At 37.2% G+C, this 288,358-nt stretch overlaps 2 protein-coding genes across 2 annotated transcripts; one reads left to right on the top strand and one right to left on the bottom strand.

The window, feature by feature from the left end:
- Positions 1-85,870: 85,870 nt before the first annotated feature.
- On the top strand, positions 85,871-88,371 carry Sp8 (Sp8 transcription factor). Its single transcript, XM_076863300.1, has 2 exons — positions 85,871-85,891; positions 86,869-88,371. Exons 1-2 carry the CDS (start codon positions 85,871-85,873, stop codon positions 88,369-88,371), a joined length of 1,524 nt encoding a protein of 507 aa, XP_076719415.1.
- Positions 88,372-112,296: 23,925 nt separating this feature from the next.
- On the bottom strand, positions 112,297-265,750 carry Abcb5 (ATP binding cassette subfamily B member 5). Its single transcript, XM_077109974.1, has 29 exons — positions 265,540-265,750; positions 264,374-264,427; positions 262,924-263,005; positions 220,847-220,904; positions 219,214-219,364; positions 216,040-216,094; positions 201,945-202,136; positions 201,684-201,855; positions 199,534-199,658; positions 199,276-199,453; positions 197,926-198,039; positions 197,509-197,619; positions 195,992-196,117; positions 194,354-194,557; positions 191,692-191,862; positions 168,575-168,736; positions 164,807-164,947; positions 160,010-160,153; positions 158,824-158,928; positions 158,609-158,686; positions 154,924-155,007; positions 141,289-141,492; positions 138,667-138,767; positions 137,589-137,729; positions 125,542-125,698; positions 122,013-122,210; positions 120,043-120,249; positions 113,901-114,047; positions 112,297-112,494 (listed from the first exon to the last, which is right to left on the bottom strand). Exons 1-29 carry the CDS (start codon positions 265,748-265,750, stop codon positions 112,297-112,299), a joined length of 4,071 nt encoding a protein of 1,356 aa, XP_076966089.1.
- Between the last annotated feature and the right edge of the window lie 22,608 nt (positions 265,751-288,358).

Here is a 288,358-nt window from a genome sequence, read left to right as displayed (position 1 = left end):
CTGTGGTCATTGACTAGATCAATGAAACTCATTCTTTCAAGAGCATCCAATTATCAGTTTACTGTAGACAGAGAATTCTAATAAATCAGCATACTTTACATAGATTTAGACAAAGCCAACATGCAAGTTGATAACATGGCACGAAAAAAATCTAGGATGAATTCCCAGTAGGCCCCGATACAAAAATAAATAAATAAATAAGTCTCATGATAAAGTATTGCATTTAAGTTTGATTCATAGATGTAAACATTTCAGTCATACCTTTCTGATAGGAGTTTATGGCCAGCAGTACTAATAGAGTTTGATTAAGCACTTAAGGGAAGAGATCGATATCCCTCTGTCATATTTACACAATAAAAATGTGGTGTGTTCAGTGAGTGCAAACCAACGTGAATTGAGGTACTATATTATCCAGAAAGTTAACAGTCATATTTTTCACAAGTACTTTGGTCATTTTGAAAATGGGCCTTCTTAATAGAATTCAACAGCTTAGATGCAATGAACTGAAAAATGAGTAAAGTAAGAGAATTATCAGAAACAAAATAAATCAACTCAGTGAATATTGATTTTAGAATTTTTTCCCCCCAGGAAATATACCACAATTAGAGGCAAAGAAGATTTGGTTGACAGCTAAGCAAAATACTAATGATAACAAATGAGTTAGGGTATTTAGGCCACTGGTGGTAAAAGAGGAATTCAAACGTTGAACACAATTGGCTGTGGAACGTCATGGGCCTTCTTGCTAGACGCTCAAACAGTTACAATTCATTCCAAGAAATATTTCATTAAAACTAAAATCTAATTTTTATCCAATCAACCTTCTAGATATGGACAACCAGTCCTGATCATTTGCATCCCAAAGTGGATAGAAACACAGTGTACTGATGATAAATTTAATTCCTGATGCGCCATGGCAAACATTTCCAAAAGACAAACCAGCTTCTAAAATGGACATGGAAAAGCTGATGGCAATCATCATCATTTTCCTAGGATAAAAGGCATTGGTGGGCTCCTGGGAGCTGAAAGACTTGGGTTTGAGAACTTGGACTAGGAGATAAAATCCTGATTTTTCAAAAAGTACTCCAGTAAGGCTGGCTCATGACTAGAATGAGTTTTAAATTTAGGAGTTGGAGCATTAGAATAGGAGTCGAAAGTTCCCAATTATAACTTGGCTTTGCCCTATTTAAACAGGATATCTGCTACTAGGAAGGGGATGAAAAGAGACAGCATTCGAAAAGCTGCGCAATAGAGTAGAAAGATTGTAGACTCTACTGAAGCCCAAGAAATCTGGGTGTGACTCCAGCATGTCCCTGATGTCTTGGTCTGTTTTGTGTTACGATGGTAGAATAACACAGACGGGGTGATTTACAAAGAGATCTGTTGCTGTTCTGGAGGTAGGGAAGCCTGAAGTCAAGGAAGGACATCTGGTGAGGGCCTTATTGCTAAGTTGTAACAGGGTGGAAGGTATCAATCACATGGTAAGACACTCAGGTGTGTCTTCCTCTTCTTACCACGCCCCACTAATCCCATCATGGAGACCCTACCCTCATGATCTCATCTAATCCTAATTATATCCCAAAGTTTCCATTCCAAATACCATCTACATATGAATTCAAGGATTAAATTTCCAACACATAAAACTTGAGGGACAAATTCAAACCTTAATACCTACCAAGTCTCAATTTTGTCCTCTAGAAAGTAGGATTCCTAACTCAACTTTTCTGTAGTATTCTAGGAATTTAATGAGAGTACATGGAAAATATCTATAACAGGTCTCAAAAATGGATATTATTGATCTGGGAGGCTGAGGCAGGAGGATCACAAGCTTGAGGCAAGCCTCAGCAACCCTGTCTCAAAATAGAAAATAAAAAATGGCTGAGGATGTGGCTCAGTTGTTAAATACCATTGGATTGGATCCTCAGTACCAAAAAAAAAAAAGGATTTTATTTAGGATGGCCCACATGTTCGCTCATACCTAGTCTCAGAGGTACAGAGGGAAAGTCCTTTTACTAATACAGTGTGGACAGCCTTGTAAGTACTGCTCTCAGTTTAAGATGACATGTTGTTGGAGGTTCCCCAATGTCATAGTCATAATAGTCATATTATTCTTTCTATGTCTATAAATAGTCTTATAGCAGAAGTTTGTTGGGGATCAAATATAGTCCAATTTGTTTTGAAATATGGTGGCTTCACAGATTTACATCAATGATTCTCATCCATACACGTTGTTGAGGTTTTACAAATATCAATGCTCTGTGTCACTCTAGACTGATTAGGTTAGAATTTAGAGGGATAAATTCTAGTTTTCGGTATATTTTTAAGTTCTTCAAATACATTTAATATATCATCAAGATTGCAGAACCACTGATTTATATAGTTACTCTGGGGAATTTTTTTAGTCATTTTGGGTTAGCATGACTTAGACACTCACAAGGCAGGGCACAATGGATGCTCCCAACTCTGGATTCTGAGAGTCAGAAAGTAGAAATCATCATTGGGCAAGCAACCACCACTGTCTGCCCATTTACCAGAGATTTCCAATGTTCTCTGGTATCCAAACCTAATATTCAAGACTATCCCTAATGCTGCTCTCTTTTGCTTTGGGCAATTAATCCCATGACATAAATTTAGACATAGAAATCTGTGAAGATAAATTAAGGAGGAAAAGTGCATTAGTTTAATATTTCCAAAATTTTATTCCCTGTATAACATTTTACTACCAGTGATAGACATTATGGCCAAAATTATGGCAACTAAAGTGTGTGTGTGTACAAATATAGGCACAATTTTGTCACATTCTCCCTTTTTCTGTTCCCCTATCTCCTCTGACACACCATCAGGGCAATGTGGTATTCATAGGTGAAATAGTGCAGCAGTACAGTAAAATGCATTAAGAATGAGAGTTAAAATTACAGGGCATCAGACTCTAGTAGTTATTCTGTCAAGCATTAGGGAAGAATGCAAATTATTAAAAACCCTGAGCAATCAATTAAAATTGATCCTGGTTTGCTCTTCATTGATTATCTGGCTGAAACTTGGACAAGAGGGAGTGTCTCTGGGAGACAATAGCTATAAAGCAGAATCGCTCCCACCCATATTTCTGGGTGCTGTGGTATATTGAACTCCTTCTGTAAGTGGCAGGTATTTTAAGCTAGAGATCATTTAAATGTGAAAGAAAATTTTATCTGAAAAAAATGCAAAGAAAAAGAGACATTTTACTGAAAGCCAATATGCAACAATAGCCTACTCCATTAGTAATCTATCACTATTATTCATATTTTAAGAGAAAACTGTAGATGGTGATTATTAGCTGAGAAAAGTATAAATTGATAGGATCTGACATTGGACTAAGTTAGTGTACAACTGACCTTTGGGTTGGTATTCTGTAAAAAGCTGTTGCTACTGTTGGTTTGGCCTCTTATCCTGGGGGTTTCTTCCCTTTGGCTTAGTTATTGCATCTCTATCAGCCAAATTCCTCAAGGACCCCCTTTAGTTACAGTTCTTTAGCTTCCCAACTTTCTGTACTTCCACTTGAACTCTCCCTGCATTAGTCTCCCTAGAGTATCTATGGTCATCTCTCCCTGAAGGCACCAACCTTCAGCTCTCTTGACAAATGTTGCTTTATATCTATTTGCCAGAACATCTTTCCATTCAAATGGAGGTTGAATGTGGTTACAGTAAAGATTGTTTCCAATCCAGGTAGCCGGTGATTCTCCATGTGTGATTTCTGGACCAAGCATCATCATCAGAGAACTTGAGAGAAATGTCAGTCATAGACCTACTGAATCAGAAACTCTGGGGCCCAGTGAATTATCTCAACAGACAGTTCTGATGTATGCTTAAACTTGAAAACACCGCAGCATTACAAACTTTGCTCTGAGATCTTTCAGCAGCCATCTCTTTCTACTTGAGAATGAGTGTAGATAGCCCTGTAAGTACTGCTTTTGGTCTTAGAAGAGATTTTATTGGCAGATCCCCAGGGTCATAGCCAGATGATAGGTTGTCCATGATTGCCACTCTGTAAACCTTTAGCTTAGGCCAAAGATCAATGGCAAGTTAATACTACATTCCTCTACCTTGCGCTTCAAAGGACATTTTGAACTCCTGGATGTAGATCTGTCTTTGTCTATTGCATATCATTTATCAGAGGATGAACGACAGAGGTTTGATGAGTGGGCATGAGTAGAGAGCTGACATCACACGACTGTGGAGCAGATAAGAGGTTATGAGAGAGCTGAGGCTTTTGGATAATTGTCTCTAGAACTTTTCTTGAGGAGGGCAATATAGAGAGCTGAAAGAACTTGCCAGAAGATGAGAGAATAGCCCCCAAACAAGGCTTCCAGATATCTTGGTACTTTTTCGAGTACAAACTATGTGAACTAAAACAGCAAAGACTGAGCCAAAGAACAAGTAAAACTGTGCTCTTCTCATTGACAAATAAAGCACAACTTTGGTGGCATGCTGGTAACAGGAATCTAATCAGTTACATCTTTAGGCGATGTCCTTTGAACCCTTGGGGCCACCCTAAACTTCCTAGCACAAAAAGCAGAGGGTTTAAAGACTAGAAGGAATCTTAGTAAATATAATACAATTCCCTCATATTTTACACTATGAAACAGTAGACTCAGGATGTTACTATTATGGAGTCACACAGGTAGATGACCCACAAGCTGAGACAAGTGCTCGATCTTCTGCCCATTGTCTATGCATTACTCGATGCTGAGTCCTCTGGGACCTGGCAGGACTGGAATCTGCTCATGCTGAGGGATACTCTTATTAATTGCTGTCAATTGTTCTTGACAGGCAGCCTCTGTGTTGTGACTGAAATTACAGCAAGTTTTTTCTCCCGCATTTCCTGATTGACTTGACCATCCTTAGGAGAGTGAGGGTAACAGACAAAAAAAACAGAGTCAGTTGGTCCTTCCTAATTTCTGTGCTAAGAATAAAGCTTGAGGAAATTATCCCAATGTGAACAATGATTTATACTTTTAAACATTGTAAAGAGCATAATTGACAGACAACAGAAGAATGATCATACAAATTTTGCAGTTCCTGTATGATGGAACACTATGAAAGTATTAACATTATGAAACATTTTTAATGATGTGGTTTTGAAATGCTCAAACATAATGACAAGTGAAGAAAAAGCCAGATATAAAAAAACTATATGCGGCACAATTTCAACCATATCTTGAATTATATGAATTCTTATTTTATACTTAGGAAAATCCCAGAAAGAAATGCATCAAAATATTAATAGTGGGGCTGAGGATGTGGCTCAAGTGGTAGCGCGCTCACCTGGCATGCGTGCAGCCCGGGTTCGAACCTCGGCACCACATACAAACAAAGATGTTGTGTCCGCCGAGAACTAAAAAATAAATATTAAAAATTCAAAAAAATATATATTAATAGTGTTTATCCCAGTGGTATAGAAAGAGAAAGATTTTATTTTTTTTCACTTTATGTCTAATCTATATTTTATAATATGAGCATTTATTACATTTAAATCAAAAATAGAAATCTTAAGAGGGAGAAAATGTGAATGATTATTCTTACAATGGTGTTTTCTTAAATTCTCTAACAGGGAAATAAGGCAAATGGATTTTCAACTTAAATGTCTATATATCCACCACATACACATCTTCTTTTGAAAACACAAATTTAAATTACTCTCAAAAATGTCTTTTAGGAGCTGGTTGCAGTGGTGCATGCTATAATCCCAGCTTCTAGGGAGCCTGAGACAGGAGGATAGAAAATTCAAGGCCAGCCTCAGCAACTTAGCAAGGCCCAAAATAAAAAATAAAAAGATCTGGAAGGTAGCTCAATAGGAGAGTGCTTTCCCAGCATGTGTGAGTGAGTTCTGGGTTCAATCCCCAGTACAGCAAATAAACAAATAAATAAAAAGTTTATTAGAAGTTACTAGGACATCAAAATTATTTGTTCAAAATTAGTAGGCAAAAAGTCAGACTTTTTAGTGGGATTTCAGTAGAAACTGATTTGGAGTAAGTAGTTGTTAAGTAAAAGTTCTTCATTCTGGGAAGAAATCTGGCTAATTAATACAGAAGGAACGGAATTAAAGTAAAATATCACCATTTTGCAATCCCCAGTGAAATAACTGATCTCACCAACTATCCAATGGCTACACATCCTTAGGTAACAGGTTGGTGGGGAATTGATAATAGAGAATTCAGGATGACAACACTGGAACTGGCGAGTCTTAACCCACTAAAAACCTGCAATATGTGCTTCCTACTATGCTACGTAGGAAGTACACATACTTAAAAAGTGTGCTTGCAAAACATCGAAATCCATAGGCAATCAAGGCCCTTCTTACATGCAATACAGTGAAATAGTCCATCAAGAGCATGTTAGATGACAGGAGAATATAATCAGCTTAATCTAAAATCTGGAATATTCTTTGGGAGAAATGGCCCCTAGTTTTTTCTACAAATAAATAACATAATAAGGAGGGAAAAGTTATTGTGCATCAAAAGATACAGTAAAGTCACATCAGTCGGCTGGGAATGTGGCATTCGTGCGGCCGAGGTTCGATCCTCAGCACCACATACAAACAAAGATGTTGTGTCCGCCGAAAACTAAAAAATAAATATTAAAAAAAATTCTCTCTCTCTCTCTCTCTCTTTCTCTTAAAAAAAAAAAAAGTAACATCAGTCAAATGAAATGCATAGACTTTATCTGAATCCTGATAAAAGACCCAGAAAACTGACAAACCATTCCAAAAAGACATTTTTGACACAATTTGACCATTAATATTAGAAAAGAATTTTTGAAATTATATTGGATATGATATAATTTGTTGTTTTTTTTGGTGGTAGTGGTGGTGGATGTTGTTGTTTTGGCCCCAAGGATTGAACACTGAGCCACAGTCACAGCCCTTTTTTATATTTTATTTAGAGACAGGCTCTCACTAAATTGCTTAGGGCCTTGCTGGTGCTGAGGCTGGCTTTGAACTCACAATCCTTCTGCTGCAGCCTCCTGAGCCACTGGGATTACAGGTGTACACCCCCACACCCAGCAATTGTGCATTTGTTGTTGTTGTTTTGTGGTGTTGAGGATTGAAAGAAAGGCTCACACATGCCAGGCACATGCTTTACCATCAGGTTATATCTCCAGCCCTTTTTATTCTTTATTTTAAGTCAGGGTCTTGCTAAATTGCCCAGTCTAACCTCAAATTTATGATTGGCCTGCCTCAGTCTCCTGAATAGCTTGGAATACAGAGGTGTGCCAGTGTGCCTGGCTGTGGATTTTTTTTTTTTTTAAGTTATTTACATTCATATGCACAAGGCCCTGGGTTCAATCCCCAGCACCACAAAAAAAAAAAAAAAGTTCCTTCCAATAAAGAAACCAAGCTATGAGGGTTTAAATTTACTTGTCTAGAACAATTTCATCCTAAGATTTCTCCATGAACTAGCAAAGTATATGTGTGCATTAAAAGATTGGAATGTGCTGGAGAACAGTTGCATACAGAAGTGAATACAACCCAGATCCCAGGGTCAGCAGGTTGGCAAAATTACACCAGTGGAAAATTGGACTAGATATCTCAGAAGCTCTCTATCGGGGTCTGCACTGAGATGATCTTTATAAAAATTTTGATCAATTCACAAATATAGAGACCTGGAGTCAGCAGAGGACCTGCATCCCGCAGGATTGTTGGCATGCCTTTAGAATTTTTAGAAACTATCCACAATAGGCACCAGGAAGAAGCAGGTGGAGAGTAACTCCCACTTTGGGAGTTGAAGCAGGGCTTATCAACCTGGTTTCACACTAGAATCCGCAGGGGAGCCTTTGAAAAGGAACTTGTGCCTGGGTGCCACTCCCCAGAAGTTACCTTTCATGGTCACCTTTTAAAAATCAATCCAAGTGATTCAAATGAGAAGACAGAATTAACGAATGATACTGACCAAAGACATTGGGGATAAAAATCTCAGGAGTCCCCTTCAAGATACCACAGTTGAGAATCTAGCTTTGAGGCCAGGCCAGCTGAGCTTGAGTCTCAATTTCAGTATTAACACTTATATGATCTTGGTCAAAGCCTCATCCTCATCTGTAAAATGGGGATAAATACATACATACATAAAATTCAACTTTATGTAATTTGGGGGAAGATTAATTTAGTTAAGAATGTAAAACATTTAGAAGAATTCCTGGCATAAAGTTAGGGCAATTAATATATCTCACAGTGTCTTCTAAAAAGCAAACCGCCTAACCTCTGACCGATTTAGCTATATAAGTGATGCTTATTAAATTCTCTGGTGCAAGTAGAGGAGATGACACCCCAACTTCCTAGGATGCTTTAACTAATATCCTTCACTTCGCAGGATGGGTAATTGTCCTTCCATTATGAACTCTCCAGTCTGCCATATGCATTTGTCACAAGATCCTGAGATTTTTCTTTCCATGTCTACCATGACTTAGAGTGTCCCTCAGAGGCCCAAGAGTTGGAGGCTTGGTCCCCATGTTGCACTATTGTGAGGTGGGGGAAACTTTAAGAAGTGAAGCCTAATGGCAAGTCTTTGGGTCACTGGGGCATGTCCTGAAAGGGTATTTTGATGGGCTAAGAAACTGAACAGATACTTCACAGAAGAAGAAATACAATTGATCAACAAATATATGCAAAAGTGTTCAACATCTCTAGCAATTAGAGAAGTACAAATCAAAACTACTCTAAGATTTCATCTCACTCCAGTCAGAATGGCAATCATCAAGAACACAAGTAACAATAAATGTTGGCAAGAATGGGGAGAAAAGGGTAGACTCCTACATTCCTGGTGGGACTGCAAATTGGTGCAACCACTATGGAAAGCAGTATGGAGATTCCTTATAAAACTTGGAATGGAACCAGCATTTGACCCAGTTATTCCACTCCTAGGTTTATGTCAAAGGACAGTGATACAGCTGCATCAATGTTTGTAGCAGTTCAATGTTCAATAACTAAACTACAGAACCAATCTAGGTGCCCTTCATCAGATGAATAGATAAATAAAATGTGATACATATGCACAATGGAATATTACTCAGCATTAAAGATGAATGAAATTATAGCATTTGCTGGTAAATTAATGGAGCTGGAGAATTTCATGCTAATGAAATAAGCCAATCCCAAAGAACCAAAAACCAAATATTTTGTCTGATTTGTGGATGCTAATTCACAATAAGGAGGTAGGTGGCTAGGGAAAGATAGGGGTACTTTGGATTAGACAGAGGGGACTGAAGGGAAGGAAGGGGGAATAGAAGTAGGAAGGATAATAATGAATCAGACATTATGACCCTATGTGCAAATATGATTATACCATTTGTGTAATTCTACATCATGTACAAACAGAAGAATGAGAAGTTATACTCCACTTATGCATGATGTGTCAAATGCATTCTATGTCACATGTAACTAATCAGAACAAAAAATAAAGTATTTTGAGACCTGGTCCCTTCCTGTTCTTCCTTTCTTTTCCTTCCTGGCCAAGAGCTGAGTGGTTTTGCTCTAACACACATTTCCACCATGATGTGCTGCTTCACCATGAGCCCAAATGCAATGGGACTAACCAACCACAGTCTAAAACCTCCAAAACTGTGAACAAAAATAAACCCTTTCTTTTTATAAGCAGATTATCTCAGATATTTCCTTACAGTGATGGAAAACCCACTACGGCAATGTCTAAGTCCCTACTACATTAACTTCTTCAGGGATCTCTACAAGAAGCAAAATGTTGATAAAATCCAGAAGTGACAATGTTATGGGGAAGGAGCACTTTTAAAATCAACCTCCATGACCTGCCCCTGTGAGAATGAGGGTGTGGGGGATAAATTCTAGAACATTTCACTTTAATAGCAGAGAAAGAAAATAAAGGGGGAGGAGAGAATGATTTAGAAAAGAGACTAGTACAAACTAGCTTAAGATGTCTTTGGGGAGGGGTATGAGGTGTTCACAGAGAGGGCAAGGTAGATGGCAGGATGAAAGAAAGAAAGGGAGGGAGGGAGGGCGGAGGTAGAAAGGGAGGGGGAAAGTAAAGCAAATCAAAGCAAAGAAAAGAGAAAGAAAGAAAGCCCACCTGGGGCTGGGGATGTGGCTCAAGCGGTAGCACGCTCGCCTGGCCTGTGTGCAGCCCCGGTTCGAAACTCAGCACCATATACAAACAAGGATGTTGTGTCCGCCAAAAACTTAAAAATAAATATTAAAATTCTCTCTCTCTTTAAAAAAAAATCCCACCTACTGTTCTTCATGTCAGAGAATCCATTTTTCCTAATTTCTGAGCCAGAAATTTACTTAGAACCTGAATCTTGGATATGGTGGAGAATTAAGAAAGTCTTAATCAAAATCCTTATCAGTCAGTTAATACCCATCTTTGATTATCACTATGGTGAATACTGTCACAGCAATATATTGAGAGGAGAGGGCAATCCATAAGCAGAGACTATGGAGACACTTGGTACCATCAAATATAATTCATGGAACATGCTTTTAACTAACTGCCATATTTCCCAGGTTTTCATCTGACTATCACAACAGATCTTAGGCCTAAAGTACGGGCATGTCTGCCATGTGATTTGTTCCCTAAGTTTTGCTCTCTGCTCCATTGGGATATTTCATTTTATTTAGGCAGCTTCATACACTTGCCCTTTTTCTTTTCAATTATACTCTCGTCTTCATCTCATGCATAAAAATAAAGTAGGAATTATTAGTTCATTGTGCATACATTTTAAATGAAGTAAACCTAATTTTGAGTGAAAATGGGAGGTGGTAAGCACCAATACAAGTTACTGCCTAATACATAATTTTACCATTGGTCATTTCTGTGATTTGTTTTCTATAACATTCTGTAGCATGCTAGAAAAAAATCAATTATCAACATTAATACCAGTTTCTTGTAGGGAAGGCTGAACACACTGAGAGGAAGCACACAGCACCTTGACAGTTCCCGGTGCATCATTAGCAGTAAGCAGCGACTCTGTAGAAGAATAACTAGGAAGAAGAAAATCAGATTAAATAATTAGTGTCAATTAGCCCCAGCAAAATCATTCTATAAACAATTGGTCTCCAGCGACCTGCTTAATTATGTGAGACTTCCATGATCCTCACCAAGCCTGCTTTGATTCATGTTGACTCTTGAGTTCCCCAGAGGTATAATTAATTATTGTCTTGTAAATAACCCCTTGGCAATTAATAGCTGAAGAACACAATATAGTACCCTTAAAAAAGAAAAAAAAAAAAGCATTCAAGGAGAGGACCTTGACTACCTTGACTATATAAATGACCTTTGTAGTATGGTATTTTTCAGGGGAGACCCATCACATAGTTTGAATAAATGGCTGGGAGTTGTGACTAAAATCTGACACATGAAACACATCTTCCCTATTTTACATACCAGGAAAGAGAACAATTTTTTTGGTGTTGCTTTTGAAAATACTTGGTATTCACTACATTCCATTCTAATTTTGACTGGGGCCTAATTAAAATAAATTTTCAAACACCCAATTTAAATGATCCAACAGTTTACTTTGAGAGTATTGTAGATAGTACAATCACAACACTTTAAAAAAAAAAAGACAGATATTAAAATAGCATTCAATTTTTCAGGTGTGCTTTAAAAGCTAGCACTGCTCTTACTGGCTCTTAAGTGGCATCTCAAACTCCTACAGAGAATGGTAGATGGCAGCAAGTTTATCGTTCCCTAGAAAACAGCTCAATATTTTGTACATCAGTGATGTACAAAATTTCTCTTATATGTGCATTTAAATCCTATGAAATATTTTTTTGGAATAATTATTTTGGGGGACTTCAAAGCATTTCAGGATCATATGGGTGTTCATAATTTTTAAACAAATTCGTAAAGTTTTTGATTTTTTTAAATTTATATCAATGATTAAATCCAGGGGTGCTTTACCAGTGAGCTACATCCCCAGACTTTTTTTTTTTTTTTTTTTTTTTAAGACAGGGTCTAGCTAAGTTGCTGAAGATCTCCTTAAGTTGCCAATACTGGCCTCAAACTTGCCATCCTCCTATCTCAGCCTTCCAAATCACTGTGATTACAGGCATGCACCACCATGCCCAGCAAAGTTTTCTATTTAATATGACTTTAGACATATAAATCCAAACATTAGAAAATTTTGAGCTATGGTCATCTGTATACAATTGTCATATTGTGACATTTTAGGAGGTTTTAGGGCTCTGTCCAGATTCCTGTTTGACATGTGCTCTCAGAATTCTGAAAGAAGCACCATGTGGAACCTACTCATTAGATTCCTGCAGCCAAATTTCACTTTGAGATTGTGTGCAACATAGTCATATTTCCCTCTTCGTGTCCTCCCTTGCAAAGACACAGATATTATGGCTAAGTTCTTGGCCTCTAGTTCATTGCATCTCATAAATCTCCTGTGACTGAGAGAGAGCCTACTTTAAGTGATAGTGATAAAGCATGATTGTATTGAATTCCATGTATTTGATAATAAATAAATAAATAAGGTGGGATGATAAACCACATCTCTTCAGTCTTTCACATGGAAATATATTATTTCCTTAATAAGTCGTCAGACTCCATTCAATTGTAATAATATTAGCAAGCTTAATTTTGTAAGGCAAACTAATGAAAAACCCCTAAGTAAAACTAGAAGCTTAAACCATAGCTCTTATAGTTCTAGATAAAGGCTTGATTATGTATAGAAAAAATAAGACCATGGAAAACTAAGTCTCTGAAACATGTAAACACAAAGTATGATGTCATTTTTCATGTCTGGCATATTCCTCTAAAGGACATGGAAATTTTTGCAATGACAATTATTTTTAAATGGCATTCTAATACATAATAAAATTACTACTAATCTACCTCAAGTCAGAGTTTTGCAGTTAATATTTTTCCCAAACTTGATCAACCTTAAAAATGGATCCTATTCAAGCAGAGTAATAAAAACATTGAAGAAAGGGTGATGAGAAGGTATTCTTGAAAATATAAATTGTTATATTTTAACCATAATATGTAAACTAAAAATAATATGAAAGATCTACATTTATTAAGTTAATTATTTCAATAGTTTTTTTCTGTTTCACTTCAGACTTTAAGACATATATATATATTTAGGGGAAATTCAAAAGAGGAAGAATTTCCAAACAAATTTTACTATCCATAGTGTAAGGAGAATGCACTAAGATTTAAAATAAATAAATTCAAGATTTATTTTTGGACCCCAAATTTTAATTTGTATGAAAAGTTTCCCTCCCCCCAAAAAGGTGAACATTCATAATGGAAAATGCACAGCAAGAGAAGTAAAAGGGATCTTCTGTATAGAACGCAGGAGCATCAGATACACAACTTTGAAACTCGGGCCTGTGCACAGTCAAAGCAGACAGCAGGCACAATGACATGTTAAATTACCCACATGATGTATAGCTTAATGAACCCCCTTGTGTTGATCACGCTTGGCATTAATCAAGAGCCATGAACAGATTCCCTTATTTTCTCAATGCTGCTCTGATAAACTGCAATTTCATTTAACCTTGGACAGCAACTTTAATAGCTTCCACGGGACAACTGTCGATACCTTCCTGGGTATACAGTGATTAAACCACAACCCAAGATGCATGTCATGAATTTTCTTCATTTGAAATTAGAATTTTTATTCTTAACGACTATTTGCATAAAATATGCTGAAGACACTGAGATGTGTAAAAATTTGCATTTAGCCAAAGTGTAAATTTGCCATGTGATATTATGAAATATTAATTGATATCATATTTCTGAACATTTTATTGCTGTGTTTGTTTTACTTTTTCAAATAGTCTTTCTACCCTGGACAGAAACAAGAGAAGGAAGAAATTTAGGATTGACACTCACTTTGAAGCAAATCCCCTCAACCATCCTAGTGTGCCCAAGACACATCCTCCATGTACTTGAGGAGAAACAGGCAGATCTTCCCACCATGACTATTTGGGAAGTGAATGATTCCTTCTCTTCATTAAAACTGCACACACAATGACCACATAATGGGAATAAATCTGACGATAGATTGCTAAATAAAAGATGTCTCATTTCAGTTTCCGACCTTTATCTCAAATTTATTGGTTTGCTAAACTTAATTGATGGCTAGTCAATTTCCTAAATTTTAAAGATAACAGTAGACGAAGAACATAATTAAGTCACTGTCTTTATATAAACATGATGATCCATTACGCTAACATTCTTCTACTCGGCCAATTCTCTTTCTAGTAGACTGTGGGATTTTCAGGTGTAGGGTTTTATTTTGAGAGTTCATAACATCCCTGACTTCTATAGTGGTAAGGCAGGAAGAGAGATCTCCCATAAGCTGATTAGACAAGGGCCTTTGGAGAAGGACCGGAGGGTAGGGGGACACCATGGCAACCTCAGAGGAGACAGTGGGACTGAACAACATCCTGTGACCCACTGCTCCCTGCCAACATTAACCACAATAACTGTTTCTGAGGCAGAATATTTGTCCCTGTTCCTCACAGCTCCTACCACAAACAGCCCTTCCTTACTCACCCTTGCCCTTACCCCCTAGCAATGGCAGATGACAAGCAGACCCTTCCCTGAAAAGGTCCCTCTTTCTAAAAGAAATAAATAACCCAATCAATAAATGGACGAAGAAACTGAACAGACGCTTCACAGAAGAAGAAATACAACTGATCAACAAATATATGCAAAAGTGTCCAACATCTCTAGCAATTAGAGAAATGCAAATCAAAACTACTCTAAGATTTCATCTCACTCCAGTCAGAATGGCAATCATCAAGAATACAGGCAACAATAAATGTTGGCGAGGATGTGGGGAAAAGATAGACTCCTACATTCCTGGTGGGACTGCAAATTGGTGCAACCACTATGGAAAGCAGTATGGAGATTCCTCAGAAAACTGGGAGTGGAACGACCATTTGACCCAGCTATCCCACTCCTTGATTTATACCCAAAGGACTTAAAATCAACATACTATAGTGATGCAGCCACACCAATGTTTATAGCAGCTCAATTCACAACAGTTAGACTATGGAACTAAGTGTCCCTCAATAGATGAATGCATAAAGAAAATGTGGTGTATATATACTCAATGGAATATTACTCAGCTTTAAAGAAGACTGAAATTGCCAGTAAATGGTTGAAGTTGGAGAATATCATGCTAAGCAAAATAAGCCAATCCCACAAAACCAAAGGCCAAATATTTCTCTCTAATATGTGGATGCTAACTTACAATAAAGCTGGGCAGGGGGCACTAGGGAAGAATAGTATTAACTTATATTAGGTAGAGGGAAATGATGGAAAGGGAGGCGAGGGGATATGGGGATAGGAAAGATAGTAGAATGAAACAGACATTATTACTGTATGAATATATGTGACTGCATGACCAATATGATTCTGCAACATGTACACTCAGAAAAATGAGAAACTATATCTCATCTATGTATGATATATCAAAGTGCATAAATGCATTCTACTGTCATGTATAACTAAAACAAATAAAAATTTAAGAAAGAAAAACCACCAGGTGAGACCTATCCTCTTAATCATGTAAATAAAGCTTATTTTGAAATTATGCACTTCCAATTGGCTTATTTAACTCAGAGCTTAGAGAGCTCAACTGGTCCACATTGGCATTCCTTAACCCACCAATCACCTGTGCTGGAACATCAGCTATGCCTTTAAAACCCCCAGACAACAGATCTCATTGGCACTCCTCTCTTCAGGTCCCTCCCTTTCAGAGCTCTGCTTTCTTTCTTTTTATTACTCTAATAAATCCTGTTACTTTGCTCTCATCCTTGTGTCCATGGATTTCATTCCTTGAGTTCATGAGACAAAGAGCCCAACTGCCTGGATCCAAATTAAAAAAAAAAAAAAAAAAAAAAAAAAAACAAGGGTAAGATTCAACATAGGGTAAACAGTGCCAGAATCTGATTCCCTCTGAAAGGAAAGAGAATATTAATGACCCAAAAGGCACATAATGTGAACAGGATGTGGGGGAAGAGGAGAGGGAAAAAAGATATAGATCTGACCACAAAATATACACAATGCTCTATTTTATCAGAAAATATTCATGTTAATGTGTTGTGGCCAGTGTTCACAATTTGGAAATTGGTATTGATGTCTATAAGTTGTGTTTTAGTGTTTACATCAAGAAGGTATCCTAAACAAGATACAACCTTATCAACCACTTTGTTTATGCCTAATAACTTTTTCCTTTTTTAATGTTTGTTTAAGAATTTGAAGCCAGGTACGGTGGCCCACGCCTGTAATCCCAGTGGCTCAGGAGGCTGAGCAGGAGGATCGTGAGTTCAAAGCCAGCTTCAGTAAAAGTGAGGTGCTAAGCAACTCAGTGAGACCCTGTCTCTAAATAAAATACAAAATAGGGCTGGGGATGTGGCTCTGTGGTTGAGTGCCCCTGATTTCAATCCTTGGTACCCCCGCAAAAAAAAAAAAGAATTTGATTATTTGGAGTTGGAGAAGAAAAGGCACTGAATTGGAAATTAGAACACTTGATTTTGGAATCAGCTCATCTCTGACCACCTGTGTGGTCCCAGGCAAATTATTTAATCTCTTTTCATAGATGAAGAGTCAGTTAAGGGCCTGGGAACAGTAGTGCACTCCTGTATTCCTGGCAACTCCAGAGGCTGAGGCAGGAGAATTGCAAGTTTCAGGCCACCCTCAGCAATTCAGCAAGACCCTGTCTCAAAATAAAAAATAAAGTTGATTAGGGATGTACCTCTGTGGAACCTCCTCTGGATTCAATTCCCAGTATCAAGAAAAAAAAAAAAAAAAAATAGAGTCAGTTAATCTCCTTGGGACTGCCTATCTATAAAATGAGACTTATTCTGTTTAAGATTTTTCTGGGACTCATATTCTAGAATCTCTGACTAACTTCTGTAAATTTCTTGAATTGGGGTTGGAGTTGCATTTCTTTATTGTGAAGGAGATAAATGTCCTGTAATAGAATCTCAACTTCCCGTTTGGGACATGGGTAATTTCCACTTGATTTCACCCATATGCTCAGACCCTAGACCATTTCTGCCTCTGTTCAACACTGTGACTGGGTTGGTTGGCAATATTTTAGAAGACTGAAATAAAAAAACTGAATTTGTCAATTGACTCTAAAGCTCAGCTGCTATCCTGAAGAGAGATGACTTCTCATCTTTATGCAAAAGGAAGAAGGTCTAGAGCCGCATCGATGACCTGTTTATAGTGCTGTCACTTAATTGTCATTCTCTGCCTCGAATCCCTGTTCATCTAAATAGAAAATGTAGCAGTGATGGAAGTTTTTTTAGGGAGGCAAAGTCATTCTGCTGAGGCACATATGCCATTTAGTCCAAGAAGAAATCCCTTAAGAGCAGAAATTCCTGTGATCCATGTTGTGAAACAGGGCCTTTGCAAACCTGGAAGAGGAAGAGTTGTTTACTTTGGAGCCAACCAGGACCACACATGAGCCAAATTGTGCTTTTCAGAGCCCACGAAATAGTCTGGTTCATGACTTGGCCTGATCAAGGACTCCAACACTCCTGACGTTCATCCATATCCTCGAATGTGCCAAGTTTTCCTGCCTCGGGTCATTGCACATTCTATTCTCTCAGCCTGAATTGCTTTTTTCCTCTTTCCTGAGCTAATTAAATCCTCAATTTTCAGATCTCACTTCAATATCACATCTCCAAAGAGAACAAGTCTCCTGATAGTTGCTGCCCATACCCCACACAGGAACCACCAAATATAAGTTATGTTACAAAACAAACAAGATGTATTTGAAAGACACAAACCACTGAAGTGTCTTCCTGAAGCCCAGATAATGATTTAAACAGGATAGTAAAGACTAGTATCCATAAAATAAGGGAATTCACTTACAAAAAGCATGATAACAAACCAACTCAACAAATATGTAGTTTGTTGTCAATGATAGCAGAATGTAAATTAGTCCAGTTTTTTATTAATATATTATTACAAGTAAAAAATTAATATCTTTTTCAGTACTGGAATATACTTTCCTCCCAATATTTTTTAAAATCCTCCAATATGAGTTTTCAAAATGACACATCAATTTTAGTCACTTAGCTTAAGGCTCTCTGCTTGACTCCAATATTTAAAACCATAAGTTAAAGACCATTTCACTTGAATCATAATTTTTTTTTTTTTTTTTTTTTGGTACCAAGGATTGAACTCAGGGGCACTCAACCACTGAGCCACATCTCCAGCCCTATTTTATGTTTTCTTTAGAGATAGGATCTTGCTGAGTTGCTTAATGCCTCACCATTGCTGAGGTTGTCTTTGAATTCGCAGTCATCCTGTCTCAGCCTCGCATGTTGCTGGGATTACAGGCATAGGCCACTAGCTGGGCCGTAATTTTGTTTTTGATTTGAGACCTACCAAGCAGCAAGTTATAATACATAATGTTCTAATATCTGGATGTTATACCAATACCGAGTAGTTAAAATATTTATTGTGCCAAGATAGAAAATGAAGAGATTTTCAACTACAAAAACTTAAATTCCTTGAATATACTAATAAAAGCACAAAACCTTTTTTCTACAAAGATGAAACCTCACGAATCTCCACTATTAAAAAGTGAAAGAATAAGAATAAAAATTGAGGGGCCAGGGTTGTGGCTCAGTGGTAGAGCACTTACCTAGCATGTGTGAGATGTTAGGCTCGATCCCCGGCACCACATAAAAATAAAAACAAAATAAGAATAAAGGTATTGTGCCCATCTTCAACTAAAATAATTTTTTAAAAAAAGAATAAAAATTGAATATATATACATAGATATGTAATTTAACAATATTGCCCTATTATTTTAAAAGGGGGGGGGAGGGCTAGCCAATAATTTTATTTTTATTTAAGTCCAAAAACAATAGCAAAATATTTAAATAATTTAAGCTGAAGTTTAAATTCTATTGCTGAGTGGTCCATAAGAGAGCAACAATAAATTGTCTACTGAGTACAATAAGAATTAATCTTTACTGAGCATTTCCAATGTGCTAGGCAAACCACAGGAACATTACAGCTAATATTTGGGTTTATTTCCATAAAAATATTTGTGTCATAGGTATTATATGACATGGATATATATTGTCTTTTTGTTTGCAAGTTAAGCAGAGTAAGTACCAAGATCATACTCTTAAGATGTTTTAGATTTAAGCCTTCCACTGGGTCTGTTTCCAAAATCAGGGGTCAATCATAAGCAATATTACCCACCACTTTTATTTCCCCATTGGGAAGGAGCACTAGAGGAGAAAAAAAAAATCAAATAGAATTTAGATGCCACCTAAATTGTTGCATTTAAGGAGTACAAGTCATGTCAATTTGCCATATAATTAAAATCAACAAGGCAAATTCTAGAAGGTAAAATAGTGGATCCCAAGAATGAAAACTTAGAATTTTTGTTCTCACTTATCCCTATTAGTCTATGAATTAACTTTGAAGAGCTTGGTTCTCAAGATTTACCTGTTTACCATTTCCCCCAGTAAAAAAAAATGGCGAATACCTCCCTATTGCTTTACAGGAAAGGTCTGAAAATTGATATTGTCAGAAAAGGCTTTCATTTCTCTGAAGAAAAGATGCTATAAAACACTGCATATTTTTATCTGAAGCAACTAAAGTGAGTAGTAACAAAAGCTTAATTTTAAAGGATTAGGATTGTTACTACTTACAGAATGCTAAATTAAGAACTGAAAATTAGAGGATATAATTCATAATCCATCAGCAAGAACTGTTCAATGGTGGGTGTGCTTAAAAATCAAGCATACTCATAAGAATGCTTAAAAAAAAAAGTCAAAAGGCTATCTGCTAGTACAATAAAGTATCTGTAAGATAAAGAATTTTTCCTATTTTTTTTTTCTTTTTTTAGTACTGGAGATTGAATCTAGCGCCTCACTCACACTAGAGAAGTTCTCTACTGCTGAGCTACATCCCCAGTCCAAATTTTTCCTAATTTGATATTTACCCATGACCTTTATTTATGTGATTAGATTTCTTAACTTTTATTTTTTTCCTTTCTTGCTATTGACTCCATTGAGATTTTAGTATTATCTTAACTTTGTTAACATTAAGGCAAATCATTTTTACAAAATAATTCTCATATTTTTACATTCTTATAATGATCAGAATCAATCTATTCTTCCATACTTTGTTTTAAAAATAATAAAAATTGTTTTAACTTATTTATCCTTCTCTGGTTTTAAATCTTCTCCTTTAACATGTCTATTAAGGATAGGGATGTATTTCAGTGGTGAAATGCTTGCCAAGCATGTGAAAGACCCAGGGTTTGATCCCCAGCACTGGGGGAAAAAAAAATCTATTCAATTTTGAGCTCTAAAACAAAAATATAAAACAAATCTTTTATTCCTTCTATTATAATTTTATTAAAATTTTCAAAAGCAGCAAAGATGAAAAGAAAGTATATTTCCCTATTTCTTTATACAAGAACTTTGTTTAAAAATAAATAAGTACATAATGAAAGAAAAGTACATAAAATCTACTGTCCATCAAATTGAAGGGCTTACTCACCTTCTAAGGTGTAATAATTTGGCCTGGTCACTAGGGATCCACTTAGTGTCCTGGAAGAAGTAATTAAATAAATGGACCCTTGGGCCCAAAGAAGCTAATAGAGCTGCCTTTTCAATAATAAAACACAGCATTTCATACTGACAACATAGCAGTTAATTTCTAATCTGGAAAATAGGAGCTGCCAGCATTGGCTGTGTTGTTCCTTTCAAATATGCTGTTGATGACTCAGAATTACAGTTCTTTAGTCAACTTACCTATATTCAATTTTAAACTCTTCACTGAGTTTAGATGAAACGGAAAATGGAAAGATGGAAGAGATCTGTTTTTCTAAGCCTCCAATTCCTTTCCCTCGACATCCACACAATTTTTTTCTGCTCATACTTCTCTACATATTTGATCTACTCCGCTTCAAAGAGTAGCAGCCATCCCTGATTCTGGTCCAGGCTGGTGTAACTTTGCCAAATAATTTAAGCTTTGGAGCTTCAGGAGGACTAGATGAGTATTTTTTAAATGTAAAATAATGAGTCATATTCAATCCAGAGGACCGTTTCTGGACCCATGTTCCATGCCTTTTTATGTGGTTGGCTTCTTCTCGTTCCTAGAGAGAAACCACCAACATACAACATCGCACACACAAATACACACCCCCTTCAGCTCCACAGAGAAAACAGATACACAGACACACGACACAGGCACACACACTCTCCAAGACCAATCACTCTGGGCATTTTTCCTTCATGGTACTTGTCAGAATACACAATTTTTTTTTTCTTTTTTGGTTCCAGGGATTGAATTCAAAGCCACTAGACCACTGAGCCACATCCCCAGCCCTATTTTGTATTTTATGTAGAGATGGGGTTTCACTGAGTTTCTGAGCATATGGCTTTTTCTGAGGCTTGCTTTGAATTTGCGATTCTCCTGCCTCAGCCTCCCGAGCTGTTGGGATTACAGGTGTGCACCTCAGCACCTGGCAAATATGTAATCATTTTGTTGGCCTGTTCACTTATTTATTTTCTGTCTCTGCTACAAATAAATAAAAAAATAAATAAACAAGTAAGCAAGCTTCTTGGAAACTGAGAATCTACTTCTCTTATCCACAGATTTTTTACTGGAGTCTGGCACAGTACAAGGCTCAGAATGTCTTCAAATATTTATGGAATGCATGAAACTATACTGAATATGGAAACAATTTAAATATCTCAGTCTGTGAGGATTTCCATGTTAGCAGCATGGGTATGTGTGTATAAATGAAATATAATGAACATTTCTTAAGCACTTCCTACATGTAGGTCTCATTTAATAAATGTTCTAGATGAATAAATGAGTGATTGATTCCTAGAATTTCAATGCATCACCATAATCAGATAAATCCAACAGAATCCAAAGACTAAGCTCTAGTCAAATAATGCAGCCTTAATTTAGGTTTACATTTCTTAATGTGATATTGTCAGTTATTCTGTTTCCTTTTACATACATTGCTGAACAAACATGAACAAAAATTTACAAAATATATAATTCAGTATTTTATATTGCTTTAGTGTAAATGGGCAATTCCCTTTGGTTATATATTTTCAAAGCTAAAAACTCCCCAACAAGAGTGGGGGTAATAAAATTCCACTGGATTACACAAAGGGGGATGAAGGGAAGGGAGAGGGAATGGAAATAGGAAAGATAATAGAATTAATTGGACATAACTTTCATATGTTCATATATGGATACACAATCAGTGTAACTCCACATCTGTGCGAGCAGAAGAATAGGAAGTTGTACTCCATGTATGTATAATATGTCAAAATCCATCTGTCATGTATATCCAAGAAGAACAAATTTTAAAAATCCCTAATCATAACACCTTCAAATTCTCAACAAAATGTTTTAAATGAGAAATTTACTCTTGAGGAGCAAACCAAAAATATCAGGAAACCACAAAAAAAAATCTAAAAAATTATATAGCAACCATTATTATTATAAATCATCCATGTTGGATAGCTTTATGTGCTGAGTTGTTCTCAGGTACAGGCAAACATAAAGGGAAATAATGAAGTAATGAATAAAACAGAGGGCACTAGTTAATTCACTGACTTTTCAACCCATCACTAAATTGATCATAACTGAACACACAGACTCACTGGTTGCTTTACATGGTCTTTAAAAAATCATTAAAAATATTTTCATTGCCTTCTATATCACCACCATATTGTACAGGAAAAAGAAGACACCTGGTTCTCATACGTTTCATATCATTCTTCACAGAAACAAATCTCTCTCTATCCTATTTTTGTTTCCAATGAGAACGCAGCTGTCTTTCATTAGAGATGTTTAACTTCCTGCCTCTCTATATATGGAGTTTTACATGCTTAACAGAAGATTCTAATACAGTTTTAGCTCCTGCTTGAGATAAATCAAACTCAAAGTGACAAATAAGCAAGTGTCTGCAAGAAGTGGGGGGTTGTCTGATTTAAAACTCCGAGAGGCTTAGAAAGCCTTCAATCTCAGATTGCACAAAATACACATTTTATTCAGCAAGACATGATAGATACTTTATTGCAGGGTTGTTCCTTTTTAAATTCACTAGATGCAACTGAGAATCATCTTAAGCTATAGTATATTAATAAAATTAGCCAGAAATGGGGAAAGAAAAACTAGTAATATTAGTACTATAATTTATCATTTGCTTTAGAAATTTTACAAAAACATTTACTAATCTTAAATTCTTTAGATGGAACCCTTGTTTTCCTTTTTCTCTTCTATTGTACTCGGTACCAAGCTCTTTTCTTCTTGCACAGTCCAAACATTTTCCTGATTATTACAGTGCATGATTGTGTATAAATGCAAAGCAGTTTAACATTATGCAGGAGGAATGGTTGATGCACACATTTCACTTCATAGACTTAACTTATTACCATCCTGCTGCTTGATGAAAAAGTCAGATTATTTGTTGCAAGAGCTTTGTTCTTCAGTGAGTGAATTCTTTCTTTGAATTCTTTTCTTTGAATTCTTTCTTCAGTGAGTGAATTCTCCAGATTAATCACCTGTAATAATATTTTGCCTTTTTGGTTATCTGTAGATGTATCAAATCTCCCTGATAAACTATTATACACTTTTTAAAATAATTCACTGGTTACAATTTCTGCCTGACCAAAATTTCTAAAATTCAACATTTGGCAGCTAATAGTTATAAACTATTTAGGCAATAATTATCAATAAGTGCAATAACTGCTTGGCTAAAATCGGTTGGGAACAGGATCTCATCTATTACATAGAATTAACAAAGGAAATGCTACCTTCTAAGCAAAGACAATAGCAGACACCTCCTCAAGAAAGTAGTAAAGCCGGGTGCAGTGGTGTATGCCTGTAATCCCAGTTGCTCAGGAGGCTGAGGCAGGAGGATCACAAGTTCAAAGCCAGACTCAGCAATGGTGTGGTGCTAAGCAACTCAGTGTGACCCTGCTACAAATAAAATACAAAATAGGGCTGGGGATGAGGCTCAGTGGTCAAGTGCCCCTGAGTCCAATCCCCAGTACGCCCCCCAATACACACACACACAAAAAAAAAAAACAGGGTCAACTGGCATCGTGTGCCACTTGACATGATACACTGAAAAGGATTTACCTCACCACGAAGATAGCACTCCTGACAAAAACGAACAACCTAAATCTAATCATGAGGAAAAAATCAAACACAAATTTAAGGGCTGTTATATGAAACAAATGGTCTGTTCTTTTCAAAACATCATGGAAAACAGAAAGATTGAAGAACTTTCCAGATTAAAGACTTTAGAGACAGAACATTAAAAACAATATGTAATTCTGGATTGATGCCTGGGCAGTTTTCTTGTTTTTCTCTAAAGGACATTATTGGAATAACTGGAAAATTTTGAATATGAACCATACATTAGGTAACTTGCATTGTATTAATGTTAAAATTCCACATTTCATGATTAAGCTGTTATACATGAAACTGTCAGAGTATATACACTATAGATATTTAGAAATTGTGATGGTTAACCTTGGTTGTCAGCTTGACTGGATTGAGAGATGCCTAGAAAATGGGTAAAGTAAGCGTCTCTGGATGTCTTTGACAGTGCTTCCAGAGATGATTGGCATGTGCGTGTGCCAACCAAGGAGGGAAGACACACGCTGAATGTGGGCAGCACCATCCCAAAGGCTGGGATCCTGCATGGAACAAAAAAGCAGAAGAGGAGGTAAGCAAGCGCAGGCGCACACACACACAAACGCAGTTCTTATTGAGCAACTGTGCTTTTGCTGTGGCCACGGCCTGTGAACATCAGACTCCAGGTTCTTCAGGCTAAGAACAGGGATTCACATCCATGACCTTCTAGGAAGCTTCCAGGACTTCAGACTCAGGCTGGTCCTTTTTCATTTTTTCTGTTTTTTTTTTTTTTTTTTTTAAATATTTTTTAGTCATTGATGGACCTTTATTTAATTTATTTATTTGTATGTGGTGCTGAGAATTGAACCCAGGGCCTCACATGTGCCAGGCAAGCACTCTACCTCTGAGCCACCACTCCAGCCCTGGCTGGTCCTTTTCCTCTGAGGCCTCCAGCTTCTTGGACTGAGCAGCTAGTGTTTTCCCTGGCTTGCCAGTCTGCAGATGGCTAGTGTGGGACCATTCAGCCTCTGATTGTGTAAGCCAATCTAATAAATCCCCTCTTATAATTATATATGAATTTTATTGGTTCTATTCCTCTAGAGAACTCTACCTAAATGTACAGGTGAAGGTATATAAATATACAGGGATAGGTATGTTGGTAGATAGGTGGATAATGTGGACAGCTGCATAGAGATATAAAGCAACTGTGAGAAAGTATTGACAACTGGAAAACCTAGTTGAAATGAATACAGATGCTCATTGTTTTATAACATGTTCTATTACTGTTTTATAAGTTTCAAATTTTTCAAGATAAAAAATAATAATTTCTGCAAATCATGTCATTGAAATGAAGATTCCTGAAGAAGTCAAGGTTGAAAAATCAAGCATTCTGTAACTTAGTGGATTTGTTACCTTTTCTTCAACATTGAACTATATTGTCAGTACTAAATATTTTCAAGTGTGCTTGCTTTTTTGCAAAGATTCAAGAATTTCCAATTTGGCCTAGAATATATGTCTATAAGTTTAAATTATGGTACATTTTAACTGCCAACATTTTTCATCTACTTTTGCCATGGTTACAGAGTATATCTGAAAGTGACAACTTGAATTCCGAGACATTTTTCAAATGTGTTTTTCTCATTTATAGCTCAGCTTCAACTTATTAAAAAAATTTTTCCTCTCATGGAAGAAATTACTTCTTTCAAAACAAGGAATTTTCAATATAAAAATAATATTTGATTTATCATTTTATGTCTTCCCAAAACTTCTTTCACCCCCACTTATCCATTTCTCATCCTCAACTCTCATTGTGTATCTCGGAGAATTTTAACATTATTATTTCCTGTACATTTAGGGAGAAGTCATTAACACATTCCTGGGTATGTTTCATTTTTCATCCTCACTCTTGACTTGGTTTCCAAAGAAAACCACCTTCACTAATCCTGGTTCTTCACTCTTCTCTGCAAAGCTATTGTCATTTCTTGACTAACTTTCCTATGAATCCTTATAAACTGCCTTAATTATGAGAAGCAAATATTTTTTTCTAGGAAAAGAATCTCACTCATTTTCTTCTTTTGCATTTTGCATTAATAAAGGATGGGTGAGAAATATGCAAAGGGAATCAGAATATTATATTATGGTAACAGGGTATTTTACCTAGTAGGGAAGGAGGTGAACTTCAGTGTGAGCCATCATCATTATAAAGATGAAAACTTCCCCAAACAGCCATGTGTGCACTGGTATAAACTGGACAAATGACCTGTAGATCCCAAAATACTTTTCTGCTAAACTCCAACCTCTAACCAGTAATGCTTGATAAGCGATCCCCCTAATCCATAGACATATTACAGTATAAAAAGTTTCACAGGCTGGGGTTATAGCTCAGTAGTAGAGCACTCACCTAGCACGCGTGAAGCACTGGGTTTGATCCTCAGCACACTTAAGAAAAATAAGTAAACAAAATAAAGTTATTGTGACCACCTATAACTAAAAAAAAAATTAAATTTCACATTATACTAGGCAGATACTATGTTTCCTAGATCTAGGAAAAAAATCTTAATTCTTTTAATTTTTAATTAATAATAACTTTTTAAATTTTTCCAATTTTTTTTTTTTTTTTGTACCAGGTATTGAACCCAGGGGCATTTAACCACTGAGCTGCATCTCCAAGCCTTTTTTTGTATTTTATTTAGAGACAGGGTCTTGCTCAGTTGCCAAGGCTGGCTTTGAATTTGCAATCCTCCTGCCTTAGACTCCTGAACTTCTGGAATTACAGGTGTGCATCACCACACCCGGTAACTTTTTAATTTTTTTTTTTTCATTTTTACACCGTAGCTCTCTTTTTAATTTTTTTGAGGAACCCAACTTTTTTAATTTTTAATGGAGATAAATTACACAGTTCATGAGAAGCTACTAGTGTCCATTACATTAACAACACCCTACACATGTTAAATATTATTTTATTATTCATTTTTGCTATTTTTCACTCTGTCTGCCTGACCTCAGAAATATTTTTCTTTCCATTCCCTTGCTTTTTTAATAGCTCAGTCTTCAAAAGCACATGCAGAAATCTATGTCATCCTGATAATCCAATAAATTCCATCTACCAAATTTCAAGTCACAATTTGGATGTCCCATGTTTATATCAGCCAGTTGTATAACCAATCACTCTAAATTTGCAATTTGAGCAAACTTGGTGCTTTTTTTTTTTTTTTTTTTTTAAGCAAGCTGGCAGCCCTTTTGTTGGTCCAACTCTGGAAACTTGGCAGGCTTTCTATGTGTCGGATTATAGTCTGCTCTATTTAATGTAAACCCAGTAGATTGTTGTATTAATGGTTCCAACTTTGTTCACACCTCTCCAAACCCATGACCTCCCTTCACTGGATAATTCCCCTCCCACACTGGATTTAGCCATATGACTTGTTACTTGCTTATAACACTAGAAAATGCTACAGAAAGAGACTTCATAAGTATTTGTATGTTGGGGCTTGCCCTCTCTGGTTGTTTGGAACCCTGGCCATCTCCACTGTGGGAGTCACCCCTGGCTAGTCAGCTTGACAACTGTGCCAGGTTCCTTGTTGCCCCTTTTAACAGCCAGCCAAATCCTGACACACAGCCTTTCCACCAAGTGTTAAAGGCCACAGATTCATGAACCATCCCAACCAAGGCTAGTGGAAGTTCCACTCTGCAGAGCCCAGCCCCAATTTTCCAACCCACATACACAAATGATAGTTTTAAACTGAGTTGGAGGATGCCTTATATTTCAACAATAGAAAACTAATAAGAGAAGTTGCTACCCAGAAATGGACTGATTCTGTAGTTAAAACCAAAAATGTGGCATTTTGACTTTGGAATCAGGTGACTGGTGGACACTAGGAAAAAAAACATGAAGGAAAAAAAAATGATGAGCAAATTGTTTGCAGAGGCGGCAAAAGTAGTAAGTGACCTGAGTTAGGCCGTTGTAGAACAATGAGGGTCAGAAGACACTGGAAAAAAATACATTGTTCCTGGGCTGGGGTTGTGGCTCAGATGTAGAGCGCCTGCCTAGCATGCGTGAGGTGCTGCGTTTGATCCTCAGCACCACATAAAAAATAAATAAAATGAAGGTATTGTGTCAATCTACACTAAAACAATATTTAAAACACACACACACATATTATTCCTATGGCCAAACTCCCTAGTCAGTAAAAAATTGTAACATTAAGAAATGGCATCAGGGTCAAGATCAAATCATAGTGTCACTGCAAACTCCTTTAAGAACTCTAAAAGTTTTAAGGTAATACATAATAGTCGTTCCCAGAAAAAAATGACGTTTAAAAAAATGTAAGCTTGTTTTTTTCTAGGAGGCTGACGCATCAAAGCAAAATAGACCTTATCAATAAGAACTGTGGCTGTGGTCAGGGACAGTGGTACAAGCCAGTAATCCCAGGAACTCAGGAGGATGAGGCAGGAGATGGTAAGTTTGAGGCCAGATTTAGCAAGACCCGGTCTCAAAATTAAAAAGTAAAAAGGACTGGGATGTAGCTCAGTGATAAAGTGCCCCTGGGTTCAATCCCCAGTCCCCCCACCCCAAAACAAAAATGTGGATGTGGCTTCTAGCATCTAGATCAGCTTCATAAGAAGCTCTTGAAATGTTGAAATCAATAGTATGGAAATAAAGCATCACCATCTTGGACTGAAATGTTCACATCACAAAGAGGTCTGTGGGCCTCTAACTTTCTACAGGAATGGAGGCTGAAGAAGACATTTAGTGGCATTCACAGGCCATTTCTCGGAGGGCAGAATTGAGAACTAAGACAAACTAGGGTACCAAACCCAGAGAATAGTAGAAAACAAGGGACTGCAAAAACACTCCCAGGTGGCAGAATCTCACCCCAATAATGGAAAATTTCCTCACCTTAAAATCTAAGCTTCTGGAAACATCTTCCTGGCTGGATTTCAGAATTTCTATAAACAAGTGAATGCTATGTCTCTCCCATTCTTCCCCATTTAAATGGTAGTGTCTGTTGTAATTCTCATGTTCTTGTTTAATCACACTGCATGTTACAACTTGTCTTCTTAACACAACTGGATCAAGAGGCCCTACATCCAAAAGTCATTTCCAGATATAAGTTTGAACAAGAGATACTGAACCTTGAGCATGATACTGTGGCTGGATGATATTTAGGAGGGTTGGAAGGGAGGAAGTATATTTTGCAGGTAGAAAGGATATAAATCATTAGGGCCAGAGGTCTTCTGTGGTAAGATGTGGCAATAATAGAACCCTAATGGTTCACACCTACTTGTGTCAATGTCCTTAGTCATTTCCCGTCCTCTGAAGTTGGCCATGTGACTTGTTTCCACTTAAGAAACAAACTGCAACAAAATAATAGTGGAACCTAGAAAACTGCTCCTACATTGAGGTTTGCCTCTTTGGCTACTTCGAATGACCATAAGGACAAGCACCGGCTAGCCTGCTGGATGATAACAGACGCCTGGCCCAGTCACCTCTGTTGCCCCAGCCAATAACCAACCAACCCCCAGAAGTGCAAAAAATTGAGTGCCCAACAACTGATCACAGATGAACCTTGTCAACCAGCTAAGCCCACTCAGACTACCCCCCAACAAACAGCAACCCTAATAAGTAAATGGTTGCTTTAAACCACTACATTTGTAGTCTGCCATAGCAAAAATAATATGCTAGTTCATGATCAGCAAAGGATAGCCCCAAAACCAAATCCAGCCCACCCTCTTGTTTTTGCAAAGCTTACAAGTTAAGAACTTTTATTTATTTATTTATTTTTTGGCTTTTAAAATAATTGGGAAAATTTAAAAGGAATATACTACTTTGTGACATGTGAAAGTTATATGAAATTAAAATCTGGGTCCATACATAAGTTTTATTTGAACACACTGCACTTGTATGTTTGCATGGAAATCTATGACTGCTTCTGTGTATCAGTGGCCAAGTTGAATAGCTGTGGCAGAAAGTACACTGCCAAAGCCTGAAGTATTTACTATCTGACTTTTACAGAAATAGTTTGACAGTCTCTGTTCTAGCTATGGATCACAGTTGTTTACATGTGGTCAAAAATGACACAGCCCAAGTTTGGCATGAACGAGGAAAGAGGGTGTGCCACGTCTTGGCAACCCGTGCACAAGCTTCAGGCCACTATCCACACCCACCTGAGAAGGCCCACACATACTTAAGCTCAGTAAAATCCTGTGGGAAGACAAGGGCGCACTACCAATGACCAAGGGCTCTCTAGCAGTGAGTGAGAATGGGTAGAGAAGCAAACAAGGCACAAGAGACCCAAGAGTCCACACAAGGAAGGCATTTGGCATTTGGGTGGAATCATCAGTCACTCTCCCCCCTCCCCCTTCCAACCTGCAGCTGTAGCAACACAAGTATTGGCAGAACTCTGGATTTAGAAAGGCAACAGTTATCTACTGCAGTGAGGAAATCTAAGCTTACATCAAAACAAGCAAGCTACTAAGATTTCTAATCTAACTGTAAATACTCCACAAGCATAGACATGGTGAAGGAGAAGACAGCATGCTAGAGATGAATGACTAATACAACTTTTATGGGCTCCGTTTCATTATTTCCATGGTAGTGTCCTTGCTTACTCATGGTTCCACGTGTTCTTTTTACTGACTCTTCCTTTTGATGACCCCACAAAAACAAAACGTGATTGAAACTTTAAAATTGAGTTTGACCGGCAATGAGGAAAAAAGGAACCAGGATGTTTGCCACCGGGTGCTCTATGTCCCATTATGCCTGGTCTATTCTCTGACAATCCACTGTTTTAGGTATGAAAATAAAAGCCCAGCAAGAAAGGACAGTTAATCAATGGATGTGTAACCGATGTGATTCTGCAATCTGTATACGGGGTAAAAATGGGAGTTCATAACCCACTTGAATCAAAGTGTGAAATATGATATATCAAGAACTATGTAATGTTTTGAACAACCAACAATAAAAATTAAAAAAAAAAAAAAGAAAGGACAGTTAGACATAAAATGAGAAAAAGAAAAATCCAAGGAGGAGAGAACAAACACCAGCAAGCCAAAACCCTATTGTGACCCCTTTACTTGTGATCAGAAATCGTACAGAGCAATTTCAGCTCCTAGAGGATGGCAGAAATTCATTCTCCATATTCCCAATTTCAGGAACCACCAAGAGATCTATGAGGACAAAGAGAAGCACTAAAGATTAGAACCAAAGTTGCCAGAGACTTTGAAGTGCATTGGCCACATAGGTACCTGTAATGTTTTTTTTTTTCTTTCTTTCTCTCTGTTTTTTTTTTTTTTTTTTTTTTTTTTGGAGTGGGGGGGTGTACTGGAGATTGAATCCAGGGTGCTTAACCACAGAGCCACATTCCACATTCTCAGCCTTTTTTATTTTTTATTTTGAGACAGGGTCTCACTATGCTGCTTAGAGCCTTGCTAAATTGCTGAGGTTGACTTTGAACTCAAGGTCCTTCTGCCTCAGCCTCCCAAGTCACTGGGATTATCTGCAATGTTTTTTAATCTTTAGAAAGAGCAGTAAGATTCTGAGTGAAGTAGCTACATTTGCCTTATTTTAAATTAAAGTTATTTACCGTATTCAGTGGTGCACGCCTATAGCTTCCCAGCTATGGGGGAGGCTGAGGTAGGAGGATCACAAGTTCAAGGCCAGCCTGAGAAATTTAGGAGTATCCCATGTCAAAATAAAATAAAAAGGACTGGAGATGTGGCTCAGTGGTAGATCATTTGCCTAGCATGTGTGAGGCCCTGGGTTCCATCCCCAGCCCCTCCATATGTATGTATACATACACACACACACACACACACACACACACACACACACACATCTATATCTATACATAGATATAGATACAGATATATAATCTGTTTTTATTATCATAATGCACAGAATATTATAAATGATATCCATGATAAAGTATTAGTATTCCTTCCTATCCTATCAGAGCAGACCAACCAACCAATCACATTCGGCCTATTAGCACAGCACTGCTTATTTTACACAAAACTTTAAAAAGGTTTCCACTCATGAGGTGGACATCATTACCCTAGATACATGTAAGACTGTACATAGGGTATGATACCACATTGCGTATAGCCAGAGAAATGAAAAATCGTGCTATAATCATGTCCAATTAATCAAAATGCATTACCTAATTAAATAAATAAATAAAAAGGTTTTCACTCTTTTCATTTCTAATGATATCTTAAAGTCACCTCATATTTACAACCAGAATCTTAAAGCATTGAACAACAATTAAATTTTACGGAGTTTTTTTTGTGAGAAAGCCAAGAGAGGAGTTATATAATAGAGGACACAGCACATCTTTGAAATCATTTCCCTCCTACCCCAATCTCTTTCCTTTGAAATCCCTCATATTCTACCTCCCCCACTTCCTTGTCACCAGAATCTTCTCTTTTCTCCTAAAACTCTGATTTCCTTGTTTTGGGGGGGTTTTTTTGTCCCTGTTGTCTTTGAAGAAATGCCTCCAATGTGTACCTTTACCAGTGAGACCCCTCCACAAACCAAAGTAATAAAAATGTTCCTGGGATTACCTGGCCTCTTTAAAGAATGTAAAAAAAGGACAGAGGTATCGGGAGAGAAGGCAGTAAGGTGTAAATAATAATGATTTAACACATCCCAGTCGATAACATGATAATACTGTGGGCAACTGCATCTTAAAAGAGGTATAGTGTGAACTATAGCACCTATTTAAATTTATTACAGAAAATCACAAAAGTACTAAAGTGTCAATGGGAACTATCTTCTAAGGGTATTTCTTTTTATTTACATTACATCTTATAATATGTTACAAAGATAACATATTTCACTGGAGTTAGGTTAGCTTTTGTGGTTTCTGATTTTATGGCATTTCTAATATCAAAGGAAAATTCCTGATAGAAGAAAGAAGGTTAGCATTCAGAGACTACAGAGCCACCTGCAGTGCTTTCCACTGTATGGAAAGTATTCTATAGCATTCTTCATGATACAAGTTGCTAATAGGATGGGCATGGGGGTGCATGCCTGTAATCCCAGCAGCTCAGGAGGCAGAGGCAGGAGGATCAAGAGTTCAAAGCCAGCCTCAGCTAAAGCAAGGCACTAAGCAACTCAGTGAGATCCTGTCTCTAAATAAAATACAAAATAGGGCTGGGAATGTGGCTCAATGATCGAGTACCCCTGAGTTCAATCCCTGGTGCCCACACACAAAAAAATGAGTTGCTCATAGTGAAATTCTCCAATAGCCAACTGGAATAAAAGGCCTAAAGCATAATAAAGGATTGAGCACAATTCAGCAAGATTTCATCCCACTTCCTGAAGCACACTTTAACCTACAAGTGTGTACCATTGTTAAAAATGAATTTATCACACACTGTATGGGTGAAAAGTGCACAGGCTGAATGCTCCCTCTGCTTTCTAGAGGGCAACAAGGAGACACTGAAGTGGATTTCCTTCCTGAAGGCTACAATGACCAGGAAACACCACAAAACTCTGCTGGATGAAGCTTAGCTTCTCCTTGGTAATGCTTCCCACAGTTTCAGACTGGAGGGGACGGGGAGATTTTTCAGTTGTTCATTATTTTGTTAAATGTTTTCAAGATATAAACATCAATTCTAGATCAGAGAAGATGACTTATTCAGAAATGTAAAAATGGGGAAATTTATAGAATAAGATAATGAAGCACAAAGTATTCTTAAATGTTTTTAGGCAATGGTATTTTATTAAAAGTACATTCAATGAGGTGTGGTGGCAAATGCCTAAAATCCCAGCAACTCAGGAGGGCTGAAGCAGAAGCATTACAAGTTCAAAGCCAGCCTAGACACCTTAGCAAGAATTGTCTTAAAATAAAAAATGTTTTAAAAGGGCTTGGAATATAGGTCAGTGGTCAAGCACCCCTGTATTCAATCCTTAGTAGTGCAAAAAAAAAAAAAAAAAAAAAACTGTCTGTGTGTGTGTGCCGCAGTCTCTGGCTGGGCACAAATCACGAGTCACCACACAGCTTGTAGATTCAAACAGCAAGTCTTTATTCCCGAACTCACACCGGCCGTCTACAAACACGTTCTGGGGGAATCCACATTCTCTGCCCAAATCCACACTCCACTGGGCTTCTGTCTCCCAAATATACTGTCTGACCCTAAGAACTCAAGAGGAACTCAGGCAGCAGGATACGCTCTATTCTAAACGGGGAACACCCTAATCTCATATTATGCTAAACCAGGAACACCCTAAACACGGACCTGGTCCTTGAGCAAGGTCACCTTACATGCAATGTCCTGCAAAATGTCCTATTTCCATGAGTCCTTCCACTAAAGAAACATGGGGGTACGCTGGCAAGGAAATTGTCATACCTACTTGGCTGATGGCTCCCAGCATGTGTGTTTATGTGTGTGTGCATAATATTGACTAAATTATTAATATAATATGTTTCAGTAGCCTCATAAATTTTGGTTTAACACTTTGTGACAGGATTTGAAGGTCTGCTTCTAATTTTTTGACATCTTAAAATTATATGATTTCTCATAAACATGTCATTCTCAAATGGAAAAAAAATACCTTTTGGCTGAACTTACTAAATTATGGAGCAAATTTTTGTTTGTTTGCTGTTTGTTTGCAGGGCTGAGGATTGAACCTCGGTATCACATATTCTAGGCAAACACTGAGTTCCATTCGCAGCCCACAAAGCTCATTTTTTAAATCTCACTCAAACCTATGATGAAATTGGTGAAATACAGCCAATAGATTTCCATTTTTTCTCTAACATCTAACAGTTGTTAAAAACTAATCACAAATGTGTTCAAACACATGGAAACTCTCAATTTGGAAGATTTAAAATCAGATTTTTAGATTATGTTGGCAGATTTTGTGTGTGTGTGTGCCAAAGTAAGTGATTTCCTTACTTTTCTACAAAGTCATATAACAATGGAAATACTTTCTATTATTTGGTTTAAAATGCGCCCTTAAAAAGCAGGGTGGGGGGTAACTTCTCTTTTTGTGAAGCTTGCTGCTATTCTGTGAGTATAGAGTGAGTGAGTATGTGTGTTCTACTAAGAAGTATTCCACTCACATCACTTAGAAAAGGTCAGCAAACTTGGAATCTTGTATTATAGAAAAGAAATATGCATTATTTGTTTTTAATGTGACGGCTCCTCAAAGTGTTTTGTCCCTAAATAATCCATTGTATTTAGGGACAAAGAGATTGTAAGGCACAAGAGATTTTCATTTCTTAACAAACATTGGGAATATTCTATTATTTAATAATCCATAGATTCCCTGGATGGTCACATGTAAGCTGTGTTGTTCTCTTAAGAGAAGTTCAACCCCTTCTATTAAGAAGGTCCCTTCTATTTGAAGGATAACATGTCCTATGAATCACATGAGCACCTTATATACAGAATATTAATAAAAGTCAAGTTTAATTTCATTATAATTTTTGGACCAAGAAAATGTTAGTTCTAATATGTTCTTCAGACTTGACAATCAATTTCTTGAGCACTCCCTAGGTGTGAATCAAAGTAATGGCCTTAGGCAGTCATTCTGACAACACACTTGGCATGTGAATTACTCCCAGGACCTTAAACCCATGCTCATCCCAACATCCCAACATCCTGGAGAGATTCTGGAGAGATCAGAATCTCTCCAGGAGGTGGGAAAGTACCAGCAGGGTAACAATAGGTTCTTCAGTTGTTTCTCACAACAATGTGAAAAAAAAAACATTCCAAAAAGAAGTGGCTTCAAATGATTTTTGTCTTGAAATTCTGTGGATTTGCTGGACCAGAGAGGGCCCTCCAAATCTATCAGGGTTTAGCTCAGCTTCCAAATTTAGGAGTCATTTGGCTTCAAGGATGTTGTGCAGTTTCCTTAGGGATTTTGAGGCCCACGGTTTGCAGGATTATGTCATTTTCCTAAACCCTGAATTTCAATCCTGTAGTTATGTAGAGGAATGTTAAGAACTGAGCGTGGCCAAGGACCATCCAGCATCTGCTCTCACTCAGTTCAGTTACCCTGTACTTGTCACAACTGAATTTCATAAAAAGAATTACATGCTTGTAGATCAAAGGTCAGAAACTGAAGACCCACAAACAATGACAGATGTATTTACTTCCGCCTAAACATTTTTTAAAAAATCAAAAATTAGTTGCCAACACTTACAAATACAAACTCCTTAAGAAAAAAAAAAGAACTAGGGAAACATAATTCTGAACTTGCATTCCCATGTGACATCACAGTCCTGAAATTGAATATGGACCTCTCTCTGTGGACAGAATGTGTGCCCTACAATTTGCCGTGGTCCCCTCTCTTCTCTATTGCTTTATTTCTGAATGTTTATCTCATTTACATTATCAATATGGCTTTGGAAGTAATAGATTTTTTTTCACCCCGAAAGTATTATTTGAAAAGTTAACTGGAAGCCAGACATGGTGGTGCATGCCTGTAATCTCAGTTATTCAGAAGGCTGAAGTAGAAGGATCACAAGTTCAAAGACAATCTGGGAAACTTATTGAGACCCTGCCAAAATAAAAAATTAAAAGGGCTCAGTGGCAGGGCACCCCTGCATTCAATCCCAAGTACTGCAAAAAAAGAAAAAAATGATTGGAAGATTCATTTATAAACATCACAGCTCTACTCTAAGTCTAGAGCTCTCTGATATGCAACCTGAAACATTTTGATATTTTGATACCAGTGCATGCACCAACACTACAAATTCAAAACATTTTTATTTGTCCTTGTTGTTTTAAAAAACTATCATATTAGGCTGGGGATGTGGCTCAAGTGATAAAGCACTCGCCTGGAATGCGCAGGGCACTGGGTTCGATCCTCAGCACCACATAAAAATAAAATACAGATGTTGTGTCCACAGAAAACTGAAAAACAAATATTAAAAAATTCTCTCTTTCTCTCTCTCTCTCTCTAAAAAAACCTATCATATTAAAAATAATAATAACATTTGCAAAAAATCAAGCTAATAAACTTTTTCATATTAGCCTTGTGTTTGGGACTTTTTCTCCCCATGGTTGAAAAGAAAAAAAAAAGAGAAAAGAGAATTCCCTGAAATTACTCAAAGGGCAAAAAAAGCAGAAAGAGCAAAATATGTAGTTTTGCTTTTTCCTATGACCTAACTATTCTATTAAGAGACCATTGTCATCATCATGAAATCTAAAACAAAACATAAGAGTTTGTGTACTTCTTAATATAAAAGGCATTAGGGCTGGGGATGTGGCTCAAGGTTCGATGTGGCCCTGGTTCGATCCTCTGCACCACATACAAATAAAGATGTTGTGTCTGCCGAAAACTAAAAAATAAATATTAAAAATTCTCTCTATCTTTCTATCTCTCTTGCTCTCTCTTTAAAATATATATATATATATATATATATATATATATATATATATGGCATTAATATAGTTTCTGTGCTTACCAGAACTGTTACTCATACACAGTTATTATATATTTTTAAATATAGTAATAGCCAGAAGAGCGCTCAAATTGGGGTAATCAGAAGATGCCTAGGTTTAAATTCAAGCTCTACCAGTTGCTTTCAGGAAGACTTGGGAAGGATAATTTACCTCCACATTAATCTACTTCTTTATTAGTAAAATGATATGGTTTGGGGCTCAAAATTTAACAATTGACTAATTTTTTTTTTTTTTTTTCAGTGCTGGGGATTAAACCCAGAGCCTTGCATGTTCTAGGCAAGCACTCTACCCCTGTGCTACAACTTGGGCCTAATGCTTATGTTGTAAGATTTTATAATTTATTATTCTAAAGAAATCTCCCTATATGATTTCTGTATGAATCTCCCAAATGGAGTTAGCTACTAACCCTTCAGGAATTGAATGTAGCTATTTATCTACTTTGACTTCCTCAAAGAAGAGCTCTTCCTGTAAGTTAGTGGTCTTATTAGAAAAGGGCACAGAATTTAAAAATAGGGCATTGGGGAGCAAAACATTGGCATTAGCATAAATTAACATTAAGGTCTAGTGTGAGATTTGAGGAGTGTGGTCTGGGTGGAGTTCCAGGGCATCTCATCTTTAGCATTAGTGGCTTTGTACTGATGAAGGAGGCATTTGGCTATATGTGATTTTTACACATCTGTCAACTAAATCAGAGCTCCAAATGAAAAATCTGGCACACAGAAACATTATGGGGATTTGTGAGTCCCCCTGGAGAATTTTGGGTCCATAAACCAATGAATAGATTACTATGACACATAAATAGAGTATGTTCATCTGTGACAGATATAATTTTGCTCTGGTACTCTTTGTGTCATGTTGCAGAAAACTACACTCACTGTCTTCAGGCCAGCTTTTAAAAATGTTAAGAGTAAATTATTAAGTACGGGAAAAAAAATCTACAGAATATAGAACAGAACCATGTTCGAGAAGTCCTAAATGCAATCTCTATCAGTATCATTCACTGTGATCTTCCAGTTTGTCCACCAACTCTAGCCCTAATGTAAGTACTTTACAATAGTCAAGATCTCATTCATCCTTCCAGCAAACATGACCTAGAATTTATTAGTAAGGAAAGTGAGACACTGATTGTAACTTACCTAAGGTGATACAGAGAGATGACCTAGGTGCCGCTAAATCCAAACCCAAGTCTTCTTTCCACTATGCCATAAAATCTTCTTAATCCATGAAATGACAACATGGTAACTCTTTAATAAGTTTTGAATTTCATTTACGCATTCAGGAAACACTTATTTATAACTTGGATGGGTCAAATAAAATGTGGGCATAAAAAAAGAAAAATTTATTCACGTGTCTCTAGAAGATTAAGAAAAGATGGAAAAAAAGATGTCACATCCTTTAGAAAGCACTATAGTATCGAGCGCTACAGAATCCTTCCTTTGTCTGATAGTACAGGCAAAGCATGCACCCCAGGCTTTGGGAATACCTTTTAAGGAAATTTTTTAAGCTCTTTATAAACAGGAATTTTTTTATATAATGGCAGTAAAATTATGGAAAATACTGTTAGCATTTTGGGAAATATCATATATCTAATTTAAGGTTTAATGAAATCAGACTAATGTCCCCCCTTTTCTTGGAAATGAGATATTTGTGTTGCCCACCTTCTACTTTGTTGTCCAAACCCTGTGATTTGACTTAAAAACAAAGTTGTACATCTGTACTGGAAGAACATCCATCTGCAATGGAAGAGAGCAGTTCATCACCTTAGTGGGAACAAATTACCAGCTACAGCCCTCTCAAATTCCACCTGCCTACCTAGTGTATCTACAATTCTTGTTTTCTCTTCATATTGTGTTTGTAGCTACTGCAATTTGGGGTCATCAGAGGAAAATATCAGAGCAAGCAACCACAATAGCTGTGAACTGAGAGAAGATCAGAGCTGAATAGAGTCATATTCCTGGGATCTAGAGACTTCACTATGCCCAGCAGTACTAACTGAACAGTGATATCTCTGATATCTCAGCAAGTGTGTCCAGGGATCCTTGAAGATGGGTAACTTCCTTCCAAGTCTGAGCATTTTGAAAAAGTACATTGCTGACATCTTAAGGTATTTTTACATTTACAGAATAATACACTTATTTTTTTTAGATTTTATTCTGATAACCAGAAATATTTCTACAAAGAGATAGAATTTTTAAATTTTGTCTTAAACTTATGTTTTTAAGTTAAACAACTGAAAATGAAATCCTCCCATTGTAATATTAGGATCTGGGGCTGGGGATGTGGCTCAAGCGGTAGCGCGCTCGCCTTGCATGTGTGCGGCCCGGGTTCGATCCTCAGCACCACATACAAACAAAGATGCTGTGTCTGCAAAAAAAACTAAAAAATAAATATTAGGATCTGGATTTTAATCTTCTTGCCAATTTAACAATTAATGACACTATTTAGCAATAACATATAACTAAAAGCAAAGTGCTATGGCACTACCCTTATCTTCCTCCTTTCCCCAAGTTAGGGACTAAAACAACACATTTCCCAAATTAATAGTCTCAATTTAAGGCCAATTTTACTTTTTTTTTTTTTTTTTTTTTTGCTACTAGGAAATGAATCCAGGACACTTAACCATTCAGCTACATACCCAGCCCTTAATTATTTTTATTTTTTGTATTTTATTTAGAGACAGGATCTCACTGAGTTACTTAGAGCCTCACTAAATGACTAAGGCTGGTTTTGGGGAAAAAAAGAATTTTAAAATCAGGCTGATGATATAGCTCATCACTTGCCTAGCACAAGGCCCTGGTGCAATCCCTAACAGCTAAAAAAAAAAAAAAAAAAAAAAAAAAAAATTACAGAATCATAAAAAGTTACAAAAAGCCTACAAAACAGCACCTTACATAACTAATATAATATCAAAACTAGGAAGTTAACATTGGTACAATGTACACTGTTATCAGATTTTGCCTGTTTTGCCAGGCTCTTGTTCATGTGTGTCTGTATGTGACCCTATACAATTGTATCACAGGAAGGGGTGTAAGTACCACGAGAATCTGTTTCATTACCACAAGGATCCCTCATGGTAACATGTTATAGTTGTATCCCTCCTTCTCCCTCCAACCACTGTTCTTATCCCCTGGAAACCACTAATCTGTTCTCCATCTTTAAAGTTTATCATTTGGAGAATATTATATAAATAGATTAATCCAATATGTAATCTTTTGTTTGTAAACTTTTTACACTCGGTACAATTTGCCTTGAAATCCCTCCAACTTGTTACATCTTTATCAATAACTGATTCCTTTTTGTTGCTGAGTAGTATTCCATGACGGAAAGCACAGTTTGTTTCATCATTAATTCACACATGAAGAACATCTGGGTTGTTTCCAAGACTTGCTATTACAACTAAAGCTGCTTTGAATATTCTCCTGCCAAACTATTCTCAGAGGATTGCACCATTTTAGAATCCTACCAGCAAAGTATGAGTGGTCCAGTTTCTCTGCACCCTTGCCAGTATTTGGTGTTATCCCTATCTTCTTTTCTTTTTAGCCATTATACTTCTAACTGGATTATGTACTTTGTTTACTGTTGAGTTTTTGAGAGTTCTTTATCAGATACGTTTTTTTGTAAATGGTTTACAAATGTTGGCTTTCGGTCTGTAGTTTGTCTTTTCATCTTAACAGGATCCTTCATTGATGAAAAATTCTTAATATTGAGGAAGCACCATTTGTTCTTTTTTTATGTTTGAGGGATTGTGCTTTTGGTATCATAACTAAGAATTTCTATGCAGTCCTAGGTTCTGGAGCGTGTCTCCTGGTTTCTTCTAAATGTTTGTGCTTTGTTCCATACCTCATGTGTTAATGCTTACACCCTAATTCATGTCCCATATATTTAGTGTCTTATCAGAAAAAGAATGATACACTTGAACAGATCATTGGGAAAGCTTAATAAAGGGATCATTCACAAAGGTGTGTGAAGAGGGAAAGACCAACCATGGGTAGAGCACCCCAGGGCTTAGAAACAATGGGGCCACTTCTAGGGCTGAAGGAGCAAGAGCTAGAGCAGGTTCACAGCACCTACTGCAAAGTCCCTATGGCAGGAACAGTTGGCCTCCTACCAACCTCCCAGGAAGGGAGCTGGAGAACACATAAATTCACTCTCTGATCCCTCACCTGTTGTCACCAGAGACCAAAGGAGCTTGTTCACACAGTTCATAAAGGACTTGGTATCAAGAAGTTGGGTTTTAGGGAAGGTATTAGAAATACTACATTTAAATTGTTTAATGAACAAACATAAATAAAAAGTAAACAAGAAGAGAACCAGAAATGTGAACTCAGAAATTCCACTGTCAATTTGTTAGACATTTCTGATTAGATCATGTGCATGGATTTGCTGCATTATAAATAAACGATGTAAGGAAATGCTTACACAAATAGCAAAGAAAGAACTTCAAGCCTTGCTGAAACTACTCACTAGCTACTATGTTTTTCTTCCCTCAAAAGGCAAGCAATCCTCCTCAGGGAGGTAATAGCATTGCCTTCCCCACACTTTCTGAACTGTCAAGTAGTAATTAACTTGGATAGGGGAGCAGAGAAGCTAAGAAGGAAAGAGAGCCAATGGATGGCAGATGGTTGTCATTTAGGCATTTTGTCCATGTGGAACAGGATCCTTGCCAAGGGCAGGTTCTTCCTTTTCAGTGCTGGAGAGACGACAGACAAGGGAAAAAAAAAAAAAAAGCAGCAGCACAGTCCTGAAAACCATGACTAATAAAGGAGAGCAAAACTGTGACCTAGCATCACTGCAGGGTCTCAAGGTCATTCAAGGATACAGGATTCCAGGTCTCAGATCTCTGAGCAGTCTATACAACTCTCTTGATTAGAGAGGGGCCTGCAAAACCTAAGGCTCGGCTGGTGACCCTTTCTGGAGTGTGAATTTAAGGTTGTTAACACCTCTGATTAACTTCAGATAGGTCTGAAAAATAGCTGGCCTGAGCTTGTAGGAGCCTGAGAAAAGTAAAGATGGGGGCTGGGGTTGTGGCTCAAGCGGTGGCGCGATAACCTGGCATGCGCGGGGCGCTGGGTTCGATCCTCAGCACCACATAAAAATAAAATAAAGATGTTGTGTCCACCAAAAACTAAAAAATAAACATTAAAAAATTCTCTCTCTCTCTCTCTCTCTCTCTCTCTCTTTAAAAAAAAAAAAAAAGTAAAGATGGGTGTCAGCCCAGAGTACAATTGGAATGAGAATCTTCTAATTCGTTCATTAAACCAATATTTATCAGGTTCCTGCTAAGTGCCAGATACTGTACAGTGTGCTATGGGCATAGTCATAAGTAAGGTCCAGCACTCATGGAGTGCATCCTAGTAGGGAATATCATTAAAGAAAAAGGGAGAAAAATGATAGATAGTAGAGATAATTTGAAATAGTGATAAATTCTATGAAGAAAACAAAACAGAATTATTTGATAATAATGAGGTGAGTCAGGTCTGTAATCCCAGCAGCTTGGGAGCCTGAGGCAGGAGGATCACGAATTCAAAACCAGCCTCAGCAACAGCAAGGCACTAAGCAACTCAGTGAGACCCTGTCTCTAAGTAAAATACAAAATAGGGCTGGGGATGTGGCTCAGTGGTCGAATGCCCCTGAGTTCAATCCCCAGTACCTAAATAAATAAGTAATGGGTGAGGTATGAGGAGAATGTTACTCTAGGTCCCGAAGATCTCCCTGAGAAGGTGACCGTACAGTTGAGACTTATTGATAGATGGAACAAGTCATGCACAGGAGAATCTGGGAGAAATGTAAACAATTGGTGCAAGGACTGGGGGCATCATTGCTCCTGGCCTATTTAAGGAACAGAAAGAAGATGACAAGGATGAAAGAAATCCTACAAGACAAAATGGTAAAGGCAGTAGGCTGGCAACAGATTTCATTATCGGAACGGCTTAAAGTGTTCCTAGTTCAATCTCCAATCTCAACTGCAGCACTCAGCTTTGGGAGCCAATTGACTGCAACCCAATGATAATAATGGCCTGTTATTTCTATCAGGTATTCAAGCAAGCTGATAAATTTGTAGTCAAGCATCTACCTGAATCTACACCATCATGCCTTTGATCGAATCAGTTTTAAAGGACAGAGTGGTACATTAATGATGAACCAATCCATTTTCTTAGGTTACTATTCAGCAAGATATGCTAGCCTTTGTGTGGATCATGGTCCTTTTGTAACCTGAAGGAGTCTATCCCATTCAATGACTTTGGGGGCTCTGCCTTAAGGTATATCTCAGCCTAACCTTCTGTAGTCAGAGCCAGATAAAGAAAGCATGCTGAATACTGTTCTTAAGAAATTTTATCTCCTAACCACATGGTGTCACATGCTTGACATCCCAGTGCGAAAGAGAGGCAGAGAGACAAGAATTGCAAATTGGAGGCCAGCCTTGGCAACTTAGTGAGACCCTGTTTCAACAATAAAATAAAAAGGGGAGCTGGGATGGTGGCTCAGCGGTAGAATGCTTGCCTCCCATGTATGAGGTACTGGGTTTGATCCTCAGCACCACATAAAAATAAATAAACAAAATAAAGGTATTGTGTCCATCCACATCTAAAAATGGGGGGATGGGGCAGATGGATGTGTAACTCAGACACCGATATTGCAAAAAAGAAATTTCACCTTGTGGGGTTCAGAGGTAGAGCACTTGCTGAGCATGTCCAAGGCCCTGCATTTGATCCCTAGCACCACATAATAATAATAACAACAACTTTAAGTCTTGTTTTTTTTTTTCCCGGGAACTCCACTTTCTGAAGGGTATGAGGTTCACCTGCTGTGGAAGGCAGATTTGCTGCCACGTTATTTATCCTCCCACAAAGCATTCATTTCAGGGTGACACAGGAAGTAGAGCTACCTGATTCTCCTCCTTCAGAAGTAGTGTTCTTTGAGAAGACTCCTTTGGGATTGGAAAGAAGCAGAATATAAAGGAGGAAATGTCTTCCTTGGCCACTTTCACTAGTTAATGCAGTCTCAGGACTTTCACAACCACAGGGCAGTTTCTCAAGCATATACTCTTCTTAGTTGCTCATGTCATGTAGACAAAACACCAATAGATGTGAGGGTTTCAAATAACAACCCCCCCACCTGTGAATTTCTTTAGTTTGCAGGCTTCTGGTGAAATTCCACCCAAACCCAAAATGCTGCCTCAGTCCCTCAAAAACGATTTTGGAGAACATTAAAATACCATAAGTCTTTGTAAACTGGCTTCCATAAAGTATTTAGTATAAAATAGTATAAAAGAATACCTAAGTCAAATTTTTCCGTTGTTACTACAAAAAAGAAAAGAAAAGAAAAAAGAAAGAAAGAAAAGAAAAAGAAGTTTTGAACAACCAATAAAAAAATAAATAAATAAAAAAGAAAAAAAAAAGAAAAGAAAAAGAAGTTCTCCCCTCTACAATCTGCAATTATACAGATCTTGAATTTTGAATATTTTTCCCAAATCTGTTATTGAAAGTATAGGCTCTGGAAATAGGCTCATGAGGAAAAAGAAAAAAAGAAATGTGATTACTAGTGACCTACATTATCTAATATGACCAAACATATTTCAAGACTCATATCTCTATGCAAATGACCTGTATTCTCTGACCTTCCTCCAGAAAGTTTAAGACTTTTGTGGAAAAGCTCTTCTTAGAATGCCCTAAATCGAATAAGCACAGTTGAATAGTAATTTGCTACGTTCCACTTGAGTCAGGTTGGCCTGCAGTTGGTTTTCGGATGTCAACAGCTTGTGTGGCAAAAACTCATACATACCTCTTCCAATTGCTCCTTCCTACCTCATAAGAAAAGTCAAAAGACACTCTTTCAGAAACCTCCTTCTCAGGAGAAGCCGGCCAGGTCCCTTCTTTCCCCGCAGGCAGGACCGTCACCTCCAACCAAGAAAGGTGGAAACGGATATGAGAAGGAAAAAGAAATTCGCTGCTCCAGGCCTACATATGGAAGGGGAAATTTTCTCTTTTCTTAGCAATTCAGAGATCCTGACTGGCATCACCTCCCAGGACTCCAAATGCTTCCTTTCTTGTTATAATCCTCTTAAGTTCTTTTTTCCCACCACTTCCCCCCCCCCCATTCCGTCAGTGTTTCTCACTCATCCCCCCCCACCTCCCCGCTTGGCACCCCTCCTCCACATTGCAAACCTCACCCAGGGACCGGGAAAGAGGCCTAGGGGCTTTCAAGTTTATGGCCCATTATAGGTGAATGCTGGGAGGTGTTGGGCAGGACTGCGGAACTAATCAGTTATCTTAACACTCTGGACAGTAGGGCCAGCATTTGTGGATGGCTAAATGTCACTGCTTATTTTAATTGTGAGCGGAAAAGAAAATCAGTTTTATGAATCACTGATCAGTACTCTGATTAAAAAAAAAAAAAATCCACAAAATCACCCACCAGAAAAGACCAATTAAAGAAAGAAAGAAAGAAAGAAAGAAAGAAAGAAAGAAAGAAAGAAAGGCAAAAGAAAATTCTTTGCTCAACGAACAAAACTAAGAGGTGAATCAATGCGATTGCAGGAATTGTAAACGAAACAAAAAGACGTGCTTTATGTTCAAATGAGGCTTCTATGAAACCTACTCTAAGATTCCATATTCAGGGTTAATCGCACAACCATAGAATGTGCATTAAGCTACTGTGAAAGGTAAAATACAAAGCACAGGGCAGAAAAATTTTAATCAGGAACAAAGATTACCATAATCCCCAAATGGGCTTACTTTTGAAAGAAGAGACATTTGTAGAGCACAAATAGTGTAAAAACAATGGGAGTGGTGTACAAAATTAACTGGAGAAAGATCTAGATTGGGAGGTGCTTTTTAAAAGTAATGCATTTTTTCCATGACAGGTAAACCCAACTTTTTCTATACATCTGAACAGCAGGGCCTATTTTTTCTAAGGTTAGAACTTGAGCTCATTGAGGATAAGGGTTTCTCATGCTTCCTGGCTTCTAGTGCATAAGGATTACCCAATTTGAATAAATTAAATTATCCACTTTCCTTAGTATTATCATATTTTCTCGATCATTCTTATAGTATTATTATGGTGAAACACCTTTTCCATTCATCATTTTCCTTTAGATTGAGAGAAAATTTCACACAAATACTACAAAAATGAAAATCATAGGCAATTATAAGATAGGACTATTGTTTGATGATGATCACATGGATTCAGTGATGACAGAATATACTTCAAGAAAAAAAAATGTTATTTTTTTCCTTCTGTTTGTAAGAGGAAGCACATTATTTACAGGTATGGTCTCATCTCCTAGACTTCTCACACATCACAGGACAAGTAAATTCCTTTTTTTTTTTTTTTTTAGTTATAGATGGACACAATATCTTTATTTTATTTATTTATTTTTTTATGTGATGCTGAGGATCAAACCCAGTGCCTCACCCATTCGAGGCAAGTGCTCAACCACTGAGCCCCAGCCCCAGCCCCCAAGCAAATTACTTTTGTCCTGGTTATCTATACAATGGAATTAAGAATTATTGTGGCCAAATTGGGAGTTACTGTCTCCAAAGAATATTACAAACATTTATAAGAAGCTTAGATAACAAAGATACATTTTAGTGATTTTACCTGCACTGAATGAATTGTAAGAAATACATGGGATTTGTGAGAATTACTATATTAATATTGGAGGAAATTTTATGAGTTCCAGACAAGAAGCTAGAAATGCATAACTACAGAGATTAATTATCATAATGAAAACAGAGTTTTACTACATTATTTATTTCTGTGATCAAATCTGTTATATTTCTCACCATGTTAGCTTGGAGCTCTCTAGGACAGAGTGGGAAAGTGAACTGGAAGATAAAGAACAAAGTATCTTTAAATGGAGCCCAACTCCTGGTTGAGCCAATACACATAACACCCTATGAAGAATAGAACAGTAACACTTATGTGATAATAATACTGTAATAATAACAATCTTGCATTTATAGAAAGCTTTTCACTTTCCCAAGTGCTTTTACATTTATTATAGCTTCTTTGATATCCTCAAATAGTAAGTATTCATCTTTGGCCCCTGAGGAAAAAAAAGTATTCTTCATTCAAAAGACTCCTGGCTATCTGGCTTTGTGTGAGAAAACTCAGCCCAAATAGGTGAGTACTTTACTCCCAAGCATGAGTTTTGCTTTCCACATTGCATGATAAAATAGCAATCCCACAGAATATGAAAGCAGGTTGTAAATTGCTGTGAAGCAGTGCAGGAAAAAAGCTTATTGAAATAACAAATTGTTTATCTTGAAAATATAATTCTGCAAATCAACAAAATAATGCATTTGATGGAAATAGCTAGCAGTCTACCAATATGTATTTCCCTTATTTTCCTGGGCACATGGCTCCCGAGCTAGATCACATTTCCCATCACCCTTGGGGAAAGGTATAGCTATAGAATGTGAGGAAAAGGGATAAATTCCACTACTTGGCCTGACTCATAGGACACTGGGCCTGTTTCATCATGTCCTCTTGTTTTCTTTCCAGTTGAAGGAAACTAGGTAGAGGACAATTCCACTTAGACCTTGCTGATGATGATAGTGCCCAAGGGGATGCTTGTGCAAGATGATAGAAAGTACCTGAGTCCTTGAATAAGGCCAGGGAGCCAAGCTGTCCCAGACTATATTCTCCAGTGGTACAAGTGAGAAAACGAACATCCATGTTCTTTGAACCATTATAATCAGCACCCGTTTGTTATATTAGTTTACCTTGAACCAGAATATTTTCCTTGAAGCTGGAAGATTTTCTCAAAATACAGACTGTCATGTATTTATGAGGACAAAGGTAAGGAATTATTAATATAGCTTATCACTGCTTTGTGGGGCAAAGTCCACATGTCCATGGTGCTATCCAGCCATGATTAATGTGAAACAAGTAAGTTAAACATCTATAAAAGCATGTGTTTTAGTAATGGTATCAAGTGAATTTTGATCATCTTGAGCAATACAAAGTTTATTAAATGAAAACAAGAAATAAAGGTAATAATTTGTCGATAGTATTTTATATATTAAGGAGATTTGGACTTTATCTGAAAATGGTAAAAATTTTGGGGTGCTGGGGATCAAATCCAGGCCTCATGTATGCTAAGCACATACTCTACCTCTGAACTATACCCCAGCCCATGAAAAATTAACATTTGACAAGTGTTTCCAGAGTTAAACATTCAATCTTAGGAGTTTTATGATGACCTCTTCATTTATCCAGAGAGTAGCTTGGAAAGATGTAAAGCACATTTTATATTTCACATCTGATATTCATGCACTTAGTAAGCAGTAATTTTCAATCTCCTTCATTTATTGTTGGCTTTTCAACAAATGACAACTTTGATTTTGTGACCTGACAAGTTTGTAAGGCTACTTATTTACTAGGATTTTCTTCTATTTGTGAAAGCTTTATTTACTTGTAAAATCTGCTTGTAAATCCCACGAAGAGGGAGTGTACTACAAATTTTTTAAGCAGAGGATGATTTATGTAAAAATATAATTATTTGAAATTTTTAAAGAAAAGGATGATTCTAAAATAAGTCTACAAATAGTCTTATAGATACACTTGTCTCTCAGTAGAGATGAGTTTTAAGATCACCCCCCACAATTCCATATCAAAATCCACAGTTGCTCCAGCCCCCTTTATAAAGCAGCATTGTATTTTTATATAATCGTCACAAATCCTCATGTCCTTTTAAAGCCATCCTTAAATTACCAATACAATGTAAGTGCTTTATAAATAGTTGATAGAGTGCATTGTTTAGGAAATACTGAAAAGGAAAAAAAGTCTGTACAAGTGAAATTCAGACACAATTTTTTTTTTTCCCTAAAAAAGTTTCCATTTGCAGTTGCTTGAATCCTTGGCTGTGGAAACTGCAGACAAAGAACTATCTGTAATAATAACAACATTAACCAAGCATTTATTATGTGCCATACACGACTTCAAATATTGTACATGCATTGACCCATTTATTCTTCCCCAAAACCTTGGCTTTGCAAGTGGCCAGCCCAGATAATCTGACCCTCTTTTTTACACCCTACTCTGACTCATAGAAAATGAAATTTTAAAAAGAATAATTAGTACCATTAGAAAAATGATAAATTAGGGCTGAGATTGTGGCTCAGTGGTTGAACATTCACCTAGCATGTGTGAGATGCTGGGTTTGATCCTCAGCACCACATAAAAGTAAATAAAAAATAAAGATTAAAAAAAAGGAAAAATGATAAATCATACCCTATCTAGGTATGATATATCAAAGTACATAAATACATTCTACTGTCATGTAAAACTAATTAAAACAAATTTTTAAAAATTTAAAAAGAATAATTAGTAACATACATTTTAGAATGTTTTCACATTTCACAATTTCATGAAGTAGAAAATATATCTGTTTCATGAGCTAGGAAACATTCGTAGAATTTGATCATTTGCCCAATGTTACATAACAAGAGAGTGGCGGACTAAGAGTGTAGGGCCTCCCTAGCACATAGCACAGTGCTTGACACATAGTTGAGAATGAATAAACATTTATTGAGTAAATGTATAAAGGAAATAGTTGAAGTTTGAATAGAATTTTCACTTAACTTGGCAGGTTTGGGACCAGGGGCTCAGGGGAGTAACCCTCAAAACTTGCAGAAGTACCTTATCTTACGTGTGCAGAAAGCTATTTGATCACTGAACACCTAGAAAACAGGCTTAGGCACATACCCAAAAGAAATGAAAATATGCATCCTCACTATAAGATATATGAAAATACTCATTGCAGCAGTATTACTCACAATAACAAAAAGGTGAAAATAATTTGCTATGGTTTGGATATAAGGTGTTCCCCCCAAGATCCTGTGTTAATGCAGGAATTTTTGGAGGTGGAAGGACTGGGAAGTGAAAGCTTCATCCTAGTCAATACTTATTCTAGTTTGAATGGACTGACTAGAGGGTAACTGTAGGAAGGTAGGGTGTGGCTGGAGGAGGTGGGTCACTGAGTGTGTGCCCTGGAAGAGTTTATCTGCTTTGTGAGCCCTTCCCCCCCCCTCTGCTTCCTGGCTGCTCTGAGGTGAGCAGCTTTCCTCCCCTGAGCCCTTTAGCCATGATGTTCTCATCACCTTGGGCCCAGAGCAATGAAGTCGATGATCTATAGACTGATAACTCTGAAGCCCTGAGCTCCAGTAAACTTTTCCTCCTTTAGGTTGTACTTGGGAGGTGTATTAGTCGTCTTTCTCACTGCTGTGACTAAAACAACCCAACCAGAACAATTTTAGTACAAGTGAACCCTTTTCCCCGCATCCTCGCCCGCGCTTGTTGTTGTTTGACTTCCTAATGGCTGCCAATCTTACTGGAGTGAGATGGTATCTTAGGGTGGTTTTGATTTGCATTTCTCTGACTGCTAGAGATGGTGAGCATTTTTTCATGTACTTGTTGATTGATTGTATGTCCTCCTCTGAGAAATGTCTGTTCAGGTCCTTGGCCCATTTGTTGATTGGGTTATTCGTTATCTCATTGTCTAATTTTTTGAGTTCTTTGTATATTCTGGATATTAGGGCTCTGTCTGAAGTGTGAGGAGTAAAGATTTGTTCCCAGGATGTAGGCTCCCTATTTACCTCTCTTATTGTTTCTTTTGCTGAGAAAAAACTTTTTAGTTTGAGTAAGTCCCATTTGTTGATTCTAGTTATTAACTCTTGTGCTATGGGTGTCCTATTGAGGAATTTGGAGCCCAACCCCACAGTATGTAGATCGTAGTCAACTTTTTCTTCTATCAGACGCCGTGTCTCTGATTTGATATCAAGTTCCTTGATCCACTTTGAGTTAACTTTTGTGCATGGCGAGAGAAAGGGATTCAATTTCATTTTGTTGCATATGGATTTCCAGTTTTCTCAGCACCATTTGTTGAAGATGCTATCCTTCCTCCATTGCATGTTTTTAGACCCTTTATCAAATATAAGATAGTTGTGGTTTTGTGGATTGGTTTCTGTGTCCTCTATTCTGTACCATTGGTCCACCCGCCTGTTTTGGTACCAGTACCATGCTGTTTTTGTTACTATTGCTCTGTAGTATAGTTTGAAGTCTGGTATTGCTATACCGCCTGATTCACATTTCCTGCTTAGCATTGTTTTTGCTATTCTGGGTCTTTTATTTTTCCATATGAATTTCTGGTGGGACTGCAAATTGGTGCGGCCAATTTGGAAAGCAGTATGGAGATTTCTTGGAAAGCTGGGAATGGAACCACCATTTGACCCAGCTATTCCCCTTCTCGGTCTATTCCCTAAAGACCTAAAAAGAGTATACTACAGGGACACTGCTACATCCATGTTCATAGCAGCACAATTCACAACAGCAAGACTGTGGAACCAACCTAGATGCCCTTCAATAGACGAATGGATAAAAAAAAATGTGGCATTTATACACAATGGAGTATTACTCTGCATTAAAAAATGACAAAATCATAGAATTTGCAGGGAAATGGATGGCATTAGAGCAGATTATGCTAAGTGAAGCTAGCCAATCCCTTAAAAACAAATGCCAAATGTCTTCTTTGATATAAGGAGAGTAACTAAGAACAGAGTAGGGACAAAGAGCATGAGAAGAAGATTAACATTAAACAGGGATGAGAGGTGGGAGGGAAAGGGAGAGAGAAGGGAAATTGCATGGAAATGGAAGGAGACCCTCAGGGTATACAAAATTACATACAAGAGGAAGTGAGGGGAAAGGGAAAAAAAATATAAGGGGGAGAAATTAATTATAGTAGAGGAGGTAGAGAGAGAAGAGGGGAGGGGAGTGGGGGAGGGGGGATAGTAGAGGATAGGAAAGGCAGCAGAATACAACAGACACTAGTATGGCAATATGTAATTCAATGGATGTGTAACTGATGTGATTCTGCAATCTGTATACGGGGTAAAAATGGGAGTTCATATCCCACTTGAATCAAAGTGTGAAATATGATATATCAAGAACTATGTAATGTTTTGAACAACCAACAATAAAAATTTTAAAAAAAGACATTTCTGGAAAAAAAAGAAAAAATGTGCACTATATGTGTAATATGAATTGTAATGCATCTGCTGTCATGTATAACAAATTAGAATAAATAAGTAAATAAATGTTTTTTAAAAAAATAAATAAATAAAGTAAATGGCAAAATAAAAAAAAAATTAAAAAATAAACTACAGAACAATTTTAGGGGAGGAAAAGTTTATTTGGAGGCTAATGGTTTCAGAGGTTTCAGTCCATGGACAGCAGGTTCCATTCCTGGGGGCTCAAGGTAAGGGAGAACATCATGATAAAGGAGTATAGTGGAGGGAAACAGCTCACATGATGATCAGAAAGAGAGGGAGACTCCACTTGCCAGATACAAAATATGTTCCCCCAAAACATACCCCCAATGTCCCACCTCCTCCAGCCACACCCTACCAGCCTTCAGTTACTACTCAGTTAATCCCTATAAGGCTATTAATTTACTAACTGGGTTAAAGCTCTCATACCCCAATCATTTCTTCTCTAAACCTTCTTGCATTGTCTCACCCTTGAGCTTTAGGGGGCACCTCACATCCAAACCTTAACATTAGGTATTTTGGTAACAGTGATGAAAAGCTGACTAATACAGGAATTGGTATCAAGTTGGGGATCATTGTTGTGACTAAACTGGCCACATGGTTTAGAAGGCTTTGGAACTGGTTGTAGGAAGAGTTTGAAGCCGTTTGGAGATGCAGGTTAGAGAAGCCTTAGAGTGTTGTGGGCAGAGCTTCATGGGAAATTCTGGTGGGAACTCAGAAGAGCAGAATGCCAAGAGTAATGTAGACAAAGACTGTGTTCATGAGGTTTCAAAGGGGAACAAGGACTCCATTGGGAACTGAATTAGAAGCCATTTATGTTACATTCTGGCAAAGAATTTTTCTGCATTTTATGCATGTCCTGAGTCTTTGTGTGAGGCTGAATTTAAAGGTGATGGAATAATTATTCTGGTGGAGGAAATTTTAAGGCAGCACACCTTCAGTCAATAGCATATTTTTTGTTTGTTTGTTTTGCAGCTATTATCCAGTTTTACTATGAGAATTTGGAGCATAAAGAAAAGCTAAAAGATTTTTAAAACTTGCAATTTGGCCAGAAGAGTTCATGTAAAATTGAGGCTGTGGAAGTTATAGCTGTTAAAGAGATTATAGCCACTGCAAAGATGCTTAGTACTTTGCACAGAGAAGATGAGAGAATGGCTTGAGGGCATCTCAGGAATTTGTAATATCAAACCCATTGCAGGCTCAACAGTGTGGAAGAAAAATTTTTTGAGAAACTATTGTGGTGGGTACCTGGATCACTGAGCGGAGCCTAGTAAGCTATTCCACAATGCCCAGCAGTGCAGTAATTCAGGAACTTCTGCAGCCGTGGTTTCAGGGATTCCTGATATTGCTCAAACTAGCAGCAGATCTTAGCATCATTCATGTGGTGCTGATTCTGCAGGGATAAAGTATGCTGGAGTTAAGGGGTCTTAGTGGCTTTCACCAAGATTTTTAAAAAAAGGTCCAGGAGTCTGGGCAAATTGTAGCAAGGTCAGAATCCCTGTAGGCTGCCATAAAGAGGGCAATGAATAAAGCTATAAAGGTAAAGTCAAAACTGAAATGGAGACCCCAAGAATTACAGATGCTAGTAACATGGAATGTCTGCTGAGAAAACATGCTGGCTTCAGAGAGAAACAGCTAAAAGAGAGACAATGGGCTCTGCAGCCAGCAAAGCCAAAGGGGCAGGATGCTCAAACCCTTTGAAGGAAACTTCTCACCACCATGTATCCTAGATGCCATACACAGAGTTTTATAGGACCTGTTTTCCTAGTTTGGTTTCAGTTCTTTTTGGTCCAATACCTTCTTCCTATGTCCTATTTCTTCCTTTTGAAATGAGAATGTTTCCTGTGCCACTGTATATTGAATGTATGCAACTTGCTTTTGATTTTTACCCCAAGGGGCTCACAGTCAAGAACTTGCCTTGAGGCTCAGAAGAGACTTAGGACTTGGACTTTTTTTCTTCCTCTTCGTCTTTGTAGTACTGTGGATTGAACCCAGGGCCTCATACATGCTAGGAAAACACTCTAATATTGAGCTGTTTTGAGACAGGGTCTTTCAAGTTGCTGAGGGTCTTGCTAAACTGACGAAACTGGCCTCAAAGTTGTGATGCTCCTGCCTCAGCCTCCTGAATTGCTAGGATTACAGGTGTGAGCTACCAATCCAGTTAATATGCAGGGTCTTAAAGAATGTATAGGATGCTACTAATCAAGAGACTAGATGACTAGAGCTTAGGCCAGTACCTGGGATTATTAGCATGCTCCACTACAAGGCAACAGAAGTTATTAATGGTCTAATGACCACAATCCTCCACCCCCATGGATATCTGCTCTGTCCAAATTCTACCTCTTTCAGGCTTATAGCCTACCAAAGCCTTGCCCTTTCTGTGAAACCATCTAACTTACAAGGGCACTCAGTAAGTGCCCTTATGCTCTGCTGCATGTGTTTTGTTGTTGTTTTGGTTTGATTTGATTTAGATTTTTAATTTATTTGTTTGTTTATTACTTATTATTTAGCTACACTTGGGATAGAATGGAAGTTCATTTAATCACTGAGCTACATCCCCAGCCCATTGTATCTTTTATTTTGAGACAGAGTCTCAGCAAATTGTTCAGGCTGACCTCAAATTGCTGAGGCTGGCCTTAAATTTGTGAGCCTCCTGCCTTGGCCTCCTGAGTTGCTGGAATTGCAGGTATGTATCATCACCCCAGCTGCCTCATGTGTTTTCATGTACCCACAATTTATTTTCATCTTTTTTTTTTTTTCATTGCTGAAAATCAAACCCAGGGTCTTACACATGCTAAGTGAGCACTCTACCACTGCACTCACCCTGGCCTACAATTCAAGAGTCTTATGTATGTAGCTCCATATTAAGGGAATCAGATTTTGAAAGTCTTATCCAGTGATGACGCTTTTCTACTCAGCTCAAGGGCTAGAAGGGTTGCATTAAAGCTCTCACCAGACAGATGTTCAGTGTGAGGCCAACTCTCCTAGAAGAAATGCTGCAAACTTGTAAGGGCAAAGCTAAGGCAGTTCCACATTCTTGCTGAAGCCATAACACCAGACCTCAGCATGCTGCTCTGGTGGCGATGGTGTCTGTAGAGCTGACCTGTGCAGCTGCCATGCTCTCCACAGACCTCCCTACACATCCTCCTGGAGATGAAAACTGGGTAATGGGCCATCTAGGACCTCCAGCTTTGGATCTTTGGTCAACTTCCACAAATTCTACTTGTACTCCCTCATTTTCAATAAAAGCCTCATTTTCACTTACGCAAAACGTTTTTCCTGTTCACTTTGTTTGGCAAATTTGAGGATGCCTAGTTTAGACTCTGCCTCTGAACTTTTTCTCAGCTATGCTGTTAGAACAGAGTAAACCCCTAACCAGTAATCACCTCATACATCTTAGATTCTTATAATGTAACTAAATGTTATGTAAAAATAATATAAAGTGTTAATATTGAGGACAATCTTAGTAGTTTCTTTCATTCAATTTATTATTTCTCTCATGCTCTGTAAAAATGAACTTCATTCAGTCATGTAAAATAATTCTTTTTCCAGTTATACCCCAGTGAGGTTATTTATCATCCCTCCAGAAATCAAATATAGGAGTAAAGATTTATAGAATATCTTTTTTAAAAAATAAGTTATGTATTACATGCATTAGCTGAGGTATTGTAAACTTCATGAAAATTAGCTGTACCAATACTTCCTCTGACTCATATTATGCTTTTAGTTCTTCAACAGTTTTATAGATTCATGTTTCAACTATGAGAAGATTGCCAGGCAAGGTGGCACACTCCTGGAATACCAGCAGCTGGGGAGGCTCAGGCAAGAGGATCACAAGTTAAATGCCAGCCTCATGAACTTAGTGAGGTCCTAAATAGCTTTCCAAGACCCTGTCTTGAAATTAAAAAAAAAAAACAAAACATAGGGATGTGGCTCAGTGGTTAAGCATCCCTGGGTTTAATCCCTGGTACCACCTTCCCCACCAAAAACAAAAACAAGAACAATGGAGGGATAAAGGAACAAAGATAAAAAAAATATAAAAATGTATCTAAGCCAAGCACGGTGGCACACACCTGTAATCTGGAGGCTCAGGAGGCTGAGACAGGAGAGTCACCAGAGTTCAAAGCCAGCCTCAGCAATGGCAAGGTACTAAGCAACTCAGTGAGACCCTGTCTCTAAATAAAATATAAAATAGGGCTGGAGATGTGGCTCAGTGGCTGAGTGCCCCAAAAAATTAAAAATAAAAAAATAATAAAAATGTATTTAAAATGAGGAAAAATCTTATGTTAAGATTTTCTAAACTGATAGTAAGATTGATATTCAAGTGATATTTTTTCAAAGAATAAATAATAAATTAGTAAATTCATTATTTTAAATTTAAAAGCGAACAATTGCAGAATAAATTGTTCTCAGCTTTTTAAATGTTTTGATTTTTTTTTCCCAATCATTTCAAGTTCAACGTTCAGAGCATAGTACAAAGAATCTAAGTCAACATCAACAGCCATTTAACTGACCGCTTCTCGGACTTCCTGCTGCTTTGAGGGCATACAAGGGTGAAAGTGGATTGTGAGGAACTTGTACATTCCATTTCAAGTGACAATATTGTGGTTAATGCAGAACCACAATGTTCAATGACTTCTTTAGGTCATTTTATAAATTCAACTTACTGGTCTCTCAACAAAAGACAGATGATATAGTGGAAATAGATCGACACTGTGTCTGTGTCACTGCATGAGACAAGAACTTCCTCGATTCTGTTCCAGAGGTCTTATGAATTATTTCACTGGGATTATAAAATCATTGCCAGGAATCTGCCAGTAAATCAAAACAGAGGAAAGATTATACACTGGGTTCAGGCTGAATTTTTTGAAAAATCACTTTTTGATTCTAAGATATGCTCAGTCAATTTAATCTAGTGTCTATGTCTCAGAATTTGATTGTTGTGGTTTTTGCCACTTCATTATAAATGAGAAAGGTATTCAGTCAGGCTGAATGAGGATATTTATATGCAAATAGAAGATGTTTTGCGTTGCCAATACCACTATTCCTAGGACTGAAGTCTATATGATTTTCCTAGTGCCACACTAGTTACATAAATAAATAAATAAATAAATAGTTTTGAAAAGAACTAGTTTTTTTAAAAAAAAATATGTTTTGGTTGCTCATGGACAAAATACCTTTATTTATTTTTCTTTTTGTAGTGCCGAGGACCTAACCCAGTGCCTCACCCATGCTAGGTGAATGCTCTACCACTGAGCCACAACCCCAGCCCCAAAGAACTAGGTATTTTGACTATTAATGGTCTCTCTCTCTTATGTCCAATATTTAGTTTTCAGAAAAGGAACAATAAATGATTAGAAGCACTCAGAACACTTAATAGGTCCCATATATTTTGTTTTGGGTATTTGTTATGGTTCCTGTTATCTAATCCTCAGAACAGCTATACAACATTGATACTATTATATTGCCCTCTTTCAGATAAAGAAATGCCACCAGATGAGTAAGTCACTTGTACAACATGACCATGAAGCACCCTTAGCCAATACATACTGCCATCAAGTTTCCACTTCAGGAATGAGTCAGTTCTTAGAGTCACCTATACCCTCCCTCACCCCCCATGACTTTCTAGTATCAGGAATTCATGAAGACAGTGGACAGACCAGAGCAGGACAAACAAGCTAATGAAGGGTTATGATGGGATCCTTAAGGAGGTCGGATTTTCTTCCTGTATGCAGAATTACTGAAATGCGAAGGTGGGGAGGGGAGAGGTAGTGTGAGGTTGCACAAATTATTCATGACATTGATATTTCTCAGAACCCATCCAGTCTGCTGCACTGGGCTTAAATGCATTTCAACTTAACAGTATTTCAACTCACAATGAGTTTCTCAGACTAGAACCCCATAGTTTATGGAGCCCTGCATTGTCCATGTGATAGAGGAACCTAAAGACAGTAAGAGGTCCCAGGAGGACTGCAGCTAGGGAGGCTGAGAACATGTCATTGCCCTTTTCTGTGAGGAAAGTTTTTTAAAAGAGCAGTGAGGCAATCTTCCTGGGATGATCTCTTGGAGAGAGGAAAGAAAGTTTTAGATGAGAGGATATTTGTTCCTGGACAGTCTTAGATGTTTGGCCTAAACCAGGCCTGAGTCTAGGCACATCCTAGTGTGTTTAGAAAGCTTTCTCAACACCTGCAATCATGTCCTCAATCACATTGTGCTATCAGTGCATAAGAACAGATGGATCCCCACTGGCATTGAGAGCAAGACCATATCTGTCTGTGAATGCCCAATACCATGCAGTGTGCCGATCACATGAGCAGTCTGTCAAATAAACCAATGCAAACCAATGGAAAAAAGTCAGACTGACCCTGTAGTTATCAAATCAATCAAACCCTAAAGCTGTTTAGTATTCAAAAACACCATCTACTTGAGATATGATGTTATCTCTGAGTGAAAGTTCAAAGTTTTAAAGCATTATCTTATTATCTATTCAGCTACACTTAAGATAGGGCTAAAATGAAGTTAAAATAAACTAAGACAATTAATGTTCATTACTAGAACAGAATGAAATGCCTTTTAAAGACATAAACTATGTGCATTTTCTCATCTGCCAAATACATTAGAATAATTTACCATCTTCACCAAAGGTTGAATCAAGCTTTATATGTATATGTACACACACACACACACACACACACACACACACACACTTAGCCTTGACAAGTAGAAGTGCTATATAGTTAAAAGTAAATTTATGCCCACAGAAGATCAGAAACTAGTTACCTGTTCTTGCATAATATATAATTAAGATACTTATAAAAATTAGTTCAGTTGTATAGCATGATAATGACCCATAATTCATTTGTTTATAAAAATAGATGTAGCTAGAGATAATGATCTAATAGGCATGTTAAAAACCATTAACTACACAGTGGTAGAAGACAATTTATATTAATGGAGCTGTAAATGAATAACTTATTTTTTAGGAATTAAAAAAGTAAGGATAAATTAGTACAACTATATTTTACTATTGGTAATAGTGTACCAAATACTTTACTAATATATTTTCTTTTCTTTCATCCCCACAACTACTCTATTGTATCATTGGAGAGAAGAAACCAATGCTTAGGGAAGCTAAACTATTGGCCCACCATCACATAACCACAAGTAGTGGAGCTTATTAAAATCCAGGAATGTGAATTGCATTGCACTTTGCTACTAAGAAATCAAAGAGGTAGAATTAAAACACAACATGCAAATTTTTTCCTTTGTTGTTATAATTTTTTATTGGTGAGTTTTGTTTGATAGGATCTCTGACCCAATAGGACTAAGCTTCTGAGTTCCAGCATTCTCAAGAGAAACCATCTGAAATAAACATTTTGATCTGGAAAGCTTTAAAATGTTTACACAGGCTGGTCATGTTGTTCAGTGGTAGAGTACTTGCTTAGCATGCACATCCTGGTTCAAACCTGAGCAAATTCTAGCCCCCCTAAAAAAATTACAGCATACATGTTAACCATGTTGGAAGTAAAACTATTCTGAAGGAGTTTCTTCAAACCACATAATTATTTATTTAAAATTCTCTTTTTTTTAAATTATTTTGTGTGTATGTATTTTAGTTGTACATGAACACAATACTTTTATTTTTATGTGGTGCTGAGGATCAAACCCAGTGCCTCATGAATGCTAGGCAAGCATTCTACCATTAAGCTACAACCCCAGCCCTATTTTTTAAAGAATTTCTTAAAGAACCAGCACAAGCCTACAGTCCCAGCTACTTATGAGGCTGAGGCAGGAGGATTGCTTAAGCTTAGGTGTTCAAGGCCAGCCTTGGCAACATAACAAGACCCTGTCTCAAAAAAAAAAAAAAAAAAGGATTTTTTTTTTTTTTTTTTTTTTTTTTTTAACCTTTACTTTTTAGGGAAGGGATCTACTTGAACCCAGAGTGCTCTACCACTGAATTACATCATCAGTCCTTATTTTTTATTTTGAGACAGGGTCTCCCTAAGTTGTAAAGGTTTACCATGAAATTGCAATCCTCCTGTCTCAACATCCTCAGTTGCTGGAATTATAGGCAGAACGTTTTAAAAATAAATTTAGGTTTTGTTTTGGTTTTGGCTAGGCAAGCACTCTACCAATTAAATTTTTAAACTACATAAAACGTGCATAAAAATCAATTACTGTTAGTAAGTTATCCATCAGACCATTACTTCTTTCAATATTCCCACCAAATTCTATAGCCCAAAGAGCCACTTTCAGTTCATTTTTTTCCCCAGTAATTAAGTACATTTTTTCAACACACACACACACAAACATGCAGTTGTAAAATTTTTTTATATATAACCTATTGATTTTCTATCATGGAATTGATGATGATTGCACTTTCTTAAACCACCTCACCTGCTAAGAGCCATAGCCAAGTAGTAATGATGCATGGCATTTTGGGTTGAAAGGTGACTCCAGCAAGCCATTGAGATGATATGATTATGTTAAGATCTGCATTCAAATGGATATTAGACCCCTGCTGTCCACCTAGGCCTGCTATGGGACTCCTGGAGAGTTCCCATTGGTTGGGGAAGTGCGGTAGGAGGGAATTCCGGAGGAGGGATTTCCTGTGTGTGTGGGTCGGCATATTTTTCCCAGGAGCATACAGGGCGTTGGCGGGAGTTTCAAAATAAAGTTTATTCCTGTTTGAGTGGCTCGTGATTTTGTGCCCAGCCAGACTGCGGCACTCACCTTCAAAAAAAACCACATTTGTCTCCCTATCCATCCCACTTAGTTATATCAAAATTTTCACCAGGCATGGTGATGCATACAATCCCAGCGGCTCTGGATGCTGAGGTAGAAGGATCCTGAGTTCAAAGCCAGCCTCAGCAACTCAGCGAGGCCCTCAGCAACTCAGTGAGACCCTGTCTCTAAATAAAATATAAAAAAGGGCTGGGAATGTGGCTCAGTGGTTAAGCACCCTGTGTTCACTCCCCAGTACCCCCCCAAAAAAAGAATCTATTTAAATCAATAATATTTACTGTATTATGACTTAATTTATATTGTTTACTACTGATTGAATTGGTATATTTTGAATTATGTTCCCTCTCTCATTTCACCCTGTAGTTACCCATTTTCTTATGTGGGTTTAGTTTTCTATGTACTTACAGCTATTTTCCCCCAAATACTATATAACACGATGCTCATCAATTTCTCTAAAAGTGTATTCACATCACATACTCTATTACTTCTGCATTTTGCTTGTTGAAGTTTACCATCCCAAAGCCTCCTGTTTCACTTTGGTCACTTTCTGTGGAGCTACTGTCTATTTTTCATTCTTTTCTTCCAATTCTCTTTGGTTGGATTCTGTTTCCTGTTTCCCATGACTACGTATTTCTTGGTCTACTTTCTGGCTCCATTTTGCCCTCTCATATTCTTTCATTATTACTTGATAGGTTTTTGGAGAGGAGACAGGAAAGCACATGTGTTCAATCTGCTGTATTTAACTAGAAGTCCCTGCATTACATGTTCTTCTGAGTCTGTTTACATTGAGATAGCCTTTGATAATGGGATTAGACTCCTTGCCTTTACTGATTTTTTATAAAAGGGTAGCAACCACAGCTACAATTTAAAAGTATCACCAACAGTTGGTATCTAACTAAATGGATTATGTATATAATTTGACCATATGGCTGCTTGCTCTACAGTTACAAACCTTTCCCTTGGCCTGCAGTTGGCTAAGGTTGAAGACAAAGCAATTTCATGTTATTTTTCAGAGTCTACATAAAGGATTTGAATATGTTGGGTAAAAGCAAATACCAGTCAACTTTATTCTTTCCAATACACATTTTTCCTTCAATATATAAAGCTATTGTTGCCATCTGTGGCTGTTTCCTCCAATCCAAGAAGTAGAGCAGAAACCATGGAATAGTTTTACATTTTATTTTTGGTCAAAACAATATGTAATGACCCAGCTTTTAAATAAAAATATAAAGAAGTAAAAAATTAAAACTGGGTATGGTGGTCCATGCTTGTAAACCCAGTGGCTTAGGAGGCTGAGACAGGAGGATCATAAATTCAAAGCCCGCCTCAGCAAAAGAAAGGCACTAAGCAACTCAGTGAGACCCTGTCTCTAAATAAAATACAAAATAGGACTGGGGATGTGGCTCAGTGGTTGAGTGCTCCCAAATTCAATCTGCAGTACAAAAAAAAAAAAAAAAATACAGAAAACTGGGTATGGTGGTACATGCCTGTAGTACCAGTTACATGGGAGTGCATGAGGTGGGAGAGTCACTCGAGCCCAGGAGTTTGAGACTAACTTGGGCAACATAGCAAGACCCCATCTAAAAGAACAACAAAAACACAGCAAAATTTAAAAAGGTAAGTTTAAAAAAAAAAAAAAAAAAGCTAGTCACATCAAGTTGAGACAAAGGGTAGGAATTTTCAATGTAAAGAAAAGCTTTTACTTTCTACAGGTGAAAGTTTGAGAAAGAATTAATGCCCCATGATAAACAATGGAGATAAATTCAAGTTGCCTTTTTCCCCTAATGATAACTATAGATAGGTAGATAGTGTGGGAAAATGGTAAGAAGAAAAGGTACTAAAATAACTATTTTTAAAAAGTATCAAATTATTATAGGTAAGTAATTATTTAAAAAAAATAATGTAAATGGTCTTTAGGAGTTGACTAGATATGCCAGATGTGGTAGTGCATGCTTGTAATCCCAGCAACTCAGGAGGCTGAGGTAAGAGGATCACAAGTTCAAAGCCAGCCTCAGCAACTTAGTGAAATCCCAAGAAACTTGGGACCTATGCAACTTAGAGAAACCCTATCTCAAAATAAAAAATAAAAAGGGCTGGAAATGTGATTCATTGGTTAAGCACCCTGGGTTCAATCCCCAATACCAAAACAAATAAGCAAAAAACAACAACAAAAAAACAAAACAAACAAACAAACAAACAAAAACAGTTGACTAGATTGTTTTAGATTACATAGCTAAATAACACAAATGGAGATATTTCAGGACATTAAGGTGTGTGTGTGTGTGTGTGTGTGTGTGTGTGTGTGTGTGTTAATGGGGATAAATCCAGGAGTTTTCTACCCCTAAGCTATATCCCCTGCCATTTTCCATTTTTTAAATTTTTGAAATAGAGACTAAGTTGTGAGTGCTGGCCTTAAACTTGCAATTCTCCTGCCTTAGCATCCAAAGTTGCGGGGATTACAGCTGTGTGCCACCTTGATCAGCTAGGATATTAAGATAATTATATAAGAAAAGATAGTCTACACTAAAGGGTATATTAAATCCAGCTTTATTTCAGTCCCATTTTTAATTTTTATGGAAATAAATTTAATGCAATTTTTAAAATACATTATCCTTTATATTACATATGAAAAAATTAACTACATAATGATATCTATTTGACAGTGTGATATTTAACATTAATTAGCAAGGTTAGTTTACCACTTAATTTTAAAACAACCAATGCATAAATCTAGATATTTCTGTAGTCATAGAAAAAGAAAAAAAAAAAAAAAGGAAAGGAAGGGTAAAAACAAATCTACTGAGAAGAATTCAATGTATGGAAGCATGGGAGGAAACACCTTCTGGCTATATGATATGTAATGTAATAATATTATTTTCTTCCTTCTTTTTCATGATCCAGAATAAGATAAATTACTCTTTCTTCTTTAAAAATTTGCAGGGGTACAGCACCAACAGAAGAGACTTCACACTTGTCTTGTCACCAAGTACTGTGTGTTCAGTAATAATTGTAACCATAATTGTTACAATTGTTGAGCCAAATGACCATAATCACAGTTGTCTGAGGAACCAGATTATGACTGTGTTTATTGTCTTTCTCCTCAAGGTGTCTCTTGTCCATTCCCCCTTGTTTGAAATGACTGCAACCACAATGTTTATGGAGTTGTCGTCCCTTCATTTTGTTGACTAGTGTTGCCGCAGTCTCTGGCTGGGCACAAATCACGAGCCACCACACAGCTTGTAGATTCAAACAGCAATTCTTTATTCCCGAACTCACACCGGCCGTCTACAAACACGTTCTGGGGGAATCCACGTTCTCTGCCCAAATCCACACTCCACTGGGCTTCTGTCTCCCAAAATATACTGTCTGACCCTAAGAACTCAAGTGGAACTCAGGCAGCAGGATACGCCCTATTCTAAACGGGGAACACCCTAATCTCCTATTATGCTAAACCGGGAACACCCTAAACACGGATCCGCCCTGGTCCTTGAGCAAGGTCACCTTACATGCAATGTAGCTGCAAAATGTCCTATTTCCACGAGTCCTTCCACTAAAGAAACATGGGGGTACGCTGGCAAGGAAATTGTCATACCTACTTGGCTGATGGCTCCCAGCATAGTGTGATCTAACTGCAAGGCCAGCATTGTGAGTTTTTGTTTTTCTTGCTGAAGTCCATAACTTAGTACAAGATCCATAATCTGTGTTCTGTCTGAATGATCACTTATAATGCCTTCTTGCCAGTATTACCTGCTATTGTAAGTTCTGGCCACATTTCTTCTCTCCGATTTTGGGTATATAACAGGCAATGTTCAACTCCAACCATTCTTGGGACTGTATTGAGTTTGTCTTCTAGTGTTATTGAGTACTCTTTACCTTGTTCACAGGTTCCTAATATGTATAGCCAATGTGAGGTCTACTATGTAAGGACATTGGGCTTTTAACAATTTTATTATGGATTTCATACCAGTTAGAATATATGAGGACACCTTCCGTGGTGGACAAACTGTAGGGTGGTCCCTGTGATCCCTGCCTCTTGATATTCATGCCCTTGAATGTGGGCATGATCTATGATTTGCTTCTAATGAAAGGGGATGAGAATCACTCCTAGGGTGACAGTATATTATATAAGACTCCATATTGGCAACACATTTGCTTTACATGCTTTTTTTTTTTTTTTTTTTTCCTGGTTTGATGTAGTAAGCAGAGATATGGCATAGACTGTTGGCAGCCTCTAGGGGCTTAAGGCAGCATCTAACTGACAGACAGCAAGAAAGTGAGTTCTGCTAACAACCTCAATGACAATCTTGGAAGTGGATTCTTTCCCTAGTTGAGCCTACAGATGAGATCACTAGCCAGCTAATGTTTTGATTTCAGTTAGTAAGACCCAGGTAAGTCATCCTAGATAGAATAGAAACAGTGAGATAATACATGGATTGTTTTAAATCTTCTAAGTTTGTGGTAATTTACTAAATGACAAATAAATAAATAAATATATCTTTACTCCAGTCATGATCAAAAGAAAAAAAAAATCATGATACCAGGGATTAAATCCAGAGGCACTTAACCACTGAGAAATACCCCCAGCCCTTTTCTATATTTTATTTAGAGACAGGGTCTTGCTGAGTTGCTATGGCTGGCTTTAAACTCATGATCCTCGTGCCTCAGCCTCCCAAGCCACTGGGATTATAGACATACATCACCACGCCTAGCGAGAAAGCATATTTTTATGGGGACAGTACAGGGCAGTGAATGCAAGGAAACAATGATGAACTAGATTCCAGAAACAGACAAGATCTTTGCAAGAGATAGCTTCTATATCTACTTATACATGAGTAAGATCTGACATTGATTGGGAGAATTTTCAGAGTCAAAAGACCTCATTATGAAGCAGATACTCTAATAATATTCCCAAATGATACCTGTGCAAAAATTATTGGACCCTTTCAATATTTCTGGCATCCAGTGCATGATGCCAGTAAGTCATTTGACCTTATTTTTATACAATATTAACATACAGTACACTTTCACATATGTCACCCCTGGCCACTTTACTGATGACAAAATTGAGGTACTAAGATTGTTAAGAGGCATTTCTAAGGCCACATAGCCACTTATAAGTAACAGAGTGAAAATTTGGACTCTGAGCTGCAAAATTCAAGTCTAGATCTCTTTCTACCAAAATACAGCTCTATCCAACCAACTTTCAGGGCTTCTCTCATATTTTGGGGTTCTGTTATAACTATCAATGTCTGCATTCATCAATATTGTAGGTTCAGTTCCCCAGAAACCAGACCCTCAAATAGAATGTCATGCAAGCAGAGTCCTGAGGAGTACTTTCAGAATCCACATCTTTAAGGGAAGAAAGCAGGATTGAGCAAAGGGAGAAGTTAAGTAAAATGTAGTCATAAAAAGTCTCAGCTGACTTCACAGTCTCACACAATCTCTAAAGTTGGGGTGATTAGGGAGCTGAGAGTTGGTGCACAGGGTGGGCCTTTATCCTCTGTATCCACAGTCACTATATATAGGCTGTCTTTGTGAAGGATGCATGAACTTGGATCTGATAACTATTCTAATTCCTAGAGAAAGCTGTCAGCTAATAACTTCCCAGAAAACTTCCCCAAAGCCTTTCCATCCTGAAAGGGAATCTGGGCTCCACAGCAAAGCATCCACTAGAGTGGGCTTCCATACATTTTAACCATGACTATGCATCCCTTTAGGATCATCCCCTACTTTGACCCCTGGCATTACACTTTTATCCAAGGATTCTCTGTAGTTATACATTATCAATTATACATTATCAATTCTCTTGAAAGAAATTTCAGAAGAAAGTTACAACACAATATGTAAATGTAGGTGGTGGAGGAAAAGGGGACATGAAAAATGGTGGCTTGGTGAAGGAAGTGGGCCACATCAGGTAGTGACCTACAAAGCATGTGTCTGTCCAACCAGGTTTTGAAAACAATTTGAATTGGTTGGCAATGCTTTAAAATCTCAAGACTTCATGAGAGAGAGAGAGAGAGAGAGAGAGAGAGAGAGAGAATGAATCAGTTATTTGTAAAGAATTAGAATAGATCACAATGTACCTGCAGTCTTTTGGCAAGAGTCTAGTGGGAGCTGCTCCCTTTATATAGAGATGGGACCATTGAATCATGTATCTTACCTGTTGCTCTCATACAAATATTTGAGATTGTCACCTTTGCTGAAGACCTGCAGGGAAGACCTGGAGAGGAGCTTCCAAGAAAGTCATAAACTATTAAGCACACTACAAACAGCACATCCTTGCACCTATGGTTCTCCACTTCAGCTGCAGATTTGAATCATCCCTCAAAACTCTTTGGAAGGGCTAGGGCTACAGCTCAGTGGCAGATCGCTTGCCTAGCACATGAGAGTCACTGGGTTTGATCCTTACCACCACAAAAAAATAAACAAACAAAAATCAACACATACTGTCCACCTACAATTGTAAAAATTAAACAAACAAACAAACAAAACTCTCTTGAGTTTTCAAACCTCGCAATGCCCAGGCACATACCAGGCCAACTAAATCAATCTCTGAGAGAGTTCCAGACATCAGGAGTTCCAAAACCTTGTCAAAAGAGTATGAAGTTATGGCCAATGTTAGGAACTACTGAGACTGAAAGACGAAGCCAAAGCATTTGACAGCCATGCATCAAAATTATGCATTTGAGTCTATGGCAATTGAGTAGTGATGACCAGATAGCTCTTTTTTTTTTTAAAGAGAGAGTGAGGGAGAGAGAGAGAAAGAGTTTTTTAATGTTTATTTTTCAGTTTTCGGCCAACACAACATCTTTGTTTTTGTATGTGGTGCTGAGGATCGAACCCCGGCTGCAGCACGCCAGGCAAGCGCGCTACCCCTTGAGCCACATCCCCAGCCCTGACCAGATAGCTCTTTGGAGATGCTTTATTACAATGTTTCCTGAGCATTTGGGTAAAACATAATGGTGTAATTAAAGATTTTTCTCTTTTTCTTTTTTCACTCTATTGTGCAATACCTAACAGTTTAGAATAAGAACAACTTCAAAGAAAAAAACAAAACAGTCAAAATTGAGAATTACTTATCTATATTCCAATATAGATGCAGCTGGGTATAGGTTTAATTACTCAATCTTGTTCTAAAGGTACAGTGATAATAGCTGATACAATGATCTTTCAAGTAACCAAAGGGTTTAATAAAGTCTTTACATTTATTTATTTATTTATTTATTTGCAAAGTTGGTAATTGAACCAAAGTCTTCATGTATGCTACACAAACACTTTTCCACAAAGCAACATCCCCAGCCCCGCATTTTTTCTTTCTTATTTAGTGTTTTATTTAGCATGAATTTTAGCTATGTGTGTATGGGGGAGTATGATTGTGCAGAAATCTTATATTCTTCATTATTCATGTTACAAAGTTTCCTGAGGTAAGCAGGTAGGTGTACATAGCATTATTTGATAAAATTCACTTAAATTAAAAAAAAAAAAAGATTTGAATTTCTAAATGGAAAATACCTTCAGAATTATGTTTCTTCCATAATTTGTGTTTTGCATGTTTTTGTAGGGTTGTGGATTGTTGTTTGGTGGCTCTGAATTCAATTCCTAACCCATGTGTGGAGTGACCTAAATTTCTGGAGTTGGAAATTAGTATTACTTTAGTACTTTTCCATCAGAACTACTTCGGTGGTTTAAGACAAATTCAAACACACACACACACACACACACACACTTATTCAACACTATACCCAGTTTAAAAAAAAAAAAAAAAGGCCAGAGAATCTTATCTCCACCAATTCCAAATCAAAGCTGGAAAGTTTGGCTAGAACCAGTCTAGTCACCAACCAATAGAAAGACCATTTGATTTCTCTACATTCAAGTTCCTGTGACAGATCCAAGCCATTAATACTGAATTAGTAGAATCTGCTACTTCTAAACACAAAAGACTCTGCTTATGTCCACAAGTCTTATTTGGGAAGTCAACAGATTAGTCTTTATTTGCAAGAAAACCTAGTCGGAACCTTCCAACTGGATTCTCCTGCCTGCTTCCATTTATTGACTCCTTCTGACTATGCAAATGCACACATGTGCACACCCGGACATAAATTATGGCTAACAATTTGACACCATTGTTTTATTAACAAATATAATTCAAAGTAGAATAATTAAATAGGGACACATAGTAAAATAAACATTCCAATGACCTTTTAAACAGAAAAGTTTTGCTTGACAAACAAAGAGGAGAACAATACAATTACATGATAGTGCTTGTACAGACTTGCTGAATATGTGAAGCCTTGACCAGTCAGCCAGCCAGTTGTCCCATCTCTTCCACCCCAGAAAACGTTGAAAAGAACAGGACAGCTGTAGTGTCCTGACTGAGATTCACTGGTGAATGGAGTGACAGATGTAGAGCCAGTGCCCCAAAGTGGGCAGGACCTTGTCCCCAACAAACAAAAGAGGGTGACAGTCTCAGAGTCCCATTTTCTTCAATAATTTTTTTTTCAAAGCCAGCTGTCTTTTTTTATATATAAGAAATTGGTACAAGGCAGTACTTACTGAGTAGTTCTCAGAATATGATCCAAGCAGAACCACAAACGGATTTTCCTGAACTCATTACAACTACCTTTTAATTCTATTTATACTTCAATAAGTATATGTTGCAAGCTGTTGTTCTGCCCATATTTTTAACACATATTTCAAATAAGAACTGCTCTAGGTTTGTCTTAGGTTTACCCATCTAAGATCTGAAAAGGCAATATTTTAATATTCAAAATGTTCCATATTTGTTACATGTATATTCTCACAGTGCACCAAAGACACCTGGTGTTGTCTTTCTGTAAGTCCATAATGATTTGAACAAACTCACTGAATACATATTCCAATTTTTACCATATGTTGTGATAGTGACTTTCTGTAGTTTTTTGCTCTTCTACCCTTGGACAGTGAAAGTCTCAAAATCAGGCATCTATTGCTTATATGTCAGTGCTCAATAAGTAGGACAATTCATGTGTATTATCTAATTGGGCCCTCAGAGACTTTTTCAGAGTTAACAAAGCAGTAATATTCCTATTTTATAAACAGGAAAACTGAGGCTCAGGAAGATTACAGTGATACATCACCCATCTAACACAGAAAATCAGTGAAATTAGAAACAGAAGCCAGTTTTATAAGTTTATAATTTGGTGCCTGTTTTATTATAATACAGAGCTTCTCCAAATGTATTAGAAAGCCTATCAATTTTATTTAGAAGTATATTAAAGTTAATTTCTTTCAGTTAATCAGTGATGGCAAATTTCTAAGGAACAGAGACAATAGCCATTAGTAGTTATCAAAAAGCATGTATTATAGGGGCTGAGATTGTGGCTCAGTGGTAGAGTACTCACCTAGCATGCCTGAGGCACTGGGTTTGATCCTCAGCACATGTAAATGTAAAATAAAGATATTGTGTCCACCTAAAACTAAAAAATAAATATTTTTTTAAAAAGCACATATTATAATATATTATATTATACATTACAATATATTATTACATGATATATTACAAACATGTATTATAACCTAAATGTACAGTATAGATTGCACTTTTTGTTTTTGGGGGGTTTTTTTTTGGTACCAGCAGTTGAACTCAGGGGCATTCAGACAACTACACCATATCCCCAGCCCTTTTTTGTATTTTATTTAGAGACGGGGTTTCACTAAATTAGATTACACATTCTTAAAGCTTAAATTCTGTTAAACCAATTCATGCTACAGTTATTTTATAAGATTAACACTACTGACAACATTTTTGCTTTGCCTTGAAAAATAGCTTTAACAGACTACTGAAATAATGAAAAACTCATATTTAAGAAGATGAACCACAGAAGAATAAAACATTAAATTATATTTAAAATAGTCAAAATAACAGTGACTCTGACCAAGGAAGTAATTATATGTATAAAATTTAATGTTCCCATTAATTTTTACAAAAAGCTGTATGAATTTCACACCTAACAAACTGCAAAAATTCATCTACATTTATTTAGAAGATGATTTTAATCTCCAGATATTTCATGCAGTTAGATGTTGACTTTTTATGGAAAAGAGAATAATGCTAATGAGTGAATATTAAGTGCAAGGCACTATCACTATAGAGGTAAATATGTAATTACATACTTTTCCAAAAGTGGGATAAATCACACATTAAGTTATATAATAATTCAACGACTTGTAAGAGACAAGAAGATGTACTTGATAGTCTTTGCCTAATTACTTTTAATTAACATGTCTGTATTATAAAAACATATGAGAATATTTTAAAATTAAACATGTAAAAATATTCAACACAGGAAAAATATGGATCTTTAATGCTAGAGGAGAGTTACCATGGGAAAAATGAGAGGCCTTACTTCTACCTACCCATAAAGGATAAGTCTAGACATTCATAATTATACCAATTAATTGTAGTTTTGGCTAAATTTATGTAAATTGTCTATAGACACTTCTCAAAGTACCTAACTGCTGATGCTATTTTTACTTTGGTCAAGTCTACACTAGATAACAAAATGAAGTGGATAATTAGGACAATCATCCTGATACTTCAGATCAAATATTAATTAAGGTAAAAGCAGATTGATTTTCTAAAAGTTTGGATTGAAATACAACTGTTCTGCTTATATTGCATAAGCATGTCAAAATGGTTGTTCTTGAAATTTGATTACATAGCAATTTTTTAATCAGAATCTCAGGATCCCAAATCCCAAGATGCCTGTTATAGAATGATATTTTAGAATTGTTTCTATTATTCCTATTCCTGAGTTCATGAACCACCCTGATGAAATTTATAGACAGTCTGAACACAAAAATAAAGTCACTATACTGTCATGCACATAACTAAAAATAATCTTAAAAAAATAAATAAAGTCACTAAAATGGTATAAAAGTGCAACAATAATCTGTATATTGGATAATGGTTATGTATTCTTTATGTTGGCACTATGATTATATAGGAAAATATTCTTGGGTCAGGATCAGTATTTAAGAGTGAAGTGCAATTATCACTTTAAATGGATGGGAAGAGAAATATGTGTATGTGCCTGAATAAGAAAAAAAAAAAAAAACCTTACATCTAGCCATATATAATAGATCCATGTCTATGTAGAGAAAACCTAAGCAATTGTAACAAAATGTTAACAACTGGTGAACCTAAAGGAATATAAGTGTTCTTTTTAAATTAAATGTTTTGTTGTACCATTATTGCAACTTTTCTGTAGGTTTGAAATTTTTCAAAATAAAAAGTTGAGGGAAATGTACATTTTAGTTTTCACATAAAATAACTAATAAATATTCAGTATCCATCAAACCCCCATGAATATGATATGCCTGAAACTGAAAATTCTGCAGTACCTCATTTCTTAAAACCATACTGTGAAATCTATACTAAAAGATTCTTTCCAATAGGCCTTAAGTGAGCACTTTAAAAATATTCCCAAGGTTTCCCATGCAGGGTATAGTTAAAGAGCATTCCACTTGAGATCCTTGCCTGAAAGGCCCTATAGAATTGCAAAGTATCATTATTAAGCAAATGTTCCTGGGCCCTTGGGTGGTTCACTTAAAACACATTTCACTGTATTGAATATTCAATGCCAAAAGCACACTGTTCAGTGTTAAGATTTGCAATTTAAACCCAGTTGGGAGAAGTAAAAAGGTCTTGTAATTTGCCTATACTGTATTGCATTGATGTGGTAGCTTTCATTGATAATTAAGTTCCAAAAATATGAGTTAGATTGCGGGAACAATGGAGGAAAGCTAACCTTTCTATTATAGCTTTAGCTCTTGACTTCTTGTATTTAAGATTACAGATGCTCCATTAAATCGATTTTGTGTTTAATCTCCTCTTAAAAAAACAGTGAATTCAAGTCCCCAACTTTCTTCCCTTTGAGAGAACCCAAGTATTTGACAATGAAAACTACAAGGCTGAAAGTACATGATTAACACCGCCCACTGGGGATAAGAAAAGTTTAGTGAGTCTTTTGGGGTAGTTTTCCTCAACTCTCACTGGATTGAAATGCCAAGATATATTTTGCCATTGGATTTTCAAATGATTTTTTAGAGAAATCAGACTTGAAAGGACAGGGGTGCATTTAAATTGATAAAGTTAATTATATTCTTAAGTATGTATTTTTTTAACATCAAGAGAATTTTTCAATTGTAAAATTGTGGCTTTTTTTAAAGTTCCATTTAAATCTCTTTTCTGTCATTTAGTTCTATTGTTTTTAAATCTTCTAGTTCCTTTTGTGAGCTATAAAAGCATAAAATATATGAAGGTGATAGGGTTGGAAAATTTTTAAAGGTTTACAGAGAAGGCAAGATATTGTCATTAAGTCAAAAGGGAGTTACTTCCTTGGTATTTGTTCCCAGGCGGTGAGACCCAACACCCTGGTTCTGGCTCTTTTAGGAAGGGGAATAACAAGTTGGACTTTGACTTTCTCTGATCCACTTCTCTACAGCCTTGTTTGCTCCAGCATCAGTAGCATGGGACTTATCGCCAGCATTTCATCAGTCTCAAACTTAGAGCTTCTGGAGAGAAAATTCTGTTCCTATTGAATGTAGAACTTATCTTCCAAAGAAGTTAAAAAAAAAAAAAAAAAAAAAAAAAAAAGACTACTGTTAACGAAAGCACAAGCAGGGAATTTCGGATCCCTGTGGGAGGTCCTCTCTTCAGGGCTTCAGTAAAAGGATTTGTAAGGAATGCATAACACAACAGTGAATCTCAGGGTGGTACCCGGTTCTGCTGCATCACCCTCACCCCGGAACTTGTTAGAAATGCAAATGACCAGACCCCTTTCCCCCAGACCGACTTAAAGAGAAACTCTGGGGTTGAGCCGAGCAATGTGCGGTGTTACTAGCCCTTTGGGTGAATCCTATATATAACTCCTGTCAGAAAACCGAGAATATAAATTTTCTAAAAGAGTCCAATCAAGACCCGAGGGAGAGGCTATCGAAGCAGCAGGTTCTGCAATTGCCCCGGTGGTGTAGGTCCCTGGTTGCCTGACCGGTCCGCGACCCCCTCCGCACACACGCCCCTGCACTCGCACCCCCACGCCCACTGCCCGCTTCCCTCCGCCCCAGGCCGCGCAGGCTGCACAGCAGGTGTCAGGTCTGCGGCCCGGGGCGCGGCGGGCCCCTCCCGCGTGAGCGCGTGCCGGCCACAGCCCCCTCCCGCCCCGCCTGCCCCTTTGTCCGCCCCGAGGGCGGCACCTTCCCGCCCGCGGGGTGTGCGAATCCTCGGGGGGGGGGGGAGAGGAGGAGGGACAGGGGAGGGAAGGAGGAGGAGCGGGGCGGGCGGCTGAGTGCTGGGGTGGGGAGCCGCCGCGCACCCGACTCCAGTCCTGCCGGGTCTGCAGGAAAGGGGCTTTTGTGGAGGACGCTGGAGGCCGCGCGAAACAACCGCCCTGGGGCGGGGTGGTGCCTCCCCCTTGGCGGGAGCTGGTGCGACCCATAAGGCCGGGGATCCTCGGAGGCCAGGCGTCGGGGCCAGGCGGAGTGCGGGGCCAGTGGCGGAGCTCGGCGGGAGAGCTCGGCTAAGCGGAGGGGAGGGCCAGAGGGTGGGGCGGGGCGGGGCTGGGCCGGGCCGCGGCGGAGCCTGGCGCCCGCGCCTCCGCCTCCCGCATCCGGGGCCGCCTCTGCCTGGGCCGCGCGGGCGGGCGGGGACGCGTGTGCCCCCCGGCGGGCGACCTGCGCTGGGGTCCAGAAGTGCAATGGGGCGCGCGGCTGTCCTGCCCGCGGTGGGTGAGAATAGGGGTGGGAGGTGAGGAGGAAGAGGAAGGAAAGGGAGGGGTTGGCGAGCGGGGAAGAAAGGGGAGTGCAAATATTGTGACTGCTGGGTACGGAAACTATCTGTGGCTCTGTTGAAGGAGATCCCCATTCCAGGCTCCGGAAAGACTACCGGAAACCCGAGGGTCCTGCTCTAGAACTGCCACTCTTCGCTCTGACTGCGATACAGACCGCAGTCATTCAGGCCTTTCCGATCGCGACTGGTGGGGAAAGTGGCCCACTCCTCACATTTTATTCTAGTTCCTCCAAAGATAGAGTCTTAGGCTGAATGTCTTCTTGCAAAGCTTCAGTTCCAGGGAACTGGTTGGTTCCCACCACTGAGGGTAGATGTGATGCGGGAGGCTAGCTGTCACTTCCTTTAGTACCCCTTCCCCATCTCTTGGCGTTTGCCTTGCGTTTTCCGTGGCCAGTCTCTCGTCAACTGTCTTAGATGGTTATAGCATGGAAACGGGGTTACCAGATCACTGATGAGTCCGTATGGCAAAACAACCTCGTGTACAGGAAATCGAAAGCGGGTCCCCTGATGAAGTTCCCTGGACGATTAACCGCGGGAAAGCGCCGCTCCTCGTTGTTCCTTGTATCCGCAGCAGCTTCGGTGGGCCCTGTCCCTGAGAGAAGCGTGGTAGAGCTGATGTGTTAAGTGATTTTGATACACTCTGTCCTCAAGTTTCTCCCTTCCAACTGGGCTATGAACTGGGGCGCACCAGGCCTTTTTAAAGTCAGCCTCGGGTTGTAATTTCCTCCCGCAGACTTCTAAACCTACAATTTACCCTCCCATTTCTAACCATTTCGGAATTTCTGTTCCCAAATCTTGACTGAGGAAGCGAAGCGGAAGGAAATTCTGATTATCGGAGCTTAAGTTAAGAAAGCGTTTTTGAGTTGGTTGATAAATCAACTGGCAAATCACCTAGTAAAATTATTTGTTAACCTCCAAGGCTTATTTTGAAGTTTTAAATACTATTAATTAACCTATTTTTAGTTAAATGTGCTAATGTCAATTAAAACACAAATACAGCAGGATACTTTTAAATTATGTAATACCAATCAAAATCAATAAAAAAAATAGTGCAGTTTTTTTTGGGGGGGCAATCAACCCCCAAAGCATCTTTTAATTTGACTTTGACCCTAAGTTATCTACTTAGAGTTCTTAGAGTTTCATTTAGTAAGGGTGCCAAAATTATAGAAATCACTTTTTTTCTTTTGTTCTCGAAGCCTAGAGAATTTACGGAACCAAAGGAAAAAGTTATCATAGGGGATTTATTAGCTCTTCCCACATTTTATCTATAGAGCTTCAAATAAATTGGCATTAGACAGTATTAGTTAAAATCTTTTCATTTGACAACAACTGTTTTTTCCAACTTTATGAAGAGGGAGGGGGACCTCATGTCCAGATTAGGATACTTCAGAAGCACCATCTACAGAAAAATTCGAGATCTTTCTGTTCTTAATAGCTGCCCTTTTGAAGGTAATGGACATTCCATTTCAGGGTCATAAATGCCAAGTGTAGACTCTAAAGTTGTGGGTTTGGGTTCTTCCAATGTTTGCTTTCTTCAGTGTTGATCAAAGACCATGTGTTTGCCTATGAGGCCCCACTGAAAAACATTTTTAAAGCAATTACAAACATGACAATAATCAATGTAATCCTTTTGCCTTGAGGAATGCCCCCCCCCAACAAAAAGGGGGAAAAAAAAACAGAAAAAAAGAGCAAGAGGTTCATTTCAATAAAGACAAAGGAGAGGAAAAGAGGAATGACATTGTCTCCTGGGGGTTAAGTGCAGACACTGCAAGAAGAAAAATTCCATCCTCTCTCCCAGCTCTAAAACCTGCACTCCTGGTTCTAGTTTTGTATTAATATGGGGCAGACTCTTGGTGGCCTGCAGGGTCATTCAAAATAAGAATCTTCATATCCAATTGGTGAAGGAGGTTATGCAAAATGTTCCTGGAAAAGGAAGCTTTGAAACAATTTAGCAAGTTGGAATGTTCTATTGATATTGTGGGAAATTATCTGAACATTTATTACTTTTCCAGAATTCATAAGCAAGAATGTTTTATTTCCCCTTAAAAAGTAACCTATGCTGAATACCGGTGTTGAGACTTGTCAAGCCTTAAATAAAAAAATCTGTTTCTTGTTCTATCTAGATGGGAGTTTTCGTCGTCTGGAATTGGAAGAGGGGGCTTGGTAATGAGGAATGTGGAAACCCTTAATCCCAGTGATTAGCACAGCACATTAAAGGTTTCTGGCAGTTTATGTGGGTATTTTATTTCTCACACCTTCTAAAGTGGAGGTGGTTTCTGCCAAGTGGGTCCCCCTTTTTGTGGACATATTCCCTGCTCCCGCTCATCCTAGTAGCCCTAAACCCTGGTGGGAATGAGCCTGAGGTGGCTATCACCTCTTAAGGGTAGATGACTGCTTAGACATGAGGCCACACGCAGAAGTCACCCTATTTGTAGTCTAGATTGACGAATTTAATCACCTGGATTCTCTCAGTTTGTGTCTAGAACTGTCCAGTCATGAGCAAAGCCATCGAAGTTTTCATAGGGAGAAAAAACTGGGCGGGTGCTGCCAGTCGGGCCAAGATCATTGTGAAGTCCTGCAAAACTCATTGAAGTCAATCGAGAAAAATGTTTTAAAAAAATATAAAGTCCCGGGGTTCAGCTTTCAATGTTTTGGGATGAGTTGGGAGCAGGACTGGGCGGGGGTGGGGTGGGCGGGAGACGGGAGCGGGGGCGCCAGCTCCAGACTCTTACAGCTGTGAGAGGCGGAATTCACCCGGATAGCTACCAAGCACTAAGCAAAACCCGAATTCCTACCGCACCCGCTGCTGTGACCAACACTGACGTATAGTTCGATTTCCAGGGAAGTTCTCCTGGCTGATTCAATTTAAGCCAAATGTATGACCTACCTAGATTACCAAGAAAAAAGGGGCTCTTGACTCCCTTCCCTTGGCGGCATCAAAAAGCTGTAGAGTTGCGGGCAACAGCTTCTCCTTGGTGTGTGTGGGTTGGGGGGGGGGTGCAGGTAGGTGTTGGCCCACATACTTTTTCCAAACAGGTTTTGAAGATGTATTCCCACTGGTAATTTACAAACCTAGTAAATTTCAAAGGGCTCGATGATGTTCTCAGACACCTTATTGCACTGTCAGCTTTCCTCCAAAATTGGGTTTTAGCTTTACCCCTGACTGCTTTGCCAAGAAATGTGTGAACTCACCATTTGAACTTTTATATAGAAAACACCAGTCAAGAGAAATGAGCTAAATTTAATATATGATTAGGGTAGATTTTAAATTAAAAAAAAAAAGTGAAGCACACACACAAAACCCATTTCAATATGCTTCGCAAATTCATTTAGGAAAACAGATATCTGCTAGCACTTGCACATCCTCACAAGAATTCTTTGCCTTAGTGTTTTCCATAGTGGTTGCTTGATAGCCCCACTTCTTAAGAAAATAAAAAGTCATCAAAAGCCTGCACCTAAGTTTTGGTTGGGATTCAATATTCTAAGCAAAATATGCTCAACAGATGATAGTAGAGATGAAGCCAGAAAACAACTCCAGCTATTTAAACTGCCAAATGAGACATAAAGCTGCATTGTAAAAATCATCTGGAAAACAGGTTTTCCCATTGAAGTCGCTATGTGTTAATTACTGTGAGCTGGAAGGCTGGAGATCGAACGCCTGGAAGCCGACTTTCACCCCGCATACGTAAACGGAAAAAGTGCTGAACCGCAGCCAGAGGGCTCCTGCTCGGACTCATTGCCATGCATGCCTAGACATTAATATGTGTTCATGGAGGGCTCGTACAGTACGAGGTGTTATTTCCTTATAAAGAAACACCAGGTCTCGCTTTCCATTCTTCTTACAAAATTATTCGCATTATTTATGCTACATTGAGCGATCTAATTTCTTCGTGATAGTCAGCTAATTGCTCTGGCAGGTAATTAGAAGCGGTTTACAACGCAAAGGGCTTTTGCATTGCCCCTCGGATTATTAAGTTGCGCTGTAAATTATACCATATTTGTAGGGGAAAAAATTCTTTTGAGCAAGTTCTCTTCCTGCGATCCGAGATGAAATCGCCCCCCTCCACATACACCCCTCCCTAGCCACCCCCACTGCCACCACACCCCCTGCTTTTCCTGGACTCAGAGTCGAATGATTCTAAAGCACGCGATTTTGTTCGTGTTCACTGGGCCGAAATAACGTGGCCATTATGGCCTGAAATGGGCCAGGTTTGAAGCGAGCTTCCTGCGCGCCTGCAATCTCCAGCAGGCATGTGGGAAAAGAACGGCTTAAATGGGGACATCTGTTCAGTGCTGCTCATCTTACTCTTACAGCCAGGTCAGGTTAAGAGAATAACCTGTTCGCCACCTTTTTTCTTGTTAATAAGACTATTAGAAAAAACGAGCACACACACACAAACAACACTAATTGAGCTGCCATATAAGCAAAGAATCACACACATACACACAAAGGTAGCAGTTGAATTACAAGAGGAACTGTAAAAAAAAAATAAACATTAATCTATTTCGGGGTAAATCCGCAAAACTTCCTGCAAGAAAAAAGGTGTAAAGAAAATCCACGCATATGAGCAAAAATATTCCATACACAGATGGATTTATGAAAGGGATTTTAAAAATTCAAAGAATGACTTATTTTCAGGTTTTCATTTTAATAAAGTTAACCTGGAAGTAAACTCCAGTGAACATTGTTTTTTAGACTTTCATGTACTCTGAGTCCCACACTTTTTTTTTGATGGTTGTTATTTTGATCTGTGTTATCACTAAGGATCTAATGACAAACCCCAAGTGAGTGCATCCTAGTTTGTCCCCTGGCTTTAGAAAGTGAATCCTATCCCCTTTCACAAATATCACCCATTTGTAAACCTTGTACAATGATTTGAACACATGTGTGGTTAAACCCAGAGACCTGGAGCAGCTCCTAGATTATTTGTAATTAAACACAATTCCCAAAGTAACATTTATCTTCCCGAAACTGCAACTGCAATTGTCAACCGTCTGGAGGAGCCGACTGGGTAATCTGGGAGCATTACCTACTCTAGTAACAGAACAGAATGAAAAGAAATCAATAGTGTTGAGGATATGAATTTAGTAGTTTTTAACTCTGCACATTAGCTGTGAGAAAGTAATATATAATATCAAAAGAAAACAGCTGAAATAAATCTATTCTAGAAAAAAAAAATCAGACACACTCATCTGAATGTCTCAGCTTCTCTTTTTCTCTCTTGCCTTGCACACGAACACGCATACACACCACTCACCCCAAATGAGCAAACTCTCTTTCCTTCATTTACATGATGAAGTGCTGTAGAATTATCAATTTCATCTATGGACTGGCAGAGAGATGAATATGAAATATATCATGGAGTATATTCCTGCTTGTAAAACTAGCACAAGGCCATGTTAACATAGTATGAAGATATGATTATACATGTAGATAATAAATAGGAAAATGTGTTTTGCTTTCTTCCTTTAATATAGGCTACACACATAGATTGGAGATTTCAAATATCTATTTTGGTAAATATCACATTTTTCTATCTTTGAACTTAACCTAGGTGCGAAGATAATTTTATATAAAAATATATATGGGGAAATTCCTCCTTGTTTTCTAAATATTTACAATTAGAATGTTAGGGCTAAAGGAAACCAAAGCTGCCAATATCCTAAGCTAGACAGGTAAATCTCTTTTAATTAAACTGCCCCTAACTTTTGGACGTCTTTAAGTTGCAGAGAAGAAAAAAAAAAGTAAATATTAAGGAGAAATGGAAGAAAAAAATCGAGTCAATTAAGAAAAAAAGAAAAGCAATAGTCGCTACCATTTCTTAAGAGTCACCAAGGTAGTTCTGTACACTCACAACGAGCTCCTAGGCAAGTAGATCAAGAGTCACTATTGCTTCCCTGTGGTCAACAAATGCATCCAATTAAGCAGTACCAGGAAAGTAAGGACTCGGCTGTAAATGTGGCTGGACAGTTTGAAACCCAATAACCTCACTAATAGGGGCCATTGTTCAGTGTGGAAGTTCCCATTTTCCAATCAGGAAAATACAGCCCTTTCTGAGCTCTAGCCTACTGATCCCTTCCCACCTACGGCTCAACAATCTGCCACCAGCGAGGGGCTTTTATTACCTTCCTTCCCAGGAAATGTTAGGCAACTTAGTAAAGCCACCCGAAAGCAGGAATGGATCATAGAGGGGCACCCCTCAGGAATCCACAGGTCCAGGGCTGGCCAGGGTTTCCCTCCTCCCCGCAATAGGAAAGTAACTTTGACCAGAGAGCTCCCAAGGAGGAAATCCCTCATCCTGTCTCTGCCCGCTCTTCCCGGCAGCCGGCGGCGGCGCTCGGCTCTCTAGCTATCTCTCTTCATGCCTTATTTAGTAGCCGACATATCCCTCGCGCGGTGGTCAGGGGTTGGGGATAGTCTTCCCATCTTGGGAGAGGCTCCTGCCAGGGACGCACCGCTTGTATTGTGTTCACTCGGCGGGCGGCGGTCACACGCAGGTCTTCTTGCGTGTCCCTATCCACGCTCCAGAAACCCAGAAGCTGAGAGCGGGATTATAAGTACCCAGCAGAGGTACGCACCATAGTTCATGTGTATTTCCCGGCCATTAGGTGTTTTTTTTTTTTTTTTAACCACTTTATATATACCCGATCACGCTTACGTTCAAAACTGTATTTGGTGTGTAGATGCGTTGTCGGACAGTTGAAAGCCTGAATAACTTTGATGTCTTCCACTATAAATGCCTAATTGTATTTAATGGTTACAAATGGCTTTATTTACTTGACGCTGTATCTACACATTTTAATCTACTGACCAAGCAGCAGAGGCATATTTTACTCGCCCACCCCTCCGCCCCCAAAAGGAAAAGCAGGGATGGAGGCCTTTAATTTGCTTTTAGGACCTTCTGTTTCTTTGGTTGTGTAAGCCTAAGAGCTCCAGATCCGAGCATTGATTAGTCTTCAAACCCGCCTGCAAAAAAGCTCCCTTTCTCCGCTCCATCTAAGGAGATGTTGATGTATATTGTAGCTGCAAGGTGTTAGATATACTTGAGCAAGTTGTTCCCAGGATGTAAATTAGGTCCCAAAAGCTGTTGTCCAAATCGAAGAAACAGAGAAATTAATCTGGGAGACTATCCATCATCACCGGTAATAAAGAGAGCGACATGGATGAGACAGATGATATGATTAAGGGGCTGTGGTCGTTTTAATTAACTTTTTGCTGTCCTGTAATGATCAAACTGGTCACCAGACCCGGTCAATAAGCATGTTAATATCAAACAAATAAAACCAGGGATGATTAAAAACCTCCTGGTTTATTAAATTTGAAATTCAAATGAAATTTATGCTGCAGATGCATACAGAATGCTAATAGATTTTAGCTTTATTGATAGTGGATCCCACAGGTTTACAAGAAACAGCAGAATATCCATCTACCCCTTTCTCGCCAGCACATTAAACTTCATATGTGATAGGGGAAACTTTTAATTGATGTTAGAAAATCTGTACTTCCTTCCTATCTTTATTCCCCTTCTCTCTCCAAATATCTAAACATTATTATGGTATAATATTCAGGAGTAATGATCAATATCATAAAAGGTAAAATAAACTCTACTCTGAACTGCTTAACCAGGTTAGTTAAATCTGCCACAGACTACAGTTGTTCTCTCATGTGGGACAGATTCAAGCAGGATAGGGTCACTGCTATAAAGTGGAGAAAGCGCTGTCATTAAGACCAATTTCATTTAAACTAGATTTGAAGTGAGGATGGTTTTGATTTTTGGTCAATTATATCATTCTCTTTGTTTTTCCTTTTGAACTCTGATGCCTTATACCTTTTGACACAAACACTAACCACTTCTTTTGAGGGGGGGGGCAGAAAGGGAGTAGTATTAGGGAAAAAAAAAACCTTTGGCTAATGTTACTATGAAATAAAATAAACACCTCACTTTTATAATGGGAGTAAATGGAACATACACACAAATAATTATTTCTAATGAAGAAAGCTGCACATACAAGCCTTTGAAAATACTCACAATCAGTAAGCCAAGAGAAACTAAATCCACACCAATGTTATATGATTCATTATCACTGAAAGAATGACATGATTCTAAAGTTAATTTATACGAATGAATAATCTTACAATTAGGTAGCTAAAAATTGTAGTCACACGATGCTGAGTTTTTCTAATTCCTGGCATTTTTGAGGAAACAGTGGTTAACGCCTCTGTTTACTCTCAGAATCAGCATTTAACTTTTTAATAGTCCTCCCTCTCTTCCTTCCAGAAGATAGGAGGATAAAAAGATAAAATAACTATTCATAGAAGGGAGTCTTCCTTCAAGCTTTTTCCCCCTCCACCTTTGAGGGTAATGGTATTGATTAGAATTAAACCTCAAATTTAAACAACTGTATATTAGGTCCTTAAAATGAATATCATTATAGAAGGAGACCAAAGCAATGAAGTTAATTCTCTTTTATTTGTTAAACGCAGTTCCCTCCTTCCCCCACCCCTTCCTCCTTCTGGGCTGGCCTGTCACGCCTTCTCAACACGCTAAAATCATTCAGAGCGGCTTGCAGGGAGAAACACGACATTTATGGTAAGCGTCAGCCTTCAGAGAAAGAAAGCAGTTCATTAATTTAGTTCACACTTACTTCAAAGTATGAGAGTGTACCTTATCCCCTTAATCAATAGATATGATGTACAGTCAATATCCCCACATGTTAAAAAGGGGTCAGAAATACAAACTCTCACACTGCAAACATCAGTCTCAACTCTGTTCAGTGCAATTTTTTTTTACAGAAACTGACTTTGGAGTTCAGTAAACCCCAGGAGGATTTTCTGACATCTCCAGAAGATGTGATCCACTTGAGGAAGGTTCGACGACAACAACAATAAAATAACAACGTTCCTCTAGTCAAAACAGAACAGCTCTCCCAGCTAGTCACATTCTAATCAATTCCACCTTAAAATAAGATGTCTGAGAGCATTCCCAACTGCTTAAAACTATGAATTACTGTGGTTTTTCAAAACATGAATATTCAATAGGGCTGCAAAGGCTCCAGACTTTTTGCTAACTGGTATTGGGTTGTCTATGGTTTAAGAAATTCCCTTGTGGTGGCAGGAAAATTGTAATGGCATTTTTGAAGGCAACCAATAACACAAATACCAAATAACAGACTAAATACTACCAAATTTGAACCAACTGTACATATGACATAAACACACTCCTAGATCTCTGGCTCAAACATTATCTAACACAGATGCCTCCATAAATGTGGTCAAAGATTTGTCAGAAGCTTGTCTCTATGATTACATAAATTAAACCCACAAATTTCATTCAAAATCTCCACCACCACCACTCAGGAGGAGGCAGGGGATTTCATGTGAAAATCTTAAATTCTGTTAAAAGCTCCTCAACACCACCCCACCCCCCCCCCCCCCGCCCCCAATCCCCTTTCTTACTCCCTCCTCTATCGAATCCTTTTGTATTGAAATTTACTCAACCCCACAGGACAAACACACCTCCTCCCCTAGAGTGAGTCGTGCACTTCCAAAGCAGAATCCCACCTCAGGGAGGGGAGTGGGGGGAAGCCACCACATCAAAGGAACAACTCGTGGGCTCAGGCGCGCACACGCCTCACCTCACCCCTAAAAATACCCCTCAGCCTTCCAAACTTTTTAAGTTTAGCAGGAGAGCCGGGAAGGGAAAGATAAGTATTAAGATTTTTTTTTTAAAATACACATATATATAGTGATGGAGTCCAAAAAAGTAAGGAGGGAAAACGAAGGAGAAGAAGAAGAAGAAGAAGAAGAAGAAGAAGAAGAAGAAGAAAAAACCCAAAATGTTTAAGGAGCCAGAGGAAGCTGGTAACAGTGGTAGCGTTTGAGACTATTATTTACTCAGTCTCACTCAACTTCGCAGTTTCACTCTCCCAATCTCTCTCACGCACGTACACTTTATTGTCTAGTTCCTATTCCCCACCCCCAGCTTTAGTGCGCGCGCGCGCGCGCACACACACACACACACACACACACTCAGACACACACGCACGAGCACATACACCCCCTCCCTCCTCTCACAAACGCACACATTCGCACCCCTCCTTCTCCACCCACACCAAACACACTCACACACCTCTCCCCCTCCCTCCACTTTGCCACTCAGTCCCTTCTCACTCCCTAGGTCTGTCGGACTCAGTTACAAGACAGTTCACTCGCACTCTTCCCTCACCACTCTCCAGCTCAGTCTCTCTACGCACCCCCTTTGTCGCACACGCAGTTACACTGTCACATACACCACCTTTTTTTTCTGCCCTACCTATTGTTTTCCCCATCTTATCACAATGTCACAATCCCCCGCCCCATCTTTGCACTGTCCTCTCCTCGGCTTGGTCACACTCGCCGTTACAGTGTTACACACACACACACTTTATAACACGCGCAGTCACCCCCGCCCCCTCCTGTTCACCGCACCCCCCCCCCGCCCGCCGCGGCCGGCGGCGGCGCCGATGACCTCACGGCGCGCGCGCGGCGCGGCCCGGCGAGGCCGCAGATTGGCTGGCCGCGCCTCCGCGGCACTTCAAAGCCGGAGAGGGAGCTACAATTGTGGTGGAATGGGCGGAACTGATCATTGTATTGCACACCTCTAAAAAAAACACTGCCTCTGATTTATCAATATAAAAAAGATCCTCTGAGAGGAGGAGGGCACTTTTGTGTGATGGCAACTTCACTTCTAGGGGTGAGTCTCAGGATTTTCTCTTGCTGGTTTAATTAGTTTCCTTTTATTGCCGATTGGAGGGGGTTAAAGTCGCCCCGGCCAGGCCACGGGCTATCAGTCTCTCTATTGAGAGCTCCCCCCCCCCCTTAAATACAAGTGAGTTTGGAGAAAAGAAAGAGGGGGAGAGGGGGGCCGAGTCACTTTTTTCAGCACAGGAAAAGGTTCGAAGGGCATTTTAGACAAGCCACCTCGCAGCGCCTGGCCGCTCCCGGCCCGGGAGTCCTGCGCGCATCCCATTTTACATGCGACGATTTCGGGGGTAAAGAGAGCAAGTTTTTCTTCTTGGGCAAACTGCAATCTCCCCTTTCCCTTAAAAAATTCCTCAGCCCGCCTTGTCGTGCAGGTATGTTGAACTCGTCTTGTTTTAACTAATTATATTTACTAACATATACTTTTAAAAATAAAAGAAAAAAAGAAGAGCTTGTGAGCCCTTACAGTTTGACCTCTTTGGGTCTGGGAGAAGCAACCCAGCATGGGTTTGGGGGGACCGGAACAGTATTTTCAAAACTCTCTCTGGATTGCAGGGGAAACGCTCTTAAAAGCAATCCAATGGTTTTTTCCCCAGGCTTCTCGGCAAAGGAAACTTCCTTCGTCCCCAATTTGGACTTTTTGCTTGTTTGTTTCAAAGTGTCTGGGGCCTGTGTGCACAGGAGTGTTGTTTTAGGTGAGAATACTTGTCAAACTCTTCTGTAGCGTGGCGCCTTGCTCCCGAATCAGACGCCGGCAGCCAAACTTGTCCCCTCCTGTAGAGTAGGAAGCAGCCGGGCGCCGGGGCTGTTGGGGGTGCCAGGTGAGTTGGTGGCTGCGCACTGCAGCGAGAAATGGGGTGCAGTGGGGCGTTTTGGAAGCCACCAGAGGACTAATGCATATTTCTTCCCTCCCTCCCCCACCGACCCTTTGCCCACCACCCCTCCCCCATCCTTCTCCTCTCCTTGCAGGAAGAACCGAGGTTGGGATCCACTCCTCTGGCCATGCTTGCAGCTACCTGTAATAAGATCGGCAGCCCCAGCCCGTCTCCCTCCTCCCTCTCGGACAGCACTTCTTCCTTCGGCAAAGGCTTCCACCCTTGGAAAAGATCCTCATCCTCTTCTTCCGGCAGCTGCAACGTAGTGGGTTCCAGTCTCTCAAGCTTCGGAGTGTCTGGGGCCTCCAGGAACGGCGGCACGTCTTCGGCTGCCGCGGCGGCCGCGGCGGCGGCGGCGGCGGCCGCGGCCCTGGTGTCCGACTCATTCAGCTGCGGCGGCTCGCCGGGCTCCAGCGCCTTCTCCCTCACCTCCAGCAGCGCCGCCGCCGCCGCTGCTGCTGCCGCCGCCGCCGCCTCCAGCTCGCCCTTCGCCAACGACTACTCTGTGTTCCAGGCCCCCGGCGTCTCAGGGGGCAGCGGCGGCGGCGGCGGGGGTGGCGGCGGAGGCTCCTCCGCACACTCGCAGGACGGCTCCCACCAACCGGTGTTCATCTCCAAGGTGCACACCTCGGTGGACGGACTGCAGGGTATCTACCCGCGCGTGGGCATGGCGCACCCATACGAGTCGTGGTTTAAGCCCTCGCACCCAGGCCTGGGGGCCGCGGGCGACGTGGGCTCTGCCGGCGCCTCCAGCTGGTGGGACGTGGGCGCAGGCTGGATCGACGTGCAGAACCCGAACGGCGCGGCGGCGCTGCCAGGCTCGCTGCACCCCGCAGCCGGGGGGCTCCAGACCTCGCTGCATTCGCCGCTCGGAGGCTACAACTCGGATTACTCAGGCCTGAGTCACTCGGCCTTCAGCAGCGGCGCCTCCTCGCACCTGCTCAGCCCCGCGGGGCAACACCTCATGGACGGCTTCAAGCCAGTTCTGCCGGGCTCCTACCCGGACTCGGCCCCATCTCCGCTGGCGGGCGCCGGGAGCTCCATGCTCAGCGCTGGGCCGTCGGCGCCGCTGGGGGGCTCCCCGCGTTCCTCCGCCCGCCGCTACTCTGGCCGAGCCACTTGCGACTGCCCCAACTGCCAGGAGGCAGAGCGGCTGGGGCCAGCCGGGGCAAGCCTGCGTCGCAAGGGCCTGCACAGCTGCCACATCCCTGGCTGCGGGAAGGTGTACGGTAAGACGTCGCACCTCAAGGCGCACCTGCGCTGGCACACGGGCGAACGGCCCTTCGTGTGCAACTGGCTCTTCTGCGGCAAGCGCTTCACGCGCTCCGACGAGCTGCAGCGGCACCTGCGGACCCACACCGGCGAGAAGCGCTTCGCCTGCCCGGTCTGCAACAAGCGCTTCATGCGTAGCGACCACCTCAGCAAGCACGTGAAGACGCACAGCGGCGGCGGCGGCGGCGGCTCCGCGGGATCCGGCAGCGGTGGCAAGAAGGGAAGCGACACCGACAGCGAGCACAGCGCCGCAGGCAGTCCGCCCTGCCACTCCCCGGAGCTGCTGCAGCCCCCTGAGCCTGGGCACCGCAATGGCCTAGAGTGACACAGCTCGCCCCGCACCTCTCCCCCACTTCCTCCCACCTGGGACCACTTGGTCCTTGTCTGTCCCGGCCTCGACTCCAGCCACTCTCCACTGCACCCTGCGCGCTCTCTTTCGCTCGCTCTCTTTCTGTGTGTCCTGTCTCTCTCTTTCCTCTGACTTAACTTTGTGAAGGGATATGGACATGTAAGTAATAGGCATCGATATCCCAGGCCCTGGCTTTCAAGTGCAGCTCGAACCTGTGCCCCTTCGCTTCCCTCCTCCATCCCAGGTTGCCCTAACTTTTAGAGGGCAGCGGACGCTTAAGTTAGATCTGGACGAATGTAGTGCCTGGGAGACTGCGAGCTTCCGCGCTGGCGGGAACAACTAGGCTGAGCAAGCTTGAGTTGGAGAGGTGGGAAGGGTGAGGCAGGAGGCCGGGCAGGGAATCTCAGCCATGGCAGCGACTCGGTTCCAGAACCGCAGTTCTGGGCGTCTCTGCTAAAGAGGGCCCAGCTGGGCTGATGCTCCCGCAGCGCTCCCGGCGCAGGTGGTCGAAGCTCGGTGGGGTGCGGGTCTGGCAGCACCTAGACCCAAGAGTTTGCAGATTTTAGCTTTTCCAGCGTCAGCCCTGTCTCTTTCTCTTTGTTCCCTAAGGTGGAACCAATGCAAGTTTCAGCAAAGGGTAGTCTTGGCGAATCGCTGCAACAGCCTTCTTTCTTCTTTTTGTCATTTTTAAAAATACTATAAAAATAAGGGGGAAGAAAGCAACTTTCCTCTTTGTTTCACTTCTAGTTTTTTTTCCTTACCAGTGAGCGCGTCTTTCTCTCAAAACTGTGCTAATAATTGATCCCAAAGTTATTTTGATCACATTAACTTAACTTATGGGGTGGGGGTGGGGTGAGGGTAGGTGTCTTTTCTTATGCAAAAATATCCCTTTTCCGGTGAGACCAGATTAACTATCTTCGTGTTTGTCCTTTTCTACCTCGTTTTCACCACTCCCGAGCATAATCTCCATCTTTTTTTTTTTTTGTTGTTAGTCCAGTGGTCAATTTGTATAGTACCCATTCCTGTAAATTCTTGCAATTCCTTGAAGATTTTAGGGTTAAACTTTTTTTGGTGTGATTTAAACTTATAAACAAGTGAAGAAGGTATCACTTATTTCAGATGAGGCTGTAGGTTAAATGCCAAAAGAGGGAAATAGGAAAAAAAAAAAAACACCTTGTAAAATATATCTGAACCTAATGGTTTGTACAACTGGAGAATCGTTCTAGATTAGTTACCAATTAAATACAACTCCACCATTGTAAGGGTGTGAGGTGCAGTTGTCCAAGAGACGATTTTGTATAGTATTTTTTTCTTGTACATTACTTCCAGTAAATATTTGAAAATATATTGAAGTAAACTTGATTTTTTTTTTTTTTTGTCACAAGAAAATATTAAGAGTTATTGTGGCAGTTCTCATGAGCTGCAGGATTTTTGAACTCACTTCTGGAGGTGCAGAGCCACAAACGCACTTTCGGGGCCTAGTTTTGCTCGAATATGAATTTAGATAGGTATCAAACTGTAACTAAGACAATATTTGATAAATGTTGGATGACATTTAATTTAATGGAGCATGTACTTATTTGCATTTGCTGGCAGTTCAGGCATAGTTAAAGTGAGAGTTCTCCTATATTTCATAATAACTGGGTCTGCCAAAACCCATGTATTAAATAAATTGTCCAAGTGAAACTCGACTAACCTTGGCCTTTGTGTATTTCCTGAAGGTAATATTGTTAACTGTTAATAAACACTCCTGACACTACATTTAAATGTTTGCAGATTCTGCAAACTAATTGCTCATTGTAATGTTGAAATAATTTGGATATTTCACATTGAAATGAAAAGCCTTTCTCTGGAACATTTTAGACTTGCATTTTAAATGCATGAAATGTAATTGATTTATTTGTAATATTTTAAATGGTATTAATAAACTCATAAAAGACTAGGCCAGTTAATTTGTATTTTTCCCCCTTTTTAAACTATGAACATATGCATTTTATCTTCAGTTTAAATGTCTAATTTAAACAAAATATGACCCTGTTTTGTGGTAATATTTAAATAATTGCCTTTAAGATATTAGATGGAAAGATCTATTTGGTAAAGCTGTGTTTTCTCTATTTACCAAGATAAAGATTATAGAGTCTAAGAAATGTAATTAATTATTTACCAGATTTAGCTCATAGCATCAGGATTTACTTACCTCTTAAAGTTTGTAGTAAGTCACCAGACAATTCAGAAAAAAATTTCCCTATTCTGCTTCCTTGTAAGTCTCCAGAAGAAATCAGCTTGTTGGCCATTGATTGCATTTAGTATTTAAAAGGCCAAGCCTTACATTGGAAGATCAATACTTCTAAAATAAAAACATGGGTTTGGGGATAACTTTTGTTGTTAGAAGGTGGAGGAGGTCAAGCTAACAAAAGCTTGTTTTTGGCATTCCATGACTTAGCTAAAGATTATGTAGAGGTAAATATCAGTAGTAGATTCCTGTTGAAATGAGTTATCTGTGCTTTTAAAGTCTCTAAACAGCCACCAAAGAAAAGGAAGGTTAAACCTTAATCTATTTACTAGGCTATTGTTCAAAGGTGTCAATGATGCCAATAAAAAAATATTGTCTTGTTATGTCTAAGTGCATTTAAGCAATGGGTGTTTCTTGAGCCATACTTTGAAACATAAAATACTTTAAATGTTGATTGATGTTATATCAAACTATTTCACTATTAGATTAATATTATTATTTTGAATCAAATTGAATAAAAAGTTAGTGTGTTCAGATTCTAATAAGTTTAGCTTCTTTCTTTCTGTTTGCATTCTCCCATTCTAAGTTCAGTCTTGGTATATACATCATGAAGTGAAAGTTTCCACTGAAATTTATTTTAAAGTGGTTAGAATACATAGAAATCATGAAAATACAGAGTGCCATGAATATTATGAATTCCAGAAAAAAGAAACCAATTAGAGGTTTGTAGTTAAATATGTTTTTGAACAATGCAGTCTTAATCCTGCTGTCTGCAGATGTTTGAGGCCTCCAATCATTATGGTTTTAAGACAAATAAGTAAGCTCTGATTCTTTGGTATACTATAGCTATAAATTATGGTGATTAAAAAATAAAAAGTCTCTTTCTGTCACTTTCTTCCTAGGAATAACATGCAGAACACAGTTTAAGTGTTTTTCTTTTTTATTGAAAGTTGCAGTGCTGAGGGATTCGGAAAGAACGGTTCTGAAGGAGTTAAATGTAGTGTCAGGTAAGAGGAAAGCTGCTTGGTACATTTATAATCTCAGTTGCATTACATGTAGAACCTGTATTTGCTCTCAGTGGTGGGTTATGGCAAGGAAAGATTTGTTTAGAAGAAGATTTCTTTGGGGTGGTTAAAGGGGACTGATTTTTTTTTGGCTGTTGTATAGATGTGCAAATTTTCACTTCTTCCTTTGGCTTTACACCCTTCCAGCTGTACTTCAGTTTATTTTAATGGTTAGTGAGTAGCATTTCTAGATTAGTTTTATGCAGGTGAGCACAATTACCCTTTGGGGAATGAACATTCTTTGGGAAGGACAGAGATGAAGTACAAAATTCATTTTCCACCCTTCCTGCTTTGTCTGAGATAAAGCACTTAGCAATGACTGGAGGCTCACTTAGATGAAGTTGAAATCTGGGTCTCAGTTTGAACCAAAGAACAAGCTTCCAGTCTTGCATTGATCAAGGTAGAGCCAAACTAGCTGTTGACCCAGTGGCCAGCAAGTATCAGCCTATCTTCCAGATACTGGAAGAGGGCTGAACAGCTCAATCCAAACTTTCTATATCCTCATCTCTTCCCCAAACTTGAGTGTTTCTTTCCTATCCTGGTTTCTTTCTTTCCCTTTCTCTCCCCTCTCCCCTTTCTTGCTCCTCACCCCTCTTTTTGGATGGTCTAAGTCACTTAGGTATATGACAGTGATTTGGTGAGGTTGGATCAGCTAAAATATTTTATGCTAGAAACTTAAACAAATATTACTCTCCTATATCACCTGACACTGGAAAGAATTCCTGGATGGGTTTTCTTTCTTTCCACTCCTCTTATCCCAGTCTTGGAATCACTTCTCAAGTGGACTTCCCTTGGGGAGGAAATGATAAAATTAAAAATTAAAGGCAAGTAGGTGATGAGACTGGATTCCTGTGTGAGCAGATTAGTAGTTCTACCATCAATATTTTCACTCCCCTCCCCATCTTTTGGTGGGATTGTTGAATGGAATGTTATGGAAGGCCTGTAGAGGAATTTATTTAAAATAAATACTGTTTTTTTTTTTTTTTAATTTTAGAGGATTAGCTCAAAGGTCAGATGATATTTTTGACTGACAAATTTAGGCAGGGACCTACAGGGAAAGAAAAGTATAAATTTGATTATTTTCTGGTTGCTTAAGATAGTAGGAAAAAAATAAAAGAATGTCTACATTGTATTCAATTTTTCATAAAAATAAGACTCAAGGGGGGTATTGATTCAGGTATTTTGAATAAACTGTGGTTTTTAATTTTCCTATTGATTTTTGATGATTGTGTCCAAACAGGCATTATTTCTCCCTTCATTACTAAAATAATCCAGGGTAGTATCAACCTCCCTCTCCCTGCCCCAACCCCTCTCTTTCTCTCTTGGGTTTCTACAATTGTTCCTCCCCTTTCCCATTCTTCCTTCCTCCCTCCCTCCCTAAAATGACCCAATAGATTAATTCTATCACTGTGTTTCAAGAAAATGGTGTTTTTTCAGGAATCAGAAAAGTAATGCTGAACTTGTTTTAAGTTAGGGCTGTTGTTCTGAGTGATATCTTTTGAAGAGTTTGCTCGATGTGCAATTGTTGTTGTTTTTTTTTTTAAAAAAATAAGATGCAGAACTTCCTTGTGTCCTCCTTATTTCCTGCTTCCGGATTAAAGGAAAGCCGGTAATTCCTTGCCCCTCTTGGACCCCAGCCGCTATGGTTGAAGAGGACGCGCGTCAGTGGCTATCTCTTTAGATTCGCTGCACTTACTATGAGCAATAGTGTTGATTTGCTGTGGCAGGGGAGAGGGGGGATCTATTTTCTTTAGTCCCTGGGCGCGTGTTTAATTTAATTTAATTTTCTGTGGAGTCTCCTGGAGGCGGGAAAGCAGCCTTGTACATTTTGCTTTGGTTTCTAAGGGCAGTCGGGACTCCAAGAGCTCTAGGGACAGACAGGAGGTCCTGGGGTGACCTAGAACCAGAGATATAGCGCTCGCTGCAGCCTGCCGCTTTTTATTGTTGTTCTAAAGCCATGCTTTCAAGTTCATCTTGTTTTAAGCGCACTCCCCAACTTTGCTCCTCCGGCAATATCTTCTTGCTGAGCGGGAGAGAAGGCTGGAGGCGCCCTCTGATTCCCGCAGGGGTCTTTGCTAAGGTCCTGCCTGCTTATAGTTTTTCTCTTCTCTTTTTTAAATGAAGTCACGGGGAGGTTTGGAACTGAAGAGGATTTCCCGGCCTTTCTAAAAGCTACGTCCTGCTTTATATCCTCCTGGACTAACCAGGGCTCTCAGATCCTGGAAATATTGCCGGAAGGGGTCCGGGCTGGTGAGCCTCATTCCCCGCTGGAGGGTAGTATCTGAAGGTGGGCAGCGGTCTAAGGTCTTCCGTGAGCCCCGGCCCAGGCTGGGACCCACCCGCCCCTCAGATTGCAGGCGTCAGCGGTCCCCCGCACATCTCTGCACACAAAGGCCTGCAGCCGCCTCCGCCCGCTACGTGAACAGCGAGCGCCACCCTGTGCTCCGTGCCCGCCCTGCAGCGAGCGCTTCGCGCCTGGGCTACACTGTCTCAACCCGGGGCCAGCCATTCCTGGTGTGCCTGACCTTGGGCTTAAAGTCGCCTTGGTGAAGCTCACCCGCGTTCATCTCTGAGCCCTCTAATGAAGCTGGGAACGATGAGGGTGAGGGATTCCTGTCCCTTACCCTAGTCTCCAAATTATTAGCAACTTCCTATTGCCACTAGCTGTCCCAGGGCTTAGGGCCTCAGTGCCTCTCTCCTAGATAAGGAGATATCTCCTTAGGAGCTCCCCTAGCTGTGTCCTGCCAGGGCCACCCTAACCTGCTGTGTTGCAGACAGGCCGAGGTCATTCTTCCCAAACTTGTAGATTTCTCTTTGGCTTTGCCCTGGACTGCCTACTCCCATTCACCTCCTGGGCACTTCTCTTAACCAAAGTGCTTTGTAGTCACTCACACCAGCCTTCTCTTCCCCGCAGCTTTCGAAAAAGTGCAGTGTCCTTCACAGGTGGGATGTTTTATTCTTGTCATTTTATTGTGAGTTTTGCTAGACTCAATAGAGAAACATAAGCACCTTTTCTCACGCTGTTATTATAAAGAGAGCAAAAATTGAATCTGACTGGCTGTGAAAACTTTTTGATTTCAGGAGTCAAAGAAAAATTTAACCGCCACCCCAGTGACTACCTGCGGGGGTGGGGTGGGGTGGGAAGGAATTTGATAGGTATTTATTGAATCAGGATACCTGTTGAACAGAACTAAACTTTTCTTTAGTGAATTGCACCGAAAGGTGGGCTTCCTATCCCTTCTGCTCTTCCTTCTGATCTTTTAGGCATGCTAGATATTTGGGGGGCATGAACAATACTCTCCAGGTTGTATTTTGGTGACATGAAAGGACATGAGGATAGATCAACCCCTCAGAAAAGAGCACTGTGCTCCCTTTAAAGATTTTTACTTGGAGAATGTACCTGCCGCTCCCCAGGAGCTAGTTGTTTGTAAAATTGCACTCCCCACCCACATACTTCTAGAACTTAGACCTTCTGGTTTTGGAAGCTCATAGCTTAGGCTGGACCCATGGATTCCACTTTGCATCCTTGAGATAACGCCAAGCATTAAAGCTGGCGATTATTGATGGCTACGTACGAACTTCTATATATCTTTAAAGCGCTCTGTGTAGGAGGCAGCATAAATCTTAAGCACTTATAATAATCGAGTTTCCTGGGACGAACACCTGTGCATTACTGGGTTCCAGCCACGTCCCTCCTGTGATGAAAAACTAGAGCTCTGCTGAGCGGATTACCTATGTGGGGAAGGAAATGGGTAGTCTACCGTGTGGATCTCGCACGAAAAGCCCCTGAAGCCATGGGTAGGAGCAATTTGGCCGCCAGGAGATCCAGGATATAATTGACATGTCCACCTCCGGAGCCGCCACCACCCTCCTCCCTCAAACCAGCTGGTGATGGGAGCTCCCACCCCACCCCCTCGCTCCGGGGTCCGGAAAGCCGGGAAGAGCTGGAATGCTGCGTTCTCTCACCCTATTGTATCTAGGTGTTGCAAACCACTGAAGGACAGAGTTTCGTGCTTTGATCTCATGTCCCAGTCATTCTTTAGCACAGAGGGGTGAGTTTAAATTAAATTTCTTTCTCTGCTGATAAGTTCTAATGGGCCTCAGAAGGTGAATAATTATGCAGTAACATTTCATGGATTGTTGGAGTGGGAATTCCCACTGCGCTGTCACCAGGAACAGAATTTCCCTCGTATGCTCAATGTTAAATGAAGCTTTGCAAGTAAGCCACAAGTGTCTTTCAAATCTCAATGCAGAAGATCTAGTCCTTTCCTACTCTCACATTGCTTGCCCCTGAAAAGCACGTTCTTGGTTTTTGTTGTTGTTGTTTACGTTTTATTCGCGGTTTAAAAATGCTTTTAAAATTAATACTTAAACATCCTATTTTTGATGGCAAAACAGTACTTTGATAGTAAATCAAGACAAATACACTGATGAGAGCTAGGTCACATTTTCCTGGAAAAAGGCAGAGGCAACTACCTGGAATTTGCCTCCACATACCTGGACTTAGGTGGGCTACTTTTCTTGACTTCTTTTAGTGGACTAGTGCTTTTTTGCTTGATTCCTGAGAAAAAGGGTCAGGACCTGGAGCTGCTGCAGGCATAAGATTTGAAGAGTTCTTTATCCAACTAATTTCTGAACCTGTGCAGTTTAGAAATAGACTTTTCATGGGGAAAGGTTAAAAAGAAAAGTGACTTGAATACTTCATGCAAAATAGCCGCCTATTACAAAATGTGGACTTGATTTTAGGAGGTTTCAATTTACAGTTAATTTTCTCCCAAGCTAGATGAGAAACAGCATCAAAAGTTTGAATTTGTAAATGGGTCCCAGCACTTTGGTACTCAGAAAGAAAGAAATCAGACTCTTAACCTTAAAAACCAAAACAAACCAAAACAAAAAAACCCCTCTGAATTTGTAATTTAAAAGCACAATGGAACTCTTTATTGTTTTGATTTTTAAAGAAAATTCTTTATTCTCCATTAGTGCTTCATTGCATAGCTTTTTCCTTGTTTACTTTTCTTCCCTTTAAATTTCTTCCCTTAAATGAATTGAGCTCCCACAAGCTTTAAGATTTCTAAACCAACACATAGAAACTGGAGCCTGCTTATCAAGTTTTCACTCCTCTCTTGGCAACTAATTTAAAAGGGCCCAAACAATGAGCTGATTTACATTATGCTCATTTCACCCTGAACTCTGTGCTAGTGTTGAAAAACCCTCCATAATTCACCTTGGGTTATCTTTACATCTTTGGGGGAACCAACCCTCTCAGCTTTAAGATTTTTAGCCATTCCATTTTAAGCACTGAAATAGAAGAAAGAAAGTAGATGTTTTTCTTCCCTCCACTCAGAGTTCAAGTGATTGTCTAGTTCAACTGAAAATAAAGGATTTGTACTGCCCAATTTTGCACCCAATTTAATGCCCCTAATTATGTGGGCACCCTGTCATCAGGTTTCCCATCCTTTCAGGAAGTTTTGTATTCCTTGTATGCTGATCAATGCTTCATTTCTCTCTTACATACCTATCCCTTATTTTGTTGTATTTTTTTTTCACCCCAAGCAGGTTCTTTCTCCATTCAATTTATGAACAATGGCCTCTGTAAGGGAGGGGGAACCTAGTGGCAGATGGAAATGTATTTAAAAGATATTCACATGATTTAATGATGCTTTAAAATATTATGGAGTTATACATAGTTAAATAGAATTTGTGACAATTATGGAGTTATATGTACTTCAGTGGAATTTGTGACAATTTGTCTACAGATACATGAAGTCATCATTTAGGGTCAATAATCTTTCTTATGACTTTTTTTTCCCCCAAAGTTGAAGAAAATGAAGTTCTTCTAGGTGACAAGAATAGATTTTGTACTTTTTGAGGCAAATTAAGTCCTTGCATTCTTTCTTCTGATCAATAATGATATTTGACTCAAAATTACAGTGTTTAAGTATGGGTAAGGTACTCATATATCACACTTCCTATGTCCTCAATATGGGCATATTTTAGTGACTGTCACAAATGAATGATGTACTAGTAATGAAGACAACAGTAAGACAACCTTCTAAATATTTTGGCAATAGAACATTGTATATTCTTTCACTACATTCATTTTGTAGAAAGCATATGATATAATATACTAATTATTAAATGAAGTACATTGCTTAGTGACATATTTACTTGTGCTTTAGTAGGTGTATCCTGGAAAATCAGATTTAGTGAAGTTTTCTATTCTTAAAATTCTACCTGTTTTGAAGACAATGTGTTTATTTCACACAAGAGAAATAACAAATCCCTGATGTAGAGAAATGGTATTTATTGTGAAGTGGTTTTGAACTACTTTTATTATTTTATGTCCAAAAGCAATGACTTGGTTTTTATTTTTTTAATACTTTATTTTAATTAAATTTTTATTTTAGGATTTTAGGTTTATAAAATAGTTATAAAAATAGTAAATAGAGTTCATGTGATTTTCCCCGTTGTTAACATCTGATATTGTGATGATATATTTGTCAAACTTAAGAAATCAGTATTTATGTAGGTTATTTTTATTTTAATGAAGAAATAAAGGCAAAAAATTTAGCATTTTCCATTAATTAGTTTTAGGATGTAACTTTAAAAATCATTCCTCTCTCTCTCTCTCTGTATGTATGTATACACACACACACATACACACACACACACACACACATATACACCCACCACCACACCCCACCAGTTGGTCTATATGTTAAATTAATAAGTTGAAAAATATTCTCAGGTATATATCTTTAAGATATAGTTTCTTACAATGAGAAATTTTTGTTTCTTTTATAGCCAACTAAAATCTCAGAAAACATTTAGTTCAGTTTTACATTTTTATTTCATGTATGAAAACATCAGTCACTTTTGAATATTTAATAGTTTCATTTCAAATTGACACAATAGATTTTTAGTAATATTCTGTTTGTAGCCTAAACCTATTTTTTTTTTATTTTAACACACATTTATTTACTTAGGTTCTGGGATTGAACCTGGGGCACTTTACCACTGTCGCTCCAAACTCTTTTTCTTTTTTATTTTGAGACAGGGTCTCGCTCATTTGCTGAGGCTGGCTTCAAACTTGCAGTCTTCCTGCATCAGCATTGCAAGTAGCTGGGATTACAGGTGTGTGTTGTTGGCTCTTATTTTTAATTCTGTAATTTAAAATGACTAATTTACTCATTATTATCCTTAATATCATAGTGACAAAAAAATAATCTAATGATTTGATTGATTTTCCCCCATATGTTTCAACTTAATTTTTAGGATATTTTTGTTAAGGAACTGAGCTTGTTATAGTATAGAAAGCTTTGTAGCCTAATAGTTTGTGGGGCATGGTGGCACATACCTGTAATCCCAGCTACCTTAGAGGCTGAGGCAAGAGGATGGCAAGTTCAAGGCCAAGGCTACTCAGGGAGACCCTGCCTCAAAGTAAAACAAAAACAAAAAAACAATCCCCTGTGCTGCAAAAAACAAAAATTAAATGCAAACAAAAAATCCAAACTTAATTGTTGAATCTCTTTTCTAGCACAGGTAAGTATCTTCTGCACTCCATGGAATAATACATTTGCATATGTTTTTGTCTTATTTAAGTAAGATTATAAGGAGTTTCAGCATAAAGGAAAATATTCCTTATTTATAATATATTTTCATTATATCTAAGGCTGCCAGCTAAAATGCAGAATGTACAATTATATTTGAATTTTAGAAAAAAATTCTTTTTCAGTATTGAGGATGCCTCATGCAATAATTAAGCCATATTTATACTAAAAATGATTTATGTTTTTTGAAATCCAAATTTAAATAGATGTCCTGATTTTTCTTTTCTTTCTTTCTTTCTTTTTTTTTTTTTAAAATAGACTTGTATCTATCGGAACCAAACTTAAAAAAAAAAAAGTCTATAGAACAACAAAGTGGCATCTGTTCATGAAAATGCTAAGGGTAGTATTCTATATTGTTTTAAAAGGGAAATGCAGGGCATGAAGAAGTTATGATCTATTCACTACTGGGGGGGTGGACATATAAATTGATTTTCCTATAACTCTTAAGTTTTTTATTTTTTATTTTTTGTATGTGTAGTTTCATTTTGGGCTATTTTTATACATTTAGAACACTAGTATCTAACATTGCTAAGAAAATATACCTAGCTTCTGAGTAAAGAATATGTTGATTCTTGTTGATCTGAAGCTCCACACTTCTTTCTAATATGAATGCTGTAAAAAAGCAGATATTTAAAAATATACGTTGAATTTCTATTCATTAGATTCATGCAATTTTAACCATGCATTTAAGTTTTATTCCTGCCTATTCTGTTCCCCTGTACCTTCCCACCCACTCCTTGGTTGAATTGCTCTCACTTGCACAAATGTGGACTCTATTTCTAGAAGTTGTAGCAGTAGTACTACATACCAAATTCACCAGCTAGGTATTCCATGAATTATAATTAAATAATGAAAAGTTAAAGTTCTTTATCCCTTGAAGATTTTTCCTTCTTTGTAAATACTAGCAATATTCCCATGCATATGTTCATGGTATTTTCTCAAAAAGCAACCCATTATATAACAGTTTGCTCTTTTGTGCTTCATTTGTACTATTAATATAATTTTTAGAATAGTTTCCTGTCTGTTAATTATTGTTAGGACCTTGCCATCCAAGGTTTATCCCTCTTGCCTTCACATAGACCATACAGAATAAATAAAAACAATATTAACAGACCAGGTATGTCAACCAGACAAATCAGGAAGAAAACACAAGCAACCTTTTACCCATAAACTGGGGTGTATTTTGGATCCAGGCTTCAAGAGAGCCACTCCGTAGGTTCTGCTTTTATCAGAAATTACTGAGAGAGGGTGGAAGAACCTGGAGGATGGGAAATTTAGGAAATCCTATTCTAAAGAACAACTTGCTAGTAGAACTCCCTGGGAAGGTCAGTTGTATAAAGACTCCCACATTTCCTTTCTGCCACCCTCCTATCCGCCCACCTCCTTACATTGTTTTATAAAACCAATTAGATATTCATTTGGATTAATAAATATTTAAAAAATATAATGATCTCTGTGAATTCTAAGGGAGACATTCATATGTAAGTACAGGTTTCTCTAATCATATGACTGCCTTCATCCTAATTCAGTGAATTTTAATTATTTTTTTCTGATGATGGGTTTCTACTCAGGGCTTCATGCATGCTAGTAAGTACTCTCTCACCATGGTATATTCCTAGGCCTCCATACAAGTCTTAAACTTCATTTTTTGGAGACAATGAAAAGCTTACCGAAAAATCCAAGACATTGTGAGTTAGTGCAGGACACCAAATTGGCTTAATCTTATTCTTTGTATACAACAATTGCATCATTATAGTATTTTTTTCAGGTGATTTTTTTCTTACATATACGTGTGAGATTATAGCCTGCTTTTTCCCCCATTAATATTAAAATGAATTTCTCTTATGTCAAAAATTCTTTGTAAATATATAAAAATACTATATTAAATGCATACATCAAAATGTAACCTGTTCCCTCAGTATTGGACATTTAGTTTTTCTCAAGTGATTGCTATTATACACAATACTGCACTGAACCTTTATATATGACCTGTTGTTCTGATTATTTCCTTAGGGTACTAGAAGAGCAGGAATTTCTAAGTACAAGAACATTTTAAAAGGCCCTGAATAGAAATGACCAGATTACTCTCCAGTAAGGAGATAGCAATTTATACTCCAACAAACAATGACTGAGACAATCAGCCTTGAACCTCACGGATCCTTGAACTTTGGATTTTTTGTACCAGGGATTGAGCCTGGGACTCCCTAACTACTGAGCCATATCCCCAGCACTTTTTGTATTTTATTTAGAGACAGAGTTTCACTGAGTTACTTAGGCCCCTGATAAATAGCTGAGGCTGGCTTCTGACCTTGTGATCCTCCTGCCTTACTTAGCCTTCGGAGCCGCTGGGATTACAGGCATGCACCACCGCATCTGGCCTCCAGTCCTATTTTTTTTATTTTTTTTATTTTGAGAATGGGTCTCACTAAGTTGTTTACATCCTCATTAAGTTGTTGAGGCTCACCTCAAAATTGTGATCCTCCTGCCTCAGCCTCCCAAGTTTCTGGGATGATAGGCAAGTGACACCACATTTGGAAATTAATGTGCGTGCGTGCGTGCGTGTGCGTGCGTGCGTATGTGTGTGTGTGTGTTTGTGTGTATGTGTATATATATACACATATACACACATTGTTTTAATAAGAAATAAATGAATCTTATTGTTGTTTTACGTAGCAAATTTTAAATTCTTAAACTCCTTTCCTTGTTTTTAATTGCCATTTTAATGTCTTCCTGCATGAATTGTCCCTCCACCTTATGCCCTTTGGAGAATGGGCACCCCAGAAAACAAAGTGAGGCATAGGATCTGGGCCAATGGTGTACCTTCTGGGGAAAAGAGTTCCTGAAAGCAAGAACTCCCTTTAAGCCTCTGTGCACACGCACACAGTTGCCTTAAATTGGAACCGGAAAGTCAATTTCCCTGAACCATCTGAGATTAATTATGATAAGTGGGTGGAATATAATTTGATTAAAGCTTTTTTTTTTTTTTTTTTTTTTCACCAAAAAACTTTTGTGGAAGTAGCCAGTTGTATTTCCCAATGAAAAGTGAGTATTGCTTTGCACTGTTACTTGGTACTGGAACATAGATTCAGTTGAACATATCTGAACTTTTTTTTCCCACCTTTTTTATTGGTGCATTGTAGTTGTATGTAATGATGGGATTTGTTGTTACATATTCATACATATTCATACATGTACATGTAGCTATATTAAGCTATAAAATCTACATTTAAAGAGAATTCATTCATTCATGGCTCTAATTTGAATCAGCTAATATAATTGAACAAGAATATCTATTTTAAAATTCTGATATTTTACAATTATTGGAGAAATAGTGTCCTAGTGTAGAATCAGGTCTATGTAACTCATTAATGAATTATAAATCTTTTAGGCTTTTTTCTTTCTTTCTTCCTTTCTTTTTTTTTTTTGAACCCAAGTTCTTGATAAGTTGCTTATGGCCTTGCTAAATTGTTCAGGCTGGCTTTCAACTTGTGATCCTCCTGTGTCAGCCTCCCTTGGGGCTGGGATTACAGGTATGCACCACCACATTCGATTTAGGTTTCTTATATAACTGCATAATTTAAAGTTATTCTTTAGCAAAATGAAGTTCTGTAATACCAAGGTGACATATTCATGAGCTGTTGAATAAAATGCTTAAATAAAACCAATGAAGAGTCCTAAATCTTTGCTGTTGGGTAGAGAGAAGGGAAGGAGATGTTAGTAGATTGGATATAGATAACTTCCAATAGGGCCTCAGCTGTAGTAGAACAAATTTATCTTACAATGATGTTTTTGATGATATATTTGCTTTTGTTAAAAAATAAAAATCATCCTAGTGGCTTAGGAGGCTGAGGCAAGAGGATTATAAGTTTGAGGCCAGTCTAAGCAATTTAGTGGGGCCCTAAGCAACTCATGGAGACCCTGTCTCCAAATAAAACATAAAAAATGGCTGGAGATGTGGCTTAGTAGGTAATCACCCCTGGGTTCAATCCCCAGTATCAAAATAAATAAATACATAAATAAAGAAACAACAAACAAATAAATAAAAATTAGCTGCACATGGTTGTGCATGTCTTTAATCCCAGAGATTCAGCAGCTGAGGCAGGAGGATCTTAAATTTGAAGCCAGTCTCCTCAATTTGGTGATACTCTGCCTCAAAATAAACCAGGTGCAGTGGCAAATACCCCTAATCCCAGCAACTTTGGAGTCTGAGGTAGGAGGATCACAAATTTGAGTCCTAGTCTGAGCAATTTATCGAGGCCCTAAACAACTTAGAGACTGTGTCACAAAATAAAAAGGGCAAACACCCCTGGCTTTATTCTCCAGTACCAAAAAGCAACAAAATAAAACAAATAAACAACAACCCAATAAAAATGAAATCAACAAATACTGAACGTTCAGTACTTTATTTGGATTGTTAAAAATAAGCCTTGAGCATGATCATGAATCACAGTCATAATTTGAGAACTTACTTGCAATTGTAAAAGAAAAGTAAAACATTACTTATGTTCTTTTTTTTAAGGAAAAAAATTCATCACTTGAAAAAAAAAAAAAACAAGATCACCCCAGCATTCTACCCTTATGACTCTAAAATTAACTATTTGAAAATTAACAATATGTAGGAATAACAGTATTTTAATTTTAAATGCTATTTTCAATTAACTTTCACTTTGGTCTCTGAGTGTATATGTATTTACCCAAAACTAAGTGCTGTTTTTTTTTAATATGTATTTTTTAGTTATAGGTGGACACACAATATCTTTATTTCATTTTTATGTGATGCTGAGGATCAAACCCAGTTCCTCACACATGCTAAGTGAGCACCCTACCACTGAGCCACATCCTTAGCCCCTAAGTGCTGTTTTTGTCTAAAATATTACAAGGGTACAGAGTTTAGTTTGTGCTTTTAAAGTTATTGGCTATTAAATAAATTTAAATATTCTGTTGTGCAGAACAAAACAAACTAAAAGAGCCCCACTGATGGTGCTAGATAATTTTTTTTTTTTGAAAAGTGACAGTTCTTGCTTGTTTTAACAAAACAAAAAATTCAGAACACAATACGCTGAAAAAAGACTAAAATATAGAGGTAAGAGTCTGTGTCTTTTAAGACTGCATTGCAAGAGAGAAACTAACACTCTCTGGACTTTATTAATTACTCAGTCTCTGTTCAAGTTTAAAAGTCTTATTCAAACATGCTCTATATAAAGTGATTCATTTTGGAAATGCATTTTTTATTTGGTCTAGAATAGTGCTGCTCAACTTTCTTCTTATTCCTCTTCCTCTTCTGTTTTTAATTCACAAACTCCTTTGAGACTCTGATATAGGGTGTGAACCTGTTCTTAAAAATATGCTCCTTACTACTTTGTCAGAAGCATATCAGATCCAGAGTGAGCTGTTAGGTCCTTAGTTTATGTGCTTCACTACTAAACTGTGACACATTGTAGAAGAATGTACTTGGGTAAATAAAGAAAGTGTCCTGTATCTTTGGGTCTGTAATCTACCTTGATAAAAATTAACATGGAAAAAGCGAAGCATTAACTCTTATAAGGGATACACAGGATTTTTTGGTGATGATTCGAATTTTCACTGAAGAAGTAACTAGAAATGCAAAAAGATACCATAAGGTAAAAACCCATGGGCTGTGTGTTGTCTTTCCCATTTCAGACATATGATCAATTTTTTTTATAAACTCTTTTTTTTAATTATTTTTTTTTAAAGAGAGAGGGAGAGAGAGAGAATTTTAATATTTATTTTTTAGTTATTGGCGGACACAACATCCTTGTTTGTATGTGGTGCTGAGAATCGAACCTGGGCCGCATGCATGCCAGGCGAGCACACTACCGCTTGAGCCACATCCCCAGCCCTATATGATCAATTTTTTAAAAAATATTTTTTAGTTTTAATTTGACACAATACCTTTATTTATCATTATGTAGTGCTGAGGATCGAACCCAGGGCCTCACACATGCTAGGCAAGTGCTCTATCACTTAACCACAACCTCAGCCCCAATATGATCAATTTTTTGTGATGTTTTTGCATTTCTCTATTTGGTTCTGTTTATACTGGGTTTGTGATATAATTTATCAACTGCTTTAATTTTGTCTTGGTTAATGTCTTAAGAATTTCTGCCAATATATAGGAACATATGGAATTTTATAGTCAATCATTAAACACTTTAATTTTATAGTCATTTTATTACTTGATGCAATACTTGTTTTAGAATATAGAAAAGTCATTCACATAAATAGGAGTCTCAGAAGAATTAAGCAAAACTGAACCACCTTTGGTCACTCCACTTTAGCCAACACCATATCATATATATGTATCACTGCCTTTTTTTTTTTCTTCTTTCTTTCCCTCCTTGCCTCCCTCTCCTCTCTCTTTCCCTTCCTTCCTTTTTTCTTTTGAACTAACTCTCTTTCTCCCGGCACGCTTCTTCATTATGGCATTGTAAAACAGCTATCAAGATCTTTTTTTTTTTTTTTTTTTCCCCTTATCCAAAGAGTGAGGAATGATGTATCAGCAAGTGGGATGCAGATGAAACAAAAGAGTTAGGATAAACACCCTGAAAATAGAGATAGCAGGGATGATTCAGCAGTGAAAGATGATCTATGTAGATCCCAGGGGCTAATCCCACCTGCACTTGTGACTGTGTGTGTTGGAGATGGGGAGACTGAAGAGTTGCAGGGAAAATGTGCTATTGCTGGAGCTGCTGTATTTCCAACTCCTCCAGGTTACAGTGGGGTTGTGCATGAGAGCTTTTTCAGAGTGTGGGTAGGCAGTGAAGAAAAAAAAAATCCAGCTTTACACCAAAAATATTAACCATTGAGGAACTATGTACCTTTTTATGTTTGCAGCCTAAAGAGAATGAAAATAAGTAAAGTACCTGCACAGTGGAGGGAAATGGGCTCATGGGATATGGGCTGTGCAGTGATTTTCTGGATTGAATCCTCCCTCTGTCATTTCTTTGGTGTTTGACCTTGGGCAGTCTCCTTAATTACTCTGCACCTCATTTTCAGACTTTGGTAAGATTTGAGTAATTAGTTTATGCTTGTAAGTCCCAACCATTCCACTAAGTCTGATAGATGAGTACTCAATGAATGTGAACTTAGTTGTAGAATATTTCGTATGATTGATCTTATTACTACTCTTAAGCACCAGGAACATTTCTTTTTCTATGTAATTCTCTCTGCATTTCTCAGTATTCATGTGGATTTCCCAAAACTGTTAATCAAAATGCATTTTCTTTATTACTTGGGAAGTTTTCTCTTGCCCCACCCATGGGAGTCATACCAATTTCCCTCTGTGTCTCCACTACCCCACCCACCTGGCTCCTGTTTTCATCTGGCCTCTTTGCAGGTCATCCTTTGAGAGGCAGGCAGGCTTTCCTTTTTGACTAATTTGTCATTCGTTAACCTCTGTCTTCTCAGAGGGGACTTAGCTTAGTGCACCCAAGGTATAATTCTCTCTGAGGTAGGGATTTGGGATTTTGAAATTTTTTTTTCTTTCTTTCTTTCTTTTTTTTTTAAAGAGAGAGAGAGAATTTTTTAATATATATTTTTTAGTTTTCGGTGGAACCGACATCTTTGTTTGTATGTGGTGCTGAGGATTGAACCTAGGCCCCACGCATGCCAGGCGAGCGCGCTACCGCTTGAGCCACATCCCCAGCACCCCCCCTTTTTTTTATCTTCATTTATTTATTTTTATGCGGTGCTGAGGATCAAACCTAGGACCTCACACATGCGAGGCAGGTGCTCTACCACTGAGCTACAGTCCCAGTCCCGTGAAAAAAATTTTTTCTCCTTTTTATGTTATCTGAGGATTTAATGATAGAATATATTTTCCTTCCAATCCTAAACTGATTGCTAGAGTGTATTATACTCTTTATTGTCTGAATATTTTCTTTTCTAGTGCAAGGGATTGAATTTGGGGCTTCAAAAATGCTGGGCAAGTGCTCTATCACTGAGCTACATCCCAGCCCTTTTTATTTGTTTATTTTTTGAGACAGAGTCTCACTAAGTATTCATGCAGGCCTTGAACTTGTGCTCCTCCTGCCTAAGCTTCCCAAGGAGCTGTCATTAACAGGTGTGCACCACTGTTCCAGTATCCTGTTTGAGTATTTTAAAATTTATTTCCTTCCTTCCTTCCTTTTCTTCCTTCATCCTTGTTTTTTCTTTCCTCCCTCTCTTGTTTTTCCCCTCACAATTATCTAGAATTTTCTGGTAATTTAATAACTTAAACCTTTTTACAACAATCTTTTCTTGATTTTCAAGTGGGCCAAAACTCTTTTAGCCATATATTATATTACTGTAATATAGTCAAAATTGATGATTAAATAGAATACCTCCATTAAACAGCAGCTTTGACGTGGTTTATAAATAATAGCGTTCTATTATTTACATCTACCAAAACTGATCGGATTGCCAGTCCGTCTCCCCCCTTAGCCTAATAATGTAATCATTTATAGTTTTTAGCACCCAATTGTCTAACTTCTACTTTCTGAATTCTCAATGAACAAAAATCTTCTTTAAGCAGATATACTCAGAGTGTAAAAAGAAGAGAGCAGGATTAAATTGAGTCCTGATAATTAAGAATAAGTCACTAAGAAAACATGCCCAACAAATTCAGTTGCATTGACATTGCTTCTCAAAATATTTCTATAGGCATTATAGAGATACTCTGTTTTTCTCAAAGAAATGCATCTCTTTCTACATTTTTCTTAGCTTGTATTCACATATTTCTATAAATTTGCTTATGTGAAAAGGGTCTGAATCCTCAATAATAATACATGAAAGTAAACGCTACAGTAAAACAGATCTCATGCCTTCAGCTGGATTCAATCTTGATCTAGGTAGAGGATTTTAGGGTGTGCAACATTCATTTAATTAGACCATGTTGCTGCTTCCAAAATTTGATTTGACCCTCACATTGACCTGGTGTGCTCCTGTGAGCTATGACTACACTAGCCAATAAACAGTAGACAGAAGTATTCCTGTTTCCATCAAGACTGTAGGCTTTGGCATTGGAAAGATGAGGGTGGAATCCCATAGTCCAGTTCTAACAAGTTCATCTCTGTAAGAGTCTGGTTTTTCAGAAATCGAACTATAAATATTTACCATCATAGAATTTATGTCAGAACTAAATAAGATAATACGTATAGAATGCTTATCCATGGACTGAGGATATAGCTCGGTTGATAGAGTGCTTGCCTTGCATGCACAAGGCCATGGGTTCAATTCCCAGCACTACACACACACACACACACACACACACACACACACACACACAGAATGCTTATTAAATGTTTATGAAAAATTCTGCAAAAACATATAGTCACCATTAGAAGTAATAGGATTTTAAAAAATTCAAAGTACTGGGTTAGTAAATGAAAGCTTATATATTTATAGTATTAAATATGATAGCACATAAAATTGTTTAGTAAAAAATAAAAATGCTAAACAATAGAACTTGGTATAAACTTCTATTTAGTATTTCTAGTCTTGGGATAAAAGGACATAGCAACAATGGAGGAATCTAATAGCAAAAGTGAAGAGAAAAAAGGCAAACATATTTACATATTTACATTCCTGGCACAGCAATGGGAGTGGGTAGCTTGTTCCAATAGAAGTAGCACAAGGTTTGGAGGCAAGGTTTATGACCTTCTGCTATCTTTGCATGTAATGACAACATTGGACTAGATGTTTTCAGTGTTCTCTGAGTTTTTTTCTTTTCTTTCTTTTTTTCCCTCAGTGAAAAATTTGACTTTTCTTCTACATGGAATAAAAGTTTAAATATCTGTGGCATGCCAAGAAACGATCTCTCCAAAATGTCCATATGCTCCTTCTTTGCAAAGATGTTACCTTTCAGGGAGCAGGGGTGGGGAGACTTTGCAGATGTGATTAAGATTAAGAGTCTTCAGATAGGAAGATTATATTGGACCATCCACATAGGCCCAATGTGGTCACAAAAGAGAGATAGAGGAGGTTTAGAGACAGAAGGAGATTGAAATGGGATTAAGGAAGCAAAGGTCATGTAGCAACTTTCTTTCAGAAACTTCAAGAAGAAGGAATAGATTTTGGCCTAGAGACTTGAGAAGGACCAAAGTCTTTGGTTTGAGCTTAGAGACAGATTTTAGACTTTTGACTTCCAGAACTGTAAGGATGATGGACTTGTGCTGGGTGTGTTGGCACAAGGCTGTAATCCCAGCTACTAGGGAGACTGAGCCAGGAGGATCACATGTTCTAGGCCACCCTCAGCAACTCAGGAAGATCCTGTCTCAACATAAGAAACAAAAAGGGCTGAGGATTGTTAGAGTCTGTAAACAAGTCAGGATGGCACCTGGCAAGGGGATGTAGGTCAGTGGTAGAACATCCCTGTCTTCAGTTCCCAGGAGATAATAAATTTTGTTGTTTCAAGTCACTGAATTTGTGGTAATTTATTACAACAGTAATAGGAAATTAATACAGGATTTATCAATGTGGTTTTATCAAAAGGAGAAAAGGTATTTGAGGTACCCTGTAAAGATGTCGGTTGATCCATTTTTTATAATTATGCCTTTTCAAGGAATTTATAAATTGCTAGTAATTATTATTAATGATAGGGAGATAAATATGAATTTGAATTCTACTGCGTATACCAAACCTTCTATTCCCATTCCTCCATTTCCAATTTTCTCAGTTTTCTCCCTTGACTGTTAAGACTGAATTTCTCCAATCAGTCTGATTCTACTTTACAAACCCTCTTGGGATAAGGGCTCAGAGCAAAAACAATGAATGCAAAAGCTGACACTAACATAGGAAATGCTTCACAAAATAGTTTACATGCAGAGCATGTGACATACTGTGCCTCCTATGAAACTGACCCAGCCAGCAGTCAGCATACCAGTTTATTCACAACTGAAGTTGATTTTACCTGAGAGCACACACAGCTTGTTTTAAGGAGTGGCAGGATAAACAGGCTGGCTGGGTTAGTTATAAACAGGTGTGACCCCTTATTTTTTCACTGACCTCTTTGCCATATTTTATCCTGTTAAATTGTTTCTATTCCAATGGTACACACTCATTGGTGTATCAATTATTTTAAGAATCACTGAATGGCCTTCTTTCATAGGAAGGAAAGGTGGATCAAAGGATAAAATATGGTGGCGGATGAGACCACTGTAACAGGAACACTTACAGATGTCTGGGATAGAGTTCCACCTCTGTATATAGATAGTTGCTGTCATTGTCCTTTGGATTTTCTGAATTACCTTTTTTTTTTTTTAATTGGTTTCATTCTTCTTGTTTCTCGTTTTGTAACTATATCCAAGCCCACATGTAGAGGAAAAACAGGGCAAGGATGCTCAGGCAAATTTGGATTACGATCATCATCAGAAGTAAGTTGTGAACCATAATTGGCAAAACTATTCATATTTTCCTTAGACTGGAAGTCTTTGAGACTGGGGAAAAATACCTTAGTGTAGCTAAAAGTCCTGTGGGAATAAAGCCACAAGAATCTGAAAGAAATTAGACAATGTATACTCAGTTACCTAATTATCACAAAATTAAATAATTAAATGAACTTATGCTCAGTGGTGATGGTTAAAATTAATTAAGAATTAATTTAACAAAAAACTGCCCTTGGAATGGAAAAACAACGGACTTGAAGTAACCTTGAATAAAAATAAATGAATGGGTTGCCAATGACTGAGAGAATGTGTAACAGGCGATGGTAAAATGTTATTATTGAAGCAGAAGTCATCACCCATAGGTCATCATTTTAGTAAATATGTGCTTGTCATTTTAGTGTCAATAATACACACCTAGTTGCTTTCTGTCTTTTCAAACTGATACATGTAGTATTTATTAAATATTTACTATATCCAAGGCCCTATAAGAAGATAACACATCTTAAGTCTATTGATTTGGTGCCCTGAAAAATCTGGCATACTTTGCGTAAAGCCCTTAAGTTAATACCAAGTTGTGTGTTATAAACCTAATATATACTTATATATATAAGAGCTTTAATGAATAATTTAAAATTTATATTTAAATGTGCTAAAGTACCATTCATTGCCTTCTTTCTTTCCTCCCCTCTCTTTATATGTATGTTATTTTATTTTTTTGGTGCTGGGGATTGAACACAGGGCCTTGTGTGTATGAGGCAAGCACTCTAACAACTGAGCTACATCCCCAGCTCCTTATATATATTTTAAGGTTGAGTCTTTGTGTGTGTTCTCTCTCTCTCTCTCTCTCTCTCTTTTTTTTTTTTTTTTTTTTCGTTCTTGGTACCAGGGATTGAATCCTAGGTGCTTACCCACTGAACCACATCACCAACCCTTTCTTATTTCAAGACAGGGTCTCACTATATTGCTGAGGCTAACGTTGAACTTGCAAGCTTCCTGCTTCAGCCTCCCTGGTACCTGAAATTTCAGGCCTGTTTCTGTGCCCAGCTTGTTGGAGTCTTGCCTGGCCTTAAATTCCTGGGCTCAAGTGATCCTCTTATCTCAACTTCCCAAGTAGTTGACTCAAAATTTTTGGCAGTCTAAATTAAAGACACTCCCCCATGCAATTCCATAGGTTGAACTATATCTCACTGTCTTTTCTATAACCTTTTAACCTAGTAAACTGGATGATTTCCCCCCCAAAAAATATTTCCAATTTTATAGTAGAAGTTGATGGAAAAATAGATTTACTTTGCAGAAAACTGCTTTATGCATATGGGCTAGAACATTTGTATAAATCAAGTGAAGGATACAGGCATTATCTCGCTTGTATGAATTTAGCAAATTTTTGTTTCCTTTTAAAAATCTGAGAGGAAGATGTGTGAATTTAGAACATGTCTGTACTTGAGTAGCATGATTCTAGGTATTGATATATGCAACAACAACAACAACAAAAAGGTCAAAGCACATCAAATAATGGCTACATATGCTTTTATTTATTTATTTATTTATTTATTTATTTATTTATTTATTTTGCATTACAAAAAGATCAAAAGAATGCCAAATCAATAGCATCAATGCACTGACTGTGCATTTACTAATTTAAAGTATATGTCTCGATTTCTTAGGAGCTCCTGATGAGTTCCCCATTCCTTTATTTTTCCATTGTGCAGAACCACTATCAGATCTGCATTCTGTATAGTAGAGAGTCTGTGAGCCACCACTAGACATGTCCTACCTCTCCGGGCTTTATCAAGGGCGTGCTGCACCATCTGGAAGAGACAGTAACCTGTGATCACCAGTTTGAGCTGGAAGTTAATGAGTTTGCCTAAGTCAAATCAATTAAGGCAACCCCTAACAATGTTCTTTGTTTTATTTGCTTATCCCAAAAGGAACTATTCTGCTTTGTGCAATTTTCACCATACTCAATAGCAATCTAGAACAAAGAATTATAGATAGGTACATTTAGTAAGACTTTCAGTTGACAAAATATGTGTGATGATGAATGAAAATGAAATGGCTATGTATGTGAGTCAATGGTTCTAACCTCAAAGCCAGTAGTAGTATTTCTATACCTCAGCAGAGCTACCTCTCACATTTAGCTCATTTTCTCTCAGCTGATTGAGATTCTAATACTGTGTAGAAGAAATGGGAGTGGAGGGTGAAAACCAATACCTGGAACATGATAAAATGTTCCAATGTTGGATATCTCATTGAATCCTTGCAATGACCTGTAAGGTACATGGATTTTCACTTTTCAGATAAGTGAACTGTGGTTTGAAGATTCTAGGTCACTTGACCAGGGTCACAGTGATTGTAACAGATTAATCCAGGATTACAACCATATATGTTTGATTCCAAAAGTTGTTTCTTCTTTCATAACACATTCTTTGGGAATCAAAAATGATAATTATGTATAAATAGCCAGCATGTGTGAAGTAACTGCCTGGGCTCTTAGATGCCCTCTATTAAAATATAGGGAAGTCACTTAACTCTTCTCAACTTTAAAGTGCTATCTGGAAAATGGACATTCTAACAAAAGAAGTGAATTCATAAAGTTGTTGAGAGAACTGAGATAACTGCACATAATAAACACTTGATAGATATTAACAATTATTCATCTAATCAATGTTCATTTACTAAGTAAGTGCCTATTATTCAGGGAACAAGGACATAGCAAAATTAGCTATCTGGAGGAGTTTGCTGTGTAGGTGTATTGTCATATTGCCTTTGTTTCCTTGTTTTCTCCTCCAACCAAGCTAATTGTCTGGAGAAAGTAAAATAACAGGTCTGATACTATAGTGCAGAATATTCATTTCATGTGATTATTAATATGTTTGGCATCACTGGAGTAGTAACAAAATAGAAAAGAATTTTTTTCTTGGACTCTTTTCTTGATTGGAGAAATATTTCAAAAAATTGGGCCCATTTTTATAATGAGAACAATTCTGGTGAGAAAACCTTTCCAGAACATGAAATGCCATCTGTCCCAGCTCTCTCCCACATACCTACCACCTACTGAGCTTTTTGCAAAGGACAAAGTCTTAGTTAGAATTACAATCAGGCCTTTCTTTTTCTTTTTTCTTTTTTTTTTTTTTTAACTGTCCCTGGTGTCTTCTGTGATACCAATGTTCATATTTGGTGTTAATTTGTTTGAGATGAAGAAAGAGGAAGTTACCTTTTCACTCTCATTATCAAGGGCTGAAGTGGCCTCATCCAACAATAAAATTTTTGGTTTTCGGAGAAGAGCCCTTGCAATGGCTAGTCTTTGTTTCTGGCCTCCAGAAAGCTGTAGTCCTTTCAGTCCAACTTGTGTGTTGTATTTCTGTTACACGCAGTTAAGAAAGGAAGGATTGGATATTTAAATCAGCATGGCCTCTGTGGGCAAGAATGGTCTGTATATTTCAAATTTTACTGCTCTTAAAAATTTGTGTCCCAACAAGTGCTGAGACCTATTCTTGGGTTTCGTTGCAAATAAATACTAAATGATTAGTAAACACTATCTTCTCATTTACATATCTAATTGGATCCTTAATAGCACAACTTTGCCATTGTGTTTCCACATAGGAATTTTTCAAATTAAAGCATAAAAAAATTATTGGCAAAAATAAGTTCCCAGTCCACACAAACTGCTTTTTAATAAGTTATATTAACTTCTACTTTCAGGTCAAAATGATTCAAAGTATTTATTTATTTATTTTGGTAAAGGGAGATGTAATCCAGGGGCACTTAGCCTCTGAGACACATCCCCAGCCTTCTGGGGTTTTTTATTTTGAGATAGGGCCTTGCTAAGTTGCTTAGGCTGGTCTTGAACTTGCAATCCTCCTGTCTCAGCCTCCTGAGCCACTGTGATTACATGTGTGTGCCACTGTGCCTGGATGATTCAGAGTATTTAAAAACAATAAGGGAATCACAGGGTTCCTTCACGTCGGCTCCTGCATTACTTCTGTGGGCACTTCCCTCCGATGCCAGGATGCAGTTCTCAGGGAGATATGACTCTCCCTGGAAATCTGTTACGCATCTTGAAACAGTCTCTTTACCTTTTCAGGCCACCAGGTGCTCAGGATGACATTGGGTACTTCACAGCTTTTCCATAGTTCCCCTACTTACTACTACCCATTTTCTCTGGTTTTTCTTTCCATGGAAGGGCCAGGGAAATTTCATTCCTATCCTGAAACCATTGTGGTCCCCTAAATCATGATTGGTCATTCAGTTGGGGTGAGCAGGTTCTTGTTCTCTAGATTGTCCCATTGACTTTCCTTCCCTAAAGACTTCACACTATTTTCTAGTAGCTCCTGACAGTTGCCTAAGAAATATTACCACTGGTACCCAGACAAGAACGTGTGAATGGAGGCGCTCGAATGAGAAATGAGAAAGCAAATCCAAGTGTGTAACCTTCAAAGGTGAATCCTGGAGCAGTGTCTCCAAGAAGATGCAGCGTGATTCACTTGTGGTTCGTGTGAATCACCTTTCCCCCCACCTCCGCCTGTCTGCAGGTGTTGTGTGGAGAAGGGAACTGGTGATAGAACCTTCTAACAAGCATGTCTACTTCACCTCGAAATTTACTTTTCAATTTGAAGTGCACAGCTTCTTGCTTTATAGCAACTAATGACCAAAGCCCAGTAAAAGTTCTTTTCTGAATTGAATGTTCTACAGAGGAAAGCTTTTAGCTGTCTCCTCTGTGACTTCTCCAGGACTGTCAGTAGGCAGTTAAGAGCTTTAGAAATTTGGAACTGGGACGCGAAGATGGGTGTCTGCATGCCTGTCAGAAAGGCTGTTGTAAGGAACTCCTGAGCAGCATTCAGACTTGCTGTTTTAATGCCAGTCCCTGCCCTCCCCTGGACTTTTGGATGAGCAGACAGAAGTCTCAACAGCCTGTTCTTCTTCTTTTATTTGTTTGTTTTGTGGTGCTGGGGATTGAACCCATGGCCTTGTGCATGCAAGAAAAGCACTCCACCAACCTAGCTATATTCCCAGCCCTCGACAGCCAGTTCTTTTGTCTTCAAAATATGGTCATGTCATTTTCCTCTAAAAATGTCTAGTAGCTTCCTCTTTCCAAGAACATGAATTCCAAGCTTTTTAGCTTGGCCCATAGGATCTTCACACTTAGTCCTTGCACATGTGTTGGTCCCTTCTCACTTCTTGACTCTTCTCCTTATGTTCTGGGATTTAAAAATTTCTCCCTAACAGATGAAATACTTTTACACAGGTACATTTTCTGTGTGTTTATGTTTTCTGCTAAGAATGGCTTTGCCCCTCTCTCTGCCTGGTGAAATCCTACTCCATCTTAAAGACTCAAGTCCACAGCAAACTCCTTCATGTGGTTTCCTCCTTTGTACTCTCACCATTACATTGTATTTGATCCCAGCAGGCTGCCCCAGCTAGTATCTATTTCTTTGTTCACTTTTCATGGTCTTGAGCCAAGCCCTGGCAATTTCACTTTTACAATCCTTTAAATCCATGACCTTTTTTTTTTTTTTTTTTAACTTTATATAACTAATTTAGACTTTCAAAATCTATCTCTGGAAATAGCTCCTAACTGATCTTTCAAACTTCCTGTCTCTTTGTCATTCACATCATCATTTACATTGCTGCTAGAAAAGTAATTCCAGTGTCCAGTTCCAAACATCTCCCTGTTCAAAAATCTACTTAGTGATTCGCAAGGTTAAAATTTCCTTGCTTGCTATTGGAGTACCCAGCTGTACCTTAACATGCTCATCAAATATTACACTTCTATATAGTCTACTCCCTAGTTTGACCACTTATTATTCTCTGAATACTTTAGTATTTTCTGTATCCTTGTTTTTGCTTTGACCATGCCTATTGCCTCATTATAGAGAAGGTCCTGCTATATCTTTGACTACAGAAATTCTATTCAGGTCACCTTTAAAATCTCTAAAGATCCCTTCTGAGCCTCCAGCCAGAGGTGAGCCTTCTGCCCTCTGAGCCCAGACATTAGTTTGCTTGCATCAAGATCATCTGTCGGTGTGTTGATCTGGGTTCATCTCAACCATGCAGGACTATATTTTATTGGTCTTGGTTATTTCCTCTGAATGAAACATGGTTTCATTATGGTTTGCAAAGAACAAGGCTCAGTAGCTATGTGTTGAGTGAATAAAGGCATAGTGTTGGGAAGCGGTAATGAAGGCAGGAAATGCACATTTTGAGTGAACAGGACATGGCAGAGCAATCCATGAACCTGAGGTAAAAGTAAAAGTAAAATAAATCCTCACAAAGCAGAAGTGTGGTAACCACTTCAGTTTGCTAAATAACTGATGGAGAGGATTAAGATTAATAATATCTTTTTTTCCCCCCCAGTGCTTGGATTGAACCAGGGCCAGCATGTTAGGAAGCATTCTATCACTAGACTACATCCCAACCCAAGATCGATGTGCCTTTATGTGCCATGTGTGAAGACTTTCTTCTACAATCAACTTTTTGAAACTGTGGTCTTATATTTGGCAAGGATGCTAAGCTCCATTTACTTGGTTTAGGAAATTAATTGCATCTGAAAGAAGTTCAACAAATCACAAAGTTCACTTTTTTTTTTTTTTTTTTGCATTGGAGTTTGAACTCAGGGGCACTCAACCACTGAGCCACATCCCCAGCCCTATTTTGTATTTTATTTAGAGACAGGGTCTCACTGAGTTGCTAAGCACCTTGCCATTGCTGAGGCTGGCTTTGAACTCGAGATGCTCCTGTCTCAGCCTCCCGACCTGCTGGGGTTACGGTTGTGCGACCACATCCAGCACAAAGTTCACTTTTATTTTTCTTCCCCAAAAACCTAGGTCAGAGCTGTAACATGTTGGTATCTGTTATACCTGACAAGCTTCCAGCTGTGTTGGTTGTTTTGGAGAGCCCTTCTGATTCAAGTAGCAACCCTGGGCACCTGGGTTCCCACCTCTGAAACCTTAGAACCACTATCAATGTCATTTCTCTACTTCCCTCCAGTACATCACAAAGAATCCAGGCCCAAATGCTGACTTTCTGTTCAACTTCAGGGAACTTACTTGAACTTCTTTATCTGTAGAGTGGTTACATCATCCTTCCTGTATCATGGTGGAAATTTAGCTTAGTTCTTTGTTTATAGAAGTGCTACGTAGGGATAGGGCTGTAGCTCCGTTGGTAGAGTGCTTGCCTTGCATGCACAAGGCCCTGGATTCAATCCCCAACACCACACACACAAAAAAAATGCTGGGTAAATGAATGGCTGCTTTCCCTTCTTCCTTCTCTGCAGCCAACTCAACATAAGAGGGCAGCCTTGTCCTATGCAGAACACTACCTTTATTTCATAACATATAGTTTTTCTAAATCCTCTGATTTAGATTTTTAAATGATTTTATTTTGGCATCAGATTTTCTCACAGTTCTACATTCTTTGGGAGAAAAAAATGATAAAAAGGTAAACTAGAGTGAGAAATAAGCTATTCTTTTTAAGGAAAGAACATCTTAGTTTTCAAAGTCTATTGTAAAAAGTTAGCACAATAAATCTTTACAGAGTGTAGCTTTAGGTAAATTTGAGAAATAGGGCCATGAAAAGAATGAAAGATAAACAATTTAAGAATAAAAGCCAAATGGTGCAAATATAAAATATATAGCACTTTTACTGTTCGTAAATTGAACTCTCCGGGTTCTGCGGATAACAATCTGACTGTCAATTAACCATGCAAAGTGCCTTGGTTACAAAGGGAATTGCCACTGAAAGACATCATGAGATTACACTATCGATGAAAAATATGTGAATCATTCCAAAATATTTAGTACTGCGGAACCGTTCCACAGTTCAGAGGTCCCATCACCAGTGGCCTGTTTCTGGCTGTCGGCTCACTTAGGGTGGAGAGGAGGTGCTGAGGCAAGGGCTAGCAGCAGGAAAGTCAGGCTATGAGCCCATCAGCCTCTGCCAAACAGCAGGGGTCTAGGTTCATAGTTTGATCTGCTGGTTGTTCAACTCTTACTTCCTTTTAAGGTGTGTTAGATAAACACTTTATTAGAAATGGCATTGTAAGCACTTATTTCTACTTAGAAGTAGGTATTTCTATTTTTATTTTATTTGTGTGTGTAGATATAAAGGCTCAGATCTCATAAACATTTGAAGTTATGACAACCTGTCTCTGTGCACTTTTGGTGCCTGTTGTACCAAAGCCTTCTCTACAGTCAACCAAAAGTTTTCCTTTTCTGAGACTTTGTCGCAGCTGTAGAGTCAATGCAGAGTTCAAGGGGATCAAGGTGACAAAGATGGCAGGCAAGGATCTTATACTGTAGTCTGGGGGGGGCACTAAACAAGTAAAAACACTCCACGTAATGTGCTAAGTGCCCTGAAGACAATGTGACAAGGAACAGGAGCAGAGGGGACTATTTTAAGTAGGGTATCCAGGGTAGGATCTGCAAAGCTGATTCTTGAAAGTTAAGGAGCTGCTGTGCAAAAAGTCAGAGGAAAGTAGGTCTAGGCTGAAAAAACAGCAAATGCAAATGTCCTGAGGCAGGGGACCAGTTGGTGTGTTCATGAGAAAAGAGAAGAGACCAGCATGGCTGCAGCAGATGAAGCAGATGCGAAGGCTGGAGATGAGAGGCAGCTGGGCCAGACTATGGAGGCCTCATCAGCCACACAAAGCGCATGGGCTTCATTATAAATGCCAAGGGATGTCACAAGGTAATTGTAAGCCGGGTTGGGACATGATATATTTGATGTTTTTAAAGCATCCCTCTGGACAGGCATGGTGGCACACACCTGAAATCTCAGCAGCTCTGGAGGGAGGCTGAGGCAGGAGGGTTGCGATTTCAAAGCCATCCCCAGCAACCTAGGCCCTGAGCAACTTGACAAAACCCTGTCTCAAAAAACAAACAAACAAACAAACAAACAAACAAAAATAGAACAAATCAAAGAAAACCTGGTTAGAGATGTGGCTCAGTGGTTAAGCACCCCTGGGTTTAATCCCTGGTATTCCACCCCCCCAAAAATCTCTCTGATTGCTGTAAAGAAGAAAAGTTATAAAGGAAAGCAACAAGATTGGAAGACAGAGTATAAAGGGTCCTGCTATGGTCCAGAGGAGGGTGACGGCAGGGTGTAGGTGGATAGAAGGTGAAGAATCAAATGTGAAAGGTAATTCTGTGACAATAAATATATTTGGGCCTTGGGAAAAATAGTCATATAAAAATCTCAAGCTTTGCTTTTTTGTGTGTTTTTAATCTAACTTTTATGTTAGATGCTGGCAATAAATAAGTTGTATAATTCAAGGACTACATAAAGCAACCACTAAAGCCTGATAACTATGTAGGCCTCCTTGGCAGTTTGGTAATTCAAAATTTGAGCTATTTTCTTACCTCAGGGAGACCTTCAATGAAAGAATGGATATTTGCTGCATTTGCAACTTCTTTTATCTCATCTAATGATACAAGGCGGCTGTTATCACCATAGGCGATGTTCTCAGCGATGCTACAGTTGAAGAGCACAGGCTCTTGAGACACGATAGCTATTTGGGAACGGAGCCACTGTACATTCAACTCTTTTGCATCTACACCATCAAATAGCTGCCAAAAGCAGAATGGAGAATGGCATGTTAAGCTCTGACAACAGTATTATGTTACGTTTCACTGTATCCAGACATATACAAATCATAACAAGAAAGGTAGGAATTCAAGCTATTTCAAAGCATAAGGTTATCTTGGAAGGCTCATAAATCATATGCTGTATAAGAAGCAAACCTATAACTCACTGAAATGACAACTCCAAACTTTCCTGACATTTCTAGAATTGGCCATATATTGCAGAGATATGCCGGGGTCTGGATTAACCCCCGTGCTCTGTCCTGAAGTCAGATGCAAAATGAGTTATCTCTTCCTCTACCTCAACAGGACCCCTTTGACGCCCAGTGAGAGAGTGGGTGTAGACTGATTCAGCAATCCTCATGTAGAGACGTGCCATTCTGCACATAGCCATGTGTGTTCACGTGGATATATGCTATCTTCAAAACATGCCTATTATGTGATGGGGATTCTTCAGGGAAATCATGTAAGTTGAAGCTCGTGCCCTCCTACAGCTCATATTCTAGCAGAGAGGCAGAACCAACCAACCAACCAACCACACATGAACAAATTACTTAATACATTCAGAAAAAGAAAGTGCCAGGAAGACAGGGTAACAGACAGGACTGAGGCTGTGAAGAGGGTGTGGACAGGGAAAATGAAGGGAAGCAGGAAAGGATGAAGAATTGGGACATGATGATGAGAAGTAGCCAGCAAGGAAGTTAGAGCGAGAACATTCTAGAAGAAAGGTTCACAGGTGTGTTTAAAGAACATATTGACATACAGTCCACCATGAGGGATATAAAGAAGCTGGGAGAGGGAGGTAGAGGCTAGATCATAAAAAACTTTGACTACTATGCTAGACTCTGGTTTATTTTCACTGCAGTGGGAGACCATTAGAGGGTTTCAGGGAGTGAGTATGCTATACTATGTCCAAATAGGTCACTGATACCTGGTTTGAGGGAGTCCTTTTTGGACAACTACGTTTTGCAAATATATGTTGGGAATTTGGGAATCTGTGATGGTAAAAAGACTACACTGCAGGAGAGTTAGGAGTTACATGACCATCTATGACCTTTGGGAACGAATGGTGTTTCGTAGGAGGGAGAGGAAGGATAGGAAGCTCTGTGTGTGTGTGGGGGGGGGGGAGAAGTAGTGGTTGTGGCAGAGAGATCATGGAAATCTAGAATATAACATAAGGTATAATAAGATAAGTGCAAGGTAAGAAAAGTAACCCTTGTGTTCATAGGAAGAAGAGGTTCCGTCTTTTTGAGATCAGGGCCCACATATAAAAAAATGCCCACATATAAAAATGCAGATTCAAATGAGGCTTAATCTTGCCTAAGTTTTTGAGAGCTGGGAGGTGGGGATGGCCAGCAAGAACAGCAAAGCCTGACCAAGGAGGTCAAGGAAACTTTTATCTCTGTTTTAAACCAGAGCAGAATAAAGAGGCTTGATTGGACATGAGACTTGTTCTCCACACCCATATTCTAAAAGAATTCCATGACTTTTAAGACCAAAATTCTGTTGCCAGAATGGTTTGAAGAATCTTTAGGTCATTGTATTTAACTTCAAAGTCCTAACCATCATTTCTGTTATTGATTTGCTTTGTTTTCTTAGCTAAGTCTTGTTGGGCTAGAGATTATTATTATTTTTTAACTTCTGCATTGTTTGCCATACCCAAACCAGTAAAGATGCTTAAGCCCAAGTGAATGTTAAAGAATAGTAGTGGTAAGCCCCAGATTAGGCGTATCTAAGCGCAGTCTTACCACTTGTCCTCTCACAGGGTCATAAAATCGCTGCAGAAGTTGAACAGAAGTACTTTTCCCACAGCCACTGCTCCCAACGAATGCTACTGTCTTCCCTTTCTCAATGCTGAGGGATAAGCCGCGAAGGATGAAAACATCTGGGCGACATGGATAGAAGAAGGAGACTTCTCGAAACTCTAAGTTCCCCTCACATGTGTCCTACAAAAGGAATTTTGGAAGGGTGACTTAGAGAGGTTCTAACACATGGTAGCACATTGGCTAAGCATTTCCTGAAAAGTGTGCATTTAAATTTTAAACATCACATTCATCTCTGTGGAGCTTCTAAACAAATGCTGGTTTCTTTCGTGTGTGTGTGTGTGCGCGTGTGTGTGTGTGTGTGTGTGTGTGTGGTGTTATATATGTTTCTTTTTCTTGCAGTGCAAGAGTTTGAACTTGAGGCCACATGCATGCTAAGCAAGCACTCTACCACTGAGCTACATCCCTAGCCCTTGTTTATATTTTTATGCCCATATTTCTTGTTCTCTTCACCACTGGAATTCACTGAACTTCTAAAAAGCACTAGCTTCCTTCAGTTTGGCTACTCAAACAACAATCCATTCTGCAGGTTAGCTGTTTAGTCAGATGCTCTGAATAAATACATCTTTCTTTAAATTTGGTGTGTGCTTTATAGAACTTTGCTGCTAATCCAAAGAGTTGGGTCTTCATAAACTATAAGTATTATTTTGTAAATTGGGCTAGGTTTTATAATATGTAGATTGTATTTACATACATATAATACATACAATATTTTGAATTTCTCTTCATTTTCTTTTTTTAAAAATGATTTTATTTTATTTATTTGTATTTATGTGGTGCTGAGGATGGAATCCAGTGCCTCACACATGCAAGGCAAACACTCTACCAACTGAGCTACAACCTCAGCCCTCTCTTTATTTTCAGTTGATCATTAGACAGAGACACTTTTCAGTTGATCAATAGTCAGAGACACTTGCCTAAAAGTTTAGTTATCTATGTTTCAATCTCTTTAGTGATTGATAATTTGTATGTAAGCCAATATTAAGTGTAATAAGGATGTCTTAAAATAATCTCTGGAACTATCAGTAAACTGATCATTAACTTTCCCTTTATATTTTTGGTGTATGAGATTTGGGGTTTTTTTGAACTTCATGCTTCCCCCAGTTGCTTTTTGTGGGTGGGTTGCTGAAGATTGAACCTAGGGCTTTACACATGCAAAGCAAGAGCTCTACCTCTAAGCTACCTCCCCAGCATGCACCCTCCCTGATTATACTTTAAGTACTATAAACTTTTGCTGTTAGTGTAAACATAAACTAAGAAGGTGTATGTGGATATGGCATATTGGGGGTGGTAGTGATAGTTGGACTTTCACATGGATTCTTACAATCAGCTTTAACAGTCAGGTTTAGCAAATTCTGAGTCCAGCATGTGGTACCAGGCAGGGGAACCATCAAAATACACATTATATTATCTGGTTATCAATATAATGAAAAGTTGAGCTGGGGATGTGGCTCAAGCAGTAGCACACTCGCCTGGCATGCGTGTGGCTCGGATTTGATCCTCAGCACCACATACAAACCAGCCGCCAAATACTAAAAATAAATAAATAAATATTAAAATTCTCTCTCTCTGCCACTCTCTCTTTAAAAAAAAAATATAATGAAAAGTTAACGTGATCAGGAGTTCTAGCAGGAGATGAAAATATCTGGAATGACATATGCCAAAATGTAAGTGTAGAGTAATATAGTTTAATTGTAGCTTATTCACTGTTTTCCATTTTGCCTCTACAACATACAAATATTATCTACAAAAAAAGTTAAAAATAAATTCAGAAATATAGAGTACAGTTACTTCTCTGTATGCTCTGATGCCTTTGGGAAAGGCATCCAGAGACATTCTACAATCTCCTAGACTTTAATACTCTAAAGAATGTATTCTGGGGTTGAGGTTGTGGCTCAGCGGTAGAGCGCTTGCCTAGCAAGTGTGAGGCCTTGGGTTCAATCCTCACCACCACATAAAAATGAATAAATAAAAATATTGTGTCCAGTTATAACTAAAAAATAAATATTAAAAAAGAATGTATTCTTACTATTTAAAATTGTATTTGTTATGTTAAATTTCAATCATATATAAAAGTAGAGAGAAGAATATAATGGTCTTCCAGATGACTATCACTAACCTTCAGCACTTATCAATAGTTTCCAGTTTTGTTTGACCGGATTTTAATTTTGAAAAGCAGAGGAAATCATATTTAGTATTTACATGTTGAAAAAAAGATTAAATAAGATAATAAGTTAATTTTATAGTCTTTAGAAGAAAAATGTATACATCCTATGCCAAGCATATAGTTCCATAATAAAATATATTTGTGAGATACTCAATTCCTCTATCGTAATTTTAGAAAGAAACAAGAGTATTAATACTATTACACATATACATCCTAGGATTGAAAAAAAAAAAAAAAGCTTCCTGGGTACTTTACTTTCCAAAACACAAGCATGAAATTTTATTTTAACTGTGGTCTATCTTTGAACTTTCTATTTTTTAGAATTTCAAGATCCTTTTATTTCTCTTAGTAACAATGGGCATTCCTTATGATAATTATGTAATTTAAGTGATACTGTATTGTTTTAAAAGTGTCATGCAAATACATCTACTATTAAAATTCTAGAGAGAGATAGGTTTAAATGAAAAATTTCTTTTAAATATATATCTATAATTGGCTATTCCTTGGCAATTCCTATCTATGAGTTTAAAATGTCTAGAAAGGTCTTAAGGAATATATATTGTCATAAAAGATTATTATTGGTGGGTTTATTTTAGAATTATTTAAGTTTCTATTATCTCCCTTCTAATATTCACAGACATTTAGAGTTTTTGGCTAAATTTTTGTGTAGTGGTTCCTTTTATTTTCTTTTGATGGTGGTAATCAGAGATCAAATTTAGGAGGAGTACCACTGAGCTACATTCCCAGCCCTTTAACAATTTTTTAAAAAATTGAGGCAGGGTTTTACTAAGTTGTGTAGGCCCTCATTAAGTTGCTCAGGCTGGCTTTGTACTTGCAGTCCTCCTGACTCAGCCTCCTGAGTAGCTGGGATTATAGGTGTGCATCACTGCACCTGGCTAATTCCTTTTTAGTCCACCTATGTTTGTAGGTATACTTCCCATGGAACCTGAAACAATAGGACACTATTTACTTTGCACATATTGTTAGAGGAAAAAAATGAATAAAATCTAATACAAATCTTCATCCAAGACTCACACTATTGCTGTCTCAATAAGAACATTCTCATAGCATTAGACAAATAAACTAAAACCACCTATTGATAACACAAGAATATATTTTAGTAGTAGATAAAAAAAAAATCTGAGACAAGACTCCTTTCCTCCTTTGTAATGATAAAATTATTTTACACAAACTTTTAACTCCTTAAGTTACTGTTAACTACCTTTTGCAAAGTTAACAAATGCCTTCATATAATAAGTAGACACTTAAAATCATAGTTGTGCTTACTGGCTTTTTCCCTTTTTGGCTGTGGCTGTCTATGGTTGGTTTCTTTTCCAACAAGGCAAACAGATGAGCAGCCCCAGATTTGGCCTTGGAATATTCAGGTGCCAAAACAAGTGTCTCTCCCATGGCCATAGCTCCGTAGGCAATTGCAGTGAAAACTCTGCCAAAAGATAAAGCATTTGAATCTTAGGTCCATCTTAAGATGACAGAACTCCCAAAACAAAGGAAAAAGCAGGCCCAGGACTCCAGCTCCCTGTCCTACATAGTACCATGAATGCCAAAGGACCAATAGGTATCTTTTTTCCTGCCATGTGCTCTATATGCCAAAATAACCTTTGCAGCTTGGGTAATTTTAAAATGTCTCTTCTGATTAGAGACACAGATCAAAGATTCCAACTCGTGATTGGAAAACTTCTTAGCTACCCTAATGTAAGGCTTGCTTGCTTGGACATTTGATAGAGAATTCAACTGACAAAAGGAAGAATATGTCTCCAGTTGTAAGATCAGAGTTGACACAGTAGATAGGATGTAGGTTTTTTCTTTTTTTGCATGTCATGTAGTGAGAACTAAATGATTATCTGCCTGATGTGTTGCACTATTTAAAGAACAAATCATGGTGGTTGTACTTTCTTAGGTCTCCCAATCAAAATCTGACTAAGATATATATCTTATCAAAGATTGGAGGTTTGCTATAGATGATGATCTCAATTTCAAAATTTGCTCATTATAAAATGGTAAGCAGGAAAGTCATATTTGGAAGCATACAGAATATTCAGTTATGCCATATAATGTGACTATGGTTAAATATTTTCCTCTTATTTTCTATTTCATTTTAGATATGAAAATACACATCTGGAATGAAAAACAATGCATTCCAGTAACCACTAAAAGAATAATTCAGCTAAAGCTGCAAGACTCATTGGCAATATTTCAACATTAGACAATAAAAGGCATTGCTGAACCCAGTTGCTTGTTTGCTGTGCTGGATTCCAGCCAGGTAAACATGTCTGGGCTACTAGTGAATTTCTCCCTCAGTGTATATACCTTAGTGAATTTTTCCTCCCTTTTGAATTTCTCACTCAGTACCTACCAAAGGTTGGGTGTTGTAATCTCTTGGTAACCTGGACCTTAGATCCTGAATCTTGTTGGCTTTACAAAGATCAAACACAGCATAAAACATAAAAGCAACCAGTTTACTAGGATGTCTGAAGCTAAAATTATTATAGTCAATAATGCTATGCTCGTAAGGCATTTTTAGTGCTAATATTTATAGAAATTGTTTAGACCTCAAAATGCCATTCAAAATGCTTGATTCCGAGTTGTAAACATCAAAGTTAAGTAACTTAAGAGTTTTTTTTTTTTAAATTTTTTAGTTGTAGATGGACACAGTATCTCTATTTTTATTTATTTATTTATTCATTCATTTATTCATCTAAATACATAATTGTGGGGGTGGGGGCTTCAATCTAGCCCTTGTGCCTGTGGAAGGTAAATGACCCAAAGGAAAGGGAAGAGGTTTCAATAGAGAAGGGACAGCATCTGCAAAAGCCCTGCCATTGCCTTTATCATGTACGTGCTGAGGGAGGTCTAGAGGGGTGGGTGCTGATGTTATGGGGGCCATGAGGAGCCTAGAGGGGAGGGTGAACTGTTTGGTGATGGACTGACTATCTGGGGGTTGAGTCAGGGATACTAATCTTTACTTTTTTCCCCCAGATGGACTCCGTATAAAGGCAGGCCAAGAGCCATGCAGCTAGAAACCTGGTTTGCTACAGAGCCTGTCCTAACCTAGACAGACCCAATTAGAGTGAGCTACACTGAAATTCTTTCCCACTCAACAAATGTTTATCATACAGCAACTGATGCCAAACTCCATAACAGAGTTGAACAAAGTCTTCCAATCTGGCTTAAACTCCTGAAGCATCTGATTTGAGAGCCACCCCACCTCCAGAGAAATGCACAGGCCAGCTCTCCACGCCCCTGTGGGCCTGCAGGCATTCTGCCCATTGTGGATAAAAACAAGGACAAATTCACTAGGATGACAAATATTTTAAAGTCACTGATAATACATTTAATATTAATCTATAATTTCTTATGTGTCCCCTTCACACCTATGAATAAGTTTATAAGAACCATTCCACAGTTCAGAAATGATTTGCACATTGAACTAACTCTTGAATAAGTCAAACAGGAATTAAACTTGAAATTTAACCTTTGAAACTTTCATAAGCTAATTTTATCATGGAAGAAGAAATATTACCTAGCATTTATACTTATCTGGCACTGAATCACAGCCTTTGGGTCGGCACAGGGTTGAGAGAAGGAAGAGGTCTGGATAAGAGCAGCCCAGCATCTTCGGATGCTCCACCTGTCTTCCCTGGTGATAAGGGTTCTCTAACTTGAGCATGGTCACTCATCCTCACTATGTTGATCCTTTCAAACCTGTCTGAGCAATGGGTGAAATCCTGTCACCTATCTTTACTGTTAAGATAAAACTGGAATTTTATAAAAATCCTTGGGATAGGAACAACATAAAAAAAAAAAGTATAGAAATGAAAAATCCTAATTTTAACAAAATTGACCCAGGAATAAGCTGCATAGTTATGAGTTCCAATAGATTTGTATTCCCTGAACCCTACTCCCATATCCAGTTTGTAGGCCTTTGGTGACTTATCCTAATAGAATGTTGAGTGGCTCTGAAGCCAGACCATTGAGATTACATCCAGTCTCCACTGTTCATTTACTATCTGTGTGACCTAAGGAGTTTTAGTCAACTTCTCCACGCTTCTGTTTTCTTATTGGCAACCAGATGATATGAATATCTACATCTTATAAAGTTGTTACGGAGTTATTAAGGCAATTAAATACATAAATAATGTACAGTGCTTAGTACAGAGCCTGGAACATGAGTGCTCAGCAAATGTAAGTTTCTTTATTATTCCTCTCATGGAAGGAGAATCAATGGGACACCTTCTGTTAGAAAATAAGCCCTCACACTTTAGTAGAAATATAACATAGCCGATCAAATCACAGCTTTTGAAGTTGCCACTCAGTAAGTTCTTCTCTCATGGATGGGAAGGAAGACTATCTTTCCTCCCAGAAGTGGTCTTTAAATGATTCCCATGCTCATTCTCTTTTTCTCCCTCCATCCATACAAACTCAGAGATCCTCTTCTGTGGAAAGTCTTTTCCAAAAGAGATGGGTGAAAAAAAAATTAGCCCCTGAGGTTATCTGGTACTTTGGATCTTATGAGATATTTTTATATACATGATACCATTTGATCACCCAGGAGATAATTAGAGCAAAAACTCATATCACTGAACAAATAAGGAAACTCCAGCTCAGAAAAGCTATGCAATTGGCCCAGGACCTCAGTCATGCCAGTCTTAGGCTGGAACACAAGCCTCCTTGCTGTGTGTCTTCCTACAAAGTGTTCCTTCCAGTGAAAAGCTGACCCAATGACCTTTCCTGGCATGTAGTCCCCATCTTGGGATCTTCAGAGGTCCTAGGCAACTATTCTCCTTTGGTTTCTCTACTTGGATCCCTTTGGTGGTAGATGTGGCCTCCATTTTGTTCTCCTGTCTTTCTGAAAACCTCTGAGGAGCAGCCAGGCAGGAGCTGGGCTGCCATAGTAGTGAACAGGGAAAGAAGCCTTTACTATTTGCTTTGCTTTAGCTAACTATGTCTGCTTTCCTAATAGTGATGATGACATGCACAGTTCTTCCATGCTACATGGCCTCCAAGTGCAAAGATAGTGGTGGAGGTCCAGTGTGCTTCTTTCCATGACTTAGTATTTCAAGATGTCAAACACCTGTTAACATTTATTGGAAACTCACTTATGTTGCTTTTTTGACTGATAACCACATTTTATAACAAAATTCCAATATTATTTTCTCTCAAGAACTGCATTTAGATTCTAGGAGGAGTGGGCCAGTAACACATGGGCTGTCTGTACCTTCTGTCATGTTTTGATTTTCACTTATGTGTTTGCTCTACTTAGCTTCTTGCCAATATGTGTAGCAAAGAGGACATAACTCACAGAAGTAGAGGAAGGCCACCAAATAGGGTTTGGAGAGTTACAGAAACCTACGCTGGGCACCAGTGCTTGCTGAACTACATTGCAAAAGGCAAGTCAGAGTCCTGCCTGATAGCACCAATATAAAATGGAATAGGAGAAAATAAAGGTATTTTGTATTTTAAAAACTGAACATTTATAGCAAAGTAATAAATCCAATGTTGCCAATTTAAGCAAAGGAGAGGTAATGTGTTTTGCTTCACACATGGATATGGGAACCTAGACAACAGATTTTCTAATTGCCTAATCCCTAGCTTCAAGGCTGTAGATTAAAAATGTTATCACCTTATGTAAATGCTCATTTCAAAGAAACTTCTACAATAATCAATAATGAAGGTAAACAGAGACCACTTTTATCTTAAGACATGCATGTTGACTTTTTTTTTTTTCTTTTGAGGATCTTTCTCTAAACAGACATTCTGATAATCTAATATGAGCACAATTAAGAGAGATTCTGATGTGAAAATTTTGGTGTGTGTCACCTATTTTTTTTTTTTAAGTTAAGGAAGGACACAATACGTTTATTTTATTTATTTATATATGATGCTGGAAGATGAGGATTGAATCCACATGCTAGGCAAGTGCTCAGTAGCACTGCTCTAGCCCCCTGTGTCACTCTTTTCTAAGGTACACTGTCATTTCTGAAAGAGAGATAGTATATCCCACACCTCTAGGTATAAACCTTAAAAACACATTCACAATGTATTAAAAAAAATCTTTATTTTTAACAATAAACTAAAATATGACTTCCCCCTTTTATTTTTCTTTAGCAAACCACAATATAGGTGATTAAATCCAGGGCCTCATGCATGTTAGGCAAGTGTTCTAGCACTGATCTACATCTCCAGCCTCTTTTGTTCTGAGACAGGGTCTCCCTAGGTTGCTCAGGCTGGCTTCAAACTTGGGATCCTCCTGCCTTAGCTGCTGAGACTATAGGTGTGTGCCGTCACACATTGCTTGTTCATATTTCTTTAAATGTGAACCTCAGATCTTATGCCTTGGAATGATATGGGATGTTTGCTTAAATGCCTTATGTCAGAACTGTGAATTAGACTTTGTGGTATGAGCTCCAAGCATCCACTTTTTTTTTTTTTTTTTTACCAGTTTCTTGATTTGTGAGTTGGGAAACCATTTATTTGGAGAGCGGCACAAAGATATTTTTACTTACAAAGGATTATGTAAAATCCTACAAGAATTCTAGTAGGGAGGAATTTTTTTTTTTTTTTTTTTTTTTTTTTTGTAAACCTCTTCCAATTCAATTGGTTGATTAGAAAAGAAGCTGTATTTCATTCTGAATCTGGAAGTCACAGAATCTTCTAGGCCAGGTATAACACAGTATGTCTAAAGGATGCTTTTGTACATTTATGATAGAAAAGGTCATAAGGTGTCTAAGAAGAATGAAGATTTGGTGTTGAAGACAAATTTCATCTATTTCATTATACATGGTGCCGTACCCTTATTTCCCAGAGAAACTTTTTGTGTCCATAATATAATAGTATGGGCATTGTTACTCTGAAGGCTTTTTGAATGAAACTAAAAAACAAAATAAAACAAAAAAACAGCCATACTAGCTGCTGTAGCTCAGACAACTCTGTTTCTTCCTTCCCTTGGGATATAATTCATGAATAATTATTCTTATGTTAATTGTCCTACATATGTTCTGACAGCTAAAATGCTTATGTCTTTAGAAGATGACCTTTTCAATGAATTTAATTAAAAGAAGTATAGTAGGCCAGCGTGTGTGTGTGTGTGTGTGTGTGTGTGCGCGCGCGCGCGTGCGCACTGATTGGGGGACACATTGTATTGAGGCCTTTTTATTCTCCTATATTTCCGGGCTACAGAATAATCTAAGCAAGCCATCTGTTTCATTTTTGTTAAGAATCAGCCCAGATCTGGATATTCAAATATTTGTAAAACTAAGAAAGGATTACTGAAAAAAAATTTTTTATGTGTATGTGGAAATATTCTTTGAAGATTTGACTAAGCATTAGTAATAGTAATAGTAAATACATACTAAACAAAGACTGGCATGAACTTGAATTTGTGCTTTGCTAGTTGCTGATTATGTGGCTTTGAGCAAGTTTAGTCTTGAGTCTTAATTTTTCTTTTTGGTACTGGGGGTTGGGGGGTACTTGACTACTGAGCCACATCTCCAGCCCTATTTTGTATTTTATTTAGAAACAGGGTCTCATTGAGTTACTTAGTGCCTCGCAGTTGCTGAGATTGGCTTTGAACTTGCAATTTTCTTGTCTCAACCTCCCAAGCTGCTGGGATTACAAGTATGTGCCACCACGCCCTGGTTAAGTCTTAATTTTTCCTACCTGCAAAGTAGGAATAATTATATTTCATAGAGTAGTTTAAAGAATTAAGCAGGCAATGCGTGAGAAATCCTTGGTATTGAGCAAAAACAAAGCTTTAATTGGTAGTGATTATTGTGGGCAATGGAATGGTTGGAGTCTTGAGAGTCCCCTTTCAGGAAACATTCTCTTTGGCCTTGCTGGCTGGCATGAAATAGATTGGCTGTGGAGGAATATGGTGGCTAAGATCCAGAGGATCTCTTCCCACAGAAATATCAAGTTGTACAGCTCATGTACCAAACTAACTTCACAAGAGCTAAGAAAATCAGGAGAGAGACCAACTAATAAAATGAAAATACTACTGAAGAAGACAGGAAGGATAGAGCTGACTGTACCACCTCTCCCTCAACTGCCCGAGGCCAACATGGCCCTACCACTAGGCTAATGTGTGTGACTGAGCTGCTACAACTGATAGACCAAGTACTGACTGTCACCAATTCTCCTCCAACCTTGGGTGGCTGGGCCACAGGGGGGCCACAGGATTCTATCCGCTGGGAGGCAGGGAATGAAAACTAGCATAGGATTTTGTTTTGGAGTCCAGTGCCAGGTCTGCTGTGGTGAGACCAAGTACCCAGTAGAAATTGAAGGCCCTGAGGGAGGCCAGCTCTAGACTAGCCTGCCTATGGGATCTTTAGCAATGGAGCCTCTAGACTGACCGTGGCATTAGGTAGATCTTTGCACTGGTGGGAAAGATTTGAGTTTTGGTCTGCATTATTTCCAGCCTTGGAGTGGGCCCTGGGGTATACCTGCCCTCCTGTGAATGTATAGGGTCCTGCAGCATAAAACTCAGTACAACCCAGTTTAATGTCAACCTTGATGGTAAGGGACTCTCTCTACCACCTGTTCCCTAACCTCAGGCAGCACAACTAACACTAGGCTTGTCCTCATAGACAAAGCTCTAGAATTTCCCTGGTACCCAGTGGCCAGGCACCTGCCCTTCCCTTGGGACAGGTTGTGTTTCGACCTTATCACTGCCAGCTAGGATGTGTCCTCTGTCACCTTTAAAACTGTGCATGTCCTTAGGGCTGTGAGATGCAGATATGACCCAGCTTAGTCTCAGCCTGGGTGGCCAAGAGACTGCCTTTACCAAAACTACCCAAACTCAGACAGCATGGAGTGGTAAAGATCCCACAGGGTAGAACAGGGTATGAGCACAACACTTTGTCAAGAAACTTAGTGCTGGGCTGGTGAAATATTAGCCGTGGGCAGATCCCAGCAGCCCCCACTACCAGGCCTGCCTGTGAAGAGAATGTCTGGGACAGCTCCAGTGCCAGGGGAAGACATCTGCACTGGTTCATTGGAATTCTGCTCTGGCCACCATCACCTGTGACTGGCTGCTGCAGGCTTGGGCCATTAGTTCACCTCAGCAATAGTCAGGTCTCACTCCAGTGTTATGCTGGTCTTGGTGGGCTATGAGGTCACATGTGACATAGCTTGGTGGCATTGCTGGCCCAGAGATGGCTGGGGCTGGTCCACTCATGGTGACTCTGACCAGAACCAGGTAGAATCACACAGCACCTGACCACAGGCCAGTCACTGAAAAGGATGCATCTGGTCTACCTTGGCCCCAGGGAGAGGATTGTGGGGACAGACTACTTGTTCTAGATATTCTCCTGTTTCTTTCTGGAAAACACTTTGCCAGGGTATCTGGGACAAACCTGGTTACTAGAGGATGGGGGAGTAGGTGGGGAAGGGGGAGAGACAATGATCAATGGGCCAATGGGTACTGAGTTACAGTTAGAGAAAGAAGTTTTGTGCTGTTGCATACTAGGGTGACAGTAATGTGCTGGAAGAAAGAACTTTGAAGGTTTTTGCCATAAATGAATGGAAAATATTGGAGAAGATGAGTATATTTAACCTAATTTAAACATTATGCAAAGCATACATGTATTATAACATAGCACCCCATTAATATGCATACGTTTTATGGATCATTTACAAAATAAAAAAATTTAAAAGAAAGTGATTGGCATGATTTTGAGGTCATATCACTTTTGAATTAAGAACATTCTCTGCTTAGTTTTGACGCAGACAAATCTCAGTGTAAGTAGAAGGAGATTCCCAGTTATACACATCATAGTTTTATGTAAATAACTGTAGGATCAGTCTTCCTGCTCACACACCTGGTGTTAGATGTATAGATACAGAAAGAAAAAAAAAACATTTTAAATCTGTGAAACACAGGAGCAGTGTCAATGCTTCAAACAAGCTCAGGCCATTTCCTCAAATGGAACATGACCACAAATGGAACATGACCACAGGAGCAGTGTCAAATTGATCCTGGAGGCATATTTCTACTTTCCTTATTTTATTTTTTGTTGCTGGGGATCGAACTCAGGACTTCAAGCATGCCAGGCAAGTACTCTGCCACTGAGCTATACCCCCAGCCCTCTCCCTTTATTTCTGACTCCATTATTCATTTAATAAATATTTAATATGTGCTGTGTCTACTGCTTGTTGTGGGATTTAAGGAAATATCCTTAATAATAAGATAGTCTAAGACCACAAGAAATACAGAAACAAAGAAGACAATCTCAAATTGTGACATGCTATTAAAAAGCCATAATAATGGGAAAGATGAGGAGGGAATGGTACAGGGACCACTTTGGTTCATCACTGAAAGCCTCTCTGAGGAGCAGATGTGGGAGTGGAAGCTTGGTAATAAAGAGGCCTGGCACAGACCTGGGGAGTGACCATTCAGGTAAACAGAAGAGCCTGCAAAGTGCAAAGACACTGAGGTGGAGCGTTCCAGGGACAGTTCCAGGGACAGTGTGGGGCTGCTATGTGTTTCACAAAAGGGACAGTGATAGATGAGGTTGGAAGGAAGGCAGAAGCCCCATCATGTGGGGCTTTTAGGTCATGTTAAGGAATTTTGTTTTATTCAAACTTTAATTGAAAGTCATGACACTATTTTAATGAAACAATGCATTGGTTTTGTGGTTTAAAAAATTTAATTCTGCTTGGGACACATTAAGGTATTTTTAGACGTCCATGTGGGGGTGTCTAGAAAGTAGATGGATAAGAGTTTAATGTTCAGGGACAGGGTCAGAGATGGAACTACAAGAGAAGAAAGTTATTGGGACATTTGTGGTAAACTGGCAGACTGGGTGAGACCATCAATGAGAACGTATGGAAGAAAGTTCTGAGAGCTCTCCACCCTTCAATACAAACAAGCCCAACAGAGAACAGGAGCCCGTAAGGCAAGGAGTGAAGCCTGGAAAGAAAAGTGTTTCAGGAAAGATTCGTGAAATGCCCCTGAGGGCTGAAGCGGGGTTGAAGCCAGTGATGACCTTGGCCATGAGTCTTTCTAGTAATGTGGTGGGAAATAAGTCTTGTCCAGAAGCCGAGATTAGAGATGAGAAGGTGTCCAGAGCAAGAACAGGCAATCATTTGGGATCTGGCTGCAAAGGACAGCAAAGACCTCAGAGATAGGTAGGAGGGAAGGATTAAGGGAAGGATTTTTCTTTCTTTTTTTCTTTCTGAAGATACGTGCTTATAAAGCAAAGAGAGCGTAATGACAGAGAACTTGAAGAGAAGACATGAACATCTGTGAGAGTTTATAAAATCACATGACATCCTACATTGCTGTGACTGTTTAACTGGCTTGCTTTCTAATCCCCAAGACCAGTTGTGCTGAAAGAATGGTTCCCTGGGGATGTGAGAAGGTATGAAAATTTAGAGCAACACAAGGACATTTTTCTGAGTTTCAAGCAATTGGTTTGTAATCAAACTTTTATAAGTTTGGGAGTGCCTGCACGACATTACAACCAAGGGAATTCTGTTGATTAAATGGGGGCCTATGAGCTGAATAAATTAATTTATGTGATGCCAGATTTTGCTTCTTCTTAATCTGACTAATTAGCCTATGTAATAAGAATGAAGCCCGAGGCTACATGCCATAATTGTTTATAGGTTCACACGGGCAACACTGCCCATTGTTTCAGAGGCTAAGAGAACAAAGTAGAACAGGGACCCTGTGTTTTTCTGTTGAAATTTTAAATACAGATATCCCATTGTACAAGAAAATCTCCCTTCAGGAAACTGCTAAGTACTGTTTTCTGCTAAACTGCTTAATCTTGCCTCATCATTAGGTAAGATTCAGGAAAACTGGATTGGTGAACTGTGGATTGTTTTCTTATCAGTGCCTAGCAAAGAAACTTCCTGGGAATCTTAGTCTACACTTAATAAATGAAAATATTTTCATGTGATTAGAAAGTAAAACTGATTCTAAGTTTTTCTGAAATTATTTGGTTTCAAACAAGCTCAGGCTGTTTCCTCAAATGGAACGTGACCACAAACGCAAACATGCGCCACCAATGAAGGTATTCAAAGGAACATCCTGAGACTTGAGAGGTAGCACCCAGAGAGGTGTTCCCAGGTGTTTTCTAAGTGGCAGCCTTTGGGGAACAGATATAATCTCCCAAATCATCATTCAGAAGAAGCTGCTTCTTGCTTGGATGCACATGTTTCAGCGAGCTTGTTGAAAAAGCATAATGCCACTTTTTGAGTCAAATATTGTACGGCTTTTCTTTAGCTCTAAAGGTTTAATGACAACATTTATGATAAACTTAGCCATTAAATTGGAGCGTTCATTCTGAGCTTCCTATTTCTGACATTTAGACATAGGAAACTCAGAATGAACACTAAAAGTTGGAATTTCTGATTTCAGTTAGTTGTATTTAGGTTATTTCTATGAAGTAAAGAAATTCATAACTTGGTGAACCGAATTCTAAACTATCACCTTCAACCAACCAATGTGTTGTGAAAGAAAGCCTCACTGGCAATCATGATTAACTCCCAAATGTGACTTTTCTGAAGGGGAACACTCATTTATATGCTTTGTTTTCTGAAGTGTTTACTTAGCAAAGAACTCAGCCTTACTGATTTGTAGTCATCCTTATTATTATTAAGATATCTTTATTCTGGGAATTCCATAAAGTCTTGCAAATTCCCTGAAGAGTGGATATCATGAAGGCATATGTTGTTCCTGCATTCCCACATTCTAGAAAATAAAATCTGTGAGTGATTCATTTGGGGATTCAATTTAGATTATTAGTATTATATAGGTATCAGTATTTTACCATTAATTTTTTTTAAAAAATTTCTTTCAGGTGTAGCTAGACATAATACCTTTATTTATTTATTTATTTTTATGTGATGCTGAGGATTGAACCCAGTGCCCTGCACATGCTAGGCAAGCACTCTACTGCTGAGCCACAACCCCGCCCCCCCCACCCCTGCTGTTACCATTAAATACTTAAAGAAAGTTTAATATTTTTATAGATATTAAGCAACAAAAATAACTTGATTTAATCATTCCACATTATGAACATATATTAAAATATTACATTGTACCCCATAAACTTATAATATGCACAGTAATTTTCTATCAGTTAAAAAAATCAAACATATATATATATATATATATATATATACACACACATATATACATATATATTTACATACACACACATAAATATACACATACATATATGTATATATTTAAGTTTTCTAAGCACACCTTGTCCACATATGTGATTTAAATGACAATTCTCTGTATAAACTAGACACCTTTGGTTAATATGACCCACTTACAGGGTCTTTGTATATGCACAACTTACATGAACATGCCCTCTGGTGTCATTCGTCCAGTTTGAAATAAATAGGCTCCAAATCTAAATGCTGCTGCATAGGCAAAATACACAAAGGCATGGCTGAATGCATAACAGCTTCCTATGATCTGTCCTTTCTTCAAGGTATTTCTGAAATGCATGATTTACCAAACAATGGTGCATGAGTTATAGTTGGATCAACTTAATAAATGTAACATAATGAATATAGCACTTTGAAACATTATCATTTAGTGGATATGTATTTTAAGTACTAAATAAATGAGATTTTCTTTTTACTACTGAGAATTATTATAGAGAAGACATGAGATAATGATTTTCTCTATAGTGATATACTCTATGGTTTAACAAAGATGTCTTTATTTACTTCCAAATGAATGGACAAAGTCTGTGAAAGGATAGTAAAGAAATTTAGTTTAGAGAAATGAATAAATATTCTCTAATTATCTACAACAATCTTGCATTAATAGAATACATAGAGGCAATTAAAGGGTGATACCAACCACAGGCACGAGTGCAGAAGTGTATAAAGTAATCAGAATGTTGCTAAGCCAGTGTGATAAGGGGGGCTAGTTTAATAAACAGGTTTGCTGTAAATACATTTAAAAAAATTTTTTTTAGTTGTTGATGGACTTTTATTTTATTTTTTTATTTATATGTGGTGCTGAGAATCGAACCCAGCACCTCACACATGCTAGGCAAGCGCTCTACCACTTGAGTCACAACCCCAGCCCTATTCATTTGTTTTAAAACATAAACTATCCTAGAGATTTAAAGTAAAGGGATGGACACTCTTTCTTTCTTGAATACGTTACTTCCTGGAGTCTTTTTTCCTGGATAATAAGACAGATGTGTACACTTCAGTGACATGGAAGACCTAAAATGTTTATTTTTAATTGTGTTTGCCCTTGAGTTTTCTTCATGTCTTCTTAGTAAAGTTGTGTAAGAAATTATGATAGGCCACTCTCAGGAAAGATTCTAGAGCAGGTGGATTGCCAGGCAAACTGCCAGAGTATTGGGAAGCACTGATGTTACAGGATAGCACAGTCAACAGCGTCGGGATAGTCACCTGTGTTGGGTCTGAAGAGTTTCCTCATATGTTTGCTCAAAGGCTTTCTCTCTTGTTAATGACACTATAGTATGTATGTTCTCCACAGCTTCAATTGCTATCTTATAAAATAGGACAATACAATAAGGAAATAAAGTTAGTAATGCTTATACTTTTCTTGGTAGTGAATTCTAGTCACGTACACTGGGGACATTATAAGTATATCGGGTCAATAAGATTTTCTATCAAGTATTCTTACCTTCCTCCCTCCATCTCCAAAAATAAGATCCAAAAATTACATTTTGGGATAATAAGCTTAAGGCAAAAGTTTTTTTGAAAATGTACTAAGTTTAGCCTCTTCAAGTTTTACTGAATATCAGTTTAAATTGGTTCCATAGGCTGGGGAATATAGCATTAGTGAGCTTTATGTTCATATGCAAAGGGGTTTCTTATAAATTATGAAACAATTCAAGTAAAAGATAGCAGAGAGAATCAAAGAAATAATAGTTTTATTCAAGAACAGAAATGCAAATAGCAACTAAAAAGGACTCAGGAACATTTCATAATAGTATTACGTGATGTGGCTATACAATTGTGTATAAGATAAAGCCATTTCTCATTTTCATGTCTGTGAATTTAAAAAGATATTGAATACAAATATAATTAATGCTTTCCCATATTTATAGAGTTTTCAAAAAGAATGTGTAATAGCATGGGATCTCAAACACAGGAGGCTTTTGGCTTATAAGAACTATTTGGACATGAAAACAGACTGGCTAGAAAGAGAAACTTCCCATTTTCTCTTAGACTGGCTCTGTAGGTTCCGTAGGTTGTGGGACAGGTAGACATCCAGCATTATTTATTTATTTTGTGATGCGGGGGACCAAACCCAGGACCTTGTGCATGCTAGGCAAGCATGCTACCACCTGAGCTACATCCCCAGCCCCACCCAGCATTATTTGAAGGATAATTTGGGTTGCAGCAGAGAACCAGATTTCTGAATTGTGGTTAGGACACCCGGATTCTGCTTTCGATTTTGATGTTGAGTTGTTTAAAATTCTCATTAATTTCAAAATGAACTCAAAGAGTGCTTTTTAAAAACACATTGTGTAGTATGCAAGGAAGATAGATATGAATGCTGAAGTTTCCTTTGAGGGGGAAAATACATGAACAACAACGAAAAACCTTTGTGATTAATTTTGACAAAGAGAGAAAGATCCTTACAGACCCCTAGAAAATACTGTACCCTTTAAAAATAAAGCCATTTTAAGTATGAAAAATAAAATGTTTGATGATCTATTCAAATCTATACCCATAATTAAAGAAGAACCAATATGTTTTATTGGTCTATATTCTAAATTTGTCTTTGGTAAACTACTTACTGAAAGCTATAGGGAAAGAACTCAGATTGACTATTTGGTGTTATTGATGGTATAGTTTGAGGTTACTCTAATGATACAAAAGAAAAGTCAAGGGGATATGTAACTAAAGCTCATGATACAAAAAATAAGATGAGGACAATCTAATGTTTCATGAATTTAGAACTTGTGCAATTTCTAAATCATACCATTTAGGCTAAATAACTGCTTACTGCCTCTGAGGCAATTATTTGGTAAGTAGTTGAGTCTGCATAACACAGCTGACATTCCAGGGTCCTTATCTAGTACAAGAAAAATGGAGAGGTTCAAGAGTCAGGCACAACAGATTAGCGGACTCATGTGCTTGGCATTCCTGCTCATTCACAGTCTTTATACTGTTCCAGCCGTGATCCAGTCTCTGTGATATAGACCATAAAGACGTCTAAATCATTTTTATATTCAGAAGGTGTTCACCACTGTGGTAAATGATTACGGTTACCTGTGTATCCATACCATGAGGGGAATAGCCTAAGCCCTGGAATATGTGGCTTAGAGAAGACTCAGTATCTTCATGATGCAGCTTCTGAAAGGCTGTCAAGAAACTCAGCTTTTGGACTTTTTCCAAGATGAAAGCCAAGAAGAGCAGGATAGAAGGCATCAAAAATAAATTTTAAAAGCCCCAAACTAACAAAACCTCACAAAAACCCCTAACACCAAAAACAACAACAACAACAACAAACCATTACTGCCTATTGCCAGGGTTATCTAGAGGTAGGCTGGGAAAGTAATGCTTTGCTTACCACTGAGGGAAAGAGTGGGTACTTAATAATGTCCTTTGTCATTATGTGCTTCCTGTCTTCCAGCCACTATTCTAAGTGTTTTCCATATATACTAATGCTATTTTGTGTGATACACAAATCTGTAAGTGGATACTATTATTATTCCCATTTACAAGGGAGAAAACAAAAGGTCACAAAGGTTCACATAACATGCTCATATCACACATGTTTTAGTGACATAAAGTGAATTCTAACTCAGCCAATTTGACTCCAGATCCTGTGCTCTAATGGACCCTATCACCATGCCCTGTCTATATCCTGTTCTATACTGGTCTGGTCTCTCTCTGTGTGTGTATATCTATCTATATGTATGAGTTTGCAAGTATACACACATACCTACCACATACCATTTTACTTCCTAAAAGATGAGGTTGATATATCATAAAGATGGGAGATCTGATTATTATTTTTTAAATGTTATACTGGTAATAAAGCCTTCATTTTACCTTTCCTCCACGCTTAAGTTCTTGCTTATCCTTGTTTGCAAATCCAGTCACTACTGCGGTTTCAATCATTCCTGTTAGAGCAAGTACTGGAGCAATGCTCAGAATCAAGAGTGTCATCTCCCATCCATATACAAGGGAAATGATAACGGACAGTCCCATGTTGGTTGCATTTTGCATTAAGACACCAACCCTTGAACTTGTTGCCTAGAATTAGACATATTTTTGGGAAAAAAAGTCAGTCAGCTTTAAACATATAAGATTTCCTCTTAGCATTTCCTACAAAATAAGGCAGGCTGTATTATTTATTTTTTTAGGATTTGTACTTAGATTTATACTTTGAATTTATACTTAGATATTAAATAAGACATATTTTTAAATGCCCTTAACTTAGGAATCATGTTTTATTTTCTGCCTCATGTCCAATATTGAGACCCCACATGAACTAGCTTTCAGTGTGGTGGACCATAGTATAGAACAATGTCTAAAAGCATGAAAGAAGCAGGCTATCCAAAACTATTACCTGCTTAGAGGAAGACATTTCTGATGCTTCATTTGAGACCTTTCTTTAAATAGTTCTGCAGAATTTTGTACTCCAATCTGAGTTAAGTGTATTTATTGAAACTTGGAGTTACAAGACTTCTCAATGAGATCTACACAGTGTGTACACAGATAGACTCGCACCCTACCTCTAAATCCTAACTTAGAAACTCTTACAGAAAAGGTTGATGTTTGAAAGGAGCAGAATCACAGTTACTGTTAAAAAAAAAAAATTAACACCAACAACAAAAAGAAACAATCTTTAGCTAAGCATTTTTCACTGTTCACTATGTCTAAAGCTGTGGTCCCGTGTATTGGGAATGTTATTGGACAATAAATATCTTAATAATTAGTAACCTGAAAGTAGCAGTTTTACTACATGCAAAACAGATGTGTATTTAAATTTTAAGGGTTTGGAAAAGATGGTTTGAATTATGTATGAATTCTTTGAGTGTTTTACATATTCCATTTCATGAAGAATAAAAAGGAAGAGAATGTTATATTTTAGCTTATATATTTACTAAAATTGAATTTAATTTATCTTTAGTAATAGTCTAAGGTAAATAATTAATTTTTTTCTTAATAAAAATTTTTGCTTTATGGAATCTATAAAAATAAGATCTTGTATTTTGAGAAAATTTTTAGTTGCTCTAATTAGTTATACATGACAATATAATGCATTTTGACACACCATACATAAATGAAGTACAACTTCTCATTCTTCTGGTTTTACATGATGTAAAGTTATACAGGTTGTGTAATCATATTTGCATACAGGGTAATAATGTCTGATTCATTCTATTGTCATTCCTACTTCCATACCCGCTTCCCTCCCTTCACTCCCCTCTGTCTAGTCCAAAGTACTCTGTTCTCCCTGCTCTCCATTGTGAAAATTAGCATCTGCATATCAGAGAAAACATTCAGCCTTTGTTTTTTTGGGATTGGCTTATTTTACTTATTTCATGTCATATAATATTCTCCAATTCCATCTATTTACTGCCAAATGCCATAATTTCGTTCTTCTTAAGATCTTGTATACTTTTGGTACATTTGTTTTTTCATTCATGAATTCTCTCAGTGAAGATATGATAATCATGCAAGAAACTATAACTTAAGCCATCTGGGTTCACACTGAATATTCTTTGGAGTACAGTGCTTTGTGTTAGAGAGGCAAGAGTTGGTATGGAAAGGCCAACATGGAGAGGAAAGGAGGCAGAAGGGAAAGCAGATTGAAAGAGGCCAAAATAGGAAGAAATGAGAATGTCAGTCACCATAATTTTCATACTATTATTGTAGCTAATATGTAAAAGTGCTCAAAGAACAGCCAACACTTACTGAGCAGAAAATAAGCACTTCACCTTCACTGTCTTATAACAATCTCTTTTTAGTTTTTGTTGCAGTACTGGGGATTGAACTCAGGGCCTCATGTATGTTAGGCAAATGCTGTACCACTGACAAGTTACATCCCCATCCCTTATAACAATCTTATAACAATGCTAGGAGATGGATACTGTCATTATGCCTGCAATTAATTACTATGCCTGCAATGTAAATGAGAAACTGAGGTAGAAAGACAAAATAACTTGCCCTCAGTCGTTTGATTTCTAATGAAAGATAAAGAACTCTTTGTTCTTTGAAGTCATTTGAGATTAAGGGCTGACCTCAAATCCTACTATCCTTGCATACTCACGGATGATTTCTTATGACCAAAAGCATTCTCTCTCTTAATCAAAATCAGAAAATTAATATTTGATACATGATTGCCATCAAACCCTAAGACTTCATTCAAGTCTTGTCAGTTATCTAAATCATGATATCCTTTTATAGCAAAAGGATATCCAATTCAGAATTGCAAACTCCATTTAGTTATTATGTCTCTTTAGCCCATTTCAATTTGGCATAGTTCCTCATTCCTTACCTTGATGTTCATGACTTTCAATTTTTTGAAGATTATAGGCCAGTTATTTGGTTGAATGTCTCTCAATTTGTGCTTATCCTCTATTTCCTCGTGATTAGATTCAGATGATGAATTTTTGGCATGCATAACACAGGAGTGATTCTGTATTCTTCTCATTGCATCTCATCAAGTGGCACGCAACTTTGATGGGTCCTATTCTGGTAGTGTTTACTTATATAATTAATTACATGGTGTCTTCTATGTTTCTCCATTGTGAAGGTATTTTTTCTTTTGTTAATTCATAAGTGTTTTGAGGTGAGTTTCTTTGGAGCTATACTAATATTTAATTTCTCATTAAACTTTATTTATTTTGTAGTATAAACTAGGTTCTTTGTATGGTTTCTTATTTTTGTCAAGTGATTTGTAAGTCTCTCTTTCTCTCTCTCTTTCTTCTTTTTTTTTTAACTGGGGATTGAACCCACAGGCACTTAATCACTGAGTACATCCCTAGTCCTTTTTATTTTTTTCTTTTAAGTTTTTAAATTATTAATTAATTAATTTATTTTAATTAGGTATATATGACAGCAGAATGCATTTAGATTCATTGTACTTAACTGCAGCACAGCTTTTCATTTCTCTGGTTGTACACGATGTAGCGTCGCACCATATGTGCAGTCTTGCGTGTACCTAGGATAGTGATATCCATCTCATTCCACCATCTTTTCTGCCCCCATGTACCCTTCCCATCCCTCCCTCCCCTTTGCCCAAAGTTCCTCCATTTTTCCCAGGCAAAGTCCAAATGTTCTCTCTGATAAGTCCTTTTTATTTTGAGACAGGGTCTCACTAAGTTGCTGAGGGTCTTGCTAAGTTGCCCAGGCTGGCCTTGAACTTATGATCCTCCTGCCTCAGTCTCCCAGGACATAGGGTTACAGACAGGAGCCATCACCCCCAACTAAACCTTATTTTGATATAGAAATTGTCCCAGGATGTAACCACAAGTCTTCTCAAGTCAGTTTTGTTGTCTTTTGACATGTCTTTATCAATCTTTGTATATGTTCTTATTTTCTGCCATAGACTGATTTTTCAGATTCATCTTGCACTACCTCTGCCCTACCCCTGGAATCAATAATTTCTCAATATACCTCTGACTCCTTTTAGTGGAGATGTTATTTAGCTGTCAAAATATGAAACTAATTATGCTCATTATTTTTGGGCAGGACTGTGAAGTTATGTAAATGTGTATGGATAGATGCATGCACACATTTATATTTATATTTTCTTCTCTATTTATGTTGAAATGTATAAAGGTTTTCATCAACAAACTATTTTTCCTCCATGACTACGTAACCTGTCTTACCTTAATAAAATCAAATCTGAAAAACAAATACAATATTTAACTATCAATTATTCAATAACTGTGATTTCAGTCCAAGGCTACAGGTTAATTTCAGTTTTCTCCATTTCCGTAATTTGTTACCTCCTTTTCACAAGTGAAAAATCTGGTTTCCATTTTCTTTAATAGATTCATTTATGTGATTAATCTCTCTGTGTTCAACCAATCTGGCCCTGGCCACTCCCCTGCAAAATATCGTTCTGACTTTGCTCTGGCTCTGCTCATCCCTGTAATGGGCTGTGGTGACACATGGATGCCCAGCAAACCATGGCTGGGCTCCAATAGCCAGCTCTTCCCCTTCTTCCACTTTGATGGAGGGCTAGCACTCTTAGCTACTTCATCATAGTAGTGTCCAATTGAAAAATTAAATATATTCATTAAAGTGTACATATTATATATGACATTTCTTATTTCCTTTTTTAGTCTCTATAAATTGGTCTAAGTAAATGTGTAAAGGATAGAAAAGGATAGAAACATTATAGTATGAGGTAAGATAAAAGATGTTCTAGAAAAAAACTTCAAATAAGCAGATTTATTTTTATAAGAACTACATTTTATTAATTGTATTGATTTTTTTTAAATTTTCAAATTTTTAAAATAGTAATTATTATTTTGGTACCGAGGAGTACCACTGAGCTACATCTCTAGCCCTTTTTTATTTTTTATTTTGAGACAGAGTTTCACTAAGTTGCTTAGGGCCTTGCTGAATTGCTGAGGCTGGTCTTGAACTTGGGATCCTCCAACCTTAGTCTCCTGAGTAGCTGGAATTACAGGCATACACCATCATGCCTGACTATGAATCTTATTTTATTGGGACACATGACACTTAGTGCTGGGATGGAAAAATGAGAATTCCTATTTATTTACCTAGAAACACAGTTATAATTGACTACATTTAAAAATACATGCTTTGGCCAGGCACAGTGGCATACGCCTGAAATCCCAGCTCAGGAGGCTGAGGCAGGAGGATGGCATGTTCAGAGCCAGCCTCAGCAATGGCAAGGCACTAATCAACTCAGTGAGACCCTGTCTCTAAATAAAATACAAAATAGGGCTGGGGATATGGCTCAGTGGTTATGTGCCCCTGAGTTCAATCCCTGTTGAACTGATACTCTGTCCCCCTACCCCCCAAAAATAAATGTTTTGTTCTTACCATGAAAACATGATCATTAGAAAAAGCTTAAATAATGTTAAAATTTACATTTACATTCTTCATATACTGACATCAGATTAGGATTATTGTTTGTATGCAGTTGTGTATTCTGTTTTTATTCCTTTACATTATACTACAAGTTTTTTCTTGATCAATAAATACTCTTAAACATTTGACTTTCTTCCATTTTTGTTTTTATTCCCATGCTGGGGGTAAAACCCAGAACCTTATGCATGCTAGGTAGGCAAATAATTCATTATTATTATTTTGCTATTAAAGCTGCAATGAACATGTTATCAATGCATTTGTGAGATATGGTACAACTTTTATGCAGTTTAATATATGTATAATTGGCGTCCCTGAAGAGAGAGGTGAGAGAAAAAATTGAATAATTAATGACCAATTAATTTTCCAAACAGTGAAATCCACAAGTTAATAAATCCAAGATAATCATGAACTTCAAGCATAAGAAGAAGAAACTATATGAAAGTCCATCACAATTTCAAAGTCAGCAAAAAAGAAAAGCATTAAAAGCAACCAAAAAATATATAGAGGGAAAAAAGGCAGATAATTACAGATAGTTTATTGACAAAAGAATAGGGAGAAGAAGAATGTACAGCAATGTTTTTAATCTATGAATAAAAACATCTGTCAACATCAAATTTTGTAGTCAGTGGAAATGTATTTAAAAAATGAAGGTGAAAATAAAGACTTTGCAGGCATACCAAAGCCAAAATAATTAATCACCATCAGACCTGCACTACAAAAAATGTGAAAGAAGACCTGGAGGCAGACGGCAAATGATACCAATGGAAATATATATCTAGAACATGTAATGAAGAGACCAGAAAAGTTAACTATGTGAGTCAATATATAACTATTTATGTTTATTTGAAGTTCTTTAGGAGACAAGTGACAAATAAAAATAACCATGATGTAGAGTTGGTCAATAAATACTCTTAAACATTTGACTTTCTTCCATTTTTGTTTAAGAGTATTTATTCTACATATGATGTTTAGTACTTATGTAGAAAGGAATTGTATGATAATAATAGCAAAATATTGAGATAAAAGGAAGGTACACTATTGTCAATTTCTTTTCTTTTTCTTTCAGTTCTGGGGATTAAACCCAGAGCCTCAAGCATGCCAGGCAAGAACTCTATCAAAAGCTACATCCCCAGTGTTTTTAAAAAAATTGTTATTACTTTATTTTGAAACAGGGTCTTTCTAAATTATATAGGCTGAACTTCAACCTAGGATCCTCTTTTGTCAACCTTCACAGTGGCTGGGATTACAGATATGTGGTACCATACCCAGCGGAAGTTTCTTAAACTATAGATTGAGTATGTATGCCACATTTTTTTATCCTTTCATCTATTGAAGGGCATCTAGGTTGGTTCCACAGTTTCGCTATTGTGAATTGAATTGAATGCATTTCGCTGTCATATAAAAAAACTCAAAAAACTATAGATTGATATTTGGAGGTAGACTGTGATAAGTGAAAGATATATACTATTAACACTCTGTAACCACTAAAATAATAAAGCAAAGATCCTCAGCTAGTAATATCACCTCCCTTTCTAGAGAGAGAGAAGAAAGAGAGAGAAAAATATCAGAATAATAAAGAATTTTAATCCAGAAGAAGGCAGAAAAATAGGAAAAGAACAAATGTGGCAGAAAATAGCAAAATGAAACATTTAAGCCTAATATTAATAGTCACAGAAAAATGAAAATGGGCAGAATAACCCAATTAAAAGAAACTTATAGGTTGCCTATAAGAATCACACTCTAAATACAAAGACACAAAATAGAATAAATGTATAAGGGTATTGTCCATTTGGATTTCTTTGTAAAATACCATTTGAAATCTTTTGTGGATTTTTTTATTGTACAGGTCAAAACAACATGGGTTGCAGTCCACATTTGATTACATATTATTATATTGCTCACAAGGTAAGAAGGTTTTTTATATATTTAAATGACTGGGAAAAAATTGAGATAAAAATATACTGCATTATGTGATAGATGTATAAATTCAAATTCCTATGTCCAAAAATAAAGTTTTATTAGAATACTGCCGCAGTCTCTGGCTGGGCACAAATCACGAGCCTCCACACAGCTTGTAGATTCAAACAGCAATTCTTTATTCCCGAACTCACACCGGCCGTCTACAAACACGCTCTGGGGGAATCCACGTTCTCTGCCCAAATCCACTCCGCATGGGCTTCTGTCTCCCAAAATATACTGTCTGACCCTAAGCACTCAAGAGGAACTCAGCAGCAGGATACGCCCTATTCTAAAGGGGGAACACCCTAATCTCCTATTATGCTAAACTGCCCTATTCTAAAGGGGGAACACCCTAATCTCCTATTATGCTAAACCGCCCTATTCTAAAGGGGGAACACCCTAAACACGGATCCTGCCCCTGGTCCTTGAGCAAGGTCACCTTTCAGAAGACCTTCCACTAGACAGCATGGGAGTAAGCTAGCAAGGAATTTGTCATACCTACTTGGCTGATGGCTCCCAGCAGAATACTGTCTTGTTTTGTTTACTTTTTGTTTTTTGGCAGTCTTAGGTTTCAATAATAGAGTTCAATAGATGCAAGATAAATCATATGCTCCCCCTCATCACATTGCACTGCTTGTTCAACATGCTACAAATCTCAGTGATGTGATTATAATTTGATAGCATGTTAAGCACCTCTTGTACTGCTATATTGTGATATTTTATCCTAGTTTTAAAAATTACCATTGTATATCCATCATCTCAAAACAAGAAAGAAAAAGTGCACTTCAAATGTAATGTTTTTTTTTTTTTAAAGAGGGAGAGAGAGAGAGAGAATTTTTTAATATTTATTCTTTAGCTTTCTGCGGACACAACATCTTTGTTTGTATGTGGTGCTGAGAATCGAACCCAGGCCACACGCATTCCAGGCGAGCGCGCTACTGCTTGAGCCACATCCCCAGCCCCCAAATGTAATGTTTTTAAGGCATGATGCACTGCGAACAGCTTTGCATTTTTAAAAATTTTTTTAATTGTTCTTAGATCTTTTATTTTATTTATTTAATTATTTAGTTATATGTGGTACTGAGGATCAAACCCAGGGCCTCACACATGTCAGGGGAGCTCTCCCACTGAGCTACAACTCCAGCCCCTAATTTTGTATTCTAATTACAAACATTTTACTTTATATGTAGTGACACTATGTAGTGATGAAAACTAACAAAATATATATAAACCTTACCAGACTGATCATTTATTATAATATTCCCAGTTCATAAGAAAACAAGATTCAGGAAAATTAGAAAATTTAAAATAGAATGTATTAGCAGAATTTCTTCACAAAATTAAAATGTGATAATGAGGCTGAAACCAAAGTAATTTTCTGTATGACTCATTTACCAGCCAAGTAAAGAACTTTATTTTCAGGAAATGAGTTAATTAAATCATGTTTGATTATAATGGGAAGAAGTACGTTCAGAGTGCATGACTTGTATTTAAGACTACTAGCCATTTGGTGAAAATTTATTCTCAATGAAGACACGGAGAGCAACGTCAATAATTAAAAAGTAAGGTAGATTATCTTGAGTGGTTTTTCTAGCTCAGGATAAGTTGATAGATTGTAATGATATTGCTCAGTGTTGGTTTTTGTTTTTTTGAGGACCGCTGTAGAGTTTGAAGTGACTGAACAGTTAGGTGCCATGAATAGTCTCTGTGTGATAACTACAGATGAGAACACTTTCAAAGAACTTTAGAAAAAATTAAGTCAATGCAACCTGAAGTGAAATCTGTTAAGATGCATTATAACTGATGGTGGTGAAAATATTTATGAACAGAAAAAAGAATCAGTTGGACAAATTTACAAAATCTTGCAAAGATGTAAAATATTTAAAGCTTATAGTTATTCATTGTTATTATCCATCAGCATGCATTTTATGGAAAACAATTGAATATATCAGGCATTTTCATGACTTTAGATATAGCTTTTGCTATAGACTTGATAATTTTTCTTAATTAACTCAATTTCAAACTAATTATATATCAACTTTATACTGTGGTAAAGTCATTTCAATGAATAACTAACATTGTTTGAATCAAAAGTAATATCAAGCTGTTTTGTACATTTCCCATGTCAAAAAGTTGAGTTAAGGAATGAGGTCATCATTGTCTAGGTAATAATATTCTAGTTCTAACTAATCAGCTTGTTGGGCCTTTGGAATTAATAAATGAAATAAATTTTTATTATTTCTTGGAGCAATATAATTATAGCTCTGATGAGAAGTTCTTGGCACTAGCACGGGATCTGTCAGTTGTAAATAAAGTTTACACTGTGGTGTCAACAACATACTTTCTTGTGGACAAAAATGAGGTAAGACTTTTGGTTGATGGGAGGGTTACTAAAATATGCAGAAATAATAATACCTTGTAATTTTATAAAATCTAGCCTCCAAAAGAATCTAAAATGGTTTTATACCTTTATTAAAACTACCTATTACACGGAAAACAGTGTGTTGACAGATGTACTGGCAATAAGTCACTACCTTGGGCTAAAATCATACCAGTCAGATTGGTTATATTCATTCAACTCTTCTAGGATTGTGTTCATTACCATGTTTTTATCATGACTCTCAAAGCATCAGAGCTAAAAAATCCCGAGACATATATTTTTGGCCAATAAAGGTTTTAGACTCATACCTTGGTATTTCTTTGGAGCTCTCCTCAGTCCAGACCACAGCTCAGTCAGTCATGTCCTCTTTCTTTTCTTTTTTTTTTCCTTTAATTTTTATTGTTGGTTGTTCAAAACATTACATAGTTCTTGATATATCATATTTCACACTTTGATTCAAGTGGGTTATGAACTCCCATTTTTACCCCGTATACAGATTGCAGCATCACATCGGCTACACATCCACTGTTTTACATATTGCTATACTAGTGTCTGTTGTATTCTGCTGCCTCTCCCATCCTCCACCATTCCCCATCCCCTCCCCTCCCCTCCCATCTTCTCTCTCTACCCCATCTACTGTAATTCATTTCTCCCCCCCTTTTTTTTTCCCCTTTCCCCTCACTTCCTCTTGTATGTAATTTTGTATAACCATGAGGGTCTCCAGGCACATTATACTCTTTGCTACTTTGTGTATGTTTTAAATTTTCTATGGAAAAACTAAAAATGATGCCTTCCCCCCTCCACCCCCACAAAAAAAAGGGGAAAAAACCCTCCACTTTCTGAGATTAGTGTGGTAAATAGCAAATGTCTGGAATATGGGATATGTGGTTTTAATGGAAAGCCTTGTGTCTGTTATTCTACTGTGTATGAATGTGTATGGAATATGGAGGGCAGTATCACTGGCTAACGTGCGGACATCATTTCTCTCTCTGTACTCTGAAAGAAAGCTACATTCTTGTGTTTAACAAGATTTTCCCTCAAAGTACATGTATGAAGACACAAATTGGTGTGAATATATTTTGTATACAACCAGAGATATGAAAATTGTGCTATATATGTGTAATAAGAATTGTAATGCATTCTGCTGTTTTATATATAAATAAAAACTTTAAAAAAGCAAAAAAAAAAAGATTTCAGACTGAGATGTATCAATGTTTAGAGCTAACTTGTGAATATTCACTCTCTTATATTTGATAAGACAAACTGTAATTGAAATTACATGGTAAAGAAACTAAGATGCAGGCCGTGGAGGCACATGCCTGTAATCCCACTGGCTTGGGAGGCTGATTCAGGAGGATGGCAAGTTTAAAGCCAGACTCAGCAACTTAGTGAGGCACTGAGCAATTTAGCTAGACCCTGTCTCTAAATAAAACATAAAAAGGGCATATGGCTGCATGGTTAAGTCCCCCTGGGTTCAATCCCTGGTTACAAAAAAAAAAATTAAAAAAAAACACTAAGATGAAATATGGTTTAATTAAGTTGATATAATAGAAAGTATAACCCCCAAGTTATTTCCTGACTCATTTCTTGTGTAAAGCATCTTTGAGAAAAAGGAACTGGTAGACAAATAGGATTGGTAAATACTTCTTTGTTTGATTAAAAAAAAAAATAAACTCTTTAAGGTTTATATGAATTACATAACTTTACTAGTAGACACAGTCTCACCCTTAGAAACCTTTTTTGGTCATTTTATGTTTAAATTCAGCAAGTTCAAATTCTTCCATCAGAATTCCAATCATTATTTTTTAGCTATAACTTTTGAGTTAGTGACAATGATTTTACTTGTCCAGAAGTTATTAGGAGATCAGCATTTCCTAATTGCAACAAGAAAGTTTCAAAAGATCATTTGGTGTTAATAAGATACTTATAAAAAGTCAAGCAGCCAGGAATGGTGGCACACGTCTGTAACCCCAGTGACTTGGGAGGCTGCAATAGGAGAATCACAAGTTTGAGGCCAATCTCAGCAAGTTATGAGACCCTGTCGCAAATAAATAAATAAATAGGCTGTGGGTTTAATTCAGTGGTAGAGTACTCCTAGGTTTGATCTTTAGTAAACAAAACAAAACAAACAAAATGTCAGGCAAAGTAATATTCTCATTAATTTTTTTCAATCAGAGACAATACTATATTAGAAATAATTAATGAATGTAAGGGCAGTAATGTTGGCCTTTCAGTATTCATTTGGCTTTTTAGTGAAGCAAATACTTTTTAAAGGAGGTGTTTCACTTATAATCTATAACTGCTGGTATGAATGCCTGTTTCAATCAAAAGATTGCCAAAAAGGTAGTAAAAGAAAAAGAGTACAGTAAAGAAAAAATAGCAAATTAGATGAAATTCGGATTGAAATGGAATAATAAGGATTGATATTTCAGTGCAGAGTTGTAAATCATGGAATTCTAAATGCACGAGTATAAATCTATTGTGTTGTATAAATAAATGCTATATTCATTATTTTGTTTTTTTTTGAAAGGAGAAGGATATATTTAAGAATAGAAACAGAAACAGAACTCTCACAGGGCAAGAGAGGACCTGATAGCAGGTTGCCCTTATTATTTTTCTACTAAGCAAAATTTCACCCTTCATTTTTTTTCCATTTATGCCAAGCTTCTCAGCCTCTGTTAAAAATTTAAATATTATCTGATGAAACTCTAGAGTCTTGCCTTCAAAATTAACAGAAAGAATCTCTGGAAGAGATGCAGCTGTCATCTTTTCTCTCCATCTCTCTCTCAACATGAAATTAGCTTTCTCAACCTAAAATGGATGAGTGAGGACATCTGCAACTGTAATTAACTTGTTCTAGCCTCTAACATATAAATCTATCCTTGGTGATATATATTGAACAGAGGTCTTGCAAAAGTTAGAAAAATTGTAATAGTTGGCATCTTTTGTGAAAATCTCAAAAAAAAAAAAAAACCATGCCATTCTGATGAGTTGTCTTAGGTAATAATCTGATGCTCTATTAATAATGCTGTAATTAAAGCTGGGCATGGTGGCACACGCCTGTAATCCCAGTGATTTAGGAGGCTGAGGCAGGAGGATCGTGGATTGTGAATTCAAAGCCAGACTCAGCAACATAGTGAGACCATAGCAACTCAGTGAGACCCTTTTTCTAAATAAAATATAAAAAGAGATGGACATGTACCTGGTACAAAAAAAAAAAAAAGCTGTAAATGACATCTTAGTATTTCTAATAGTTTAAAACTTTGTTGTTGAGAGGTGGTCCATTGATACTTTCCTTTTTTTTCCACATGCAGAAGGAAAAAGGAAAACATTTAACTCTGCAGATGTCCTTATTTTAACAAAGAGATTGATTACTTTATCTCAAAAGTTAGAGATGTTGTTTTGTGCTCTTTTTCTCAGAGTAAGAATCTTACTTGTTATATAAAAATTAATTGTATTAAAGTAACTGGAAGAAACTTAATAAGTTCTTTATCCCTTGAAGATTAGCCTACTCCGCACACTTATTTAAACACTAACTTTACATATATTATGCTGGCCATTGTGTTAATGATTTTGAGTGTTGCTTACACAGAACTGATCTGTATAACAGCTAGCACAGAATCATTTCCAGAGGCATGCGTGAATATAAATTGTTAGACATTGCTTTAAATAAGAATTATTGTCTGGGATAAGGAAACGAAACTTCTGTCCTTTTTCTTTTTCTTTCTTTCTTTTTCTTTTTAAAGAATGTCTACTTATTTTAAAAAAGAGAAAGAGAGACACAGAGAGAGAGAGAGAGAGAATTTTTAATATCTATTTTTTTAGTTTTTGGCGGACATAACATCTTTGTATGTGGTGCTGAGGATTGAACCCCAGCCACACGCATGCGAGGCGAGCGCGCTATCACTTGAGCCACATCCCCAGCCCCATGTCCTTTTTCTTAAGTGAGAGTATTTTCTTTCATTTTATTATCTTTTCTTACTATTTAATTCTGAGTTCTTTTCTTAAATTAATTCTTGCTATCTTTTTTAGTCCTCCAGTTGTCCTATTTCATGTGCTAAAGCTTCTTTATTTTTGGTTAAACATACACAAATCTAAAAGGCTTCCCCACATCTCATTAGGAACTCCCTGCTATTCAGGAGACTGACCAGTCCTCCTGATGACGTGGGTCATCTCAGCTCAGCTCGAATACAGGCAAAGACATGTGCGCAGGTACCCATGTGCACACCACATAATACACCATTTAAAAATAAAAACAATATACCTACCCCTTGGATTTGTGCGATATCTATGGCTAATGTTGTTGTCAAGGCTCCCGTGCTGTTTTCCTTGTCATCAAACCAGGCAATATCCTAGAGAAACAGGAAATGTGCTTATGTTTATCAAAAACATTCTTTGCTGATTTATGATTTTGCTGATGTAACTTAGAAGGCATTGACCAGCCTCCTCACACACTGGTACTTAATTCTTATACATACTGGTGATCAACTGATGTGTGCTTCTTACTTTATAAAGATCTGTATTTAGATATAAACTGAAAAACTTAAGCCCACAGCTAGGACTCATTACCATGTTATAATATTTCATAATAAATGATATTAAAACTGGCCATTTGGAGATATCACGTAATTTTACTCCACAAAATACTCTGTGGAGGGCAGATTCTATTTAACTAGTAAATCAATGCATAACACAATTTAGAAATATTTTCATATCTTTTTACCTAAACTGGCTATTGATAGTAAGTCTATCTCTTTTCTTTAGGATCCACATGGGCGAGATTTTACCTGACATACTACTCCCTAGATCTTACATGTGCTAGGTACTGTCAAGAGGCAGAAGGCTGTGAAACTCCTGTAGCTAAGAAGCATGCAATCTAAAAGAGACAGGTCAAAAATGCAAGCAATAAAACATAATGTAAGAAACAATGTCATTTTCAAAGGCAGCACTTCTTAGTACTTCTCATCCTGAGGAATTCTGATTTCCTTTTATTAGCAATTGAATGTTTCCTCCCACAAGTCAGTCCATTTGTATCTCTTGTGGATTAAAACCATATGGAGATTGTATCTGAAAAAATAGTTCAATTTTAGTAAGTAAAGAGAGAGAGAGAGAGAGAGAGAGAGAGAGAGAGAGAGAAAACAAAACAAAACAAAAAACCCCCAAACTATTGGCTTACTGCAACACAGGCTCTGAGGCTCAGGTTGCACATTACTGACAATTAAGAAAACAAAAACCTCCAGATTGAAGGCTATGCATGGAATTGTGTTAGAAGAAAACTCCTGTGGAGGAATATGGCAGGAACCAGGGTGGGTACAACCCCAGCATGGTAGGACCACTCTTGAGTCATTGCATTGGGAAGGTGTCCCAGGAATTTAGGATCTTAGATGCTCAAAGGCTGTCCTCTGGAGATCACAGTCCACACTGCACAGTAGCCTCTTTGAAAGCACAATCCCAGTCTAGATCCTGCCATACCATGAGCAAAGCTTTGAAACACATGAACAATAAATTATTTACAAGCATGGAAGTCAGTCACAATTAAATATTCTTTTCAACTGGGAAGGATCTTAAGTAATCACATAAAATACAGACTTTATACCTACAAAACAACCACACCTGATTCTATGAATACCTCTATCTCACAGGAGATTTCAAAATGGTTATAAAAAGCACTGCAAGCCTTAGCATGCTTTACACACCTCACAGAGTCTTATCGTAGGACAAAATCAGGTGACAAAAGCTAGGTAAAAACACATATCACAATGGACAGAGCAAAACTGTGAAGATACTTACAGGGGAAAAGGCTAACTAAACTAATTTACAAAGCAAATGTACGAAGCAAAAAGAATGCTGAGGGATGATGATGGAAAATAAATAATGTACTGAAAGGGACAGAGTTGAATTTAATAATACGTGTTAGACAGCACAGGGTTTCTGTGTGTGTTGTTGTATCAAAAGAGTTTATGCATTAAAAGAGTTGTTTATGGCTTGTAGGTTAGAACATTCTTATGGGCAAAGCTTTCTTTATCCGACAAGATTACTGCACTGATGTTCACATAGCTAATGCTAGACAAAGGATTCATGTCCAATATTAACCACCAAACTATTAGATTAACAACAGTTCTACTGGTTAAACTGGTTCACGGCCTTAAGATTCTTCCAGTAAAAGCTTTCTGTGAAAAAAGGGGAAGTTCAAGGTATGCTTTGGAAAAAATTAAAATTTATAATCTTTTGCATAAAAGTAGCTAGACATTCAGGAAACATTTAAAAAAATTCCTAGAAATATAAAGTAAATACACTTAAACAGGGAAAATACACTCAAACAGGGAAAACCATAAATTCACCAAGACAAAAACTAGCAGAATGGTGCTAGAGTTGTGGCTCAGTGGTAGAGCACTTGCCCAACAGGTGTGAGGCACTGGGTTAGATCCCTTATACTACATAAAAACAAACAAATAAAATAAAGGTTAAAAAAAGTGGAAACTCTCAAGTGCAACATATTATTATCAGTTAAATTAAAAGATGAAGATATGAAGTAAGAACAAAAAGTTTTAATGAAAGGTATTACATATTTAGCATGAGAGATGCATGCAGGCAATGAAGGACTTCGTAATCCCTCAAGTAGATTTTCTTTTTCTAGATCAAAGAGTTTCTCCAAATTTGGAGCAAAACATCTGACACAGGACCTTTTTGAACCAAGGGGATTAGGTCATCCTTTGCTTCAGAGCATCACGTTGCTCTCAGAAGCCTCCAGGTCACTTCACTGCAACATCCTGCAGTTCCCCAAGAGCACAAAGACTACAGAATTCTGTTATGTGGCAAGCCTTAGAGGAGCACTTCTAAAAGTCACAAGATGGAGAAAAAAAAAAAAAAAAAGAAACTGGTTTTGACGACTCAGTTGGAGTGACAGTAACTCTATTTCTGAAAAGAAATTACCCTGGCAGGAAGCTATTTGCTCCTGCTCGGTGAGCTTTGGTGACAGAAAGTGAGGCAAAGGGCTCCAGATGATTACTGGCTTTCAGGGTAACCCAATACATCTCAGCCTCATGAAAGAATTTTAGAGGTGCCAATCTGAGACATTCCTGCCATTTGCCCCCAAGACTCACTTTTCAAGATTACTACTTGATCCACCTAGTTTTACTTATTTTGCAGGTGCAATTGATCATCTGTATGAGGCAGGCAGACCTGCCATTCTCACTGATGGTATCTGAGTTCAGGACTCTTTCCAGGAGGGCAGGGAGACTGGCTGTTTTAACAAGTGTGGAGTAAAAGTACTTAAAATAGCCAATGGATGAGAACTGGACAAATTATCAAACTCCTTCCTTTCAAGCATGTTCCCAGTCTATTATAGTCTTGCTTTTCAGTTTTAATTTGGTCTTCCATTCTGATCCTGGAGCACCACAATCATGCATAAAGAGAGACTTGTTAAGTTGAATGCAAGGAATGGGACTGGAAAGCTCAGTCCTTGTTTCCATAAGTCTTACTTTCAAACATCACAATTTTGGACTTGCTTTTATTAGGAAAATATACTATATGAATTCTTTTTTTTTTCTTTTCTTTTTAGTACCAGGGATTGAACAACCGAGGGGCACTTGCCCACTGAGCCGCATCCCCAGCCCTATTTTGCATTTTATTTAGAGACAGGGTGTCACTGAGTTGCTTTTGCAGAGGCTAGCTTTGAATTCTAGATCCTCCTGTCTCAGCCTCCTGGCTGCTGGGATTACAGCTGTGCCCCACCGCGCCCAGTACTGTATGAATTCTGATGTCAGATTTTTGCTGCAGCACTGTATAAATTCTGATGTCAGATTTTTGCTCCTCAGAACAACAACAAAAAGCATCCATTTAAATGTCCTAAAGGAAAGACGATGTTCAGAAATTGTCTGAGAAGGAATTAAGAATTGAGATATTTTATAATAGACTTCAAAATAAAATACAAATTCAATTAAATACACTGACCTGATATAACATGGCTTTGAATGCCAAATGTCTTAATCTCATGGTTAAAATTTCCCCTACTCTGCCATAAAACAATCCCTGGAAAACAAAAAGAAAATCTACATTTATTTTTAATTCTCTTTTCTATGTCTCTGTAACATTTAGCTATTGTATTTGTAACTCAAATAACAACATCAAAAAATAAAACTGCTCAGGGTCATTTATTAAAAGTTTACCTGCATGAAGAAACTGACAAAGGAAATAATGCCCAGAATGAAGAATATCATGGAATAGGTTTCTGCATTGTTCTTCAATGTGGTTTTATTATCACCTTCAAACATCTGAAAAGAAATAGAACCTGCATTAGGAATTTAGAAGAAAATATAAAAGAAACAGGAAAAAATAATCTATATATTGTCAGGATTATTCTAAATGAATTATAACATATAACAAAGACCTCCCGATTCTGGGAAGAGAAAGTGCCATATTCTACTACTGTCCTGCATTTAATACAAATGATAAAAAAATTTACTTGTAATTTTCTCTTGTTAACTATAGAAGTGTGACATTAGGCAAGTGAGTCTTCTATCTGCTATTGTTATTACAGTGTATTTTCAATTAAATCACGAGTTTGTTTCAATGATTATTTCCAATCACTTTAAAAACTCAGGTTACTTAATATGCCTCTGTTTATAAAGTATCTGAAGATGAGGCCCTTAGGTGTACCCCTAGAAATGGTTCTTAAAGTTATCAATTATACTTATATTGGCATTTATGTTAGTGAAATATAGTGGTGCAACCAGGGACAATGAGGACGTAACATGGATCTAGTAACATCTTTGAAGCAACGAACTTAACAGGGATCTAATAACATCATTGAACCAACTAATTTTTCTGAATCTTTGGCACAATCCTTAACTCTTTTTTTTTTAATTCTTAAAAATATCTTTACAATGGACCGTTATTTTATTTATTTATGTACAGTGCCAAAAACTGAACCCAGTACCTCACACATGCTAGGTAAGAGCTCAATCACTGAGCTATGCTCTCCTGCTAGAACCTTCAAACAAGCATTCAAGGTCCCAACTCTTATTTCCTCTCCATGAGCTGGCTGATATTAAAAAATTGCCATTGTAAAACAAAACAAAAACAAACTATCAATGGCCCATTGTTTTGACTAATTGAAAAGAGGATGCTGCATTCATCTGCTTTACTACTTCAGTGCTTTAGAATGCTCATACAACACTGGAGTCAAAATTAGTGCACTTTCCTTCCAGAACCCCCCACTCACTACCGACTCAGGGGTGATCCCGCCTAAGTCCTTCACTCTCTCCCTTACAGATCAAGGTCCAACGAGTTTGTTCTACCACACTATACTTCATTTAAATTGTTAAAAGATATTAGCAAATGAGTTTTACTTACAGTTATGATTTTAGCAAAGATGATGGAAAATATCGGATGAACAATTCCATTTAGAACAGAAGCCAGTGTCCCCAGAATCACAAAAATCCATTCGGATTTGTTTAATTTAAAAATTTTCAATAGAGACACTTCAGGAAGACTCGTCTAGAAATAAAAGACCTAGGTTAAAAAAATCAGTTTGAGAGTAAAATTAAACCTAGAGAAATTAGCCAATCACAAACAGATCTATAATGTAACATGTGAAATATACTAGATAGCAGGGTAGAAATAGTACTTCTCTTAGAAAAATTTCACTGCCTATATTATTAAGGATGATCACAAAACACAAAGGAGTCTCACCCAAAGGTGATTATTTATGCAATGTCACTTTTTGGTATGTCACTCATTGTTATTGTTAAGAAAGTATCAATTAACTCACATGTTGTGGTAACTGAGAACCACAGGAAAAATAATAGGCCTATTTTTCTTTACTCTTGTTAAACTAGATTTAGTATTCTACTCTAGGATGAGACCAAGTCTAGGTTGGAAATAAACAGAGGAAGTACAGAAGGTAAAAATTTTATTAGGATTTAAGCTTGAAAGTCTTTCAATTCCATCATTTACTTACAAAACAAATTTTTTAATACCTCAGCTCAAAACTTGCTTCCTATTTACAAGAAGAATGCAGCAGTGTTCAAGCACTGAACTTGAACTTGTCAAGTTTCAAACACTGCTTGAACTTGTCAAGTTTCTGTGTCTTATCTTTCCAAAGGTGATGGTATCCATTCCTATCTTACAGGATTGTTTTTAGAATTAAAATTAGCTCAGCATTAGCACCCAATCAAGGTTAGCAGACATTGCTGTTGCTGAGGTTGCTGGAGAGGAAGGATGACATGACATCACATCCTGGGTTTTCTGCAGAGGAAGCACAATACCAACCACTCAGGTGTTTCCCAACCCTTCCTGAGAGCCATGCAGGGAGTTGTCAGAGGATAAATGACACCACAATGATGATCTCTCCTTATATTGTCTAGGATGTGTAGTGAATTTATTTAAATTATTTTCCCTAAGGAAGTAGGCAGTGAACTACTGTTTCATGAGTTAAAACTTCCTCATGACATTTGCTTATAAAGTGATATTTACGAACATAATAACCAGAGAATTCCTTAGGAAAGAATATAATAAACAGTTTATCTGAGTCTGGCATCTATGCTGCAAACTGTTGTTTGGACAATAGAACTTTTAAAATTCTTGAAGCCTTTAAAGTCTGTTTTCAGAATGGTGAAGTCACAATTATATTAGATTGCTTAATTTTATATATGTATAAAATACCTAGGTTAAAAAATTCAGTTTGAGAGTAAAATTAAACCCAGAGAAGTTAGCCAATTACAAACAGATCTATAATGTAACATATGAAATATACTAGACAGCAGGATAGAATGTTTCTGAATCTTTGGCACAATCCTTAACACTTTAAAAAAAATTTTTAAAAATATATATATGTATATATGTATGTATAATTTTTCCTTCCAAAGTTTTCTGAGGCTCATCATAATGATGATTCAACTTATGTTAGGTGACAAAGTCCTTTTGCCTCTGGCATAATATATAAGCACAGGTAAAAAAAAAAAAAAAAGGTATCACTGAAAGAGTGAAATCAAGATCGAGAAGAATAAAATAAGACAAACCCCAAATGAACCATTTCTGTAAAATCATGAAAGATGCTATGCTACCTAAATATATTACAGATTGTAGCATGTTTTAGGATAATCTGACATAAAAAATATAAAATAGGCATTTTCTAAAGAGAGAGACAAGAATTTTATAAAGTCAAAAAACAAAGTTTACAGTGGTTGGGAATGTAGCTCAGTGGCAGAGCACCTGCCTAAACATTTGTGAGACACTGGGTTGCATCCCCTGTACTGCCAACGGAAAAAATAAAAAGTACAGTGTATCAATTCCTCATTTGCCAAGAGTTATCAGGAATAGATGGTACATTTTGTCAATGGGTTTTCTGCATTTTTTGAAATGAGTTTTTTCTCTTTTAGTATATTAATTTCTGAATATTAAACCTCAAACTATTCATAAAAACCCTATTTGGTGATGTATTATTCCTTTTATACATTGTTGAATTAAACATTGAATTTTGTTATGAATTCTTACATGTTCATGGGGGGGTGTAGCAATAATTTTCTTTTCTTTTAAGTTGTCTAATTTTAATAACAAAATGATAATGTCAGTCTTAGAGACCAACATTCTCAACTTTCTGTTCATTAGGATTCATTAGTAAAGCCGCCAGGGCCTTGAGTTTTTTCATGGAAAAGATTTTTAACCACAAATTTAATTTTGTTTTAATAGATACAAGATTATTCAACGTATCAATTCATTTATTTTTATTTTTTTATTCTTTTGGTACTGGGGATTGAACTCAAGGGCACTCACGCACACATCCCCAGCCCTATTTTGTATTTTATGTAGAGATAGGGACTCACTGAGTTGCTTGGTGCCTTGCTAAAATGCTGAGGCCAGCTTTGAACTCTGGATTCTCCTGCTTCACCCACCTAAGCCACTGGGATCATAGGTGTGTCATTGCGACCAAACTATTCATAAAAGTTCTGAATTTATTTTTTATTTAAAATTTTTTTAGTTATAAATGAACACACTATGTCTATTCATTTACTTATTTATTTGTTTGTTTGTTTAATGTGGTGCTGAGAATCAAACCCAGTGCTTTACATGGGCTAGGCAAGTGCTGTACCACTAAGCTACAACCCCAACCCTGATTTATTCTTGAGTGGGCTTTGGAGTTTGTGTCCTTCAGGGAATTTGCCTATTTTAGTTGAGTTTCAAGATTTATTTGCATAATTGTTTTCATAAGATTATTTTGTTTTGGTACTGAAGATTGAATCCAGGGGCACTTTACCACTGAGCCACATCTCCAGTCCTTTTAATTTTTTGAGACAGGGTTTCACTAAATTGCTGAGGCTGGCCTCAAACTTGTGATGCTCCTGCCTCAGGCTCCATAGTCACAGGGATTATAAGCATGTGCCACATGTCCAGCTTATTATTCTTTTAAATATATATAGAATCTGCAGGGATGTCTTCTTCTTCTTCTTCTTCTTTTTTTTCCTTCTCTTTTTTATGGTGCAGGGGATTAATCCCAGAGACCTGCACATGCTAGGCAAAGCTCTACCACTGAGCTGCTTTCCGGCTCTCATTCCTCCTCTTCCTGCTCCCCCATCTTCCTCCACCTTTTTTTCTTTATAGCCTAGGGGATTGAATCAGGGGTACTCTACCACTGAGTTACATCCCCAGCCCTTTTAGTTTTATTGTAACTGGGGTGACTGGGCTAACTGTGATTGGTTAGGCTTCCCTCTGCTTGACTGTACTCTCCTGCTTCTGTAACCTGGCTTGCTTGCATTGGCTAGACCCCCGAACATCCCTTTTGCAGTTTTCAGGCTTATAAGGAGCCCCCTTGCAATTCTTCAGGGCTGATCAGGGGAACAGCTTTATGTTCTGGTCAGTCGCCACTAGTGTGCTTCAATAAAGGGTTGATTCGATTATACATGAGTGGTCTGAAAGTCAGTTTATGAATACCTGATGTGAAACTTTAACTATAACAAGACTAGAATTAAAAATTGAGAAATATTGTTTTTTGTTTATTTAAATGAAATTTTTTTAAAAAAAAGCTAGTAGAAAAGGGGGGGAAAAGCATACATAGGTATGCTATGAAGACCACATACCAAAAAGGAATGAGTTGTATCTAAAATAAAAAGTAATAGATGAGCAGTGCCAGAGAAGGGAAGAAGAAGAAATTTGGGCAGATAATCCTAGGGAATTCAGGCAGATAATTGACAGATAAGACTGAAAAGAGTGGGCAGGAAGACGGTGGAAACCCCTAAGGGGGTCCAATCTGAATTATCTGTCAGCTTCAAGGAGAACAAGGGAGTTCCAGTGTGGGAGGCAACAGGGGGTCCAGAATAGGTGCTGGAGGACCCGGAAGCTGGAGTTAAGGATTCTGAATCCAACACACAGGGGCTGGGATGAGGGCCTGCAGGGTGTGTTACACCTGAAAAGCAACCCATGGAGGCTGATGGAGCTCCACTGGGGATGGGGGAGGGCTGGGGCTTGGGGAATGAGTGGGTTGAGGTGAAATCCGGAAGGAATGATGTTTATGGCAAGATGCTATGGAGAACATTCAGAGTGGCAGCTGAGGCCCAAGATGAGTGGTGGTCAAAAAGGAAGGAGGCTGAATCAAGGGAGAGAAATGAGACTTGAGGTTGCATAGAGACTAAAGAGAGGTCCTAGGGGTTATAAGCTGCAAGGAGGGTCAAAGCAAGATGATCTACAGCTCTGATGAGTCTGGGGTTGCGGGGAGGGAACATAAGCTTGGGAACCAGCCTCCCTGACCATGTGAGCAAGGCTCCTTGGTCTGTGCCTTGGGACTGGAGAGCTGGACAGTATAAGCTGGGGCTTATCTGCACTGGGGAAGTGATGTGCATTCATGTCCTTAGGGGACTCACATTAATCTTCAGCATTGCTGCTGGTGTGTGCACCACACTTCCCAAGACACTGTTTTAACCCATGGTCTGCTTCTTAGGAAAAAACGAAGGTAACAACCTCTTGAGACTTTTTGCCCCTTCAACAAGGACCTCTGACATCTACACAGTCTCATTAGCGATGCTACAGGAAGTTTAAGAAGGACACATTTTGTGACCTTAAAGTGATGTTTTATTGTAAATAAGTTCTAAATTTCATAAAAGGATAAAGTCAAAAGTGGAGAATGTGAAACAAACTTGTTGGTAGTTGAATCGTTACCTCTTTATATTGGATGGATTCCTCAGACTTATCATCAGAGTCTGACTTGATGCTGTTCACAGCACACAGAGAAGCAGGGCTGGTGTTTCTTTCAGTAGAGTATGTCATTGACTCCATCTCTTCATTGACTTTTTTAATGTCCTTAAATGAAGAATATTCAGATTATCATTAGAATGATATCTTAAAAATTCAATGGAATTTTATTAAGTACCTCTTTAAAACTTACTGCTTTTCCTATTAAAATTGGAATATTCTTATGCAGTTCTTGCTCAACCAGTTCCAGACTTGAGAGCTAATAAGTCTAATTCATACTCAAATGTTAGAGATTGACAATAGCTTGTTGTGCCTTTTCCAAAGACATGTATAAATTCACTGGAGAAAACAATGTCTTAGTCCACAACAATTATGCCACTGGCAGCAACAGATTTTAGTAAAAGTAGCTTCTTGAGACAGATGATATACTTTCTAATCTCTTCTTCTAGGCCTTTTCTGGAGCTTATCACCTTATCATCTAATTAGCCCCTTGTATGTGTGGCTGGTCCAGCGCCTAAGAGCTATCTTAGGAGACACAAGCTTTCCAGGCTGCTGCTGTTGCCAATTCCAAGTTGACCACAGAGCAAAACTAAGGCGCTGGCTGCATAAGAATAAGACAATGCAAAGAAATCAAATTAACTTTCAAGGAACTGTTGAAATTGTAAATTAGAATGAAGTTCTAAGTCAGTCGCTCTAGGTCTTTTTTCTTTTTCTTGCAATTCGGAGAAATGAGACCAGTTTTAGTGAAATAACTGATCTACTTAGTCTCTTGTTCATCTAATTGTGATGTAAATAGATTTGCAACTTCCCCCTGAAGAGGTGGGAGGAGGACAGGACAGAAGTTAGGATACAGCAGCTTAGAACAGCGTGTGGAGATGGAAAGATGTGGGTGGATTTAGGGCACTGGAGAGTGTGCACATGGAGACTCTCCAGGGCCTCTAATTTGTTGACAAGCTTAGCAACTGTTAAGCAGTCGCATAAATGTGCAGTGAAGCCTAAAACAATCTTGCTATCATGTTGACATCTTTTTTTAAAAATTATTTCTTGGTTGTAGGTGGACATATACCTTTATCTTTTTTTTATGTGGTGCTGAGGATCGAACCCAGTGCCTCTTGCAGGCTAGGCGAATGCTCTATCTCTGAGCCTCAGCCCTACCATTAACATCTTTAATCAAACATTCCCTTATCTCTCACTTTCTTTTCTATAAATTTCTCTACTATGAAAGAAATATTTATTTGGGTTTCCCTGTCCCCCAGGAGTTACCTGCTTGTGACTGACAAGTTTAAAGAGTAAAACTTTGACCCCTTCTCATAATAAATTTTTCTAAGAAGATGTTTAATAGGTCAAAGACAATTCATTTTTTTTTTCTGAGAAGGCTGCTAGACAATGTTATAATGATGACAGTAAGTTTTGGTGTGTATATTTCTCTGTTTTATTTCATTTTCACATAGAATCTCACTAAAGAAATATGTCTGTTTATTATCAGGTACAGTCTAGATAAATAATTACAACATTAATCTCCAATGTTTGAACTTTTCTGAAAAGTTTGGATAATGCTAATGCGAGTGATACAATATAATATCATTTACTCTGCCAACAATGATTCTTAGCTTAATATAATAATTCACCAACAGTTTATAGTTTACTATTATTTTCCCCGTGTGAAGAGATTAGAAATTAAAGCACAGGAATTTTTTTGTGTGTGTGTGGCACTGGGGATTAAACCCAGGTCCATGGGCATCCAAGACAAGCACTCTACCAACGGAGTCCTAAAGCACAGGGAATTTAAACAACTTGTTTCTGGTCCTAAAACTATAAGGTGACAGAGTCACCTGCTGTGACTCCAGAGCTCATGATCTTTACTTAGCTACACTGCTTCTCAGATTTCTCTTAGCCGCACCGACTTGGCAATTCTTGTGATTGTCATGAATTCTCATAACTTCACTCATTTTAACACCACAAGGAAGTCTGACAAGTAAGCCTATCCAGAGTTTAAAACTGAGCTGCTTATGTAGATATCACATATGTTATGTTCATTCTACAATGTGCAGAATATTAATAGTTGTTTACTGAGCATTAAGATTTAAAATGATCATTTAAAATGGATATAATTTTAGGTAATTGGAGAATACCAATCCATTTTGAACAAGGTGTTAAAAACTTTTACATATTTATAATACAAACTTATCATCTTTTTTTTTTTTGTATTGTGAAACTTTTAAACTCCAGTCCTCATAATGGATTTTTAGTTTAATTATGATTGAAAAAAAAAGATGTGGTTCTCCAATGAAAGATCTGAGTATAATAGTTTTTTCAAATCTCAAAATAGGATTACTGTGACCTCACTTATTTCCTTCTATTGCTACTTACATTGGTTTGAAAAATATTGAACTTAATAACTTTATAAGTTAATTCATCTATGGAGTTAATATCATGCTAATTAAATTATCAAATAATACCTCACTTTCATTTTTAAAGGAAACACAAAATATGGAGTAATATGAAATAAAATCAGAGTCCAGTAGTTTTTAAATCAATGTAAGATTACATTTTTAATCTTTTGTCTTACTCTCATTCCTTGATAAACTTCATTCAAAAATACTTTAGCATAGTGGGAAAGATAGGATTTCAATTTTGAAGTTATAAATTAGATGAAGACAGAGAGACTCATAACTTCCTAATTTTTTTATTTTGTAAAATAATAATATTGACATCAAAGAGATGACCAGACAATTGAAGAAGTAAAATGAATAGAAAAAGATTGAAACTACTTATTTATAGGAGACCCTCTGGAAAAAAGACTGCCTTCCAGGCTAAGAAGAAACAGCTGGGTTGAAGTGAAGGCAATGGTTAGGGCCTAATGGCTCTCACTTGCATTCATGTGTCCTAATGAAGTGTGTAAGTAGGACGGATCTCATAGAATGCAGAAACTTGGATCCTAAAGAATGAGAATTTGCCCAGCAGCTGGAGAGAATGAGGCAGGAGGTTCAAGAATTCTAAGCTCAGCCTTAGCAAATTCAAGGCACTAAACAAATCAGTGAGATTCTGTCTCTAAATAAAATACAAAATAGGGCTGGGGATGAGGCTCAGTGGTTAAGTGTCCCTGGGTTCAAACCCAAGTAACACCCCTGTCAAAAAAAAAAAAAAAAAGAGAGAGAGAGAGAACTTGCCATTTGCCTCCAATGTTAGAATACCTTGTTTTGATTGCCCAATTGAGCTCTCTAGTCTACCTGTGAGGGTGTGGTATACACATAGTATGGATTTGTGAGTGATCTCTTATTCAGTAGATATTTATTGAATGTCCACTATGTGGGAGGCATTGTGTTAGATGCTTTCTACATATTAAATCTCAACCCTTCTGCCTGGCTCCAAGATCTTCTACGATCTGATCCTCATTATCTAGCTCCTTTCCCTTTTTCTCCCAATACTTGTCTTTATGCAGGGAAGGCTGATCTTCTTTCTGTTTTAGTTGTACATTAAGCTTCTTTTTGTCCCCATGCTGATGTCCCAACTACTTGGATTTCTCCTCCTTTGTCTCCCACGTTCTGATCTTCAAGGACTCTTCCAGGAAAACCTTCTATGGACAATATAGTTCCCTTTCTCTCTTCCCATCTACAACTTGAAACATCTGCAGGAACAATTTTGCATGTTGCCTCTGAAGCTAAATTTTAAGCCTGAAGATTATAATTTTGGACTAAGAAAACCTGCTGATATATCATGCCTTGCAAACATTACCTGTGACATTGCAAGTGAATAGTATAGACCTTGTTGAGCCATGAGCTCAGCATGGGTTCCTTTTTCCACCACCATCCCATCCTTTAGAGTCACAATCAGATCTGCACTTCGAACAGTTGAAAGTCGGTGTGCTACCACAATTGTAGTGCGACCTTTGCTTGCCTACACAACAGAAAGCATAAAATATAAATATAAAATTAGTAGATGTAACCTCTGCAACAGTGAAGAAAACTTCTTTTTGCAGTATTATTTTAATAGAAAAGAATCTTTATTTTTGGATAAGATCATTAACATATGGAAAAGTACACATATTATTATAGATCAATGTGTTTTCAAACTGAATGCAGATTAGAATAACCCAGGTCGAGAAATGGATCATTGCCTGTACCCAGATCATCCTCATGCCTCTCAAGTCACCATCACTACTTGCCCACCACGGGTAACCACTATCCTTCTTCAAAGAGCATAGATCAGATTGATATTTTTTTTTACATAAATGGAATTACACAGCAAAATACTATTCTGGGTCTGAGTATATGTTGTTCAATACTATTCTTTTTAAAAAAAAACATTTACTTTTTAGTTATAGGTGGGCACAATATCTTTATTTTATTACTTTATTTTTATGTGGTGCTGCCTCACGCACACAGGGCAAGCGCTCTATCACAGAGCCTCAGCCCCAGCCCAATAGCATTCTTCTGAGATTCCTACATTTTGTTGCATGTAGTGGCAGATTGTTCATTCTTGTCACTCAGCAGTCCACTGTGTGAATACACCACAATTTGTCCATTCTACTGCTAGTCAGGATGGTAGGCTTCAGGGTTTTTCTGATACATATAGATTCTTGCACATGCTTACTTGATGAGCATACGTATACAGTCCCACCAGCTCTGCACCTAGGAGAGGAAGTGCTGAGCCACCAGGTGTGCACATGCTATCTCACTAGCCTCTGCTAGCTTTTCAATGGTTGTCCCCTCTACAAAACCCCACGTGCAGGAGAGTCAGGTTGCACTATATTCTCACCAACAGTGGTACTTTCTCTGCCTGATAAATGAATATGGTCATATGGTGGCTTTTATTTCCATTTCCTTGATGACTAATGAAGAACAACTTTTCATGTCATTATTGAAACCTTGAATATTCTCTCTTATGAACTGTCCATTTATGTATTTATTTATTTTTGCTCATCTTTCTATTGGAACTATTGTCAATTTTCAAGAACTGTTTATGTATTCTAGCTATGAGGACTTTGTCAAATACTATGTATTATAATTTGTTTAAGTGGTTGCCTTTTCACTCTCTTAATGGTGTCTCTCTCTCTCTCTCTCTCTTTTTTTTTTTTTTTTGATACCAAGGATTGAACCCAGGGGTGCTTACACACTGAGCCACATCCTGAGCTCTTTTTAATTTTTTTTAAATTTTGAGACAGGTTCTTACTAAATTGCTTAGGACCTCACTAAATTGCTGAGGCTGTCTTTGAACTTACCATCCTCCTGCCTTGGCTTGGGATTACAGGCATGCCCCATCACACCCGGCCTAATGGTGTCTTTTTGTGTGTGTGTGCTGGGGATTGAACCCACGGCCTTGTGTGTTCGAGGCAAGCACTCTACCAACTGAGCTATATCCCCTGCCCCTAATGGTGTCTTTTGATGAACAGAATTTTAAAGTTTTAAGGAAGTCCAATTTATCAACTTCTGTTTTACAATTTATGCCTTTGGAGTCTTGTTTTAAAAATCTTGAAAAAAACCACACAGGTGTTTTTTTGTTTTACCTTACAATATTTAATACTTTGCCTCTTGTAGTTAGATCTACCTGGAGTTGAGTTTTTTGTGTGATATCAAATAGGAGTCAATATACATTTTCCCTTATGTAATTAAACAAGTATCCCAGCAGCAAATTTTGGGAAGACCATCCTTTCTCTACTGCTCATCAACCTGATGACCAGTATTTTACTTTTACATTTTGTATACTATTTTGCTCCTCTGTTTGTCTATCACTGCATGAGTGCAAAATAGATATTGAGATTATCAATTTACATATTCCAGCTTGATTCTTTCCTCCACATGATGACTTTGGCCACTTTTGAGAGAATGCATCTTGAGGAGGAGCCCAGCCTCCCGCCTGCGTGGTGGGCGGACTCCGCGACCTGGAGAAGGGGCCCAGTGGCCCGCGGGCCTGGTAGACAGTCCACCTCAATTGGAGGAGGGGCCCAGCAGCTGCCTACACCTGCACGGTAGGCAGACCACGCAACCTGGAGAAGGGGCTCAGTGGCCCGCCTCGCAGTCGACAGACCTCCCAGGTTGGAGGAGCCCAGCCTCCCGCCGGTGAGGTATACAGACCACTCCAACTGGAGGAGGGGCCATGCCGCCCGCCTGTCCGGTCACCTGACTGAGCTCTTGACAAACATAAGGTTTCCCCAACACCCCCACCTCATCAAACACCTTATGAGAAAAACTGATGAAACTCATCTTGGAAAATCCCACCAACCCTTGAAACCCACCAACTGGTTGGCTGGCATGGCTACCAGTGCGGTTCTGCAGCGGATCAGGCACCTGGTTTACATCTCAGAGAATAAGAGTAGAGAGGCCACAGGTGGAAGCTCAAGTCCTCTCACACTGACTACCACCACCATCCTGAACCCAGAGACTCAAGCTAGGAATAGACAACGCCACCAACTGGAAGAAATGAAAACAGAGTTATGAGAGACATTTATTTTCTTTCTTTTTCTCTCTTCTCTCTCTCTTTTCAGCCATTCACCCAGTCTCCTCTACCCTTCCCCCTCTGGTCCTCACAACCTCAACATATGTGAAACCAAAAATTGTGCACGAAAAAGGTCTTTAACAACTGAATCACCAGAATAATATACTATAGAGGAATTGCATATGCCCCACCTCCCTCCCCCCTTTTTATTTCTTTTCTTTTTTCTCGTATTTTCTTTAACCCGTACTCTTTTTTCTCTTCCTTTCCGTGTTATTTGTTTTCCTCCCTCTTACTCCCTCTATCCCACTTGCAACCCCCTAATTTTACTATTCATAAGTACAGTAATTGTATAAATACAGATAGGAATTTGAATCTATACATTCTTCCATAAGTTACCCATCTATTGGTTAGAGCTTTCCAAAGTTACTAAATTAGATTAACCCCATACCCTCACTCCTTTCCCCATAAACATAACATCCTACACCTGAAATTCAGTTTTCTTCAAGCTATCAGAAACGGTATGCCTTTCATGAAACTAATGACTATATTTGTAAACGATAATGGACCAACATTTGTAGACATAGAGTCTAGCTATAAATGTAGTAATAAGGAAAACGTGTCTTAGATGATGTACTATTGATATTGAGAACTGTTAACATTGTCTTTCTCCACAAAAGGGAGACTTTGCAACTATACAAGAGCAATATAAATATATAGGGGGAAAATTCAATAACACAACAGTTTCACCAAGCAGAAAGAAACTTGAGCAGTATGAAAAGACAAGGAAAGAAAGGACCACAAGCAATGCAGGTGAACTCAACTTTAGAAAAGGTGATATCTGCAGCAGATGGAATGTCAGATAAAGAATTCAGGATATACAAGCTTCAGATGATCTGGAGTCTCAAGGAAGACATTATACAGCAAAATCAGACAATGAAAGATCATTTTGACAATGAATTACATAAACAAATCTAAGAAGCAAAAGATCAACTATACAGGGAGATAAAGATTATAGAAAACAAACAGAAATCCTAGAAATGCAGAAAGCAATAAACCAAATTAAAAACTCAAATGAGAGTACTACCAGCAGAGTAGAACACTTAGAAGATAGAACATCAGACAATGAAGACAAAGTATTTCAACCTGAAAAGAACATAGACAGTTCAGCAAGACTGTTAAGAAACCATGAGCAGAACATCCAAGAAATATGGGATAACATAAAGAGACCAAACTTAAGAGTTATTGGGATACAGGAAGGTATAGAGGTCCAAACAAAGGAATGAGCAATCTGTTCAATGAAATAATATGATAAAACTTCCCAGACTTAAAAAATGAAACAGAATCACAAATCCTAGAAACCTATAGGACGCCAAATGTGCAAAATCATAAGAGATCCACACCTAGACACATTATAATGAAGATGCCCAACATACAGAATAAGGAGAGAATTTTAAAAGCTATAAGAGAAAGGAAGCAGATTACATTTAGGGGTAAACCAATCAGGATAACAGTTGATCTTTCAACACAGACTCTGAAAGCTAGAAGATCCTGGAACAACATATTTCAAATGCTGAAAATAAATAGGTTCCAACCAAGAATTATGTATTCAGTGAAATTAAGCTTCAGGATGGAAGATGAAATTAAACCCTTCCACGATAAACAAAAGTTAAAAGAATTTACAGCTAGAAAACCATCTCTTCAAAACATCCTCTGCAAAACATTACAGGAAGAGGAAATGGAAAATAACAATGAAAACCAACAGTGGGAGGTAGTACAGTAAAGGGAAAAAATAATCAAAGTGGAAAAACAAACCATGTTAAGTAACATAAATAAACAAATATGGCTGGAAGAACAATTCATATCTCAATAATAACTCTAAATGTTAATGGCTTAAACTCACCAATCAAGAGACACAGGCTAGTAGAATGGATCAAAAAAAAAAAAAAGATCCAACAATATGCTGCCTACAGGAGACGCATTTGATAGGAAAAGACATACATAGACTGAAGTTGAAAGGTTGGGAAAAATCATATCACTCATATGGACCTGAGAAACAAGCAGGAGTGTCCATACTCATATCAAATAAAATAGATTTCAAGCCAAACTTAATCAAAAGGGATAAAGAGGGACACTACATACTGCTCAAGGGAACCATACACCAACAAGACATAACAATCATAAATATATATGCCCCAAACAATGGTGCAGCTATGTTCATCAAACAAACTCTTCTCAAGTTTAAGAGTCTAATAGACCGCCATACAATAATTATGGGAGACTTCAACACACCTCTCTTACCACTGGACAGATCTTCCAAACGAAAGTTGAATAAAGAAACTATAGAACTCAATAATACAATTAATAACCTAGACTTAATTGACATATATAGAATATACCACCCAACATCAAGCAGTTACACTTTTTTTCTCAGCAGCACATGGATCCTTCTCAAAAACAGATCATATATTATGTCACAGGGCAACTCTTAGAAATTATAAAGGAGTAGAGATAATACCATGCATCTTATCTGATCATAATGGAATGAAACTGGAACTCAACGATAAAAGAAGGAAGGAAAAATCATGCATCACTTGGAGAATGAACAATAGGTTACTGAATGATCAATGGGTTATAGAAGACATCAAGGAGGAAATTAAAAAATTCTTAGAGATAAATGAAAACACAGACACAACATATCGGAATCTATGGGACACAATGAAAGCAGTTCTAAGAGGAAAATTCATTGCTTGGAGTTCATTCCTTAAAAAAAGAAAAAACCAACAAATAAATGATCTCACACTTCATCTCAAAACCCCAGAAAAAGAAGAGCAAAACAACAGCAAAAGTAGTAGAAGGCAAGAAATAATTAAAATCAGAGCTGAAATCAATGAAATTAAAACAAAAGAAACAATTGAAAAAATTGACAAAACTAAAAGTTGGTTCTTTGAAAAAATAAATAAGATCGACAGACCCTTAGCCATGCTAACGAAGATAAGAAGAGAGAGAACTCAAATTTCCAGCATACAGGATGAAAAAGGCAATATCACGACAGACACTTCAGAAATACAGAAGATAATTAGAAATTATTTTGAGTCCTTATACTCCAATAAAATAGAAGATAGTGAAGGCATCGATAAATTTCTTAAGTCATATGATCTGCCCAGATTGAGTCAGGAGGATATACACAACCTTAACAGAACAATATCAATTGAGGAAATAGAAGAAGCCATCAAAAGACTACCAACTAAGAAAAGCCCAGGACCGGATGGGTATACAGCAGAGTTTTCCAAACCTTTAAAGAAGAACCAATACCAATACTTTTCAAGCTATTTCAGGAAATAGAAAAAGAGGGAGAACTTCCAAATTCATTCTACGAGGCCAACATCACCCTGATTCCTAAACCAGACAAAGACACTTCAAAGAAAGAAAATTACAGACCAATATCTCTAATGAACATAGATGCAAAAATCCTCAATAAAATTTTGGCAAATCAGATACAGAAACATATCATAAAGATCGTGCCTCATAATCAAGTAGGATTCATCCCTGGGATGCAAGGCTGGTTCAATATACGGAAATCAATAAATGTTATTCACCACATCAATAGACTTAAAGATAAGAACCATATGATCACCTCGATAGATGCAGAAAAAGCATTCGACAAAGTACAGCATCCCTTTATGTTCAAAACTCTAGAAAAACTAGGGATAACAGGAACATACCTCAATATTGTAAAAGCTATCTATGCTAAGCCTCAGCCTAGCATCATTCTGAACGGAGAAAAACTGAGGCATTTCCTCTAAAATCTGGAACAAGACAGGGATGCCCTCTCTCACCACTTCTGTTCAACATAGTTCTTGAAACACTGGCCAGAGCAATTAGACGAAAGAAATTAAAGGCATAAAAATAGGAAAAGAAAAACTTAAATTATCACTATTTGCAGATGACATGATTCTATACCTAGCAGACCCAAAAGGGTCTACAAAGAAACTACTAGAGCTAATAAATGAATTCAGCAAAGTGGCAGGATATAAAATCCACACGCATAAATCAAAGGCATTCCTGTATATCAGCGACAAATCCTCTGAAATGGAAATGAGGACAACCACTTCATTCACAATATCCTCAAAAAAAAATTAATAAAATACTTGGGAATCAACCTAACAAAAGAGGCAAAAGACTTACACAATGAAAACTACAGAACCCTAAAGAGAGAAATAAAAGAAGATCTTAGAAGATGGAAAAATATACCCTGTTTATGGATAGGCAGAACTAACATCATCAAAATGGCGATATTACCAAAAGTTCTCTACAGGTTTAATGCAATGCCAATCAAAATCCCAACGGCATTTCTTGTAAAAATAGATAAAGCAATCATGAAATTCATATGGAAAAATAAAAGACCCAGAATAGCAAAAACAATTCTAAGCAGGAAGTGTGAATCAAGTGGTATAGTTATACGAGACTTCAAACTATAATACAGAGCAATAGTAACAAAAACAGCATGGTATTGGTACCAAAACAGGCAGGTGGATCAATGGTACAGAATAGGGGACACAAAGACGAATCCACAAAATTACAACTATCTTATACTTGATAAAGGGGCTAAAAGCATGCAATGGAGGAAGGATAGCATCTTCAACAAATGGTGCTGGGAAAACTGGAAATCCATATGCAACAAAATGAAACTGAATCTCTTTCTCTTGCCATGCACAAAAGTTAACTCAAAATGGATCAAAGAGCTTGATATCAAATCAGAGACTCTGCGTCTGATAGAAGAAAAAGTGGGCTCCAATCTACATATTGTGGGGTGGGCTCCGAATTTCTTAATAGGACACCCATAGCACAAGAGTTAATAACTAGAATCAACAAATGGGACTTACTTAAACTAAAAAGTTTTTTCTCAGCAAGAGAAATAATAAGAGAGGTAAATAGGGAGCCTACATCATGGGAACAAATTTTTACTCCTCACACTTCAGATAGAGCCCTAATATCCAGAGTATACAAAGAACTCAAAAAATTAAACAATAAGAAAACAAATAACCCAATCAACAAATGGGCCAAGGACCTGAACAGACACTTCTCAGAGGACGACATACAAATCAATCAACAAGTACATGAAAAAATGCTCACCATCTCTAGCAGTCAGAGAAATGCAAATCAAAACCACCCTAAGATACCATCTCACTCCAGTAAGATTGGCAGCCATTCTGATGTCAAACAACAACAAGTGCTGGCGAGGATGTGGGGAAAAGGGTACTCTTGTACATTGCTGGTGGGACTGCAAATTGGTGCAGCCAATTTGGAAAGCAGTATGGAGATTTCTTGGAAAGCTGGGAATGGAACCACCATTTGACCCAGCTATTCCCCTTCTCGGACTATTCCCCAAAGACCTTAAAAGAGCATACTATAGGGATACTGCTACATCCATGTTCATAGCAGCACAATTCACAATAGCTAGACCGTGGAACCAACCTAGATGCCCTTCAATAGATGAATGGATAAAAAAAATGTGGCATTTATACACAATGGAGTATTACTCTGCACTAAAAAATGACAAAATCATGGCATTTGCAGGGAAATGGATGGCATTAGAGCAGATTATGCTAAGTGAAGCTAGCCAATCCCTAAAAATCAAATGCCAAATTTCTTCTTTGATATAAGGAGAGCAACTAAGAACAGAGTAGGGAGGAAGAGCATGAGAAGAAGATTACATTAAACATGGACAATAGGTGGGAGGGAAAGGGAGAGAGAAATTGCATGGAAATGGAAAGAGACCCTCATTGTTATACAAAATTACATACAAGAGGATGTGAGGGGAAAGGGAAAAAAATAAGGGGGAGAAATGAATTACAGTAGATGGGGTAGAGAGAGAAGATGGGAGGGGAGGTGAGGGGAGGGGGGATAGTAGAGGATAGGAAAGGCAACAGAACACAACAGACACTAGTATGGCAGTATGTAAAAACGTGGATGTGTAACCGATGTGATTCTGCAATGTGTATACGGGGTAAAAATGGTAGTTCATAACTCACTTGAATCAAATGTGGGAAATATGATATGTCAAGAACTATGTAATGTTTTGAACAACCAATAATAAAAATTAAAAAAAAGAATTTTATGCAAAATCTGAAATTAAAATTATTTCTTTTAAATTTTTTTGATTTTTTTAGATATACACAATAGTACAGTATATTTTGACATATTATACATACATCGAATACAATTTCTCATTTTTGTGGTTGAACATAACATGGAGTTTCACTGGTTGTGTATTCATATGTAAACATAGGAAAGTTATGTCCAATTCATTCTACTGTCTTTCCTATTCCCATCCCCTTATTCCCTTACCCCTCTTTGTCAAATCCAGTGAACTTCTATTCTTCACCCCTTACTCCCGAGGTAATGTATTTTTTCCTAAATGCTTTGCACATTTTACAAATTCTTTGAGCACTCTATATTCACACTACAAATTTGTAGGGACTCAACATGATAGTTACTATTACTATTCATATTATTTCTATCTTACTCTTCTCATTCTTATCCTTTAAAGACAAGGACTGCTACTCAGAAAATGAAAAAGTTTGTTCAAAGGCTCAGCCAGTCACTGGAAGGATTGGCACTAGAATGTTGAAAGTTTAGTTATTCTCTATAAAGCTTTCTCTGTTGGAGCAGGTATACTTAATGAAGTAGTGAGTACTTTTAAAAGTAAATCTTCTGTTCCAAATCTATAAGAGAGGAAAACTTCTCAAAATATTAATTATTAAACTGAATGATAGCTGGGCACAGTGGTGCACACCTGTAATCCCAGCTGCTAGGGAGGCTGAGTCAGAAAGATTGTGAGTTCAAAGCCAGCCCCAGCAACAGTGAGGTGCTTAGCAATTCAGTGAGACCCTGATACAAATAAAATACAAAATAGGGCTGGGGATGTGGCTCAGTGGTTGAGATCTCCTGAGTTCAGTCCTCAGTACCAAAACCCAAACAACAACAACAAAAACAATAAAAAATTGAATGATAGTGGAAAACTTATGATATAATGCTATATGGAAAAATATGAGAAGAAAATTATGCATCTTGTTTTAATTATGTTTAAAACTGTATCCATATAAAGAATATACCTATACAGAAATATATCAAAATATTAATGGTGCCTATATGTAATTATTGTATCTATGAATTATCTTTTTCTTAATTTCCTCAATTATTTAATATTGCATGTATTAAATAATTATTAAATAAATTATTAAATAATTTTTTGCTTAAAGGCAAGAAAGTTAAAAAAAAGTTGAAAAAGCATGTTTATTTTTAATAGGTTTTCTTCCTATGGGTAATGTGTGCATGTCAGCAATAAATAGATGTTATTATGAAAAACTGAAAGTAGTTACATCATTATAATTAAGGATTTGTACTATTATTTTGTAGCATTTTGTTATTTTAAGAAAGACATATTCTGATATGTTTGATTTATATTAATTGGATCATCTAAAAGTATCATTCAAACAAGACACTCTTTTTTTTTTTTTATTGGTTGTTCAAAACCCTACAAAGCTCTTGACATATCATATTTCATACATTAGCTTCAAGTGAGTTATGAACTCCCTTTTTTACCCCAAGTACAGATTGCAGAATCACATGGGTTACACATCCACATTTTTACATAATACCATAATAGTAACTGTTGTATTCTGCTACCTTTCCTATCCTCTACTATCCCCCCTCCCCTCCCCTCCCATCTTCTTTCTCTACCCCTTCTACTGTAATTCATTTCTCACCTTGTTTATTTTCCCATTCCACTTACAACCTCTTATATGTAATTTAGTATAACAATGAGGGTCTCCCTCCGTTTCCATGCAATTCCCCTTTTCTCTCCCTTTCCCTCCCACCTCATGTCTCTGTTTAACGTTAATCTTTTCTTCCTGCTCTTCCTCCCTGCTTTATTCTTAGTTGCTCTCATTATATCAAAGATGACATTTGGTATTTGTTTTTTAGGGATTGGCTAGCTTCACTAAGCATAATCTGCTCTAGTGCCATCCATTTCCCTGCAAATTCCAAGATTTTGTCATTTTTTAGTGCTGCGTAATACTCCATGGTGTATAGATGCCACATTTTTTTAATCCATTCATCCATTGAAGGGCATCTGGGTTGGTTCCACAATCTAGCTATTGTAAATTGTGCTGCTATGAACATCGATGTGGCAGTATCCCTGTAATACGCTCTTTTAAGGTCTTCAGGGAATAGTCCGAGAAGGGCAATAGCTGGGTCAAATGGTGGTTCCATTCCCAGCTTTCCCAGGAATCTCCATACTGCTTTCCAAATTGGCCGCACCAATTTGCAGCCCCACCAGCAATGTACAAGAGAACGCTTTTCCCCACAACCTCGCCAGCACTTGTTGTTGTTTGATTTCATAATGGCTGCCAATCTTACTGGAGTGAGATGGTATCTTAGGGTGGTTTTGATTTGCATTTCTCTGACTGCTAGAGATGATGAGCATTTTTTCATGTACTTGTTGATTGATTGTATGTCCTCCTCTGAGAAGTTTCTGTTCAGGTCCTTGGCCCATTTGTTGATTGGGTTATTTGTTATCTTATTGTCTAGTTTTTTGAGTTCTTTGTATATTCTGGATATTAGGGCTCTATCTGATGTGTGAGGAGTAAAAATTTGTTCCCATGATGTAGGCTCCCTATTTACTTCTCTTATTGTTTCTCTTGCTGTGAAAAAACTTTTTAGTTTAAGTAAGTCCCATTTGTTGATTCTTGCTATTAACTCTTGTGCTATGGGTGTCCTATTAAGGAATTTGGAGCCCGACCCCACTATATGTAGATCGTAGCCAACTCTTTCTTCTATCAGACGCAGAGTCTCTGATTTGATATCAAGGTCTTTGATCCATTTTGAGTTAACTTTTGTGCATGGTGAGAGGAGGGGGTTCAGTTTCATTTTGTTGCATATGGATTTCCAGTTTTCCCAACACCATTTGTTGAAGATGCTATCCTTCCTCCATTGCATGTTTTTAGCCCCTTTATCAAATATAAGATAGTTGTAACTTTGTGGATTGGTCTCTGTGTCCTCTATTCTGTACCATTGGTCCACCCGCCTGTTTTGGTACCAGTACCATGCTGTCTTTGTTACTATTGCTCTGTAATATAGTTTGAAATCTGGTATCGCTATACCGCCTGATTCGCACTTCCTGCTTAGAATTGCTTTTGCTATTCTGGGTCTTTTATTTTTCCATATGAATTTCATGATTGCTTTATCTATTTCTACAAGCAATGCCTTTGGGATTTTGATTGGCATTGCATTAAACCTATATAGAACTTTTGGTAATATCGCCATTTTGATGATGTTAGTTCTGCCTATCCATGAACAGGGTATATTTTTCCATCTTCTAAGATCTTCTTCTACTTCTCTCTTTAGGGTTCTGTAGTTTTCATTGTATAAATCTTTCACCTCTTTTGTTAGGTTGATTCCCAAGTATTTTATTTTTTTTGAGGATATTGTGAATGGAGTGGTTTTCCTCATTTCCATTTCAGAAGTTTTGTTGCTGATATACAGGAATGCCTTTGATTTATGCGTGTTGATTTTATATCCTGCTACTTTGCTGAATTCATTTATTAGTTCTAGTAGTTTTTTTGTAGACCCTTTTGGGTCTTCTAGGTATAAAATCATGTCATCCGCAAATAATGATAATTTAAGTTCTTCTTTTCCAATTTTTATGCCTTTAATTTCTTTCGTCTGTCTAATTGCTCTGGCCAGTGTTTCGAGAACTATATTGAATAGAAGTGGTGATAGAGGGCATCCCTGTCTTCAAACAAGACACTCTTGAGTGGGACAATCCAGGCAGACTTTAACTTTCTCAAAAAAACTGGGAGATGGAGTCCCGTAATTACAATTAAAAAACATTTAAATTTGTGTTTCTGGATCATAAAAATTAAAGAGCAATTATGTATGCCAACTGTGGTATATCCACACAATGGAGCACTATTCACCAATAAAAAAATAAATTATTGATGGATTCTACAACACAAATGAGTCTCAAAAACATTTGGCTGAGTGAAAGAAACCAGGCAGAATAGAATACATACTGTACGACTATATTTCTATAAAATTCTAGAGAATCCAAACTAATCTTTTGTGAGGGTAAGCAAATCACTGGTTGCCAAATGTCAGAAGAGGGTGGGGGAGGGTCGAGATGGAGTGGTTACACAAACATCTAAAAAACATGGCTGACAATCTTGATCTTGCTGATGGTTTCACAGGTGTGCATATGTGTCTCTTTTCAATTGTATGTTTTAACATGCAGTTAAGTGTAGGTTAATTAAACAACAACAACAAAAAATGCTGTTAAGAAAAAAACGTCAAGCAAAATAATATATTGTATACAGAACACCAATTGGTCATTTTTTTATGTCCAGCAGAAATCCTGAACGGTGCTGAGACATTTTAATGAATGCTCTGCAGACATAATGATCAAGTGGATTAGGACAACTCTGATGTAGGGTTATCTGTAGGAGGGTTTCTTTTTCTTAACTTCATGAAGGTTTGACAATAAACACATTAAAATATTATTAATTAGCACTTACTTATTAGCATATTCAAGTTTCTTTCGCAATTTTATGCAACATACATCTTCAGCAGAGAATTATAGTGACTACCAAAAATTTACTTTATCCTTTATTTTTTATATTGCCAAACATAGAGAAATTTTATTAAATGAATTAGTAGCTGAGGGTATTTGGGGAAACTGTTTTTATTATTTGCCTTTTGTTTTTGTCTGTCTCTCATTTAATTTTATGTGGTAATTCTAAGCTTGCTAATGCAGAAGCATCTTTATAAATGATAGAACAAAATTTGGTAAAAATGCAACTAGTTTTTTTAAAATAAAAGTTTTATTTTAGAATAGTTTTATATTTGCAGAAAAGTTGCAAAGATACTATAGATAGCTTCCATGTACCCTGCAAATATATCATCCCCTTGTGCTAATAAATAATGCATTTGCCACAAATAATGAAGCAGTACGGGTATATCATTACTATCTGAACCTCATGCTTATGTGAAGTCCTCTAGTATGTTTTATCCAGTATCCTTCTTCGGTTCTAGGATCCCCAAAGAATGTCATGTTTCACTGAGTCATATTGTCTCCTAAGCCTCCTCTTGGCTGTGGCAGTTTCTCAGATCTCCCTACTTTTTGAGGAACATAATATTTTCAAGGAATACTAGTCAGATGTTTTGTACAATGTCTCAATTTAGTCTGTATGACGTACTTACTTTTTAAACATAAGACATATTACCTATACTAAGCTCATTTTTCTTCTTGAACTTCAAGTATGAATTCTATTCTGGGTCTTGGGGACTCTGGGACTAGCCTGTAACCTTTTAAAGGGGAATGTAAGCATGATATTGTTGAGCAGGTATGCATTAGAAAGGTGACCACAATAGAGGTGAAAAGAGGTGTCGTGGCTGCTGGCCTAAGCCTCTCTCATTTTCTCAGTTACATTCCCTTGGGGTAACAAATATTCTTTTTCTACAAGCAGATATCAGACTTTATTGATGAAAGTATATGAGATTACACACACACACACACAAATCTCATTGATTTTACAATACTATCAAATATTTCTAAAATCAAGTGAATGTGTATGGAATTTAGTTTAAAAATATAAAAGGGAACATACAACACAACATACTCTAAGGATGCTGACAGACTGTTTTAAGATCAAATAGTTAAGAGGCTGCACGTAGAAAAGGTCTGAGAATTGTATACACACATTGCTTCGCAGAATCAGAATCACAAGGTTTCAGGATGGAAATGTAGAGTATAATAGAGTTTCCTTCCTTGCAGAGGGTCCATGTGACAGGTATTTTAATACACATCTCTTCTCATTTGTCTTTACCTTTTAGCATTCCATAGGAAGCAGGTTTACCTATTTTGCAAAAGTGAACGATTGTATGTGACACCTGAAAACAGAGGATGGGGGAAACCATTGAAGTTCTGATTTGATACCATTAGAGCTCCAGCAGGCTGCAATGATCATCTGCTTTTGCCCATGTGTATTATTCTGACTCTGCCAGGCTCCTGGTTTAAACTATAAATGGTTGACTAACGTCGGTGTTTTGTTATAATTTAATTTATTATAACATCTGTATATATCAAACAAATCACAGAAATAGCTAACAATTTTAAAGGGACAAAATGACACATCAAAGGCTTATAAGTATGGACCTACAAGTATTGTAGTATAAAATGCACCAGAAAAAACACATCTCTCCTCTATCATCAATGTTACCTAAAACTGAAATATTAGTCACAGTGAAGAATAAAAAGAATTCAACAATAATTTCAGACTTAAACATAGGAGAGATTATGGCATTCAAGGCCACCCGAAAAACTGATCAAGAAAATCTGAGCTGATACTTTGTTTTTTAGCCAGAACTTCAGTAAAGACAGGTGAGGTAATGTGACTTATTCTTCTGTTTTTCTACATGCTTCAAAGAAGGTGTGATAGATTTTTCAATGTCTTTGTTGCTACTACAATTTTGAAAGAGTTTTCTAGTGTCTCCTCTTCTACTTCACTGATTACACAAAGCCAGAAGCCAAACAATTAGGTATTTGGCCAAACGAAGGTCAACAGGAGGGTAGGCTTCTACCTTACACTTTGCCAACTTTGTTCAGATGACTTCAAAATTCCACACCCAGCCATAAATCACCAGGTAATTGGCTTGGACTTTGGAATAGAAGGTGCTTTAAAACATCCCTCACAGAATTGCTGGAAGAGATAAAGGATCTGAGGATAATAGTTGGTGAGAACCAGTGGTGGTCACCAACCCTGACCAAAGGTGGGTAACAGGAAAAGAAAGAATAATCCAGAACCTCCTGCCTTTCAGAAGGCCTGCTTTTACTCGACTCCTGGGTGAAATAGCAGCCCTACCGTACTCTGATAAAGCCCATAAACAGAGATTTCTGGTGTCCTGGTGGCAAGTGTGGTGGGGGAAACCTGTGAGAACGCAAGTTCCTCTCACTGGCTCCTGGGAGGTTGCCTCCCCTCCTGGGGCCCATCTGTGACACTCCGTCCGTGATATGGTCCTGGAGTCTTAACATTTTCTTTTTATGCTTCAAAATCTTTTTGCCAAATGAAAGTTAATGTGGGAACTTGATTTTTTTTTAAAAGCAGCCACACAGTTGGGTTATAGCTTTGTTTGAGCTGCCAGTGGAGTTGGGAGAAGCCCCGCCTGCTTGTCTTCCTCATTTCCCTACCTTCTCTCCTCTTTGAGAGGCCCTGGAAACCACCCTAGTGTCCTGGTGCTCAGAGAATACAGTCTGAAACATCTCACTACTCTTACATTTTCCTCTCCTTATAGACGATCAAATTTTAACTGACCATCTCTTAGAAGAAGGTCATTAGGGTAGTTAAAAGGAAAACCCAGGCTTTTTGATTTCTTAACTACCTCCCTGGGATGTTGAAAGCCAACTGGGTTAGTATTCTGGGTCAACACTGGTTCCAGGGCTCAACAATGTGTGATTGCTGTCAAGCCATATCACCTGTCTGAGAATGCTTTCTCCTTTGTCAAAAGAAAGACAAAGAGCAAAGTATTGGCACTCAGAAGCCATATTTAATAAGTGACTCACCTCCTTCTGGACCCCTTCCTTTCTACTTGAAGGAATGTACTTAGGTGAATATCTGTGTGCTCAGCTTAAGGCCTCTTAGCTAAAAAATGTTAAGAATCATTGTTCTTATCTAATTAGGAATATGGAATAATATTCGATAGTGAAATGCTTTTTTTTTATAGCCTAGAATCTCTTCATTCTTCTAAATAAGTTAACAAACACGTTAACAACTGGAGATAATGTAAGACTACTTATTGACTTTTAGTACTTTATTAAAAATGCCTAATTTAAGTATTTGTTGAAAATTTAAAGCAACAACAACAAAAATTATGAAGTAAATGGCAGGCCAGAAGGGAAAAATGCTACAATAATAAATTGTCTTTCTTGCAAAAGGAAAGGATGCTATACATGTAGCCCAGAAGGCTGAACAATACAGATATCTCATTTGGTAACAATTAGTAAATCAATATATCATATAGGTATTTTCTTTATTTGTTGGGGAGGGCGGAGTTTAGGAATAAGTTAAATACATGGAAGTTCCTAAGATACTTATCCATACAATGGAAAAACATTCTTTTTTAAATACTTAAAAGCCTTTCTGAAAGACTTTTAAGACTTTGAAATGTTTTGCGAAGTAGGAGTGATTTAAATTCATTTATGAAAGAGAAATACACTAGTTACATATACAATAGGACCAAAATAAACAACTTTCAGGGACAAAGTAAGGCTATTATAAACTCATAAAGGAGCTTCAGTTTGGATTATGGTTTGAAGCATGGGTTTCTCTTTCTTGGATCTTTCTGAACTTGAGAGGTCAAATTCCTCTGTTTCACTATTCTTTTATTTTTTAGTTTTTTTTTTTTAGTTTTAGGTGGACACAGTATCTTTATTTTTTATTTTTATGTGGTGCTGAGGATCGAACCCAGTGACTCATGCATGCTAGTTGAGCACTCTACTGCTGAGCCACAACCCCAGCCTCTATTTTTTAGTTTTTAAAAATTATTCTTTTATACTCAGGTCTAGATTACTATTCTTTTGGGGGTAAAATATACATTTCATAAAATTTATAACTTTGTTTTAAAAGTTCAATTTCATGCACAAGTATGTTCATTATTGTGCAACCATCACTACTATCCCATAATTGAATCATCATTCCATAATTGAAACTATTACTGTACCCTTTAAACAGTAACTCCCAATGTTTCTTTCTCTTCCACCCCTGGTAACCATTGGTCTACTTCTGTCTCTGTTAATCTAACTATTTTAGGTCTTCATATGAGTGACATCATGCAATGTTCTTTTGTCTCTGGCGTATTTTGCTTAATGTAATGTCTTCAGTGGGCATGATTGTTGTAGCATGTATCAGTTTTCATTCCTTTTGAAGACTGGTGCTATTCTAGTGTATGTCTCTACCATGTTTTGTTTATCATCTGTTGATAGACATTAGGGTTGTTCTTATCTTTTAGCTGTTGTGAATGATGCTACTGTGAACACAATTTCTTTGAGATCCTGCTTTCAATTACTTGTGGCATATGCCCAGATGTGGAATTGCTGTATCATATGGTAATTCTGTTTTTATAGGAAGCCTAATATGGATTCCGTCTTGACTCTGATGTCTAACAGATGTGTAAACTTGAGGCAAGGTAGTATGGTGGTTACATGAATGAGGTAGAAGCCCACTGTCTAGGGTCTGACTTTGGCTTCAGTACTGCCCAGCTGGGAATTAACCTCTTGCTTCCTCAGAGTGTGCTCTGTTAAATAGGAGAATAAATATCTCCAGAGTTCTTATGCACTCTATTATCTTTGTTATGTCTAAAATAATGACCCATGAATGGCTTCAGGGTTTCTCTGAATCTCTCATTATTACAAATAAATCTTGTACATGTGTATGTATACATTTTTGCTAAAGAATTACACTATTTTATTTTTTCCTTTTTATTTATTTATTTTATTTTTTAAAGAGAGAGGTGAGAGAGAGAGAGAGAGACAGAAAGAGAGAATTTTTAACATTTATTTTTTAGTTTTTGGCGGACACAACATCTTTGTTTGTATGTGGTGCTGAGGATCGAACCGGGCCGCACGCATGCCAGGCGAGCGCGCTACCGCTTGAGCCACATCCGCAGCCCTTTTTCCTTTTTAAATGCAACTCTTTGTGGAACTTGATTTATCAAAGCGGAGAACTACTACCCTAAAAGAAGCAAGTGGCTTAATGTTTAACATCAAGCCTTACAAATGTGAGCTTGATTAAGCAGGCTTCCAAAATGTCCCATGAGGTTTTTAGCGTGAGGTATTTTGTGTGTTACCTTTGCTCTTCTGGCTAAGTTCCAGTCAAGAAAACCCCCTTGCAGAAATCCCTTTTCTGTTTCCAATTATTGAAGTGTTGCTATTAATGACTAAAAATAAATTTTAAAACCTTCCAATTCCATATATAAATACAGAGTGAGATATTTAGCTGATGCAGACCAGACACACCTGTGAGTGAGTGTGTGTGTGTGTGTGTGTGTGTGGTGTGTATGGGTAAAAATGACTCTGGCCTCACTTTGACTTTCGTTAACTACTTCTTGGAGCTTAATTTAATAAAATAGGCCACAGCCTAATGCAATTCCCATATTTTTCAGCTCTCTAAGTAGTACCCATATAATGTTAGAGGGCTTGGAGGAAGACCAATAGGTTGTACCATAGATGCACATGTACAGAGATGTGTACATGGTGCCCATGAGGATGTGCAGAGATGTCCCTGAGGATGGCAACAAAGCAACTTTGTCTATTCGAATAATAAAACTGGTGAAATCCCTCCCCTCATAATTAGCAAACTGTCTTTTTTAGAGGTTCTCCACTGATTTGAAAGCTGAACATTCCTTAATAATAACCATTCCTTAGATTTATATACTGCATTTAACATTTCAAAGGGGTTTCCTAGGCTTTTTTAATCACGAGAGCAATGTGACTTCCCCAGGGAACTGCAAATGCTCACTGCTATGCCACCAACCTAGGAGTCGGGGTAAGGGATGGCTTGGAAGCCTGAGCATGTCAGGTCCAAACTAATCACAGAGCATAGCTCTTTCCCTATGGCATAAATCCTTATCTACCAGTCCTAGATCTTTCCTTGAACAAGATTAACCATGTAAAACTAGTTTTCATTATTCCTAAATCAAGAAGTCCAGAAAAGAGCACTTCAGGTCTCAAAATTATCCTGTATCACATTTGTCCATAATCCATTCAACTAGTATTTCTTAGCTGTCTGTTAAGTGCCTGGTCTTGCTCCACTGCTGGGGGTAGGGGTGCTGAAGTCAATCAGGCAAAGCCTTTGCCACCAAAGAGTTTACATTCCAGAGGAGAGACCGTAACCAAATAACAGAGTGTGTCAGCCAATGAAAACATGGCATGTTTAAGGAGCAGCCAAAGTGAGGGAGGGTGAAGGGAAGTAGGGTTCCAGAAGGACACAACTCCACAGAGTGTTGTAGTTTAATATAAGGAATTTGGCTTTTACTTAGAGTGAATTGAGGAGCCACTGGAGCATTCCAGTAGAAGTGTGACATCATCAAATGTACAAGGTAACAGCAATACAAGGCTGCAGTGCAGGGACCAGACTAAAGAGAGGCTAAAGCCAGGAGTTTGCTACTGTAATAATCTTCAAGCTCACCTTAGTGTTAGGAAATTACTCATTTTATTTTCATAGCCATTGATGAGTTTCACTGGTTCTAGAACTTCAGGTAAATGGAAGGTACTGGGGTAATGAGGAGACTGGGATGGGAGGCTATGTGAGGCTGTGGAGGAAGGTGCTGTAGCCTTCACTTGGGAGAAGGGATGAATTTCACTGTATTTGCTTTCTTGTTTGGTGGCTTGGATGGCATTTCAAGCTGCAAAATTCTGCTACCTGTTGTGAGCTCTGCTGAATCAGTAGCAGCGCTCTTAGATAAGCAGAAATGAGATCTGCTGGATGCCTTGTCCTTTCTAGGCAGAGACGTCTCCAAGGAGGAGACTCTACAACCTCCACAGCAGCAGGTGGAGAGGATGCTGGTGGTGCTAGAGCTTTGATCTCTGTGCCTGCACTTGAGCTCTCCCCTCAGCCACGAGCCATTTTCCACTAAATTGGAGTATATAATCAATCCAATTCCAAATGCTGCCTTTTATCCCATTGCTTATCCTTGCCCCTTGCCCCCCGACACACACAAAAAGAAAGTCCTACATAAAATAGTTCTATACCCATCACTACAGCACTGATTTAATATCCCACTTGAAGAAATGAAAAAACAATACAGTAAATACTTTTTTAAACATGAATCACACTCTTCCATAATTCTGCCACCTGCAGTAATATTCCACATAAAGAAATTTTGGTCAAAAACAGGCTGAATATATGATGGTGGTCCCTTAAGGTTATAAAGGAGCTGAAAAATTCTCGTCGCCAAGTGATCTTGCTGCCATTGTAATGTCACAGTGCAAAGTGTTACTCATGTGTTCTTTTGTTACGCTGGAGTTAACATGTCTACTAGACTGCCAGTTGTACCAAAGCAAAGCTCACACAGGTATACACAACATATAAAAAGTGATAATGAGTGATTGATTGTTACTGGTTTATGAGTTAACCTAACTCTTTTTAATCATTATTTGAAAGGGTACTTTTCTACTTATAGAAAAAAAGTTAACTATTAAACTGTCAGATAGTTCCTTCAAGAAGGATTCTGGAAGAAGCCATTATGGGAGATGGCAGCTCCATTTGTTGCTGCCTCTGAAGACCTCCAGGGTGAGTGTGCAGGTGGAAGACAGTGACATTGGGAATCTTGATCTCATGGAGGCCTCGGTCAACATGTGTGTTTGTGTCTTAGTTCTGAACAAAAAAATTAAAAAATTTTTAAAATGAAAAACAGCTTATACAATAAGGATATCAAGATAAAATATTTTTGTACAGCTGTGCCCTGTGTTTGTGTTTTTAAGCTGCCTGTTATTACCAGAGTAGAAAGTTAAAAAAATTCAAGCTTATAAAGTGGAAGCTACAGTAAGCTCTTGTTAATTTATTGTTTAAGAAAGGTTTTAAATATAAATGTAGTGAAGCCTAGGTTCATAGTGTTCATAACATCTCCAGCAGTGTGCAGTAGTGTCCTGGGCCTTCTAATTCACTCCCTGCTCACTCTCAGGCTCACCCAGAGCAACATCACCCACTGTAACCTTCATTTATGGTAAGTGCCCTTACAGGTGTACCATTTAATTTTTTTATATCATTGCTTTTACTGTACTTTTCTATGTTTAGATATACATTTTGTTACAATGGCCACAATTTTCAGCACAGTTATGTTGTACATGTTCATAGCCAAGAGGCAACATACTATATCAGGTGGGTAGCAGGTTATACTAACTATACTCTCTATGATGCTCTCACAAGGATGAAATCACCTAATGTCACATTTCTTAGAACATATACCCATTGTTAAGCAATTCTTGACTGTTTACATATACGTTGCCTTCATGTTTGTTCACAGGTACATACATCTATTTTATGTAATTGGAATCACAGTTTACAAATGGTTTGCATCATTCTTTCTCTTAGGACAGAGATTTTACTTCAGCCACTAAAAAAAGAATATTTATTAATTTATCATGTTGTCAAGCAACCATTTGTTTTAAAAGTCTGAACTTGTTTTCATTGCCTGAAGTGATTAACAGATGAAAAGAAAATGGGTACAACATTTAATCTCAAAACTATTGGAGCATCTATTTCATTTTAAAATATCTTATGTAAATTAAGAGACAGGTATGTTAAGTGTAATTATTCTTTAGTACATTCAAGCCCTGATTATTCAAACATCACTGGTATTAAAAACAATTTATCAAATAGAAATCCCCGTCCTAGTTATTAAGTATAAATAAATGAATAAAGCTTCAGCCTGGCCCTTATTGCTTTTCTACCAAGATGTCCTCAACTGGCAAAGTGTCTGCAATAAACATGGATTTCCATATCATATAAGCAACGTGTGGACTGTCATCATGGTAGGAAAAGGAGGGAAAAACCCTCTAACCTCATTGGTGAGTAAATAATAGTAACTAATAGATTTTTTAATAAGCAGTAGGCATTCTGGCTGCCATTTCTTAACCCATAAAGTCAGTATTGAAAAAGAAGCCTGCAATATTCTTAGAGAAAAACACTTAATACATTTCCAAGTAAGTGCAAAATAGAATGTGCCATCAGCCTTCTGAGGGATCTGAAGACCATGATTTAAAGGAGCATTTGGCCACTCAGAGATTTTTCAACTGCCCTCCAGCTGCAGTGTAATTTGGTGCAGCACCACGGCTGCACTGAGGCTTTCAGTTTGTGCATCTGTGGTGAGCCAGAGGTCAGTGTGCTGTGTGAGGGCTGGGACTGCTGGAGGAGAGTGGGTCAAGGTCAGTGCTTTTTACTCCTTGTGAAATTGTACTAATCGTGTTAATCCAGGGCTGTTCTAAAGAAGAAAAGTGGTCAAAGCAGAGAATCCCACTGGTGTGTATGGATTGTTGTGACTGATGGTGGTATGGGAGTGACTATAGGGAATTGCAAAGCACATACTCATTAGAATGGAGGGATTAATGGGATCATGGCATATCAGCCTGTGTGTGTGTATGCGTGTGTGTGTGTGTGTGTGTGTGTGTATGTAAGTATACATCCGTGTGTGTATGTATACTTAGCAACACCTGTAGCATTTACTTCTCCCTCCAAATCATACCTTGCATCCAAATCTTAAGAAGATCTCTGAATTTAGTAATCCACCATAGATGTGCACTTTCTTGTATTTAAGATCAACAGTGATCCAGGAATATGAAATAAGCAATGCTTCTGTTCACTTACTTTCTCCAGTGCAGCTTGAACAATCGATTCACTTTCTGTATCCAGGGCAGATGTAGCCTCATCTAAGATCAGAATTTTAGGGTTTCGAACTAAAGCTCGAGCAATCGCAATTCTCTGTTTCTGTCCTCCACTCATCTGGGCTCCTTTTTCTCCTACCAATGTGTTAAATTTCTATGAAATAGACATAAAAAAAAAAAAAAAGCACAGAAGTAGAAGGCAGAATAACTTTAGAATAGGAAATGACAGACACAATTGTGTTTTAATACCGGGTTAAGCACACTTTGGGCTGGCTGATTTCAACCTTTGATTTTTTTCCTTGTAAAAACAAACAACAATAAAAAAGGTGGAGTCTGGTGCAAAGAGGATAAGAAATAATCAGGACTAAAACAGATTAGAACACATGACAAACATGGGCTTTTGAAAAATTAATAATTGGAACTAATTTTCAAATTTCTTTTACACTTTCTTAGAATGCTTTAAAATCTTTAAAAGAATCATTGTAATGCACATATGTAAGTATCATTTGAAATGCTTATGAGCAACTTGATGTTATTCTCAATTTTCTTTCTGGATATTATGAAAAAGAGTATAAAAAAAGATTTTTGCAAAAGCCAACTTTTCCCTAAAACTTTTCTCAATCTTGGGAGACTTTTTCTGTCTTTTAAAATATTTTATTCTTGGTAATTGCATCTTTAACAAAGAAGATACTGTTACATATTTATGGTTAGATAAACCTGTAGAACCAATAAAGCAGTGTTGATAATCTTCTGTTGTTGATGTCCCTGATGCAAAGTTTATTTTTTCAAGGATACAAAGTTAAGGATTCTTTCTAAACCTTTAATTTCTAGAGGCTTCATATGTTTTTTTTAATATAAACTTTATCATAGAAAAGTTTATACACAATAAAATGCACTTACTTTAAGGATACAGGTCTATGAATTTTGACAAATGAGTACACCCATGTTACCACCACCTCAATAAAGAGATAAAACACAGCTGTTATCTGGAAAGTTTTCTCATGCTCCATTTCTCTCCAGTCTAAGACCTGCCTCAGGAGTACTGATTGGAGTTTTTTTGTTTGTTTGTTTTGTAGTGCTGGGGATTGAACCCAGAGCCTTGTGCATATGAGGCAAGCACTCTACCAACTGAGCTATATCCCCCAGCCCTGACCTGATTGTATTTTTATCACTATAAATCAATTTTACTGATTCTAGAACTTCCTATTAGTGGACTCATACAGTATATACTCTGTGGGAGCTGGCTTCCTGTTTCTAGAAAAATGTTTTGGAGATTCATTTATGATCTGTTAAAAGTTTGCTTCCATTTACTGAGTAGTGTTCCACTCAATGTGAATCTACTTTGGATTGCTGGATTTAGTAAGACCAAATGAAAACATGCAAAATAATCTCACAGAGCTCAGTTAAATCTGAACTTCAGAAAAACAACTAATTTTATTTTCAACCTAAGTGTGTCCTATATATTGTATGGTACATACTTATACTAAAAAAAAAAAAAAAAAAAAAAAAAAAAAAAGTTGTTTTTCTGAAGTTCAGACTTCACTTAGAATACTGTATTTCATTTGGAAACAGTTTGTTTAGACATTCAGCTGCTTGTTTCCAATTTTTGACTATTACAAATAAAGTTACTATGAATATTCATATAAAAGATATTTTTGTGGTTATGCTTTCATTTCTTTTGGAAAAATACTTATAAGAGGGTAAGAGGCAATTATTGGCATAATGCAATTTTTTATTTAAAAATCCAAAGAAAATTATTAAGACCCATTGAGTGTGGTTTGTAAAATAGGTCCATTAAAAGGAAATTTTTCCTATGTGATTTCCAGAACAATGAAATTTTATACATATTTTAATTTCAAATATCATTCTTTTATATTTCACAGGGTGCTCCACACAGCAAAAGGTAAAACTGATAAACTAAAACTTTAGGTGTGGTTTGTAAAATAGGTCCATTAAAAGGAAATTTTTCCTATGTGATTTCCAGAACAATGAAATTTTATACATATTTTAATTTCAAATATCATTCTTTTATATTTCACAGGGTGCTCCACACAGCAAAAGGTAAAACTGATAAACTAAAACTTTAGGTAATGTAAATAAAAGATTTATAACTCTGACAACTATAAATATCCACTGGGATCAGATATATTCTATTAGCAAAAATTTTAAATTTGTTATATATATATTTATAAGCATGATTTCACATTTCTTATTCCACATTAGCTTCCTGTGCTTTTGAAAGTGACCAGTCTCCCCTCTCCCCTGACAGAACCAACCTGAACGTGGTGTGTGCGACAGTCCCTGTCTTAGCCACAAGATGGCCTCACAAATCAACATTTTCACAGATACATATTTTTCTCAGTTTGAGCTGATGATTTTTGTTTCATTCTTCTTTGCTATAATTTAACACATTTTCGTCTCTTTTTTCCTTCCATTTTCAGTGAGAACCAATAAGAACTAAATATGACTCTCCTAAAACTGGTCATCCTGTGATACATTTCTTCCTTGTGTCATACCAAGCACTTTTCTCTATAGATATTTCATTACCACACTTCACTATTTTTTGGAAGTTATGGTTTCATATCTTATTCAGGAGTCCTGCAGTGCTGTCACCCACCCTGAGGACACAGGCAATGCATACTTACATTAGGAAACTCCATGATGAAGTCATAAGCATTTGCTTCCTTTGCTGCTTTCTCAATCTCTTTGTCAGTTACGCCGTCTCGTCCATACCTAATATTGTTCCCAATGGTGGTTCCAAACAGCACAGGCTCCTGGCTGACCACTCCGATGTGCTCTCGGTAATGCCGCACATTTAGGGCTCTGAGGTCATTATCATCCACCGTGATCTGCAGTCCAAAGATTGAGCCATGTTATGTCACCTTGGGCAGTATTGGTTTTTAGTTTTTCCTCCTAGTGTGAAATACAAACTGAGAAGTACTGTATTTTAGGAATCAAAGATTATAACTAAATTTTGATGAAATATTTATGACATACATATTTTCAATAGACTTTATTTTTTTCCTGGTTGATGGGAACCAAAAAAACTTCAAAAAACTGGCTTAAAATCTTGCCAAGCTACTTGGATATTTTTATTCTAAAATTCACAAATTAGGTATTAATTTTTTTTCTTTTTTTAAATATCTATTTTTTAGTTTTAGGTGGACACAATATCTTTATTTTATTTTTATGTGGTGCTGAGAATCGAACCCAGTGCCTCATGCATGCTAGGCAAGCACGCTACCACTTGAGCCACATCCCCAGCCCCCAAATTAGGTATTAATAACATACATACTCTGGCTGCCACTGATGTTATTAAAAGTAGACTCTGGTAATGGACAACCCAGTTTTGTTGTTTTAAGACTGATGAGACTTTTCTTTTAGGAAATAGTATTCTTTACTTCTCTTTAATGTCTCACTTAACCATAAAATACAAACATGTCTTCTATTCACTGCTATAAACAACAGTAAATGAACCCTGTCTTCCCCACACATGCTTGCATTACCCCACATATTCCAGTGACAGAAGCCCAGGTATGGGATCATATCTTTGTTTCTCACCAACCTGGTGCTCTGTCCACAAGTGGATATTCTCTGCATCTGCACTATACATGAATGCTCTCCTAGTAATCTGTTTAGTAAATAGTATCATAGACACATGGATTGAAGACACTGCAAAGACTAAGAAGTAAAATTAAAGTAAAATCAGGCTCCAGTATAATAGATTTTCTTTTAAAAATAACAATTGAAAGTTTGAATAGAAGCATGAAGAATTACTCATTTGGGATTATTATAGTCTCATTCTCTGAGCCATTTATAAGGGTGAGAAAGTTAAGTGCAACATTACAGGTATAGAAAGCAAAGAAAGTGAGGATGTCTATGGACATCATTCTTCTGTGATGAAATTCTTGATAAGTTCTGGGCACTACAAACTGCTCTGTTATGTTTCTCTAAAACATCTATTCACTTAACATATTACATAATTTACATATTTTACTATCTGTGTCCAGTCATTAGAACGCAAACTCTCTGAAAGCAGAGAATCTTATCTGTTTTGTTCCTGAAGGAATTTCTTAGAGCCTAGAACAATGCCTGACACATAGCAGGCACTAAATAAATATTTGTGGAATGAATAAATACACAGAAGGAAAACAGCATGGCCTCTCTCTCAGTTCTCTGGTTGAAAACTGAAAGCTGACATTGCTGTCAGCTGTGTGTGCTGGTGGCACTTTCCTGTCCTGTCACATGAACTGTGGGTGGTTCTCTTAGAAACCTGAACTTACAAAGCCATCACCAGGATCATATAACCTCTGCAGAAGCCGAACTGCTGTACTCTTCCCACTGCCGCTGGGGCCAACCAAGGCTACTGTCTCTCCAGACTTAATTTTGAGATTCAGGCCTTTCAGAATCTATTGGAACATATGGGAGAAAATCATAAGGTTAAAAAAGCTAGAATATAATGTACTTGCTTTCAGAAATTTAATGTGTAATTATGAACAGAAAGCAAATTATTCTATGGCACTTAAAAACAAATTTAGACCTTATGTTTGTTTCATGTGCATGTATAATAATAATCCACACAGTTTTGGAAAATAAAAGAATTTCTCATTATCTCTCTATATAAAGAGATCTAAGTTAAGAGTACTCATAGGATATCAACGACCACAACAAACTGTTCCCATAGTGAGCTAAAATATTTTATATGAAGTTCATGACTACCCAGTTAGTAAAAATTTTAATATGCAATAAGTCAACGAAATCTTGCCAGATACCTTTTTAAATTTGCTAAGGAAGTTCTTCCTTAGAATATACTTAATATTATTGTAAAGCATATTCCATAGAACAACTGGCAAGGCTCCTCAGCAACTCCCACAAATGAGATTTCACCATTAGAAACTGTCCCTCTCTGGTGATGGGTCACAGGTGGACATTTTAACAGGGGGCAGCATTTAAATTTTTTTCTCAATGACTGGGGTTTACTCCCAGTATTGCTTTTTTTTTTTCCTTTTTTCTTTTTAGTTGTAGATGGACCCAATATCTTTATTTATTTACTTTTATGTGGTGCTGAGGATCGAACCCAGTACCTCATATTGCGAGGTGAATGCTTTATCACCGAGTGCAGCCCCAGCCCCAAGCTTCCAGTGTTTAGTGTCCCAGAGACCCACAATGTGAGAGCAGCCTCACAATTATAACCCTCTCCAAATGACAGTGGCAATCATGTTGAGTAGCCCTCACCTACCTATGCTTGCAAATTATAATATATTCAGCCCAAATAATGGGATTTTTTTCTTAGACTCTATTGCTGATTTCATCATTTGTAAAGAAATGTGTGTGTGTGTGTGTGTACATGTAAAGTGCAGGGAAGTTATTGGAGGCTCAACTGCTAATACTGCAAAAGCCTGGGTAAGGGAGAAACGGAAGGTACCAGAGGTGCATAGTGTCCCAAGTTAGAAATTGTAAGGTTAAAGTGAGTTACTATGCTGGTGGGGGGTGGGGTGGGGAGGGGTTTGATGTCCAGGGACCACCAGTAGGTGGCACCATCAACCCAAGGCATTCTGGTGTACTCCCAAATCCGGAGTGGAGGAAATCTAGGGAGTTGAAAATATATATATTATCAGTTATCTACAGAATAAAGAGCCTGAAAAATATAAATAGTCGTTTTGAGTTATTTTTCCATAACTTATCTGTCTGCCTACTCAAGTCTGTAAGCAAAGTAGCCAAAATCATTCAAAATTATCCTAAATAACCTCAAAAGAAGATATTATCATAAAATGGTAGAATACTACTTCATTTAACTTACCTTGACAGATGGTCTTGATGGATAATTGAAAGAAACATTTTTAAATTCCACAGTTCCTTCTATGCATTCAGGTTTATACCCAATTGTTGAAAAGTTATCTATACTGGGTTTCTTAGAAAAACAAAGAGAATGTTATAAATCTTCAAAGGAATAAGACAATACCCTTTATATCCTAAAAATAGTTTAAAGATGGTTTTCTTTTACAATGTTTTTCTTTCTGCTTTAGAAGTGGACACAGAGGTTTCAATAAAACACAATCCCCTCATAAAAAAAGAGTTGAAAGCAGTCTTTATTTCTATTAGGCAGCTGGTTAATGTGGATTACGCCATCCTTTGGCTTTAGTGAAATGAATGTGCCTGAGTTTTGGTTTCCTTCCTGTAGTAATGATATCTAGCTGTTAAAGCAAGGAGTTCTTACCTTATCAATCACCTGGAAAACATTAAAGGCAGCTCCTCTGGCTATAGAGAAGGTTTCAAAGTGAGGGGCTGCTGCTCCAATGCAGTAACTACTGTGGATTACACTAAAGAACACCTATAGGAAAAACAACCACAAAAATCATAGTTACACATTGCAGTTATAAAGACAAAAGGATGAAGTATATAGTCGGTTTAGGTTCATAGAGAAATATTATAGGAATTAGCGGTTCAGAGTGGAAGATGTGATCAAATAAACAGGAAATGCAAGTTTAATCCAAGTATCTTTGGCCCTTTCCTAATTCAGAACAGCTTTTGATTGTCCCATAATTTTGTGGTGGTTACCTACTGGGAGAACTGTGCAGCACCATCTGCTAACAGAACCTTTCTGGCTGTTCATGGTCTTCTGGGTAAGAGGTAAAAAGAGCTCACCCCCTGTGCTTTAACAGGAGGAGTGGTAATAGATGTCACTAGATAAGAGACGGTATACTATTTCTATTCTCCCATTTTTTGAATTCTTTTATCATTGTCAGCTGCCCATTTTCAGGCAAACATAACTCTGAATAAAAAGCCAAATAAGGAAAAAACTCCTAAGTTAGGTGCTATTTTCCCCATCATACAGATGAGAAAGCTAGAAGAAAAAGGACTAGCCCCAAATTCATGCTCACATTTCACATTATATGAGATAAAGAGCTTAGAGTCTTAAGTGTGAAAGTCTCAAATCCAAATGATGATTGTAGTTGTTGAGAAAGGAGAAATCTGTACACAATGGGAAGGCCAGACGAGGACTGAAGTATGTAGAGCAGAACAATTTGGTTCACTATGACAAATGTTTGTGGATCTTGAATTGTTCTTTGTTGAAACTTGAGAGGATAACAGAAAAAAAATTAAAATTAATAACCCCTAGGAATTGAAAAGACTCAAAATTTCAATGTTGAACAGAGCTTTATAATAGTTTGTTTTTGACATTCCTGTATATTGAAATGAGAGGGGAAGAGCAGGTGACTCCCATGGACAGAGTATGCCCAGAGGTAGGATGTTTAGTGAATGTTGAGAGCCATCTTATGTCGATAAGCATAAAAGGACAGGTGCCCCTAGAGGCTAACCAAGAAAACCACGTCCCTCTTAGTGGGTAATTCGGACAAAAGTATAATGCTTGGCACATGAGGACACCAAAGCATGTTGGATGAATAAATCCCATCAACTTAAAAGTGTGAAAATATCTACAAATCTTGTGAGCAAGACCAACACTTGTTTATCAAAAACATCTTTGAATTTTCATCTTCAAACTGGAATTTTTATTTAATACTGGGTAAGAAAAGGTCATTTTCCTTTGTTCCCAAACAAGACTTACAGCAAGAATGGTCCCGATGGTATAACCAGGTTCTCCACTAAAAATCAAGGAGGTTCCATACCAAAAAGCGAGTCCGTAGGTCCCATTCATGAAGAAGTACACAGCTCCGAGAGAGAGTTTCGAAGCTATAGCCTTTTTGATGCCAACATCTTTTGCATCTTTTAGATTCTGTGTATACCTTACAAAGACAAAACACAATGTAATAGCCTTTGGGGAAAATAAAATCAAGCATATTTTGTCACAATTAAAGGGTCAGACCTTTGGATTTCTTTCTCCTGGCCTCCAAAAGCTACGACTGTTCGGATGGATGACAAGACTTCTTCTGCTACAGCCCCAGCTTTGGAATAGGCATTCAATTCCTTACTGGTCAGTGAGATGACCATCTGTAATAAATTAACCACAAAGAGTGGATCTGAGGTAGTAATAGTATGCAAAACATTTAATTCAGGTGGAATCAGAATTCTAGGTAGCTTAACATTACTAGGTATCTAGTTGCCAAGTATCTAGTATCTATCTAGTCTATTTTTCGTCTACTAGTGGAGCTTCACTGTTTTCTCTCTGTGGTTTAAAAAACTATTTTAGATGTTGGTATAATTCGAAAAGATTTGACTCGTAGAAGGATATTAGGGACATTGCTCTTTTGGGGTACTCTGGAAACTGGTGAGCCTGATGTGACTCGGTATGATTAATTATTATTATGTACAAAGCAAGACTTCCAGGTCACAGGATTGTGGCAGAAAGAGGAATATGATCCTGCATATGTGTGGGGTATGTCCTTTGGAACTGTACTGCATAATGTAGGCTGCCCAGTAAATGCTTTGTATTTGTACTCCAAGAGGTGATATTTGGAGCAAAAGGGGAGAATAGCAGTGTTGATATGAGTAGGCAGGTATACTTGATTTCTCAATATTTGACGACAGATGTGCATTTTTACTTATTAATCCTTTCTAGTTTAGTAACCAGCACAACAGTTTCAGTGAAAGGGAACAGTAGAACACTGTATTCAGAACTGTGAATTTGCAATATTGCCTCCTCACCTAACAAATCTACCCAGTTTCAAAGTACATTCTGTAAGACTGGAGCTGATTTTCTGTATGTCATGCTTGGGTAGCTGTTAAAGTCAGGGTAGAATGAGCTGAGTAGTATTCATTATTTTCTGAATTCACTGAATAAAGACAGTTATTTCTATAATACATCACTTGGGGGAAAACACATCCTCATGGAAAGCCTTGGACATAGTATTTAATAAATGCTTGCCAAATTAAACTGAACTGAAAAAAGATAGAAAACACCCACCCTGGTAGCTCTAGTCATTTGGGGAACATGGGTCCTCAGTTGCTTCCTCTTCAGTTCATACAGTTATAAAATTTAGATTGCCCTCTGCTGTTTCTAACTCATCTTTCTTCCCTGGGCAGTGAAAATCCTGATCATAGTAACACATTGTAAGTAATCTTCCTGCCAAGAGATCCTCATTTCAAATAAGATGGGGATACAGAGTTTGTCAAGATTACAAGGTTAACACTAGAAGTCACACTAAATACAGATTTGTTGTCTAAACAGCCATACTTATTCTTAAGGAATCAGTCACAGAATATTTTTATTGCCCAAAATTCTTTTTTGGTTAATTCCATATTAGCAAATAAACTCCTGAAGTCTTATGGAGTTGATTTCCCAAGAGAATAACTAGTATTTCAAAATTGAAAGCACTATCCCTCCAATCTGGTGGTTGGGTATATACACTGGTAGAATTACCAAAGGCTCAATTTGGAGAGGGATAGTAGGATTATACTTGTTTTTGAACTTCACAAAGAGCACTGGTTTCAAAACCAGGCAGTAAACAAGATTAACATCTAGTGGTGCACACTGCTGAAAAACGGAAACACATTTATATAATACAAAAAAAAAAAAAAAAAAGGCAGTAGCAGACCTTTTAAATTTTATTCAAATTGTGTATTAAAATTATAAGATTGAAGAGGCTGACACAAAAAGATGTTTTAGGAGTTTATCCTTTTTGGAACTTTTCCTTTGGTTCTACCCAGTGAAATAAAGCACCACACATTTATCTGGGAATTCAGAGCTCATGATCCTCTAGTAGCAGCAACTAAGCTTCCTGTGTATAATGTCTCACACCTCCTCATGCTATCCTGGGAAGCTGCACTAGGCTGCACAATAGCAAGAGATATTTTTTAATGTTAGTAAGATGTTATAACAAACTTCAATTTAGTCAGATAACTTTTGAAGACAAGAAAGTGATCCACAATGAACAAAAGGAGAAGAATTTGTGATTGACAGCACCCTTCATAGTTTGGGTTATGGAAAATGAATAGAAACATCATTTTTGACCAACTCAGTAAGGCTTTACGTTCACACCTCGGTTTCCAGCCAGCCCTACTAGCCACGCTGCTTACCCGAGAGCACATTGCTGCCGAAGCCATGATAAGAGGAGATGTGGACAGAGTCACCAGAGTCAGTTTCCAGCCCTTCACGAAGCCAATTGCCAGACCAATGGAAAAAGTAGACATATTTTGAAACAACAGAGCAATCTTGTCTCCAATGCCATCACTGATTTTGTTGATGTCACTGAAACAAACAAATATAGTTGAGTTGTGTCCATGTCACATGTGAAAACAAAGTTGATGCACTGCACATCCATCTGTCCATCCTCTTACTCAGTCATGCGAGTGTTCAGTTCCCCGATGTCACAACCATCGAACCAACCGATGTCCTGCGCCAAAACTGAATGAAAAAACTGTTTTCGAATTCTCTTGGTCTGCCGTGCTGCAGCTATCACCCAAAAGGAAATCTGCATGTAGCCAAAGATCAAGGCAGTAGCTCCTATTCCAACATAATATATAGTCAACCTGAAGAAAGATTATTGGAAATGTTAGACTGAAGCACAACTTGTTTTCCTTGCTTCTGAAAGAAGGAAGGGAGGAGGGAGGAAGGGAAGGAAGGACGAACATCTGTCATAATATTTGAGAGAATTTATATTAGATCTAGAAAATAACTAAAATTAACTTAATAATATAGTATATACATTGAATGTAATGAATAATCTGTGTTTCCTTGGTAAAACATCTGGAGTATGTTTATCTCTTTTTACATTAGAAATTAGCATCTTAAAACTTACTTGCTATTTTTATCTTCTTTTTTTAATAGTATTTTAAATACTTTCATGGAAAAAAGTTACATTGGGGTGATTAAAATAGGTGTATATGGAATAGAAGGGTAAAGAAAATGTTAATAATCATAGCATTTGATAAAAAGCTTTAAACATATATGAATCACTAAATCCAAAATTCAACTTAACGAATTTAACTAAGGTAATATGTGCAAAAATTAATCTATATGGAAGGTCACTGTGGTATTTGTAATAATACAGAAAAGATGAAAACAGTCTAAATATATAGCAAGTGGAATATCAGATAAAAAATGTGTTCATTTAACAAATGCATTCTGGGTGCCCAGCATGCATGAGGTTCTAGAGATACAACCATGAGCAAGATAATGAATCCTCTCATTCTCATGGGAGGACACAGATAATATACAATGAGGAAGAGTTTCAAGTTGTTCCATGAAGGAAATAGGCCGGGTGATAGGTCATAGAATAATTTGTGGGTAAATGTGGGTTGGAAGATTAAATGCAGATAAATACAGTGGTTAAGAAAAGTTTCTTTGAGAAAGTGATATTATGCTGGCATTCAAAATGTGACATAGGGTCAGCCATAAAAAGCATGAAAAGCATTCGAGGGAGGGAGAAAAGGTCTCTCCCAGGAGACAGTGAGGCAGAAAAAAAGTTCAACATGTTCCAGGAACTGAAGGAGTTTAAAGTGGTGTGAAATGTTGAGGCTGGATAAATGCAGGATGTCATGTGGCTTGCAGTTACAATGCACTGTTCACATGTTATTCCAAGAAACAAAAATTGTCAGCTATTGGACCCCTCAAACCAAATCAGCCAACCTTCTTTTTAAAAAATTATTATTATTAGTTGTTCAAAACATTACAAAGCTCTTGACATATCATATTTCATACATTTGATTCAAGAGGATTATGAACTCCCATTTTTACCCCGTATACAGATTACAGAATCACATTGGTTACACATCCACTTTTTTACATACTGCCATACTAGTGTATGTTGTATTCTGCTGCCCTTCCTATCCTCTACTATCCCCCCTCCCCTCCTCAGCCAACCTTCTATGCCAAAAAAGATGACTGAGAAGACCGTTAGCGCAAAAACCTTTTTTCCTGCCTTTGGTGACACTCTAGTGATACAAGCATCCCTTGGATATAGCAGCACAATTTACATAGCCAAGTGATGAAACCCGCCTAGGTGACCCTTAAGAGGTGAATGCATAATGGAAACGCAGCAAACATACACAAGAGAGTTTTATTCAATCATAAAGAAGAATAAAATTTTGTCATTTGCAGTAAAATGGATGGAACTGGGGAACATCATGCTAAGCAAAATAAGCTAGACTGAGAAAGTCAAGAGTCATGTTGTTTCTCACATGTGGAAGTTGGAGAGAGAAAGAGAGAGAGATAAAGAGAAAGAAACGGGAGGATCTCATGAAAACAGAGGGAAAGTCAAAACGGAGAGGCTGTGGATCAAGGGGAGGGCAAAGGGAGATATTGGGGAATGAAATTGACCAAATTCTGTTATGTACAAATATGTCACAAATATGTACAAATATGTCACAATGAATCCCATTGTTCTATATAATTATGTGCCAATAAAAGTTTTTAAAAAATTCTTCCCAATCTGTCCCCTTGATGTAAGTTTTTAAGCTGCTTGAAGAGCACCCCATTACATGTTTCCCCTTGATTAGAGTATCTTCTGAGATCCTTGGTGGGGAGAGAGAACTTGTTATAGCTGGCCCAAAGGGTCCTGTTCACCACGGGAGTCTAATCTTTAGGTATTTTACTGACCCTGAATGTTGAATTGCCATATTCATTTGCTATGACACAGATATTTAGGTCTCTTAATGCTCTGTAGATTATGATTGTAATAATAAAGCACTTCTTTGTTCAACACACTCATCCTAAAAATAATTACTGATATAGAGGATATAAAGAATGAAGAAAGGGGCAAAATTGGGGATAGCTCCTTAGGTTTTGGTTGGGTAGCAGGGTGAGTGGAGTGCCATTTACAGATGTAGGAGACTGAGGAAGGGGGAGAGAATTCAAGAATTCTGGCTGGCCTTGGACATGAGATGTCCAAGTCTGAGATGGCTATTAAACCTCAAAATGGTAATTAAGTTGAAAATGGGAGTCAGAAGGACTAGAGAAGGGTTTAGACTGGAATTTGAAAAATAGTAGCTTATAGGCAGTTATTAAAATAAAGAGCCATTGGGCATGGTGGTGCATGCCTGTAAACCCAGTGGCTCCAGAGGCTGAGGCAGGAGGATCATGAGTTCAATGCCAGCCTTAGCAAAAGTGAGGCACTAAACAACTCGGTGAGACCCTGTTTCTAAATAAAATACATAATAGGGCTGGGGATGTGGCTTAGTGGCCAAGTGCTCCTGAGTTCAATCCCTGGTACCCTCCCCCAAAATAAAAGAAAATAAAAAATAAAACAAAGAGCCAGGATGAGACTACCTACCCAAGGAGAGTGAGAACGAAATGCAAAGAAAGTTACATTTGAAAAAGGTAATGAAATGTAAAGAAGAGAAAAGGGCCAAAGATTGATCTCAAGGACCCTGCAAACATGCTGAGTTTGGGGTGAAGAGAAAGAGCCTCCAAAGAAATGTCTGAGAAGTGGCCAATGAGTGATTGGAAACCAGGAGAGTGAAGTACCAAACAAGACACAAGAAGAAATAAAATTGATGCTTATTATTTGAGGATTATGTATTTAGTACTAGGCATTAAAATTAATTGGTAAGTCCAAAGTTAAAAAAAAATAATTGATTTACCCAATGCATATCTTCCCAGCTGAGGTCCACAGAGTAATATTCTGCCTTTTGTTTCAGCTCTATTACTATAAAAAGTATAATTTTCATGGTCTACTTCTAACAATAAGGATAATTTTCAAGCTTTTCTAATTTTTGTGCTTTTTGTTGGTGATTTTGCTGTTTGTAATGACTCCAAGAATCAGGATGAAGTGCTGTCTAGTGTTCCAAAGTGCAAGAAGGTCGTGAGGTGCCCTGTAGAGAAAACGTGTGTTATAGGCTTCATCCAGGCATGGGTTGCAGTGCTGTTGACTGTGAGTTCAAGGTCACTGAATCACTAAGGTGTCTTTAAACAAACACATACATAAAATTAGGTTACTAATTGATTAGTTGATGAAACATTTGTGACCAAAGGCTCACAGGACCTAACCTATATTTCTTCAAAGAGTAATAATGTCTAGTATTTGCAAATTCAATGTTCTTAGTGAGTTTGTTAGAACACAACTATTGCAAATAATAAGAATCAATTATAAGTACTTTCTAATAAGAATCACTGTTCAAGGACAGTATAGAGCAGTACAAGTTTAAAAAAAAGTGAAGAAGAACATTGGGTTTAAAGTCAAATAAAAAGAAGAAATATAAAATTTGTGTACTGAAAACTGTAATGCATCACTGTGAAAATTTCAAAAGATCTAAATCAAAGAGTAGACACATATATGTTCATGAATTGGAAAACTGAATATTGTCAAAATGACAATTTTCTCTAAATTGATCTATAAAGTCAATGCAATTCTGCAAAGAAAAAAAAAAACCCTAGTAGTTTTTTGTTTGTTTTTTGGTAAACATTGACAAGGTGATTCTAAAAGTTCTGTAGAAATAAAGGTAAGATACCTTTATTTAGAATAGAGAGAATAATTTTCAAAAAGAACAAAGTTGGGAGACTTATACTTTCTGATTTTACTTATTTATTTAAACTGTAAAAGTATGGTAATCAAAATAGTTTGGTACTGATGTAATGATATACACATTAATAAAGGCAATGAGATAATAGAAACTAACCTTTACATTTATGGACCATTGATTTTTTAGCAAAGGTACCAAGGCAATATGGTGGAGAAGGAATATCTTTTCCAATAAATGGTATTGAAACAACTGGATAGTCACATGTGAAAAAGATGAAGTTAGACCCTTACCTCACACTTTTCACAAAAATTAACTTGAAATGGATCACAGATGTAAGTATAACTTCTAGAAGAAAGTAATAGAAAATCTTTATGACTTTGGGTTAGGCAAAGCATTTCAAAAAATAAAACCAAATCCATCAAAAGGAAAAACTTGATGAATTAGAATTCATCAAAATTTAAAACTTTTGTGTCCCCAAAAATAACCTTTAAGAAAATGAAAAGCAGGCTTTCAAGATGGTGGACTAGAGGAGGTTGCTTTCCTGGCTACTCTGTGGCATGAAACCAAGAAAGCAGACAGGCAGCTTCTTAGCAACAACAACAACAACAAAAGCAAGGGGGGCTGGGGATATAGCTCAGTTGGTAGAGTGTTTGCCTCACATGCCCTGGGTTCAATCCCCAACACCACACACTCACAGAAAAAAAAAAAAAAAAAAAAAAAAAAAAAAAACAAGGGGAGGGACGTTGTTGGAATTTAATACTGGATATTCAAAGCATAATGGGACTCAGGAGGTTGGATATAATAAAATAAGGAAGAAATCCCCAGTAGTACAGCTGCTGCCATGGCCAAGCCAGAAGTACCAGCCAGAGTGATCCCTCTGTGAGCAAAGTAGAAGGATAAGGGAACTAAAGGAACCTGCATTTTTAGGAGGCCTGAGGCATTTCTGGGTTTGGATCAGGGACATTGTGGAATAAAATGAAAGGCGCCCTGCAAAATATCCTTGTGCGGGAAAGAAGCCACTATCTCTTCTGTCCATATGTAGAGGACAAAGAAAGGAACCATTTTGCAGTCATGGTGTGGGGGCCAGAAGCTGAGCCAATTCCTGGCAAACCTGAGCTTGGCCCAAGATACAGACCCAGTAAGCACGCTGCACAACATAGGGTATGTTAAGTGACCAAGAAAAAATCAAACATAGAGAGAGGTTCACACAGGGGACAACTAGTCATGGAAAACCACCTGGCTCTACCCTTCCCCCTCCACTCTGGCTGCTTGCAGGACTGGCTGGGAGACACGAGTCTGGCTGGGAATTTGGCTTCTCTACCACAAGAGTAAAACCCAGGGGATCTAGTGTGGACCTCCCCTATGTACAGACTTCCACTGTGGACTGACAATGAGTGAGACCTGGAGGTGTGCTGATTCAAAATCTCCAGACCCATTGGCATTCAGGGAAAAGCCTGGCACCCACCTAAGCCTAAATTCTGCCTCCATAAATTCCAGCAGTTCCACCTATGTGATTACTTCTCCCACTCAAGCAATCCAGAGGATGGAGCATCACACTCCAAATACCCCCACCTAAATGTGCTGAAAAGAGAAGCTGAGAATCTTTGGAACTTCAATGGAAAGAATTCTTTAACTTTCTTTAACTTTTCATCAAGATTTCTCTCTCTGTGTCTCTCTCTCTTTTTCTTTCTTTTTTCTTTAATTGTGATCTTAAGGATACATGGATATTTATACATATTCATATGTTTTCTTCTCATTTATAGCATTTTTGAAGCCATTTATTTTTCACAGATCAGGTTTTTTACAACTAGGATGTTTGATTAGTATATTTTAGTTTTGTTTTGTGTTCTTTCATTTTTATTTTTAATTTAAAAAATCTTTACTTTCTATATATTTTTTCTCTTATCTATTTACCTTGATTCTCTTTCTCTCTTTCTTTCCACCAACAGCCAATCTCTATTGTTCTCTCTTATACTCTTCCTTCAGTGTTTTTTACTCCTCTTTTTTCTCCTTCTCCCTCATAATCATCATAACCTATATCACTTCTGTTCTCTTCCTGCCCATGATTTAAAATTGTCAACCATATTGCAAATTTGCTGTTTTTATTGCAGGCAATAAGTGATCATATAATTTCTGTTTATTGTATTATTTAATATTATAGATAACATAGTAGAAACTATTTGGTTTAATATGGTATATTTTTGGCATTTTTTTTTGTCTCTTCTGAAACAGTGAGGTATTGCAAACCTTCAGGGACACTATAAGTATACAGGGTAAAACTCTCTTGCCTTAGGTCCAAACACTATGCAAAAGCAAGGAAATAAGTTGCCCCAAACAAATCAAATACTCCAATAACAGAATTTATTAACACCACAGTGAAAGAAATGTCAGAAAAAGGGTCTCGAATGTACATAATTAAACTGATCAGCAAACTAAAGGATGGTTCAAGGAGTAAAATCAAGGAGAGAAAATACAGAAGGTAAAAGATTGCATAAGTAAAGAGATAGAGATTCTAAAAAAAAGACAAAGCAGAAATCCTTGAAATGAAGGCATCAATACAACAAATTAAAAATTCAATTAAAAGCATCACCAACAGACTAGATGACTTAGAAGATAGTTTTAGGAAATTAAGATAAAATATATAATCTGGAAAACAAATTTGACCATGGAGGAAAGATGTTAAAAGACCATGAACAGACCTTCCAATAAATATGGGATAACCTGAAAAGACCAAATTTAAGATTTATTGGTATAGATAAAGGCTCCAAGGTACAAATGAAAGGAATGCATAATCTTTCCAATGAAATAATATCAACATTTTTCAAACCTAAATAATGAAATGGAAAATCAAATACAGGAAGTTTACAGGATCCCTAATGTACAAAATTATAAAAGACTCATGCCAAGGCACATTATTATGAAAATGCCTAGCACACAGAATAAGAATAAAATTCTAAAGGCTGCCAGAGGAAAACAAGTAACATTTAGAGGGAGACCAATTTGGATCTCAGCTGATTTTTCAAACTAGACACTTCAAGTTAGGAGGTTTTGAAATAATATACACCAAATTCTACAAGAAAATAAATGCCAATCAAGAATACTATATCCAGCAAAATTAAGCTTCAGAATTTATGATGAACTAAAACCTTCCATGATAAAAAAATTAAAAATCTAGAAAAAGTTAGACAGCCTGCCCTTAAAATATACTCATAGACATTTCATGAAGAAGAAATGAAAAATAAAAGTGAAAACCAGCAAAGGGAGGAACTACACTAAAAGAACAAGAAATTGATGGAGAAACAAATTCAAATTAAAAACCAGAAATAATTCAAAATGACAAGGAATAAAAGTCATTCCTCAATAAAACATTGAATATAAATGGTCTAAAGTCATCAATCAAAAGAAAAGACTGGAAGATTGGATTAAAAACAAGACCCAACAATATGCTGTCTCCAAGAGACTCACCTCATAGGCAAAGACATTCACAGACTCAAGATAAAAGGATGAGTAAAAATGTATCTTTCATGTGGATCTTGTAAATAAATAGGGGTTTAGATCCTCATATCTGATAAAGTGGACTTCAAGCCAAAGTTAATCAGGAGAGAAAAATTAAGGCCATTTTATTCTGCTTAAGGGAACTATATATCAAAAAGAAATACTAACCTTAAATATTTATACCCCAAATAATGGAGCATCTATGTACATCAAACAAACCCTTCTCAATTTCAGAAGAAACTATAGTATAGTACAATAATAGCGGGTGACATTAACACTACTCTCTCACCACTGGATAGATCCTCCAATCAAAAACTAAATAAAGACACTAAATAACTAAAAATACAATTAATAATTTAGACTTAAGAGACATATATGGAATATTTTATTCACCAGTGATTGAATACACTTTCTTCTCAGTAGCACATGGATTCTTCTCTAAAATAGATCATAACTTAGGCCACAAAGCAACTCTTAGGATATACAAAAAAAAAAAAAAAATAGAGATAATACCTTGCATCCTATCAGATCACAATACAACAAAATTAAATGTCAATGAGAAAATAAAGCTACTCTAACACCTGGAGACTAAATAATACACTATTAAATGATGAATGGATAGCAGAAGAAATTAGGGATAAAATTAAAAAATACTTAGATGTTAATGAGAATAGCAATACAACATATCAAAAATCTCTGGGACCCGATGAAGGCCGAGCCAAGAGGAAAGTTCACTGCATTGAGCTCATTCATTAAAAGAATAGAAAGTAAACAAATAAGTAACCTAACATTACATCGCAAAGTCCTAGAACAAGAACAAATGTACACCAAAATCAGTAGAAGGCAGGAAACAATTAAAATCAGAGCTGATATCAATGAAATTGAAACAAAAAAATCCAAAATATTGACAAAACAAAAAGTTGGATCTTTGAAAATTATCAATAAAACTGATAAACCCTTAGCAAAGTCAACAAAGAGAAAGAAAGAAAAAACTCAAATTACTAAAATACATGATAAAAAGAAAATATCACAATGAAACTACAGAAATACAGATCATAATCAGTACCTATTTTAGAAAATTTATAGCCAATAAAATAGAAAACCATGAAAACATCAATAAATTTCTAGAGACATATGACATACTCAAATTGAATCAAGAGGACATTGATTTAAACAGATCAGTTTCAAGCAATGTAATTGAAGATAACATCAAAAGCCTACCAAGAATGAAAAGTCCAGGACCGGATGGATTCTCACCTGAGTACTACAAGACCTACAAAGAAGAACTAACACTAATTCTCCTCAAATTATTCCAAGAAATAGAAAAGGAGGGAACTCTCCAAACTCATTCTATGAAGTTAGTATCACCGTAATCCCATAACCAGAAAAAGACACATTAAAGAAAGAAAACTTCAAATGAATATCCCTGATGAACGTAAGTGCAAAAATTCTCAATTAAATACTGACATATCACGTACAAAAACATATTTAAAAGATAGTGTATCATGATCAAGTGGGGTTCATCCCAGGGATGCAAGGTTGGTTCAACATATGGAAATCAATAAAAATGTAATTCATCACATCAAGAAAGTTAAAGACAAGAATCAACTGATTACGTCAATATATGCAGAGAAAGCATCTGACACAACACAGCATCCATTCATGTTCAAAACCCTAGAAAAACTAGGCATAGTAGAAATATACTTCAATATTGTAAAAGTTATATATGCTAAAACCAAGGCCAACATTATTCTAAATGGAGAAAAATTGAAAGCTTTCGCTCTAAAATCTGGAACAGGACAGAGATGCCTCTTTCACCACTTCCATCCAACACAGTCCTAGAAACTATAGCCAGAACAATTAGAGAAGAAAGAAATTAAAGGGATATGAATAAGAAAAGAAGAACTCAAGCTATACTTATTGCCTGATGACATGATTCTATATTTATAAGACCCAAAAAACTCCACCAGAAAACTTTTAGCACAAATTCATCAAAGTAGCAGGATTTAAAATCAAATCCCATAAATCAATAGCATTCTTATACATCAGTGGTCAATCAACTGAAAAAGAAATTAGGAAAACTATCCCATTCACAATAGCCTCAAAGAAAAGAAAATATTTGGGAATCAATCTAACACAAAAAATTAAAGACCTCCATTCACCTATTCCTTGTAACCCTGCCCCTTCTGGTCCTTTTTGGATGGAACTTTCTAAGAACAAGAGTCCCCCTCCCCCGCAATAAAAGCCTATTTCCAAACATGCTTGCTCTCTCTCACCAGGCTCTCATGACTTTCACTTGCTCTCCCATTTGGGGAGCCTGAGGCTAAAAATGGAGAAGCCATCCTGAAGCTTATTTAAAGGTACAGTGTGTGTCTGTGTTTTATTTGGTGTCCCTAGAAATTTACACGAGTGACCTTAAGTTCAGCTGCCTGCATGGGTCGGGGGCAGCAGGTAGTGCCTGGAACCAGGGACCACTTGGGGTGAATTTACAGGTTGAATGAGAGAGCGAGCTATAGAAATTTAGTGAACTATGTTTTGGGGGGTCACAGAGGAAGCAGACAGTTTCAGAGCCATGTTTTATAGGCCACACATGGGCCCATACTAATCTTCCAGGGCCTCTAACATCAGGTAATGATAAGATTGATAAATGGGTTGCTGTTTGTCAGAAAATGTCTTTGTATGACTGTGCACTAGCTTCATATTCTTTGCATCATCAAAATACTTCTAGTTTACATAAAAAGTGATATTACTAGAGAACAGGCTTGTCAAATTGTATGTCACTGCCCCCAATGTGCTATACACACTCCATCTTTACCATGGGGTATTCCCCGTTGATTAAAACCAAATCAATTATGGCATATGGATGTAACTCACATTTCTCAATTTAGTAAACAATGTTATGTACATGTAATTGTAGATACTTATTCTAGATTTATCTTTGTTATAGCCCATGCAAAAGAAAATACTCAACATGTTATTTCTCATTGTTTAGCTGCCTTTGCAGTATTAGGAAGTCCTTTACAGATTAAAACTGATAATGCACCAGCTTATGTAAGCCCTTCTTTTCAACAATTTTGCCAAGTTTTATTGACCATAAAACAGGTCTTCCTTACAACCCTCAAGGTCAAGCCATTGTAGAATGAGCTCATTTATCTATTAAGCTACAATTACAAAAACTAAAAGGGGAAGATAGGACCAGGACTTCCCAAAATAACCTTAATCATGCTCTGTTCATTTTAAATTTTCTAAATTGTGACTCAGAAGGTTGCACTGCAGCTGAGTGACACATGTCTTCCATAGCAACAGGCCCTTTAGGCTGAGTTTGGTGGAAGAACTTGCAGACCTGTCAATAGAAAGGACCAGATCAGGTGATCATGTGGGGAAGAGGTCATGGTTGTATTTTCCCAGAAGGTGCTTTTTGTCCTATTTTGGTACCTGAATGCGCCATCAGGCATGGAGGACATAGAATCAAGATTCAAGTGACTGAAGATTGACCCAGAGATGCCAGACCTGACTTCCCTCAAAAAGAGGAACTCTTGAAGGAAGAGAAGAAGAAAGATAGCTCAGAGAGATTGAATGAGGAAGCTACCCTCATGGAAGGATCTGAGGAAATTGATGCTGCAGGCTGCACGAATGATTAGACAGAAGGAAAAGTTAAGTCTCTAACAAGGATGCTTGCTGCAATATTAGCTCCATTGAGCTGTCAGGTAAATGGGAATCCGGGAGAAACTTATTGGACATATTTTCCAGATCCACTTTCAGTACACCCAGCAGTGTGGACTCGAGAATCTATCCCAGTATTTACTAATGACTCGTATATGATGGGATTATTTACAACACCCACATTACTCCCAACTATGTGACTAGATTTAATTATTCTGGCTATAGTGCTCCATTATCTTTGTGTTGGTCCCACAATAAACATGCTGGCTGTCTAAAAGTGTCATTTAAGGAAAAGACAGTAGTTGGGAGACCTAGATCAACTAATTGTACAGTTCCTGGTGACTCAAAACCTTAGATCAAATCAGTTATTAAAATGGGACTTTCTCATAACAAACCAGTCATCTTGGCAGAATGTCCATGAATACCTCATTGTCTTAAACATTCTGCGATAGAAATTGGCACCTTTCCTATGTAGATAGATTGTATAAATACTTTTCCAGTACAACATAAGGTGTTTAGAAATAGTGGGTATATTTTGGACTGTTCACCTAAAATTGACAAAAGGAAATTTCTCAAGAGTACTACCATGACTCCTGGAGGATTTGTTAGTAACATCTTGACCTTCAGTGAAGATGGCATTCAGAAAGATGGTTGGTGCTTAATTGCTGCCTCAGAATTCTTACATTTTACTGACAAACCTTTACCAGACTTTGTAGACAAAAACTGTAAGAAAGGTTCTTGGTATGGCTTATGGGCCTGCATTCAACCTCCTTACGTTTTAATTACTGGAAATGTAAAAGTTAAAAGGAAAGATGATAGATATCTTGTAACATGTAATAAATGTAATTTAACTACCTGAATCACCAGATATAATAGAGGGAAAGGAACGCTGATACTTCATCAGCCCTCTTTTGTCTTATCAGCTAATATTTTAGAGCCATGATATGCTGATGCTGGTTTTCAAGCCTTACAACAAATACATGCCCAGCTAGTGAGACCTAAACGTGCTCTTGGTCTCTTAATAGTGGGAGTTGTTGCCTTAGTTTCCTTTATTGCTTCAACAGTCACAGCTGTATCTCAAAATATTCAACATGCAAATTTTCTTAATAATTTAGCTCAGAATACTTTCAAGGTTCTTCATAATCAAATAAATATTGATGAGAGGATTGAGATGAAGCTAAATGCCTTAGAGGATACTGTCATAAATATTGGTAATGAACTTTGGCTGTCTAAAAGTGTCTATACAATTCAAGGAAAGACTAAATGTCTATAAAATTGGCTATAAAATTCAAGGAAAGACTTAAATGTCATGCTAGCTATAAGTATGTGTGTGTTACTAATGCCAAATACAATGCTTCCCAATGGGATTGGGAGAAGATTAAAAACCATTTATTGGGTATTTGGCAAAATAATAATAGCATCTTGGATGTTTTGGAGCTCCATCATCATATTCAAGATATACAAGAAGTAAGATTGATTTTTTGGATCCTACTTCTTTAGCTGATCAAATACTTAAAAAATTGAATGGCTTTAACCCTGGAAACATTCTTAAACATTCTTCATGGTATATCCTTATATTGTTCTCGTTGCTACTAATTCTCTCTTGTATTGTAATTGCGGTATGTCGAGCCTTCAAAACAGTGATTTGGGGACTCCAATAGTAACCCATCACCTGCTTTTTCAAAGAAAGAAGGGGAAATATGCAGGGAGCCAGTCTGAATGACTTGGGCCTTCCATCTTGAAGCAAGAGGCTTTGACCATCACTACCTTTCGTAGTGATCTGGGTGTTGTCCTGGTTCAGGAAGTGGAGGGTGTGTCTTCAGATGTAGGGATATTGCCCCTTGGATTGAATTACACTCACCTGTCCCTTGTAACCCTGCCCCTTCTGGCCTTTTTTGGATGGAACTTTCTAAGAACAAGAGTCCCCCAATAAAAGCCCACTTCCAAATGTGCTCACTTTCTCTCACCAGGCTCTCATGACTTTGTCTTGCTGTCCCATTTGAGAAGCCTGAGGCCAAGAATGGAGAAGCCATCCTGAATGGAGAAGCCATGCTTGTTTAGAGGTACAGAGTGTGTCTGTGTTTTATTTGGTGTCTCTGGAAATTCACATGAGCAACCTTAAGTTCAGCTGCCCATATGGGTCTGGGGCAGCAAACCTGCTCAGTAAAGAAGCACCTTCCTAACCAATGCAATAAGGGACAGAGTGAATAATGCATACTATTTTATGAGTAAAGTTACAAAAACAGAATGTCCTTATAAGTTATTTCTATTCAGATTTTACTATTTTTATTCTGGATATAACTTTACTATAATAACCTAAATAATTAGTTTCTAAAATTGGTCTGAACAAAACCTTACTCCTTACTTTTTTTTTTTACAATTTATTTATAGCATATAGCTTTTCAATTTTTAAATTTATAGAAATCTTTTCAATTTATATAAATAGCATTTCCTACAAGACTTTGAAAGAAAATAGTTTTTTATAAAAGAAAGACAAGTCCTTTATCTTCGAGGACATGATCCTTCAGTTCTAGAAGGCAAAGTTGCTGTAAAAATGCAAAATGTCATAACTTTTCTACTGATGACAACTTTCTCAAAGACACATATGATCTGTATACTTTTCAAATAGAGGAAGAATTATTCACTAATTATGTTATAAATACCAAACAAAAGAGAAGAACATATTTACTTTAATTGCTATTATATAAAGTTAATAATCAGACTAATTTTTTAACTGTGTTTTATTGTAGGTGTGGAATAGAGTGGTATGCAGAGAGGGTATGCAGTATGATATCAACACTCTATTTGGACTTACATAGTCACGTCTTCATTCAGCTTCTCTTGAAACTGAGTACAGTTCTGAGAATTTGCTGTAAAAAAAAAAAAGTTTGTTTTTTTTTTAATTATAAAAGAAAGTAATTTTCAATTGGCCACACTGAAGGTATTATACTGTATTATACTATATTATATTATACTGTAATATAATACAATATATATATATATATACAATATATAATATAATAATATAATAAGGAATACTGTAGGTATTCCTCCAAACTAAACGTAGAACTTTCTAGAGAAAATGGACTTCATGCCTAACACAGGCCTAGGATCATCTTATTTTCTATTCTTCAAACTAGTAGTTGAAATAATTATCTCTGCTCTCAAGAAATATTCATGCAATGTGTAAAAATACAAGGAAACACTAACAATGTAGCTCATGTTCAGGAAGAATTCTTTAGGACTCCTCTATTCAGGCAGCAGTCAGGAAAACAACAGTAACAGAACTCCCTGTTCCTACCTGAGATCATACATTTAGAATTAAGAGTGATGCACCCCAAATGATTTAGAAAGTCCAAGAAAAGCCAGACTCATGTGGAAGTTCTAGAACTAGTAGTCATGGAAAATCCTGAAAGGAACCTCACTGAAATATGTGGGGTTATAACGAGGATAGTCACATACTAAACCCATGTTTCAAAAAATCTTTCATTTACAAGTCTTTCATGTAAATCTTTAGTAAAACATACTTCTAGTAAAATATTCTAGTAGAAAATACTTCATATATATTGTAAAAAATTCATTGTACAATAATGTTATACCATGGTCCTGACTTTACCAACAACACAAATGTGGTCAATATTCACTGCCATAATTTTAGTGTTTAAAACTCTATAATCAACATTATAAAGGCATCATGACTTTTCATATCTTATATAGTCATAACACCATTCCCTATAATAATGTCTATGAATTTATTTATATGGAAATTATTATTTCTCCCTTATTCTGTTTGTGAAATTGTGGGAAGAAAAAATTTTGAAGCAGACTTTCCAAAAATAATAGAATTGACATGGTAGAAGTGAAGATTTTAAAACCTAGTAAAAAATTTTAAAGAGAGTTAACTGAGCTAATGAATAGAATAAACATTATTTCTAAAATGGTATCACAATGACATCAAAATAACAAAATCTAATTTTGGATATTGTATTAATAGAGATAATATGTAAAGAAATTCAACTCTAGCACCAAAATGAGCACCCAATGAATGATGGTTATTATACATGTTTATTTGTAGGAGAAAATAATCATATTCTCCTAGGAAATCAATAAATAATAAAGTTATTATTAAAGGGTTTTAATAATCTGTTATAATATACCAATAACATCACAAATGTATATAAATCCTTATCAAAACTGTTTTTATGATTATCATATTTGCTAAAATTCACCAAAGCAATATCAGTCAGAGATGCATTGCCAGTTGCTGTACAAGGCTTATAAGGCAATCAATTATAGACTATCTGTAACAAAAGGAGCACCCTCAAGTGACTACCTTCTGTTGCTAGGTTTACCACTCACTCATTCATATAGTTGACAATCAATACATTTTTCTTAGTGAACTGCTGGGTCCTTCCAAATGACAATTAACTTAGCTTACATTATTAAAATATAAAATTTTAATTTCACTTATATCCTCAATTTTACTTATATTATTGAAATCTTTTAACAATTGGGCAGGCAACTATTGCCTGGATGGATATAGAGATGGAAGCAGTGGATGTATTTCATTCAAATAAAAGTGGACACCTGAAAGATTAGCCTTTAGGTGGGAAACAAAAAAGGCTTAAATTAGTATTGAAAGTCAAATAGGGCACTGACAAAAGTACACAAAGCTAGACCAGTATCTACAAGACATTCAGGTTTTAATGAGTTACTTGCCTCAATTTTTAAAAATAGCTGTAAGGATACTTCCTAGTGTGGAGTTTGGGGACAAATATGTAAAATCAGGGAATTACTTATATTTATAATATATACTTGATAAAAGAGACTGTATATAGGAGAATCACTAGAATTTACATTTTAAGGAATAATGTGACCTTGAAGGACATGGCTGTGAAGTAGGACACTAGAAAGGATGCATGGAAGATGCCTGCAAGCACAGGAAATAGGAGCAAATGTCTACGGGTGATTTGAAAATAGTTTTGCACACTCAATTGCTAAATTTCCCTCCATATCTTTTATCAAGATATTAGTCTATAGTACTGTAAGTTTTTGCATGTTCCTGGCTGCTTCCTGTCTGAATTATGCCCTGTAGTGCCACACAAGTCCATGTCTATTGAAGAACTCCAAGTAGCCGGAAAGACTTAGCCATTCTTACTTTCTTGATTTCTTCTTTTTACTGATAAGTGGAATGGAATGGCCCCAACTTTTGATTAAATCCTGGTATAATCACCACTTCTGATAGAGCAATATTTGAATTTTCAGAGAAACAAGCCTAACCATAGTGGGTTTTAGAGGATTCTTGTGCACCATCAGCAAGCCTTTGGACTTGACCTGTGGCAGTAGCTCTCTCTTGGGGCTCAGACTGGCCAGCATCTGGCATATTTTAGACTTGCCTAACTCCATAATCATGTAAGTAAATTTCTTAAAATCACTCTCTCTTTCTACACACACACACACACACACACACACACACAAACAGATTCCTACAAATATCAGTAATATTTAAAAATGCCTATAAGTGAGTAAAATGAGACCTTTTTTGTATACTCAATTGGTAGGTTTCCCCCTTGTCTTTATTGAGGATATTTTTGTCTCTTGAACTATTATTTTCTGCATATTCTTTGATGTTTCCTTGTTGAAGTGTGCTCTACAGTGCCACGCTTGTCTGTGTCTATTAAAGTACCCCAAGTAGCTACATATGTATACATATACACACAGGCCTATCTCTCTCTCTTTGTATACATATACATACACACAGAGATGTATCTACACACATGCACACTTATTGATTGTGTTTCTCTGGAGAACTTGGCAAGAACTATTAGGTTCTTTAGTATCTAGCGATATAGAAGAATAAATGATTTAAGTACATATTATACAGTTATTGTTTACAATGCAATAATCTGCACTATGAGCTTAATTCCTGTTTTATTTATTAAATGATTTTGGGTCCCCAGGAATCCAGAAAAATAAATCTTGTACTCACTTGTGTTGGTTTGGACTAGACATTCACTAGTAAGGTGATCACTCACTTCTCCTAAAACCAGAGACATTAAAGGAAGACAGGCTCCATTTACCAGTGATGCCAGTATTCCCAGGACCATGAGCACGATGTCCAGTCCATCAGCAAAGCGGAACTGAGGAAAACAAGGCAAGGTACTGTGATGGCTGTAAAACAAACGTCACAACCCAGAGCTTTTGCCAGCAAGTGAATGCAACTTTACAAATTGATTGAAATTGAAAACTTAAAAAAATCAGGGATATGCATTAATATATGAACCAAATCAAACAAAAACCAAAATCCAATATTAAGACTTTCCAATAGATTTTGAGGAAATACAGCATTTAAATCTGTATAAACTGTAGGTGATTGCATAAGTCAGATCAGATGTGGGTATGAATCAGAAGCTTTTTTTCTACTTAGTTAATATTGGAATAGGTTAAGATATTTTCAAAGACTGCAGTGACAATATTTTAGTTTATGAAAAGTTAACTGGGGAATTTCTAATTCCCTAGACTCATCAGGATGACAGCATTGTCACCACTAGATGCAGTAAACAGTAACCAATTAGTGAAAATGTAAGAAATTTTATTTCTAACTTTTTTGAGTTCCTGGGATTCATTATAACCAGAACAGTGTCTAACCTGTGAGTAAAGATCTATAATAATTTGCATGACTAGAATAAAAAAGAAATGCCTGAAAGCTTAGCTAAGTATTCAGTGCATTATATTCTATTCTGTACTGGTTCCTACAACACCATTCCAAAACCAAACCGGGAACAAAATTTGGAAACATGGATTATTTATCTTAGTGAGAGATCAAATAGAATATAAAAAAGCATAGTAGTGTAATTATATTGGGACAACAATAAGAGGAATTTAGTTCTTATTTTGGGTGGAGTTGAAAAAATGTTATGTTTTCCTATTCATTCATGAAGTAGTTAATCAGGATTTATGAAAGGTTTCTGCAGCATTTTAGTCAATATTACCTATGATAACAGAGTATTGCTCCCTTGCTGTCCCCCAGAATAGTATGCTATCTCCTTGATAAAGGTTATCATATTCTTCTACTTCCCATATTTAAAAAAATTAACTTTTCAAAAACAACTGTTTCCTATATATTTCTAATAACATTGACAGCCAGGCCTAGAGATGAGAGTTGGTAAAGGGAATGTCTGAGGACGTATTCATGAAAATGTTCCATGCACATATTCCAAAGAAATGTGTGGAATATTTTCTGATATGTAAGCTTTATGAAATACTAAGATAATTATTTTTTATTTAAAAAAGATTTATAATATTTTTGAGATGATAACTGCAACTCACATTATCAAAGTGGGATTATTGGGAAATATTTAAATGTAAATAAATTAAAAGTCTCTCATAATCCTTCATCTTCATAAATGTGTGGATATTGTGCTATTTTTTCTTATCCTTTAATGTGGGACTTTATGTTTGTTTATATTTTTCTCATTGGAATTAACACTCTGATAAATTCCTCTTTAAACTCTTCTTTCCCCTAACCAATGGATGTAAACACCAGATATAATCCTTCTCTGCACCACTTACAATTTCCTAAAATGTTCTGATATGTGCACTTTCTACTTGATATCACTTACTATCTCAATAGCTCCAACAGCTTGCTTTCTTGTTTTAGGAAGTTGTTCTTGTAGTGCTCTAGAAAATGGAAAAGTTACAATATAAACATAATTTGCAAAATTTTCCAATTAGCATTTTGCTAAATGTCAAATATTGCCGTTGGTGGTAACTTTAGAAACTTACAAATACTGAAGTTTCAAAACCAAATTTAACAATAGACAGTACAAATATTTCTTGAAAAGGCACTGGGAAGGGAAGTCGTCACTGGCTGTCTCTAACTTTGTTAACTAAGTAGAAATAAAGACAAATAAAGACATGCATCTGGAGTAAAATTTTTAAAAACTGTGACAGAAAGTATATAACAGATGTTTTAGTCAACTTTTTCACTGCTGTGACTAAAAGATTAGACCAGAACAACTGTAGAGGAGAAAACGTTTATTTGAGGGCTCACAGGTCGGAGGTCTTAGTCCATAGAAGGCTGGCTCTATTCTTCAGGGCTCAAGGTGAGACAGGACATCATGGAGGAGCAGTGTGGCAGAGGAAAACAGCTCACATGATGATCCAGAAGCAGAGAGAGATACTCTACTGGCCAGATACAAGTATATACCCAAAGCCACGCCCCTGTTCCCATCTCCTCCAGCCACACTATCACTCCATGCACCAGTTAATTCCCATCAGGAAATTAGATCACTGATTGGGTTAAGACTCTTACAACCCAATCTTTTGTCCTCTGAACCTTCTTGTACTATCTCTCATGTTAGGTTTTGGGGAGCACCACACATCCAAACCATAACAACAGACTTTATCTACTTAATCACTTTAAAGTGTACAACCAGGGCACTGAATATGTTCACATTGTTGTATTATCATTTTCATCCACAACACTTTTTTCCTCTTGCAAAACTGAAACCCTATATCCATTAAGCTACTCTGTATTGTCCCCTTCCCCAGCCCTTGGCAGCCACCATTCTACTTTCTGTCTCCATGAACCTGACTATGATAGGTATCTCATATAAGTGGAATCATGCAATAGTTTTCCTTTTGCAACTGGCTTAATGTCTTCAAGGATCATTCTTGAATTATTCACTTAACAAATTGTCTGCAATTTTCATTCACGTTGTAGCATGTTGAAATTTCCCTGTTCTCAATACTATAGTATAGTATAGTATATAGAATACGATAGTATTCTCTGAATACTATTCCATTGCATGTACAATGCCACATTTTGTTGATCCATTCATCAATTGATGGACACTAGGATTTCTTCCATATTTTGGCCACTGCTAATAATGCTGCTATGAATATAGGCATACAAATATGACTTTGACTCCTTGTTTTCAATTATTTCTTTTAAATATTTTTTTTAGTTGCAAATGGACACAATACCTTTATTTTATTTGTTTATTTTTATATGGTGCTGGGGATCAAACCTAGTACCTCATGCATGTTAGGCAAGCACTGTACCACTGAGCCACAACCCCAGCCCTGCTTTCAAGCCTTTTGAGTATATACCCAGAAGCAGAATTGTGAAACCTTATGGTATTTCTATTAATTTTTGAGGAACCACCATATTTTTCCACAGCATCTACTTAATTTAACATTCCTACCAACAGTGCATAAAAATTCCAGTTTTTCAACCTCCTCACCAACACTTGTTCTTTTCTTTCTTTTTGGATGGTAGTCATCCCCTCTTTAGTCTTTTTTCTATCATTCAAATGAAATCAGGCATGTACTTCCCCAATTCCTCGTGGTAATTAGCAAAATTACCCACTTCCCAGTCTAGTTTTCTGTGTGAAGGCAGACGTTGCAGTTGTGTTCCCACTGATCTATTAGCTTTTTTGGGGGGTGGGGGTAGGAGTCCACCACTGTATCTAAACAAACATAATGAAGTTGCTAGTAGACCATTTTAAAAATGAGAAAACTAGTCACAGAGTAAACCACCGAAGTCTACAAAGTGTGATTAAACTTAGGTCTGAATCCACAACTTCCTTCCTTTATCTATCTATCTATCTATCTATCTATCTATCTATCTATTTATTTATTGGTATTAGGGATTGAACCCAGGGGTGATAAACCACCCAACCACATCTCCAGTTCTTTTTAAATTTTTATTTTTGAGACAGGTTCTTGCTAAGGTGCTGAGACTGGTCTTGAACTTAGAATCTTTCTGCCTTAGCCTAGAGTTGCTGGAATACAAGCCTGGGCCAACCTGCCCAGCCCGAGAGCTTAAATTTAACTACAGAATTATAATGCTGCTTGTGAAATACATACTGATGATATAATTTCAGTCCCAAAATAATGTTCAAATGTACAAATGAATTCTAAAATAAATTTGTCTCCTCGTCTTTCCCTCATACCATCACTCTAGGGCATAAAATTTAACAAATCTGCTTTGAATTTATGAGGTGATGGTGCTTAGACTGTATGGCAAAAAGTTATGGGAAAGTTTAGTTTATCTTGGGAAAATAATAACAGACACAACCAAAATTTGAGCAGTACAGGGTGTGAAATGTAGCTCTTTTATGTTCATATGTTCCCAATATTTGATTTTTTTAAATATAGTCACAGGTGCAGCCACTGTGGGAAATAATTTGGAGATTCCTTAAAAAACTAGAAATAGAATTATATGATCCAGCAATCCCTGTACTAGTTACATATACAAAGGAATTGAAATCAATATGTTGATGAGTTTGCATTTTCATGTTTATTTCAGCATTACTCATAATAGCCAAGATAGGGGAACATCCTAAGTGCCCAATAATGGATGAATTGATGATGTGATGTAAATATACAATGGGATACTGTTCAGCCTTTAAAAAAAAGAAAACTTAGCCAACTGGAAAAAAAAAAAACAAATTAAAAAAAACCAATGCAACAAAAGACAAATATTATATGATCTTATTTCTTTTCAAATCTTAGAAGTTAAACTCTCAAGAGTATAGAGTAGAAAAAGGGTGGTTACCAGAGGCTGAGGGGGTGGGTAATTTGGGGAAAGAGAGATGCTGAACAAAAGGAGCACATTTTCAGTTAGGTAGGAGGAGTAAGTTTCAATGCTCTTTTGCACAACATATTGACTGTAATTAATAATATTATATACTTCAAAATTGCTAAAACATAGGATTTTATACTTTGTCACCACAATGAAATGATAAGAATGTGAAGTGACAGATAAGTTAATTAGCCTGATTTACCAATTCCACAATGTACACATGTATCAAGCATCACACTGTACCTCATAAATATACACAATTATTAGCCAATTCAAAATAAAATAATAAAACAAAAAAATCCCTATGGAACAACAACAACAATTCCAAAGAGAAATTTTCTTTATATTCAAGAGTTTTCTGAAGGCGAGATTGCGGATTAGTGGGAAGTGGCTTTTCTCACCACTGGGTGACTCAGGACGCAAACAGCAAGAAAACTACTTCTCTGGAAGGTGAGTGAAAAAAGAAAAAAAAAAAAAAAGAAACAAAACAAAACACTCCATTGATCCACTGATACTCAATATTGGACAGAGAGCCTTGGATACTGGGAAATTTGGGGTATATCAGACTAAGGTTATAGGAATAGAATTGGAGCTGAGCTCCAGGCAGGAGCAGAGAAAATACACAAAGTCAGAAAAGATCAAAAAGTGGTGGGAAGATCTTGGTATGGGGAATCTCAGGATTGAAGGGGCAGCCTGGCCTGGGCCAACCCAGAAGCTATTTAGTCCAATAAACTGGTGCATGAAAGTCATGACCTGCCAGCTGGGTACAGGGAGCCCAAGGTGGAAGCATTTTAATACCTCCATGAGACTGGGAACTCAGACTGGGAACTTTACTGAGATTTAAAGTAAACCAAGCACATCAGGAGAATCTCTGGCATGGGGATTTTCTGGCATGGGGAGACCATTTTGCCTGAGGGAAATACGGATCAGAGAGGCCTGAGAAAGCTGGCTCCTCCCCTCCCCTGCTCCATTGAACAAGGGCAGGGAGAAACTGAACAGGGTGGAGGGCCTGAGCTCAGAGCTGGGAAAGAGTCCTTCAGAAGTCAAACAAAGGCAGTACCCTGAACAACAGAACAGTGAAGGACCCACTCCCACTTCCCACAAGTGATGCCCTAAGGAGAGGAGTGAGGTACAATCCTAAAGTGCTTGATTCATTAGTGGCTAAAAACTCCCCACATGATAAAACACCTGAGGCAATACCAGACCACACCCCAGCCACTCGGAGTTTCACTTGCAGGAATTCATCTCACAGAACACAAAGGCAGCTACACCCAGAAAGTGAAGCCTAAAGCATCTTCCACAGCCCCTCACACAATCCCAGTGAGAAGAGAAGTTGAGAAACAGAAAGACGGTTTGGTACAGACAGTGGGCAAATACTCTCATTGACTATTCTGTTTTTGTTTTTGTTTTGAATTTCTAATGACTGATCCATGATGGACCTTTGTACGCAGACATATTTGTTTCTGCTTTGTGGGTTTTAGCATTTCTTGAAGGTAGCTGGGTTTTTTTGTGCTCTGTGTTTTGAGGATTAGAATTTTTGATTAGTACATTTTGGATTGATTTTCTGTTGTCTCTTTCACAACTCTGTTTGCCTTTGTTTCTATTTCTCTTTGTTTCTAACAGCTAAACCTATTGTGTGCTTCTCTCTCTCTTTCTCTTTGTCTCTCTCTCTCTTCCTCTAACTCCTCTACTTCCATTTTTTTGTTCTCTCCCCTTATAAACATATCCTACATTGCCTCTGCATTTGTCCTATTCACTTATTGAATCTACAAACCCATTTTTACTACCTCATCTCTTCTTTTCTCTTAAAAGAATTCTATTTTAACTGGATACTTATTCATATATCATTATTTTTTCTCGTTTTTACCATTTTATTTCAAGATTTTTTTTGGATCAATATTTTGAAGACTAAGGTGTTTGATTAGTATACATTGGTTACATTCTTGTATCTTTTATTTCTTTTTAATATTTTTTCACTTTTTATTTTATATATTTTTCTCTCTCACTTCTCAGTTTCCCTCAACTCTTTCTCTTTTCTGCTAACATCCACTCTCTATTGTTCTTACACTCTTCCTTTAATTTTTTACTTCTTTTTTCTCTTCCTCCCTCACAATCATCACACCCTATGTCACTTCTGTTCAATCTCTGGTCACCAACTGAAATTGTAAAACCTTTTGTAAATTTATTATTTTTACTGTGGGCAATAACTGGTAATATAATTTTTGGTTATTGTGACAATAAACATTGTAGATTTCATAGCAAGAGCTCTTTGGTCTAATGATGTAAGTTGTTTGCATCAGTTGTTGTTATTATCTGTCTCCCCCTAAACTTTGTAAGGTATGAGAAACCTTTAGGGACACTATAAGTCAACAGTGTAGAAACTCTACTGCCTCAAAACCAACTCTTAGATGTGTAGACACATAAACAACACAAAAAAGCAAAGGAACAATCCATCCCAAAGAAACCAAAGAACATCAAAAAGAGAATCCATAATACCACCGTGAAAGAAGTGTCAGAAAAGTTTAAAAAGTTCACAGTTAAACTAATCTGTTAGGTAAAGGATAATGTAAGAAGTGAAATCAAAGAGAAAATACAGGAAGTGAAATACCACCTCAATAAAGAGAGAGTCTGAAAGAAAATGAGCAAAAATCCTTGAAATGAATAAATCCATAAATCAAATTAAAAAATAATTGGGAAGTATCACCAGCAGACTAGACCAGTGGAAAGGCAGAGTTTCAGACAATTTAGACAAAATACATAATCTTCAAAATAAAGTTGACTATGGAGAAAAGATGTTAAGAGAAACATGAACAGAAACTTCTAAGAAATATAGGATAATATGAAAAGATCAAACTTAAGATTTATTGGGATAGATAAAGGTTCAGAATACCAAACAAAGGAATCCATATTTTTTTAATGAAATAATAGCTGAAAATTTTCCATCCTTTAGAATGAAATGGAAAATCAGATACAAGAAGCATATAGGACCCAAATATACAAAATTAGAATAGACACACACCAAGGCACATTATGATGAAAATGCCTAACATACCAAATAAGTTTAGAATCTAAAGGCTGAAAAAAAAAATCAACAAGCCACATTTAGAAGGAAACCAACTTGGATCTCAGTTGATTTTTCAACCCAGACCCTTCAAGCATGAGGTTTTTGGAATAATATATACCAAACTGTGCAGAAAAATGAATACCAACTGAGAATAGTACACACAGCAAAATTAAATTCAGAATTGATGATGAAATTAAAACCTTCCATAATAAACAAAAGTTAAAAGAACTCACAGCTAGAAGGTCTTCACTACAAAAATTTATCAACAAAGTATTTCATGAAAAATAAATAAAAAATAAAACTGAAAACCAGCAAATGGAGAAACTACACTAAGAGAATAGTCAATCAAAAGGGAAACTAATTTAAATTAAAAACCAGGAATAATTCAAAATGACAGGGAATAATAAACATTGTATGTAAATGGCCTAGACTCATCAACTAAAATACATAGACTAGCATATTTAATTTAAAAACAAAACCCAACAATATGCTGTCTCCAAGAGACTCACATCATAGACAAATACATTCACAGACTGAAGGATATGGAAAAAACTTACCATTCACATGGATCACATTAACAAACAGGGATTTATATCCTCATATCTGATAAAGTGGACTTCAAGCTCAAATTAATCAGAAGGTACTGCTCAAGGGAAATATATATCAATAAGACATAACAATCTTAAATATTTATGCCCCAAACAATGAAGCTGAGTTCTACCATGTACAGGCATGAAATAAACTCTTCACAATCTCAAGAATCAAATAGATCACAACAATAATACTTGGTGACTTCAACACACCTCTCTTACCAATTGAGAGATCTTCAAAACAAAAACTAAATATAGAAGCTATAGAACTAAAAATACAATTAATAATTTAGACTTAACAGACATGTATAGAATATTTCATCGAATGACCAAATACACTTTTTTTCTCAGCAACACATGGGTCATTCTCTAAAATAGACTATATCTTAGGCCACAAAGCAACTGTTAGCAAATACAAAAAAAAAAATAGAGATAATATGTTGCATTTTATCATACTATAATGGAGTGAAATTAGAAATCAATAATAAAATAAAAATAAAAAGTAGAAGCCCCTCTAACTCATGAAGACTAAATAATATGCCATTGCCATTGAATGACCAATGAAGAGCTGAAGAAATAGGGGTGAAATTAAAAAAAAAAAACAACTTATAGGTAAATGAGAATAGTAACACAACATATCAAAATCTCTAGGAAACTATGAAGGAGGTTCCAAGAGGAAAGTTCATTGAGATCACTCATTGAAAAAATAGAGAGCCACCAAGTAAACTTTTACATATCAAAACCCTGGAAAAAGAAGAACAAATCAATACCAAAAGCAATAGAAGACAGGAAATAATTAAAATCAGAGATGAAATCAATGAAATTGAAACAAAAAAATTTAAAAATCAACAAAACAAAAATTGGTTTTCTAAAAAATATCAATAAAACAGATAAACATTTAGCCAAGCTAAAAGAGAGAGAGAGAGAGAGAGAGAGAGAGAGAGAGAACTCAAGTTACTAAAATGTGTGATGAAAATGGAAATACTACAATGGACAGTTGTAAAATTCAGACAAAATAAGAACCTGTTTTGAAAATTTATATTCTAAGAAAATAGAAAATCTTGAACACCTTGACAAATTTCTAGAGACATGTGACCTGCCCAAATTGAATCAGGAAGACATAGAAAATTTAAACAGATCAATTTTAAATAATGAAATTGAAGATGCCATCAAAAGCCTACCCAGAAAAAGAAGCCCAGGATTGGATAGATTCTCACTGGAGTTTTCCAGACCTTCAAAAAAGAACTAACACCAATATGCCTCAAATTATTTCATGAAATAGTAAAAGAATGGAACCCTTTATTCTATGAAGTTAGTATCACCCTGATACCAAAACTAGACAAAGACACATCAAGGAAAGAAACCTCAGACCAATATTCCTGATGAGCATTCTTAATTAAATACTGGCAAATCACATATGAAAACATTAAAAAGTGCAGCAAAATCAAGTAGGGTTCTTCCCAGGGTTGCAAGATTTATTCAACATAAGGAAATAAATAAACATAAACATCAATAGACTTAAAGACAAGAATCACATGATTATGTCAATGGATGCAGAAAAAGCATTTGACAAAATACAGCATCCATTCATATTTAAAACACTAGAAAAACTAGGAGTAGTAGGAACATACTTCAACATTATAAAAGCTATATATGATAACCCTAAGGCCAACATCATTCTAAATGTAGAAAAGTTGAAAGCATTCCCTCTAAAAACTTGAGTAAAACAAGGATGATCTCTTTCACCACTTCTATTCACCATAATCCTTGAAACTCTAGCAAGAGAAATGAGGAAAAAAAAAAAAAAGAAATTATAGGAACATGAATAGGAAAAGAAGAGCTCAAACTGTCCCTATTTGCCAATGACAAGATTCTATATTTAGAAGACCATAACAACTCTACCAGAAAGCTTCTAGGACTCATAAATAAATTCAGGAAAGTATCAGGGTATAAAATCAACAACCATAAATCAGTTTCATTCCTATACACCAATGACAAGTCATCTAAAAGAGAAATCAGGATAACTATCCCATTTATAATATCCTTAAAAAAAGCAAAACAATACTGGGGAATCAATCTAACAAAAGAGGTGAAAGAACTTTATAAGAAAAACTACAAACTACTAAAGAAAGCAATTAAAGAAGACCTCAGAAAGTGAAATGATCTAGCACGTTCTTGAATAGGCAGAATTAATATTGTCAAAAGGGCCGTACTACCAAAAGCACTACATAGATTTAATGCAACTCCTGCTAAAATTCCAATGATATTCTTCATGGAAATAGAAAAAGCAATCATGAAATTCATTCAGAAAAACAAGAGACCCAGAATAGCCAAAGCAATCCCTAGGGAGAAAATTGAAGCAGGAGGAATCACAACAGCAGACATTAAATTAAGTATAGAGCTATAGTAACTATAGTAACAAAAATGGCACGGTATTGGCACAAACACAGATATGAAGACCAAAGGAACAGTATAGAAGACACAGTGACACACCCACATAAATACAGTTATCCCATATGAGATAAAGACATCATAAACATATGTCGGAGAATAGGTAGCCTCTTCAACAAATGGTGCTGGGAAAACTGGAAATCCATACATCATAGAATGAATTTGAACCCCTATCTCTCATTCTGCTCAAAACTCAACTCAAAGTGGATCAAGGACCTAGGCATTAGACCAGAGACCCTGAATTTACTGAAAGAAAAAAATATACCCAACCTTTCATCATGTCAGTTTAGAAAACAACTTCCTCAAAGAGACTCCTAAAGCACAAGGAGAAATATCAAGAATGAATAAATGGGATGGTAGCAAGTTATAAAGCTCCTTCTAGGCAAGGGAAACAATCAAGAATGTGAACAGAGAGCCTATAGAATCGGAGAAAATCTTTACTACCTGCACCTCAGGTAAAGCATTAATGTCCAGGATATATAAAGAACTCAAAAAATTTAACACCAAAAGAACAAACAAAACAATCAATAAATGGGCACAATAACTGAACAGACATTTCACAGAAGAAGAAATACAGTCAATCAACAAATATATGAAAAAATGTTCAACATCTCTAGCAATTAGAGAAATGCAAATCAAAACTACTGTAAGATTTTATCTCACTCCAGTCAGAATGACACTCTGCGTTTAATAGAAGAAAAAGTAGGCCCTAATCTCCATCATGTGGGGCTAGGCCCCAATTTCCTTAATAAAATGCTTATAGCACAAGAATTAATACCAAGAATCAACAAATGGGATGGATCCAAACTAAAAAGTTTTTTGTTTTTTTTTTTCAGCAAAAGAAATAATATGTGAGGTGAATAGGGAGCTTACAACCTGGGAACAAATTTTTACTCCTTACACATCAGATAGAGCTCTAATCTCTAGGGTATATAAAGAGCTCAACAAGATAAGCACCAAAAAAACCTAATAATCCAATCAATAAATGGGCCAAGGACCTGAACAGACACTTCTCAGAAGAGGATATACAATTAATCAATCAACAAATATACGAAAAAATGCTCTTCATCTCTAGCAATCAGACAAATGCAAATTAAAACTACGCTAAGATACCATCTCACTCCAGTAAGAGTGGCAGCCATTATGAAGACAAACAACAACAAGTGCTGGCGAGGATGTGGGGGAAAATGGTACACTCGTACATTGCTGGTGGGACTACAAATTGGTGCAGCCAATTTGGAAAGCAGTATGGAGATTCCTTGGAAAGCTGGGAATGAAGCCACCATGACCCAGCTATTCCTCTTCTTGAACTATACTCAAAGGACCTAAAAACAGCATACTACAGGGACACAGCCACATCAATGTTTATAACAGCACAATTCACAATAGCTAAACTGTGGAGCCAACCTAGATGTCCTTCAGTGAATGAATGGATAAAAAAATGTGGCATTTGTACACAATGGAATATTACTCAGCAATAAAAAAGAATAAGATAATGGCATTTGCAGGGAAATGGATGGCATTAGAGCAGATTATGCTAAGTGAAGTTAGCCAATCCTCCCCCCCAAAAAAAAACCCAAATGCCAAATGTCTTCTCTAAGATAAGGGGGGTGACTCAAAATGGGGTTGGGAGGGAGAGCAGGAGAGAAAGATTACCTCTAGATAAGGAATAGGGGTGGGAGGGAAAGTGAGGGAGAAGGGGAATAGCATGGATGGTGGAAGGAGACTCTCATCATTATACAAAATACATATATGAAGATGTGAATTTGGTGTCAACATACCTTATATACAATCAATCAAAGATATGATAAATTGTGGTATAAAGGTATTAAGAATTTTAATGCAAAAAGATGATAATAATAAGAGAGCTCATGTATAATGGCATAATTTGGTGAGAACATACTTTATTTACAGAGTTACGAAAAATGCTGCTGTGAATGGATAATTATGATTGTAATGCAGTCCACTATTGTCTTGTATGTAAGAAATAAAAATAAAAAATATAAACAAATGAGGGAGCTCTAAAAAAAAAAGAAATAAGCAGCAATAATGTTGGGAAGGATGTGGGGAAAAAGGCAAACTCATACATTAATGGTGGGATTGCAAATTGGTGCCACCACTATGGAAAGCAGTATGGAGATTCCTTAGAAAACTTCGATTAGCACCATCATTTGATCCAGTTATCCCACTCCTTGGCTTATACCCAAAGGACTTAAAAGCAGCATATAGTGTGGCAGCCACAACAATGTTCATAGTAGCTCAATTCACAATAGCCAAGGTGTAGAACCAACATAGGTATCTTTCAACTGATGAATGGATAAAGAAAATGTGACATATATACACAATGCAATATTACTCAGCCTTAAAGAAGAATGAAATTATGGCATGTGCTGGTGAATGAATGAAACTGGAGAATATTGTGCTAAGTGAAATAAGCCAGTCCCAATAAATTATATCTTTCTGATATGTGAAATCTAACCCACAACAAAGGAAGGTGGGGAGGGGAAGAATAGAAGTCCATTGGATTACACAAAGGGGAGTGAAGGGAAAGGAGGGGAGATGGGTATAGGAAAGACTATAGAATTAATTGGACGTAACTTTTCTATTCTTGTATATGATACATGATCAGGTAACTCCACATGATGTATAACCACAAGAATAGGTTCCTAATTAGAACAAGTTACACACCATGTTGTACAACATGCCAAAATGCACTACACCGTCATCTATATATAAAAAGAACAAATAATAATTAAAAAAAGTTTTCTGATACAGTTGCTCTGATCCATAGGAAAATGGTATGCAGGGAGAACTTTTTGGGGGGCTATTTCCTACATTAATAAACCATGTGACATAGAGGGATCCTCTCCAGTTTATAGATTGTATATCCAAGTGTAACACTGTTGTTATTGTGAAAGTTAAAACAAAATAGATTTTATTTTACATCTATAAGTTATGGGTGCACAAATTGTATAAATACATATACACACACAGACATCTATTCAGTAGAAAATTAATGCACCCCATGGAAGAAAAGGTGATAGAAACTGAAATGAAAATTTGAAGACATCTTTCCTGTACATTTACTTAATAAATCTGCTATTTCTGTTGCTGCTACCTGTCCTAAAGTCACTATTAAACCAGTTTTAATACTGACTATATTGAAGTACTGCAAAATGCAAGCAGCATTCCTATATTTGAAAAAATTATAAACACTCTTGCTATGGATGTGAAAAGAATAAAGTGTAGTTTTAGTTGCACACTAACACTTTTTTTTTGTAGAATTTAAGGACAGCTTACCCATTTCTCTGGAAATTTTCTTGCATCTCTTCAGTTCTTTGATAATTTGCCATCTTATCTACAATTTAGTTGTTCTGAAATAAAATATTGTCAAATGTAGCATGACCATGGGAATTTTTTTCTCTTGGTTGATACACAACATTCTTAACATCCCTACCAATTTCTGAAAAAGCAGGCTGCTCAGAATTAAGCCCTGCCTACACTTTCACTTTAACCCGTGTTTCTGGTTAGGCAATTTCCTCTAGTTAGGTATATCTCCAAAGGAATTGAAATTTTTACTTCTTCACTTCATTCTTAGTTTAGATTCAAGTTAATAAAATTTTTGGAATGGGAATAAAAGGAGAAAAATGAAAGTGAAAACTATGCGATTTTCCAGGGTGTTGTATTATACTCCTCTTCTGCCAATGATTTGATTGTAATTGGCAAAAAACTTGCAGCTGCCTCTGATTTAGTTTTCTCTATAAAATATTAAAGTGGTTTTGTAGTTTCTGTTATCTAGCAGATTGAGGAAGTAGAGCTTTCTTGTTCATCAAGTATAAGCAAGTTAGAGAGTCTCATGATACATGGGTAGTTACAAAGCAGAATAATTTGAAAATCCATTATCATTAAAACTGTATTATGCATAATACATTCATCCTTTAGATGGTACTTCAGGATATTGGTTTATTTTAGAATCACCATTATGTTCAGACATTATTAGTTTGTTGTGGATGTATACAAATGTCTATGACTTGATTTCACTTGTTAGGCCCTATGCTGAGATGATTCTAAAGATATGGATTTCAGTTTTCAAGAACTAAACTTCTTAATGAAGGATTTCAGTGGATCAGAAATGCTTTCAGCACCCAGAATGAAGGCATGATACAAATAGTTACCCATCAGTTTATTCTTGCTTTTTTGGAAGGAAGTACTTGTTATTACTATAATGATATTATACCATCTCAGTAATTTGACATATATTTAAGAAAAGTGAAAAAATAGAGAAGTCATAAAACAATTGGTAAATATCAATCATTTGCATCTTATAGGAATTAACAATGCTACAATACGGCATAAATTTATAAAAAGAAATCAAAACAAGACTTACCTTGGAAAGTGCATGATCTTTTTTTCATTTACATCAAGTCATGTATAGTTTTTCTCTCAACAAAGAACCAACTGTACTTCTGTAACAGTGGTTTACCAAACTTGGTTTCTGATCACACCGGTGTCATATCTGATTATAACCACTGATGAGTTACCTTGTGAAGCACACCGTGTTCTCTACATCATACTGAACTTGGGAAACAACACCAGCAAAGAAAATGCAGTGAACCAAATAAACATTCTTTGTTGCAAAAATTGGTAGTGTCTATATGGCTAGTTTTCTATTGTTCAGTCCCATAAAATCTTTTTGGTTAGCTGACTTAGTAATTAAGATGAGTAAAATAAATGCCTTTAATAGGTCAATGGGACATTTACACAGCAAATATTTATTGAGAAATACTTTCTGCAAGGCATTGATTCTACTGCTTCATTACTGTTCTCTGAAAAAAACCATCTTTCTCTGATTTACTTTTGTTGCTTTCCTACATCTATAACACATTCTGCTTTGTATTACAGATCTTACTTACCTGTATTTCTTTACTTCTTGAATTGAGAAAGTATTGAGTTATATACCAATTATTAGTTTATAGCAATCAAAAGTTATGTTTCTTTTTCTTAAGGAACTTACATCTTATTTTTCTTCTCTATGCTACAGTCTTACTATTCAGTATGGTCTCTGGGTCACATGCGTAGTCATTATATTGGTCATTACTAGAAATACAAGATTTTTTTTAAAAAGTATCTTAATTTTGTCAAAATGTTTATAATATGAAACTTTTAATCATTTAATCATTTTAAGTCCACAATGCAGTGGCATTAAGTTCAAACACAAAGTTGTGCAGCCATTACAACTATACATGTCCAGAATTTTACACCACTCCAAGGTGAGATTCTATATCCACTAAACAGTAATTTCTCATTCCAGTTTCAGCCTTTGTGACCTCTATCATATTTTCTGTCTCTACAAATTTGACTATTTTAGGTACCTCCTGTAACTGGAGTTATACAATATTTGTCCTTTTGTGTCTTTTTTTACTTCACATTTTCAAAGGTTCAGCCACTTATCACAATTTAATTCTTTGCTAAGGCTGAATCCTATTCTGTGTGTGTGTGTGTGTGTGTGTGTGTGTGTATATTTGACATTTTTGTATATCTATTAACCTGTGGTTAGATGTTTCTATTTTTCTATTTTTGGGAAATTGTGAATAGTGCTGCAGTGAATATTGGTATATAAGTATCTGAGTAATATTTAATTCTTGTTATATATCTATAAGCAGAATCAGTGTATCATTTGGTTGTTCTGTTTTAAGTTTTTTTTTTTTTTTTTGGTACCAGAGATTGAACTCAGGAGCACTTGACCACTGAGCCACTTACCCAGCCCTATTTTGTATTTTATTTAGAGACAGGATCTCACTAAGTTATTTAGCACCTTGTTTTTGCTGAGGCTAGTTTTGAACTCAAGATTCTCCTGCCTCAGCCTCCCAAGCTTCTGGGATTACAGGCATGCACCACCATGCCCAGCTTCACCCTTCAGTTTTGTACTCCAGCTGCACCATTTTATATGCTCATGGCCAACAAGAAGGGTTTCAAAATCTCCATAAATTAACACTTTTTATTTTCTGATTAATTGATAGCAGTAATCCTAGTAGGTGTGAAGTGCTATTTCATTGTGACTGTGATTCACATTTTCATGATAAGTAGTGATGTTGGGCATCTTTTACATGCTTATTGACCATTTAAATGCTTTATTTGGAGAAATGTCTATTCAAGTCCACTGCCTATTTTTAATTGTGTTTTATTTTGTAGTTGAATTTTAGAAGTTTTTTTATGTATTCTAGATATTAATTTCTTATCTCATAGATGAGATAAGGGATTAATACAACTTTTTTCCCCATTTTATGGGTTGTCTCTTCATTCTCTAGAAAGTGTCCATTGATGCACAGAAGTTTTCATTTTGAGGGAAAAATGTAACTTTTTTTGCAGTTTATATTTTGGGTGTCTTATTTCAGAAATCATTTCTTAATCCCCTAGTGTTATTTTAAGTGCTTGATAGTTTTCACATTTATGATTAGGGTTTTTTAGAATTTACATTTTAATTTACTTATTAGTGCATATTGATACACATGAATGGGTTTTGTTGTGATATATACTTTGATTGTGTTCACCCTCCGTAACATTCTCTCATACTACCCCTCCTACATCCCAACTCCTTCCCCCTCTCTAAATACTACCCTTCTATTTTCAAGTAGTTTTTCTTTTTTCATTCCACATTGGAGAGTAAATATGTGAGGCTTGTCTGTGTTTGGCTTAAAAACTAAAAATAGAATTACTATAGATCCAGGATCCAGCGTTTCCCTGCTTGATTCTATCCCAGGAAGAACAAAAGTTAGATACCTGCATACTGATGTTTACTGCAGCACTCAGTAAATAGCTATGTTATGGAACCAGCCTAGAATCCCATCAGTGGATGAGTGGATAAAGAAAATGTGATATATATACACAATGGAGTACCATTCATTCCTAAAGAGGAATGAAATTATGTCTTTTGCAGGAAAATAGATGGAACTAGAGAATATCATGTAAGTCAAACTCACAAAGACAAATCTGATTAGGCTTTTGATCCATTTTGATTTGATATTTGTATATGGTATAAGGTAAGGGTACAACTTTATTCTTTTATGTGTAAATATCCAGATTTTACCATTATTATTGGTTGACTAGACTATCTTTTCTCCACTGTGTGTCTCGGCTTCCATATTAAATGTTATTTACCATATGTGGAAGAATTTATTTCAGTATTCTCTAATCTGTTCCTTTGGCTGGTTTGCCCTAATGCCCATACCATATTGTTTTGATTACCACATCTTTGTATTGAGTTGGAAATCATCACGTTTGAGTTCTTCGATTTTGTTCTTTTACCAAATTTCTTTGGTCATTTTTATGGCTCCCCTGAGATTCCATATGAATTTTAGGATACATTTTTACATTTAAGTCAAAAGGAAAAAAAGTCACTTGAGCCAGGTGTGGTGGTACATGCCTGTAATCTTGAGTTTGGCATTCAAGGCCAGCCTGGATAACTTAATGAGATCCTGACTCAAAATAGAAAATAAAAAGGGCTGGAGGCCTAGCTTAGTGATAAAACACCTCAGGGTTCAATTCAAGTATCCCCCGCCCCCGCCACACACACACACACACATACACAATGTCATTGGGATTTTGACAGAGATTCCATTGGATTGTAGACCTCTTTGGGTAATATTGCTATCTTAACAATATTAAGTCTTCAGTCCATGAACATAGGAAGGCTTTCCATTTATTTCTTGTCTTCAATTTCTTTCATCAGTGTTTTCAGTGTGCAAGTGTTTGCCTTCTTTGTGAATTTTATTCCTTTTGATGTTATTACAAATGGACTTTACCCCTTAGTTTATTTTCCTAATCTTTCATTGTTATTGTTTAGAGGAGCAACTGATTTTTACTTGTTGATTTTCTATCCTGCAACTCTGACGACATTTGTTCATTAGTGCTAACAGTTGTGTGTCTACATTTTTCTGTAGGATTTTCTGAATATAATGTTGTCTATGAAGAGAGATAGTTTTACCTATTTTTTCCAATTTGCATACTTTTAATTTCTTTTTCTTGAGCAAGTACTCTCATTTTCAATCTCAAACACTATGCTCAGTAGCAGAGGTGAGATGGCATCTTTTTTTGGCTATTGATCTTAAGGCTAAATCTTTTCATTTTTAGTGAGATATTTGCTATCAGTTTTTCATATTCTTTCATATTTTTCATGTTGATGAAGTTTCCTTTTGCACATAGTTGAGGTTGTGTTTTTTTAATCAAGAAATTTTGTTGAATGTTGTCAAATGTCCTTTCCCATCAATTGGTATGATCACTTTTTCTATCAGTGTGGTTTATCACATTGATTTTCGTTTATTGAACTATATCTGTAATCTTGTAATTAAATTCCACCTGGTAGTGGTATTTAATCATGTTAACATGTTGCTTATGGTTTGCTACTATTTCATTGAGAATTTTTGCATAAATATATTGTCAAAATGACTTGAGATAAACAATATTTATATATTGGCCCATGATTTTAGAGGTTTAAGTTCATGGCCACTAAACTCTGTTGTCTTAGGGTCTGTGGTAAGGCAAGGTGTGGTGGGACATACCTGTAATACCAGCAGCTCGGGAGACTGAGGAAGGAGGATCATGAGGTCAAAGCCAGCCTCATCAAAAGTGAGGCGCTAAGCAACTCAGTGAGATTCTATCTCTAAATAAAATACAAAAAAAAAAAAGTCTGAGGTCTCCCAGAGAGGGAGAGATACTGCCTCCAGACTACTTTCAAGTTCAAGATGTTAAGACTAGTATTTCCAGACTTCTAGCCTTCAAAGTGGAGTTTCAAATTGCCAGCCACCACAATTATATGAGCCAGTTCTTTAAAATACCACCCGTTTCACATTCTATTGATTATGTTTCTCTAAAGAAACCTAACTAATATACCTGGCAAGAAAGGAAATAATGAGATGAATAGTACAAAGAGTGACTATTCTAGCTTCTGAGAACACTGAGCAAGAACATTAAGACCTAAAATGGTTTTGCCTACAGATGAGGATGGCCCTCACATTAATCCTTGAAGGATGGTTAAGGTTTCAAGAAGTGGAAATCCATGGAAGAGGAACAGAGGCATAGTTTCAGGAATGCAAGGTGAATTATCTCACAGCAGAAGAATGAGCTTCATCTGTTTAGAGTGAACAGTTCATGCAGAAACAGATAAAGTAAGATTGTAGAAAGCATTGAACCAGTTTTTAGAGCAACTATTATAATTTCTGAGAATGAGAGGGAGAGAGCCATTGGTATTTGATATAATTAACCTGATGTTAGTGGCAGACTGAAGAACAAGGGGAAAGATAGGACTCAAGTAGACTCATTATGGTCTAGTTTAATAGCAGTCAGATGGACATATCTGAGAGAGATTTTAAGGGAAGGCTGAGAGGATAGATTTAGAGGACAAGAAAGAATAAAAGGTAAAAAGTTCAATGATTAAACTTTAGAAACTTGGAATAACAGAATAGCAAAGATAAAGGTGGGGCGTTAGGAGAGAGAATTCATTTTGGGGAAAAAGTGACATTTGGTTGAAATATTCTAGTTTGGGTTGATATTAATGTCAAGGTGAAAATATCTACTATGTAGATGGAAATGTGGCATTGATAATCAGGAAAATTGCCAAGTTAGAGATATGCTTGCAGTGGTCATCTGTGCAGAAGGAATATCTGAACTTGTTTACAAACCTAATGCTGTTATGTAAAGCACAGGGGAGTAATGTAACACGTGGTTGAGGGTGTTACTTCTAGAGCAGCAGGAGAACTTTATGCACTGGGGAGATATTCTCTGAACTGGCCTATATTGTAGCCACTGAGCATATGAGCCTACTAACCACTTGCAATGTGCCTACCAAGAATTGAATATCTAGTTTTGTTTTTAAACTGACACAATAATTATGCATATTTATAGGATACAGTGTGATCCTTCAATATATGTATATAGCATATAATGATCAAATCAGGATAATTATGTGTGTGTCTTGAGAATACTTAAGATCCACTCTCTTAGCAAATTGAAAGTATGGTAGGACTTATTTATCTTATAACTAAGAGTTTGTACAGGTCGACCAACATCATTCCCTTTCCTCCACTTTCCAGTCCTTGGCGGCCACCATTCTGCTCTGCTTTTCTGAGTTTGATGTTTTTAGGTTCTACATATAAGTGAAATCTAACTTAAGATAGTGCCCTTAGGGTTCATCTACATCAACACATACCACAATTTCTCTGTCCATTCACCTGTTGACACACACTTAGGTTGTTTCCATATCTTGGCTATTATGAACAATGCTGCCATGAACATGGGAGTGCAGAGTCTTCTTTGAGATACTGCGTTAGTTTCCTTTGGATGTATTCCCAGAAGTGGGATTTCTGGATCACACAGTTGTCCTATTTTTAATTTTTTCTTAATTTGAATTATTTTATTTAGAAACTTTTAACTAATATATGAAAATTGTACATATTTTGGGAGAGCCAATGTGAGGTTTTGATATATATATATGCATTATATAATATTCAAATTAGGGTAAACATATTTTCTATTTCCTCAAACACTATCATCTCTTTATGGTGAAAATATTCATAATCCTATGTTCTAGCTTTAAAAAATATCTAGTGTAAAATTGTTATCTATAGTTACCCTTCTGTGTAATAGAATACCAAAATTTCTTGCTCTTGTCTAAATATAACATTGTATTCACTGACCATCCTCCTATCCCCTGCCCTTGCCAGTCTTTGGTGACCACCATTCTACTACTATGAGTTTGATTTTTTCAGATTCCATATGTGAAGACATGAGGTTTTTGGCTTTCTGCATCTGGTTTGTTTTATTGAGCATAATGTTCTCCAAATTCATCCATGTTGTTGCAAATAATAGAATTTCCTCTTTAAAAGCTGAACAGCATTTCACTATTCATTTATACATTTTTAATTCATTCATCTATTGTTGAACATTCAGGTTGATTCCTTATTTTGGCTATTGTGAGTAATGCTGCAATGATTGTGTGTGGGGGGGTGCAGATATCTTCTTGACATACTAATTTAAAGTTCTTACAAGATATACCCAGTGGTGAGATTGCTGAATCATATGGTAGGTAATTCTGTTTTTAGTGTTTTGAAGAACCTCCATACTGGAACTTTGATGGGGCAAAGGAAAGGGTGGGGTGGGAAGGGGCATGGGGGCAGGAAAGTTGGTGGAATGAGATGGATTACATCTTTCTAGGTACACGTATGAGGGCACATATGGTGCAAAGCTACATCATGTACAACCAGAGAAACGAAAAGTTGTGCTGCAATTGTGTACAATGAATCAAAATGCATTCTGCTCTCATATACACCTAATTAAAATAAATAAATAAATAAATTTAAAAAAGGAAATTCCATACTGATTTCCATAATTTTCATATTAATTTAAACTCTTGCTAATCTTTATCCAGTTTCCTATTATTAACGTCTAACATCAGGGCAATTGATTTGGAGTATAAATTTATTCCTGCATTTCTAAAATAAATTGTTCTTGGTCAAAATTTTTATTCTTTTTATATGTGGCTGTGTTTGATTTTCTATTATTTTGTTTATAATTTTTGCCAATGAAAGAGATTTATGTGTCTTTTTCTTGTAAGGTTTTTGTCAAATTATAATGGTTTCACAAAAGAATTGGGAATTGTTCACTGTTTCATTGAAAAAGCTTGTAGAAACTTCCTGAAATAGATTATAGGAAAGCAGAGCAATCTTTCTTAAATATTGGGAAGAATGTATTAATAAAGCCCCATTGGTCTGGACTTGTTTTGCGGAAGTTTTAATTATGGAATATAGCTCTTCAATAACATTGGCTATTTCAATTTTTTTTTCTTCTTGTGTCAATTTTGGTGAGTTGCATTTCAAAAGAAATTTGTGCATTTCTTCCAAATTTTCAATTTTTTTTACCTAAAATTATTGATAATAACCATTTTTATGTTTTTAAAGTATGAAGGACACATTCTATCTCTGACATTGATGAATTATTCTTTGTCTCTTTTTCTGTCCTAATTAGGAGTGCTTTTCAAGCAAAGTCTATTTGATTTTTAATGAGTCCACTTTCGTCTTTACCATCTTTTCCCTGTTTCATTATTTTTTTCTTTTCCTTTTCTCTCTTCTACCTTCATTAGATTGTATTCTAATTTTTTAAGAGGAAAAATTAAATATTTTTTGTATCAGTTCCTTTGCAATATCGTGTACACTGTATATTACAAAATACATCAATTTTAATTCTATTATTTACTGAGTTTTGGGAAAAGCATGCATTCCATATTGTCACCACATGTAAGATATGGAATACTTTCATCAATCCTAGAACTCCTCTTGCGATTTTTTCCAATCAGTCCCTTTCACCCTTAGCCCTAGACAACTGCTGCCCTGCTTTTTATAATAATATAATGGGTGGTATTTTAATAATTTCATAAAGGAGGGAGACCAATATGTTGAAATACAGGAGGTCACTTTCTTGGCTTCTCTATGGCATGAAACCAAGAAAGCAGATAGGCACCTCTGAGTAAGGTAAAAAAAGGAGGAGACTTTACTGGGAATTAATACTGGACATTAAAAACATATCCAGCACTGAAGAGATTGAATAAAATGAAATAATGAATAAATCCCCTGCCACACTGCCACTACCACCAGAGCCAGCCACAGCAGTAGCCCCCGGAGCAAAGTAGAGGGATAAGAGAATCAAAGGAACCAACCTTTTTAGGAGACCTGAGGTGTGTCTGGGTATGGAGAGATCAGAGATCAACTTTTTCTGAGGCTGGCATTGAACTCACGGTCCTTCTGCCTCAGCTTCCCTGACCACTGGGATTACAGGTGTGTGCCCCTGCGCCCAGCTAGCGTGTATTCTCTTTTTACCTTGCAGTCTGGCTCACTATGTTGATGCATGTATTAGTGGTCCATTCCTTTCTAGTGATGAATAATATCCCTTTATGTAAAATATTACTGAACTTTGTTTAATCATCTATTATTGACCATTTGGGTTATTTCTATTTTTTTCCTATTATAAATAAAAGCTACTCTGAATGTTTTTGTATAATTTTTTTTGCGGGGAGCACTTCTGGGTATTAAAACCAGCACTTTACCACTAAGTAATATCTCTTGTCCCTTTTATCTTTTTATTTTGAAACAGGGTCTTGCTAAGTTACTGAGGTTTCCTCAAATTTGCGATTCTCGTCCTCAGGCTCCTGGGTCTCTGTGATTGCAATCATGCGCAGTTCCTGTATAGCTTTTTTTTTTTTTTAAGTACATTGTGTTCTTTTTTTCCTTTTCTTTTTAGGTCAACACATACTTATAGACATTTATGAGGAACCGTGGGATGTTTTGATTCATATATATATATATATATATATATATATATATATATATATATTATATAATGATCTAGCCACTTTAATTAGCATATTTATCCCCTTAAATTTTGTCATTTCTTTAAAGTACATTTGAATTCCTCTCTTCTCTTTTGACATATATAGTGAATTATTTCACCTTTTTGTCCCATAGAACTCTTGAATTTATTCTCCCTGTCTAGTAAAGTTGTACCCACTCATTATTGTCTCACTGTCTTCCCCCTACACTCCACACCCCACTCTCCCCTATCTCTGGGAACCACTATTCTACTTCTAATTTCTCTGATATCAAATTTTTAGATTCTATGTTTGAGTGAGGTCTTATAGTGTTTCTCTTTCTGTACCTGGTTTATTTCACTCAATATCCTGTAGGTTTATCCAAATTGTTACAAATGGCAGAATTTCAAGTTTTTCATGGCTGAATAGTATTCCATTGTATACATGCGGCAGATTTTCTTTATCCATTTGTCCACTGATGAACAATTAGATTGATTCCATATCTTGGCTTTTGTGAGTAGTACCACAATGAACATGGCAGTTCAGGTTGAGTGTACATTTTCATTTCTCATGGGTAAATACCGAGAAGAAGTTACCAAAGTGTTTTCAAAGTAGTTGCACCATTTTAATATCAGTTAAAATCTGTTATTGGAACAGAGAAGGCTGAAGTAATGATGATTATGAAGGACAGTGATTCTCAATACAAAGCAATTTTTAAATGATTCAAAAGGGCTCAAATGAATTAGAGTATAAATAGAAAATAGAGTATAAATAGAGAACAGGTTACTTTAGCTACATTGATTTACAAAAATTATTAAAAATAATTGTTACATGATTAGAAAGATAAAATATAATAATAACAGATATTTTATTTTGTGTAGACTCATTGGTTAAATGATAATAAACTATCTCACCATAATAAAAAAATACTTTATTTTAAATTTTTAAACTGTATTTGCACCATGAGTGTTCATTCAAGAAAAAAATTCTATTTGGAATTTTTCACAATTATGAGAAATACTTAAGAGCAGAGTATAAGTTTGCTACTTCAAATATTCCAGAGGATGAAAACATCCCCAATTATATACATTTTCAGACACAATAACAAATATAAAAACTATGAAGAAGAGGAGAAAATATCAGAGTAACTATTTTTCTCTTCCACTTATCTCAGATAAATGTCTATTTAAGACAGAGACGTACTGCAGTGACTATAGGAGCTATTATCAGCTGACAGTGTGTGGAAAATTGAGACTCTTCATTCAATTTTAGAATTTTAACTTTTTACTGCCATTTCAGTAAGAGTATATAGATATGCTTTCATATAGAAAGTTATCTTTATGATCTGATATTCAGTACAATATCAATTTTATTCCCGTGTGTTTGTGTGCTGTGTTCAAAACACCTCTGAAATCATAGGAGCATAGAGGAATAAAAGGTTTTAAAAGAGTCTGTGCCAGGCTTGGTGGCCCATACCTGTAATCTCAGTAAGTTGGGAGGCTGAGGCAGGAGTATAGCAAGCTGGAGGCCAGCGTGGACAATTTAAAGAGACTTTATCTCAGCATGAAAATAACCAGGAGTTGGGGTTGTTGGTTCAGTGGTAGAGTGCTTACCTAGCATGTGTGAGGCACTGGGTTTGATCCTCAGCAACACATAAAATAAATAATAAAATGAAGCAAAGGTAGTGTGTCCATCTACAACTAAGGAAAAAAAATAAGAAAAGAATATAAGATTATATATAAGAATATAAGAAAAAAAAAAAAAAAAACAGGACTGAGGATGTAGCTCAGTAACAAAGTGCCCTGGGTTCAACCACCAGTTCCAAAAAGGGGAAAAAAGTGTTTGTGAGAAAGTTTCTTTTAGTGACACTGTAATCTTGCCACCAGTTCATGGGCCACACTGTCAACCAAATTCTCAGCAGGCTTTCCTTACCACATTTCCCCAGAATTCTAACCCTGGTCTCTCTCAAAATCCATGGGAATAGAATGGTCAGTTTACTTTGGTTTGAGCCTAAATGAACTCTTTAAAGACTCTCTTTAAAGCAATCCATTAAAAATCCTCCCACCCTGGAAGTTTTCTGCCAAGACTAACTCAAAACCACAGAAGCTGAGGGTTGGTCCCAAACTGGAACCTGTGTGGGCCTTGAACTCAGCAAAAAGCCATCTTTAACCGAAACTCAGAATATTAAACATAAGAACACAAAGTGATTTCCCATACCCATGAGAATTGGGGACAAAACCATGAAAGTACAAGGGAATTCCCCAAATGAAAATTTAAAAAAAAATTTTTTTTTTCAAGTGGAATGAAAGAATCTCAGTGATCTCTAGAGAAGGGTTGGGTCTTGGACAGGGCAGAAATCTGACCCTGCCATGGAGTCATTTTGTGATCTGGACTTAGCTACATAGTCTCTTCATGTTTACTCTGTTTCCTAATAAAGTAAGCAATTATGTTGGTGACTAATCCTTTATCCATTAGCTATATGTTTATATTAGGAAAAAGTTCACTGCTTTACTCTTAGAGTTAGCACTGGTAATAACGGCTCCCACTATGAGCACTTAAACTGTGCACTGTGAAAAAAAATTTATGAAATTTTCAATAAATATTTAATATTATTATCATGCAAGTGATTAATCACTGATTCATTAGCCCCATTTTCTTACAGGCAGTTGAGACTTAGAGGATACAAGTGAGTTTGCCTAGTTAACACAGCCATTAAAACAGCAGAGCCAAAGTCGTTTATTCTAAAATCTGAGCTCCATTGCCTTTCTACAAACTTGAAACTCACCACAAGCTCCTAAATTTAAGGGAGCATTCTAGGGGCACACATTCCTTGATGTCAAAGGCAGAGGAAACACTCGCCCTTCCAGCTGCTTTGAGGTTTTGTTATTCCCACTGAGTTGGTGGCCAAAGGCTCATGGTCACAGGCTGAGACTGAACCTCATTGTAAACTGGAACAATGTCCTGTATCATCTACCTCAAAGGAATATTGTGAGACAGTAATGAAATGATGTGTGTGAAAGAGCTCTGGAAATTGTGTAGCAATTTCTTCACAAATGTAACACATCAAGGGGTTTCCCCATGCCACCCCATTCCTTACTAATAGTACAGGACCCTTACTGGTTCCTTGGACTGGGCTAAGTATATCACACAGTCCTGTTCATTCAGTTGTCTTCATGATTTCATGAAGTGGCAAGTAGCCCCATCTTAAAGATGAGGAACTGGATTCCAGTTTTTAATTTACCCTAACTTGGGTAGTCAGTATGTAACCAAGCTGAACCTTTATCCATGTATATCTGAATAGAAAGAGGGGTCATTAATCACAGATGGATAAACAGCTATAGAAATATAGATATTTAAGTGTGTGTCTATATGTAAATGTCAGTATATACATATACTATATACATATATATTTGAAATTCATTTTGTCAGCCCAAGGTTTAGAGAAAGCTGCTACTAAAGTAGGAGCTACTTTAGGGCTAGAATCTGTGAGTCTTTAGGAATAGGTCAAATTGGCCTGTTGTTTCTTTATCTGTGTTATTAAATTGTAGCTTTATCAAGATGCATGAAAAAATATTAATTTCTTGAGTCCTTGTCAGACTATTGAAACAAAATCTCTGGAGAGTTGTCCACAGATACGTATTTCAAAAACAAGTTCTGGGACTGGGGTTGTGGTTCAGTGGTAGAGTGCTTGCCTCGCATGTGTGAGGCCCTGGGTTCGATCCTCAGCACCACAATAAAATAAATAAAAATAAATAAATGAAAATATTTTAAAAAGTTGTTGGAAAAAAAGAATGCCATGAAACCCATCTCAAAGGTCCTATTTTTAAAAAATAAATAAATAAAAACAAGTTCTGCAAGTGATTTTATTGAAATTAGAACTTGAAATCCATTGCTAAAGGTAGTAGGCACTCTGCCTCTAAACATGGATTTTTCTATTGTCATTAAAGTTTCTCTTATACTCTGAGGAAAAATATAACTTTTCAGGGACTGTGATGTTTTTATTTCATAAAATGAATTGTGAAGAATTACATTAACATAGCTATGCTGTGTAAAATCTCCCAGCCAGCCAGGCATTCATAGACATATTTTGTACACTTGGAGGTCACCAACTTTATTCTCAATTAAATAATTAAAAGAAAACTTATAATTGGTCACAAAATTAATTTCATCCAGGTAAGGAAACATTAACTAGTTACATGCAGGGGTCCTTTGCTTGTGAATAGAGTCTTCTGTAAATAAATTTTAAGGTTGAACCATTGAATCTACCTGAGCAATTAAACAAGTTTTTAGAAGCAAAACGCTACCTATTTGAGTTTCTGAAATAATTTCTAATATATAAGAGGGAAAATTACTGTTCCTTAGCTGATTGACATATTTTGTCTGTATTTAAAACATTATAGAGATGTCTGCACACCATGGATTAAACTTTGATTATTACTAAGTCTTTCCACAAGAATATGAAAGTGGTTCATTTTAAAAAAGATGTCTCAATGGAGTTGTTTTCCTCCTCTCCTGAAGAGCTACTTAAAGAAAGATGTATTTTGTCTTGAGAATACCTTTCAATATTGTCAAAAATATTAGAGTAGTAATATACTTACTAATAGAAACTATTGTTTTACTAAGTAAATAATAGGATTAGGGGATATTTTAAAATGAACCCAGTATTTATTATAAGTAGGTATGGTAAGGGACACAGACACAAAATGACTGTCATGAATACGGAAGTTTATACTGAAAGATCTTTAGAAACAGAGCTGTGCTGGGCAGCTGCATGGTTAGTTAAAGGCAGAGGAAATGTGGAAAACTTAGACAAGAACCTTTATTGTGGTTTCCTTAAGAAAGGATTTAAAAATAGCATACTATAGGGACATAGCCATATCAATGTTTATAGCAGCACAATTCAAAAAAGCTAAACTGTGGAACCAACCTAGATGCCCTTCAATAGATGAATGGATAAAAATAATGTAGAATATATACACAATGGATATCACTCAGAAATAAAAGAGAATAAAATCATGGCACTTACAGGTAAGTGGATGGAGTCAGAGAAGATAGTGCTAAGTGAAGTTAGCCAATTCCAAAAACCCAAATGCCAAATGTTTTCTCTGATATAAGGAGGCTGATTCATAGTGGGATAGGGAAAGGGAGCATGGTGGGGGAATAGACAAAGTCTAGATAGGGCAGAGGGGTGGGCGGGGAAGGGAGGAGGCAGGGGGTTATAAATGATGGTGGGATGTGATGAACATCATTATCCAAGTACATGTATGAAGACATGGATTGGTGTGAATATGCTTTGTATACAACCAGAGATATGAAAAATTGTGCTCTATATGTGTAATAAGAATCGTAATGCATTCCGCTGTCATATATAAATAAAAAAGAAAAGGAAAGCAAGGCAAGACAGGCAGGGTAAGCAGGTGTAGGAATGGCTAATCTGAACAATTTCAGTGGGCTCTGAGGTATAGGATTGTTCTAGAGGTCTGGCACCTGGCCCTAGGTGATTAGGGAAGGGGAATAGGGTAAGCACCTGGTTAAGAAGGTGGTTAAGCACATGGGCTTTGGAGTGCCTGGCTTGAATACAAAGCTGTGTTTCCTGAGGAGTGAGTTGTTTCCAATCTCTGGGAATTAGCCTACCCTGGTAAAGGCAGTCCCTTCAGCGTCAGCAAGTTCCCAAGATGTCAAAGCCGCAGTTTAGGGCAGGCCCAAGTTGCTATTAGTTAAGCTCCCTGGCCAAAATTTCTAGCCAGCTATGTTTTTAGTACATAGTGAAAGTCATAAACACCCTGATTCAGCAAATGTATTCAAAGTCATAAACATTTGCTTGTGAGCAGGTGCCCAATTATATAACCTGTTGACAATGTGCCTGCTTTGTTTGGCCTGCATATAAAAAGGCCTAAGGAAAGGCTCAGGGGGCTGCTGCTGCCTCTGAATAAAGTATGTCTACTATCCCAACTGTGACTCTCATCTTCTTTCACCTTTTGCTATCCTGAACCTGTTTCCCAGGAATTGAGCCCCTACAGGACACTCAGAAAATACAGAAACTAAAAATACAGTTAATACAGGGGAAGGTTTTTTTTTTTTTTTTTTTAATTACTATCACTAAAAAACAAGGCACAAACTTGCATAAATTGTACTTTTTGCATGTGTGGATGTGGTTTCTTACAAACCAGCTCTATTCTGATGTAACATATTAATGTTCTATCACTTCTCTAAGAGTTAAAGAGCATTCTAAAATAGCAGCTTTAAATACTTAATAGACTCAATATTATCATGACACTTTTAATGTTGAGGGAGAAAGCATTAAACTCTGTAGCAACATTTGGCATCCAAGTCCCTGTGTGGCCAAAGAGAAGTGTAACTGCTTTTCCTCCCTGGAACACCAACCACTGGAATGGCTTGAGTCAGGGATGGAGGAACTCTTAAGTGTCAATCGGAACAAGAGCTGCATCTCAACGTTTGCCAATGTAGTCCTGGGGATGAGGGTTTAGCTGAGGTTTTGTTGCTTTCTTTTTTTCTTTTTTTTCTTAGTTGTTCAAAACATTACAAAGCTCTTGACATATCATATTTCATACATTTGATTTTGTTGCTTTCTTGATGAAAGAGATACATTTGCACACAGATCTAAAGCTATCTGAAGAACTCCTGAGAAAAGGATGGCGGTAGGGTAAGGAGTGATCACAGGGTAAGGAATGATCCTTCCTCCAGACACTGGAGGGGCAGTCACAGAATGCCTAGAGGGAAAGTTCTTTGAGCACAGAATTATCTCATTTTCCAAATGGCCTCATCTGGTCAGATCAGTGGTTTTCCATTTAGCTTCCTGAGATACCTAGGGTGATTTTATGTTTTTTTTGGAAGTCTGGCTTCTAGAACCGCAGAAGCTTTTGTGAGTGACTGGAAGGCTTCAAGACGAAAGGTAGCGCTGGTATGGCAAGGAATGTTTTAGCATTGGTAGTCTATACAAGGTTACCCTTCAACTTTTTAATATTTTAAACAACAACAAGGAAATTGAGTATTCCCGAGGAGAGTGTATTAGCTAGGACTTTTGAAGCTCATAAGTGACAGAATTTCAATGCAGGCTTGCTTAGGTAAAACACAAAATCTTAGAAGCCTGCTGGCTTTGGACACAGCCAGACGTGGAGGCTGGAGTTACTCCTATCCACGTCTCCCACTACCTGCTGGAGGATGCCAAGCTCTGGGGGGTGAAGGCACTTGCCGGAAGTCCTAAGGCACTCTTGGCATTGGGATGGCCTCCCCTACAGGTTCTTCTGGGCACACAACAGGGTAGAACTCTGACAGTTGACCAGAGGAGTTAAACACTTCTTGGTAGACCTTGGGATCCTGGAACTCAACCAGGGATCCCCAACTTCCACCTGCTTTTCAGTTAATAAGTATTAATGGGTCATCTAATTTGTGGGATTCACTGAGGATATGGTACTGTGCAAATGAGGGAAAGTGCCCCCAAGTTGCTCCAAGGCTCATAAAGACCATATTAGATATTAAAATGAAGAGAATGCATCTTGACCTTGGCAAAGAGCCAAAAGTGATTCTAAGGGCACAGAGTGGCTAGATGACCTTTCATGGTAGGCACTCCCTGAGCGTGGCAATGACGGTGGGAAGAGGATAACGTCTCTTGGCACAAGTCTGCTCTCCAGGTGGAACTTTACCCCTTTGTGAATGACCCTGACTTCTCTACTGTTAAAACACATTGGTGTTCACAAGCCCAATAGAGATCTCTGGATTTTGTAAAGACATTCTCTAACTAGTTTTTTTTTTTTTTTTTGCTATTTTATTTTGTTGTTATGAAATGGTCTATTTAACAGTTGATTAAAAAAATAACTCAGTTTATGAAAGGTCATTCAAAGAAATTGATATTCTAATTTAATAACTCAATCCGTACTTCTACAGACTTTTCAAAGAGTTTGGAGATAGGTGGGTGACAATGATTCATAATTTTGAAGCTGGCATTTTTCAGAAGCATTCTCTTGAGAGAAATGATGGATAATAGGTGTGACCACAAGACAAGATGTGCCCATACCAAATGATGAATATCAATGGCATGACTTTTCAAAAAAAATCTTAGGAATGCTTATAATTAGTTTTAAGGAATTTTGAGCCATGCAATTGTTATAGTCACTTCACATAATCACCTCTCTAGGCTTTGGTTTGCTCATCAGCAAAATAAAGTCATTGCCTAGATGCCCCTGATTCTAAGGTGACTTCAGGGGTGTAATGGTGTGTAGTTTTAGTTTAAAGTCATAAAATCACATTTTCTACTTGTTTATACATCACTTTAGGCCAGTAGTTCTCAACCAAGGATTATTTTGTCCTTCGGAGGACACTTAACAATGTCTGGAGGTGTTTTTGGTTGTTACGATTGGCAGGAGGAGGGTGTGGGAAGGTGGATCTATTGGGCAGAATCCCCAGATGCTCTTTCATGTATCACAGGGCAGAACCCTACAAGAAAGAATTAGCCAGCCCAATAATATCTAGGTTGGGGAGCCCTAATTTAGAAAAATCACCTGAATTTTTATGTTGCTTGGCCTCTCTACTAGTTAAATGAAAGTTTTGTTTGTTTTAGCTAGTAGATGAGCTGTGAATGCACAAGAAGTGACAAAGTGTGGTGACATTTGTGGTCATCGATCCAGATTTTGCCTTTGCAGGGAGGACAGCGAGAGGGAAGTCTGCAAGGGGGCAGAGCTGGCTGGGTCACAGCAATGGGGGTGAGGAGACGGTGACATATCACCAACTGGGAGTTGTTGTGAAGAGTGAAATGCTGCTGACAATATCATTACTATTGTCCTTTTCTTTTCTCTTTTTCCTGTGACCTTGACGATGGACCTTCATGGAAAGCACAGGGGGCACTAATGTCTGGGCTGAGACCTTGAGCTTTAAAGATAGACAGATGGAAGTTTGAATCTTGCTTTACCTCTTGGCTGTCTGTGACTTCACTTTTCTGGAACTGCTTCATCATTAATCTGGGTACAATATTCTACTTCATAAAGCTGTCCTGAAGACTCAAAATGGTATTTCACATTAAACACATGATCACAGAATAAACAGGAGCATTGCTCATTACCATGTCATTGTTACCTGCGGTCTGTATGGTATAGTCACTGTAAGCATCTTTGCCCTTTACTTTTCTATCACCTACCTCTTTCTCTAGCAGGTCAAACTTTCATTATTGCTCAAACAAGTTGAGTATGTCAGTACCTGTTTTCTATTTTATTTCTCCCTTCTATTACAGCCAGTGAAATTTTCACTAGCTTCGGATACAGATAAGAAAGTTTCAAACAAAATTTCACAAGCTATGGAACAAAAATCCCTTCTTCTCTACAAAAAAGGGAAGTTGTTGACTTTTGGCTGTAGAATGTCACTGCCCAAAAGGACTGTAGGGTTCAGGGATCCCCTACTTAGTCGTGAATCAGAATCTCTTGGGGAACTTTTTAAAACACAGAATCTGGAACGTCATCCCAGCTCTGCTGAATCAGAAATCTTTGGGATGAGGCCTAGAAGGAGGCATTTTCTAAGAGATTTTTAGGCCGATGAGAGATGCGGCCAGGTTTGAAGACCATCGACCAGAACTTTATCAGAGAGCCTCTTCAACCTGGAGCATTTAAAAAATACAGGCACAGGGCACCTCACAAGACTAAGGACAGGATCTCCTGGAGAGGTGGCCTAAGTCATCATAGTTGACTCTACTGCAGACCTGAGCTTAGACGGGAGAGGCTGATCATCTCTGAGTCTTAAATGAGAGATTCTAAATGATCTGCTTAAGTTCACAAAATACGGCATCATTCATTATTTGTTCAAAATATTTGCTGCTCCTCCTGCCCTTATCTAGAGCCCCTCTCCATGACCGGAGGGTATGTATTGTGCCATCTGTGTGGCCCTGTAACTTGCGTTGGCTGCTCAGTATGTGTGCATCAGGCCCGTGTCACTGCCAACCCAGAGGCATTAAGGGTTTCTCATCTGTCCATTAGTTTTCTCTCATCATTGGACTAGCATGTCCCCAGTAGCAATTGCTTCTTCAGCCTGGATCCCAGAATGAAAAGGACTTGGACTTCAGCTGCAACCAACCTGCCACGATCATTCCTGTGAGCATAAGGTAAGCTTGTGTTGACTTAATCTCCTGAAATTTGTGTCTGGATAAAACCCTGGGTAATAAATGGAAAAATGAGAGTCAGAATCCAGGTCTTCCCCCTCATGCCCTGCTTTTTCTATAATATCACTCAGCAAGAGAGCAAGATCACTGAATTGGTCTTAGGTGGGGAGAGGATCATTCTCTCATTGTTGGAGCTGATACCGGGGAAGGTGATTTCACTATACTCAGCTGAAATCTAGAATAACGATCTCAAGATTTTTGTAGCTCCCCAATTATATTATTCTTTGACATTCTCATAGAATAATATAATTATTCTGTTAAAATGGTTTGTTACCTCTATTGTGGTGCTATTTGTGGAGTGATAGAGTTGAGACCCATCAATAACTTTAATCTGTATCTAATATTCCTTCTATGAAAAGGAAGCTTGCTAAGTTCCAGGTTAAAAAGGAAAAAAAAAAAGGCAAACTTTGGAAACAAGCTCTTGCTTTTGGAAAAAACTTAAAAGATTCAGATGTTTGGTATTATATACATTTTGAAAGGGTGATTGTGATTCACATTTAACCCACAGGGGGGCAACACAAATCAACACAGCACTTCACGGGGTTTTCTTGTGTAAACCTGTTTATTATCTATTTTTTTCTTAGCCTTGTTTTCTTCTTCCTCAAATCTAGGTTTCTTGCATTTAAAAGCTCATGTTACAGCTGCTCTATAAAGATATTTGTAGTCTATTCCAGTTCTTCTAAACCCTTCCTTATTATTCACATTTTGAGGTCTACAACAGGTTAGAATTCCTATTTCATTTTCAGAGATTTTTAGGTGGTTTCCCCAAACTCATTATTTTGCGGCATAAACATCTGAAACAAGGAGAGATAAGGTAATTTAAATCAGGAGCAGAAATAGTGACAATTCCAAGTTTAAAAACAAGGGGTTTCGCCTTTTAAAACATCAGATTGGAAAGATGTGAATAATTATCTCTAATAAAATGTAAAATAGCAATAATAGCAATCTATATTGACGGCCTGCTCCAGGTCAGACTTTTATTGTACTGGATTCTATTCAATTCTTGCCACAGCAGCCTGGGAAGCTGTACATCTCCTCACTGTTTGGGATGAGGAAACAGAGCCTCAGAGATATTAGTCTATCATAAATTCCACGTGATGACTTTAGTGGGAAGAACTGCCATCTAATCCTAAGTCCCTCAAATGCCAAGTCTCCCTCTGCACCCCTGCTTTTCTCACATTTAGCTTTGAAATGAGCTTCTACTCTGGCTATCATATTTACCATCTCAAGTTTCTTCCTCAATTACATATTTTATTTCCAAGATAAATATTTATTCCCACAAACTTCTATCTTCACAGGAAGCACAAAGTTAAAAGTCACATAATTGCCACAAAAGCTTCTGGTGATCTTCCTACAGGAAAGGGAAGTTGTGGTTTGCAAGAAGCACAAGCAGGAGTTTGTGGACCGTTGGACCACAGGAGGGTGGGTAAGCCACTGGAGCGGCAGAGAACACAAATCCACATTTGAAATCCCTTCATAAGAGAGCATAATTAATGGAATAATCTGGGTTCATTAAATCGTCTGCAACTCTATAAATGGCCTCATTTATTCAACTGTTAGAATCCGTGCAAACATCTAACCACTAGATGGCACTGTTGCTTAGGAAATAGAACTGGTCAGTCTCCTGCTAACTCGGTGTTTCTGATGAATGATTCTGTCCTGGTCTCTGAAGTTTACCTTTGACAGCTGTAAGTGATATAAGTGATATAAAAGAAGTAAAATTCATGGCTCCTGCCCACAAGAAACTTGTGTTTTCCCCAAGCAAGATAAATCTGTATGAGCAGTAATAGCACATCACTAGAGTGCCTTAATTTATGACAAGTTGCATAAAGTTTCTCTCTAAGGTCTCAGAGAGAAAAACACATTTAAACTGCAGTGACTATAGAATCTTCAACAGATTGAGACTTGTTTGATGTTTTAATGAAGAAGTAAGAGTAGGGTAGGAAAAGATCAAATTCATGTAAGAAGGAGGCATGACCTTAGGATAGAGGTGGATATAAATGTAGTTTGGATGAAGTGGAAGACATATCTAAGAGTGGGAGGCATTGTAGAGGACCACAAAAGTCAGGAGAACCTTCAAACTAACCTTCTATGCTGGATTTGTTTATAGAAGTGTTTGAGAACATCGATGTGATTGAAATTGCACTTCAGGATGATTAACTGTTAGTGGCAGATGGAAGGGTCTTGGAGATGGAATCATAATAGGGAGAACCTGTCTGGCTAAAGAAAGATCAGCTGTAGTGTCCAAGTGACACTGTTGCAGCAGAGATATAACTCTGGTTCAAAGTTCTCTAGCTGACAGTCTCATGCTCCTGGAGGAAGGAATTTTAGAACCTATTGGCTTAAAACTAATTAATGGTATTAATTAGGCTTTATGTGTTTCAGTTAGCAAATTAAGAGCTTTTCACTTAATGTTCTGTTAATCATCATTTTAACTCTCAATAAAAGTTGACGTACTTGGAAAAAAAAAAAAAACTCATTGATGGCTCTTTATTGTTCTCAGGACAAGGACCTCCAGATTGCCAGGTGCCACATTTCCAAGCACCTTGTTTGTTGTGCCCTCTCTCCTGTTTTCAGTTCTTTGAGTTCACGGTGCCACCCCCTGCTTCCCGATCCTTGCTCATGTTATCCTCTGTCTAGAAATCTCCTCACTCTCTCCTCTCTCCCTGTGACCCCAGACGAACTCACACTCTGTCCCTTCCGCAGGGAAGCCCTTCCTATGTATATGCCAGCTTCTTTATAATGTGCTCTATTAACCCGTTTTGCCACTATAATGAAATATTTGGAGTAGGATGCTCTTTTAGTCAGCTTTTGCATTGCTATGAACAAAATAACCCTCAAGAACTTTGAGGAGGAAAAGTATATTTGGGGTTTCCAGTTTCAGGGGTCTCAGTCCGTAGATGGCTGACCCTTGGTGAGTTAGCACATCATGGGGGAAGCCCAGCAGAGGAAAGCTGCTCAGCTTATGATGGGGTCAGGAAGCAGAGAGGAGGGTAAAGAGCTGCAGAGAAGATGTGCCTTTGGGGGAGCACTCCTCCAGTGACCTGCCTCCTCCAGCCGTGCCCCATCTGCTTACAGTTACTTATACCCAGTGACTCAAACTAAATTGGACTGATTAGGTAATGGCTTTCTTCATCTGATCATTTTACCTCGGAATATTCCTGCATTAACAGGAGATCTCGTGGGACACCTCATATTCAAACCACAACAGCTACTTATGGAGAAAAAAAGTAGCTTTTAGCTCCCAGTTTTGGAGTTCGAGGACACGGAGCTGGCATTGGCTCAGCTCTGGTGAGGGCCCTCTTGCCTCGGTCACATCGTGGCAAGATGGCAGTGGTGGGAACACATGCTTGAGGGAGTGATCACAGCTCAAGCAGAGGAAGTCAGAGAGAGGCTGGGTAGAGCCAGGTCAGGCGTTCATGACAACCTTCTCTCAAGAACTACCCAGGGCTGTTGGGGAGAGGGGAGGACCCTTAGTTCACCAAAGGACCTCCCACTGGGTTCCACCTGGTAAAGTTCCACATCAACTGCTACTCTACTGACCAAAGATGCAACTCCTGAAACCTGAAGGGGCAGCAAATGTAAGTCACAGCATTCTCATAGAATCAGGTGCTTTTCTTTCATAGGACTTAACCCTTTTCAATGTTATCTATATTTAGGTGATCAATTAACCTCTATCACTCCTACTACATCTTCTGTGGTAACAGGGTTCACATTCGTATTTGCTCTCCATTGCTTCTTTCTCATCACTATGAGAGACAGAAGAGAATCATTGTTTTTCTACTCTGTGTCTCTGATGATCCATTGAAGAGGAGAGGAGATGGTGAAGTAGCTGAAAACTCAAAGGAAAATAACTCTAGCTGAGAGGGTTCCTGTCATGTTAATGTTGCTCCAAGTTGCCCAAGAGAAGCACCTATGTGTTCATTAGCAGAATGCGCAGCGCTGAGCTACTCCCATTCTGGTCCTTGTAGGAGGTGAAACAGTAGCGTCTTACAGTCAGTTACAATTAAATGTCATGGAGTTACGATTGTCATACCTGGATAATTGAAGCTGAAGGAATTCAAGCTAGTCTGAGGATATTTCCCCACACAAAAAAGAACCTTTCTTGAAATGGCTCTGTAAAATCATCAGAGGTTCTTGGTCAAAGCTCATGGACATATAGAAAAAGAAGTCCCTATGGCAGCCTGAAATACTCTTTCAGTTGTAGGGATCGGATTCATGTCTTTGGGTGAAATTTCTAGTTAAGTCTTTGCTGTAGACTATGAATGTGTTGTTTGCTATGTGGCCAAGATAGCACAAAAAGAATTTTGTACAGTGATGATAGCATCTCCCTATACCCTGCCTACTGTTTGGGTTGAACTCATGTTGAATCTTGTGAACAACATTCCTTTCTTGTCTTTGTGCTGGTAACCACCTTCTAGTGAGCAATGAGTCAATTGAAGATCTCATGCAGCTAATAGTGTGACTACATCAGCACAGACAATGTAGTTATGAGAAATGGCTCTTTTTGCATTTTCATGTTTAGAGTTATGTTATATGTTTCAAAAATAATCAAAAAACTATTGTTCCAGTTCCATGTTCTACCACAGGCTCTTTTAAAACATTGTCATATTTCCGCAGGGCATGAGGTCTTTCCTCCCCCACTTGAAATTGGGTGGCATTTTGTGGCCATCTAAACAAACAGAATGTGGTGAAAGTGTCATTTCATGACATACAAAGCTAAGTCAAAATGTATTATGGCTCTTACCTGGTTTACTCTTTCTCAGGATGCTCACCCTTGGAACCCAGCCACCATGATGTGAGGAAGCCCAAGCTACATGGACAGGCCAGAAGAAGATTTATCAGCTACAGATCAACTAAGGTCTCAGGGTGTTGCCAATATCAGCTCACATGTATAGGGTTTTCAGTGGATTCTTACCCCCAGCCTTAAAGCTATCCCAGATGATGCCAACCAAAGCATAGATGATCTAGTTTACCAAGTTGTGTCCAAATTTCAGGTTCATGAGCAAAATCACTATTATTATGGGGCATTAAGCTTTTGAGTCACTTGTAGATAGTCGGAAAAACAGAGAGAAAAACCTTTCCATTTTGGCTTGCCTTTGTGCTTTTATTGATGCTTTCTACCTTGGGACCGAAATACCCTTCTTGTTTCTTTTCATTCTTTCCCTATCTAACTTTCTTGCTTAGCCTTTATAAATCAACTCAGGTGTGGATCTGTGAAAGAAGTCTTTCATAATTATGAGTTCAATGCCCCTCCTTTGTGTGTAAGCCTCAATCACAGTCTTCAGCCAAGTCAGCTGCCAGGACCCACCTAGATGCTTGATCTGCTCCAGTCAGTGAAATCATCTTGTATCATTAGTCTTTGTAAACCAGAGGCTAATGTAGTGCCTGGTTCTACCACCTACTTACCTTTGGGAACTGTACTAGTAAGTCTCTAAGACTCCCTTTCCTTATCTGTGAAAGGAGATAAGAGTGCCAACTCATGGTGTTGTAAGAGGATAAAGTCATCTAAAGTGCTGGTACATAGTAAATGCTGCATAAATTTAGCTATTACAGTTACTAGAGCAACCTCAAAATAGAAGAAAACACTCAGCATTCCCAAAAGCAAATTTAGCAAATACTATTTTGAGATACATGCCAGAGTTCTTGCCTTGCTTTCCTGCTCCCCTGCTGGGCAGCTGTGAGCTTTATCTTTTCCTCACCATATAATTTTCTTCATGCATTGCTCTGAGAGAGAGGGTAGGCACAGCTTGGAAAGGAGACATCAATTGGCTTGATGAATGATTAACTGATTTAATTCATACCAAAAGCAGAAACCCCAAAAGCCAAATACTTGAGACAGATTATGTGTTTTAAAGTTCAAAAGCTCGGCTATGGTATCAGAATATAAAACTTTGAAGGTAACGAGGTATGGAAATTTTACCAAAATTAACAGAACCTATGGTAGTATAAGAGTTAAATCCTGCCTATCTGTTTCTACCCTCCGAGCCTCCCAAACAGAAAATAATTGATTTGTTCTCATCTTAGGGCTCCATGGTATAGGCAGGGGAAAATAGAAACCTGCCAGAATGCCTTTGATTATCTTGGGGCTAAAACAGCAGACCAGCCATGGAATGATAAAGAACATGAAATAAGATCCCTGAGCACCTCTTCATAAAGCTTGGTGCATCCCAGTAGTGAAAGGACCCAAAGGGGATGGAGGGGGAGGGAGACAAGGAAGGGACAAAGAGAGGGAGAGGGAGGGGGAGAGGGAGAGGGAGGAGAGGGAGAGAGGGAGAGGGAGAGGGAGAAGGATGGGGAGGGGAAGAGAGAGACACAGGGCTCAAGGGTGCAAGCAAATGGACTTGAAGTCATGGAAGACACAAGGAAGACATGGAGTGTGTGTGTGTGTGTGTGTGTGTGTGTGTGTGTGTGTGTGTGTTTGAAGTGATGACTAGGGATCTGCTCAATATTGGGCATTATAAACATCACACTTTCTTTGGCATGGCAAGTGTGGATTTCCAGGTGCAGGTGAATAATTTCAGCATAACCTCTTTGGGCAGAGACTGCCTTTTTCTTCAGTTGCTCCTGAGTTAGAATGGAAGGGGTCTTTTAGCCTTCAACTGAGTTGTCGCCTGCTTCTCCAGATAGAGCTCAGCGGAGCTCCTTTGTAAACTGAGTGGATTTTAGGGCAAACTGTTGACCATTTCCTGTTGATGGGGCTCCCAGCTGCATGAATCCCTAGGATTTGGTTTCCCAGTAGTCAGAACGGCCCCTCCCCATGAAGCTGTAGCTCCAGCTCTCCTGGAGGCCAGAAGAAAGGCCCCTCTCCAGGAGGCATGCTGCCTGGCAGGACTGCAGCTCTCAGCAACATCAGACTTCTTATCACCATCATCTGGAAGAGCACAGGCTGTTCTCAATGATCTTGGCAACAAGCTTTATGAGAAGATTTTGAGCAAGTTGTCTTTTCAGTTACAGCTAAACCACCAGGGTCAGATTCTATTTTGTGCTCAAGATCCGCTGAGGAATACTGTCCCAAAGCCTACAATATCCAGAGAGAAAGCTCTCAAAACTCCAAATCTTGTGCAATTCAGAAGGGAAGCAAATAGGGGAGCAGTTCTATGTGGGGCTGTCGGTCAGAATGCTTAGGTTCTCATCCCAGCTCCAACATTTACTAGATCTAAGAGCACCCAACATGTTGTTTTCTCTTTCTTCAATTATCTTTTCTGTAAAAGAAGCAACAGAGTACTTACCTTGTAGGATTTGGCGATTAAATGAGAAAATGCACCAGAAGCACAGCAGCTGACATTTTGGGAGTTCCCAGTGAATGTTGGTTTTATTATCATTTTATTATTATTATTATTAATGTTGCCAGCATTCATGGAGGCAAAAAATGTTGGCTGGCCACCCTACAGATAGCTCCTGCTGCTCTAATCTTGTAATTAGAGCACTGGTTTTTGTATGTTTTTCTAGGAGCTGCATGTTGATAAATTTTGATTGAATTAACTGCTTATTCATGAGTGGTTGCTCTTTCTTTCTGAACATACAGAGGAATGGCACTTGCCAGCCTGCCTAGGGATAGATGTGGTGTGTGACTCCATGCATCTATGAAAGATGAGGAAGGAAGGCTTCACCATGATACACCAGATGGTGAAGGCTGCAGGAAAGGTCAGTGGGTACCCAACATGTAAAAAGCAAACTCCATGAAACTATCTTCTATAGCATCCTTTTGACACTTTACTTTTATTTTAAGAAATGATTTTAACTATGATTGGTTACTTTCATGAAAATCCATGGAAACTGTTTACTACTACTATTACTACTACTACTACTACTACTACTACTACTACTACTACTACTACTGCTAGTAGGGATTGAACTCAGGGCCTGGTTCATGCTAAGCACAAACTTTACCATTGAATGATACCCCCAGCTCCCCTGGAGATTATTAAAATCTCTTTGAAGAGTGCTTGGAACTATAAAAGCTATACAAGCATTTTTAAGTGAGTAAAAAGGTTTGACTACTGTTGATTTTATTTTTTATTGGTTATTCAAACAAAGTATAATTGTCATTTGCTCTGTTCCTGTGGCTGTTAACTCTATAATAATATGTAGGTTTTAGTCAATGTTTATCTACAAAAAATCTTACACTAAGTAGAGATGTATATTGATTGTTTCTATTAATATTATTAGTTGCATGATATTTAAAGCAACTATATTTAAATTTTATTAAAACCAGGAGAAATCTGTGAATAATCCTTTTTGAATATTTTAGGATTATTCTATATCCAGATTGATTTATGGTATTGCAATCCAATTTCTTTGCTTTGAGTCACTTTTTTTATGTGGGTGCCACTGAAGCAAAAGGCAAACAGCAGGGCCAAAATGTCAGGTTAAATAGCACTGGGGTCAATATGGTGGGTAGTAAAAAGTCAAGTCCAAATTATCCACTTCCTCTTTCCCATATGCGTTCATCTTCTACCCAGTGATGTCTGCTACTCATTTGTCTTTATTCCGTTGTCCAGCAGATGGTAAATGAGTGCCTACTACTCTGTAGGCACTGGAGAAACAGCAGAAAACAAGGGACAAAGCCCTTACCACATGGAGCTTATATCTTTCATGGCAGGAGATGGAAAAAAAAAGCCAACAGCAAATACACACGTTATATTTAGGCAGCCATAGCACTCTGGAGAAAAAGAAGACAAGAGTTGAGAAGCCCGGCAGTGCCTGCATGGGAATTAGAGAAAGCCTCGCTGTATGTGCTCAGGAATCTGAAGGAAGAAAGACAAGATGAATGAAGCAAGACAAATATGTCTTCAGATGGTGAGTGTTGTGCAAATACCCTGAGATGGGAGACTGCTTGCTGGCAGTGGGAATCCTGGCCTTCACACTGGGTGAGATGGGAAGACAATGGGGGTTCCCAGGCAGGGAAATGACGGATCTGAGTGAGTGGCCCTGGGGATTATGACTGCCTGAGACTCAGATCCCTGACCCCTTAGCTGTGTGACTTTGGGCAATTTTTTTTCTCTTCTTTATACCTCTATTTGCTTTCCTGTAAAATGGGATGAACATGGCACCTTCTCCATGAGTTAGAATAAGCATCAAAAGAATTAATATTTACAAAGTGTTTGAGTGGTTCCTGATATGTACTGAATGCTTGGGAGATGTTTGGTACATACACAAGGAAAAGTATTTTGACAATGTCACTTTGACTGTGGCATAGATAATTTATTGTGTGTGTTTGGAGTGGAAGGAGAGTGTTCAAGAAGGAAGCATGAAGTCTGTTGTGAAACAAATCTAATGTGACAAAGATGCTGACTTAGACCCAGCTGGGAATAGCAAAGGTAGTGAGTGGTGATTTAAAGGAAAATTGATGGACTAGAGGTGGGTTGTGAGAGAAAGAGAAGAGTCCAAGTTGACTCCAGAGGTTGCAGATTGAACTATTGGAAGAAGAAACCTGCTGTTCCCAGAGTAGAAATGGCAGGAAGAACAGTGGAGAGGGACTAACCCAAGAAAGATCACATCTGCCAGAAGATCAAGAAAGGACTGCATAGATCCAGAGGGAAGACCCATCTTAGGGTCTAATGGATCTAAAAGGAAAAACTGATTAATGTATTTTTAAGATCATTCAGAGGGAAAGTTGTTTCCTTATTTGTGGACATTGGTCAGATCTAGGGGATTGAAGATACTATAATGATGACATTCAGAAACTGAATGATGGACTGTGAAACACTAAACCAGTGGACTCCTGGGTGTATCTTGAATAATATTTCAGAAATCCTCTGGAATGTGCTGCTCACAGAAAATGAAAGATTTGCAAACCCCTGATCTGTTGATATAGTCAAATAAGATAGGGGGAAAAAGGCAGCATGTACCCACACCACCAAGAACTATATCACAACAGGAAAGGCACTTTTATACTCTCAGTTGCTAAACTTAGAGGAAAATACATCATTTCTAAGGATGAAGCAGAAGTCACACTGAAACAGTTTATATTCACTAACTATAGAATTTTTAGTAAATGAAAATTGTTTAGTTCTGAAGCCTTTGAATCATATATTCAGACATGTCGAGGAAGAGAAAATTTGCTCATTTGAGAAAACACATAAGGATAATAATTGAGGTCAAATTCCTTTGTCAGATCTAGTATTATTTTTGGTTTTCAAGAACATTTAATGTAGCCAGAGATACCCTACCTCATATTAAAGGAAAATTGGTATGAAAGCAATATGTATTTATTTGTAATTTACATAGCTATGTACCTACATAAAAAGACTCCAGGAAAGAAGGATCCTTTGTGATTTTCACATTTGGAACTTGTATTGGTTTGTTCTCTACTTGAGAACAAATTTGAAAACTACTCCTTCAGCTGCAGTTGCCTTCTTGTCCATGTTTCGATGACTTCTACTGCAACTCTCTAATATCACAAAGAGCAAAACCATCCAGAGGAGAATGAGAGAAACTCTCAACATACCTTTGTTTGCTGGGAGCCTGTTATGGTTTAGATGTGGTGTCTGCCAGAAGCTCACATGTGAGACAATACAAGAATGTTCAGAGGAGAAATGATTGAGTTGTAAGAGTCTTAAACCAATCAGTGAATTAATCCCCTGATGGGGATTAACTGAGGGGTACGGCAGTGGTAGAGTGTGGCTGGAGGAGGTGGGAATGGGGCATGGCTTGCGGGTACATTTTTGAATCTGGCAAGTGGAGACTCTCTTTCTGCTTCTTGATCACCATGTGAGCTCTTTCTCTCTGCCACACTCTTTTTTGCCATGTTTAACCTCACGAACAAGCCCCGAGGAATGGAGCTTGCTGTCAATGGATTGAGACCTCTGAAACCATAGCCTCCTCTACAATTGTTTTGGTTGGGTCCTTTAGTCACAACAGTGAAATGGGTGACTAAAACAGAGCCATAACACGAGGTTGGAAGAACTAAAGGCCATCTTCCAATTTCTTACCAGAATAGTGATCAAGCTTGTCTTTCAGCTCAGGAAACTTGCAAGCTACGTAAGCTGCATGAAAAACAAGTACGTGATTACAGCCAGCCCAAATTTGGCCTGGATGGTGTAGGATGATCACCAAAGCAGAGAAGACAGCAGCTTCTATTGATGGCTCATTTTTGCTGTCACCAGGAATCCTGCACAGCATCTTTTTTTCCCTTTACTTTTTTTTTTTTCCTTTTGTGGTACCAAGAACTGAACCCAGGGAATCTCTACTCCTAAGCTCCATCCCCAGCCCTTTTTAATTTTATATCGAGACAGGGCCTCACTTGATCATTGAGGCTGGCCTTGAACTTGTGATCCTTCCTGAGTTGCTGGGATTATGGATGTGTACCACACAATGGACCAATGAATATCTTTGACAGACTTATTGTTGCTATTTTTATTATTATTCATTTGGAAGATCTGGATACAGAACTCAGGGCCTGTGCATTCTAGGTAAATTTACTAACAACCAAGCTATGCCTAACCCTAAAAGACACCTTCTGGACATGAGGGTTCACAATATTCCTAGGAAAAGTTTCACTCAGAGCAGCATGATACCTTTCAATAGACTTTAGTTGTGCTCTTGACTGGAGCAAAGGTGACCACCATGATGTGTTTGAAAACACCATTGTCCACTCAGCCCTATAGTAGCAATACCACCTGTTTCATAGGCACCTGGAAGGGGCAGGTACAAATGGGCAATGGTAGGATGCAATCCAGAACTTACAGCACCCTGGTTCCCCAGCACCACTACGGTTATGAGTGACTTTGTATTCTTTGAACTAAGACCTGCAAGCACTTGGCTTAAGGACATTGTTATCATTCCAGCCAAAAATTAGTTCAAATGCCACTGTGTCAGGTTTATATTCATTTTCTTAATGTAGGTGCTGACTTCCATGATGATTTCTTCCCTATCTGCCTGTAGGGTAGATCAATGGAAATCATTTTGTTTCACACTCAGTGTATAAGCCAGAAAGGCACATGCATGGACTTGCCCATTCTTAGAGATACCAGCTTCAAGTTCAGGGACACCAGTAGCAACAACAGGACAGCACAGCAAGCCTGGGAAGTGCTTGTAATCAAGTTTCTGATAAAGTTTCTGTGTCCTGAAGAATTGATAATAGTCACATAATGCTTACTGATCTTGAAGTCCTGTAGAGTAATGTCGATGGTGACACCACACTCATGCTCAGCTTTCAATTTATCCAAGACCCTGCTGTATTTGAAGGTGCCCTTTTCCACAGTGTCCTCATATTTTATGATGGTTCTTTTGTTGATCTCACCATATTTATAAATCAGACGGCCAGTACAGGTGAACTCACCCCAATCTACATGTTCAATGATAAACATATCGAAATGAGTTTTTCCCTTTTCTATTTTGGCTTTGATTTCATGACACCTGTGTTTTGGTGACAAAAATGCTCTTTATTTCTTTTTCTTCTGTCCCTTTTCTCTCCCATTCTCTGTTCTCTTCTCTTTTCTTCTAAAAAATATTTTAAAGCAAATCCAAGGTATCATGCCACTTTAATTTCTACACATTTCACTATTCCCACTAAAATATTTGAACCTTGTGTAACAATTTTTTCAGACCCAAAGAAATTGGATATATTTATTTGAAAAATTTGATGTTCTTCTCTCTTTATATCTAGCATTAAGTGGCTGGAAAACAAGATCAAATCAATTACAGAAAAGAATAGAAGTTACATTTTCTTTGAATATGTCCTTTTAAGATAAAAACTTCTCAGACATCTCCATATGTAGCAACTTCATAATATAAAGCATATCAGTCTAAGTAACTGATTTATAAGAATTTACTTCTCTTTAATGAAATAGTGATTATACAAGCTAACTTTTTAGTTTGTTTTGAAAGGGAGCTACCTGGAAACCTGTAAGAACATCTTTGACCACTCTACATAATATAGACATGTACTATATTTAAAGAGTTTATAATGGTAAGTTCAGAAACATCAGAGATATTTGGAGCATGTAAACTGGTGGTAGAAGATTATATATGTGACTCTGCATGCACACACACACATATACATGTGTGTGTGTGTGTGTGTGTGTGTGTGTGTGTCTATTTATATCCATTTTGGACTCATTCAACTTTTTGATAGTCGAATCAATGGTAATAATTCTGACTCCAAAATTGAACACACCCACAAAACTTTTCATATTTTTTATTGATCCCCAAAATGCAGCCACATATCCATGGGATAGCCTTCTAGTAGTTATAAACAAAGAATCTTAATCTCACTTTTTGCTTTGCATATGTTTTGAGTCTATGTTAGCTGACTCATATTAGTATCTGTTTTGTCCAGAGTTTAAGTTCAAGGGATATATTTTATCAGTTATGCTAGGGAATGTTTACTTTACAGGAAGGTCACTGGGGCCTCCTCCCACTTGGTACTTACTACTCATTTTCCAATTCAAATGCCTCTCTCCCCTTCTAAACTATAAATCTTTCAAGGGCAGAGACAAAGCCTCATTTAGATGGGTGTCTCCAGTGTCCAAGTTCATGTCTGGACTAAGTAGGCCCTAAATAATTACTTCTTGAATGATGCATATGAGCAAAGTATTGTTCATATTAAATACTCAAGAAAGCTGAAGTCATGTGAATGAGGTTCAGTGAATTGCCCAAACAGTTCATAAGTGGTATAGTGGATGTGACACTCAAGAATGCTTATTCCCAGTCCAATGTCTTTCCAGTGTTTGACCTGTCAGGAGCAAACAATGGGCTGCAGAACATGTCACTGTCAATATGTAAACCTTTGCCAGAGAAAAGATCTCTACAGCTTGGGCCTGACTGAGCAGAGAGAGCATAACTCCACAGAGCCCTGTGATATGAGTCTCAAAGGGGAAGGGAAGCTTGAGTTAGGGACAGGCTTACAAAGAGTAAGACAATACTTATCCCAGGGAAACTCTGAGGCACATTTAGCATAGAATATTGAATAGAATATTGAAAAAAATAGTTTGTGCTCTTTAAAAATTAAAGAGTTTATGGACATGGGATTCTTTGGGCTTCAATATTTTCTTTTTTCATTACTTCAAAAAAGATCTCCTTTGGCTTACTTAGGACACCATTGCAAGCCCAGCTAATTAGTTAACTTGTTGACCCTAGTTGAATATTCTTATTGGCTCACGACTTCCCATCCACTTCCACTTCTGCCACTAATTTCTACAAAAGGTCTCTTTAGTATCTTTTATTCATGACGTGTCTATTTTTCTTCCTATAATTTTTATGAGAGTAATAATCACATTTCCTCCTGTTTTATAAATTAGAATTCTAGGTGTTTGTAAGAATAAAAGATGGACTTTACAGATCCCTTAATCTTTATCAATGTCTTACTCTACTTGATCGACAAGATGGCCACTTCATGAAGAGCAGCGCAGAAGACCTTAGGCATTTAACTAGCTTAGTAGGTGAAATGACCTTTCCAGTCACTGATTCGTTTTTCTCACCCTATTTCCATTTAAATTTTTATAGTGTAGACTTTCTGAAATTTGCCACGTTTCTCAAAATAGAAAGCAAGCCAATAGAAAATGTTTCTCAAAGCTGGGCACCGTGGCACGTGCCTGTAACCCCAGCAGTTTGGGAGGCTGAGGCAGGAGGATTGCAGGTTCAAGGCTAGCTTCAACAACTTAATGAGGCCCTAAGTAATTTAGCAAGAGACCCTGTCTCAAAATAAAAAAATAAAAAATAAAAAACCAGGCTGGGAATGCAGCTCTGTGATTTAATCACCCCAGGGTTCAAGCCCTGGTACAGAAAACAAACAAAACAAACAAAACAAAACAAAAAGAAAGTGTTTCTCAGAAAAGCCAGTGGCTTGGATATGAAGTGTTCTCCAAAGCTCCTATGTAGGTGCAAGGAGAGTCCAAGGTAAAATGATTAGATAATGAGAGCTGTAATCCAGTCCTAGTTTGAATGAACTAATTGGATGGTAACTATAGGCAGGTGGAGTGTTCTGGAGGAGATGAGCCATTGCAGGAGTGTCCTGGAAAGGTTCATCTTCCCAGAGGCCCCTTCCCCTCCCTCTCTTCTAGGTCCTCATGAACTAAGCCACTTTTCTCAGTTAGGCCCTTTGCCATGGTATTTTGCCTCACCTTGGGTCCAAGGCAATAGTCAGCCAGCCATGGGCTGAACAACTTAAACTGTGATCCAAAATAAACTTTTTCTCCTCTTAAGTTTTTCTGGGCAGGTATTTTTGTCACAGAAATGAAAAGTTGAATAACACAGCCAATCCCTGAAGTGAGCAAAATCAATGTAAGCATATTTATTCTGAACAAATGAGCTCACGTTCTGCATGGACAATCTCTATGGAAAAGGTTGAAGAGATATGTTCAGAGAACAGTCTTAGAGGAATTTTAGTAGTTTCCTGTTTGGGGGTTACATGAAGAAAAACTGTATTTTTGTTGATTTTGGTTGAAAAATCTACTTGATTTTAAGGGGTCTTTCGCGTTTCTTGGATAATTCATTTTAAAGTATGACTTAAGAGAGCAGTAGGAAAAAAAGAAAGAAAGCATTAGGAAAATATTGATGAAAGAGAGGTTCACCCTATGCACCCCATCTAACCCTAAGACATTTGTTATACTTCTTATTACCTTTTTAGGTCAATTTCTTAATCTTAGGAAATCGTCTATTGACAGTAAAATTCCTCCCCCAAACAGCAAGCAGTATTTGTGAAATATCTCTTTATGTATGAATATGTTCGTGGCATGGTATTATGAGTGAATTTTGATTTGGGTTCAGACTAAGTCACAGATGGTGCAAGTTTCTAGGGCAGGAAACTTTATTGAAGCTGGGTGGCAAGATTTCATGACATCGCATCTCATGCCACCCTCTTCTAATTTCTGAGATTTCCACTGTTGCCTTCCTGAGGAACATACCATTCTTTCTTTTTTTAAAAATCAGATATTGACAAATTATAAATAGAATGGTAATTGAATTATAATTATGACAAATTATAATTATGTAATTGTAATTTTTATATAATAGGGCACCAAAGCGATACTATGATATATATATATAAGGTGGAATGATGAAATCAAATTGGTAAATATAAATGTCACCTTGGATACTTTTTTTTTGTTGTTGTTGTTGTTTTGTCTAACTGAAACATTGTACCCTTTTACCAGCAGCTTCCTATCCCCTCTACTCCTCAGCCTCTGGTAACCACCATTCTGTTCTCTGATTCTACGTATTTGATTTTTTAGATTCGATATAAGTGAAAACATATGGCAGAACATATCACTTCTTGCTAACAAGTATGGGGGGCTGTGATGTCCTGTAGACACACACAACACACACACACCACAAAATTAAAGGAAAATTTTAAAAACTAAGGGAAACTTCTAAAGCATAAGCTGTTAAGACATTTTTTCAGTGGAAAAAAAATCAAGTATAATCAAAGACTCAAAGCAATTCCAAGGATGTGTCAAGATTCTAAGGTTGGCTGGAAATTAATATTTATTTGTTACTTGGAAGAGTGAAAAATTAAACCATTAAATCAACAGCATAATCTGCAATGTCAGATTAGCTGACCAACACCATGTCAGACAAGGGCATTGAGGAAAAGAACACAGGATATGTGTTCATTTATTTATTTTGGTAAGCCTTAGGCAAGACGGGTGAGAAGGGGTTTCCATGACAGTCTAGAATTTGCAGTTCTATATGGAGAATAACTTCTGGGAGGAGAGACCTGGTGACTCCAAGAAGTAAGTGGGATCACCAATGTGGTCTTTTTTTTTGGGACTGGGCTCGGCTTCATCCTGCAGAGAAGGTAGAGTACAACAAAGTGGGACTGGAGTGTGTTAGCAGAAATCCTTAGAACCACGTAGGGTTCTAGCAACATCACTGCTGTTTTCTAATTGCCAGGCAAATGGAAAAGGAATCTATCATGAAAGAACAATTTGAACACTAATGCAAGTGAAGTGCTGGTGATGGACTGAGGAAGAGGGTTTCCCATGCAGGCTACTGTGAGAATATACTTGAGGAAAGGAGATCTTTGTAGTAATCACAGGGCGTTGACAATATGCTAAGTACTTCTGATTTCTAATGAAATCTTTAAGAGGACCCTGTGAGATGGATCCTATTATTATCTTCATGTAAGAAGGAAATCATGAGGCATAGAGGCACTAACTTTCCTAGGGACTCATAACTGGCAAGTCGAAGGGCCAGGAGTCAATCTAAGGAAGGGCAAAGCAGTTTTAATTAAATATTCTAAAGGGAGAAAATAATATGAGGGGAACTTTTTTATTATTTGTAGTTCTAGAGGGTAGAAGTGGGAACTAATGGGAAGTCAGATGAAAAGGCAGTTTTCAAGACACCATAAGGAAGTGTTTCCTGAACTTTGAAATTAACCAAAGGGGAAAGAACTTGCTTGTGAAGAGCGACCTTCCTATTACTAATCCCATGCAAGAGAAGTTGAGATGGTCAAGTGTTAGAGACACTAGAGGGGATTCAGAGTGGGGATGTTAGGTTAGGGAGCCTTTAAATCCCTATGATTTCAATTTCCATCTTATGAGTTTTACAGTGTCTGGGTTACTGTGTATTTGGGGACCTGAAATGTAAAAATTAATTCTCAGGTAACTGATCTTTCTTAGAGCCAAAATGAAAAGGGAAAATGTATTCTTAATTTGATAAAAATGGAGAAAATTAGTTTATCAAGAGAAATTGAATATAAAGGTCTGTATTTATTTGTTAGACTCAGTCAATGCAGGAAGTATGAGATAGCAGGAATTTTCAAGTGATTTTAAAGTATAAATATTGTTAATTCATTTGCATTTATGTCTTTTTTAGTATACAGGGTTAGTTAGTATACCACTAGTTAGTATACAGGGTCTAGTTTTGACATATATCTAGGGTTCCATGGGCCTGAAAAATATACATAGATAATTTTAGAAAGCTATGTTATTTATCAGACATTTATAACTTAATCCAAATGGAATCAAATATGGTAATGATTAGCACTAATCATTACCATAGTTTATAGCAAGGTGATAAAATGAACTAACAGTTTCCAAGTTGGTTGAGATATTGATTTCTTTAAAATTCACAGTGGCATTGTAGTTTCAGAAGATAGAAGATAAAAGATGCTTCCAATCCTATAATTATTTATGACCTCGATCTGTCCTTTTTTGAATAAGAAACTACCTTTGCCTTCCCTGCAAGATCTGTCTTATTTATTTACACTGAAGGTGTTGTGAAATGAAGACCTATAAAATGAAGGATGGACTAACTTTACAAGATAAAGAAAAAATTCTGTTTGATTTTGTTTGACCGAGAACAATGAAATAGTAAATACATGTTATAGAAATTATATATAGAATAGTAGTGGAGAGTCAACCAGCTATTGCAGAAGTAAAGCAAATAGAATGAAATGAAGGTACAAAGATTGGAAACATAGTTATTGATTATATTTTTGTCAATTAAATATGAAATAAAACATTTTTTGATAAGGTCCCTAAGGAATAGGAGTTCTTGAAATGAATCACAAAAATCCAATGTATCCATGGAGTAAGACTTACTGTTTTAGTTCAATTTAGTGAACTTTTAAAAATCTGCATAAAATCTTGGTCTTGGACTTGAAGACCTAAATTGAGACATAGTTGCCATCTGAAAGAGTTTACCAGCTGGTACTGAATCAATCAAATAAGCCAGTAAGTGTAATAAAAGGCAACACACACATACACACACACACACACACATACAGACACACACACACACACACACTCACAGTAACTGAGGTATAAGCAAAGTTGAGTTCAGAGAAGAGAATGCTCACTTTCTGTTTGGGTAGGAGATAGATAAGGCTTTGTGGAAGAAATGACATTTGGAAGAAAAGGTAGGATGTACAGGTTACAAGAAAAGGGAGGGCGTACCAGGCAGATAAATGATAAAGGGAAGATGAGAGGCAAGTGTGAGTCAGTTCTGAGAATGTGTGCCAGGTGGAGTGGAGAACAGGCATGCAGGGCGGGGGGAGGTGTAAGGACTAGGAGATAACAGCAGAGACACAGGCCAAAGCCAAGCACAGTGTCTCCCGCAGGCCAACACAGGTGCACTTACTTTCACAAGTGACAAAGGGCCATTAAAATGTCTGGAATTGAGGGACAGCAAAATCACAGGGCTGCCTGGTGGTATGTGCATATTGTGTACTTTAAAATCTTAGAGAGTGCCATTCATGTGATGACTCTGTGGATTTCTGTGTTTATTATGACCATGTTACCATCATCTAAGTATTTTGCATAATAACAAAGTTTCCTGAGAGATGGAAGATAAGTGTCTTGAAGATGGACTGGCTTTTTTTTTTTTTTTTTTTTTAATGTAGGCCCAACACTCCAACATGTCAGCTCAGGAACTGACTTCTTTTCTTTTAAAATTTTTAGTTGAACATAATAATTTTATTTATTTATCTTTTTCTGTGGTGCTGAGGATCTATCTTTTTCTGTGGTGCCTCACACATGCTACAGAAGTGCTTTACCTCTGAGCCACAACCCCAGCCTGACTGCCCTTTTGATTTGTACAAATGCACCTTCTGGGACAATGGTTGCCTGTGATGATTTTGCTGCAGGTAGTCACATCTTCAAGCAGAAGATAGGATTGACAGTTACACAAAAACAAAAGTATAACTTGGAATAGAGAGGCCGATGGGGAATCAATGTGGGAATCAATGGAAGAAGTGTCCATAGTGACTACCAAGATGGGCGACCGATAATGGTGGCAAACAGGAAATTGAAAAACGAGAAGAGATCTATGGAGTCTGGGAAAGGAAGGCACAGAGAGGGCAGAGATGAGAGGTGCCATTTTGAACACATGTTGGAGCCAGAGGTGTGGCTGAGCACAAGGGTGGAAATGTCAAGCACGAAGTTGCAGAGCTGGTCTGGAAGGTGGGGCAGGAGATGGGCCAGAGTTAACCACATAAATGTGATTGCTGAGTCTCAGGGAGTTCGTGAGATAATGGGAGAGTGTTGAGAGAGGCGAGCAGAACATTAACAGTGTCAGAAGCAATCTTCATTCTTATCACATTTTGCTCTCTAACCTCAAAAGAATTAGGAACAAATCTTGCAAAAGAAGCCTGGCTTCTTGGTAATGTGGTTGTTGGATAGCTTGTTTCCTTTCCAGTTCCTGCCAACCATCAAATGCAGTCAGAAAGCCAGCTTTTATACATAAACATGTCATTTTTTTTTCATAAGATTAGATTGGAGCCTCAGCAGGAGAGGCTTTCTGACCAAAGGCAGAATCATTGATGACCTGGTAACGTTTTAATGGTGAAATGGAATCACAGAAATCAATTATAAGTGCAATCAGCCTCTCACTCAAGCAAGCAAGCAATGGTAAAAACCATCTAAAATCATTTTTTATTTGACCCTCTCATGCGCTGTATGTGACTCCATATTTTCATTTCAATGTTCTTCTTAACCTGATACTAAAATTAATCTACATTTCATAAGTCCATGAAATTAATAAGAAAAGATAGTCACAAAGTAGGTTGGGAGGAAAAGAAGCAATTCTGAGGTGAAAGTGTTGGCCTTGTGCAAGCCTTAAGTAGAGGGTGAGGGTTTATTCCAATGGCTGTCCTGAGCTCCTTGCATGTTTTAGAACTTCTGACGGAGGCATTTCCTGGGATTAGTGTTCCCATATGTATCTTGCTCTGATGACCCCAGCAGCCAACAAGAAATCAGAGTTCCACATGTTACACGGAAGGTGGTAATTAGGTACAACCTCTCTCCAATTTGTGTACCCCTCCCCCATGGTATGCTGTTTCAACAGGCACAAAGGTCCAGTCTAAGCTGGGAGCCATAAAACAGTATTTCTTCAGCAAAATGACAACAACAACAACAACATAAAGGAACATTTATTGCCATCATCAGTATTTCATTGATGTATATTTTTAAATTCTTGACTATGATTTATGCAATTTCTGGACTTTTCAGGAAGTAGAAAAGTATTATGTGCTAGCATTGCCAGGTTGGTAGGGGAAAACTTGATAATACTTCATTCTATTTGAAATTTACCACTCTAATCACATCATCTAAATATAGTAAGAGTATTATTGATATTCCAGTGAATGTCCATTGATGTTCCCATTGAATTAAAATCATATTATTTTTCTTTTCTCTTCCTTCCTTCTTTCCTTCTTTCTATCTCTTTCCCTTCTTTTCTTCCCTCCTTCCCTCCCCTCCCCTTTCTTTCTTTCTTGGACTCAGAGGTCCTGTAATACTGAGAGCTATACCCCCAGCCTTTTTAAAATTTTCTTTTGAGATAGGGTCTTGCTAAGTGGCAAAGACTGGACTCAAACTTTTGATATTCCTGCCTCAGCCTCCCAAGTTACTAGGATTATAGCCATGTACCACTATGCCTGGCTAGAATGACTTTTTAAAAAATGTAGTAAACTGCATTTGAGGATATTATTGATGTATTATTGGAAGGTGTTTAAATTAAATATTTAATTAGCACTTTGATTTACACATGGAAGTATGGAACTTATTAAAGAACATTCTATGTAGATCAATAGTTGTGAGAATCAAGGAAGAAAAACTTAGTCCTTCATAAATAATATCTGGTGTATTACATTCATGAAATTTGTATGTTTGAAAATATAATGGAAACATTAAATCTATCTGAGTAAAGATGTTCTTACTATGGTAGACTGTTTCCTCAAATATTATTTAAATTTGAAAAATCTCATTTTCTCATTCATTTAGAAATGGTTCTAAGCGATCCCATATTTTAATTTTACAGATTAAAAGATGTGCCTAATTATATTATTGAAAAGGGAATGCCTAATTATATTATTGAAAATGTATCAACCCATAGTTGTTCATACATTATACAAAGATATGAGTTGAGGTTTTACTCTCAAAACTATGAATTTTCCTTTAGAGAAACTAACCCAACAAGCCCAGATACCAGTTTGCAATTAGATATACTAGTCAGACCCTTGAATTAAAGATAAATCCTTAGCTGTATTTTGTCAGGAATAGGAGTGCCGGTGCATATTCAATTCATACTCCTCTGGTCTGTTAGAAATATTTGCTGAAGTTAGGCAACTACTAAGAAAACTGGTCAGCACTAGGAAGGTAAGTGTGGTGGAATTCAGAAGGGAAAAGTAATGGCAGTTGAAGTTCTTATTGGAATGACTTGAAAATGAACTTAGAAAAAAGGAAAATACATATAGTTCCCAGGGAATAAAATTTTATCTAATGTTCATCTAGAATATTACAAAAGACCCTTCTGAAATATTTGTAGATTTTTTAAACTTCATTTGAAAATACTTAGGGACTTCCCAATCTAGAGTAAGTCTGGAGGCCAGAATACTAAAATCTTTGGAGGAAAAGTTTTGCTTTCAGCCTGCCCCAGGGTGTTGTGAGATCTCTTGGGAACAAACTTACAGATTGTAGAGATATTCTTCTAAACTTTCACTTGGCCCTGATAGCATCCTGTTTGATGTTTTTTCCTGATACTGATTAAAATGTAAAACAGCCAACCAAACAGGCAAAAAAGACTGGATCTGTATAAATATATAATTTGTGTAATTGTGAATTCCTAAAGTCATTTCCTCCAAAAATTTGGTTTGAAGCATAAGTGGATAGTGATGCTAGAATCATAAGATGATCATAAATCTCTTACTTTGCCTTCATATGATGTGAACTGTTTTTTTTTTTTTTTTTTTGGGGGGGGGGGTGTCCATATCTCTAATTTTTCTTTAGTACAATCCACATGTGCAACTAAGAAACTAATCTCGATGAGTAATTGTTATGGACTGAATTGTGCTCCCTCACTCCCAATTCACATGTTAAAACTGCAACCCCTAGTACACCTCCAAATGTGACTGTTTTGGAGACAGGGCCTTTAAGGGAAGTAAAGATGTCAAGAATAAATAAAGCTAAATTCTGTTGTTATGGTGGGAAACCTAGTCCAGTCTGACTTAGTCTCCTGAGTCACTGGGGTTACAGGTGTGCAGCACTATGATAGCTGTTGCGATCGTGTAGTAACTTTATTTTGTTTTCTTTTGAGGAGTGGCTGTATTTCGTGTAGTAACTTTATTTTGTTTTCTTTTGAGGAGTGGCTGTATTGTTTTTCAGAGAGCCCATTCCATTTGGTTTTCCCATCAACAGTTCTTGAGAGTTCCAATTTCTCTATATCCTAGCAACACTTGTTATTCTATATGCTTTTTTTAAAAAAATAATAATAGCCATTCTAAGGGGTACGAGGTGAAATCTCCTTGTAGTTTCAATTTGCATTTCTGTAATGATAAGTTGCATATCTTTTCATGTACTTGCTGGCTATTTGTATGTTGTCTTTTGAGAAATATCTGTGTAAGTTCTTTGCCCAGTTTTGTTTCTCAGATTATTTTGTTGTTGTTGTTGGGTTGTTTTGTTGTTTTCATATATTCTGGGTGTTAATCTTCTATCAGATATATGATTGGCAAATATTTTCTCCCATTATTCAGTTTGTTTTTTTCACTCTGTGATTTCGTTCTTTGACTCACAGTTCTCAAGTTTGATGCAGTTACAAGAGTCTAATTTTACTTTTGTTGCCTGTGTTTTTGATGTCCTAGCCAAGAAATCCTGGCTAAATCCAATTGCATGAAGCTTTTCCCTTATATTTTTTCAGGAGTTTATAGTTTCAGGTCTTCCACTTAGGTCTTGAATCCATCATGGGTTAATTTTTATAGATGGTGAAATGTAAGGGCGTAACTTCATTCTTTTGCATATGGATTTCCTCTTTTCCTGGCACCATCTGTTAAATAGACTGTCTTTTCCCTTTTGCATGGTCTTGGTATTCTTGTTGAAGATTATCTTACCACTTACCCAAGGGTTTATTTCTAGGCTATCTATTTCTACTATATTGTTCAATATGTCTGTCTGTGTGCCAGTACCACTCTATTTGGAATTGTTGTGGTTTTGAAATGTGTTTGATATTAGGAAATGTGAGACTTTCAAGTGTGCTCTTTCTCAAGATCAATTAGTATATTTGAGGTCTTTTGTGGTTCCTTATGAACTTTAGAATTGCTTTTTCTATTTCTGTAAAAAAATGCCATTGAGATTTTGATAGGTATTCCATTAAATCTGAGGATTACTTTGAATAGTATGGACATCTTAACAATGTTAAATCATCTAACCCATGAACATGAAATGGCTGGTCCTTTGTTTGTCTTTTAAAATTTTTTTTCATCATTGTTTTGCAGTTTTCAGAGTACAAGTCTTTTACCTCCTTAGTTAATTCCCAAGAATTTTGTTATTTTGGCACTATTATAAATTGTACTGTTTCCTAAATTTCCTTTTTAAATTGCTTATCATTATCATATAGTTTGTTGATTTTGTATCTTGCAACTTTGCTGAATTCTTTTATTAGTTCCAAGAGCTTATTTGTAGAATATTTAGGGGTTTCTATATACAAGATTATCTCATCTCAGATCAGTGATATTTTCATTTCTTCCGTTTTAATTTGGATGCCTTTTATTTCTTTTTCTTGCCTAACTGGGCTGGCTAAATAAAAGTAAGGAGAGCAGGCATCCTGTCTCTTTCCTGTTCTCAAAGGAAAAATTTCCAGTTTTTGTCCAATGAGTGTGGTATTAGCTGGGGTCTTTTCATATGGTCTTCATTAGTTGAGGTAGTTTCCTTTGTTCCTAATTTGCTGGGTACTTTCTTTCTTTCTTTTTCGGAATAGGTGTTAAATTTTGTCAAATTTTTTTCCTGCATCAACTGAGATTGTATTGTATTTTTTTGTTCTTTGGTTAATATGGCATATTTCATCAATTGATTTTTGTGTGTTGAAAGATCCTTGCAATCTGAGGATACATTATACTTTGTCATGATGCATAATCCTTTCAATGTGCTATTCAATTTGGTTGCTAGTATTTTGTTGAAGATTTTTATTTTATGTTCATCACAGAGTTACTGGTTTATAGTTTTCTTGTAGTGTATTTGGCTTTTGTATCAGGGTAATGCTGACCTCATAAAATGAGTTTGGAAGTTTCCTTCGTCTGTATTGTATTGCTGTAACAGAATACCTGACACAACATTGAGTGTCATAAAGAAAGTTCTGTTTGGGTTCTTTGGCTTATGGTTTTGGAGACTGAGAGCCCAAGATTGTGTAGCCTAATCTAGTGAGGGTCTCATGGCTGCATTATGACATGGTAGGAGGCATTACATGGCAGGAGAGGAATCAAGAGGCTTCAAGGTGAGAAAGGAAGAGAGCAGAGAGCAGGCGGGGGCCAGCCTCACTCATCATAACAACCTTTTCTCACCAGAACCAACCCATTTCTCTGAGACCCAACCTGATCTGTGAGACCAACGTTAATCCTTCTCAAGGCAGTCAAGATCCCATTAACTCCCACTGGGGCCACCTCTTAACTGGTTTCACCACCCCTCACCACCACCTCACCGGGGACCAAGCTTCTAGCACCTGAACCTCTGGGGACATACATATCCAATCCATACCAACAGTGTTCCCTTTTCTTCAAGTTTTGGAGGAGTTGGAGGAGAGTTGGTTTTAATTGTTCTTTAACTGTTTGGCAGAATTCTCTAATGAAGCCATTTGGTCCTTGGCTTTTCTTTGTTACAAAGTTTTTGATAACCAATACCATCTCCCTGCTGATTACAGGTCTGTTGAGGTTTCTATTTCTTCATGCTTCAGTCCTGGTAAGTTGTATGGTTTCTAGAAATTTATACGTTTCTTCTAGGTTATCTGATTTGTTGGAGTACAGTTGTTCACAGTCTCCTTTGAGTTCTTTTTTAGTTCTGTGACACCAGTTATAATGTTCCTTCTTTCATTTCTGATGTTAGTTGAATCTTTTTTATTTATTTTTTTCTTAATTTGACTAAATATTTGTCTACTATATTGATTTTTTTTAATCCAATTTTTTAATAGTTGAAAGAACATGAGATTTGAACGCTGGAGTTTTTGTCTCACTTGTAAAGTGGGCATGTCACCTACTGTGCTAGGTCTCTGTGCCCTATTTACATTATTTCATTCCATCTTTACTGTTACATAGTTGGCACTTAATACTCAATATTGGTATTTTTTAATTGCGTAAGTAAGAGAACATGGTCTTCCTCTGTAGTTCACAAATCCCTTTCTTATTCCTTTTCAAAAGAATCACAAACTCCAAGCATCAGCACTCAGGAAATGAAATCTCACTGCTGTTTTGTCTATTATGGCTCTCATACAAGTTTTCTCCGAGTTTTACTTCTTTTCTTTGCACTCGTTTAATTCAGAAAGGCTAGCTCACTTTCATAAGTCTTGCATTATTCATTTTCTGGTACCGCCCCATGGGTTGATAACTAACTAGTGGACTTTTGCTCCAAGATGAGTGTTTTTCTGACTGTACTTTCCATGAAGTGGAATAATTCCATAGTCATTTCACTTTCTATGAGAAACTGCTTATGTAAAATTGTCTTATAAGTTTAAAGTACTTGAGTAAAGTGAAAGTTATTCATAAACTATGTATCTGTTGTTAGTAGATGTGCTTTCAATTTTTAGGATGGAGGGAATACAGCTATTTTCCCCTAGACTTCTTTTCATGTATGCTGGTTGGGAAGGCTCTAATTTGATTTACAGCTTGATTAAACATAGCTGAATTTTAATTTGACCTGATTAAGGTCTCTGAAGACAATTATAGGCATGGATATACATATTAAAATTTTCCTATTAAGCCCTTTCCCCCAAAGCAGTACTTGGCCTTATGAACAAAGGAAAAAAAATTATTTCCCTGATGGAAAATTACATGCAGTGTTTTATTGGCATTATGTTAACCTCTGATTGTTCTGTGAATTATGGAGGATAAAGCATTTCTTAGAGGAGGAAGAATGGGATGTACGTGTAGAGAGAGGAGAGCATTATTGTATTTTTTGAAAGTTAGGCAAATTTACTGAAAAAAATACTAGAAAAATTGGCATATTCTATTCTGGACCTTATTGTCTAGTTTAAAACCCTTCAAGGGTAATATTGTAGACACTTGATTTAACATCGTAGCAATCAACTTTTGCTGTGATGATTAACAACCTCTAAATTTCAAAGACTTATAACAATAAACATAAATTTCTCACTGATATTACCCGAGGCCTGTGGGTTGGCTGGAGTTTCGCTGGTCTCAGCAGGGCTTCATGGGTCTTCTGCTTCCTGCCCTTGGCCTATGAGCACCCACCATCTGGGCAATGCTTTTCTCATGGTGAAGAGAGCTCAAGGGAGACATAATCACAAAAGCACTTGAGACACTTATGTCCCCTCAGTCAAAGCAAGTCACAAGGTTACACCCAAACCAGTGGGGTGGAGATATAAAGTCTACCTTCAGGAAAGCATAATAAGGGATCAGCAGGTATGAATAATCAGGGACAATAATTCAATGTACCACAAGAAACTATCTTAGAAGGACTGAAGTCCCTTTCTTTGCAATCACATAGTGTGTGTAAAATGTCAGTTCAACTAGAAATAAATAATTTCTAAGTCAAAGGATTCTAGATAAACCATTTGAGTCATAGATTCCTTTATTCAAAATGTTATTTATTAGAGACCAGAAAGTAAAAAGTTGAAAGTAAGCCTCTAACCCAGTATCCTACCTGCTGATCCTTTCCTCTCCACCTCTCGGCTCCTTCCCCACTTCTTACTCTGTTTACCTGGAATCTCTAGGAGGATCTGCAGAACATAGCTGGAAAATTGCCAGTACAGCAAGCATTTCTTAATACATGTTCCACAGATGTTAAGGGGTATTAGATTACAAAAAAATGTAAAATATTCTGGGTGGGTTGAACAAAGTTAAGCACTACTGCAGCTCTTCTCAGAAGCTTTGCAGTGTTAATGTTCCTTAGAGAAAGGTATGTAGGTCTCAGAATTGAACAAACTTTTTATAAAAAAATTAGTGTTTTGGATCATAGTTGAGGAAAAGCTATGTTAGATAACTGTTCACTTATTTAAAATGTATATATATATATATATATATATATATATATATATATATATATATGGGACAGACACTCAAGATAGGACAATTGACTGAGTTTTTCTCATCTAGTTAGTTGTACAGATCAGATTAAAATTCAGGTCTCCAAATTTCCTCTCCAGGAAACGTTGATCATATTGCTGAGTTTGTTCCTATGACTTGGACATACTTTGGCAGTGAGGTAGTGGTTCTTGGGGGCATTTTAACCTTTGAGAACAATAGTCCTGGTCAATGCCTTTGTTAGGATCCAATAGGAAAGAAGTTGAGTGACCATGAGTAACTGGTTTCACAAACCAAGTGAATGAATGAGAACTGTATGATCTGATCTGAAGCAACTGCTGGAATAAACCACAACATTAGCAAATACTCAGGGATTTTTTTTTCCTTCCAATGAATTTAAGGCTCCATTCATGAAGAAAATAATGGATGTTGAAAACTGTAATTTTCCATAACGCATAAACTGCTCTTTTCTTTCCCTATCTCTTGTTTACGAGTAAATAACTATTGTGAATCTGTATAATTTATGTTCTAGGTTCATGAAGTTCTCTCAAAGTATAATAGATCATTAAGAGAAAACTTGAGTCTGATTCTTTACAAAAGCTTCAAAACTATAATACATTCAGAGGGAAAGTAGCTAGTTATTAAAATATCGTTTCATTAAAGTTGAATAAGCACAACTTTGGGTTTTCCTCCTCTGTTGAGAAAGTAAGCATGAATTAATTTTATTTTTATTTATAGTTGGAAGAGGCTAGGGCAGTGTTTATTGTTTCATAGGACTTGCCTTATCCATCAGGGATTGAAATGGCAAAAGAGAGACCAAAGGCAAATATGAGACCTTCCAGGTGTGTGACAATCATGAGCAAATCTGGGATAAAGCTAGACTAGACTACAGATAACAGAATGGCACTGGTTTCTTTTCCTTCCCCTCCAAGGACACTTTTTTCCTTGCATTTGTGAAGGAAACCTTAGCAGGAGCCAGTAACTGCTCTAGGGCTACCAGATACATGTGGGCAGTGATTTTGAAAGTCTACAATTCTGGTAAAATGTAGTTTTAGGTAAACATAATGATCTCTGATATTATTAGCTTTTTTGTCCCTCTTGTGTATTCTTCAATTATTTAAAATAGCTGTATGCTTGGAGATGTCTTAATTTCTAGAGTTGTAAAAGATGCTCTATACTTTCCTTTTAAGAATTTGACCTAGTTTCCCTCATAAAAAGTCTCAATAAATCCCTGAACTTGATTTTTCTCCCTTACACTAAAACAAAAAACAAAATGAACAAAACCCCAAATCAGCCACTTTTAATTGATGCATGAAACACAAAAAGAAAAGTTTGTACAAATCATACGTGACTGAATTTTCAGAAATTGAACATGCCACAGAGCTTAGTCTCTTCTTCCCCTAAGAAGTTACAGTAGTTTCAAATTATCCTTTTGCATCTACCTTTTGGACATCAGGGCAGTAATGGGTGACGTTCCTGGATATGACATATTGCTCATGTATAGTAATGTTCTTCACCTCTGTACCCCATTCATGAGCTATCATAACAGGAAATCACTCCGGATTCATTTACACTAAGGTAGAGTTAATTGATTTCAGTTTAAATGATCATTATTTCCAGTGGTACCTACTTTTTGACATGGGTGAAAGCTTTATATCATCAAAATGGAACTCTAGTGGTGGAAATATAGGCCTCCATGTGTCAATGGGGAGTTGTTTTTCTGATTTTGTGGCCTTCCTGTTATTGTTGAAATGCAGTCTGAGGGGCATGCCTGCATAGCACTGACTAAGGTGTTCTGGGGTCATGGCATTTGATCTATCTTTTTTTTCAATGTTACACTGAAAAGTGCCTGTTATTCTATATCCCTCTAAGAGAGGAGTTTCATTTGCTTAGCATTACCTATTTACATATAAAAGCAAATCCTGTGGAAGATGGGGATAAAGATTAAGTAAACCTGTGTGAGCTAGCAGAAGGAACATGTAACAACACATTTTGCTATAATCAACTCTTTACAAGATAGTTCTTTAAAGGAACCATTGTATAAAAGTTATTTATCCATGAAATTATTATCAATTAAAAAAAACTTTAAAATGACTTTCACTAAGGCAATTGCATGTTCAATTTTATCTTTCTTACAATGATCCTGAGAAATGCTCCAGTTGTTTGGGATGCCTGTGCCAGGTTTCTCAAAAGGCAGACTAAGAAACTTTGGTGAAACAACATATTACCTCTTGCTGCTGAGACCAGAGTCAGAGGTTTATGGGAGTGGATAAAGTAAATAACCCCAGGAGAAAAATAAGTGCACACTATGTAGAATAAAATCAAAATACTTTATTATGGGGGAATGTAAGGACAGTACTAACATACTACCCAAAGTTCTTCCAAGCAAATATGATAGGTGTTCTTGGTTATTTTTTCCAACACCCATTCCCACGACCATCTATCTTCTTGGGGCACATTCAGCATAGAAGCTGCTGCAAAAGCTGAACACTAACTTCTCTACCTTCTCTTGAAGCTGAGCATGTGATATTCCAGTTAATGAAAACTAGGAAGAGAAGGGCTAGAGAAATCTAATGTGATGATGGGAAGTAAAGATGCCATCTTGTGAACACGAGTTCACAAACTGGGGAAAAAGTCCTGGAGAGTGAGAGTAAGGCAACTCCATTAACATTGAGTCACCTTGCCTGTCTGTGCAGCACCTTTCCTTCAGGACCCTTGTTCTAGATGTCGTCACTCAGGAATTCTGACACTTATAATTAAAGAATGGTTGAGTACCATTTTGGCCACAAAAGTTGCACAATTATTTTCAAGATCATTCTTTTGACATTATGAGCTAAGTATAACGTCTGAATAAAATAAAAGAGGCTGAGACCCACTTTTATGTATAATTATAATGCACTAATTAAAAAAAATAGAAGGGAGACTAGTAAAGTAGAGGAAGGGAATCTGGGGAAGGGAGGAGGAAAGGGGAAGTACCAGAGAATGAAACTGATCAAATTAAGCTGCATGCATGTCCAAATATGTCACTATGAATCCCACTATTAATGTAAAACTACAATGCACCAAAGAAAACCACTGAAAAAGAGACTGGGAAAGATTAAGGCATTTCTCTTTGGTGCTCTTTCTCATGTTAGAGTTGGAATTAAAAATCAAATGGTCAGATTTCAGTACATATATTGATGAATAGTTTGATGGAATTCTACAAACGTGTGCCTACTTTGGAGTTCAAACACTGTGGACTATCCATCATTGTGTTTTTACTCCCCAAAGGTTCCCACAGAAAGGTTGCCCACATTTTTTATATTTATAACCTTCAAAGAATATAAAGATTTCTTAATCTGCATAAAAATGTTTAGTAGAGGAATGATTATTCCTAGATTAGGAATTTATCTTATGAGCCAGAAAATGAATAATTCGCATGAGTACACTCAAAATTGCAGGTACTTTTGGAGAAAAGAACTGGTCAGAATAGTTTAGGAACTTTAATTGCTCCTAAGTCACTCTAATTTGTTGTGATGACAATTCCTCACTCTGATGTTTTGTTAAAAAATTAATTATTATTTAATTATATTAACAATGCGGTACAGTGTGATAATCTGATACACGTATACAGTGTGTAATATTCAAATCAATGTAGTTAATATTTCCATCTCCTTAAATCTTTTCTAAAAGCAATTTTTAATTAACACATAACAATTAGACATATATATAGGGTCCATGTGATATTTTAATTCATGTTTACAATATGTATATGTGAATTAATCCAGGTAATTAACATTTCTATTCTGCTTATCATTGCTCTGTATTTGGAGACTTTTAGATCCTTTCATGTAGTCATTCATAAAACATACAATAGGTTATTGTGCACTCTAGTCACCCTGCTATGCCATAGAACACTGTAGCTTTTTAGTTATGTCTAACTGTGTTTTGGTACCCATTACCCAACCTCCCTCTATCTATCTTCCCTGAAACACTTACCAAACTCTAGTAATCACTATCATGCATGCCAATCATTTATTTTTAAACAACTCTGATGCTTTTTATTGATACAAGTTTGAAGAGTACAATGAAAACATGGGTGTTTGACATTTGAAGAGGAGAAAGTCAAGAATATAATGCTTATGGTTTATGCAGCTTGGTAGGTGTCTTCAATTTCTGCCCATGCAAATGACCATCAAATAAATGTTAAAGGCTGCTGTTCTTTCCATGGGCAATGCAGGAAAGATTTGAAACATCACAGAGAATCCAAAGTTTCTCTGATTCTTCTTAGAATCTATAATGATTTTGTATGTGCATAAAACCCCCAAATCCTCATCATTGTCTAGAAGCTGTGTCATGTTTTCATATACCCTACTGCAGAAGCTCTGATTTTTTTTTCTAGTTGACCATTCTTTTTAAAATTTTAACTTGGGAACTAAATATTACAATTTAAAGATGTGGGTTGATTGGATGTGTTAAGATGTCTACCAGTATATTTTATTTTTATACTAATAAATTGTATTGGTAATTTCATCAGCAGATATTATATTTTTAAAACAGATTAAGACTTGACATAATTATCCTTAAAGTGAAGCTAAGAATGAAGTAAGTATTAAAATGTACATACTGTGTTAAATTTCTTTGCTTTCTCATGTTCATCATGGAAATATGATGCACAAAGAAGGCGCACCATTTGGTTTGATTTAGATGTTTTACTGTTTTGCTTTTTCAAATTTTCTTATCTGCAGGATGAACATTATAATTAAATTATCTGCCATGCCCCCTTAAGTTGTTATCTTTATCTGTAACTTAATTAAATGTACTTTCCCTAAAAACAAAATGTTTTCAATTAAATATACTTAATGTGATTACACAAAATCAATAGAAGACTTCTTTACATATCCATGCAGGGGGTATAGCAAATGATCATAAACATCATTTGCATAATTTACAATTAGTAGTTTCTAAGATGTCTTACATAAAAAATAAGACTTAATTGTTTTAATTGATCCAGAAATAGTCAAGAGTTTTCTTTTAAAAAAACTGCCTATAATATACACAAATTGTTTCTAAAAGAATTAGTAAAAAAAGTTTAAAAATATATACCTAATTTGAAAGTGCAGTATTAATTGCAGTGAAAATTCTGTAGGCAAATATAAATACCTACTAAGCATATATTCTGTAATTATTTTTTCTTGGAAACATTTGAGAGCTCATTGTTCATAGAGCATATTAAGTTCTGCAACTTACAAATTATATAATATAGTTTTGATGCCCTCAATAGAAGGTCAATATATTTTAAAATTTAAGAGACTCCTTTGCAGATATAAATTTGACATTTTAGTGACTGAAATTCTGAAAGATTAAATAGAAATAAAAAATTTTATCCACGTAAAGAAATAAGAGAACTGAAATTTCACTTGTATTTGGCCCATACAAGACTGTGCCTACCTTAGTACTATTATACTTAGGTTAAACTTTATTCTGGTATTATTTTTATTTCACCAGAATATTCTCCTCATGAAAGCATTCATTAGATATGTTTTACATGCATTTGCAAAGTTAAATGTTGGCCATTTCTCTTGAAAGCTACTGGAGCTCCTTGTTCCACAAGGCTTTGTTAAGGGAAATGGCCAAGATGTCTGTGTTTTATTCAGTTGTGTGGGATCAGCTTTAACATTAGGACCTTGGCCTCTTGGGACATCTTCCAAGGGTTCCTGAACAATCTGAACTGCCATACAAAGAATGTTGTAATTTTTTTCAAATAGATTGCTCACAGCAGATCCTTTACTGATTGAATTATTAATTCCCTTTTTCCTCCCACTCTTAATTTCATTGTGAACTGTCCTGCTATGATGGCTAGCTTTTAGGTTGAGCACCAAGCGAGATTCAGGACAAGAAGGTCTTTTTTTTTTTTTTTTACTCCACATATGTACTAAATTTTGGGGAAAAAAAGAGAAAAAAAAACCTTTCTTTTTTGGTTCTTTAGCCTTTGCTATGCTACTGGCATATTTTCCCACAGTTAAACTTTGATAAATGAAAACAAATGAGTTAAATTTATGAGTGTGTGAGATCAGAATCCTATACTCCAAATACATTTGAATTTGTTCAGAGTCTCTAAGACAAAGGATTTTTCTACTTTTCCTTGATGGTATCTTACAGTAAAAGAATCCTTTATGTATTAATTCTGTCATTTGTATATTCTCTCAGTTATCCTATTTCTAGTAGGTAGCTAAACTATATTATCTTAGTTTAAGAATTTTTTTCTTTTCCTATTTGAACAACAGAAGGCATTCTGTTTGTTCAGTGAATTAGGTTCCTAATCTATTCCTAGTACATTCTGGAAAATGAAATGACTATTTTTAAGTTCTGGTTGTCCATTATCCCTTAAAGGAAATTGAATGTCTAGTTGATATGCTTAGTCTGCTTACTTAAAATTTGAAGTGGCTAAATAAAGGTAACATATGAATGTGAATAGAAGAGCATCAGTGTCAAGTTTCTCAAAATTATTCATTTTGCTGGAGCTATGGAAGAAGAGAATGCTCCTTTTTCAAGAGGTGCTCCCTGAAGTCTTAAAGGGATAAAAAAGGGACAATATCTATAACTTATTTTCAAATGGTTCAAAGAATTTTTATATGTATGTATATATAAGTAGACAGCAAGAAAGATTTGAGGAAAATTTGCCAAAGTTAACAATTGGTAAATTTGGATGAAGAGTATAAGAATGCTTTGCATAATTCTTTTAGCATGTCTCTAAGCTAAAATTATTTCAGAATAGAAAATATATAATGTGTCTTCAAACCACGACTTTAGTAAAAACAAGTTTGTGCTTCTGGCCACCAAAAAGACGTGTTTCCTTTCTTCTAATCTGTGAAGACTTTACAAAATCTTGTACAACAATCTTTGACTTTTGTATTTTAAAATAAAGAGGAAGCATGTGACTGATTTCTTAGGACATCTGTAAGTATTCTAAAAACTGTTATGGGTGTGAAGACTAACCTTAGTAGCAACAGGAAATAGATTTCCCTAGTACTTC

This window comes from Callospermophilus lateralis, chromosome 1 (genome assembly GCF_048772815.1).
Source record: "Callospermophilus lateralis isolate mCalLat2 chromosome 1, mCalLat2.hap1, whole genome shotgun sequence".
Lineage (NCBI taxonomy): Eukaryota > Metazoa > Chordata > Mammalia > Rodentia > Sciuridae > Callospermophilus > Callospermophilus lateralis.
This window is presented reverse-complemented; position numbering and strand designations above follow the sequence as displayed.

Excerpts from the sequence above, each read along its gene's own strand:
- Sp8 (XM_076863300.1), top strand. The coding sequence starts at position 85,871 with ATGGCAACTTCACTTCTAGGG. Across the intron at positions 85,892-86,868 it reads TGGCAACTTCACTTCTAGGG|GAAGAACCGAGGTTGGGATC; the intron begins GTGAGTCTCAGG and ends CTCTCCTTGCAG.
- Abcb5 (XM_077109974.1), bottom strand. The coding sequence starts at position 265,750 with ATGTTTATCATTGAACATGTAGATTGGGGTGAGTTCACCTGTACTGGC. Across the intron at positions 160,154-164,806 it reads AATCCATCCAATATAAAGAG|ACGAGTCTTCCTGAAGTGTC; the intron begins GTAACGATTCAA and ends TTTTATTTCTAG. Across the intron at positions 141,493-154,923 it reads ATATCGCACAAATCCAAGGG|GCAACAAGTTCAAGGGTTGG; the intron begins GTAGGTATATTG and ends GTCTAATTCTAG.